This window comes from Aotus nancymaae, unplaced genomic scaffold (genome assembly GCF_030222135.1).
Source record: "Aotus nancymaae isolate 86718 unplaced genomic scaffold, 86718_ANA_hifiasm-v0.15.2.pri h1tg000053l, whole genome shotgun sequence".
Taxonomy (NCBI): domain Eukaryota; kingdom Metazoa; phylum Chordata; class Mammalia; order Primates; family Aotidae; genus Aotus; species Aotus nancymaae.
This window is the reverse complement of record NW_026988467.1, coordinates 12,536,368-12,796,426: the sequence shown is the minus strand read 5'-3', so window position 1 is coordinate 12,796,426 and position 260,059 is coordinate 12,536,368. Positions and strand designations below refer to the sequence as shown.

At 49.1% G+C, this 260,059-nt stretch overlaps 4 protein-coding genes, 1 long non-coding RNA gene and 1 other non-coding gene across 6 annotated transcripts; 1 reads left to right on the top strand and 5 right to left on the bottom strand.

The window, feature by feature from the left end:
• Positions 1-5,352: 5,352 nt before the first annotated feature.
• CTRC (chymotrypsin C) lies at positions 5,353-20,584 on the bottom strand. The gene is made up of 9 exons (XM_064363703.1): positions 20,545-20,584; positions 18,694-18,785; positions 18,495-18,592; positions 16,515-16,640; positions 15,016-15,152; positions 13,838-13,983; positions 12,845-13,001; positions 12,030-12,228; positions 5,353-5,500 (listed from the first exon to the last, which is right to left on the bottom strand). The coding sequence occupies exons 1-9, from the start codon at positions 20,582-20,584 to the stop codon at positions 5,353-5,355; spliced, it is 1,143 nt and encodes a 380-aa protein (XP_064219773.1).
• Positions 20,585-28,996: 8,412 nt separating this feature from the next.
• Positions 28,997-49,764, bottom strand: EFHD2 (EF-hand domain family member D2). Its single transcript, XM_021668322.2, has 4 exons — positions 49,370-49,764; positions 33,746-33,893; positions 32,503-32,637; positions 28,997-30,688 (listed from the first exon to the last, which is right to left on the bottom strand). Exons 1-4 carry the CDS (start codon positions 49,678-49,680, stop codon positions 30,557-30,559), a joined length of 726 nt encoding a protein of 241 aa, XP_021523997.2. The 5' UTR covers positions 49,681-49,764; the 3' UTR covers positions 28,997-30,556.
• Positions 49,765-59,326: 9,562 nt separating this feature from the next.
• FHAD1 (forkhead associated phosphopeptide binding domain 1) lies at positions 59,327-216,865 on the bottom strand. The gene is made up of 31 exons (XM_021668394.2): positions 216,771-216,865; positions 196,972-197,178; positions 180,994-181,261; positions 174,896-175,005; positions 169,975-170,211; positions 164,559-164,682; positions 155,879-156,009; positions 150,763-150,852; positions 149,283-149,387; positions 141,645-141,752; positions 138,050-138,133; positions 136,803-136,955; positions 135,091-135,283; positions 125,117-125,187; positions 122,814-122,963; positions 118,783-118,890; positions 114,561-114,668; positions 111,532-111,639; positions 106,655-106,828; positions 104,401-104,626; positions 102,757-102,841; positions 99,149-99,255; positions 96,581-96,740; positions 94,405-94,537; positions 89,536-89,665; positions 88,708-88,835; positions 84,765-84,860; positions 84,124-84,344; positions 82,796-82,961; positions 62,588-62,697; positions 59,327-59,515 (listed from the first exon to the last, which is right to left on the bottom strand). The coding sequence occupies exons 1-31, from the start codon at positions 216,861-216,863 to the stop codon at positions 59,383-59,385; spliced, it is 4,317 nt and encodes a 1,438-aa protein (XP_021524069.2). The 5' UTR covers positions 216,864-216,865; the 3' UTR covers positions 59,327-59,382.
• On the bottom strand, positions 61,539-61,642 carry LOC135269624 (U6 spliceosomal RNA). Its single transcript, XR_010337873.1, has one exon. It is a non-coding gene; the product is annotated as a U6 spliceosomal RNA (small nuclear RNA).
• A 4,547-nt stretch (positions 216,866-221,412) lies between the features above and the next one.
• On the top strand, positions 221,413-228,251 carry LOC135269512 (uncharacterized). Its single transcript, XR_010337779.1, has 3 exons — positions 221,413-221,524; positions 223,768-223,901; positions 228,203-228,251. It is a non-coding gene; the product is annotated as an uncharacterized LOC135269512 (long non-coding RNA).
• Positions 228,252-249,090: 20,839 nt separating this feature from the next.
• TMEM51 (transmembrane protein 51) lies at positions 249,091-259,750 on the bottom strand. The gene is made up of 3 exons (XM_012440189.3): positions 259,635-259,750; positions 253,975-254,509; positions 249,091-250,186 (listed from the first exon to the last, which is right to left on the bottom strand). The coding sequence occupies exons 2-3, from the start codon at positions 254,313-254,315 to the stop codon at positions 249,772-249,774; spliced, it is 756 nt and encodes a 251-aa protein (XP_012295612.1). The 5' UTR covers positions 254,316-254,509; positions 259,635-259,750; the 3' UTR covers positions 249,091-249,771.
• Between the last annotated feature and the right edge of the window lie 309 nt (positions 259,751-260,059).

The following is a 260,059-nucleotide window of genomic DNA, read 5'->3' as shown; positions in this document are numbered from 1 at the left end:
GTGTGCGCCACCATGCCTGGCTAATTTTTGTATTTTTATTAGAGTCGGGGTTTCATCATGTTGGCCAGGCTGGTATTGAACTCCTGGCCTCAAGTGACCCACCCACCTTGGCCTCCCAAAGGGCTGGGATTACAGGTGTGAGCCGCCACACCTGGCCAGGATTTGTGTTTTGAATGCAAAGATTAAGGTGGCATGCTGAACACACAGCGTTCTAACGCAGTATTTCTCAGTGGGGCTCGTTCAGCCCACCAGGAGACATTTGGCAGCGTCTGGAGACATTTTGGGGTTGATGTATTGTTGGTATCAGGTGAGCAGAGAGCAGAGCTGCTGCTAAACATCCTACAATGCACTGGACAGTAGGACTTGCCCTGTCCCAGACGTCAGTGGTGCTGAGGCTGAGAAAGCCTGTTCTAGGCCATGCCAGGGCTTGCAGTGTGACCTTGCTGAGTCAGGTACGTCTTTAGACCCATCTGTGCAACAGGGAGAGAGACCTGTGCCCAGTGTGTTCCACAGCATTGTGGTAAGGATTTGGATAATGTGGAGAAGGCGCACACATAGCGATGGCCAGGCAGATAGGCACAGTTGGGGTCTGACCACCCTAATGATGGGACAAAGCAGAAAGCCGGCAGAGGAGGACTTCATTGGGTGGATCAAAATGCACTTTATGGCCGGGCGCGGTGGCTCACTCCTGTAATCCCAGAACTTTGGGAGGCCAAGTTGTGTGGATACCCTGAGGACAGGAGTTCAAAACCAGTCTGGCCAACATGGTGAAACCCTGTCTCTACTAAAAATACAAAAAATTAGCTGGGTGTAGTGGCGGGCACTTGTAGTCCCAGCTAATTGAGCGCCTCAGGCAGGAGAATTGCTTGAACCTTGGAGGTAGAGGTTGCAGTGAGTCGAGATCATGCCACTGCACTCTCGTCCGGGAAACAGAGCGAGACTCCATCTCAAAAAAAAAAAACAAAAAACCAGGCTGGACAATTTAGTGAGACCCCCTGTCACTACAATTTTTTTTTTTAAGTTAGCCAGGCGTGGTAGCACACATATGTGGCTCCAGCTACTCCGGAGGCTGAGACAAGAGGGTCACTTGAGACTGGGCAGTCAAGGCTGCAGTGAGCTGTGATTGAGCCACCGCAGCCTGGGTGACAGATGCATCTTACTGTCCTCTTCCAAGAGAATAGTGGTTTGCACTTCTCTAATAATGTCACCTCCCAAATAGCGTGAAGGCAGAAGCTTCTTCAGAAGGGGAACAAACAGAAAAGGCAGGCAGACACTCTCCCAGCATCACATAGATGTCAGATGCACTCACATTCCTTATTTAATCTAAGTCTCAGGAAACCCTGCAGGAGGCTTTCTTATTTCATAGGAGGAAGCTGAGCTTCAGAGAGGTAAAGTGACTTGCCCAAGACCATACAGCTTCTAAGTGGCAGAATGGGGATTCAAACCAGGTTAATCTGATTCCAAAGCCCATGACCTGACACCACAGGAGACAGCATCCTGCCTCACCTCCTAGGATTTCAACGTGTAGTCAGGGAAGTGTGGAGGGGGCAAGGTTTCCTGGTGGACTTTCTTGTTCTTCCCTAGGCCTTCACTCTCTTTGTCTTTTGGGAGAGCACAGTGCCAGGCGGGCCCTGATGCTGATGAGAAAACTGCTCTGTGATCACAAACTCTAGTTTTTGTCCTAGTCAAAAAAGCAGAAGGGACAGTAAAATGCAACTCTTCTTTGTGTGTGTGTGAGATGGAGTCTCTCTCTGTCACCCAGTGGTGTGATCTCTGCTCACTGCAACCTCTGCCTTCTGGGTTGAAGCAATTCTCGTGTGTCAGGCTCCTGAGTAGCAGGGATTACCGGTGCCCACCACCATGTCTGGCTAAATTCTGTATTTTTAGTAGAGATGGGATTTTATCATGTTGGCCAGGCTGGTTTTGAATCCCTGATCTCAGATGATCCGCCTGCCTCAGCCTCCCAAAGTGTTGGGATTACAGGCCTGAGCCATCATGCCTGGCCGGACTTCAACACTTAAGACTTTAGTCCAAGTCTTTGATCCATCAATTTTGAGTGTGGTGGTCTGGACAAGCCACTTATCTTCTGGGCTTTAGTTTCCTAGATAACCATCCAGGCCTGGATTGCAGGATTGTTGTATGGGTAAGAAAATGGGTGGGAAAGAATTCTGTAATCTCTCTCTTGGATCATACAAAGGTGAGAAAGATTGGTCAGGGGGACACAATCCCTTGGACTGGGTGTCAGAAGACGTGGGTTCCAGTCCCAACTCCATCCCATACTCCCTGTAACAGTTTGGACTCATTTATGGTCTCTATCAGTCACTACAGCAACCAACTGTTTCTTAAGCCTCATTTTTTTTTTTTTTTTTTTTTTTTTGAGATGGAGTCTCATTCTGTTGCCCAGGCTGGAGTGCAGTGGTGCAATCTTGGCTCACTGCAACCTCTGCCTCCCGGGCTTAAGTTATCCCCTGCCTCAGACTCCCAAGTAGCTGGGACTACAGCTCGTGCCACTATGCCCTGCTAGTTTATATATATATATTTTTTAGTAGAGACGGGGTTTCACCATATTGGTCAGGCTGGTCTTGAACTCCTGACCTTGTGATCCGCCTGCCTCAGCCTCCCAAAGTGCTAGCATTACAGGCATGAGCCACTGCACCTGGCCACTTAAGCTTCATATTTTATCTTAAAGGTTCATGTGAATTTGGCATTCTGCTCTGTATCTTTGTTTGTTTTAATATAAAACTAGTTTGTCTTGTATGAGGCCACTGAATAAACACCTGCTGTGAATTTGCTGTGTGACCTTGGACCAGTTCCACAGGATTTCCGGCCTGGGGTGCCAATCTACAAACAGAGAGGAAGAGGAACAGATTCTCGGTCTGTTCCACCACGTTGCTATAGGATTTTTTTTTTTTTTTTTTTTTTGAGACAGAGTCTCGCTCTGTCACTGAAGCTGGAATGCAATGGCGTGATCTCAGCTCACTGCAGCCTCCACCTCCTGGGTTGAAGCGATTCTCCTGCCTTAGCCTCCCGAGTAGCTGGGATTACAGGTGCCCACCACCACACCTGGCTAATTTTGTATTTTTAAAGTAGAGATGGGGTTTTACCATGTTGGTCAGGCTGGTGTCTAACTCCTGCCCTCAGGTGATCCACCCGCCTCAGCCTCCCAAAGTGCTGGGATTACAGGTGTGAGCCACTGCCCTCGGCCACTGTCAGGATTGGAAAGTGACACAAAACTTCACTCAGTTATGCTTAAGCCAAAAGGTCATTCATTGGGCCACAGAATGGCAAAGTCCAGGAGCAGAGCTGGATTCAGGGCCCTGGCGATGGTCCTGGACTTGGCTTTTCTTCATCTTTTCCTTCTGCCTTCTGCTTTGAGGTCTCATCTCAGGCTCCGTTAAGTGGCCTGTGGCTGCTCTGGGCTCTCCCTTCCTTGGGGACAAGATCACTGCAGCATCTCTGGTCCAGAGTTCCTCAACTGCAGCAGTGTTGACATTTTGGGCGGGATGATTCTTTGTTATGAGGGCCATGTCTATGCCCTGTGCATTGCAGGAATGTGACAGCATCCCTGGCCCCGGTCTGCTAGATGCCAGTCCCTACCCCTCTCCACAGAGTTGACACAACCAAAAATGTCTCCACACATTGCCAGATGTACCCTGGGGAGCAAAATCGCCCCATCACCGCCTTCCCCTCTCATTTTGCTTTGTAGCCTCACATCCTCACATTCCCACGTTCCCTCATCCCCTGCAGTGAGTGAGTGACAGCCTTCTGGTGGCTCCCTGCAGAGAAGTCCTGCAACCTCTCTGATTGGACCTGCCTCAGGTCACATGCCCATTCCTGAGCCAATTGCTGTGGCGGGGAGGGGATGCAATGCATTGATTGGCCAGGCCTCTCCCCCTTGGTCCTGGGCCAAGAGGTTTCACCCAGAACCTCCGGGATCCGGTGGGGTGGCGCCTGCACAAAAATTCAGGCTTCTGTGCTGGGAGGGGAGGAAAGAGAGGTGGAGGAGGCAGAGTGCGGGAGCTGCTACAGCCCACTTCCTACCCTGGAGCTTAGTTCTCCATTTATATGTTTTGACAATGATGTAATGTGTCAGGTTCTATACTGGGCTGGGTCCTTGGTGTCTCAGTGGGGCAGGGAGATGCAGACGAGTGATTCTTTTCTTTTTCTTTTTTTGAGTCAGAGTCTTGCTATGTCTCCCAGGCTGGAGTGCAATGACATGATCTCGCCTCACTGCAACGTCTGCCCCCCGGGTTCAAGCAATTCTCCTGCCTCAGCCTCCCAAGCAGCTGAGATTACAGGTGCCCCCCACCACCACCCAAAAATTAGCCTGGCTAAATTTTTGTATTTTTAGTAGAGACTGGGTTTCGCCATGTTGGCTAGGCTGGTCTTGAACTCCTGACCTCAGATGATCCACCCATCTTCTCAAAGTGCTGGGATTACAAGTGTGAGCGACACCCAGCCAGATGCGAAATTCTCATGGGGTTTGTGACTCATTCAGAACAACTTCTCTGGGGAGCCACGTGGCTTAGTGACTGGGGGCCTGGGCTTAAGCCCCGGGTGCCTCTGTGTGGTAAGCCTGGGTTTGGATCCTCTCTACGGAGTGTGGCCTGGGCCAGCAGCAGCAGCAGCACAGCTCAGTCTCTGGTTAGAAATGCAGAATGTCCCATCTTCACTGTCTGTGGTTTAATATAATCCCGGATGATTTCCTTCCTCTGCATATTAACATTTGAGAAGCACTGGGCTAGGGCACATTTCACTCTGGTCTTTGGGTTCCTCACCTATCAAAGAGAAACAATAACAACACTATTATGTCTTAGGGTTGTTAGAATCAAACAATAGTTTGATTTGATCACTCAGAATAGTAACTGTGTAATAAAGGTTTATGTTTAATTCCTTAGACCTGCAGGCCTCAGATATTAGAATAGCACAGAATTCTTCAAACCTTTTCATCAAAGAATCCAAGTAGTTTAGCGGTTGGCAAGCTTTCTGTGTAAAGGGCCAGACAGTAAATATTTCAGCAGGCCATATGGTCTCTGTCACAACTAGTCAACTTGGCCGTTGCAGTGCAAAAGCAGCCATATGGGCATAGCCGTGTTCCAATAAAACTTTATTTACAAAACAGATTTGGTTCGCAGGCTCTAATTTGCAGTGAAGTGATGATCTGGGGTCGAGCACATAGCACTCACAATAGCAAAATGTCTTGGAAATCTCATTCTTCATTTGAAAGCTTAATTTGAATTTTGCGACTTCATAATGTAGCTGGGTTTATTTCAATACAAAGTTTTTTCTTCCCTCCTGATTGTCACAGAAAATGGATGCGATGGGAAGATGCTGTCTGTTTATTCTTTGCCGTCATGTGGTCCCGTGGCCCACTGCCACGAGAGCCTTTGTAGACTCAATCTGTGTCTGAACTTGATAGGACTCAGTTTCTGGGACATGGACCCCAAGGATATGCTGGAGGCCTGAGGCCTGAGGCCTGCTAGGAATGAGGCTTCCTCTCCTAAAGAACAGAAAGAGAGAGGGAAGGCTGGGCTCAGTGGCTCATGCCTTTAATCACAGCACTTGGGGAGGCCGAGGCCAGTGGATCACCTGAGGTCAGGAGTTCGAGACTAGGCTGGCCAACATGATGAAACCCCGTCTCTACTAAAAATACAAAAAATTAGCTGGGTGTGGTGGCAGATGCCTGTAATCCCAGCTACTCAGGAGGCTGAGGCAGGAGAATCGCTTGAACCCGGGAGGCGGAGGTTGCTGTGAGCGCACAACTGCACTCCAGCCTGGGCATTAAGAGTGAAACTCTGTCTTTAAAAAAAAAAAAAGACAGAGGGAAGATTTGAGTCCAGGGACTGAGGTCAGTAGTAGTAACGACCCCCCTGCCCCATTCACAAGCCTCTGTTATTTCATCGGCTCCCAATAAGAAGACAGGGCAGTTGTTCATTTCACAGATGGGAAAACTAAGGCCCAAAGAGGTTAAGTGACTCGGCCACTGACTGCCTGTCGGTGAGTTCAGAGCTCCAGCCCAGTGAGTACCCTCCCTCTGCCCTGCCTTAGTTTATGCTTCTTGTTTGAGTCAGAGAGAATGTGGCTGTGGTGGCTGGCCAAGATGGTCCTGATTCCTCACCCTCCCTGCACCCATGCCCTTTGCCATGCAGTGCCCTCCTAGGAGGTGGGTGAGACCAGGCTGTCCAGTCTGACCCACACTGGATCAGCCAACCCTGGCTGATCCCTAAAGCTACAAGTGAGTCCAGCCCCAATCAGCAGGGCTCCCTGGCACCCCCAGTTGGGCCCAGACGTGTCAGCAATAAGTGCTCATCACTGAATGCCGCTGGGAGTTTGGGGTTGGTTGTCAGGCAGCAGTGTCATGCCTCTGGTAGCTGATACAGTGGCTGAAAATCTTTTGTGAGCATCTGGGAGCAATAATTCTCCTCTCAAGCCTCTGTCTCTCTGAGCTTGTTGCCGGTTTCATTGAGACTTCTCGGCACCCCCACAGCCTACCTCTCCCTGGTCACAGGAGGACCTCAGTGTGCGAAGGCATCCTTAGACTTGAGGATTCATGGCAGAACAAGTTGTTAGTTTCACAGGCTCTGGAGTTAGACTACCTGGGTTTAAATCGTGGTGTCCCATTACTAGCTGTGTGATCTGGGCTGAGGTTTGAAATCTCTCTCAGCCTCAGTTTCCTCATCTGTAAAGGGGGATGATAATTAGGGTTGTCATGAGGATGAAATGAGATTGTATATATGAAGTCTTGGGTGGAGCCTAACACAAATTACCAAGTGCTTAATACATGCTAGGCACGCAATGGCTATTAGGCGTGCAGTGGCACACTAGTGGATCAGTGGCTCGTGGGGCTCTCAGCAGCCCCTTCTAGGCCCGCCAGCCCCCAGGCAGAAGGTGGAGGTGGCAGGGTCATGCCTAAGTTTCCAGTTTCCCTCCTTTCCATCCACCAGTTTGTGACCTCTTGGACAAAGTCCACAAATCCCTACTGTCACCCAAGCCAGATCCCAGGGAGTCCTTCCTGACCCCTCCCTCTCCCTCCCCACCACACTCACCACAGTGCACTTTGGATTTTGCCTTCTAACATGGGAGCAAGGATGGTGCATTCGGTTCCTATTGCTGTTGTAACAAATCACAAATATAGTGGCTAAAAACTACACATTTATTATCTTATAGCTCTGGAGGTCGGAAGTCCACAGTTTGTCTCAATGGGCTAAAGTCCAGGTATTGGCAGGACTGTTTCTTTTTAGAGGTCTGGAGAAGAATCCATTTCCTTGCCTCTACCAGCTTCCAGAGGCCGCCTGCATTCCTGGGTTCATGGCCCCGTCCTCTGTCTTCAGAGCCAGCAGTGCAGCACCTTCAAATCTCTCTCTGACCCTGACCCTCTTGTCTCCCTCCTCTAAGGACCATTGTTGATTACACAGAGCCCACCCAGATAATCCAAGATGGTCACTCCACGGCAAGACCCTTAATTTAATCATATCTGAAAAATCCCTTTTGCCAAGTAAGGTAACATGTTCACGGGTTCTGGGAATTAGGATGTAGACATCTTTTGCAGGGAGCATATTCTGTTTACCATACATAGGCATTGATTCTTGGGCACAATAGTGGATCTTGTCCCCAGAGCTGAGAATTTTACCTTTTTTTTGAGATGGAGTTTCACTCTTTCACCCAGGCTGGAGTGAAGTAGTGCGATCTTGGCTCGCTGCAACCTCTGCCCCCTCCCCACCCCCCACCAGGTTCAAGTCATTCTCCTGCCTCAGCCTCCTGAGTAGCTGGGATTGTAGGTGCCTGCCACCATGCCCAGCTAATTTTTTGTATTTTTATTAGAGATGGGGTTTTGACATGTTGGCCAGGCTGGTCTCGATCTCCTGACCTCAGGAGATCCAACCCCCTTGGCCTCCCAAAGTGCTAGGATTACAGACGTGAGCCACATGCCTTGCCAAATTTTACACTCCTGTTGAACAAACCGAACTGTGGCTTGTGTTTCACCGTGTATTAGCTAACAAATAGTAATTTTTGTGGTGGGTGGTGTTTTTTTTTTGAGACAGGGTTTCACTCTGTTGACCAGGCTGGAATGCAGTGGCATGATCACGGCTCACTGCAGCCTTGACCTCCTGGGCTCAAGTGATCCTCCTGTCTCAGCCTCCCAAGTAGCTGCCACCACAGGTACATGCCACTACACCTGGCTAATTTTTGTACTTTTTGTAGAGATGGGGGATCACTATGTTGCCCACACTGGTCTCAAACTCCTGGGCTCAAGCATTCCTTCTGCCTCAGCCTTCCAAGTAGCTGGGACTACAGGTGTATGCTACCATGCCTAGTTCCTGACAAATAGTGGTTTTGATAATTAATCAGATTCCTGGAAGTTTATGTAGCTGTGGGGCTGGGAGCCTGCTGCTCAACACTGCAATTGTGCCTCTTAAATAATTACTGAGGCCGGGTGCGTGGCTCACGCCTGTAACCCCAGCACTTTGGGGGCGGATCATGAGGTCAAGAGATCAAGATCATCCTGGCCAACATGATGAAAACCCATCTCTACTAAAAATACAAAACTTAGCTGGGCATGGTGGCACACACCTGTAATCCCAGCACTTTGGGAGACTGAGGCAGGCGGATCACGAAGTCAAGAGATCTAGACCAGCCTGGCCAACGTGGTGAAACTCTGTCTCTACTAAAAATACAAAACTTAGCTGGGCGTGGTAGTATGTGCCTGTAATCCCAGCTACTCAGGCGGCTGAGGCAGGAGAATCACTTGAACCCGGGAGGTGGAGGTTGCAGTGAGCTGAGATTGCACCACTGCACTCCAGCCTGGCCACAGAGCGAGACCCTGTCTCAAAATAATAATAATAATAATAAATACTGAATACCTCCCTTTCTCCTTTTCATTACCACCTCCATCCAGGCTGCATTGTTTCTGGCCTAGACTGCTGCAGCAGCTCCTCGCTGGCCTCCCTGCCTCCACTCTTGCGTGCTCCAAGCCACCCTCCCCACAGCTGTCAGATGGACACTTTAGTGTATACATCGGACCACAGTGGCCACTTCTCTGTCTAAAAGCCCTCCACAGCTCCCACTGCCCTCAGCATGAAGACCTAGCCACCCCTACCACTGCACAAGGCCCTCTGTGAGGGGCACCTGCTTCCTCTCCAGCCTTGTCACTCGTCCCTCCCTGCCAGGGTGACCAACCATCTTGGTTTGCCTGGGACTGTTCCAGTTTTATCATTGAAACTCCAGTGTCTTGGAAAACTCAGTCCGGGGAAACCAGGACAATTGGTCACTCTGCCCTTGCCCCTGACTTTATGCTCTGGCAACACCGGAGTTCTCTTCCAAGCAGTCGCTCTGCTTTGTTCATGCTGTTCCCTCCACTGGAAAGTGACCCCTTCTATTCCCCAGTGAACTGATTAGCAAGTAACTGAAAACCTACTTCAGTGGCTAAAACAAATGCAGATGTATTTTTTTTTTCACATAGCAAGACATTCGGAGGAAAACGGTGGCTGGCATTGCATCTACAGCTTGATGAGGTCTAAGCTGACATCTCTGTAATTCTCTTGGCCACAAGATGGCTGCCTCAGCTCCAGGCTTTGCGTCCATATTCAAGGAAGGAAGAAGGGGAAGGGGCAGCACCAGCTATGTCAGATCCTTCTTATCAGAAAAGATTTTGTTTTTCCAGAGGATGTTTTACACTGCAGGGCAGCAGAGCATAGTGTACAAGAGCACAGGCCTTGGAGCCAGATTACCAAAGTCTGGATCCCAGCCCACCAACTGCTAGTTAGACACTGGGAAGCACTAACAACCCTCTCTGGCCTCAGTTTTCTCATCTGTAAAATGGGCATGTTGTGAATAGTAACCTACCTCATAGGGTTGTTTTTGGGGATTGAGACAATGTAAAAGCTATAGAACAGTGCTTGGCACATACTAAGTGCCTGATAAATGTTAGATGTTATTTAATTATTACACGTTATAGGCCAGAATGGAGTCCTATAGCTCTGTAACTACAAGGAATCTGAGGACAGCAAGCACTTAGCATTTATAACCCCCAATATAAAGATACACACAAAAGAAGATAGCTGGGAATGAGGCTGGGCGTGGTGGCTCATGCTTGTAGTCCCAGTATTTTGGGAGGCCAAGGTGGGCGGGTCACCTGAGGTCAGGAATTTGAGACCAGCCTGGACAACATGGTGAAATCCCATCTCTACTAAAGAAATACAAAAAAAAAAAAAAAAAAAAAATAGTGGGGTGTGGTGGCATGTGCCTGTAATCCTAGCTAGTGGGGAAGCCAAGGTAGAAGAATCACTTGAACCTGGGAGGCAGAGGTTGTAGTGAGCTGAGATCACACCACTGCACTCTAGCCTGGGCATCAGAGCGAGATTCCATCTCAAAAAGAAAAAAAAAGAAAAGTAAAGAAGTTATCTGGGAATGAAGTTTGGATTAAGCAAACAGAACTACCTTCGGAACTTGGGCACCTCCTAGTCAAATTTTAAGACCAAGCTTGGGCCGGGCGTGGTGGCTCACACCTGTAATCCCAGCACTTTGGGAGGCCGAGGAGGGCGAATCATGAGGTCAGGAGTTCAAGACCAATCTGGCCAACATAGTGAAACCCCTTCCCTACTAAAAATGCCAAAAAGTAGCCAGGTGTGGTGGTGTGCACCTGTAACCCTAGCTACTTGGGAGACTGAGGCAGGAGAATCGTGTGAACCAGGGAGGCAGAGGTTGCAATGAGCTGAGATCATACCATTGCACTCCAGCCCGGGTGACAGTGTGAGGCTCGGTCTCAAAAACAAACAAACAAAAAAACCACCAGTCTTGGGTATCGTTACCTCCGGGAAGCCATCCTGGACTCCTCCCATCAACTGGCACTGGTTTAAGTGTCCCGTTTCTATGCTCCTGGTCTGAATTTCAGTTTTCAAATGTATTCCAGGGAATTTAATGATCTATTTACTGGTCTGTCTCCTGCACAGCTGGGATCACGTTATCCCTGGATTCTGGGTCTGGGGGGTGCTGGGCTCCCTGTAGACCCCATTACTTGTTGAGTAAGTCAAGTCTTTCCTGAGACTTGCTTTGGCATCATGGGGGTGTAGGAGTCATGCCATGGTCCTCACTTCTAGGGGACAAAGTCTGGTGGAGAAAAGGGACAACTCTTGTGCCAGTCTGAGGCAGCTGCAGCCGAGGGCTCTCCTGCAAGGGGTCCAGAGGCTGGGCTGGTGGGACCTCCACAGAACAGGACATCCCCAGGAGCACACTAGCCCAGAGACCCCTATCATCAGGGTCCGTTCCTCCTGGCACGTCCCTGCCTGGACACTGGGTCCCTCTCACCTCTGGCCCCTCTTGCCCTTTTGTCAGCTTCAGGAGAACTCTCTCCTCCTGAGACTCCTGGATCAGGTGTTGCCGGCTGTCCCAACTCTTTCTCTCTGGGCCTCAGTTCCCCGACCTGTCTAATGCAGTGAAAGCATACCCAGCTCTGACCACTGTGATTCTGTGCGGAATCCATTGCCTTCTTCAAATGTACATCTTCTGAGGGTGGGGCTGGGGTCTCCTCCTTCTCCTGTACCCTCACCATGCCCAGCACAGGGCTGGACACAGAGGCTGGCTCACTAAACATTTCTCAAAGCAGAGAGCCCCGGCCAACAGCAGCTGTGGGCTCTGTGCTGTGGGCTAGGGGTGGGGAAGGTCCCTGCCAGGGAGCCCCTTCCCCAGGAGTGGTTGTCCAGGAGCTTTGGCCATCCTCTGTGGCCTGGCCTCTCTGGGCTAGGGGAGGCTGCTTTTGGGGACATTCTGTCTTCCACCTGCAGCTGGGGGGCTGTGAGGACCCGCCAGACCCCTCAGTGGAGGTAGGATCAGAGAAGCGAATGATTTCATCAGGGTCTCACCGGCTCGCAGCTTGTGAGGTGGAGTGGGGAAGGCGTCTGATGTGTCCTTAACTCCCATCCCCTCCGGCTTCACACAAGACTCCCTGGGATCTCCATCCCCGGCCCCTGCCTCCCACGAATGCCCCAGGAGGCTCCTTCCTGGGCCCTCTCCCCGGGCCTCTGTTTCCCCACCTGTCTAATCGGGGTGGGGGGAACTGGCTGGGTAGGTGTCTCTTTGGCTCCACAGTGTGGAAGGGGCAGCACCAGAGAGCCTGGGAAGCAACAGACGCCGTGCAAATCAAGGATCCAGGCGGCTCGAGGGAAAGGAGGTTTATTGCTGTTGTGGGCACTCGCTGCCGCCGTTCGCAGCGACAGATCACAGCTGCATTTTCTGGAGGAGCAGAGAACAGAGTGAGGGACTCAGGGCTGTACCACCTTCAGGGGCAGTACAAGGCTCCGCCCAGAGGGTGGGTCTGTGGGGGAATCCCCGGCCTTAACATGCCAGCCTTGTCCCTGTCCAAGGGGTCTGAGCCCCATTTGGGGCTTGGAACACATGCTCTTCCCAGCGGGGATGCCCCCAGCTAGGGGTGCCCCTCTGTTCCCCCACCCTCAAGGTGATAAGTGGCCATCCACACCATCCCCCTCCTCTGCTGGGTTATACCCTCAGGGGGTCAGTTTTGAGGGGAGACCGGTGTGGGGCCTGGATGAGGACGTGAGTATTTGCTGAAGGCAGTGGATGAATGGATGGAGGAGTTGATGACTGTTTCCTTATTGACATTCAACTCAAGGCCTGCTGCTGTAAGCACTCAATCAATATTTCTTGAAAGAGAGAGTGAATGTTGAATAAGTGTATCAATGAATCACTGAATGAGTGAATAAATGCATGAATGAGTGAATGAGTGAATAAATGCATGAATGAGTGAATAAGGGCATGAATGAGTGAATGAGGGAGTGGGTGAGTGAGGGCGAGGAGCTGACAGGTGCAGAGACAGCTGTGGAGGCAGCACCCACCTCGTTGATCCAGTCGATGTAGGCCGACACCCGGGTGTAGACTACAGGCTTCTTGACGGTGTTGCAGCCCAGCCCAGAGCCAAAGCTGACGATGCCAAACACCTCCCAGGAGCTGTTCTCCAACTGGCAGTTCAGTGGGCCACCCGAGTCCCCCTGCAGCAGAGCAGGAGGGCATCAGTCCTTCACTAGGCCCCCAGGAGGCAGCTTGGGAAGCGGGGCTGGGTGGGGTGGAGGATTGGGTTGACTTTCTCAGCCTCAGTAGACAGTTTTGGACTCAGGCTGCCCAAGGTGAGGGAGGCAGAGGAAATGTGTTTGGGGCTGCCTTGGCCTCATTCTGGGAGGCCCTGGGGTGTCCGACTAGCTCTTGGTTTGCTGTGTGATCTTGGGATGATGTTATTCCTCTCCGTGGCTCAGTTTCCCTAGCTGTTCAGGTCACCTTGTTTAAGACTCTGTGAGCTACCCAGAGCAGTGAGCATGCTGGCATCTGTGCTGGAGGCCTGGGAAGGCGAGGAAGGAGGGCGAGAATGGGGAGGGTCATGTGTTTGAAAACAGGACATTCCCTGATTATCTTAGATGTTTTATGGTTCTGGTCTCCTGGACTGGTGGAGTAAATGGCATGGAGGAACATGTGTAGTGACTTCAGTGACGCCTCTTCTGTGTCCTTTAGACTCATGTAGTCCTAACCCTGTGAAGTAGTTACTAGAATTCCATTTTACAGATGAAAAAACTGAGGTCAGAGGTTCAATGGCCTTCCCATGGTTACACAGCTCATAAACGGTAGGACTGGGGCTTGAACTCAGATACTCAAGCTCAATGCTCATGCTCTCACCACAGTGCTGGGGGGTGATAGGCATCCCCTGAGCCTGCTGGGCCCAGCCAGGGCTTGCTCAGTCTCCTCCTGGGGAAGGGTTTGGCCCATTGCACCCCCCTTTGCCCATGTCCACTTGGCCACTGGGAGTAGGGACAAAGTGCAGAACCTAGCCACTCACATTGCAGGCTGAGATGACGCCATCGCCCCCGGCGCACACCATGGTGTCCTTCACCCTGAAGCCCCACCAGTCACTCCTGGAGCACGTGGCGTGATCCACCACTGGCTGCAGGCCCTGCTGCAGCTCATCAGCAATGGGGCCGTTGGCTGGGGAGAGATTGGGCAGTGAGCAGGGAGGCAGCGGGCAGCCCAGCCCCTCCGCAGGCCTTCGGGGAGCAGAGGCCTGGGACAGGACCCAGGGGAGTGCCGGCCGAGATGCTGCGAGTACCACGCACCTGCCCTTCATCAAGAGGCCAGCCAAGATCCCAGAGGATTGGGAGCAGGCTACTGAGAGCCCTTGGGAGAATAGCCATTGAGTTGAGTTGTCTTTAAATTGGATTCTGGGGGGTTAATTGTCATCATTCCCTGCAGGTCTCTGCCTTTGCTGTCACACATTAAAAACCCTTTCTCATCCCAAAATTTTCTTGTTTTCTTTCCTTCTTTTCTTTTGGATATAAGGTCTGACTCTGTTGCTCAGGCTGGAGTGCAGTGGCGAGATCATAGCTCATGGCAGCCTCAAACCCCTCAAAAGATCCTCTGGCCTCAGCCTCCTGAGTGGTTTGGGACCACAGGCACACACCACCATACACCGCTATTTAAAGAATGTTTTTTGGTAGAGGCAGGGTCTTGCTATGTTGCTCAGGCTGGTCTTGAACTCCTGGCCTCAAGAGATCTTTCTTCCTTGGCTTCCTAAAATGCCGACATTACAGGCGTGAGGCACCACACTTGGCCTCTCCCCCAGGATTTTCTGAATAGTGATCTGCATTTTCTCCTGTCTCCCATAGTTTCATTATTTGCATTTAACTTTTAATTCAGCTGGAATCTGTTTGGGCATATGGTATTCCATAGATGTCATCCCCTCCACAAATGGTTTATTTTAGTTTATTTATGCGACACTACGTGCCAAGTACTGTTCTGAGCACTTGGCAAATTCTAATTCATCTAAGCCTTACCACCTCTCTCAGAGACATTTGTCAGCGTCTGTCACATGGTATGTGCTTAATAAATATTAGCTGTTATTGTTACAGGGTTTACAAAGACGTGAAAATGTGAAGGCAAAAGGGAAAGCGGTGGGCAAATGTGGGTGGCATGCTGCTTCCTTCAGGAAGGCTCTCGGGATTTGCCAGGGACAATACTCACTCCAGAGGCGGCCCCAGCCAGTGACATAGCAGGGGTAGTCCTGGGGGAGCAGGGAGTCCTTCTCTGGCAGGCAGGCCACCTGGATGGTGTCACTCAGCTCCACGTGCTCTGCAAGCTTGATGAGGGCAATGTCGTTGCTGGAATCCAAAGTGGAGAAGGTGAGGGGCAGGCGGGCCCTGGCCCCACAGGCCCAGGCTAGGGAGCTCGGGCTGTGAGTTGGGAGTCAGGTCCTTCACAAACATCCTGACGGCCAGCTTCTTCTTGGCCTTTGGGGATGCCAGGACAAATGATTCACCATCCAACATGATCGCCCGCCCTGTTGACATAGCTTCTTCTCACGTTATCACCTCGGGGAAGGGCTGATGGAGATGGGGGGAAGTGTTCCAAACCATTGCTGGCTGTGCTTTAGTCGGAAAGAGGCTACAGCAAGTTGAGAATTCTAATCCCCAAAGATGGCACTTGCAGATGCCAGTTTTAATATTTTCGTGTTACAGGAGTAAAAGCTGGCTGCCCTAGACAGACCTGGTTTGATTCTTAGTTCTGCCACAAAGTGGGCTGTGTGACCTCCGACACATTTCTTGACCTCTCTGAGCCTTGGTTCTTTGTCCAGGGCTGTTGTGAGGATTACATAACAGATGGCATATCAAGTGTCTATTGCAATGTGGGCATACGGTAGCCCCAGCCTCTGGAGAGACACTGTTGGGGGTCCTTGTGGACCTTCCTGGGAGCCTTTGCCAATGAAGGGGATAAGAGGGGTATTCATCTCCATGAATTAGCATTTGGCCATTTTGTGTAAGAGAGTCATTTGCTGGCTGTCCAGGGTGAGAATGGGTGTCAGGTGTTAGACGTAGTGAACCCCAACTTTCTCTTCAAAGAATCAGTATGTCAGTATGTTCAGCTCTCTCATTCTTTAATTCTCTATTTTAAAGTTTAACTTCCTTATAGTCCAGTAAACAACCTTCTCCTCCGGTTCTAATCAGTAGTTCACATCTGTTTCCCCGGCCCCCAGCTCCGTCCTGACTCATCCCGGTCACCTGCTCCGGTCACCTGCTCTGGTTACTTTCTTTGACCTCGGTCACCCCTGGCTGCCTGATCTGACCCGCCCATAACTGTCCTTCCCACCAAACCACCCACCTTGCTGCTCCAGCTTGGACCCCTGCTTTGTTTAAAATAGCCAATTGGGATTAGTCTAGCTTGTGCGGTCTAACCCCAGCCAATAGGGGAACGACGCAGCAGTAGGGGCATCCTCCGTCAGGCATAAGTGCCCCTTCCCCTCCTTGTCCAGGTGTGCGGCCACCATGGCTCCATCCTTGAGCCGCACCCTTCTATAGACGTAAATCTCCTTGCTGAGATGATTTATCTTCAAGTGCTATTTTTTGTGGCATCGAAATTTTACGTATGACACAGGTACGGGTGGGACAGGCTCTGTGGCTCCGTCTCGGGGACCCCCACTTCTGCACTGCCCCCAGCGGCCGTGGGATGGGCAGTTCGTTACTCACCGCACCAGGAAGGAGTTCCATTTCTCGTGGACGTGGATGGTGTCCACACCCACAAACAGGGATCCTTCCTCATCTTCCACCTCCAGGTTGCTCTTTCCCAGGCCCACACGGTAGGTCAGAGTGTTGCTGGGTGAAGGAAGGGGACAGGTCAGGGTGGCCCCCTGGTCCTGCCAGCCAGTGGGACAGCAAGGAAGCCCTGAGGCTTTCATGGGACTCATTTGGGGGGAAAGGAGTGTCCCCACTGTCCTATACCAGGGTGAGGGGAAAGGGTCCAGGACTTGGGGTCAAGGGACTTGGGTTCATGTTGTGGCCTTTCTGCTCCTGGCTGTGTAGCATTGTGCCTCAGTTCCCTCATCTGTAAGAGGGAGATGATACTGGAACTTACTCCCAGGGCGGCTGTGAGAATAAACTCATCCAAGCTTCCACCGCTCTTGCCTGCACGTTTGTGGCATCCACCTAACTGCCTCTCACTTGTGCTCTGGCCTACTCCTATCTGTTCTGAATTCAGCAGGGTGAGTTACAGAATATCTCAGGCCAGGCGTGGTGGCTCACTCCTGTAATCCCAGCACCGTGGGAAGCCAGGACAGGAGGACTGCTTGAGGCCAGGAGTTTGACAGCAGCCTGGGGCACGTGGCAAAACCCCATCTCTACAAAAAATGGAAAAATTATGGTGAGATTTGGGCTTCTAAGTTTTTTTAAAAAATGAAGAAGAAGAAACATTAGCTGGGAATGTGTAGGGGCCTGTGTTTATAGTCCCAGCTACTCAGGAGGCTGAGGTGGGAGGATCACTTGAGTTCAGGAGATCGAGGCTACAGTGAGCCATGATGGCGCCACTACATTCCAGCCTGGGCTATAGAATGAGACCCTGTCTCTACAAAAAAAAAAAGTATATATGAAATATATTGTAAGTATATATTTTATAAAATATATTAAAAATATTTTTATGGAATATAGAAAAATACGTCAGCCCACAACTCTCCTTTGCTCAGAAACCCTTCCAGCAGCTCCATCTTACTCAGGGTCAGAGCCAAAGTCCTGCCGCTGACCTGCACAATGCGGCCATTTCCTCTCTAGCTCACCTCCTCCCGCTCTCCTCCAGCACACGCTGCCCCTGCCATAGCAGCTTCCTCCTTATTTCTCAACCACACCGACAGGTCTCTTCTCCAAGCCTTTGCATGGCTGTTCCTGCTGCCTGGAACACCCTTCCCCTAGATCCATAATTTCCTCCCTCACTTCCTTCAGGCCTTTGCCCAAATATCCCCCTTTCAGCTCTCTGAAATGTCCCGAATATTTGCCTGAATATCCCCCTTTCAGCTCTTCCCCGGCCAACACATTTAAAATAGAACCCCTCATTCTGTTTGTCCTCTTCTGAACTTATTTTTGTATTTTCTACTTTTTTGAGATGGAGTCTTGCTCTGTTGCCCAGGCTGGAGTGTAATGGCATAATTTTGGCTCACTGCAACCTCCATCTCCTGGGTTCAAGCTATTCTCCTACCTCAGCCTCCCTAGTAGCTGGGATTATAGGAGCCTGCCATCACACCTGGCTAATTTTTGTATTTTTAGTAGAGACAGGGTTTCACTGTGTTGGCCAGGCTGGTCTTGAACTCCTGACCTCAGGTGATCCTCCCGCCTCGGCCTCCCAGAGTGCTAGCATTACTGGCGTGAGCCATCGCACCTGGCCAAGACCTTATTTTTTAATCACCCGAGATGTTATATATTTACTTGTTTAATTGTCTGCTGCTCTGCCTTCAGAAGAATATAAGTTTCCCGAGAGCACAGACTTTGTTTTCACTGCTGTTTCCTGGCACATAGTAGATGCACAATAAATGTTTGACTGAATAAATGCACAACTGAGTTACTGCGTGTGAGTAGCTTATGTAGCCCAGTGCCTGGAGTGTGGAGAAGCTGCTCAGTAAAAGCAGAGTGTCAGGCTCCCACCCCTGGATGACGGCTGGGTCTCAGGGCGGCATCCCTGCACACCTGATGCAGTGGGCGGCCGTGAGGACGAAGTTGCTGGCGATCAAGGTCCCGCCACATGTGTGCCTCCACGTGTCGTCCTTGAGGTACTGGAGGGAGATCTGCAGGAGTGGGGGGAGTGCTGTGTGTCAGCCTGTGGGTCCGCGGGACCCTCACCCCACCACCCTCTCTATCTCTACCTCCCAGCCCCACACAGGCTTACCTGCCAGGGCCAGCTGTGGGGCCGGGCATTTTCTCCTCCCACCACACGGGCGGATAGGTTGGGCAGGAAGCTGGGCACCCCGCAGCTGGAGGCTGAGGAGACAGGAGGCCAGGACAGCCGGTGAGTGGGGCCGGCTGACCATGGGGAAAGGGGTGGGAGGGTGGGCAGATGGAAGGAGCACAGACTTGGGGCAGGGCAGACACGGGGTTCGTGTTTTACTGTGTGACTTGAGGGGAAGCCACTCAGGTCTCTAGGCTTCGTCTTCCCTTTCTGTGAAATGGGAAGAATCACACTAACCTGGTGAGTTTGTCCTGAGAACTGAATTAGACAACACATAGAAAAGAAAGCGTCTGGCCGGGCGCGCCGGCTCACGCCTGTAATCCTATCACTTTGGGAGGCCCAGGTGAGCGGATGACTTGAGATCAGGAGTTTGAAACCAGCCTAACCAACATGGCGAAACCCTGTCTTTACTAAAAATACAAAAATTAGCCAGGCATGATGGTGCACACCTGTAATCCCAGCCATTTGGGAGGCTAAGGCAGGAGAATCGCTTGAGCCTGGGAAGCAGAGGTTGCAGTGAGCTGAGATCGTGCCATTGCACTCTAGCCTGGGTGACAAGAGCAAAACTCCATCTCAAAAAAAAAAAATGTGTGTGGCGTGTGTGTGAGTGCCTGGTACACCTGTGTTCTTCTGTTGCTTTCTAGGCCCCTGCATCATGGTGTGTGTGAGAGAGAGAGCATTAAATCCACTGTGATAGCTGGGAAGCCGTGAGGAGTGGTCAAGAGCATGTGCCGTTCTGCAAGATACATGTGGACTCAAATTCTGCCTCTTCCACTAACCCGCCACGTGATGTCAGGCAAGATAGAGTCGCACTGAACCTCAATGTCCTCATCTGTAAAATGGGGCTATTAATAGACCCTACCTTTTTTTTTTTTGAGATGGAGTTTCACTCTTGTCACCCAGGCTGGAGTTCGATGGCCTGATCTTGGCTTACTGCAACCTCTGCCTCCTGGGTTCAAGCGATTCTCCTGCCTTAGCCCCCTGAATAGCTGCGATTACGGGTGCCCACCACCATGCCTGGCTAATTTTGGTATTTTTAATAGAGATGGGGTTTCACCATGTTGGCCAGGCTGATCTCAAACTCCTGATCTCAAGTCATCCTCCTGCCTTGATCTCCCAAAGTGCTGGGATTACAGGCATGAGCCACCGCTCCCGGCAATACACCCTACCTCTCAAGGTTGTTTTGAGGATGAAATTGGCTCCTACATGGAAGGGGCCTAGCACAGCGCCTGGCACACACTAAACACATGGGAAGCAGGAGCTGCTGTTGTTCTGCTGTTGTTGCTGTTAGCTGGAAAGACTCTTAATTAAGTGCTCTCCTTGGCCAAAAAAGCCAGTGAGATTTAGAGTGGTGACGCAACTTTTCCGGGTCCCGCAGAGAAGAAGTGGCATTTAAGCCAAGTCCCTGGCCTCCTAATCTGGAAAAATGCCACCAAAATGATGGAATGGAGAATCCCCAAGGGGGAGAGAGTGCTGGGAAAGGCAAATCCCAGAGGTCCCCGGGGTGACCCCAGGATGGGCATCTCATGTCCCCACCCCTTGCGTGGTGTTTCCACACCTCATTTCTAACTAGGGACAGGCTGGATCACCTTCCCTGTCTTGCAGATGTGGAAACAGTTACCAGGCAGGCTGCAGCTCGTCTGGCACACAGCTGATTGGTAGCATCTGAACCCACAGGGGACCCTAAGGCGCCTTTCCTGGGGAGCAGAGGCCCCCCTCCCATCCTATCCTCGCCCTGGAGGCCAGCCCCGGCTCACAGCCTGCCGGCGGCAGCCCCACCCCACCACTTACCGCAGGCCAAGAATGCGGCGAGGACGGTGACGCCCAGCATGGTGTGGGTGCTCAGGACTGACTGACTGTCGGGGTGGGCTGGGAGCACACTTATAGGCAGGAGCGGGGTGAGTCCACCTGGTCAAGGCCGAACCGCCCCTTGGAGAGAGAAACCTGCGCTGATAAGGCCCTTTCCCTGACCTCGGTGGTTACTGTTTAATTTGGGCAGGAGACGGGGCTTTCTTGGAAGTATGGATTTTCCAAATGTCCTGAGACAGAGAAAATTCTGAGGTGCAGTGCTTTTTGGCACTCCCCACCCCACTCTGCTTGAGGTGTGTGTTCATTCTCTCTCCCTACCTTATACTTTACTTATGTATTTATTGGAGATGGAGTCTTGCTCTGTAACCCACGCTAAAGTGCAGTGGCGCGGTCTCAGCAATCTGCAACCTCCACCTCCCAGGCTCAAGTGGTTTTTGTGCCTTAACCTCCCGTGTAGCTGGGATGACAGGTGCCTGCCCCCATGCCAGGCTAATGTATTTTGTTTGTTTTGTTTTTTTGACACGGAGTCTCGCTCTGTCGCCCAGGCTGTAGTGCAGTGGCGTGATCTCAGCTTACTGCAACCTCTGCCTCCTGGGTTCAAGCGATTCTCCTACCTCAGCCTCCTGAGTAGCTGGGACTACAGGCATATGCTACCACGCTTGGCTGATTTCTTGCATTTTTAGGAGAGACAGGATTTCACCATGTTAGCCAGGATGGTCTCGATCTCCTGACCTTGTGATCTGCCTGCCTAGGCCTCCCAAGGTGCTAGGATTACAGGCATGAGCCACTGCACACAGCCACGCCAGACTAATATTTTAAATTTTATTTATTTATTTTTTGAGACGGAGTCCTGCTCTGTCACCTAGGCTGGAGTCTTGGCTCACTATAACCTCTACCTCCTAAGTTCAAGCGATTCTCCTGTCTCAGCCTCCCAAGTAGCTGGGACTGCAGATATATGCCACCAATTTTTTTGTATTTTAGTAGAGACACGGTTTCACCATGTTGTCCAGGATGGTCTCAAACTCCTGAGCTCAGGCAGTCTGCCTGCCTCAGCCTCCCAAAGTGCTAGGATTACAGGTGTGAGCCACTGCATCTGGCCCCTACCTTATTCTTTTTAGTTATTTATTGGGCACCTACTATGTGTCAGGCATTGCGCTCAGGTCTTCTTGTATTATCTCACTTAATTCTTCCAACAACATGAAATAGACACTATTATCTGCTCTGAGATGAGATGAGAAAGGACCAGGCACAGCGACGCATGCCTGTAGTCCCAGCTACTCCTGAGGCCAAGGCAGGAGGATCGCTTGAGCCCAGGAGTTCGAGGCTGCAGTGAGCCGTGATCGTGCCACACTACATTCCAGCGCGGGTGACAGAACAAGACTTTGTCTCTACAAAAACAAAATAAAAGTGAGGAAGCTGAGACTCAGCGGGTAAGTGACCGTCTAGGGTCACACGGCTGAGCAGCAGCAGAGCCAGATTTTGAAGTCGGAGCTTCTAACAGCAGCCTGGGGCTTCAAGCTGTGGAGACACATGGCTCCTTCTCTGTCTTTCTAGTGCTATTAGATCGCTTCCTGACTCTTTCTGTCTTATCCATCTAATTGCCAGGCTTGGTGCACTCCTGCCCTACCCCCAGGGCTGTGGTTGGAGGTGGAGGCTCAGGAGACCCTGGAAGGTGCTTAGTTGGCCAGATTCCTTCCTGGAGTCAGCTTTGTTGTAGGTCCTCAGTTTCCTCATCTCTAAAATGGGCTGATAGGACCAGATGGACTCTCAGGCTCCTTACAGTCCTGTGATTCCGTGACTTGATTGTCAAGGTCAGTGGCAGGTCTGAGGGCCCAAAGCACTGAGTGACAGAAGTTCTATGAGAGTCTCTGACATTTGGGGCATCTCTTGGAACGTTTGGGTTGATCCATTCACCTCGAGGTCTAGCTTCAGCCTGGCTGTTTAGATTCTGTCTTCCTTTTCCCCTCTACTCATACCGAGCTCCCCTTGAAGGTTGTTTTCTGAGCTGGGCCCACTGGCCACCTTAGAAATTATTTCCTGAGGCCGGTGCAATGGCTCACGATGTAATCCCAGCATTTTGGGATGCCAAGGTAGGTGGATCACAAGGTCAGGAGTTCAAGACCAGCCTGACCAAACCCCGTCTCTACTAAAAATGCAAAAATTAGCCAGGTGTGGTGGCACGCGCCTGTAATCCCAGCTACTTGGGAGGCTGAGGCAGGAGAATCGCTTGAGCCTGGGAGGCAGAGATTGCAGTGAGCAGAGATTGAGCACTGAACTCCAGCTTGGGTGATAGAGTGAGACTCCGTCGCAAAAAAATTTTTTTTCCTGATAGAAGAGTTCAGAACACTACACACCCTGCCATTCATGGTGGTTATCTGGGGGTGAAGGAGGATTCTAATCTACTTTTTTTTTTTTTTGAGACGGAGTTTTGCTTTTTAGCCCAAGCTGGAGTGAAGTGGCATGATCTCAGCTCACTGCAACCTCCACCCCTGGGCTGGGTTCAAGCAATTCCCTTTCCTCAGCCTCCTGAGTAGCTGGGATTATAGGCACCCACCATCATGCCCAGCTAATTTTTTTTTTTTGAGACAGAGTTTTGCTCTGATGCCCAGGCTAGAGTGCAGTGGCGCAACCTCTACCTCTTGAGTTCAGGCAATTCTCCTGCCTCAGCCTCCCAAGTAGCTGGAATTACAGGTGCTTGCCACCATGCCTGGTAATTTTTGTAATTTTTTAGTAGAGATGGGGTTTCACCATGTTGGCCAGGCTGGTTTTGAACTCCTGACCTTGTAATCTGTCTGCCTCGGCCTCCCAAAGTGCTGGGATTACAGGTATGAGTCACTGTGGCTGGCCTCTAACTTAAACACATTTTTATGCAGCTTAAATTCTTTTTAAAAACAAGCCTATGTTACTTTGGCAATATAAAAATCAATAAATTGGATTTTTAAAGAAAGATAGACAAGGAATGTGAACATGCTCCGTTTGGCTCCATTCGGCTGTGGTGACTTCAAGGCCTCAGTCCTGGGACATCTGGGGACTTCAGGCTGTGGGAATTTTCTGTTTCATTTTGGAGGCTGGTCGTGTGGGCTGCAGGGGTATCCGTGGCTACTGCCCAGTCTGCTTCAGACCCAGGGCTGTTGGTTGCCAAGCCTTGGAAAGGGTCACTCTAGCCTGGAGACAGAGAACATAAGCAGAGATATGGCTTGAGCTAGGTGGCAGGTCTTGGAAATTAGCAGGGTCTGAAGGCAGGAGGCAAGACACCTGGCTTCCATCTCAGTCAGTGACGGAATGGGTGACCCCAGATGCCGAGCAACCTCTCTGGGCCTCAGTTTCTCTCATGTCCTTTGATCAAGCTGGGAAAATGAATTAACTGGGCTTCTCCATGTAGGAGCTCATCAGTTTATACTCGGAGATACAGCAACTTCTTAGCACGCATCTCAGGTGCGTATACATGCTCATGGATGCACAGGTATACCCAGACAGGTGACACACACACGCATGCACACAGACACATGCACACACACACATGCACACACATGCCTCTCCATGTCCACAGATATGCACACGCTGATGACATACATATAAAGCATTTAGTTATGTGTAGAGCCAAGCAGAGCCATGGACCACACATTCAAACGAGTACACAAACATAGAAATAGCCACAAATGGATTGATAATGAGGTGCCAGGTGGAGAGTGGTATTGTTAGCTATTCGAAGGTTCACAGAGAAACTGACTTTTTTGGAGGGAGGTTGCTGGCTGCTCAGCTATAGGGAAATTTGCTTGTTTTGAGACATCTACAGGAAGGACCCCTTATGTAAGGCAGCACCAAGCAATTGTCCCGGGAGAAAACTGAGGTCACCCTTAATCTGTTTCAGATGCTGAAGATGGGTGTTGAGTGCTTTGCTTAGGGTTGGACTATATCCATCAAGGAGGGAAAATCCAGCACTATTGCATCCTAGCTGTGTGACCTTGCAGTTATGACTCAACCTCTCTGTGCTTCCTTGTTTCTAAAGTGAGAGTGAGAATGGTACCTCCGGGCTGGGTGCAGTGGCTCATGCCTTTAATACCAGCACTTTGGGAGGCCCAGTTGGGCGGACCACCTGAGGTTGGTAGTTCAAGACTGGCCTGGCCAACATAATGAAATCTCGTCTCTACTAAAAATACAAAAATTAGCCAAGTGTGATGGTGGGTGCTGTAATCCCAGCTACTTGGGAGGCTGAGGTGGGAAAGTTGCTTGAACTTGGGAGGTGGAGATTTCAGTGAACTGAGATCATGACATCGCACTCCAGCCTCAGTGACTGAGAGAGACTCTGTCTCAAAAAAAAAAAAAAAGAAAAAGGTACCTCCCTCCTAGGGCTGTTGGAAGAAGAGTCTGGCATATGGTGAGGACTGTCTAAATGTTTGCTGTTACTATTATTATTAATTGTCATCTGGATCTTTTGAGAAGGCTTGAGACTAGACTTAGTCACTGAGTACTTTCACCTTCACTGGCCTCTTTCTCCACTAAAAAAATATTAAAAACTGGCTGGGCGTGGTGTCTCTTGCCTGTAATCCCAGCCACTCAGGAGGCTGAGGTGAGAGAATCCCTTGAGGCCAAGAGTTCGAGACCAGCCTGGGCAACATGGCAAGCCCCCTCTCTCTAAAAGAATTTTTAAAATTAGCTGGGTGTGGTGGCACATGCCTGTAGTCCCAGTTACTCTAGAGGCTGAGGCAGGAGGACTGCTTGAGGCCAGGAATTTGAGGCTGCAGTAAGCTATGATCATGCTACTGCATTCTAGCCTGGGTAACAGAGAGAGACCCCCATCTACAAAAAAAAAAAACCATAAAAAAATGAAAATTATGTTTCCTTCAGAAAATAATACAAATTATGTTTTGTTGTATGATCATAACAATGAATGGAATCCAGTTTGGATCCTTTCATTTTTTTTCCTATGGATTTTAAAGAAATCAAAACATTTTTGTGGGCCCCTAATGGTATCATGGGCTCCAGGCTCTGTGGCTCCTCTTTCTGTGAGGTTCTAGAAGACCCAAGGGCTGAGAGAGAGAGTGACAGAAAGAGATTGGGGAATGGTCTGTAGATCCCCCGAGCACCTTCTCTGGGCCCTGGGCGTGCCTTTAGCTGTGTTCCGGGGCAGCCAGGAGAAACTTGTTCTTGCTGGAAAAGGCGGACAGGCGTAGGAGCTGCCTCCGGGCACGTGCGTGGTTGGTGCCAGCCCCTCCTGACCCCAGCCCTGGTGCGGGGAGCAGCCGGTCAGGGGACACCATGAGCCCAGTGGCCGGTGACGCTGGGTTGGCTGACCTGTGGGCGTCTACGGAGGGAAGCCCTGGGAGGGGGCGTTTCCTGTGATGGGAGGGGTCAGGGCTTGATGTTGGATTAACTTGTGTATTTATTTATGTACTGAGGCAGAGTCTTGCTCTGTCACCCAGGCTGGAGTGCAATGGCACAATCTTGTCTCACAGCAACCTCTGCTTCCTGAGTTCAAGCGATTCTTGTGCCTCAGCTTCATGAGTAGCTGGGATTACAGGCGTGAGCCACCATGTCCAGCTAAGTTTTGTATTAGAGCCAGGTTTCACCATGTTGGCCAGGCTAGTCTCGAACTCCTAATCTCGAGTGATCCATCTGCTTCGGCTTCCCAAACTGCTGGGATTACAGGCGTGAGCCACCATGCCCAGCCTAACTTGCCTATTTTTTAAATGACTGTTTTGTTTGCCCATATTGTGAGGCACTGACATACCGTATACACAGAAAACATTCATTCGCTCACTCATTCATTCCTCCCACATTCACTGAGCAACTACTGTGTGGAGGCGCCATGATAGGATTGGGTACATAGAGCTAAGATCCTTGGGGGGGTCTTAACCAGCCTTGGGGAGCTCACTGCTGGATAGGGCGAGTGTTCCTTGGAGATAATCTCCCTTGGATAGATGGGCCAAGGCGTGCAGTTCTGCGTGAGAAGAGACTCGTTCTGGGTGGGATGCTGATGGGGGTTAGGCGGGGAAAGGATTCCTTCTGTACAGAGTCTATGTCCAAAATGAATCTGAAGCCTTGAGGGTGGGAGAATGTCAGGATTCACGCCCCTGCCCCACTGCTGAAACCCAGGATTTTCAGGGCCTGAAGTGGGTTCTCCCAGGACCTGGGACCTCAAAGTCCTTGAGCCACTTGGGGCCAGACTGTGCTGGAAAAATAACCACGGGCGACTTGGTAGAGGCAGGCGGGAAGGGGTGGGGGATGTGGTCAGGTGGTGCCCTGGGGCCTCACGAGGAGCGATGCCAAGGCAGGGGTGGGGTGGGGTAAGAGCCTGAGAAAAGAGGCAGGTGTCACTGACAGGACTGGGATTTTCTGGCCGCTGAGACAGGACTCTCGGGTGGCAGCTGTTATGTCTGGGGTGAGGCCCACTAGGGGCCAGCTGAGGGTCTGGCTGGGCTTCTCCTCCAAACCAGATGGAAGCACTGGGGGTTAGTGAGGGCTGTGGGGCTCAGTGAGGAGCTGGCGTTCAGCGAGGGGTTCACGGTTCTGAGAGGGGCTGGGGGTTCCATGGGGATTTGGAGCTGGGACGCAGTGCAGGGAGGCTTCATGAGAGGAAGGCACCTGGGAGTTTTTGTTTTTTTTTTTTAAGCGACAGAGTCTTGCTCTGTTGCCCAGGCTGGAGTGCAGCGGCGTGATCATAGCTTACTGCATCCTTCAACTTCTGGGCTTACGTGATCCTCCTACTCAGCCTCCTGAGTTAGCTGCCCAGCTAGTTGTTTTAAAATTGTTTTTTCTAGAGATGAGGTCTGGCTATGTTGCCCAGGCTAGTCTTGAACTACTGGGCTGAAGTGATCCTCCTGCCTTGTCCTCCCAGAGTGCTGGGATTACAGGCATGAAACACTGTGCCCAGCCCTGGGAGGGTTTTCAGGAGTCCTCTCTCTCAATCCCAGGATCACTCCAGGTCTCTTCTCTCCTCAACCTGCTTCCTGCCAGGGCTGAGGGTGGGGGTCTTGTGCAGGCCAAGGCTAGGGAACCCTGATGGGCTGAGACCCTTGGTGGAGGGCCCTGGGATGGGACAGCTGGCCTTGGCCTCTCACGGTCCAAGGACTCAAGGCCCTCGGCCTTCACCGTCAGGAGCTTCCTTTTCAGTATGATTTGTTATATTTTATAGAGATTGGGTTTCACTATGTTGCCCAGACTGGTCTTGAATTCCTGGCTTCAGGTGATCCTTCCACCTTGGACTCCCAAAGTGCTGGGATTACAGGTGTGAGCCACTGTGCACCCTTTCCTTGTCCCTGTCCCTTGTTCTTGAAGCCCTTTCCAGCAGGAAGTCAGTGATGCGGATGTTCCTCCCTTGGGGAAGGGGTTTTGAAAGGCAGAGCGGAACTGAAAGTCCCCAGTTGGTGGTGGCGCACAGCAGTGTCTCAGGCCCTGGGGTAGCACGTGGGAACGCTGCCTTCACCAGGCATCCTGGCTGCTGTAGTACCACCCCTGGCCACCCGGGGGCAGCGATGCCCAGCGTAATCCAAACTCCAGCTCCCACACCCTGCCGGGGAAGACCCCAGACCCTTGCCCACCGTCACATGGAATAGATGGAGAGACTGAAACCCAGTGGGGCCCTGATCTGTCCAAAGACACACACACACAGCTGCTGGTGTCCGCCCCACCACCCCTGGGGTTTCCCAGCCTGTGCAAGACTTTGGGTGTCTCCATAGCAGGGGGTGCTTGGGGGTCACTGGGGTGCGCAAGCCAGAATTCCCAGTGCCTTCATGCTGCTGCCAGCTACCATGTGGCAGCCCCTCCTCTCTGCTCTCCTGGCAGGTTTGCGAGCCATGACCTCAACAGTCTGGGCCCTGCCTCCTGCCGACCCACTTGCCTTTGTATCTCTGGGAGACTTTCCAGGCCTCCCTGTTAGTTAGTTTGTTTGTTTTGAGACAGAGTCTCTCTTTGTCACCCAGGCTGGAGTGCAACGGCACGATCTCGGCTCACTGTAACCTTTGCCTCCCAGGTTCAAGCAATTCTCCTGCCTCAGCCTTCTGAGTAGCTGGGATTACAGGCATGTGCTACCACACCAAGCTAATTTTTGTATTTTTGGGAGAAATGGGGTTCCACCATGTTGGTCAGGCTGGTCTCGAACTCCTGATCTCAGGTGATCCACCTGCCTCGGCCTCCCAAAGTGTTGGGATTACAGGCGTGAGCCACTGCACCCAGCCGCCTCCCTGTTCTTATCTGCAAAAGACGAATAAAAAGATCACCCCTGGCATGGGCTGGTTGCAAGGATTTAAATGAGTTAATAGACACAAAGCGCCTAGAATCACACCTGGTGACAGCGTCTGGGCATCAAACACCAACCTCCCCCACTGAGGAGGGTCCCCTCTCCTCCCAGGCTCTGACACCACTGTCCCCACATCCAGTGACCTTGTCATTTCCCTCCCCACTCACCATCAAGAACCACACACACATAGGAATATAGAATTTTATCTTCTTTTAGTTAAAAAAAATAATCGTACCACAGAATGAAGAAGTTGCTTTTTTTTGAGGGGGAAGGGAGGGTGAGAAGGGAGGAAAAAAAAGCAGAAAGCCCAAAGAAAAGAACCTTTTATATTCATCTGTATAAACATATCAGCTAAGGCAAACGCAATCCGGGGCCGAGGCTGCTGCGCGGGGCTCGGTGCCTCCTAATCTCTGCAGATTCTAAGGCCAAAAAATAAAACCTCTGCAAGTCCGCGTAGCTTCGAGGACTCCTGGGGCATTTTACTAAAATAAAGAGTTATCGAGTTTAAAAAGCAGTGACGCCATTATGACACACACTGAAAGTTGCATAACTGTGGCCTCGAGGGCCACTCACTTGTTTGGACTGAGTGATGGTCACAGTTTCACGACACAGCAACAGACACCACACACGGGGACACGTGGGAAGCTGTGGCCGAACAGGGCCGATGGCGTGGGCCTGCCCACGACCTGTCTGGTGCCAGGCACCAGGGGGCTGGGGTCCCCATGCTTCTTTGAGGGGGTGGGCATGACAGGCAGGTCGCTGGTGATGAGGCGGTGGACATCACTTGGGGAGGGATGGCGGGAGAGGGCTGGACAGGCCCTCGCTGCCCACTGCCCGGCGCATGCAAACACACTAAAAGCACTTCTTGGACGCTTCTCGGAGAATCAAGATGAAACGCTGGTTTCCTTCCCTAGGAAGGCGCCAATTCCTCCTCCCACCCCTTTCTCCAGAGCCCCCTGGGACCCTCGGGTGTTCTAGTGGGGTGCTGAGGAGCAGTGTCTCTGACCCCCAGAACATTCCCTGCCCTTGATCCCACGGCATACTTGGCAGGGGGTGGGCCCGTGAGGTAGATTGGCACAGCTGCCCCCACACCCTGCCTGACTGGGCCCCAGAGATCTGGGGGTCTCCAAGTCAGCATGGGGGGTCTGGGTCCCTTCACCAGAACAGAAGCTCCCCACCCCCTGCCCCATTTCAGCAGATAGAAGAGGCAGAGGTGGAGGAAAAGGCCCTGGGGAGGGTCCCCTGGTGCCTCCAACAAGCCCCTTGCGTCCCACTTTGGGGGGACAGCCCTGATTCTATCTTTTCTGCTGTCTCCCAGTCTGGGAAGGGGCTTGCAGGGGGCCCCAGGCGCGCTGCGGCCTGCTGGAGGAGGGCAGGAGTCCCTGGGTGGGTGGGAGGGGAAAGCATGGAGGGCAGGCACACGGGCCGGGAAGGACCTAGGGCCAGGAGCTGGGCCCAGGGCAGCGCTGGAGCAGGCAGCGGGGCAGCCAGGGGTGCAAGATCGCCCAGGGATTGCCAGGGAGGGCCGGGCCAGGCACGGAGCCAGTGCCTGCATCATGGCCTCGAGAAGAGCGGAAGGGAGCGGGGAGGGCAGGGCCACCTCCGTCAGACCCCTGAACTTGCTCCGATCGCAGACATTTTTAAGTTTTTAGTATGGTCCCGTCAGACAGAGGCAAGGATTCAGGCTCAGCCTCCCATGCGCCACCCTCGCCCACCGCACTGGGGCAGGGACAGGGTGGTCAGCTGCAGCCCCCGCTACTTAAAGGTGGACTGCAGCTCCTTGAAGGCCGCTTTCCGCTGCTTCATCTCCTCTGCCTGCTTCTTCCTTTCCTCCTGCTCTGCCTTGATCTCCTCCTCGAAGCGGCTGGACACGTTGATGGCCTGGACCTGCGGGGGTGTGGGGGTGAGGGGGTCAGAGCTGGATGGTGTGTGTTGGGGGTGCTCTGTGCTATGGCTGCTTTTTCTTTTTTTTTTTTTTTGAGATGGAGTCTTGCTCTGTCTCCCAGGCTAGAGTGCAGTGGTGCAATCTTGGCTCACTGCAACCTCCACCTCCCGAGTTGAAATGATTCTCCTGCCTTAGCCTCCCAAGTAGCTGGGATTACAGGTGCCTGCCACTGCACCCAGCTAATTTTTGTTTTTTTTTTTAAGTAGAGACAGGTTTTCACCATGTTGGCCAGGGTAGTCTCGAACTCCTGACCTCAGGTGATCCACTCTCCTTGGCCTTCCAAAGTACTGGGATTACAGGCGTGAGGCACCAGGCCTGGACTTTTTTTTTTTTTTTTTTTTGAGATGGAGTCTCGCTCTATTGCCTGGGCTGGAGTGTGATGGCATAATCTCAGCTCACTGCAACCTCTGCCTCAGCCTCCTGAGTAGCCGGGACTAGAGGCACGTGCCACCATACCCGGCTAAATTTTTTTTTTTTGAGACGGAGTCTCACTTTGTTGCCCAGGCTGGAGTACCATGGCACAATCTCAGCTCACTGCAACCTCCGCCTCCTGGGCTCAAGTGACTCTCCAACCTCAGCCTCCCAAGTAGCTGGGACTACGGGCACCTGCCACCATGCCTGGCTAATATTTTGCATTTTTAGTAGAGATGAGGTTTCACCATGTTGGCCAGGCTGGTCTCGAACTCCTGACCTCAGGTGATCCACCCACCTCGGCCTCCCGAAGTGCTGGGATTACTGGGCCAGGTATACAGAAATCACTCAATATATGCTCCCTATGTGAAGGAAGGGATGTCTTCCCTGAAGAGCCACCGAGCCCGGCTATGGCTGCTTTTTCTGGGGTCTCTTCTGGCTCAGGCTTCTGCTGAGTCCTACCCAGCAACACAAACAGCCTGACCTCACCAGCTCCGACCCTGGGTCAGGCACTTCATTCACCTCCCTGAGTCTCCGTTTTCCTACTGAGAATCCGGCACCCAACAACTCCGGTTTTGTGGAGTTGCTGAAAGGATTCAAAGAGAGAACGTATGTCCTGCGGCTGATGCAGAGCAAGGGCGCTCGGAGGGAGTCACACATGCTGCTGCCATCCTGATCCTCCGCTTCCTGTCCGGGGAGCCCAGCGGCACACCCAGTTCCACTGATGAACCCTGAAAAGTTCCACCACTGCTCAGAAGCCCCGAGGGCGGTGGGAGGCAGTCCCTGGAAGGAATCTCCTTAGCTTAGCAAAAAACCAGAAACAAGGCGGGAGCACTGGGACTCTAGGTGGGCAGGACCCAGGAGCCACTGGACCACACATGTCCCCTCCATCTGAGAACCTGCTGGAAGGGGAGGGTACGGTGCATACAGGTGCCCTCTGGGCCCCCAGGCTTCCTCCCAGGCTGGGGCTGGTGTCTCCCGGGAACCCTGGAGAGCCAGTGCTGTTTCTGGGCACGCCCTGCGGTCTCCTGGGCCCTTCCCTCCTAAGGCCCAGTCCTCTGGGGTAGCAGCTCAGTGTGCCAGGGCTGGGGCAGCTCAAGGTAGTCCCTGTCCCCTTTTCAAGAGTACACCCCCTCATCCACCCCCTGGCGGCTGCGAAGTCTCTCAGCCAGGAGTGGGAGGGGACAGAAGACAGAGCGCGTGGGCCTGGCCCAGTCTGGCAGGGTGTCAGCTTCATCTCTGTCTGCAGCCTCGGCAGGAACGGGAAGGGGACGTATTAACTTCGCGCCGACCCAGGGTCCCTGTGTCCTGGAGCGTGGGTCAGGGCACCCCTCGGGCTCCTCACCTTGGCCTCAAAGAAGCTCTTGGCCCCCTTGACGCCCTCACTGGAGACGTCGATCTCAGAGAGGCGGGCCAGCACGCACAGCCCGCTGTCCTCCTGAAGCTCCCCGGCCGCCGCCTTTCGGAATATCAGGAGGAACTGCAGTGGGGAGAGAGGTACGCGGTGTCAGGGAGGGAGGGGGCGGAGCACGCGGTGTCAGGGAGGGAGGGGGCGGAGCACGCGGTGTCAGGGAGGGAGGAGGTGGAGCCGGAGACCCTGGCCACACCCAGGCCCCAGTCTCAGGCCTCCCCTGGAGAGAAGGACTGGGGGCCAGTGAGCTGGGTCTCCCCTCAGTGCTCCTGTGGCCCCCACTGTCCCGGGCTTCTGCACATTTGTACGACGGGAGGTGATGTGACTCATCTGCACCCCAGGATGCCAGGCTACTACAGCCCTGCCCTGTCCACGCCAGCTCCCGACCACATGGCCTCGGCCAACCTCTTACCTTTGCCTCCCACTGTTCCCCAATGAACCTACTCTGCGTTCCATTTATTGAGTCCTAAAGGTATCATGACAGAATGAGGGAGCCTCTGAGACAGTAAAAGACGTGCCCCAAGTCTCGGTGCCTAAAAGTGTCAAAGGGATTCGAACCCGCGTCCTCTAAGCTGTTGCCCCGCACTGCCCACACCTCCCTCCCAGCCACTCGCATGCCTCCGCCTGCCCCGCTACCTCTCTCCCTCCCCTCATCCTTCATGCTTCCTGCCAGGCCTCCTGGGCCCCACTTGGGCCTCGAGTCCCCCACCTAACCCTGTGCTGCCTGGGGTCCAGTATCGCTGCTGTCTGGCCTGGGGCCTCCATTTCCTTCCCTGCAACACAGGCTTGCCCCTGGCTCTCGTCTCAGAGTGAGAGCCCGGGCGTGAAGTCACCCGGTGCCATGCCCTCTTCCTCTGCATCACAGCACTGATTTCCCTCTGTGGCGTCTCCCCCTCTACGCGTCCAGGAACCTTCCGGCACAGGGCCTTTCTCTACGCCAGAGCCTGCTCAGGGTATATATGCTCCCTATGTGAAGGATGGGATGTCCCTCCTTCCTCTTCCTCCCTGAAAGCATCTCAGAACCCTCCCTGGTGCCTGCTCCAACAGGCCCTCTGAAGCCTCACTCAGCCAAGTAGCAGCTGCTCACAGCTGCTGTTCGATGGCATGGTCTCTTCCGGGCCACCAGATCTTCAGGTGAAGTCCCCACTGGGGGAGTGACCCTGGGGACGGGGCTTACCTCCCGGAAGCTCAGCTTGCTGTCAAAGTCCTCATCCACCTCCTTGATCATGTTTTTCAGGCCCAGGTGGGTCTGGGGGGCCCCAAGTTTCTCCATCATGAGCTTTAGCTCCATCAGGTCGATGAAGCCGTCCCGCCCGGCATCATACCTGCAGGTGCAAAGAGAGAGGACACCTTGGCACTGGCTCAGTGAGTGAGGCTGCAGGCTTGAGTGCAACGAGACTAGGGGCTCAGAGGACATCTCCCACCAACCGTATCATCCCGTCACCGCCAGAAGGGAACTCAGCCCAGGCAGAGGACCCATATGTGGCTTAGCTCCTGCTTGGTTACCTCTGATGACAGGGAACTCACCACAGGGCCTGGCAGCCTCCTGCATGCAGAACAGCGCTAACTTAGGGACAAGCCTGAGGGACAAGGAAGCTGAAATGACCGCCTCCCTGTGCGGAATGTGATGGCACAGACAGTGAGAAGGAATTCTCTGTTTTTCTTTTTTTTTTTTGAGATGGAGTCTAGCTCTGTCACCCAGGCTGGAGTGCAGTGGCTCAATCTCGGCTCACTGCAGTCTCCGCCTCCCGGGTTCAAGCGATTCTCCTGCCTCAGCCTCCCAAGTAGCTGACACTACAGGTGCACATCACCACACCCAGCTAATTTTTTTATGTTTAGTAGAGACAGTGTTTCACCATGTTGGCCCAGCTGGTCTTGAACTTCTGACCTCAAGTGATCCACCCCACCTCAGCCTCCCAAAGTGCTGGGATGACAGGTGGGAGCATGGCCGAGAAGGAATTCTCAATACCATGGCGGGGTGGATCAGGCTGTGAGCTGAGCACTCGCTGACCACCTCCGTGACCAGCTGGCTTACTGGCATCTCCATGGGCACTTGGGGACATCTCAGCCCCACCCTAGGTGGCAGAACCTTGCATGGTTTCTCAACCTCAGACCTTAAACAGTCTGGACAGAATAAATCCTTGCCGAAGGGGCTGTCCCTGTGCATTGCGGGATGTTTATGGTAGCATCTTTCCTGAGTTGTGACAGCTAAAAATGTCTCCCAGACATTGTCAAATGTCCCTAGGGGGGTAAAAGCACTCCCCGTTGAGAAGCACTGGAATAGGGGATGTGACATGGGTGTGGAAGGCGGCTTCCTTCCATGTGATAAATGACTGTTCTTACTCAGCACCCTGTGTACCGGGGGGGGAGGGGTTCTATTTCATGCCCCCAGCTTGCCCTACATACTGGGAAGGAGGGTAAAAAGCACACAGTAGGTGCTCAAAAATGTGGAATGGAGAGATAAGACGTGAATGAATGAAGGGGTATCTAAGGCAGGGTCTCTGCCTTTGTCAAGGGTACAGAGCAGGAGGGAGGCGGGAGGCAGGGTGAGGTCGCAGGAGGCGGCCTGGTGTGTCCTGGGTGGTACAGTGCCTGCAGGGAGCGGTGGAGACTGGCAGGGCGGTGGAGAAGCCAGAAACAGGCATCAGGTGATACAGATGCCTCCCCTCCGCCCTGCACACTCAGGTTCTCTTTTTTCTACCACTAACAACCTGGCAGAGACACGGATGGGGTCGGGGGCAGAGTCTAAGTGTTCCTCGACTGGCCTCTTTGCAGTAAGAGTCTAGGTGGCCTCTCTGCCTGTTCCCTGGCTGGGAAGGTGTCAGCAGTTCCTGGAGCACATAGCCTGGTGCAAGAGGGTGAGGCGCTGTTTGTCCAGCTGGCCTCTCTTATCAACCAAACACCTGCCCCACCGGTATCTGGGAACAGTGTGGGAGAAAGACAAGATTGGGGCTGGGGAAAGTGATCCTGGAGTTGGTAAAATGGGCTTTTCTTTTTTTTTGAGACGGGGTGTCGCTCAGTTGCCCAGGCACGATCACAGCTTACCGCAGCCTCTACCTCCCAGGCTCAAGCCATCTTCCCACCTCAGTCTCCCAGAGTGCTGGGATTGCAGGCATGCGCCACCCTGCCCTGCCAAAATGGGTTTATCTGCACCTAAAGAAGACTTGTGCGGTCCCCAAGGCTGGGTGACAGTGCTGGCGACAGCAGCACAACACAGGGGGCTGTTCCAGAACCCTACGTCCTGGGCGCTGGAGATCCTGCATGAATGTCTCATTTCTGCACCTTCTTCTGGGCTCCCCGGCTCCCGTCGCCTTCTCTAGTTAGGTGTTCTTAACCTAACAGCAACCGCGTGCTGAAATCTGTCTTTGTGCTGGGAACTGCTTACTTTACTTGATCCTCCTAATAACCTTATTTTACAACCAAGGCTCAGAGAGGTTAAGTGACCCACCCACAGTCACACAGCAGTAAGGAGAGAGCTGAACTTCTACCCTAGGTCTGCTGGGCTCATAAACTTGCACATTTGCTCTGTACCCAGCCCCTCCCCCACGTGTCCTGAGGCTGTTGCCGAACACAGACGGCTGGAGCTCAAGAGGAGCATTTGTGCGAGGAGTATAAATAGTTCACGAGCCAGTGAGTCAGTGGTTGGAAGTGACACAGCACAGAAAAGATGGGTCTTGGGAGCCCTGGAGGGAACACAGGGTCCTGAGGCCTTCTGCCCCACTGATGGGTGATGGCTGGGGTGGAGGCAGATGGGCCAGCAGCCCCTGTGGGCAGTGCCCACCTCTGTGGCAGGAGAAGGTGTGGGACTCAGAGGGTCAGGCAGGCCGAAGCTGTCACAGTCCAGCCTCTACCTGGAGCTGGAGGGCTCTGTGGGGCACAGCGGAGGTCCCTCCTGCCATCTCTGGACCCTGTTTGCTGGCTGGTGGAGGGCTGGGCGGGTTCCACATGACTGCAGTGCTGTGCGGGGGCACCTGCTGAGGGACCCAGTCTTTCCCGAGCCAAGTCACAAGGACTCCCCTCCTCAGTGCCCCCCAAGGAAAGCAAAGCCCTGCCGCTTTCTGACCCTGGGCTCCAGTGAAGGTCAGCGATGACACATCGGGCTCTGGAGCCAAAGTGCTGCGCTATTCAGCCACAAAATGCAGCAGCTCTTAAGCCGGGGTGCTCGTGCCCCCAGGGGACGTTTCTGGTTGTCATACCTGGGGAGAGGGTGTCAGTGGCATCTGGTGGGTGGAGGCCAGAGAAGCTCCTATAGGGCACAGGGTGGCCCCACCACAATGACCTGGCCCCGGCCACACACGGTGGCTCACGCCTGCAATCCCAGCACTTTAGGAGGCCGACGTGGGTGGATCACAAAGTGAGGAGTTCAAGACCATCTTGGCCAACATGGTGAAATCCCATCTCTATTAAAAATACAAAAATTAGCCACACGTGGTGGCACATGCCTGTAATCCCAGCTACCAGCTAGTCAGGAGGCTGAGGCAGGAGAATCACTTGAACTCGGGTGGTGGAGATTGCAGTGAGCTGAGATTGTGCCACTGTACTCCAGCCTGATCAACAGAGAGAGACTCCATCTCCAAAAAAAAAAAAAAAAGACCTGGCCCAAATGCCAGTGGTGCTAAGGCTGAGAACCCTCCTGCAGTGGGGCCTCTCTCATGGGCCAGTGTGAGGAAGGACTGAGCCCATCCCTGTCAAGCACTCAGCTAGCTCCCAGCATACAGAGCTAGCTGCATAAACGGCAGTCACAGGCACTAAAACAAGATTGAATCACCTTCACTAAACTCCCGACGGGCCAGCACTTTCTCTTTACAACCCCTGCGCTCAGCAACCCTCCAGGTCCGGATTAGGGAAGCAGGGTTCTTATAGGTGAGGCCGCCGGCCCCATAACCAGCAGGTCAGGGGTTCAGGCCCCAGCCCTTGGGTCCCACATGCCTTTCCCTGAGCCCCAGCTTTATTTATTGCTCAAGTGCATGGGTTTCTTCTGAAGTCAGGGGCAGCTCAGTTTCAGAGGAAGTGCAGATAAAGTGTCCAGACTTGGATGGAAATGTGGGCTGTGGATCCCTCTGTCTTTGGCAGCTCCCAGCCCTGGCTGGGCCGCAGCTCAAACCATGATTTGAACCGCTGCCTCTATCAATCAAGGGCCAATCAATTACTGAGCTGGGCTCCATCCAGGGCAGGCTCTGGCCCCAAGGGGCTGGCTGAGGTGCCAAAGAGTTCTCACCAAGAGGAGGTGACGAGGGCTGCAAGAGGCCAGGTGCTGGGGTGGGAGGTAAAGCCCCCAGAGGCAACCGTGGAGGGGGCCGTTTCCAAGAGACTCCTGGGGAGTGGACATCTGCCCTGTGCCCTGGGCTCTGACGTGCTCTGGGGCAGGGGATCAGCCAGGTTTGGGGATCAATCTGATTGAAGATGGCCTTGAGGGTTTGTGCTTACATCAACTCTGCTGAGACTGACCTAGATCCAAACCCCAGCTCTGCCACCTGCTGGCAGAGTAACCCTGGTCAAGCTGTCAACCCCACAGACCTCAATTTCCTCTTCTACATCATAGAGGTCAAAGGACTCATATCAGGATGGAGGCAAGGATTAAAAGAGATGATACAAGCAGACCCTCAGCACAGAGCCTGGTCCACAGGAAGCACTTCATACACACCTACTATGCTAAGAACCAGTTAGTATTATTGCTAACATCTACCTTTAAGATTATTAAAGAGTAAATGAGACTGGATGCAGCAGGTCAACACCTGTAATGCCAGCCTTTTGGGAGGCTGAGGTGGGAGGCTCACTTAAGCCCAGGAGTTTGAGACCAGCTTGGGCCACACAGCGAGACCACATCTCTTTAAAAAAATAAAAATAAAATTAGCTGGGTATGGTGGTGTATGCCTCTGGTCCCAGCTACTTGGGAGGCTGTAGTGGGAGGATCATGTTAGCCAAGGAGGTTGAGGCCGCAGTGAGCCCTGAATGAGCCACTGCACTCCAGCCTGGGCAACAGAGTGAGACCTTGTCTTAAAAAACATGGCCGGGCGCGGTGGCTCAAGCCTGTAATCCCAGCACTTTGGGAGGCCGAGGCGGGTGGATCACGAGGTCAAGAGATCGAGACCATCCTGGTCAACATGGTGAAACCCCGTCTCTACTAATACAAAAAATTAGCTGGGCACGGTGGCGCGTGCCTGTAATCCCAGCTACTCAGGAGGCTGAGGCAGGAGAATTGCCTGAACCCAGGAGGCGGAGGTTGCGGTGAGCCGAGATCGCGCCATTGCACTCCAGCCTGGGTATCAAGAGCGAAACTCCGTCTCAAAAAAAAAAAAAAAAAACAAACTGGCCAAGCGCAGTAGCTCACACCTGTAATCCCAGCACTTTGGGAGGCCGAGGTGGGTGGATCACCTAAGGTCAGGAATTCAAGACCAGCCTGGCCAAGATGGTAAAACCCTGTCTCCACTAAAAATACAAAAATTAGCCAGGCTTGGTGGCGGGCTCCTGTAATCCCAGCTACTAGGGAGGCTGAGGCAGGGAACTGCTTGAACCCGGGAGGCGGAGGTTTCAGTGAGCTGAGATCACTCCACTGCACTCTAGCCTGGGTTACAAAGCAAGACTCTATCTCAAAACCCAAAAACCAAAACCAAAACCAAAAAACAAAAATGAAAACGAGATTCCAGATATAAAATGCCCGGCACATAGTGGGTCCTTAAAACCTGTTAATTTTATCATCATCATAATAGCAGTTGTTATATCAAGAAGTTTTTGTGTGTCACATATACACGTCATATACTTCACATATACAATATAAAAAGGGTGATGATGTTAGAATCATGATAAAAAACACGCTGGCTTCTCCCACAGGCTCCAGTCCTGATTGCTGGTATAGGGCTGGGAGGCAGGGCTTGTGGTGGCTTGGCCTGGAGGTGGGGGTGGACTCGATGACCCAGGGGTCCTCTCCATCACAGCCCCTCCTCTGATGCCCACTTCTCCCCTACTAGGCCTGACCCAAAGCCCCAGCATCTCTGGGAGGTGGGAAGACAGACGGCCGCCGGACAAAGCCCCTGAACAGGGAGAGAGGAGCCTCAGGGAGCGAGGAACCTTCCCTCGGGGTTGGAGGGACGTGATAAAGGTGTTGGGTGGGGGTGTGAGGGGCATGGGTGAGTTAGAGGGGAGGGGGACAACTGCCAGTACCAGAGAGAACAAGGTTCCACAATGCCTGGGAACAGGCATCTCCCTGGCTAGGGGGCCTCTCACCCACCAGCCCTTCTCCCTGAGCTGAAACCGAGGTTGCAGGTGGCTTAGAGGATCCAGAAAAAGTGAGGTCGGCCCGCAAGATCCACCCAGGCAGCCTGCTCTACCCGTTTTACATCATGTAGGGAAACTGGGCCCAAGTGGGCCGCGACCGGCCTAAGGTCACACAGCCGGCAGATTGCAGGATTCCAACGGCTGGAAGTTTTTCTCCTCCCTGCCCCCCTTCTCTTTTTCGTGGTCCCATGGAGGGTCTGAGTGCCTAGCGTGGTGCCTGTTTGGGAAGGCCAATGCCATTCGGCAGGACTGGCAGAAAGCGCCCGGCCTGGGAGCTCAGCTCTTCTCTCCAGCACTGGAGGGAGGCTGCGGGCCTGGCACCGTGCCCACATTCCTATCTGCCTCCCCCTGAATAGTTCCCGCCAGGGAGGGCTGAGCAGCTGCACCCTGGGCTGGGGACTGAATCCCCACCCATCCCCCTCTTGAAAGCGGAGCAGCCGGCTACCCTCAGGACAACTCTTCCCTTTGGGGTGAGCGTGGTCCCCAGCTGGTTGCTTCCCTGCCCCTGCCCCCTCCCCCGTTCTGATAACTAGGGAGTCACAGGGGTAGGCAGTAGCGGCGTCAACCATGCGTAGTGCGGACGCCCCAGCCTTACACCCAGGCCAGCCCCACGTCATAACCTATCATCATTCCTGGCTACTGAGTCTGCTGAGCACTTGCTGTGTGCCAGGCACAATGCCAAATGTTTGCATCAGATCCTCACAAGAAGTCCATGAAGCAGGCATGAACATCCCTATTTAACAGACAAGGAGAGTGAGGCTCAGAGGGGAAGTGACTTGGCCTAGGTTGTAGGTGACAAGAGTGTCTCTGGGCTCTGAACCAGGCCTGATCAAACACATGCACTCTTACTATGCTATGCCCTGAGGCCTATCGGGACACAGCAGAGAACTCCAGGGTTGGAAGGGATATTGGAGGCCATCCCACTCAGCCCTTCCTGAAAATCAGATTCCGAATGCAGTTCTCTGTTTAATGCCTTGAATACCTCTGAGGACAGGAAGCTCATTGCGTACCCAAGAGGGCCCAACTTGGCTTCGGAACTATCAGAATGTTGCTCCTTGGCTGGGGGCAGTGGCTCACGCCTGTAATCTCAGCACTTTGGGAGGCCGAGGCAGGCAGATCACTTGAGGCCAGCGTTCGAGACCAGCCTGGCCAACATGGTGAAACGCTGTCTCTACTAAGAATATAAAAATTAGCTGGGTGTGGTGGTGCATGCCTGTAATCTCAGCTACTCGGGAGGCTGAGGCAGGAGAATCGCTTGAACTCGGGAGACAGAGGCTGCAGTGAGCCAAGACTGTGCCACTGCACTCCAGCCTGGGCGACAGAGCAAGACTCTGTCTCAAAAAAAAAAAAGTAAGTTAATCCTCATGCAGGCCCCCTGCAGCTGCGCTGCACAGTCTGATGGCAGAAGGAAGCAGAGTCATCACAGCCACTGCACATCGGAAGGTGGGAGCACAGGGGACCCCAATTCTGTCTCTCCTGACTCCTGTCCCAGGCTTTGCTGATGGCCCCTCTGGGTGTGTGGGTCCCAGGAGGACAGATAACTGGACAGGGTGGGTGTTGTGTATGGGCTCAGGAGCCCTCAGGCCCCCCTGACTTTGGGCTCAGCTGTCCCAGTTCCTGCATGTCCCCACCCCAAGACCGTCTGACTCATGGGGAAGCCCAGTGCTCACCACTTCCTCTAGTCCTATCTGGGACTCTCACACTTGACCTGTTGCCCTGGGTCAGCCAAGTAGGGTATGGAGGTGGGGAGGAGAAAGAGAGAGAGGAGAGAGAGAGAGAGAGAGACATAGAGAGACAGACGGAGAGCATACAAGTGTGGTGCTCAGCGCTCCCCCATGGAGGGTAAGGTGGGAGCCCCCAAGCAATTTGCTGGGGGGCTGTCAGGGCTCAAAGGCATCCCAATCTGGGGTTCAACAACCTCACGCTGCACCTGCAGCCCTTCCTGCCGGCTGCCCTCTTCACTTCTTGCTCTTCATAATCATTTTTGTTATGATAGTGATTATAAAGAATATTTGTTGAATGCCTAATATCAATAGAACCCAGTGCTTACAATGTAACTTATTTACTCCATTCATCTTATCCTCTTACAGCTCAGACAGTCACCTGCCTAAGGATAACCTTAGGTCAACCTCAGGCAAGCGGTGGGGAGATGGCCGTGCGGGGGCCTCAGTCGCGGTTTAGCGCTTCTTAACCATCAATGTGTACAGCCGGTGAAGCTGGTTACAGGGCAGATTATGGGCCAGGCTCGGTGGCTCATGCCTGTAATCCCTGCACTTTGGGAGAATGGCTTGAGGCCAGGAGTTTGAGACCAGCCTGAGCAACATAACAGGACCCCATCTCTACAAAAATAAAAAAAATTAGCTGGATGTGGTGGCATGTACCTATAGTCCCGGCTACTCAGGAGGCTGAGGTGGGAAGATCACTGAAGCCCAGGAAGTTGAGGCTGCAGTGAGCTATGATCGTACCACTGCATTCCGTCTAGGTGACAGAGCAAGACCCTGCCTCTTGAAAAAATGCAGTCTGGTAACTCTGGGGTGGAGCCTGAGCCTCTGCATTCCTTTTTTTTTTTGTTTTTGTTTTTGAGACAGAGTCTCGCTCTGTTGCCCAGGCTGGAGTGCAGTGGCGCGATCAGCAACCCCTGCCTCCTGGGTTCAAGCAATTCTCCTGCCTCAGCCTCCTGAGTAGCTGAGATTACAGGTGTATGCCACCATGCCCAGCTAATTTTTGTATTTTTAGTAGAGACAGGTTTCACCATGTTGGCCAGGATGGTCTCGAACTCCTGACCTTGTGATCCTCCCACCTCGGCCTCCCAAAGTGCTGGGATTACAGGTGTGAGCCACCACGCTTGGCCGAGCCTCTGCATTTCTAACACACTCCAGGGCGGTATCATTGCTGGTGTTTGGGCCACTGTAAGGGTTCAGAGGACTTGGAGCCAGGGAGGCCCGGGTTCAAACCCTGCTTCTGCCCCTTACCAGCTGTGTGACTTTGGACAGGTCACGTAACCTTTCTGAAAGCCCAGCTTCCTCATCTGTGAAATGGGTGAGGATAGCGTTGCAGGATAAGAAAGGACTGAATGGGAGGCAAAGCGCCTGGATGGAAGCGCCTGACGGCTCAGGACTCCCTGGGTGGCCTGGCTCCGACCTGGCCACACCTTTCTGGCAGTGACCCCTGCTTCTCTGCTGTCCTTGAAAAGCGGAAGTCAGCCAAGGAGAAGTCCACCTGGCAGTCAGGGGAACTCAGCTGCTCCAGGGTGGGGACCTTCCCTGCTGAGGCTGCAAAGTGACTCCGCCTCTGCCCGTGGGGCTGGCCTTGCAGAAAGGACCTCTGACCTCCCCTGAGGCAGGGCCTGCAGTCCTGGAGCCTAGACTCTCACAGCAGAAACTACGCCCAGGCCTTGGACCTAGGTGGCATGGAGGAGAGAGAGGAGGCGAAGAGAGGGCAGGAAGTGTGGACCAAAGAGGAACCAAAAGTCCTGGGTTGGGGATGTGGGGGGAGGAGAGGTGACTCAGACACTGAAGCAAGGGGAAGTGGGAGGAGCAGAGTAAGGACTAAGGCTGGGAAATCCTCCCTCCCCAGGGGTGTGGGGCATTCTTGCCACCCCCTGACCCTAAGCTGCAGGTGAAGTACTCCACTTCTCTCAGGCTCTGGGAAGCTCCCCCAAGCCCCAACCACAAACTCGGCTTCACTTGGCCCCCAGGGGCTCCTTGCAGGAGGATCTGGTTCTAATCCTGTCACTGCCGCTTAATATAATCTTAGACAAGTGACAATCGCTTTGAGCCTCAGACTCCTCATCTGTCAAATAGGGATAAAAATGATAGTATCAGGCTGGGCGCGGTGGCTCATGTCTGTAATCCCAGCACTTTGGGAGGCTGAGGCAGGCAGATCACTTGAAGTCAGAAGTTCAAGACCAGCCTGGCCAAAATGGTGAAACCCCATGTCTACTCAAAAAAGAACAAAAAATTAGATGGGTGTGGTGGTGTGTCCTGTAGTCCCAGCTACTTGGGAGGCTGAGGCAGGAGAATCACTTGAACCCAGGAGGCGGAGGCTACAGTGAGCCAAGATCACGCCACTGCACTTCAGCCTTGGCAGCAGAGCGAGACTCCATCTCAAAAAAAAAAAGGAAAAAAAGTATTAATCTCATTGTGCTGGTGTGAGAATTCAATTCAGTTCTCCAAATAATATACATAGGCTGCTCCAGGAATGGCTGGAACTAGTGGCTCTGTTTAACAAGGAGGGGCACAGAGGGGGGGGCTGGCTGCAAAGAGAACATCAGTACAGTGTTGTTCATGAGAGCTTTTGGTCCTCATGGCAGAAGGAAAGAAACCTTCCATTGCTAGCCCTGCAGGTACATCCTCTCTACTCACAAACCTCTATACATGTTTGTTCTATATAAGACTGTAAGCCTGTTGAGGGCAGGAACTTGATTCATTTAACTCTCTAGATCTTGTAGTACAAAAACTTAATAAAATACCTGTTGGAAGAATGATCACATGTGTGGACTTTGTATTTTTCTTTTTTTTTTTTTTTGAGACAGTCTCGCTCTGTTGCCAGGCTGGAGTGCAGTGGAGCAATCTCAGCTCACTGCAACCTCTGCCTCCCGCGTTCAAGCAATTCTCCCACCTCAGCCTCCCGAGTAGCTGGGACTACAGGCATGTGCCACCATGCCCAGCTAATTTTTGTATTTTTTTAGTAGAGATGTGGTTTCACCATGTTGGCCAGGATGGTCTTGATCTCTTGACCTCGTGATCCGCCCGCCTCAGCCTCCCAAAGTGCTGGGATTACAGGCGAGAGACACCAAGCCCGGCCGAACTTAGTATTTTTCAAAAACGTCATCTATCATGCAAACAGCCCAGACGTCATGATGGGTTCTTTACAAAGACTCAGCTTTTTTATATCTAATCCTCAGAACTTTCCCAGGTAGGTTCTGGAGCCCCAGGGGAAACTGAGGCTCAGAGAAGCTGAGTACCCTGCCCGGAGCAACCCAGCTGGGTGGCCGCAGACGGGGAGAGCCCCCCAGAGCTGCTGTTTGCTTTCCCCTTTTTTGTGCCACCTGCCTTCCCCGTAACTAGGTGATAATGAATGCATTTCTCCCTTTTTGTTATTTATCAAAGCCATATGCAGCTGTCAATCAGAGTGGCTTTCAGCAGGAGAGAAGGAGGGCTCTAACCCTGGGTCCTGTCACTAGGGCCCAAAGCAAAGGGCTGTCGCCAACTGGCAGGCCCAGAAGCTCCGCTGGCGGTAAGTGGTGGCAGCCAGCGGGTGTTGTGGAGCTGCCTCTGAGCCAGCCGCCATGACCACTTCCAGGACCCCATGAGGGGCCCAGGAGTGGGTGTATGCTCAGCTGGGGATGGCAGTGACAGTATTTTAGTAACGACTTGCTCTGTGCCAAGCACTGGGCTAAGCGCCGTACAACAACCCTGTGAGGTGGGTCCCCTGTCATCCCTGTTCCAGGGTGAGGAACAGAAGCTCCGAAGGGCTCCAGGGTCCACAGCTGGATTCAAACCCAGGGCTGCAGACTCCAGACCCTGCTGACTGCATCCAGGAAGGGCTCCTGCGAGAGGAGTGTCCCCCAGAGGTGGAGGGGTAGAGAGGAGGGGAGAGGAGGACGGGAGGCCTTCAGAGCCCGTGCAGGGAAGAGCTGGCCAGAAGGAAAGGGAAGCCTGCCTCTCTGATGCAAGGTGTCCTGAGATGAAGTGGCTGGGGACAAGGGTGGGGACGGGGCCTGTGAGTCTGGGCTAGAAGGCAGACAAGGATCTAGGGCATCGTCCTCAGATTCCACCGAAGCTTCAGAATTACATTTCCGGCAGGTCTCGGCTTACAAAACCCTCCAGAGACCCATCTAGGCTGTTGTCAGCCCAGGGGTGGGCACCCCCGGGACTCTCCAGGGCCATCCCATTCGCCTCCCTGACAGGAGGGTTCAGAGCCAGCCCTGGAGGGGCAGAGAGAGGGAAGGAGCAGCTGGGTGATCAGAGGTGCTGGGTGTAGCCTGGGGCTGCCCGGGGAGGAGGGGAGAGTCCTGGCTCCCAGGGGCAGGGAGACAGACGCTAAGGGTGTCATGTCCTCTGAGCCCGACCCTAAGACACCAGGGCCACTCTTCCCACTGTACAAGGTTTCGGCCTCACTGAAAACCTTTCTGTAACCCCGAGCAAGTCACCGCCTCACCTTTCTGGATCTTGGTTCCCTCTTCTGTAAAACGGGGAGAAGGGCTGGAGTCAACCCTCTAGGTCTCTCCCAGGAGGACCCTGAATGACTCTAGCTGTAAGACCAGTGATGGCTGAGAGTGTATCTTCCCCTGTTCCCTCTCTTCCCCCTCCATCTCCAGCCTCAGGAAGTATCTGCTGAATCAACACGGGATAGGTGGACCAGAAGGCCCTGGAAGGCAGTTCCAGCATCCAGAAGGGCCCAGGACCCCTCAGACATATGCAGGTCAGGGCTGAAGGACCTTTGGGGGTCATCAGGGATAGGATGCCCCTTTTACACGTGGGTAGACTGAGGCCCAGGGAGGACAAGTTGACTAGAGTGGAAGCCCAGCTACCTAACTCCTGGCCTCCAAGGAAAGGCCGGCTCCCATTCTCCTGCTGGCCTCGTGGTCTCCTGCCCTCTGCTCTGGTGTCTGGCTTCCTAGGAGGGTAGGCTCCCCTCCTCCCTGCCCTCTGCTCTCCCCAGAGCCCTGGCTCTGATGTCCTGGCTATGATCCTGGGCCCTGCTTAGACCCAGGAGGCTGCAGCCCCACTCGGACAGCAGAAGCAGAACGGGGGTTTTGTCTTCCACGAGAGCCCGTCTGTTGGCGGCGGGGGTGGGCTCCATTGGCACAGTGAAGCCTTGTTTCCTTGAATACACAATCTGCAGCTTTCCACCCTCACTCGGGCCCCGGCGGGCGGCACTTCCTTCCTAGAGGTCCAGCTTCCTGGCCCCTACCTGCCCCATCAGCCCTCCCCAAACGCTGGCAAGCAGTGCTGGTGCCAAGAGGTGGCTTGGAGGGGTCCAGCTCCCCTCAGTCTCCGTCACAGTACCTCTCATCAAACTAGCACCAGAAACAGCCCGTGTAAGAAAAAGTGAGTTTGCTGCGCAAAGAAGCTTCCAGAGTGTGCCCTCAGCCGCATGCCACTTCCAAACTGCAGCCTCCCAAGTCCCACTCATTTGCAGTGTCTGGGTTCTCCCAGAACGGCTCCATCTTTGTTTGGGTGGCCAGTGGGCAGCGAGGCTGTGGAAGCCCAGGAGGAGGCAGGCTCAGGGGGAAGGAGAGACCGGGGCTGGGGGTCTAGGGGTGGGGACATGAGCGGAAAATCTGCCACACACATGGAAGCAGGTGTTGCTGAAGGTTTTCCTACGTAAAAACAGATGTCTGTGATAGGAAACCCAGGAGAGGAAGAACCTGGGTTTTGGAATCACAGACCTGGGTTTGAATCCTGGCTCTAACGTCTTCTAGCTGGGTGGTCCTGGCAAGTTATTTAAGAGTCCTTGTCTGCACAAAGGTGAGGAAGAGCTCTGAGTCCCGGGGCTGTTTGAAGGACCTGGTGAGCGCCTCAGCATTATCAACACGGGGATCTCTGTGGGATCTGAATCAGCTCTGCACTGCCTCCCGGGGCAGTGACAGACAGTGACCCATACTCACCCCTGTGTCCACCCACCCACCCGGAGAGCACTCAAGTTATTCTTCCAGGAATCCTGGAAATCCTGCTCTCCCAATCTTGCCAGTCTTTGGCTGGGAAGAAACTTTAGAAGAACTCCAACCAAACTCCCTGGAGTCAAGGAGGTAGGCGCCCTGGGACTTTCTCAAAGAGGTTCAGAGGGGCCGGGGGTCAAGGACTTGATTTTCCCTCAGATGGACCTTGGGAAACTATGGGACTCCTTAGCCACCCCCAGCTGGGAATCAGAAATCTTTCCCCCTGCCTTGAGGCCAAATGTAGAAGCTGCCGCAAGCTGTGGTGAACAGGGGGAGAGCCTTTCTCAAACTGTGGGGTTGCAAAACGCCCCTTCCTGGGCTTCCGGCTTGATGTCTGGGCACGGACAGCTGCATGTGGCTGAGATGCACACCCCTGGTCTGCCCCCACCTCCCGCCCAGCCAAGGGGGAGCTGGCCTTGCGGCACCCTTCCCTCGGCATTGGGCTGCAGGTGCCAGGTGGGTTAGACCTCCTGGCTCACCCCCAGGACTCAGCCTCAGGCCAAAGCTATCTCCTAGAACCACTTCGGACCAGCACCCAGACCATGGAACAGAGGCTGTTCCCTCTCCAGGAGCCAGGGGCAGGGGCACAGGGAACAGGAGGTGGGGAAATGTACCAAAGGGAGGGGCCCTGGCACCTTCCCCATCCCCTGGGTACACACATGGCTGGGAGAGGGTGGCTGTGTATCTTAGACGCAACAGATTGGGACCCAGGGATGGGCCGGGGGGGAGCTGGGCCTTCTCTCTGTAGCCCCTCTACAGAGACATTAAGATTGTTTTGTGGGGGGACAAGCGGATGAGCCCACAGGCCTGGGGGTGCCCATCTACCCTGGTGAGGGCACAGCATGTAGAATCTGATAGAAAAAGGGTAAGGGTAGGGGTAACAGGGCAAGTCACACAGGAAGGGGCTATATGGAGTGGGGAGGAGAGACAGGGGGCCTTGTGACAGAAGCAGGTGAGTGGTGACTGCAGGCTGCTGGGTGCAGGGGGGTGGAGCTGGCAGGGGGAGGAGGGAGGGCTTCCAAGCACGAGGGGACTCAGCCCCCAGGGATGACTGGGGTGAGGTTTACAGGCCTGTGGAGGGGGAACAGGGCCAGGGGTCCCTTCCTAGGGAGCCCACTGTGCATGAAGGACTTGGGTCCTGGCTAATGAGTGGGTGGGGGCTGGGGGTGGAAGGGGCAAGTCTTTGCCTCCAGTTTGCTGGTAGATGCCGAATGACTGGAGAGGAAGTTGGGGGTGGTCCCTGCCCAGAACCCACCTTGAGGGACACCTGAGATAAGCAGAGGAAATGAAAAGACCCTAAGGAAAGGAATGTGGTTGGCATGCGGTGTTGCGAGGGGCGCTGGGGTGGGTGTCTACGGCCAGTGAGTGTTGGGGTCGGGGTGGGGGTGGGGAATGCGAGAAGCTGGGATGGGGGAAGGAAGGCCACCGAGTCTTCAGCCTCGGTGTGTGCGGTGTGGGGTAGGGGAGAAACGCCACTAACAGGGCGGAGGGCCTGGGACCCACACGTGTGGTGGTGGTGGCGGGGGTGGGATCGCAGGGTCTGCCGATTATCTGGAAGGAGGCTCGGGGTTCCCCACTCTGCGGGCGCGGCATGGTGTACCGAGGGCAGCACAAATACGAGGAGTCGCTGCGTGCCAGGGGCCGGGGGTCCCCCAGACCAACATGCGTGGTGGGATGCCCGGTCTCGATCTGGAAGGGGCCGCGGGGTCCCCACCCCCGGGGCGTCCGGGTTCGGGAGAGCTTGGCTAGCGGCAGGGGTCCCGGGGCGGCGCGGGATCCGGGGATCAGGGGGTTCGGGGGGTTCGGGGCCCGAGCCCGAGTCGCGGGGCGGGCGGGGGGCCGGGTCGCGCGGGCACTCACTGCTTGAACATCTTCTCCATGTCCTTGATCTGCTTCCTGGAGAACTCCTTGAACTCAGTGTAGGGGTTGAAGACGCGGCGGCTGGGCGACTGGGGCTCGCCGATGCCCTGGTTGAGGTCGGCGCGCCGCAGCAGCTTGGCGCTCAGCTCGCAGTCCGCGCTGCCCAGCGCCTCGGCCGCCTCGTCCGGCGCCCCCGCCGCCCCCGCCGCCGCCGCCCCGTTCAGCCCGGGCTGCTCCGCGGCCTCGCCGCCGCCCTCGCCCTCCATCTGCAGCCGCCGGCTCAGCTTGGTGGCCAGCTCGTCCGTGGCCATGGTGGCCCGTGCGGCGCTCGCCTCGGCCGGGCCCCTGCTCGCCGCGCAGCGCCGCCGGCCGCGCTCTTCCTCTTCCTGACACTCCCCGGGCCAGGCACCGCCCCCGAAGGTGGGACTTGGGCCCCGGCGGGGACCGCGCGCCCCGCCCCCATGCCCGGGCCCGCGCGGCGTGCGCGTGATCGCTCCTTGCCGCCGGGGGTCGAGTGTTCCCTGCGCTCCCCGCCCGCTGCCGTGTGCCCCCCGCGAGGCCGGGGAGCGCGGCGGAAAGCCATAGCCCCTCCTGGTGCCCTCTGTGGCAGCTGAGCGGGAGAGGTCCCGCTGGGGGTCCAGGCGGGAAGGAAGAGGGCTCCTCCCCCGCGGCTTGGGTGGGGAGCGGGGCTCGGGGGGCGCCGCCCCACCCCCTTCTCTGGAATCCCCACGCCATGAAGTCATAATCCTGTGTCTGTGACACCCTGTCGGTTGCCATGGAGACCACTCGCTGTTAAACACTGGCGTTCCCGATGAGGGCTGCAGGGGTTCCGAGGTGGACCTGGGCAGCAGAAACCCCTGTTTAGGGTGAACCGTGGCGGGCGCCGCTGGCCTCTTGGAAGAGGACAGACTAGCAGCTGTGAGGGAAATGGGACTGGGCTGCACCCCTGCAAGGGCCCCCGGAGACAGAGGGTGAGGGACGGGGAAGGGGCTGGTGGTCCTCTCTCCTGAGGCCCCGCACCGTCACATGGATGACTTGGCAGAATAGCTACTGGGCCAGTGTTGTCGCCTGTGGCTCTACTTTAGGGAAACTGACTAGGAAATCATGATGTCGCCATTTTGATGGGGTCCCCAGAAGAGAGATGTCCTCCCCAAAAGCTCCTGGACAGAGCTGGGGAAAGAGTTCAGATAATCAGTATCTTTGTGTACAACTGCACAACTCTGGACCTCCAGCATCAGAACCACTGGGGCCTACGTTAGTAATACAGATTCCCAGGTTCCAATTTGGACAGACGAAACTGATCTCTAGGGTGGGATCCAGGAATCTGCATGTAACAAGCACCCAGGGGAGTTTTCACTAAAATTTGAGAGTCACTTATTTAGAAGGAGGACTATGCTGTGTGCATGTTCTCTGAAATGTTAGGTCAATCACGACCGCTCTACTGAAACTGCTCCAACCAGCCAAGGTGCAGAGAAAAGATGCGTCCAGGGCCCCAAAGCCAGTGTGCTCTGGAGGCAGGGAGACCGCGGGAATGTAAAGCCAGCAAGCTGTTACCGAGTGATTTGCACAGAACAGACACTCAGTTGATATTTGTCAATTTGCTGTGTTTAAGAACATTGCTGAATTAGTTTTTTTAATTATATTTTGCTGCTGAACTAATTTAAAAGGTATTTTTAAAAGAACGAAATTGAGGAAAAAACCTTCAAGGTTCAGAAAATGGAAAGTTCTCATTTACTTGTTTATGAAATTGTTTTTGAGTCCAATAAAGATGCTCAGCTTAAATGACTTTTTTTAAAGCTCAGAATTAAGTTTCTCTTAGTTTGGGGCAGTTTGGTCCAGCTACTTGCAAAAGACAGGCTTCCATATCTCCCGTATGCAGCCTTGAAGGTCCCAACAGAAGTAAAATAGTTATTTAAGGAATGTGAAGTACTAGGGACAGGATGTAAATTAAAATGTTTAAAATGATGTCTGCAGATGCTTAAGTTTGTTGAACTCTTAGTCGTCCTCACAAAGCAGCTGATTACTTTCAAGACTCTGGCAAGACTCATTTTACTCCAGCTTATGATTTCCAATGGTTCTGCCTGAAGCTGGGCTGCCGTTTTATGAAACGGTTTGCATCTGCCTGACGTGGAGCAAACTTCACAGTGAGGCGATAATGTGAGGGTTTTGCCTTCTTGCAAAACAACTTATATATATGTCAAAAACCTGGGGTTTGGGTTCGAATTATGTGGACTGCGTGTGTGTAGTAAGCTCTCTGGTCAGTTACCCATTTGGCTTGTGTGGACATAGCCCTTGGGAGGGAGGGAAGGTGGGCTCCATGACACACAGGTTGGGGAATTCCTGTTTATTGCCTATAGCGTCTTGCAGAAGGGCTGCTGAACGCTGGAGGCTTGCAACTGTGAAACTCGGAGCTCAGAAAATGCTGCCTGGATGGGTGAGTCCTTTTAACACCTCTTGGGTTGATTTTTCTCACAGGTTTTCGGGATTTGCAAAGCTCTGAGACTGTGACCTCAAGCTGCCTAGTACTTTGGCCCCATTTCAGAGGCCTTGGGCCTGGGCCAGAAATGGACGCTGCAGGGGCTGTGTTTTATTCAGTTTTTTTCTTCATTGGTCATTTCATTGGTCATTGGGCTTCAAGAAAAGCACTTCTTCAGGATCAAAGAAGCAGTGATGGAAGGAAAAGCAGAGAAACCCAATGAGCCCTTATTGGTGGTGAACTTCCAGGAAATATCACTTGCCTCTTGATTAGGGGAAATCACTTTTAAAGGACCCTGAGTTCTGTGCCCCAAGCATAGATTCTGGCAGAAGGAAACGAGCTGGACTGATGACACACTACAGCATCTGGTCATGTGGAAAGAATGATCTTCAGGAAAAATCACACCCTTGGCAAAGGCTTTTTACAGAGGCAAGGGCGAGCCGGCCAATTCTGACAATGTTCCAGTGTGGCAAGGGAGCCAGGAGGACTTAGTCATCATTACTTATGTTTCTTCTCTTCCTCCCACATCTCCTTGTATAACTGTCTTTTGGGGAGGGGTGAAGTGATATTAAGAAAAACAACAGCGCTTTGAAAAAGGGGCAGGGGGAAAAACAAGAAGGGAGAAAGAGTTGGGAAGAGCTCTTGGGTGATGAGGAGATGGCGTGGGGATATTCTGGAGCCTGACGGAACTGTGTGGTCCCACCAGCCCGAGATGCTGGGAAAACAGGAAGGGATTCGGGAGGTGGCAGAGATGAAGTTGGCTCACAAAATGCAGGGCTCCCTGAGCACTTTACAAATACCAGCTTGCAAATTAATCACGACAAACACTCCCCGGTCATCAGGAAACCCTTGATGGATGGAGGACAATGCACAGAGACCAAAGTTCAGGGGCAGCACCAATATTCATTTGGGGCAATTGGAGTGAGAGCAGCACGGGGTCACAGCCTGGTTGGCCTCAGAGGCTTTCTCATCTTTTGCAAGGTCTGGAAACCATGCAAAGGGTGTAATGGGGAGAGGCGCTGACATCAGGCATTATGCGACCGCTGAATGGGGGCAGAGAGGCAGGAGGAAAAGTGAGTGACGACGGGGCAACAGCTGCAGGTAGACCCATTTGCAGGTTATCGGAAACTAACCTAACTATTCAGATCTCTTTTCATGGTTACCTTGAACGCTATCAATCTACTTGAAAACCAGGATGATCCTTCAAGTGAGCTGCAGATGTCCAACTGGGCGTGTTTTCTGCTTCTAAGTCACAGGTAATTCGGTGTACAAGTTTAACACCCTGATAGGCCCTAGCCTTAGCTCTGTTTTAAATTCCCAGAGTGTTTTCGTGTTTGTGTGCATGTGGGGGGAATACCTTAAAATCTAGCAATGCTGCTCCCACAGTGCTCTCCTGGGCCCCTTCCAAAGATGGTAATATTATGGGCAGATGGTTTCGATTTTTATATTTGCAACAGCTACTTGGAGAATTGCCAGCAACAGGCAGGCAATCAGGACATATTTATTAAGTGTACTGGGCACTGGACACTGGTCCTGGAATTCTCCTGGTTGTAAGCAAGTTGGGGGGACAGGGAGGTGAGAGCTAGAATAGCCATTTTGAAGTGTGAGATTTATTGAACCCCATACTGGGCGACTGATGGAGAGAGGCTACCAGTCTTCCAGCTAAACTCCCCTCTGGTCAAGACCCAGCAATTGTTTTCCATAGCAAAGCGTTAATAAAATATCTGTTACTCCCAACACAACCTCCTGGGGGAAGGGACCTGTCTGTCTGCTTCAACTTTGGATCCTCAGCGCCCACATCAGGGTACCTGGCCTGAGGTGAGTGCTGTAGAAATAGTTGTTGAACGAATGCATGAGGACCTGCTCTGCCTGAGGGTTGGGGACAGATCGGGAGTCTTCTGTGTCCCCTCCAGAGCATCTGGTGGCCCATTTTTAGGTCTCAAGGTCACTGCCAAGAAAGAGAAGCTGCTAAAGTGACACCTCTGTGCACCCACATGACTTAACACAAAAGTTAACATGAGCTCTTCAAAAACAAGCCTCTCAAGTGTCTGTCTCCTGCCTTCCCTGAGGACAGCATCGGTGGCATCAGATAGGGGTTGGGGCTGGGTGACCTGCTGGTCCTTGGCCATCACTGTGGCCCAGAGGTCATTTAAGTAGCTCTCTGCTCAGCAGACAGGCAGAGGGAATAGATAGCAGGTCCAGGTAAACGCTGCCTGTGGCCACGGTGAAGGCACCCAGAGCCTGGGAAACTGAAAGGGACATCATAAAACCAACACGTAATGGACCATTGCAGAGACAGGCAAAACCAGTCAGAAGAAATAGCATGGTGCCCAGGCCAGGGACACCTGACCTAACGTATTTTGTTTTTTTGAGACAGGGGTCTCTCTCTCTGTCACTCAGGCTGGAGTGCAATGGTGTGATCACGGCTCACTGCAGTCTCAACCTCCCAGGCTCAAGCGATCCTCCCACCTCAGCCTCCTTAGTAGTAGCTGGGACTACAGGTGTGCACCACCACCCCTGGTTAGTTTTTGTATTTTTTTATAGAGATGGGGTTTCGCCGTGTTGCCCAGGCTGGTATTGAACTCCTGGACTCAAGAGATCTATCCGCCTTGGCCTCCCAAATTGTTGGGATTTAGGCATGAGCCACCACACCTGGATGACCTAAGGTATTGACTAAAGAAAGCAGGTGATTCTCAGGGGGGCTGTGAAGCCAGCATGCCTAGAGGAAGGGAATGCACCATGAAGGCGTTGTCTCCTGAGGCTTGGTCCAGGAGAGGCAGGTCTCTTAGACCCACACAGTGCTCCTAGTGTGCAGATGCACCTCTCTGATGACAAAAGGCAGTGTGGTTGTGATATTTTACATACATAGTTTTTGTTATTGTTGTTGTTTTTGGGACAGGGTCTCACTCTGTCACCCAGGCTGGAATGCAGTGGTAAGAACATGGCTCACTGCAGCCTCAAACTCCCAGTTTCAAGCCATACTTCCACTTCAGCTTCCTGAGTAGCTGTAACTACAGGCATGCACCACCTGGCTAATTTTTCAAAGTTTTTGTAGAGACCGAGTCTCGCTATGTTGCCCAGGCTGGTCTCAAACTCCTGGGTGTAGGCAATCCTCCTGCCTCGGCCTCCCTCAGTGCTGGGGTTACAGGCGTGAGCCACTGCACCAAGCCTATATTTGTTTTTTTGTCCACAGTTCCTGGCCTGTAACTCCCATGGCCCTTGTTATAGTGAACACGATCTCCCTCTCTGACGTTCTTCTACCCTCCTTCACCTGCTTACAGCAGGACTCTGATCTGATTCTGGGTCTAATCTCATTCCAGAGAGGGGTCCGGTGAATACCCTAGAGGAAGGAATGCTGCACAGAGAGGCTGAGAAGAATTCGGACAGACAGGCCTTGGTGGGTTTAGATCTCTTTCTGTCCAATCCCATTTTGACACAGTTGTCCATGCTTCACTCATGCTTATCCAATGAAGTTTCCATAACAGGCCTGAGAGGACAGGGTTCAGGAGCTTCCAGAGAGCTGAGCAGGTGGAGGTTCCTCGGGGGTGGTGTTTCAGGGAGGGTGTGGAAACTCTGCCCCTTCCCCCATATCTTGCCCTGTGCATTTTCTTCATCTGTATCCTTTATTTTTCTGAGACAGAGTCTTGCTCTTGTCACCCAGGCTGGAGTGCAATGGCGCGATCTTGACCCACTGCAACCTCCACCTCCCGGGTTCAAGCGATTCTCCTGCTTCAGCCTCCCAAGTAGCTGGGATCACAGGCACCCGCCACCACACCCGGCTAATTTTTGTATTTTTAGTAGAGACGAGGTTTCACCATGTTGGCCAAAGTAGTCTCAAACTCCTGACCTCAGGTGATCCGCCCACCTCAGCCTCCCAAAGTGCTGGGATTACAGGCATGAGCCACCATGCCCGACCTATATCCTTTATATCTTTTATAAACAATCAGTAAATGTGTTTCTCTGACTTCTGTGAGATGCTCTAGCAAATTAATCAGATCCACAGAGGGGTCATGGTAACCCCAACCAGAAGCCTGTGGGTCAGAAGTTCTGGAGTCCTGGACTTGTGACTGGTGTCTGAAGTGGGCAAGTCTTGGGGACTGAGCCCTCAACCTGTGGGATCTGATGCTGTCTCCAGGTAGAGAGCAATGGTGGACACCCGGCTGGTGTCCGCTGCGGAGCTGATTGCTTGCTTGGCGGTGGAGAGAAATCTCCCTCCACATGTGGTCACAGCATCTTCTGTCTGTGTTGATTGCTTTTGGTGTTGATTGAGAGAACAGGAAAAAGCACATTGAATGGTGTTCTTTCTTCCCCATATGCAAAGTGGTGTAATGGTTAGGAGGTGGGTTTGGAAATCCCAGTGGGGTGACCTTGGCCACATTACCTTTCTGGTCTCAGTTGCATTGTCTATAAAATGGGATCCTCTCAAGCACGCCTATCTCCTCCTGGAGTGCTTGAGAGGATTAAATGAGAAAATTTTTGGAAAGTGTTTACAGCAGTGCATGGCACATAGTAAAAGCTCAAAATGGTCTCAATGATGAAGATGACAATAATCTGGCTTCTTGGTAGCCATGTGGCAGGCAACAGCTATGCAGATCCTCATAATCTACTCTGGGTGACAGTTTAACACAGGGTTTGGCAATTCTAGCCCACTTCCTATTTTTATAAATAAAGCTTTACTGAAACACGGCCATGCTCATTCATTTATGGGTCACGCTGCAATGGTAGAGTTGAGTGGTGGTGATAGAGACCTATGGTCAATAGAATGTAACGGCCTTTTACAGAAGAAAGGATATACTATTTGGCCCTTTACAGAAAAAGTTTGTCATCCTGTCCTCATTCATTAGTAGACAACCAGCTGGTTCCTGGACTTCACCGAGGAAAGTGCTATATTAAGCAGTTGTGAGTATAAAGTCTGGGCTCCAACATTTGCTCTGTGACCTTGGGCAAGTTACTTACCTACTCTGGGCTCATCATTTTCACAGGGGAAACAGGAGTGATGACAGTGGGGATGAAGTGGGATACTGTCTGGACCATGCTTTGCATAGTGTCTGCTGGCTAGGAAGGACTCTATATGAAGTAGTTACTATGATTAGCTATTATATTTCAACTGATGAAAGGTACAAAGAAACTCCCAGGAAGAGGGTCATAGCTGCATGCTGCTCTCTTTAAAGAACGCCCAGCGGTAATCCCATACAGAGCCAACAAGATATGTGGACATCAAAAGGGAGTGCTCCTATGCAACATACCCAGTAAATTAATGATTCCACTTCCTTTTCAGTTAAAGCAGTGGATCAGAATTTGAAAAGGAGTAAAGGTCAAGGCCATGAGGTCTAACTAACATGATAGCATCAGTGCCTGGCCCATAGTAGGCCCCCAGTATCTACTGGCTGAATGGATGGAGCTGGTTGTTTAACCGTAAAACTATACTCTCTGATGATAAGACCACAGTTACCCAGAAGATAAAGTTTCCGCCTCCAATATTTTTGGGTCTTAGAAAGGAAAACAGTGTGCTAAAGATGACAGGAAACTCAAAACAAGGACCTGCTAATGCTTCTCCCAACTGGACGGAGGCACCGTGATGGATTCCTGGGCAACAACAGATGGGCAAAGAAAAATGTTTAAAAACAAAAGCTGGCACATAAGGTCATGAATTGGCCCAAAATAACCTGTGACACTGAGCAGACGGATGCAAGCAGTGCACCTGATGGAAATGAGGCCAAGCTGATGAGCTGAAATAGCCTACCCTCACTGGTGCGCTCCGTCCTGCTTCAGGACGCCTCAGCATGGGAGAGAGGCAGGCACGTATTAGCATTTTCCGGTTTACGTTTTCTCACATCCTTAGTGGATTGCTTTCATTCCTAAGTCCCTAAAAAATTGGAAACCACTCCACTTACCAGGAGCACACTTGGGAATGCAGATCTGGAAGCTATTTTTTCCCTCCAGACATTTCATGACTCTGGTTTCTACAACAGCAGGCGATGGTGACGCTGCCAAGTTTCAAGAGAAGGGCACCTTATCTGCAAAGTCACGAATCCAAGGATCCAAATGGGCTCCCATTGGCAAGGGCGGAAGGAAGTCGTTTGTCTTAGCTTCTTGAAAGATCAGAAGAAGATTGGGAGGTTTGGGGTATACAGGTACCTCGCTGTACCGTGGTGTACCCCCCAGGGGAAAGACTGCCGGTCGCTTCTCAAAATCTGTAGTGGGTGGGGCTGTGTAGCTGAGTGTCTTAGTAAATGCCCATTTGATTGCGAATGAACAGCAACTCAAACCAGCTGAAGCAAGCAGGGGGCCTCTACGGGGAAGAAAAGCCAGTTCCTGACATCCAAGCCTGACTCTCAGCTTTGCTTAGCTATGGTTTTCTAATCTTCCTCATTTCCTTCCAGTAAACTCTCTATTTAAGTTAACCACAGAAAGTATCTGTTGTTTACAACCAAGGGATCTTGAGTGATACAAAGGGTCCTAGTGGAACCCAAGAGCAGGCATCGGAACTGGCCTTCACAAGGAAGGAAACTGGGAATCAGAAAGTCATTGGGAATCAAGGTAACTTTCTCCCAGGTCAGCTGAGAATGTATTTAGCTTCAAATGGCAGAAAACCCCATGTGAGTAGACTGTAAAAATTTGGAGCCCCTCCCATACTTACTCTGGCTTTATCTGATGGGATATTAACAAACACAAGGCAAGCAGAGACTTGAAAAGTGCTTGTACACTGGGGCCCGTTCTCACCTGCTGCTCTTGGGAACCGTGGCCACCACATGTGAACGGGCCTAGTCCAGTTGGCTGAAGGATGAGTGGGTGTGCTGAGCAGAGACAAAGGGTTGCAGTGGAAGGCCTCTCTAGACCGGGCTTCTCAACCTCAGTGCTATTGACATTTTAGATCAAATAATTCTTTGTTGTGGGGAGTTCTTCTGTCTATTGTAGATCATGTTTAGCAGCACCTTTGGGCTCTACCTAGTAGATGGGCACCTGCCCTTCCCTCATTGTGACAACCAAAATTATGTCCAGACATGGCCAAAGTTCTCTTGGGGGACAAAGTTGCTCCTTGTTGAGAACTACTGCCCTAACCCAACTCGCTTGCCGAGGCCAAGTGCATGGAAGAGGCCATTCTAAACCACCCGGCCCCAGCCAAGACAGTCCTGACGGGAAGTGTGTAGCTTGACACATGGAATCAAAAGAAATAATAAATATTTGTCTTTTTTTTGAGACGGAGTTTCGCTCTTATCGCCCAGACTGGAGTGCAGTGGTGCGATCTCGGCTCACTGCAACCTCCGCCTCCCAGGTTCAAGTGATTCTTCTGCCTCAGCCTCCCGAGTAGCTGAGACTACAGGTGTGCACCACCACACCCAGCTAATTTTTGTATTTTTAGTAGAGACGGGGTTTCACTGTGTTGGCCAGGATGGTCTTGATCTCTTGACCTTGTGATCTGCCCACCTTGGCCTCCCAAAGTGCTGGGATTACAAATATATACACCTGACTACAGTGGCTTAAATACATAGGGATTTATTTGTCTTATACAGCAGGAAGTACAGAGGTAGGCAGCTCATTCATGATTCAGAGCTCGGCGATGCCACGGGGTGCCCACCCGGCCTTCTTGTCCCTCCATTCCACTATTCTTTGGCCTGCTGCTGGTGTCTGCTGATCCCCAAGGCGGCTGCTCCAGCTTCCAGTCAGAGCTCCAGGGGTGAGAAAGGGGACAAGACAAAGGGACCAAGGGTGAATGATTTCTCCTAGAGAAGCTGGAAGGGAAGCCCTCCACAGGGGCTTTTCCTTATATGCCATTAGCCAGATTGGTACAATATGGCCTGCCCCAGCTGCAAGGGAGGCAAAGTGATGGCTGAGCAATGACTAAGCAGATTTAGTATCTGCTGAGGAGCTGTGGGATCTGCTGCGCTGTCTCTCTGGAGTTCTGTGGGTTTTTGTGTCTCCTTGTTGCATATGTACTCCAGCCTCCTTTTTTTTTCCTGAAGACTGGCTTTGTTTTAATGAACACGAGGGGGAAAACGGCAGCTGTAGCCCTGGAACTGCATGAAGACTCTCAGCTCTATATTTGGGGATATGGTACAGTCTAATACTTTCATGTATTAGGTTCTTGAACATTTCTGAGATTTTCTAGAGTATTTGTAAAGTCAAGTTATGCTCCCCTTTCTTACTGACTTTATTTATTTATTTTTCAGACAAGGTCTTGCTCTGTTGCCCAGGCTGGAATGCAGTGGCAGAATCATAGTTCACTGTAGCCTCAACCTCCTGGGCTCAAGTGATCCTCCCAGCACAGCCTCCCAAATAGCTGTGACTACTGGCACATGCCACCGCATCAGCTAATTTTTAAGTTTCTTGTAGAGATAGGTTCTCACTATGTTGCTCAGGCTGAAATGGAACTCCTAGGCTCAAGCAGTCCTCCTGCCTCAGCCTTTCAAAGTGTTGGGATTACAGGTGTGGACCACCATGCCTGGCCTCTCACTGGCTTTAGACCCTAACCACATGTAAGATGTGCTTCCTATGCAATATCACACCAAGAATTTGCCCTATTTCCCCCGGGTTTAACCTGTTTAAAAAATACACTTTAAAAAAAAATTATTGTGGCTTTTTAAAAATAAAAACAGTAGGCCGGGTGTGGGAGCTCATGCCTGTAATCCCATCACTTTGGGAGGCCGAGGCAAGCAGATCACCTCAGATCAAGAGTTTGAGACCAGTCTGGCCAACATAGTGACACCCTGTTTATACTAAAAATACAAAAAATTAGCCAGGCATGGTGGCGGGTGCCTATAATCCTAGCTACTTGGGAGGCCGAGGCTGGAGAATTGCTTGAACCTGGGAGGAGGTGGAGGTTGCAGTGAGTAGAGACGGTGCCATTGCACTCCAGCCTGGGTGACAAGAGTGAAACTCCGTCTCAAAAAAAAAAAAGGATTAATGACTTCCGGCTCTTCCAATTTTTTTTTGTGGCTGCCTGGCCACACAAGAATGGCAGTGAGGGGACAGATGGATGGAGAGAAGGCAGAGCTTGGAAGCAGCAAACAGTACAGCAAAGGAGAATGGGGGTCTCTCCAGGCACTGTGGAAAGGGAGCTTGTGACCTGGGCAGCGTGTGCTCTTTGGTGACTGGGGACTTGGTCTGTCCTTGTGGCCTGGGATGGTAACAACTAGGCCATGTGGTGTATCAGAATGGACAGTGTAAGATGGAATTAGAAACCTGGGTTCAAGACCCAACTCTTGAGTTTACTGGCTGTGTGATTTTAGGCAGGCCATGTGAGTTCTGAGGGCCTCAGCTTCCTCATCTGTCAAATGGGGAACATAATACTATTCACCTCCCAGAGCTGGGGGAGGATTAAATGAGATGTGTTTTCAAAATTGTAGAGTGCTATATAGATGTTGGTCATTATTACAGAAGCAATAAAACGGATTGGTGTTCTAAATTTATTATAATAAACAGATTTTTTTTTTTTTTTTTTTGAGATTGAATCTTGCTCTGTCACTCAGGCTAAAGTGCAGTTGTGTGATCTCGACTCACTGCAACCACCACCTCCTGGGTTGAAGTGATTCTCCTGCCTCAGCCTCCCGAGTAGCTGGGATTACAGGTCGGGCTAATTTTTGTATTTTTTTAAATATATATCTATATATATTTTATTGCATTTTAGGTTCTGGTGTACACATAAAGAACATGCAGGATTGTTGCATAGGTACATATATGGCAATCTGGTTTGCAAAAATGGAACGCTCCACGAATTTGCATGTCATCCTTGCACAGGGGCCATGCTAATCTCTGTATCGTTCCAATTTTAGTATATGTGCTGCCGAAGCAAGCACAGTTTTTGTATTTTTAGTAGAGACAGGGTTTCACCATGCTGGCCAGGCTGGTCTCGAACTCCTGACCTCAAGTGATCCACTCACCTCGGCCTCAAGTTTCACTGGTCTCAAACTCCTGACCTCGTGATCCACTCACCTTGGCCTCCCAAATTACTGGGATTATAGACGTGAGCCATCGTGCCAGGCCATAACTGAGATTTAAACTCACTATCAAGGCCTTGATAGCTCCAAAGTTATAATTCTGCCTGCGGCTCCAGTGTAAGTTTCATGTTTTCTCAAGTGTGAGTCTGTTGGAACTCTTAGGAGGTTTGATATTTGGGTACATCATGACCCATGTGGAACCACATGATTATATCTACGAGGCCTGGACATCTGGGCTACAAACTTCTATTCTTCATATACCTGAGTCTGTGTACATTCACAGGTGTTTTTTTTTGTTTTTTTCTTTTGAGACAGAGCCTTGCTCTGTCACCAGGCACCAGGTTGGAGAGCAGTGGTGCGATCTCGGCTCACTGTAACCTCTGCCTCCCAGGTTCAAACAATTCTCCTGCCTCTGCCTCCCGAGTAACTGGGACTACAGGCACAGGACACCATGTCCAGCTAATTTTTGTGTTTTTTAGTAGAGACGGGGTTTCACCATGTTGGCCAGGAGGGTTTCGATCTCTTGACCTCATGATCCGCCCACCTCGGCCTCCCAAAGTGCTGGGATTACAGGCGTGAGCCACCGCGCCCGGCCCATAGGTGTTTTTTAAAAAGAACCCTTCTCCCGACACACTCCAAAGTATAATATTGTTCAAAATACCGGTCTAGAAAGCGAAATACCAGGGTAACAATCTTTAAAGTCCTACAAAAGCAACTCAGTATTTTGACACAGTTGACACGGAAGAGTCACATGAACTCACAGAAGACCACACGAGGCCTGATGGGATGAGGTTTCTCTAGTACCTTCCACCAGGCTTCGAATGCAAAAGGCTCTGGCTGGACTTGCTGGAGGTCTCTTTTCTCAGCATCTCTCTTTCTTGGTGCATCTTTAGGGTGGCTTTTCTGGTTCCAACCTTTGACAAGCAAGAGAAAAAACACACAAACACCACTGCAGTGAGACTCCAATTGTTCCACTCAAGTGGTTTTGTTATTTTTTATTTTATCTATTTATTTTTACCATGAGGAGGACTAAACACTTCCCATGTATTTTATTGTATTTATTTATTTACTTTTTTAAAAAATTGAGATGGAATCTTGTTCTGTTGCCAGGCTGGAGTGCAGTGGTGTGATCTCAGTTGACTGCAACCTCTGCCTCACGGTTCCAGTGATTCTCCTGTCTCAGCCTCTCAAGTAGCTGGGACTACAGGAACGTGCCACCATGCCCAACTAATTTTTGTATTTTTAGTAGAGATGGGGGTTTCACCACGTTGGCCAGGCTGGTTTCAAACTCTTGACCTCAAGTGATCTTCTCACCTTGGCCTCCCAGAGTGCTGGATTTACACTTAAGGGATTATAGGCGTGAGCCACCGCATCCGGCCGGTTTTATTATTTTTTTAAGAGATAAAATGATTCATCATTATCATATTACTCAAAGATGAGCCTTAGTAAGGTTTTGGGGTGGCCGCTCCAGATACACAGATATTGCTTTCTCTTTCTCTATTCTCTTTTTCTTTTCTTTTTTTCTTTTCTTGATGCGGGGTCTCACTCCACTGCCCAGGCTGGAGTGCAGGGGAGCGATCCCGGCTCACTGCAGCCTTGACCTCCTCAGGCTCAGGTGATCCTCCAACCTCAGCCTCCCAAGTAAGCTGGGACTACAGGTACGCGCCACTATGCCCAGTTAATTATTTTATTTTATTTTTTGTAGAGACAAGGTTTTGCCATGTTGCCCAGGCTGGTCTCGAATTCCTGGGCTCAAGTGATCTGCCCTCCTTGGCCTCCCAAAGTGCTGGGATTACAGGCGTGAGCCACCAAGCCAGGTCCATTTACATATTTTTTAGTTTGAAACCTAAAAAATATGGCGGGGGGTTGTTATGGTAAGCACATTCGTTGTGATGGTGTTCCTCCTAAAAAGCTGTTACAGAACTGAATGTGTCTAATGTCTCCGATGGCTTAGAACTGGGTGTCCAATCTTTTGGCTTCCCTGGGCTACATTGGAAGAACAGTTTCTTGGGCCACACAGAAAATACATGAACACTAACAGTAGCTGATAAGCTAAAAAAAAAAAATTCCTATAATGTTTGAAGAAAGTTTACAAATTTGTGTTGGGCTGTATTCAAAGCTGTCCTGGGCCTCCGGTTGGACAAGCTTGGCTTAGAAGGAGAAAGTGAAGTATATTTAAGGGAGGGTCTGTTTAACCCTTTGAGCACCTCCCAGCTCGCAGGAGGGGGCATTCTGGCAGCCGGGTGTATGACCCCCTCCCAGGTCGTAGTTGATTGGACACTTGGCACAGCTGGGCTTTTCTGATGCCCACTCCCAAGAGTTGGGGTAATGGGTTGTGAGACGCCACTTGCTCCCTGGGCTGGCCCTTTTCGATGGGGACCTGGGAGGTTGTCCCTTCCTGTCACACAACTGGAGAGAGAAGAAATGAGCAGAGGGCCAGTATAGAGAGGGGCAGAGAAATGACATGGATACACGTGTGTGCCCGAGTGCGTGCATGCACGAGAGACGATGGCTGGGATATCTTCCTAGTCTCTCCTGGAGGTTTTATAAGGCATTTATTTCTGTATTGTTGTAAAAAGCCCCTGCTGTGCCCCCTTTCTGAGTAGGTTTTTGTTAACTGCAACCCAAGGTCTGTCTCTCACACAATTCTGGAGACACTGGGGACACTACTGTGGCTTGCAGGTTTCTTTCCAACAGGATTCACCTTGCCAACCCCGTCTCCTGCAAAGCCATGTCACCAGCCTTCAGGCTGCACATGTACCTGGGGCAAGAGGGCTGGGTGGCCAGTCGCGTTTCAGCTCTGGCACTCACTACGTGACCCTCAGTTTCCTCATCTGTCAAACAGGGATGAATATGGATCCTGCCTTCCTCAGAGGGCAGAGAGGAGATTCTGGGAGGATTTCCATGGAAGGGTCTGTTAGGACCATCTCTTAAGCTCTTTGCACCTTAAGATGGATTTTAAAATCACCTCCTGAGGCCCGTGACAGTGGCTGACAGGCGCCTCGAACGCATTTTGAGACTGTATTCAAGATCGTTTCAGGGCAAGAAAGGGTAAGTCAGTCTCATACCAGCCCACATATTGGTCCGAATGCCCAGGGAAAAAGAAAACAGCAAACTCAAAAGCCTTCTCCCTAAACAACCCTTATTTTTATTCCTTTTCATTTGATTTTCAATAAAATTGCTGACTGGGTGGTTTCCAAATGCTAGTGCCCTGACCCTGCGTGGAGTTGGCTGTCAGAGTTGCAGCCAGGGAGTTTGTGAGAGTCCCGGGTCCCCAGGCCCCCAGCCCCAGGGCTGCCAGGAGCACGGGATGGGAAGCACCATGGAAGGGGCTTTGGTTCTCTTTTTGAAGTGACAAGGGACCGGGCAGCAGAATGCAGCCTAGACCGCTGACCTGGGAATGGGGAATGTGAAATGCACAGATTCCACTTGACATATTTGGAACCAGGTGCCTCACCCTTAGAATGAGAAGGCATGGATAGAGGCCAGCCATTTAAATAGCGACACCCAGGTGTGAATGAACTCAGGCCATCCTGGGGTGGCTGCTTCAGGAAACTGCATGCCTCGGAAGCCCCCTGCCCACTCCCACACCGCCTCGGGTCTGGGTTTAAACATCCCGTCCTCAGGGAGGACTCTCCTGGAGCTTGAACTGGGGGTGAAGGGGTCCCTGTGACATATGCTCAGCTCAGTCCAGGGGCCTTTGTCCTCCAAACACTGGGCACAAAGTTATTATTTAATCATTATGTGTATTTACTTTAAAAAAAAAAAAAAGAGGCCAGGGGTGGTGGCTCATGCCTGAAATCCCAGCACTCTGGGAGGCTGGGGTGGGAGATCACTAGAGCCCTGGGGGTTGCAGTGAACTGATACTGCGCCACTGCACTACAGCCTGGACCACAGAGCAAGACCCGGTCTCCAAAAAACAAAAGCAAACAAAAAGCCCAGGACTGTAAGCCAGGCAGGCAGGGATCTTTATGTCTTCATTGAGCTGACTCTGTGTTTCTCAACCTTTCTTTAATTATCAACCTCACCCCCTGAGAATTCTTAGAGGTTTTTTTCTAACCCCTTCACCCTTTTACAGATAGCCGTGTGTGTGTGTGTATCCACGTTTATGAAGATACGTCTATTGCTTTAAACATAAAAGAATGAATTTTTGGCTAGGTGTGGGTGCTCCCTTCACTTTGGGAGGGCAGATCACCTGAGGTCAGGAGTTCCAGACTAGCCTGGCCAATATAGTAAAACCCTGTCTATATTAAGAATACAAAAATTAGCCAGGTGTGGTAGTGCATGCCTGTAGTCCCAGCTTTTCAGGAGGCTGAGGCAGGAGGATTGCTTGAACCTGGGAGGTGGAGGTTGCAGTGAGCTGAGATTGCGCTACTGCACTCCAGCCTGGCCTGGGTGATACAGTGAGACTCTGTCTCAAAAAAAAAAAAAAATGAATTTTTGCCCCCTCGGGGGTGATGCTGTCCCCATTGAGGATGTGTCATTGAATCTTAACACCTGGACAGCCCCTGCCACGCTGCCACGTTGCTGACTCTTAATATCTGTTGTGTGAGTGAGTGCCAGGACAGTCTCTGTGTTCGCCTTTCTCTCCCTGGTGCTTAGCATGGTAGGCGGCCTAGCCTAGGTACTCAGTAAGTACTTGTTAACTGGAAGATTTTCCTTTTTAGCATATAGCCCACAAACAAAAGACTGTTGGTCAAAATGAAAAAAAAACATCAATGAATGGTATTTTGGAAGTTAGAAAAAAACCCATAGGTCCTTGAAAAGAAAGGCACAAATCCAGTTCGGAAGCTTACCAGCAATGGACACTTTTTTATGAGCATACAAGTCTGAAAGGCTGGATTGTCCACGTCCCATCTTCCTCGGGGTGGTCATGATGACTCACTCCATCACCTTAAGGACTCAAAGGACAGAGACCCCAAGCTACGTGTTGCAAGGAACCTGGAGGAAACCTTTTTGCACCAAGGAGGTCCAAGACATCAAACTCCTTTGCCTTTTGCATCAAAGAAAAATGGACTTTTTTCTCAAGCCATGCCTAGGGGGCTGGATAAATGGGAAGATCACTCTGTTCTCAGGCAAAGCACCATCTGCCCCCATTCTGTTAAGCCTAAAATTGCAGCGGGCTTCACATCTAAGAGGACCACAATATCCCTACATCCAGGGCACATCCCAATGTCAACCCTGTCATTTACATCCCCATGTCATTCTCAGCCACACCTGGCGGCGGGCGGGGTCTGCCTGCTCCAGTCAAGTGTGTGGATGATTAAGTAACAGGCCTCCCCTTCATTCCCACTGTGCAGGTGGCAAAGGTCTCAGGTCCAGGGAGACCCTGGGGACACTCTCTACCCTCCTAACATCCAGAGCAGCAGCCACCTTCTAGTAGTCTTCGGACAATGGTGTCAGTTAAGAAGAGGCTTCTATTTTCCAAGAATGTCCCCTGCATAGAGTATCTTCAGTTCTTCCAATGATAATTTTATCTCAGAATAACTGGTCTTTTAACAAATTTGTTCAATAAGTCTCTCTTATTCAACCAAAATGTGTTTTGCTTTCAAGCTTCCTGAGAGCTTGTCTCTACTTTCTGCAAAGCAAGAGTGGATTGGATCAATTCCAGTTCCAGGGCTGATGTGTGAATGGCAATGAGTCAACGTGTTTAAGATTTCATAGACTTGATTCTCAACTTTTAAAAAAGAGTATTCATCAGGGAACGGTGGCTCACTCCTATAATCCCAGCACCTTGCGGGGGAGGGCTGAGGCTGGAGGATGGCTTGGGTCCAGGGGTTGGAGAAGAACTTGGGCAACACAGCGAGACCCTGTCTCTTAAAAAACAAAAAAAGAGCTGGATGCGGTGGCTCACGCCTGTAATCCCAGCACTTTGGGAGGCCGAGGTGGGCAGATCACCCGAGGTAAGGAGTTCAAGACCAGCCTGACCAACATGAAGAAACCCCATCTCTACAAAAATACAAAATTCACCAGGCTTGGTGGCGCATGCCTGTAATCCCAGCTACTCAGGAGGCTGAGGCAGGAGAATCACTTGAACCTGGGAGGTAGAGGTTGTGGTGAGCCAAGACTGCACCACTGCACTCCAGCCTGGGCGACAAGAGTAAAACTCCATCTTAAAAAAAAAAAAAAAAAAAAGAATTCTAGAGGATGCGTCCTTGAAATTCAACAGAAATGCCACCCAAACTATATCAGGTTTATTACCTGAAGGAGAGCAAGAAGCACTCGCCTGGTGTTGAATCTGCATTGAGTTCCACTGAGTTCTCATACTTAGTTTTGTGGCTCTGGACAAATTAAAGTCTGTGAGCCTCAGACACCTCCTCTGTAAACTGACTCACCCACGGGGTGCTGTGAAGATTGAAGGAGGGAATGCATGCGGAGCGTCTGGCCCTGTGCCTGGCACATACTAAGTGCTCCACGCAACAGGTGTGGCATTGATGGCAACCGGGGTTCCTGCTGACGTCCTACTACTTTCTCTCTGCTCTTTCTGCTCACCTGGGAATTCGAGCTCTGCATCCTGTTCTTCACCATCTCTACAAATACTCGTCTCTTTAATATAGAAAGAATAGGAGCAAAATTTAGCTTAGATTCCTCTTTGCCTTTTGCATTAAAGAAAAATGGATTTTCCTCAACTTTCAGACGCTACCCATTTGGAATGCTGGGGCTTCCCAGGGAAAGCATTTTAAATGGATAGCGTCTGAAATTTGAGGAAAATCCATTTTCTCAACAAGAAGGGGGCGTGGCTTTTGGGAGACCTGGAGCCCCATCTTGCTGAGTCTCTTGGGGGTCTCTGCTCCAGATTCCAGCAGAGGTGGAGGCTGCTCAACCCAGGGCCTGTGAGGAACACTGCTCTTCTCGGAGGCCACGCATCCCAGAGCAAGTGAAAGGGGCTGCAGACGCCCGGTGGTTCACACCTCTGCATCCCAGTGGCTCAGGCATGGTGGAGCCCATGATGGTTGAACCCACCTCAGGGGGCCTGTTTGAATGCTATTGTCACCCAGAATCTGAAGCCTGCTATTTCCCTGGGTTTGATTTACAATTGCTGACCCTGGGGTCCTCAAGATGTGGCACCTGAGGGACACTTCTCCTTAAAGAAAGAGCAGCCCCAGATACTGGGGACACCTCAGATAGGGAGGGAGCTGGGCCCCCCTCTCAGAGATCCCCAGCCTTCCTCAGGGGTCACCAACCTCATGCCTACAGGGGCCAGGAAGTCAAAGAAGGGGGTGAGATGGAGATGACAGCAAACCTGGGGTCCAGGTCCTTTCCAAAGGGGCTGGAAGCTGGTGGCATGTGGGACTGTGGACCTAGTGTCCCCAGAGTACCCAAATTTCCCAAAGAAGCCAGAAATCTGGAGTATTCTGGTAAAGTGACTTTTTTTTTTTTTTGACGGAGTCTTGCTCTGTTGCCCAGGCTGGACTGCAGTGGTGCGATCTCAGCTCACTGCAACCTCCGCCTCCCTGGTTCAAGTGATTCTCCTGCCTCAGCCTCCCCAGTAGCTAGGACTACAGGCACCCGCCACCACACCCGACTAAGTTGTATTTTTAGAAGAAACGAGGTTTCACTGTGTTAGCCAGGATGGTCTCGATCTCCTGACCTTGTGATCCGCCCGCCTCAGCCTCCCAAAGTGCTGGGATTACAGGCCAAACTTTACTGGACTCAGTAGGCTGTGATGACATCGATCTGTCTCAAGAGCTGTTCTCAGCCACGGCTTAGCCCACGTCACGTGGCTTCTGCATGAAGCCTGTTCTTAAAGATGCTGCTCTCTATGTCACACAATGTCCCCTCAAGGGGGAGAGTCCAGCAAGGTCTTTGTTCTAAGAACACTTGCAAGTATCCATCCATTGAATCTTACGGACACTGTCAACTGCCACCAAGTTGTTTTCCCTTTTCTGGTTGGCTGCCAGGAAGGTGGAGTCAAGCAGGGCTCCCCTCGGCGGGGGTGGAAGTGCCGATGCAAGGCACTTTCATCCTCCTTAGTTCCCGGCTCCATTTTGTAACCACTCCCACCTTCTTTCACCCTCCTCATTTCATTCTTAGGACAGGGATTCCTGGGGCTCCTCGCTCCTCCCTTCTTCTATTACGGCCTTGTCTCCAAGTCGCCAAGTCACTTAGTGGCCTAGGATGGCTGCTCCATGAGCTAAAGCTGTGCTGGAATTTCCCTTCTGCCTTCTCTCACCTCAATGGACTGGGCTGGACACTGGCTTGTCTCTTAGGTCCTGCATTCAAAAACTGCAGGCAGGCGGGGCAGCGGCTGGGGAGGGAGGGGAGGGAGGGAAGGGAGGGAGGTGTGAGGTGCACCTGGGGCAGCTCGTGCTGGTGTTTGCACACCAGGAGCATTTACCCCCTGTTGAGATTGCCTCTACTCTGTGTCAACAACATCAGAACACCTCCCCTACCTGCCTCTCTTTCTCTTTGAAGGCACAGTTGCAAGGTGTTGATTCTTTTGTGTTTCTCGGTTTATGCTCCTCTACACGCTCCTGAGTGAAAGTATCATTAGCAAGAGAGTGCTTAGTGTGTCCTTACCTGTTCCAATCTGGGACATGCCTCTGAGGTTTCTAGGAGACGCTAGGACTCGCTGAATAGGTGGGCAGAAGATAGGGGATCACTGTGGGGGAGACTTTTTCTTTTTCTTTTTTAGTTGAGGCAGGGTCTCACTCTGTCACACAGGCTGGAGTGCAGTGGCACGACCACGGCTCACTGTAGCCACGACCTCCCAGGCTCAAGCAATCCTCCCACCTTAGCCTACCGAGTACCTGTGACTACCGGCGTGTGCCATCATACCCAGCTAATTTTTTAAAATTTTTAGTAGAGACGGGGTTTTGCCATATTGCCCAGGCTGGTCACCAACTTCTGGGCTGGCTCCCCCTGAAATGTTTCTACTGAAAATTCCAGCCATCCTCCTACATCAGCCTCCCAAAGTACTGGGATTACAGGTGTGAATCACCATGCCCAGCTAATTTTTTATTTTTTTGTAGAGATGGGATCGTGCTATGTTGCCCAGGCTGGTCTCAAACTCCTGGCCTCAGGTCATCCTTCTGCCTCAGCCTCTCAGAGTGTTAGGATTACAGGTGTGAGCCACCGCACCCGGCCTGGTGCCTGTTTCTTGAGCCATCTTCTATCCACACACTGAGGCAGTCTAGTCAGATCTTCTCCATCCTTGTGAGGGCCTGAGATCACACCCCCAACCCCCTATCCCATTCTCATCCTGCACATCTACCAATTGCTCCTTTTTGGTCAAAAACACATAGTGGCGCCGAGGAAACCAGGATCTTGAAAATACCTGGGCCCAAGAAAATCTTGGGAAATAGTGAGTTCAATGAAACAGGACTGATACGAGGATGTATAAAACAGTACTGATATGCTGGCCAGGTGCGGTGGCTCACACCTATAATCCCAGCACTTTGGGAGGCCAAGGTGGGCAGATCACTTGAGCCAGACCAGCCTAGTCAACATGGCAAAACCCCCGTCTCTACTAAAAAAACACAAACATTAGCCAGGCGTGGTGGTGGACACCTGTAATCCCAGCTACTTGGGAGGCTGAAGTGGGAGGATCATTTGAGCCTGGGAGGCGGAGGTTGCAGTGAGCCAAGACTGTGCCACTGCACTCCAGGTTGGGTGACAGAGCGACACTGGGTTTCAAACAACCAAATCACACACACACACACACACACACAAAAAAAAAAAAAAAAAAAAGAAAGAAAGAAAGAAAAGAAAAAGAAAAAATATGGCCGGGCGCAGTGGTTCATGTCTGTAATCCCAGCACTTTGGGAGGCCGAGGCGGACGGATCACGAGGTCAAGAGACTGAGACCATCCTGGCCAACATGGTGAAACCCCGTCTCTACTAAAAATACAAAAATTAGCTGGGTGTGCACCTGTAGTCCCAGTTACTCGGGAGGCTGAGGCAGGAGTATTGCTTGAACCTGGGAGGCGGAGGTTGCAGTGAGCCGAGATCACGCCACTGCACTCCAGCCTGGCGACGGAGAGAGACTCTGTCTCAAAAAAAAAAAAAAAAAAAGAAAGAAAAAGAAAAAGGAAAAACAGCACGATTGAGAGGTTCTGTTTGCTTAGGGTGTTATACGCCTGCCTTCAAGGGACCGACCCCTGTGAGTTAGGCACATTTTTATTTTTGGCTCAAAGATGAGGGACTTGAGCTCACAATGCAGAGGGAAGGTCTCAGCCCAGCTGAGACCACTTGGCAAAGCTGTGGCCAAGCCTCTTGGGCAGGATTTGATTGGCTGGAGCCCGGAAGGGGAGCCAGAAGCAGCTAGGGCATTTCAGCGGTTCTCACACTCCAGTCCTAATGAAGGCCAAGAAAGGGCTTGCATCCTTCTCCAAGGGCAACTTCTGTGCATTTGAAATGTTTCTATTGAAAATTCAGTCTTAACCCATTCATGAAAAGTACTGGCTCTTTCTTGGCTGTGGCCCTAGTTGTATTCACCAAATAGAAAAGGCAGCTTTACAAAGGCGCTGCCGGCTCTAGGAGGACCCGGGAAAAAGTCTCAGGGTCTGCGGGATGCGCCAGCGGGCAGGAAGCTCATTGAAAGCGATTCGGGCACTGCCCTCCACCCCCGAGTAGCCTTTTCTCTTCCCCACAGTAACCGAGTAACCGAGCTTGCTCTGTGTCAGGCGTTGCCTGCGTCACACCATTTAACTGCCCCACGAAGCAGGTCCTGTCATGACCGTCACTTCACTGTTGCTGTTTTTGAGAAACCTGAGACGGAGGCAAAGTCACCTACTGAGGCTCAGGGGCAGAGGTGGGCTTGAACCCTAAGCCCTGCCTGTTTCACTCCAAAGTCTGCCTCTTATCTCTGAGAGACTCTCCCACCTTATTTAGCGATGTAGGAAGTGGACTAGATTGGGCACAGCCTGGGCCATCATCATTGTCACACAGTCACCGCAGGAAGCTGTGGACCTGGGGCATCTCAGAGTCAGGAGGCTGATGACCACGAGGTTCTCTGAGAATGACCAGTGCTGAGGCTTTTCCCCGCATTTTGTCAGGTCTGATTTGCACAACCAGAGGTATTCGTATAGAACCATGCCTTTTTTCTGTTTTAAAAGAGACAAGGGCTTGGTCTGTCACCCACGCTGGAGGGCAGTGGCGTGATCAAAGTGTACTGCAGCCCTAAACTACTAGGCTCAAGTGATCCTCCCATCTTAGCCTCCCAAGTAGCTGGGACTACAGGTGTGCGGTGCCACACCTGGCTAATTTTTTTAATTTTTATTTTTAGAGATGGTGTCTTGCTATGTTGCCCAGGCCATTTTCAAGGGATCCTCCTGCCTCAGCCTTCCAAAGTTCTCGTGTTACAGATGTGACCTACCCTGCCCAGCTGGAAGTATGACTTTTGATTCTGGAAAGTTCTGCTCAATGAAGAGATGTTCAAATGTTAAAACTACAGTGGTGGTCTGTGTGTCGGGGGCGGGCAGTTCTGAAACTCAAGGTGAGGAATTTCATTTCCCAGCGCCTCAACTGTGCCAGCTTTATGAAGGGGTGCTGAGATTTCATACAGGAGACTTGGAAAAATATCGACTCCTTGTGAAACTATCAAGTGTGAAACTTAAAAAGAAGGAATTCTACTTTCCTTTAATTGCCATTTAATGAAAATATACTGCTAGGAACAGCTGCTGCCCAAACAGATGTATACAGGTTCCCTTTGGAATCTTGCAACACTGGGAAAAAAACCCGTTTTTTTTCTGATGTTGTCAAACTCTCAAACAGCAAGAAATAAAAAAAGAGTTTTTTTCCCCTTGACAAACAAGAATTTCTGATAACATGTTAGTGTAAGGCCGGTGGCCTCGCTGGGAGCTCGGACACAGCCCCTCCCTTGCTGGGCACTCGGACACACCCCCTTCCCTCGCCGGGCGCTCGGACACACTCCTTCCCTCGCCGGGCGCTCGGACACACCCCCTTCCCTCAGCTCGGACACCCCTTCTCCCCCGCCCCTGCACTGGGAGCCCGGAAAAGAAGCCTCGCCAGGACCTACCCGATAGCATTTTGTCCCATCCAGGCCCCACTCCCTGCCTACCATTTTGTCTCATCCGGGCCCCACTCCCCGCCTAGCATTTTGTCCCGTCCGGGCCCCACTCCCCGCCTAGCATTTTGTCCCATCCAGGCTCTACTCCTCGCCTAGCATTTTGTCCGATCCGGGCCCCACTCGCTGCCTAGCATTTTGTCCCATCCGGGCTCTACTCCCCGCCTAGCATTTTGTCCCATCCGGGCCCCACTCCCCGCCTAGCATTTTGTCCCGTCCGGGCTCCATTCCCTGCCTAGCATTTTGTCCCATCCAGGCCCCACTCCCCTTGGGCTCAACCAATCAAACGCCTCCACTCCCTATAAAACCCCCCATCTGAGAGGAGCCCGTGCGACTCCTCCAGCCCCTCCTGTCAGAGCGCAAACTAACCCTGGGAGCTGAATAAATTCGCCTTGGAGCTTCTTGTGCTGGCCTCAGTTCTTTCATTTTAAACTCGGCAAGAACCTAAGAACCCTTACAAGTGGTGTGGAAACCTGAGAGGAGTTGTAAGACCCCTCCTGGGGGAAACTGACTCCTCCACTCAAAGCCGGACAGGGAGCCGCTGTTCCACCATAAGGTAAGACTTCTGTTGCCCACTACCCCATGCCTCGTAGAGTCCCTGTTCGAAACCGCTGCAGCATCAGGGATTCTCGCTGCGGGTCCGGCACTCTGGCCCCGTCTCGAGGACCTGAGTGTAGAGGAGACATCCCTACACCCTTGTCTTCTCCCTGTGAGGGGTTTCTCAGGGTCAGGATTTTGAGGGACACGTCCCCACTTTCCTGAACCCTCTCGTATTCTCTGGTGTTCGGTAGCATGGCCTGGGACGCTGAGCTGCTCTTCCGACCCCCTCCGCACCAGCGACTGAGGTATGGGTACTCAGGAGCCCGTTAAACCCAAGCCCTGCCTCATGGCAGAACAAACCTCCTGGCTTATGCCACCAAAACCTTTATTTCGAACCAGCCAATTGGCATAAAAGCTCCCGTTAATTAAGTAACTGTATAACTGTATTTTCAGTTTCTCTCTTAACTCTCTCTCTTAAGATGGCCACCGTTTCTCTCAAGATGGCGGCCATTCCCCGCTCCTAAGATGGCGGCCGCTTCCTGCTTTTAACTCTCTCTCTCTCTCTCTAGATAACGGCTGTTTCCTGCTTTATGGAGTAGCTGTACCATCAGTTTCTCTTCCTGACCCTGATGTGAGTGAGTGAGTGAGTTTTATGTGTAGTCCCACGGCCTAACAGCTACGGGGCTTGTGTGGGCCTCAACCTGCAGTTCCACGGGGACGTCCTCAGGCATAATGGTGATTCACCTCTCGACCAAAAGTTCTGTGGTCACCAGGCCCGGGGGTTATACGGGTACACCTTAACCAAGACACCCGTGAAATATCCCTTCGGGGATGTGGCCGGGAAGGCATCAGACTGGTCTCCCATCTAGGGGGCACCCACCCTTTGTCCATCACTCTTATATGTGGTACTGTCTTTATTGTAACCTCTAATTTTCCCATGTGGCAGACAGCCCTAGCCCTGTCTCTTTTTATTTTCTTCCTTATTATCATCATTGCAGCCTGTAAGTTCTCTCAGCCACCTCCTCCAGGAAAGGAACACTTCTGTCCGTGTTGGGTGTAATAACCTGTTCCTATCCCTTCCTCACCTTCGACTGCTCCACAAAAGCCAACTATGGGTAATCAGGAGTCCCGCTTGGACCCCAAGTCGCCATTAGGATGCCTAGTCCAAAATCTACCCAAACTAGGGCTTTCCATAAAAAAGAAAAAGCTGCTTTTCCTTTCCACCGTAGCCTGGCCACAGTATCCTCTAGACAACCAGTCTAAGTGGCCTCCAGAGGGCACATTCGACATTAATGCCCTGACAGACTTAGATAACTTTTGCAAAAAAGAGCAGTAAATGGTCAGAAATCCCCTACATGCAGGCTTTCTGGTATCTTCATTCCCGCCCCACCCTCTGCTCCTCTTGTACCACCGCCCAGGTACTCCTAGCCAAAGAAACCCCCTCTTCACCCTTAGCTCCTCCACCCTCCTCTTCTTCCTTTTCCAACCCCGATGTGCCCGAGGAACTCTCCTTTCCACTGGCCCAACCCAATAATCCTCTGCCTTATGACAGACCTCAACCCTCCTCAGCTCCTCCACCTCCTAATCCCAACCTGGCTTCTCCTGTTAGTGGTCACACCTGCTCGTGCTGTGCTCCCAATGATGAAGCCTCCCTCCTTTGCCCCCTCTGTGAGGTGGCCGGAGCAGAGGGCATTGTCCGAGTGCACGTTCCTGTCTTCCTCTCTGATCTATCAGCCATTGAAAAACGCCTAGGGTCTTTCTCCACCAATCCTACTGCTTACACCAAAGAATTCCGCTATCTTACCCAGGCATATGACCTAACCTGGCATGACACGTATGTAATCCTATCCTCCACCCTCACCCCAGATGAGCGTGACCAGATCTTTACAGCAGCCCGAGCACATGCTGATCAGGTACACCTAACAACCAGATACCAGTAGGCGCGGCAGCGGTCCCCGAGGCCGACCCTAATTGGGACTATCAGGCCAGTCGAGATGGCCGCCACTGCTGAGACCAAATGCTACAGTGCCTCCTAGCGGGCATGCAAAGCGCAGCCCAGAAGGTAGTTAATTACGACAAGTTGAGGGAAATAACTCAGGGACCTGATGAAAACCCAGCTGCCTTCCTTGACCGATTGACTAATGCTGTGATCCTCCGTACCCAGCTGGATCCAGCCTCCTTAGCGGGGGCTACAGTCCTAGCCACCCACTTCATTTCCCAGTCGGCAGCTGATATAAGGAGGAAACTTAAAAAAGCTGAGGAGGGCCCCCAAACTCCCATACTGGACCTGGTAAACATGGCATTTAAAGTTTTTAATGGCCGAGAAGACAAGGCTGAGGCCACCCGACAGGCCCACCTACAACAGAAGGTAGACCTCCAAACCCGAGCTCTTGTAGCAGCCCTGAGGCTGGCAGCCCATGGAACATCCGGTGGAGGAGGTCCATCGAAACCCTTCCAAAATGCTTCAAGGGCCCTGCCTGGACCCTGTTTCAGATGTGGTCAAGAGGGACATTGGGCCCAGCAGTGCCCCTGTCCTCGTCCACCTCCTGGACCCTGCCCAAACTGCAAACAGGCTGGACACTGGAAGGTTGATTGCCCATCCCGGACTACAGGCCCACTCCCTGCACCTCTATGTGAGGGGCAGGCCGGCCCGCAGGAAGCAATCCCTTTGCCTAAACTGCTCGGACTTCTGGATGACTGACGCAGCCCGGACTCGAGGACCCCCATCACCCTTGCCAAGCCCAGGGTAATGCTGCAGGTAGTGGGTAAGTCCATTTCCTTCTTAGTGGACACAGGGGCTACCTATTCTATATTGCTAGGCCCTCCTACTCAGGCCTAGCATACCTTCCCAGGTCTCAGTCATGGGAATTGATGGAAGACCCTCCTGTCATAATCAAACCCATCCTTTAGCCTGTGTCCTCAAGGGACACCCCTTTTCTCACTCTTTTCTAATCATACCCCATGCCCAGTTCCCCTGTTAGGATGAGATATTCTCCAGACTGTGGGGGCCACTCTCCAACTCGCTAGCCCCCCATACTCAAACCCATCACCCACTCACCTCCTACTGCCCCTCCTAACCGACCCTACTCCCTGTCTCATATACTGTTTATTGAAAATCCTTCAGTCAGCCTTCATCCCACTTCTCCACTCAACCTGGCTACTTTGTTTCCTCTTCCATCCCATTCCCCCTCCCCAGCCCATTCCTGTCCTAAACTAATAGATACATTTGTTACACCTCGGGAGAGCCTGTCTAACCTTTCTCTCTCTAGCCAAGACCTTACCTTTTATGCAAATGGGAGTTCAATAGTGACAGCCGAGGGGCGACAAAAAGTGGCCTATGCAGTAGTCACAGATTCAGCCACCCTCGAGGCACGTCGCCTCCCCGATGGACCTACAGAATGAGGCCACCTTAACTAACCAACTCAGGCCCTCGAGATGAAGGTGACTGTTGATGATGGTGGTGGTAATGAAGGTAATTAAGATGCTGCTGCTGATGGTAATGATGATGAAGGTATAATGAAGGTAATGATGAAGGTATAATGAAGGCGATGATGAAGGTATAAGGAAGGTAATGATGAAGGTATAATGAAGGTGATGATGAAGGTGAAGGTGATAATGAAGGTAGTGATAAAGGTGATGATGGAGGTGATGGTGATGGTGAAAGTGGTGATCATAATGAAGGTTATGGTAATGGTGATGATGGTAAAGGTGGTGATGATAAAGGTTGTAGTAACGACAGTGGTAATAATAAGGGTAATAATGAAGGTGCAACAACCCCCAACCTTTCTCTTGGGTAACGCTAGTTAATTCACTAATTACATTAGTGAAGCTATAAACTTCACTAATTGCTTTTATGTGCCTCCCTTAACAAACCCCCCTTAGCCACAGTTCCCCTCCAGACTGGGTTCAACCTGTCACGATCATCTACGGGACCTGACATCACCCTAACGGGTATCCCGCTGTTCAAGATGCACTCCCAAGATTCTTTCTCTGCTATGGAACAACCAACAGCTCCAGCTGCAACACAACTGCAAAAGTAAGATCCACCTATTATGTGCCTCCAAGAGAATACTTTTGGTGTAATGGGACCCTAACCAAAGTTATAAACACCTCCCTCCCCTCCCGCTGTGTGCCTGTTACCCTAGTCCCACAGTTGAAGGTATACAGGCAAGCCAAGCTCCTATCCCTCCTTACACCTCCTCCTGTTCACTGAAACAAATGAGCAGTCTTCCTCCCAATAGTCGTTGGTCTCTCTCTAGCATCCTCTCTAGCAGCAGCCGGACTCGGGAGCGGTGCCCTAGGGTACAGTGTCACTTGAGCCGCTCAACTGGAAAACAAGCTCTGTGTGGCCATTGAAGCGTCAGCCACCTCCCTGGCCTCCCTCCAGTGACAAATCACGTCACTGGCCCAGGTAACTCTCCAAAACAGAGGGGCCCTTGACCTACTAATGGCGGAAAAAGGGGGTACCTGTCTGTTTCTCCAGGAACAGTGCTGCTGTTACATCAATGAATCAGGCCTAGTAGAGGAGAAAGTCAACACTATCCACCGCCTCCAGGAAGACTTCCGTAAAAAGCGAAATACAGCAGTCTCGCCTTTAAGCTGGGGGCATTCTCCCATGCTTACCTGGCTAACCCCTATCATCATTCCTATCACTGTAATCTGTTTACTATTATTAATGGCCCCTTTCCTTCTCAGGTTCCTACAAGCTCGTATGCGAGAAATTGGACGAGTGGCTGTTAACTAAATACTGCTTTATCCGTAAGTCCGATTCTCAGTCGAGGCACCAGCCAACTGACCTGTCCTCCTCACTCTGTCCATATTCAGCAGGAAGTAGCCAGAAAAAGCGGCGTCCTATATCATCCAAAGGTTGGAATGTAAGGCTGGTCGCCTTGCCAGGTGCTCGAACACACCCACCTCCCTGCTGGGAGCCCGGACCGCCCCCCCCCCGCCAGGAGCCCGGAAAAGAAGCCCCGCCAGGACCTACCCAAAAGCATTTTGTCCCATCCGGGCCCCACTCCCTTTGGGCTCAACCAATCAAACGCCTCCACTCCCTATAAAACCCCCTGTCTGAGAGGAGTCCGTGTGACTTCTCCGGCCCCTCCTGTCGGACCACAGAACCTCGCCCAGGAGCTGAATAAATTCGCATTGGATCTTCTTGTGCTGGCCTCAGTTTCTTCCTTTTAAACTCGGCAAGAACCTAAGAACCCTTACAGTTAGTCACAAACCTTAAATTCAAACTGAGCCCAGGGATGAACCCCGAGAGAGTAGGCAGAGTGCACCCTGGAAATGGGGTAGATGAGTGGACGGGCTGGGAGGGCTGGGGTCGGAGGTCGCTGAGGTCCCGTTTCCGTGGCCGAGTAGCGGGTGGCACCACCCTCTGCCTTCCTCAGTTTCCCCTCTCAGTGGGCAATTGCCTGGCAGCCCTCCTTGCAGGCTGGCATGAGGTGAGGGTGGGCCCTGCCCTGGGGGGTGTGCCTGCCAGCAAGCACTCCGTAAATCACACCATCGGCCTTGCTGTGACGGTGGCTCTACTGCCTATCAAATCTTTCCTACGTTGTGAATTCCATGAATTTGAAAGTTCCCAGCTCCAGCTAGGGACCCTGATGCAGGTTTGGCTTGGCCACCTCGGACCTTCCTCCTCCCGCTCCGTGGCAGGCTGGCTGGCCTGCATTGTGTGTGTGTCTGTAAGGCAGCCATGAATAATGCATGTGGACTGATTATGTAAATCTGCAGGTTTTCTTTCATTTTCAGCCAGTGCATGACAATGGGCTTTTTGGGGCCCTCTGCTGTCCCATTCTGTGGTTTGGTGTCTGTGCTGTGGGCCTGGCCTGCCAAGCCCTGGGGGACGCTGCCTCACTACCTCGGGAAGGAGCAAGCTTTCCAGCGGGCACATCAAAGGACAGCTCAGGCCTCTGTTGCTGCCAGATCTCCCAGGCATGGCACTGGGTGAGAGGAAACCGTCCCCTGCCTGAGGCAGCCCCACGACATGTGCAGACGAGCGGGGGGGGGTGGGCTGTGATGTTTAATTCAGAGTGGTGAGTGCTAGAAAGGCCGTGTCCAGAGCAGGACGCCGCCTTCATTTTTGGGGCTGCAAGCCAGGGAGCCCGTGGTCTGCAAGGTTTGTGGGATGAAGGCCAGGCCTCTGCAAGTAGCTCATCTGGCCGGCACAGGGGGCACCCTTCCCCGGGGGCTTGCCCACTCTGAGCTCAGGCAAGCAACACACACACACACACACACACACACACACAGCACCTCACACAGGAAACCCTTATGCACACAGCACACATGTACACACACAGGAGCATGCACACGCACACAAAAGCTAACAGTTACAAGGCGGGGGGACTCAGGGCCAACCCTGCAGAGAACTGGATCAGAGGGATCTGGAGTCAGGTCCCAGCCCTCCGTACCAGCCACTGTGTACAGTTGGGCGCCGCTTAACTCTCTGAGGTGCGGTTTCCTCATCTGTAACATAGGTATCATCATACCAGGCAGGGCTATTAGAGGCACTAAGAAGCCCGATCATGGCTGCAAAGCTCAGAGGAGCCCAGTGCCTGGGCTGGAGATGGTCACGAGGTGGCGGCGGCTGTGGCTCTTTCCCTGGCTTGCCTGACCCCAACCTTGGGATCTGCTCTACCTTAGGTGAGAGGGAAGGAAAGGGAGAGTCTGGCTCTATGTAGAAGTCACTGTTCCAGTGCCCTGTGGGCTGCAGGGGTGGATGGATGAATATGGAAACTGAAAAGTAGGCAGGAAAGCCCCTCTGCCTGGAGCTTCGGAAGCTCCCTGGGTGCTGTCATGCGTGCCTTGCTGTGGGGAAACTTTCCAGTATGTAGACCCAACACAGTATGTGTTTGTGTGTGTTGCCTGTCTGAGGCAGGACTCACCCAGGAGAGTGATCATAGGCAGCACGGGTCACGGCGGCGTGGGGAAGGCAGCGTTCACCAGCTGGTACCAGGCCCTGGGCAGGTGCTTCAGAGACGGGACAAGCCCCCTCACCATCTGAAACCACTTGGCTCCCAAGTTTCAACGACAGCAAGAGTGGACAGCAGACATCGAGGGATGCCGGCATTCTTTTTTTTTTTTTTTTTTTGAGATGCAGTATTGCTCTGTCACCAGACTGGAGTGCAGTGGCACGACGTGCCTGTGACCTTCCAGGACATCCATCTTCCCTATCCTCCTCAGTCCCTCTAGACTGCAACTCTGCCTCCTGTCTGCAAGACAGGTCTTGCAGAGTTATTAGAACAAGGGTCCAAATGATTCCCTTGCCTCAGCCTCCTGAGTAGCTGAGACTACAGGTGCGTGCCACCATACCCAGCTAATTTTTTGTTATTTTAGTAGAGACAGGGTTTCACCAGCTTGGCCAGGATGGTCTCAATCTCCTGACCTCATGATCTGCCTGCCTCAGCCAACCAAACTGCTGGGATTATAGGTGTGAGCCACTGCCATGGGCCGATGTCCGCATTCTTTCATCCTCACCACCGGCCTGTGAGGCGGGGGCTGGAAGCTTCCATTTACTAATGAGGAAAGCAAGGCTCAGAGAGGCGAAGACACCTGCACAAGATTGCACAGTTAATAAGTGCAGGGATTTGAACTGAGGACTGGCTGACTCCTGTGCCATGTTACAAATGAGATACTAGGGTGTGTGTGTGCATGTGCATGTGCGTCTGTGTTGGGAGGGAGACCCATTTTCGCTGGGTCACCAGCCCGAGATTGGAATCTTGGTTTCTCAAGCCAGCGCTATTTCCAACTCTGTGCCAGGGAGCAAGTCTCATCCTCAAGGCTTTCCCCTGCGGCTCCTTCAGCCAGGAATGTCCACCCTCTCATCCTTTTGGTGGCGAAGCTCCAGCCTCCTTCGTGGTCACTGGCAGCATCCCAGCTTTGGCAGGCCCTCCCTGCATGCCCTAGGCAGGCTGAGTTCCCTCCCTGGATGGCACAGCCCTGGAACCCTTCAGCTATGAAATCCACCCGAAGTCAGCTCTCTGTCTGTTCCACACTAAGGGATATGTTCTTCCAGGACGTCCATCTGCCCATCCTCCTGTAAACTCCTCAGCCATTTATTCATCCATCTGTCCATCGATCAACCTGTCTGTCCTTCCACCCATCCATTCACCAAATATTTATTGGTATCTACTGCATTCCAGGCACTCAGAATAGTGAACACAAATCTCCACCCTCTAAGAGTATCCCCAATGCCTGGCAGAATGATATAAATAAACAACAGCCACCATTAAAAGAAATACAGATGAGCACCATGAGTCTCAGAGAGGTTAAGAAACCTATCTAAGGTCACACAGTAAGTGGTAGAGCTTTGTCTGATGCAAAAGCTACCCAGTCGCCTCCCATGCGTTCTGCGCCACCTGAAGCCTCCAGGGACCTCCCCTGGCCATTTCTAACGGGAGCTGCGGGGCAGCCTGGGAGGTTCTGCCCTGGGCAGCAGCGCCTTACCTTCTGCTGCCGGATGGCCCTGTTGGTCCTCTTCTCCTGGCACAGCTGGTGCTCCATGCGTTCCAGGGCCTCCTTCAGCAAGGCCTTTTCTTCCGCCTCTTTGTAGATATCATCCTCCAGCTTTGCCACCTGCGACTGGTACATCTCAATGGACACTTTGCTCCGCCTGGGTGCACAGGAGAAAGAAATCGTGTCTCTTTTTCCCTTATCTTTCCCATTCATCATCAGTGTGCCAGACCTGGAAGTCTCTCAAAATACATCCACAGCGGGGGCTCGCTCATGAGTGTCATCACAAGCAGGAGAGAATGATGAAGATTTGGGGCGCAGAGAGCAGAACAAGCCGCTCATCAGTTGAACGTGTGCAGCGGGAGGGGATAAAGGATGTGCTACCAGCCCCTCCTGGTGTTCCAGGGAGGGGGAACTGTGACTGAAAATATGATGGAGCTGTCAAAGCTACACACGTGGGAAACCATAAGTCAAGGGTCACAAGAGGTTCAGCCTGCACAGAAAACAGTGCACAGAATGGGGAAACTGGGGCTTCTGCAGCCGCGATCTCAGAGACAGAATTCCCTCTGCCAGGCCTAGTCGGTGGCCTCCCTGTTCCCCCCTGACATGTGAGGTATTCCACACTCGGGTCTCTGTCCAGGCCTACATGTCTGCTGCTAGCCCTAGTTTAGCCAGGATAAGGAAGGCCTGGGCCTTTCTGAGGAGACATGGGGGTGCCGAGGTGCCTGAGCTGGGGACGTGGGGGTGCCGAGGTGCCTGAGCTGGGGACGTGGGGTGCTGAGGTGCTGGGGACGTGGGGGTGCCGAGGTGCCTGAGCTGGGGACGTGGGGGTGCCGAGGTGCCTGAGCTGGGGACCTGGGGTGCTGAGGTGCTGGGGACGTGGGGGTGCCGAGGTGCCTGAGCTGGGGACATGGGGGTGCCGAGGTGCCTGAGCTGGGGACCTGGGGGTGCCAAGGTACCTGAGCTGGGGACCTGGGGTGCTGAGGTGCTGGGGACGTGGGGGTGCTGAGGTGCCTGAGCTGGGGACGTGCGGGTGCCTAGGTGACTGAGCTGGGCACGTGGGGGTGCCGAGGTGCCTGAGCTGGGGACGTGGGGGTGCCGAGGTGCCTGAGCTGGGACGTGGGGATGCCGAGGTGCCTGAGCTGGGGACGTGGGGGTGCCGAGGTGCCTGAGCTGGGACGTGGGGATGCCGAGGTGCCTGAGCTGGGGACGTGGGGGTGCCGAGGTGCCTGAGCTGGGGACGTGGGGGTGCCGAGGTGCCTGAGCTGGGGACGTGGGGGTGCCGAGGTGCCTGAGCTGGGGACGTGGGGGTGCCGAGGTACCTGAGCTGTTCGATGTCCTTTTCGTATCCTCTCAACAGCTCCTCTTTCCTCTCCAGCCGGTTCTTGAGTTGGGTGATCTTTTCAAACACCAGGTCGAGGTCCCTCTGTCGAAGCTGGTTGACCCTCTCCCTCTCCTCGGGGGAGAGGTATTTCATGGACACGTGGCCAGACATGTCCTTGATGTTCATCAGACTTCCGAGGGTTTTGCTCATCTCTAGGTACTACAAGGAAAGCGTTTACGGATAAGCGGCATTCCCCGGGGCCGCTGGTGGCCGCTTTAAGGAGGCCAGCGTCTAAGTCTGTTTTGTTCACTTTCTGCAATTGCAGAGAACAAACAAATGCTTTGAAAGGAGTGCCACTGGGGCTTTCATTTTCCCCACGTCCATTACGCTATGGCTTTTTTGAGAACCGGGGGTGAAAAACGACAACAGGTATAAACACTTCATTCTAACTACCCGTGTTTTCAAGGAAGGTGGCTATGTGATTCCTGACCCATGCTGGGATAGTAGACAGGTCTTGCAGAGTTATTAGAACAACTAAATAGGCATGTGAGGTTTCTATTTAAACTATCCCGTGGTTACCACTGACTGCAGGGGACCCAGGCTTCGGACAGCAGTGGGTTGGATGCTGGATGTACGTACCAGCTTTTCACTGAGCTCTAAAGCCTCAGCCATGTCCATCTTCCCTGACTTCTCCATGGCTGAGCTGAACCTTGCGTTGCAAAGGCCATTCTGAGGCTGAAATCAGAAAGAAATAAAAGCCCTCTCTTGCCATTCCATTACGACTTTCTATGACCGGAAGCTAAAGCACTGTCTGATTATCAAAGATTAACTCAAGAGAGTGGATTTTCAGTCCGGGTCCTGATCATTCAGTCTGATTCCTTTGTCAGCTGCTTTCTTATAACTGTATTCCTGCCCTTCAGAGAATGACTGTCTTTGAAGTCTTCATAATTGTACATCACTTGTCTTGTTCTTTGATCACTGCCTGTCTTCCCTCTAGAACAGTGGTTCTCAATTGGGGTGGCTTTGTCCCCTCCCCTGGGCCATTTGGCAGTGTCTGGACACATTTTTCGTTGTCACAACTGCAGGCAGGGAGTGCTACCAGCATCTAGGGGGCTAGAGAGCAAAGGCGCTATGAGACATCCACACATCCCTCCACAAAGTGTGCCAGAATTATGGGGTCCTAAAACATCAACAGTGCTAAGGCCTGGAAACCCTGGTTCAGACGAGAGTGCCATTGAAGCAGGGACTGTGTTGCTGTTTGCTCATTCTCCCCCTCCTTGTGCCCAGCATTGTACCTGGCACAGAATGGCACAGAGTGGGCATGTTTGTCGAATGAAGGAATGCAGGTTAAATAAAAAATATCCCCCTTCCTTTTATTAAAGGAACTTCATGTTCATGCAGCGGAAACTGGACCCTCACTTCAGACCCTTTCCAGAGATGATCCAGCTGTGTACTTGCTGAGACTCTGCTCAGCTGGCTGCTTGCTAAAGACCCCAGCCACTAGGCCAAGAAGGGAGTCTGGAGGTCACAGACAACCCCCATACATCCCCCACAACTAAACTGGGTTTTAAGTGCTCGCCATGGACACCAAGAGCATGTCAGTTCACAGCACGTACCAGCTCTACACTATAAACTTGGGAGATTTAAAAAAACCCACCCAATCCCAAAAACATAACAGCCTAAAGGTGACTGTGATAGGTTAAGTGTGACTTTTTTTTTTTTTTGAGATGGAGTTTTGCTCTTGTCGCCCAGGCTAGAGTGCAATGACGTGATCTCAGCTCACTGCAACCTCCGCCTCCCAGGTTCAAGTGATTCTTCTGCCTCAGCCTCCCAAGTAGTTGGAATTATAGGCACCCACCACCACGCCCGGCTAATTTTGTATTTTTTAGTAGAGATGGGGTTTCTCCATGTTGGTCAGGCTGGTCTCAAACTCCTGACCTGATAATCCGCCTGCCTCGGCCTCCCAAAATGCTAGGATTATAGGTGTGAGCCGCCACACCTGGCCATATTTGTCTATATTAAGAGTAGACACATTTATCTATCTAGAGATGAGAATAAAGTAGATATTTAAAGACCACAATAAATTGGGCAGATTTCTTACAAAAAGAACCTAAAACGCAGCTTGGTGTCTCCAGCTCCCCGAGCTGTGTCCTCTGCACTACCCTTCAGAACCTCCTCTCTTTCCCTGCAGGTGACTGGAGTTCTAAGCGAGGGTGACCTAAGGAAGAGTCTGGGTTGTAGGTTCGATCACACCATCAGACCAGCAGAGTGCAAGAGGCAGGCCTCCAGGGACACAGTCCTGGCTCTGTCATTCATTATCTCTGTGACCTTGGGTGAGGTGCTTGACCTTCTGAAACCTTATGAACCTTAATTTTTCCTTCTTTTTTTTGAGATGGAGTTTCACGTTGTTGCCCAGGCTGGAGTGCAGTGGTGCATTCTCATTCACTGCAACCTCCACCTCCTGGGTTCAAGTGATTCTTGTGCCTCAGCATAGATGTGCACCACCATGCCTGGCTAATTTTTGTGTTTTTAGTAGAGATGGGGTTTCGCCATATTTTTGTATTTTTAGTAGAGACGAGGTTTTGCCATGTTGGCCAGGCTAGTCTCTAACTTCTGGCCTCAAGCGGTCTGCCTCCCAAAGAGTTGGGATTACAGGCATGAGCCACCATGTCTGGCCTGAAGTCTTAATTTTTCTTATCTGTAAAATGGGGATAACAATGGTAACTGACCCAGGCTGCTATGTGGACTAAATGAGATAACGCATGTGAAGGGCTTTGCTCAATGCCTGGTGAACAGAAAGCACTCAGTAAATGCCAGCTGTTCTTCCTCCTGTCCCTTCTCTTCTTTCTTTTTCTGAGACAGGGTCTCTGTCGCCCAGGCCAGAGTGCAGTGGTACAATCTCGGCTCACTGCAGCCTCCACTTCCTGGGCTCAAGTGATTTTCTAGCCTCAGCCTCCCGAGTAGCTGGGAATACAGGTGTGGGAACCAATGCCTGGCTTATTTTTTTTTAATTTTTTATTTTGTAGAGACGGGGCCTCGCCATGTTTCCCAGGCTGGTCTCGAACCCCTGAGCTCAAAGTGATCCACCTGCCTTGGCCTCCCAAAGTGCTGGGATTATAGGCATGAGCCACTACGCTTGGTTCCTTTCATTCTTTTAATTTGAATTGCTGCCAGCGTTGGAAGATTGAGGTCTTTCGAGAGAGTGGAGAGGTTTCCTGCTGTGTGGTGTCCATGGTAGGACTGGGGCCCTGCCGAGGAGAAGGCCTGTCTTGGGAGCAGGTCAGTCTGTGGTGGGACTGGGGCCCTGCCAAGGGGAAGGCCTGTTTTCAGAGTGGGTCAGGCTGGGAATGGGCCCAACCTGCAGGCTGCCCCTCCACTCCCACCCTCGGTGAAGGAGGGTTTGATTTTCTCAAGAAAACCAGCTCATTTCCAAGGACCCTCTTCCTGAACTCTCACAAATGTCCAGAAAAACCTGCCAAGAGAATGTAGGACGGCCTCATTATTTCTTCTAGAAGCCTGGCTGGTGTGGATCCAGCTGCAGCAGCAAACATGCCCTTGGCGGGTCCTGTGACAGATGCTGACCCGTCATGTGTCCATCAAATGCCCAAACACCCATTTAGGGTAAAAAGGCACCTTCAACTGTACAATGAGATCACTTCTGGAAATCCTATTGTCCCGGCTGGAGAGCAGTGGGATGATCAGAGCTCACTGTAGCCTTGAACTCCTGGGCTCAAGTGATGTTCCCATCTCAGCCTCCTGAGTAGCCAGGACTGCAGGCACCTGGCACCATGCCTGACTAATGTATCTTTAATTTTTTTTTGTAGAGCTGGGGTCTCACTATGCTTCCCAGGCTGGTCTCAAACTCCTGACCTCAAGAGATCCTCTTCTCTTGGCTTTGCAAAGTGGTGGGATTACAAGTGTGAGCCACCACACCTGGCCTATTTAAACAGTATTTAATAATAATAACATATCATCTATCAAGTTTTTCCTCTGAGCCAGGCACGGGGTTAAGCACTTTGGAGAATTATCACCTTCAGTATTTTCATCATCATTTTACAGCTGGGAAATGGAGTCCCAGAAAGGTTAAGAGCCTTGCCCAAGGTCACACAGCTTGCAGAGCTTGGATCTGGACATGAGTCCCTCTGACTCTAGAGCTGTGTGCTCTGAATCACAGCCCCCTTCTCCTGCCTTTTATGTGTCTGTGTTTTTCAGGTGACAGTGAAAAGCAAACCTCAGACAAACTCATGGTGGAACGTGATAAATTAGCCTGCTGAACACGTTCTGCAGAATATAACACATGATGTGAAAAGGGGCCTGTCATGCTTTGGCAATTAATCTGGCCCAACATCACTGCCACACTAAACCATGCTGTGCAGAAACGGAAGGCCACCTTTCTGTGCAAACACTGGACAACTGGTAGGGTGAGGGCACCAACCAGTGAGTATAGACAACAGCCCATCAGGGAGGACCTGGCCCCAAACCACTGGCATGTATGGCTGTGCCAGGGAACCCAGCTCATGTCTACCCACAGGCCCCTCCTCTCCACATGCCAGTCACAGTAGAGAGAATTTTCTTTGGTTACCGCTAGGATCTCTATTCTTGAGAGAGTTGGCAAATCTGGTTTTGCATCCAACAGTATTTTCTGGACATTGTTTTCCATCCTGAGGTTCTTTAAATCTAGAACTGATTCATTCAGGTGGTGATTATGATCTATAAAAAGAATAAAGCAGACTCAAAAGAAAGGCTCAGGAAGAAGTGATTTCATGTAATGACCATAGCTAATATTTATGGGACACTTACCACAGGCCTGTTTTCATCCTCATGACCACCTCCCTTGGAGATGAGACACAGGCCTAGAGGGATTAACTGACTTGGCCAAGGTCACCGGCTCATATGACAGTGCAGCCACACAGGCGTCAGTGCCAAGGCATTGAGGGAGGACTTTGCTAAGGTCCTCCAGCCACAGAACCAGGATGGAACTCTAACCCGGGCTTCCGGGTCCTAGACAGTGCCCAACCCTGCAGTAGACCCCTAGTCTTAGGAGAGCTCAATCCCCTCTAAACAGGTACTCTAAGTGGTTCCCCAATATCGATCCTTAGACAGTGTTCAGCCGTGACAAAGTTTTCACCCAGCCACCGTGAAGTAAGAAAAAGTACAATAGTGAGTTGTGCATCAAATCCTATTTATTTAATAGGATAAAATCTTCAGTATTTTCTGGGTTCTTTTGGAGCGTCTGGAACAAGGCCTGCACTTGACTCTGAGATCACTGTCTGCCCATTGTTTTGTGTATTACAATGTCCTTTGAGTTCTGAGATGATGCGGATAAAATATGGTACTCCTGGCAAACTGGTCAGTCCCAAATGTGAGCCCGAGTCTGGGGTCCACCGCGCTGACTCGGAAGGAGACTTACCTGGCGAGCGGGCCTTCTCGAGTTCTTTAATTCGTGCTCGAAGCTCAGATAAGGCCTTTTTCTGACGCTGGATGACCTCCTCATGCCGGGACCCTTTGCACTTGACCCCCAGGTCACTGAAGGATTGCTCCTGTGGGCAGAATGGGGCGGGGAGCAGTTGATCAGCGATTAGAAGATTTCCCTTATATTCACAGGAACGTGAATGACTGATGGAGAGTGGAACGCTGTCACTTAGCACCTTTGGGAAAACATCATTAGGGCTTCAGCAGAGACAGAATTTACATTTTTCATCTCAAATATCAGGTCACATGTAGGAAGATTTCCAGCTTTCCTATTTAGCATTAGTGTAAATAAAAGGGCCCCTCCAGGTTGCCTCTCCATGTTTTATTTTTCTCCTAATACTATTTGATGCTTGGGTTTCCATTTGCTGCCATTCTGGTCTTGTTTCTGAACAATCACAGCAAATTCTACTCCTGGAAGGTCATTTTCAGATGAGAATGCATGATGCTTTCTTTTAACTGGTGATCAGGATGGTTGTTTAATATTTGCTAGGGGGATTTGATAGATTGGCTCTTAGTTGGGCTGGAGAAAGGAAAACCTTCCTCTGAGACTTCGGAGCCTCTGGAACGGCACTGTCCCACAGAACTTCCTGTGGTGAAAGGAATGTTTTAAACCTGCACCGTCCCATATGGTAGCCACTAGACCCAGATGGACCATCCTAAACAGCTCAGACTAGAGGTGTGTGTGTATGTGTATGTGTGTGTCTGTGTATGTGTGCGTGCATGTTGTTTATTTTGGTTTGTGGAGATAGGATCTTGCTCTGTTGCCCAGCCTGGAATACAATGGCATGATCACAGCTCACTGTAGCCTCTACCTCTGTGCTCAATCACCCTTCCAGCTCTGTAGCTGGGACTACAGGTGTGTGCCACCACACCTGGCTCATTTTTTCTACTTTTTTGTAGAGACAGGTGTCACTTTGTTGCCCGCACTGCTCTCAAACTCCTGAGCTCAAGCAATCCTCCTGCTTCAACCTTCCAAGGTGCTGGGATTACTGGCGTGAGCCACTGTGCCCAGCCCAGAGTTGGGTTTACTAAGAGCACAGACAAGGAAAGGTCTTCTTCATCTTTTAACGGTCATGCACCCTTTTAGGATTTGGAAGCATGAAAGGCTTTTTTTTTTTTTTCCTCCAGAAAAATTCACATTGACACAAATATTAGCATACAACTTCCAGAGGGTCAAAACCTCCTGAAGTCCATTCATAAACTCTGAGTTAAACAGCGCTTCTCTCAGGTAAGCAATTCATTCATTCTTTCATCACACATCGATTTATCGAGCACTTCTGTGTGCCAAGCCTGGTTCTGGGCTCTGGGGATTCGGCAGTGGCTAAACCCGCAGCGGCCCTGTTGTCATAGACTTACATCCTCATGTGGGCAGACAGACAACAAGGTGAAAATACCTGGTAGAAGTGGTAAGCAGTAAAGAGAAAATTAAGTGGGGAGGTGGGGTGGGATGTTGGGAACAGTTTTCAGTTGTAGATGGAGCTGCCAGGGAAGATTTCAGTCAAACTGGCAAGAAAGAGAAGAAATTGACAATCTGGCTCTTTTATAATAATTTTTTAAATAACAGTTTTGGTTCACATCATGCATATACATATATAGCTGGATATAGGCACAGAAGATAATATCTATGTAGTATGAAGTGAACCAACATTATTAAAAAGCTGCCTATCCATCTATCTACTGGCCGATAGCAGTGACTGCATGCCAGACGCTGCTCTAGGCAGGGGGCGAGATCAGGGAGTGAGCAGACGAGCCCTTGCTGCTGTGGGTGAATTTCTATGGGGCGGACAGATAACAGACAGACAGGCGCACAGATACTCTAATTCCAGAGAGTGATAAGTGCTTTCAGGAAAAGAAAGCAGAGAAGTGCAAAGGAGATATCTGTTTGTTCTTCTTCCTTTGATGGTTCAAGTGCTTATCAAAGGCCTGTATGACACATCCCTGGCCCTGTGCTAGCCACACTGCCACCGGGGAACAGGGCCTGTGGCCTCCTTCAAGGGGCTCCACAGTGCTGTCCGAGGTCCCCCTGGGACGGTCTCTACTCCCACCCCCATGTCCCCACCACTTGTTCCCTCCCTTCCTTCCGGATCTGCTCCACGTCTCCTCCAGCACAGGCCTCCCTCGCCACCCGACCCCAAAGAGCCCTCCTGCCCCCAGGTCACTCTGTGTTGAATCCTGCTGTGCCGTTCCTCAGAGCACTTATTCCCACTGGACATTTCGCCTGATCTTGGCTTGTTTATTTCCATGTCTCCCCTCCCAGATGATGGGCTCCGTGAGAGCAGTCTTTATCTCCTCTGAGGACTGTGCTACTCCCAGGGCCCAGCGCTGTATCTGAGCATAGTAGGTACTCAATAAATATGGAGCCTGCATGAACGGAGGTCAGAAACAGGAGCTGTCAAGAGCTTGCCCCGGCTTTCCGCCTGGGAGCAGGGCTCCGCAGCTTCGAGGGAGAGGCACCCCACCCTGGCTGCGCTTAGTAGGGCCTCGCTTGTCCTCGGACCCTGGCTCCAGCCTGCTCACAGCTGCAAGGCTGCTTCCCTTCCGGGGTTGGCTCTACACTGGCCTTGGTCACCTCTTGAGGATGCGTGTTTGCCCTGGGAGTAAACAACCTGGAATGTTCTCCCTCCCTCTCTCTCTTTCTCTGTGTATAGCAGGGCGCAGGGGATACTGAGTTTTGGGGGCATAGGGGTAGCCACGGCATTGAGGCTGCATCACAGCCTGTGCTTGGTCTGAGGGGTACCGGGAGCACCACGTGACTCCTCCTCACGGCTCTTCTGGGACTTGGTTTATTTGGAGAGGATGGACATTCTTTCTCATACAACTCTTAAGCCCTCTGACCCACTCTGGCTTAGAAAGCAGAAAGGAGCCCGAGGGAGGAAAACCATTCCAGGAAGGAACAAATACATTTTCCCTTGTATCTTGCAGTCTCGCTCCCCAGTCCTCCTCCACTAATTCCGCCACATAATATAAACTAAAAATCAAGGGCATCCCAGTTCAACAATCTAGTCCAACAGATGTGCACAGAGTCCAGGGGCGTTTGGTGTGGGTGGTCCCTGTGTCTTCTCCTATCCCTGGCATAGGACCTGGCACACAGCAGATGCTCAATAGTCGCTGAATGAGTGAATGAATATGGGTCAGGTTCTGCTCTGAAAGCCTGGGATTCCAACAGGAGTGCCACACACTCCCTGCCCCATGGAGCTTACGGCCACGTGGACCTGCTGTAGCCACCCCCCTTCCTGGTCGCCCTGAGCAACCAGGAGACACTTGTGTGAAAGGGCTCTGGACGGTGATCGCTGCCAAGGACAGCTGGCTGGACCTTGAGTCCTTTCATTCAAGCTGTTTGCGGCCCTGGCTCAAGGCTGTCTGGCAGGGGAAGGGCATCTTTGAGCGAGCCGGAAAGCAAGCTGACACATTTGGCCTGGCTTCCCAGCAAAAATCCAATGCCCATTACTGGAACGCCATGCTCTCTAGGCTCAAAAAGCCTCAGGGAAAGAATAGCCTCAGGCTCCAGGAAACCCAGGGCCTTGAGGAACCACTGCATCTCACAATTGCCTGCTATGGATCACGAGGAGTAGCACAGCCCCAGCCTAGGGACAGAGTGTGAGCACCAGCTTCTAGGATGGCCCAGTAAAGGCTGTTTTCACTCAAAGACACGCTCCCATCCGATGCTTCTGGACAGGTGCACAGAACAGCTACCAAGACACAGCCACGGAGCGCTCACTGCATGGCTCTTTGGGAAGGCAGTTTGGCCCCATCAAGCACAATTCAGGAAGAACAAGTACATTAAATACAGCGTTGCACAAGAGGACAAACAACCTAGGTGTCCCTCCAGAGGGGACTGGTTGGAAAAAAGAAGCACAGTGGAATTCCACACAGCCACATAAAAGGGTGAGGCAGATCTTCATATTCTTGCAGAGATGCCCATTAAATAGTGTCTGTAAAAATAAACCCATGTTGCAGAATGTACATGGTTTGATACCATTAGCAAAAAAATTATGTACTAAACAAATATCTATATGAGTCAGGCGTGGTGGCTCACACCTGTAATCCCAGCACTTTGAGAGGCTGAGGCAGGTGGATCTCTTGAGTCCAGGAGTTCAAGACCAGCTTGGATAACATGGCGAAACCTCATCTCTACTGAAAATACAAAAATTAGCCAGGTGTGGTGGCATGCACCTATAGTCCCAGCTACTAGGGAGGCTGAGGCAAGAGGATCATTTGAAACTTGGGAAGTTGAGGCTGCAGTGAAGTTATGATTGTATCACTGCACTCCAGCCTGGGTGACAGAGTGGGACCTTGCCTTGAAATAAATATAAATGAATGAATAAGTAAATATCTACATGTATGGGTTTGTGTGTGTTTGTGTGTGTGTATTCAGGTGTGTATATACATAAAATCTATTTCTCAACCAACCCATAAGGTGGGGGTGGTCATTACTCTCAGAAAAGGGAACTGGGGCACAGCGACCTCCCCAAGTTCACAGAGTTTCTAAGTGGAGTAGTTGGGATTCGAACGCAGGTGGAGTGAATCCACGCCTGATCTTTGGCCACTGCACTTTCTTGACCGTGTGAGAACGTGGCGGCCTCAGCGAGGGAAAGATCTCATGGCACACACATCACACTGTGGACAGCTGTGACCTCTGGTGACTGCAACTGAACAGGCAGGAATCTGCGATTTACTTTATACATTTCACACGGGCAAGTCATACTTTTGGAACTTAGGATGAAAATGTCTTCAAAAGGAAAGAAAGCCACCACTGGGCCCTGTATTAACACGTCCTTCCAGGTGCTCAGGGGTGGGTGGCACTCACCTCTTGGCTGCTGGAGAAGGCCTCGGTGTGGACTGGCTCTATCTGCACAGAGGTGTCACACATCTGGGTCTTCTTCCTGGGCTTCTGTTCCTTCTCTGTGTTCAGCTGGAGTCTGTGTTTCTCTTGGGAAGCCCTAGGGCAGAGAAGAGGAGGATGGCACAAGGTTCTGGGAACCACAAATTACTTTTGCACTCATTGGAAGGCCAGGAAATGAAGCTCTATTTTTTTTTTGTAATGGAGTCTCACTCTGTTGCCAGGCTGGAAGAGTGGTGCAATCTCAGCTCACTGCAATCTCTGCCTCCTGGGTACAAGCATGTCTCCTGCCTCACCCTCCTGAGTAGCTGGGATTACAGGTGTGCGCCACCACACCTAGCTAATTTTTGTGTTTTTACTAGAAATGGGGTGTCACCATGTTGGCCAGGATGGTCTTGATCTTCTGACCTCGTGATCTACCTGCCTCGGTCTCCCAAAGTGTTGGGATTACAGGTGTGAACTAGGGGGTCCAGCCATGGCGCTCTATTTTTATAGGAAAGAGGATTCTTTTGAGACTTCAGTTTCCTGCTCCCAGATTTCTAGAGAATTCGGTTTCAGGGGACTCATGGGAGAGTGGCCAGGACAGGGAGCACCTGCCCTTGGTTCCTACACTGGGGCTGTGGACACCTGCTGTGGCTTTACAGGGACATTCACTGCATGTCCGCCATTTCTATCACTTTATGTGTAGCTAGCCCTTCTATTTCTCAGAGCAATCCCACAAGTTAGGTACTCTGCTTGTCCCATTTTATAGACAAGTAGAGAGACACACAGCAATCTGCCTGCAGTCACCTTGCTTGTGAAGGGTCTGGCCTCTGTTTTTTTTAGACGAAGTTTTGTTCTTGTTGCCCAGGCTGGAGTGCAATGGTGTGATCTCAGCTCACTGCAACCTCCGCCTCCTAGGTTCAAGCGATTCTCCTGCCTCAGCCTCCCGAGTAGCTGGGACAGGCATGCGCAACCATGCCTGGCTAATTTTGTATTTTTAGTAGAGACAGGGTTTCACTATATGTTGGCCAGGCTCGTGTCAAACTCCTGACCTTGGGTGATCAGCCCACCTCAGTCTCCCGAAGTGCTGGGATTACAGGCGTGAGCCACCACACTTGGCCTAGGGTCTGGCTTTGAAACCAGGCAGCTGGGTCTAGAGTCTGCTCCTTTAGCAACTTTGAGAATCTGCTTTGGCCACGAGGCACAGGAAGCTACCAGATATCCACAAAACATCAATTTCACTCAAGCTTTTTTGTGAAAACATGACTCATTTTAAAACATGGATAAGATTACAGGTAAAAATGCAAACTCACGGGTATTTTTAAAGATAAACCCATGGGACAATGACACTATTACATATTTTAAGCTGACACCTCCAGTTTATTCATTTGTTAAATAAATATTAATTTCCCTTATGTACTGGGAATCAACAGTGGGCAAGGTCTACAAAGACCCTGTCCTTGTGGGGAGGGCAGGCGATAATCAGGCAATGGGCCGGGTGTGGTGGCTCACACCTGTAATCCCAGCACTTTGGCAGGCTGAGGTGGTTGATTACTTGAGGTGAGGAGTTCGAGACCAGCCTGGCCAACATGGTGAAACCCTGTCTCTACTAAAAACACAAAAAAATTAGCCAGGCGTGATGGCTCATGCCTGTAGCCCCAACTATTCCAGAGGCTGAGGCACGAGAATGGCTTGAACGCGGGTGGCAGAGGTTGCAGTGAGTCGAGGCTGCTCCAAAGCACTCCAGCTTGGGTGACAGAGCGAGTGAGACTCCACCTCAAAAACACAAACAACAACAACAACAACAAACAAACAAACAAACAAAAAAAAACAGGCAAAGGTAGCTTTGCTGTGTGCTAAGTGGTAGGTTAGACAGAGTACAGGGGCCAAGGGAGCCCAAGCATGGCAGGATCCCTTGGCTATGTTTGGTGAGGGTGAGTGAGGGAGGGCTTCCTGGAGGAAGTGGCTTTTAAGCAGAGACCTGCTTAAAATCTGGAAGATTGGACAAGGAAGTTTGAGAAGCACAGAACTAAGCAAAGTCATGAAACATATATCATTCATTCATTAATTCAGCTCCTCAAGCAGCATGTACCGAGCCCTCTATCTGTGCAAGGCTCAGTGGCTCCCCACACCAGGAGACCGCCCACAACCACCACCCAACCTGAGTGCCTCCTTGACGGCCTCCAGCTCCCAGTCTTTCTTTTCCACCAGGCTGCTCATCTGAACCATCTTCTCCCTGAGCACACTCAGCTCCTTGCTCTGCTGCTGGACCAGTGCCACGTTCTGCTCCAGTTCCATCTTCTGCTTCTCATTCAGCTCCCCTGGGAGTGACAGGAGGGCCGGTGAGGGGGGCTCCGCTAAGGGCCACGGCAGATCTGCCAGGCCTACAAGAACCACAAGGCAGGTCCGCCCCCCGGGAATCCTCAGGGGCTTTAGGAACAGCCAGGAGTTCTGCTTGCACCTCAGCAAATAACAGCAAGATCACGCAACTGTCACCTGCTGGTGGTGGCGCCTCCATGAGGTGCGTGGGCTCCTGCCCTACCCTCGCCCTGCACCAGTGGATGCTGGCAGGGCTGCACCGGCGTCCCTTTGGCATTTCAGGACACTCCCGCTGGCATTCAGCTGCCTGTTTCTGCATCTCTGCGTAAGGCCTCTGAAGCCTCCTCTGCTATTCGACCACCATACAGGGAGCAAATACCACTGAAGGGCTTGGGACGGGGGCAAGATAAGAGCAGAGGTGTGGCGACCTCCTGCCAGTGGCTGGTGCGGGCTGGAGTCTGCACCCCTTAGGTGGGGCAGCCCGGGCGCATGTGTTCTCCCTCACGCCCCAGCATTCCCAGCCAAATTAAGCTCCAGTGGCCCCTGTGCCCACGTGACTGACCGTGCACTTGCTTTCTCTTCCTTCCAGTCTCCACCCTTCCCCCTCTGCTGGGATTGTTGTTTCTGGCTGGGATTACCTCGCAGATAAACTGCCTGCAGTGGAATTCTGCTCTCTGCGTTCGCTCTGGGGAAGCTCAAACTCAGTTGTCTCTACTGAACATGACCTCAAGTCTGTGTAGCAACCTTACAAGGTAGACACGTTTTTTTTTTTTGAGACAGAGTCTTGCTCTGTCACCCAAGCTGTGATCTTGGCTCACGGTAACCTCTGCCTCACGGGTTCAAGTGATTCTTCTCCCTCAGCCTCCTGAGTGGTTGGGATTACAGGCATGCACTACCACGCCTGACTAATTTTTGTATTTTCAGTAGAGAAAGGGTTTCACTATGCTGGCCAGGCTGGTCTTGAACTCTTTACACCTGTAGTCCCAGCACCTTGGGAGACCGAGGCGGGTGGATCACTCAGGTGACCACTCAGGTGACCTGCCCTCCTTGGTCTCCCAAGGTGCTGGGACTATAGGTGTAAGATAGCTACTATGAACATCCCCACTTCACAGATGCAGAAACTGAGCCTCAAAGAGGTAAGAGATTTGCCTGAGGTCATGCAACTAAGAGTGAGCAGATACAGAATCGGGCTCAGCATCTCCCGCCTCAAGAATCGGACACTGTAGCCTCTACCCCACACTTTCTCATACCCTATTATGGAAAAATTCAGCCATAAATGCAACAGCAACAGCTACAGCTACAGGGAGCAAATACCACTGAAGGGCTTGGGACGGATGCAAGATAAGAGCATTCCTTTCCCTTCCTCCACTTCCCCAGGCTTAGCTCTATCTTCCAGCTCCTGCCTGTCTATCTGCGTCCTTCGGCTTGAGGGAGAGTAGGAATGGGAAAGAGAGGCTGCTATCAGATGCAGGGAAGAGGGAGGCAGAAGTGAAAGGACGGAGATAAGGAGGAAGAGTGGGAGAATGAAGGCAGCATTGTTTGGGTCTGTCCAAACAGCACAGAACTCAGTTGTTTTGCCCCGACTCTAGGTAGCCACTGACGTCCACGTCAATCCGAGGAAGAAGTCACATTGTCTCTACTTGGCATCTGAGGAAGAGGAGGCCTGGAGAGACCCCCTTGTCCTCAGTCCCAAAGCTAGTGAGCACTGGGGCTTGTGCAAAATGGCCTGCCGCAGGGAGAGCCCAGGATTGCCCTCCAAGCCTCTGCTTCCAGAAGCAAATCTGTGCTAAAGGAAACTTCTCCCTGAAGAAGAAAGTTGCATTTCAGTGCAGAGGTCCAAAGTCCTCTGGAGAATGTGCCCTGTGCCTTTTGGCATTGAGTCAGGGACTCAGTGGAGGATGGGAATCAGGGATATGTCCAGGATACAGCTTTTGCTGACCCTGAGTTATAAACAAACAAACAATGACAACAACAACAACAACAAAAAAAAAACAGTCAAAGGTAGCTTTGCTGTGTGCTAAGTGGTAGGTTAGACAGAGTACGGGGCGAAGGGAGCCCAAGCATAGCAGGATCTCTTGGCTATGTTTGGTGAAGTTGAGTGAGGGAGGGCTTCCTGGAGGAAGTGGCTTTTGAGCAGAGACCTGTCATCTGGAAGATTGGACAAAGAAGTTTGAGAAGCACAGAACTAAGCAAAGCCATGAAACACATATCATTCATTCATTCATTCACTCAACTCCTCAAGCAGCATGTACTGAGTCCTCTCTCTGTGCAACGCTCAAGCCTTGCCTGGGGTGCTGGGACAGCACAGGGAAGCAGGATTTCTTATGCCAAAGATTTCAACTCTTAAGCCTCATCTCTTTCCTTTCTCTAGTGGGTCAGGATGTCAAGAAACACAGGAAATTGTTCAAACCTGTCAAATCTGACATTCTGCTGTGGGCTTCGGTGAGGCCTTTCCTTAACTTCATGATGACCTCCTGCTGAGACAGGATTTCCTTCTGAGCAGCCAGTAAGTCATCTCTGAAATTCACAAACAGGTGAAGTCAGTTCCACTCAAACGCCATGTTATTTCCCAAGTGTCAGGAAGGGACCAAGTACAAATGCAAAGAGATTCTCAATGGTCCATGAGATGCCAGTCCCAGCAAGGGATGAGGACAGTCTTCAAAAACTCTAAAACAAAATTTTTTTGTTGCACTTTCATTTAACAAAATACATTGAGGCTGGGCACTGGGCACGTGCCTGTAATCCCAGCACTCTGGGAGGCCATGACTGGAGGATCACTTGAGCCCAGGAGTTTGAGACCAGCGTGGGCAACATAAATCAGAACCCCGTCTCTACAAAAAAAAAGGCCAGGCACGGTGGCTCGCGCCTGTAATCCCAGCACCTGGGGAGGCCGTGATGGTGGATCATGAGGTCATGAGTTTGAGATCAGCCTGACCAACATGGTGAAACCCCGTTTCTACTAAAAGTACAAAAATTAGCTGGGCGTGGTGACTTGCACCTGTAGTCCCAGCTACTCGGGAGGCTGAGGCAGAATTGCTTGAACCTAGGAGGCGGAGGTTGCAGTGAGCCAAGATTGTGCCACTGCACACCAGCCTGGCGACGGAACGAGATTCCATCTTAAAAAACAAAAAAATTAGCCAGGCATAGTGATGTATGGCTGTTGTCCCAGCTACTTGGGAGGCTAAGGTGGGAAGACTGCTTGAGCATGGGAGCTGAAGACTGCACTCCAGCCTGGGTGACAGAGCAAGACCCTGTCTCTAAGAAAAAAGAAAATCCATTGAGATAGAACAACGGATCTGGCTGAGTTGAGTCTGAGGCTCAAATGCGCCTTGTGTGAGAGTGACACTCACCGCCCACCATCATGAGTTGATGTGCCTGTGGGCTTCTGACGGTGGAGGGAGAGGGGAAGGCGATTTTGAGGAGGTTCAGGGATTCTTCGGGGACAGGGAAGAAGAAGGAGAGGAAGACAGTGTGGCTTTCTTTTCTCACCAGCCTCTTTGACTTCCTGGTGGAGAGAGGCGGGGCCGGATGTGAATGAATGGTGTCCTTGGGGGAGCCCGCAGAAGAGTGGCCTAGGGAACCAGGCAAGCAGCGGGGACAACTCCCCACCACCCGCCGAGGGCAGCACACCTTTGGCACCCTGAGACTCAGAATGGTTGATGGGAGGGGGGCTGTGCCCCATGGAAGGGTGAAGGGTGCCCAGTAGGAACAGCAGGGGAGGTGCCCTGCTGGGGGATTTGATCAGAAGAACACAGGGTGCGCATCTCAGCAAGTTGGGAAACTGCAGCCTTCGGGAGACAGGTCATGTGTGTGCTGCAGGGAGGAGGTCCTGCCCTTCTGGAACGGGCTTAGGAGCCTTAGTCTTGGGGCAGGTATTAATGCCACTTCATTTGAGTTCACAGGCTTTTGAAATCCAGGCTTTTCTTATATAGACTTCATTTTTAAATATATATTTATTTTTTTGAGATGGAGTCTTGCTCTGTTGCCCAGGCTGGAGTTCAGTGGTGCAATCTCAGCTCACTGCAACCTCCACCTCCTGGGTTCAAGTGATTCTCCAGCCTCAGCCTCCAAGTAGCTAGGACTACTTGTATTTTTAGTAGAGATAGGCTTTCACCATGTTGGCTAGGCTGGTCTCAAACTCCTGACCTCAGGTGATCCACCCACCTCGGCCTCCCAAAGTACTGGGATTACAGGTGTGAGCCACCATGCCCGGCCTTATACAGACTTTAGAAGGTACTGTGTTTATTATGAATTAAAATAAAACACTGGCAGGTTGCATGTCACACAACAAAAAAAGACTGGCGATCATCAGAATGAAAATAACTACATATATATAGTATATTCTCTGTGTGCGTGCATGCGTGTGTGCGCACGAGTGCGTCCTTGGCTGCAACCACAAATCTTCCAGCTTGAGGACAGAACCTTAGAACTCAAGCCTGCTCACATGCTAAGGAAGTGGACCACAGCAGAGCCAGGTGGCGCTGACGCTTCTCCAAGTCATGGGACCACTGTTTGTAGAGTTTAAACAGGAGGAGGAGTTGGGGGCTTTTCACAATGGGGAGGCTGTGTATCTCTGTCTTTTTGTAAAAACCCTGTGACATCAGACTTTGGTCACTAGAATTTGGTGCAAGGGTGAGGCAGGTGGTTCTCCCATTGGCGGACTTCTGAATCCCTCCTCTGCATCCCGTTGGCGCCTCCTTCTTTACGTGCTGCTTTCTGGATCTTTCCCATTCACACATTTGTTTCTCTGAAAACTGTCAGTTCTTTGAGGATAGACTTCTTTATTACACTGGCTCTCAGGGTCAGGAGCGTTGAGGTCATTTATTTAAGGTCATTTAGCCAATTCCTCAACTTCTCACCCTACAGGACCCCGCCCCACCAAGTGGTCTCCTGTTTGAAATCTCTGTCTGCTTATAACACCTACTGGGAAAAATAGCTAATAACGTTATTAGCAAGCTTTCTCAAGCGCTAGGCGTGTACAGCCTTACTTCACAAACATGGACGCTAAGGGTCAGTGACGCGGTGTGACTTGCCCGGGGTCACATGGCTAGAAAGTGTCCGGTTGGAATCTGCTATGTTCTGAATGTCTGTCCCCTCCAAATCTCAAGTTGAAACTTACCCCACAATGTGGCAGTATTGAGAGGCGGGGCCTTTATAAAGCAATTGGGTCATGAAGGCACAATTATGGATTAATGGATTTGTGGACTACTGGGTCAGTGGATTAATGGGTTATCGTGGCAGTGGGACTGTGGATTTATAAAAACAGGAGGGGAGACCTGAGCTAGCACACTCAGCCGCTGGCCATGTGATGCCCTGCACCACTCCCAGACTCTGCAGAGAGTCCCCAACAGCAAGAAGGCCCTCACCAGATGCAGCCCCTCAACCTGGGACTTCTCAGTCTCCGTAACTGTAAGAAATGAGCTCCTTTTTTTTTTTTTTTTTTTTTTTTTTTGAGATGGAGTCTCACTCTGTCACCCAGGCTGGAGTGCAGTGGTGTCATCTCAGCTCACTGCAACCTCTGCCTCCTGGGTTTAAGTGATTCTCCTGCCTCAGCCTCCTGAGTAGCTGCGATTACAGGTGCCTGCCACTACACCCGGCTAAGTTTTTTATTTTTAGTAGAGACAGGGTTTTACCATGTTGGTCAGCTGATCTCAAACTCCTGACCTTGTGATCTGCCCACTTCAGTCTCCCAAAGTGCTGGGATTACAGGCATGAGCCACCGTGCCTGGCCAGAAATGAACTCATTTTCATTACAAATTACTCAGTTTTGGGTATTCTGTTATAAACAGCAGAAAACAGGCTGAGGGTCTGAATGTAGCTCCACCTAAATCTTTCCACGACACCACCTGCCTTGCTGAAGGAATGGGGAAATGTAAGCAGCACTGGGAAGGCAGCAGGCTGGGCTCCTTGTTTGGCTTCTGACAATATGGCCCAGGTAGGGGCTGGTTTCCTGTTTGCCCCCCTACCCAGGTGGCACCCGTGAGAATGCCTGGCGCTCACACACCCACAGGTACTCACATCAGGTGTTCGCACGCCATGTCTTTGGCACTGCTGTCCGTCGTGGGAGCCACCGGAGGGTCCTGTGGCCTTTCTTCCTTGTGGGCTGTATCAGAGGGACACGTGAACGTTGTGAGAGGAGGCCGTTCTTCCCCTTTGCTTACAAGCGCACCTGTGTCTTTCACAATTTGCAAACCCTGCCTCCACCTGCAGCCCTCTCCGCCTTGTGAGACCCGCACGTGTTCTGTGTCACGGGCTGAGGGCTCTCCCCAAGCGTGTGGCTATGTGATCTTTCCAGCTACTGTAGAAGGCAGGGACCATCAAGTCCACTCACAGATGATGAAAGGGGCACCAGAGTGATGGAAGCAGCTGGCGATCACTCGGCTAAGCTGGTGAGCAGTGCGGCCTCAGCCCCTGGTCCCACCGCCTGCCAACCTCTCTCGAAAGAAGAATCTGTGTTTAGCGCCTTCCTCTCCTTGCCTCCCACTTACACCTCAGTGCGCCGCCTCTGGTGTCCTGGCTCACTGCTCGTCACGTGTTCACTCATGTGTTTACTCCTTCAACAAACATTTGTGGAGTGCACATTGGCCTAAGTGTAGGGGTGACAAAGATGCAGTCACCCTTCAGGTCCCAGCTCAATCTCAAACACTCTCCCTCCGACCTGGACTCTGGGTTGGGAACTGAACCCCGCTTTTCGTCCTCATCACGGTGCCCTATTCATCCGGGATCACCTGTCAGGGCAATAATTTTGTTATGACAGGGACAAAAACTGGCTTGTCCATCACTGGATCCTGAGTGCCTACATGAGACTGGAACATCACAGAAGCTTCACCGAGAGAGATGAATGAATGAACGAATCAATGAATGTAGTAAGTCCTGATGGCCTGCCAACTTGCTGGGGACTAGAGCCGTGTTTCTTAACCAGGAGTGAGTTTGCCTCTAGGGGACATTGGACAATGTCTGGAGACATTTTTGGTTGTCACAACTGGGGTAGGGGTGCCGCTGGCATCTGGTGGGTGGAGGCCAGGGAGTCTGCTAACACCTGACAGTGCCCAGGATAGTCCCATCCATGAAAAAATGATCCTGCCCCAAATATCAACAGGGCTGAGGCTGGGATACCCTGGCCCCAGTGCTCTACTTCCAGAACTTTCTCCCAGAGCTTTAATATCTTTACAATAATACAACTTACCTTGGCCATTTGGGGCCAATAAGTGCTCACAAGTCTGAGTTCTTTTTTCAGCCTCTTTTGGGCTTATTTTTTAAGGGACAAATCCTGGCTGGTAATTAAAGTGCATTGGTCAAGATGCAAAAGGTCGATGGCAGAGAGAAGCCTTTGAAAGGCCCCTGCACGAGCTGTTTCCATGTGGAAACGATGATTCCACTTTGCGCTGCTCTCGATGGCCCTGACAGCCCTGGTAGCCCGCGTGTCTCGCCGGCTCACTGGGTCGGCACAAAGGATGTCCCAACTCATTGCCATGACTTCTGCTGAACCTGGGCCTCGGAGGGCTTCTGACATCGTTGTTTGACAAGAACAAAAGGGGGCCTCAGAGAATGAATAGGCTTTCAAATGAGGCACTTTTCTTAACCATCAGCCCGTTGGAACCCATGGGACAATCAGAACCTACCCCTAACGCTAAGATTCCCTTGGCCTCCCTTTGGACTTACCTGGATTGTTGTCCTTCAGCGTTGCAATCTCACCTTCTATTTTTTTATGGTGCTGAGTGACTTTCTGGAGTCTCTCCTCGAGACTCACAATTGTCTGGGAGTGCTGTTTGATTTGCTCCTTATATTCCAGGATCTCTTCTTCAAACCCGCGTCTCTGCGATTCCTGCTCATCCTGGAGCACCTTTACCCTCTGCTGCTGCAGGATTAGCTGGTTTTCCATCATGATCTGGGAAACAGTATCACTCAGTGTGATCTTGGGAGCTGGATATGATGACAAGAATATGCCCCCTCTGCACACACACAGGTGCTGACCTGGGCCCCACCCCAGGGCCTTAGCACGTGCTGTTCCCTTTGCCTTGTAAACTTCTTCCCCAGCTCCTTGCATGGTCGATGCCTTCTTGACTTTCAGGGCTCAGCTCCAGCGTCACCTCCTCTGAGAGGCCCTCCCTGACCACCTATTGGGAGCAGCCCCAGACACTTTCTGTTCCAGTGTCTGTTTCATTGTCCCTGAAGCCTTTAATCTTGTTTGTTTCTCATGCCCACTAGAATGTAAACTTCGGAACAGCAGAAATGTGTCTTTTTCTACTTACTGCCAAGACCACAGCATTTGATGTTTGACAAATATTTGTGGAATTAATGAGTGAACAATTTCATAAGAAAAAGTGAATGAATTTGCATTTCTTTCTTTCTTTTTTCTTTTTTTTTGGAGACAGAGTCCTGTTCTGTCACCCAGGTTAGAGTGCAGAGCATGATCTTGGCTCACTGCAACCTCCACCTCCTGGTTCAAGTGATACTCCTGCCTCAGCCTCCTGAGTACGCGTGACTACAGGCATTCATCGCAACATTCAGCTAAATTTTGTATTTTTTTTTTAGTGGAGATGGAGTTTTGTCATTTGACCAGGCTGGTCTCGAACTCCTGACCTCAGATGATGCACCCACCTTGGCCCCCCAAAGTGCTGGGATTACAGGTGTGAGCCACTGTGCCTGGCCAGAACTTGCATTTCTTAAAAACAAAAACAACTTGCATTTCTTAAAAACAAAAATTTACTGATGATCCCCGAATGGCAAATCAGCTGCTTTCCCACGCCCACTCCCTCCTGAGGCTCCCCTTGGCGTTTCCAAGTCAGTGTCTCCTCCTCGCTGCCCGCCTGCTCCTCCAACCTCACCCTGTCCTGCTCCCTATTCCCGGGTGACATGCTGGGCCGTGGCCTCTGATCTCCCCATGACAGGTACATTCTTTGCCCGAGACACACACGCTCGCTCTTCCAAGGACCCTGCCCAGGAGGCTGCCTTCCAGATTAGGCTCTCGTCTTGCTTTCTTTCCCACAACTACTGTGTACCCAAAGCTGGGGGGCTTTCGAACTTTGATGCCCTATCCTTGCCTTCCTCCTCGTCTCCTCTGTTCCAAAAAAGGATTGCTCCAAGAAAACCCCCCGACAATGATCCCAGACCTCCAGACTCCCATTCCTATGCTGTCCCTATGCCATCATGCCCCAGGCACCCTGGCCTGAAGCGTGCAGTCTCCTCTGGCACTGACCTCTCCTTGGCGCTCACGTCCCGCCAGCCGTTATCAAGTCCTGCCATTGTAACTCTCTCCAGCGACTCCCTCCCTCCCATGCCTCCCCCCGCCCCTGCCAAGGTCAGGTCCTTATGATTCTGGTCTATACCACATGCCACACCCAGAGCTGTCTTCTCTAACGCCACACCCTCGTGAAATTTACTTTGTGCTCTTCTGACAGATTAACCTGCATTACTTCCTTGCCCAGAAACCTGTCAGTTGAACGTATGGATGACAGAATGAATGCAACATCCAGCCCCGGTTGTGGAGGGCCTCGAATGCTGAGTCTACACTTTAACACACTGTCTTAAAGCCGGCGGAACAGTCACTGATCACTAAATCCTGAGTGTTCTCCCTGATCCTGTGAGGACCCTGAAATACGTCTCAGAACACCCTGCAGAGAGGGCATCCTAGTTCTGTGTACCTTTCACTCTAAACCAATACTCTCTTTAGGAGGTGATTAAGGAACACTTGGCACTGTCTGCATTTTTGGTGACCATGACTGTGGGGAGAGGGCTCCTGGCATCCGGTGGGTAGGGGACAGGGATGGTGCTAAATGACCTAAGATGCTCAGGACAGCCCAGAGCATCCGCAGTGCTGAGGCTGAGAAGCCCCCGCCCAAACCACACATTCTCACAGCACTGTAATCTTCCATGGAGAGAAAAAGTCTCCTGTTCCCGGAAGGCAGCGACCTACCATTTTTGTCTTGGCAGTTTCCAGTTCAGCTAATGTTTCATTTAATTGCAAGGCGAGGCTCTCTGTTTTTAGACTTTCAGTTGTCTTTGTTTTCTGAGTCTCTTCAACCATGGCCAGTGCGTCACTTAATTTATTATTTAAAATGTCCTGTTTTTGCTCTTTTAATTCCATTTCCTACACAAAAAACAAGTAGCAAAATAACAGAGATTCAGGAATACATACTTACCCAGCCCCCTTCTCCCCCACCTTCAGTGACGGGGCAAAGTCTACCATCTAATTATTCCGTCGATCCTTTGAAAGTACAAAGTCCATGCCTTCTCTGGAAGGTTCCAATTATTAGAGAACTTGTCTTTATATTCAGCGGAGATCTGTCTCCTTGTGATTTCTGGTCTCTGAGCTCAGTTCTGTCACCTGGAGCTCGTTGAGTACGTATTATTTCTCTTTTACGAGACAGCCCTTTAAATATTTGAAGAGGGCTGTCATGTCTGTCTCTAAATCTGTTCTCCAGGATGAATGTGCTGAGTGCCTTCTCTCCTTCACTGCACACCTGCCTCCAGGATACCCCGTTTCCTCCAGGGCTCCAGGTGCCCCCTGTCCTGGGCACCTCTTGTCCCTCCTCCTGGAACCCATTCTTTTGCTCTTTCACAGTCAACATTCTATTCTTCTGAGACACTCTATGCAAAATTCAATCATTCAAATTTTTTTTTTTTTTACATGGTATCTCACTCTGTCGCCCAGGCTGGAGTGCACTGGCACGATCTCGGCTCACTGCAAACTCCATCTCCCGGGTTCAAGCGATTCTTCTGCTGAGTAGCTGGGATTATAGGCACCCACCACCATGCCCGGCTAATTTTTGTATTTTTAGTAGAGACAGGGCTTTGCCATGTTGACCAGGCTGGTCTTGAACTCCTGACCTCAGGTGATCCTCCCACCTTGACCTCCCAAAAGTGCTGGGATTATAGGTGTGAGCCACTGCACCTGGCCAAAATCATTTAAACTTAAAGCAGTTGAAACCTTAAATTATTTTGAGACTCGAGAGGAATGCGGTTGTGTGGCCTGGGTCACGTAGCACTCATCTACAACTTCTGTTCCTTTCTGTAAATGAGTGGGAAAGCCCTGGCAGCACCAGAGATAAGACTCCTTCAGATGACCACCCCTTATCCTGGAATATTAAAGCAATTTTTCCCAGGAATGTAGCAAGCTGTAACCAACCAAAGGGCCATAACTGCATGTGCTGACCTTGTGTGGAAGACATTACGATCCTGTTCACTGCCTATCAAAGTGAAACTTTCACCTCCCTGCTTCGAAACGCTGACCCATTCTTTCGGAGTCTGTTTTCTGGGTTGCTGTCCTCAAGCTCTGAGCCCGAATAAACTCTATACTTAGAGAATCTCACGATTTAAGGTTGACACGTCACATGTTAAATATCAAAAAGAGCATCCATAGCAGTGTGCACGGTGTCACCGTAAATCACTAGCTTCGTAATAAATGGGTATTTATCGATGTCGATGCTGGGGCTCAACACAGAGGCGGTCTGGAAGGAATCACATCAAAATGCTGATAGCGGCAACTGTGCTCAGTGCACTCTGTTAGTTATTATTTTCTTCGGAGTGATTTTCTGGTTTATTTTTTTTCAAGTTTTCTAGAATGACAAGTGTGTTTTTTTTTTGTAATCAGGAAAGAAAACATTTTTTTTCAAAAAATAAAATACCTATGCCGTTTTATCGTGTTATTCCCGCGAGCCTCGCTTGGGAGTTGCTGCACCCTCCGTGTACCTCCGCTTAACTCTGTCTGATTCTTGTTCAGGGTCTTAGCCTCACTGTTACTTTTGGGAAATCCCACAGCAGAGCAGACCTGGCCGAGGAGGTGCTCACTGGGGACACAGGCAGGCATCCCACAGAAGAGCTTGTCACACACAGCTCAGTGACGCGCCCCAGGTGTCCCAGAGAATCCACAACAAACTGCACTTGTTTCTTTGAAGAGCTGTGAAGCGGCCCTGCTATGGGCAGTCACACAGCCTGGCATCTTTGCTCCCTGCCGGCTACTCAGCAGCTTGTCCAACGACGGGAGAACAAAGTTCACCGGCCCCAATGCGCTTGAAATCACTTTGTTCTCTCCTCTCTCCCTTTTCCATGTTGCCTATATAGATGGAACCAATCTTTGATTGCTCTTCTGTGTGTACAAATAATGTGCAAACAAACAACTCTCTGACTGTACTTGTACTTCCTTGGATTTTCCTGGTAAATGGGGAGTCCCCGGACCGGGTCCTGTTCCTGCTCGTGTAGGGTGATGCCACCTGTCTACTTTGAGGGCTGCCATAAGAACCCACCTTCTCTTTATTTATTTTTTTTTTTGAGAAGGCGTCTCACTCTATTGCCCAGGGTGGAGTGCAATGGCACGATCTTGGCTCACTGCAACCTTTGCCTCCTTGGTTCAAGCGATTCTCCTGCCTCAGCCTCCCAAGTATCTAGGATTATAGGCATGCGCCACCACAACTGGCTAATTTTTGTATTTTCAGTAGAGACGAGGTTTCGCCATGTGGGTCAGGCCGGGCTTGAACTCCTGACCTCAGGTGATCCACCGGCCTCGGCCTCCCAAAATGCAGGGATTATAGGCATGAGCCACTGCACCCAGCCGAGACCCTACCTTCTGATGTCACTGTTCTAAGGATATTGCTGAGAAGGTTGCTTGTTGCAGAATCCTCTACATAATGACCCTTAGGAGAGATTCTCGCTGGTCTAGTTCCAAGAATGGTCGTATTTCCATGAGTGGTTGGTCCATTTTTGGTAAACTGTAACTTGCACTGTAAACTCTTCCCTTGCACTGTAACTGCTAGAGTAAAAATTGTGACTCATTCATTGATTTCATGATATGCTTTTTTTTTTTTTTGTATTAGTCTAATTCCCGATCCATTTTATGTCCCAACTTACCTACTTTTAATGCTTTAACCTCTCCTTTTCGCCTACCCGTAGTGCGTTTCATGGGCGATCCATGGTACATCATTTGGAGGACATGGCTGCTTGGGAAGAGACTGCCTCTCTCAGGCTCTCCCACAGCCTGCAGCACGTGCCTCCCCGTAGGAGTCCTCTGTGACCGTGATGGCCCTGGGCTGAGAAGTCCCGCATCACTTCACCCAACTCTCATCTGGCTTCTCTGGACACGTGGGCAGTTACTCAAGGGCCCTCTTAAAGAGCAGCGTCCAGGGCTGACGGGCCCTCCTGACTATCCTCCCTAGAGCAGCGTTGTTTAAAGTGCATCAGCACCATGGGCTGCTTATGAAACATGCAGATTCCTGAGTCTGTCCTCCACAGGGGATCAGAATTTCTTGGGGTGGGGTCCAGGAAACAGGCATTATTTAAAATAAATTCCCCCAAGATTCGAATGCATGCTGATGTTTGCAAACCTTTCTTTGAAGAAAATAATCCCAGTTTGATGTGAATAGAGACCTTTTTAGTCCTAGCTGGTCCCGAAAATCCTTTGAAGTCATAGTCACCTATATTTAAATTTAACCCATTATTGCCAGGATGCATGTTTGTCACCTGCTTTGGCTTTGACATATTGATCACTGTGTGTGTGCAAGTGTGTGTGTGTGTGTGTGTGTGTGTGTGTGTGTGCCTTGTACTGTTGGGACCCAGCAGAAGCCAATTATGCCCTATTGTTTATGAGGTACCTGCAGGGTAAGACAGGGTCACGTGCAAAATCCACTTCTATTCCTACTGCATTTACAATTCTTAGTGATAACAGTAAAGGTGGCCAGGCATGGTGGCTCATGCCTGTAATCCCAGCACTTTGAGAGGCTGAGGCGGGTGAATCACTAGGTCAGAAGTTTGAGACCAGCCTGGCCAATATGGTGAAACCTCATCTCTACTAAAAATACACACACACAAAAAAATTAGCTGGGCGTAGTGGTGGGCACTTGTAATCCCAGCTACTAGGGAGGCTGAGGCAGGAGAATTGCTTGAACCTGGGAAGTGGAGGTAGTGAGCCGAGATCACGCCACTGCAATCCAGGACTGGCGACAGGGTGAAATTCCGTCTCCAAACAAAAACAAAAACAGTAAATGCATTTTGATTATGAAAGTGATGATAATTATGATGACAAGTTCTACTGGGAAAACTGATATCAAAGTGATCAGAAACCCAGGTGTCTGTACCCTAGCATTTCCTCTCTCTTTCTTTTTTTTGAGATGGAGTCTTGCTCTGTTGTCCAGGCTGGAGTGTAATGGTACAATTTTGGCTCACTGCAACCTCCACCTCCCAGGTTCAAGCGATTCTCCTGCCTCAGCCTCCCAAGTAGCTGAGATTATAGGCACCCGCCACCACGCCCAGCTAATTTTTGTAATTTTAGTAGAGACGGGGTTTCACCATGTTGGCCAGGCTGGTTTCGAACTCTTGACCTCAGGTGATCCACATGCCTCGGCCTCCCAAAGTGCTGGGCGCCCGGCCAACATCTCCCCTCTTATGCCAGGCGGCTGAGCCCACACAAAGCTGAAGTGCAGTAGAGAGGGAGAGGTGATGATTTAGGGTTAGGGAGTAAGACAGTCCTGGCTTCAGATCCTGCCCCTCCACAGCCATGAGCTCGTCATGCTAACATGGGCAGCTGACACGTCCCTGTGGAGCGCTGGGTACTGGGTGCCTCTCCATGTGTTCTGCGTGTATAACCGCAGTCATGTCTCACAACAACTCAGGGAGATTGATCTGTGGGTATCATCTGCATTTCATAAGTGGGGAAACTAAGGCAGAGAGATGGTAGAGTACTTGCCTAAAGTCCCACAGCCAGGGATGGGGAGAGGTAGGATTTGAACCCAGAGCCTGGCTCCAGAGCATCGCCTTGCACCGTGCTGGGCCCTCTCATCTCTCCCTCCCTGCCACTCATACCTTTTTCTGCTCCATTAAGCAATTCTCCAGGTCTTGCACCTTTTTCTTTTCCTTCTCTATGGCCTCCTTTGCTTTGCGTTGCTCGTAGGCAAGGCTGCTCTCTGAGATCTGGAAGTCAATGGAAGTCGTTTGAGGGCCTGTGCCCTCAAAGGGAGATGACACCGCAAAGGGAAACCAGGTTGAGTCACCATTGAAGCCACCAAGTCAGGGTTTGGGAGAAAGATCTCAAAGAACAAAGCGCCCACTGGGGACAGAGGTGAAAACCGTGGCACGCCCGCCGTGGTGAGAACCTGGGAGCCATGTCTTAGTCATGTGCATAAAGGAGTGAGTCATCATTCAAGATCTCAGGGCTGGTGTTCAGGAAGTGACATGCTGGTGAGTGGTTGGGTCCTGCTGTTTGGCGTTGAGTCACTGAATAAACCGGGATGTGTTGGCACCAATGCTGGCCTTTGTTGGAAGTACCTGGCTCTTTGGGAGGTGGGGCAGGAGAGAGAATGCTGGGACGTGCCTTCTGTCCCTGCAGACCCATGCCAAAGGAGGACCCAGGCAGCCACTTCCAGTCTACAAAGTCATGGGTTTCCGAAATTCCTGTCTAGGTCAGCTTAGAGCTGAGAACACAAACCCCACAGACTTGGTGATGGGGAGGGAGTTGGAGGCCAGACTCTCCCGTACAAGCCCTGGGAGGTAAATAGTTAGGGTGGGCTTGAAAAACTCTCTCTGCAGCTAGCTGCTGTTGAAACTCTTGCAATTATACTCCCTCCCTAACAACATAAAGTTCACAAGAAAAGCATTTTAAATATATGTGTATATGTACAACAGAAGACCAGAGGGGTATGCACTGAAACGTAAATGATGTTTATTTGGGGGGAAATGGGATTATGGCAACCTTTTTTTTTTTTTTTTGAGATGGGATCTCGCTCTGTTGCCCAGGCTGGAGTGCAGTGGCGAGATCTTGGCTCACTGCAGCCTCTGCCTCCCAGGTTCAAGCAATTCTCCCACCTCAGCCTCCCAAGTAGCTGGGATTACAGTTGCACCACCACATCTGGCTAATTTTTGTATTTTTAGTGGAGACAGGGTTTCATCATGTTGGCCAGGCTGGTCTTGAACTGCTGACTTCAGGTAATCCACCTGCCTCCACCTCCCAAAGTGCTGGGATTTCAGGTGTGAGCCACTGCCTGGCTGTAGCCTGAGCTTCAGGACCCCATCCCTGGCCCGTATGTATAAGGGAGGCTCTGGGGGCAGCAGTGACCACAGTTTGGGTCTCACCGCTTAATGAGGCTGTTCCCGTGTCTGTGCTCCCTCTGCCTACCTGGACTCTGACCTCACTTCCTTCATAGGCTTGGCATCGTCCCACTGCCAAGGGCTTTGCTTAAGGCTGCGCAGCCCCCACCCTGCTGTACCCACTCAACTGCCCATCCCACCTGGACTCTGACCTCACCAGCAAGGATGCATCCCAAGCCACAGATGTACTGACTCCTCATATTACACCTTCAGGGCGGTTCTGCCACCAGACAGTTGAGGTCACAGAGAGGGCAAGGGGCTTGCCCAGGGTCACACAGTCTGTTAGGGCAGAGCTGAGAATTGAGTCCAGAATGGGCCCTTTAGCGCCCCACAGACTGCGGCTCCTTCCCTGCCTCTCCCACCTGTTTCCCTCCCCTGTGCCCTGGTGCCTCCCATCTTGGGCCAGCTTTGGTTTCATTCCTCACCCAGTCTCCCCTGTCTACCTCCTGGCAAGCTCGGTCCTGACCTTCACACCTGTGTCACTTTATCCAGTGGTCCTCTCTGCCCCCAGGCTCCTTTTCCTTTCCAGTTCTCACTGGAATGTCACTTCCTGAGTGGTCCTGCCCTGGGGCACTCTCCAGCCCGCTCCTCAGCTTTGGTTTTGTGGCCCTGGTGGATGTCTGTCTCCCCAGTGCTAGGATGGAAGGTCTGGGCAGCCTGGCCCTGGTCTGTCTTGCTCACTATGGTGTCCACGGCACCCAGAACCGGGCCTGGCACATGGTGGATGAATGAAACTGAAATTGGTGGGTGGATAAATGAATATTTATGGGCAGATGAATGAAGCCGAAATGAACCATCAGAGCCATCAGTTCTGTTTCTAGAAGTTCTGTGGGGGCCGGCATGTGTGTGTCTGTGCCACCTCTGTCCCCGAAGCCCAGCTCATGGAGATGCCATTGTGGGTCCCTGAGTGACCTCCTCCTGACCACCCCTCCCACCCCTGGCTCTTACTTCCGGACTGTGACCCAGGCACCCGGGCTGACCTGAGGGCCTGCTTTTCATGCTGCTCTGGGCAGGTGTGTCTGGGTAGGCCAGGTCCCTAGGCTGGTGGCGTTGGGTTGGGTGGATGTGGATGTCTCCAGCTCTGACCCCTCCTGGCCTCCCCAGAGTCTTTCTATCCTGGGGTGCCCATCTTCTTGCCCATTCCAGAAGGCACTGATCCCTGGGGCTTATTTGATGTGACAACCATGTGCACTTACTATACACCTGCCTGCGCCATCTCTCTTTGTGTTCTTTGTGTGTTTTACTCCTCAGCCAGTCCTGGGAGGGCCTGCCTCAGGGTCCAGGTCACCAGGAGGCCGGGCCAGGAGCAGTGCTTTCTCCCGTGGCCATGCCGGGTGTGGCACACATGCCGCTCTACTGTGAGGACGACGCTGGCTAAGTCACTGACCCCTGCTGAAACCCAGGGTTCTCTCCTGGGGAGGATCCCTCTTTCCTAGGTAGCTGAGCCAAAGAGCAGAAAAAGCTTCCCGAGGGCCCTCTAAGCTGCAGGGTGTGGTCCTCTGTACTTTATACCTGATAGCATTTAACCCAGTGAGCCAGGGACTGTTAGCATTCCCATTTTACAGATGAGGAAAACAGGGATGGGAATATGGTGATCTGCCAGAGGCCACACGGCCAGTCAGTGGCAGATCTTGGCCACTTCAAAGGGACGTGTGGCTCTGGCGTCTGCCCCATTTCCCACCGTACTCTCCCAGGGCATCTGGCTTTGCTGCTCCTTCCAGAGGGTTCTTTCCTGCTGCTGCTCATACCTCCTTCTGTTGGGTTAAGTGGTTCTCCAGATCCTGAACTTTTCTCTTTTCCGACTCCAAGGCTTCCTTTGCTCTCCTTTTATCATGGGCTATGCTGCTCTCCAAAACCTGGAAGTCAAGGACAAGTCCTCTTGGTGGCCTGCACATTTCGGGGGGGAAATTGCTACTAATAAGATAATAATAGTAACAATAACAGCCAGAGTGTCGGGGCGGCTATCAGATACGCCCAAGCCCCTGGCCAGCCCTTCGGTGTCACAGCAGCTCTGTCGGAGAAGTGCTGAGAGTGGCCCATTTTCCACATGAGGAAACTGAGGAACAGGAAGGCAGAGAGGGCTCAAAGCCACACCCTTTGTCAGCAGTGAGACCAGGATCTGAAGCCTGCATAGAGGAAAGCACAGAGTCGGAATATGGAGCTCTCAGGGAACGAGGGAGCAGTGAGGCGGCTTCCTATCACAGGCCAAACAGCCTTTCTGATCAAAAGAAGAGTCTCGGTAATAATGGAATTTTTGAGCCGGGCGCAGTGGCTCATGCCTGTAATCCTAGCACTTTGGGAGGCCGAGGTGGGTGGATCATCTGAGGTCAGGAGTTCAAGACCAGCCTGGCCATGATGGTGAAACCCCATCTTTTTTTTTAAAAAAATGGAATTTTTGGCTATGCGCGGTGGCTCATGCCTGTAATCCCAGCACTTTCGGAGGCTGAGGTGGGTAGATCATGAGGTCAAGAGATTGAGACCAGCCTGCCAACATGGTGAAAACCCGTCTCTACTAAAAATACAAAAATTAGCTGGGCGTGGTGGTGTGCACCTGGAGTCTCAGCTACTCGGGAGGCTGAGGCAGGAGAATCGCTTGAACCAGAAATGAATCTCTTCAACAGAATTCAGTTTCAAGAGAAGGGCAGTATGCCCAATTAATGAGCCACAATGTGCCAGTTTCTAGAAGGGATAAGAGATGTTCTGGTAGGGTGCAGGGAAGAAGGTGTGGCCCGTATTTGGTGGTCCTAATCAAGAAGTTTGTCTAGGAAGTTACTTGCTGCTAAGCTATTCAACTAAACAGCTTAATGCGAATCACCAAAGGAAATACATTGCCAGCCTGCTTCCAGTCACCACAAGAAAGGCTGCCTCGATTTTCCAATGGCTTGTCTTTCAAACACCAGGCTGACTGTCAGGCGTTTAGAACTCGGAACGTGATTTCCATGATAAGCGGGGGTTAGGGCCCCAGAAGAGCCTGAGAGCAGTGTTTAATCCAGAGTACGGCTGAGATATTACACACTTGGCAGTGAAAAATAGTCGAGAAAACTCCCACACTCTGCTGTCCCAACACTAGCCTTAAACAAAGCAGAAGAAAAGTGGCATCCGAAGAATTTCACGTTTATTTGGATCCTTTAAAGTGGGTTTCAGGGTAGGACATTTTCCTGTGAATGGTGAAAGAGACTTTGAGGCACTTCCTAGGGAATTAGAGTTGGCTCTGCTGTGTCTGACTCTGCGTCTATACTCGCCAGTCCTTCCTCTGCAGCCGGGACAGGTGCTACCTGGCAGAGAGGCCTTGCCTGGCTCACCCAGGCTCTACCTGCTCAGTTGCTGTGCTCCCAAGTTCACAACAGGTAATGGGAATTAACTTTGAACATGACCTCAAGACCCAGATTATGACCTAGTGATTCTGTCGTCCTTAAAAACCCTGATAAATGTGGCGGAAGATGCAATGAAAACAGAATCAGGCCGGGTGCAGTGGCTCACGCCTGTAATCCCAGCACTTTGGGAGGCCAAGACAGGCAGATCACTTGAGGTCAGGAGTTCAAGACCAGCCTATCCAACATGGTGAAACCCTGTCTCTACTAGAAATACAAAAAATTAGCCAGGCACGGTGATGTGCACCTGTAGTCCCAGCTACTCAGGAGGCTGAGACACGAGAATCACTTGAACCCAGGAGGCAGAGGTTACAGTGAGCTGAGATCATGCCACTGTACTCCAGCCCGCGTGACAGAAAAAAAGAAAATCAAATAGCCAATGGCAGTTGAATGGAGCCTGTGGCTGGGGCTGCTCTCTCAAGTTCCCCCAATAGGAAGCCACAGAGAGGTTCTGTCAGAAGTAGGCTGACATTTTAACAGACCAGGGGTGACCCAACCACAGATCCCCTCTGCAATGAAGCTTACATTTTTCTCCTGAGCCCCACGACCTCAAAGTCTCTAAATCCAAGGATCTTCCCCGGGCCTTTGCTGTTAGCCCCTTGAGGCATTTGACTCAAGTGACTCCTTGGAGACCCTCCTCCTCATCCGCATCCCTGGAGAAATAACTTGGGAGCAAACGTCAGTGACGCTCTGCAAGAGGGCTGCAGGGCACAGCTGTGTCAGACTCCAAGGGAGAACCTTTCCCTGTCGTGGGTCGGGTCAAATGGCACAGGCTTTGCCCAGAGGTCTTTTTGTTTCTCCTGCAGTGGTGGGTGGGCAAGGATTATACTTGAGGAGTGAGGGTTGCTGGAAAACAAACGCTCAAACAGAATAAGGGGCACAGGTGGCAGGAGAGACAGTAGTAACAGCTGCCATTTACTCAGCAATAATTCTGGAGACCAAATCTGAGGCCACAGCCACCCCTTCGAGAAGGGAGGTAGCAGCAGATCTGCCGCAATCAGGAAGTTTAGACCAGCTCGGATTCGAACTCGCGTTTCATCTGGCTGCAAAGCCCGCATTCCTCTGTGCTGTGTCAGGATTGAGGAATTCATGAAAGCACACGTGAAAAAGGATCAGGGATCTGAGGGTGACCACAAGCTAAACATGAATCTACAAATGTATCAGAGCTTTCCCAAAAGCTAGTTTAGATGTATTAACAGAAGTAGAACATCTTCAATGAGGGAGGGGAAGAGTTCTACCCTGGGCTACCATGGCTGGAGAATGGTGGTTCTGGCCACCTCCCTTTAGGAAGAAAGTGGGTGATGGGTGGCAAACTCAAATGCCTATGAAGCCCATACAGATAGCAAAAGTGACGTGGGCTGTGTTTAATGCAATAGGGAGTGGTGAGGACTGTGGCAAACTGCTGCTACCTGGTAAGGCTTCTTGTCCATTTTTGCTAGGTAGAAAAAAGGGCTAGATTTTCTGACTTTTCAGAAGAGGATGACAATCTGAACTTTTTTTTTTTGAGTTGGGGTCTCACTCTGTCTCCTAGGCTGGAGTGCAGTGGTGTGATCTCGGCTCACTGAAACCTCCACCTCCTGAGTTCAAGCGATTCTCCTGCCTCAGCCTCCCGAGTAGCTGGGATTACAGGTATAGACTACCACGCCTGTCTAATCTTTGTATTTTTAGAGGCAGGGTTTCACCATGTTGGCCAGGCTGGTCTCGAACTCCCGACCTCAGGTGATCCGCCCGCCTTGGCCTCCCAAAGTGCTGGGATTACAGAGTGTGAGCCACTGCGCCCGGATGAAATCTGAACTTTTAAATAGATTTTATGAGTTCAAAATAAAACATTCCAGGGCCAAACATACCACCCACAGGCCCTTTTTAATCACAAGCTACCAGTCTGTGACTTCTGGAGAGCAGCACAGGCCATAGCAGGGGGCCAGCGCCAGGCTGCAGTCCTGTGAAGGGCCTGAGGGACCAGGGGGCTTAGGCCTGGGGAGCAGCAGACGCAGGGTCCCAGGGTGCCAGCGCCTCTGTTTTCACACATCTGAGTCATCGTGTGGAAGAGGAAGTGGACGTGTCTTGTGGGAGCACAGGGGAGGGTGGAGGACTGATACTCTTCTAGGGCATAAGTTTGACACAACTCAACCTAAAGGGAAAACTTTCTGCCAGCCTGAGGCATCCATGCTGGGACGGACTGCCCTGGGCTGGAGAACATTCCTCAGGGGTGGTGCTGAAGGCCGGAGGCTTTTAGGATGCTGGTGGAGGGTCCGTGCAGCCCTGAGGTCCCATGACTCTGTCATTCTCCCGATTCTGTGCTTTGGAACACAGAAGATGCCCATGTCACCATTCCCAACTCGTCTCCCAAGCTCTCTCTCTCCCTGACGGTGTTTCACACTGTTTACAACTTTTTCCCAATTGGTTGTCAAGGCTACAACTCCAGGGTTCTCTGCTTGAGTCTCCCACGCTTCCCAAAGTAGCTGAGCCCACCCAAACGCAAATTACAGAAGGAAGCCTCCACCATGCTCTCACCCCCATCGTCGGCGGCTCTCAACTTACTTCCATATGGCTCTCGAGCCAACTGGGGCTCGAGTCGACTCTAACTCCCCGAGCGTACCTCCTTCTGGCGGGCCAAGCAGTTCTCCAGCTCTTGGACTCTTGTCTGTTCTTCCTCTAATGCTTCCTTCACTCTGTTCTTCTCCTGGGTCATGCTTTCCACCAAAGCCTGATCATTGTTTAACAGACATGGTTACCATGGCAGGAATCTGGGCTCTGCCAGGCACCACATAGGTAACCTCTTCCCTTCTGACTGCACTTCCCTGGGAGGACTGTGGGCTGCGCCACCCGGGAGCTCAGAGCACGGGCCGGTGGGCCCAGACCAGAGCCCCAGATCCACCCTTCCTAGCTGCAGAGCCTTGATTCGGGCTGGAGCTGACTCTGTCTCCCTGAGACGTGTACCTTCCTCTGCTGGGCCAGGAGATCCCCCTGCTCTTGCCTTCTCTTCCGTTCTTTCTCTAAAGTCTTTTTTGCTCTGTTTCTCTCTTGAGTAATGCCTTCCTCCAAAGCCTGGAAACCAATGACCATTGTTGAATAGACAAGGTTACCATGGCAGGAATCTGGACACTGCCAGGCACGGCATGGGCGACCTCTCCACTCCTCACCGCACTCCCCTGGGGAGGCTGTGGGCAGCCTAGGAGCTCAGAGCATGTGCTCTGGAGTTGGGAGACCCAGGGCAGGGCCCCAGGTTGACCCTTTCTAGCTGTAAGGCACTGGGTAAGTGAAGCTATCAGAGCCTCAGTTTCTCTGCTTGTACAATGGAGACAGTAATCATTTTCCTGTGCTGGGTTGATGTGGGGGGTGGATGGTTTGATGAACACGAAATGCTTGGTGCAGTGACAGCCGTGGTTTCCACCCTGCAGAGGAGGAAACAGGCTTAAATTAAGGAATCCACCCAGTTTACTAGTAAATCACATGAGCAAGGGATTCTCACTCTGACCCATTTGATTCTGAAGCCTGGGTTCTAAACCAGAGGTTAGCAAACTATGGCTTACAGACCAAATCTGGTCTGCTTTTGCAAACAAAGTTTTATTGGAACACTGTGCTGGCTGTGTATTGTCTATGGCTGCTTTCGTAGAAGAGCAGCGAGCACCTGACCTGCAAAACTGAAAATATTTACTATCGGGCTCTTTATGGGCCCATTTTGCCAATCCCTGATCTAAAGCATTGGTGTGTGCACAAATCAAGTGGCTGCTGTCAACAATTGGTAATAAGAATGCTAGATTGATAAAGGAACCTACAATTTTTTGTTTTGTTTTGTTTTTTCCATTGAAACAAAGTCCTCAGCCAAGTCAAGATTCATGAGAGGGAGCCTGCTTAACGAGTCTGGACACATGTATTTTCAGAAAGGGCGGGTGATGGGAGTCAGAAGGTCTCAGGAAGGTTCAATCAAAGTCAGGACACTTGGCACTGAAGTCTAAGAGGTAACTTTCCTAGTAGTCCCCAGGGTCAAGTCCATCAATCTGAGTGCTGGAGGAAGGGTGACCTTCGAGTGTCACAGTCTGTCTGGCAGGTACCTGATGTCGCTTCCTCCCTCTGCAAGGAGGGTGGGGTGCACTGAGGTTTGCAGGTTTGAAAGAGGGGCTGACGCTAGCTCTTGAAACACTGCCAGGGCTGTGTCGCCGCGGGTGTCTAGGAAGCCCAAGCAGGCATCCAACGCAGTGTTTAACATGGGGGTGCTGAAAAACCAGACCCTGACAATGGGAAAAGTCAATCCAAAATTAAAAAGAGAAATAAGAAATAAGGCCTTTGGAATGCCGATGTTGAAAGGAGAAGGTAATCAGAGAGGAGGGAGGAAGTCGGTGGAGAGTTTTGTGAAGATTTTGAAGATTTCTAGGTACTTTCTGGTTTTATTTTCTTCTCTACGGAATGAATGGTGCTGGCTTTTTCCATGTCTAAATGCTCTGCAAAATGTGCCCGCCTTGATTTATAGCTATCATTAATATTACCTTTATGCGGAGTGTACATGATTTGGTCGGATGGCTCTTCCTTTCTAATCTCTTATTTCACGAATGCAGAAAAGCAGAGTAAGAGGCGAAGAGAAGAGGGAGGAGGAGACTGATGTCTTGGGGTAACTGGACACACATGAGAGGATGGAGGTGAAAGCCGCAGAGGTCTGGAGGGCAGGTGTGTGTGACAGAGAAGGAGCTGGGGAAAGATGGGGAAGGTGGCAGGTCCAGTCCTTCTCTGGGGAAGGAAGGAGATGTCTTGGAAGAGTCGGGGTCCGGTGGATTTGGGGCCGCTGTCTTGAGGGAGCTGTGGGTGGGGGGGGGGGCACCACGCACACGCTGCTTCACACCCACCCACAACAGTGGCTCGCAACCGTGGCTGCACTTTGAGATCACCCAGGAGTGCTTACAAATTCCAGAGCAGGGACCACACCCCCACCCCACTTAGATCAGAACCTGGAGAGTGAGGGGAGAAGTGTAAAGCATTAGTATTTTTTTAATTAGTATTTTTTAATCTCCTAAATGACAAAAGTCATACAGACAGTAAAATTCATGGGAGGGGTCCCTGAATGTCAAAAAGGGCCAACCCGGCTGGGCACGGTGTCTCACGCCTGTAATCCCAGCATTTGGGAGGCTGAGGCAGGCGGATCACAAGGTCAAGAGATAGAGACTATTCTGGCCAACATGGTGAAACCCTGTCTCTACTAAAAAATACAAAAATTAGCTGGGCGTGGTGGCGCACCCCTGTAGTCCCAGCTACTTGGGAGGCTGAGGCAGGAGAATCACTTGAACCCAGGAGGTGGAGGTTGCAGTGAGCTGAGATCACGCCACTGCACTCCAGTCTGGGTGACAGGGTGAGAGTCTGTCTCAAAAAACAAGCAAGCAAGCAAACAAACAAACAAAAAGGGCTGGCCCTCGGGTATGGTGGCTCATGCCTGTAATCCTGGAACTTTTGGAGGCTGAGGTGGGAGGATCACTTGATGCCAGGAGTTTGAGACCAGCCTGGGCAACAGAGAGAGAGAGACAGAGACCCCATTTCTACAAAAAATGAAAATATTAGCTGGGCATGGTGGTTGGTATGTGTCTATGGTTTCAGCTACTTGAGAGGCTGAAGTGGGAGGATCACTTGAGCCCAGGAGTTCAAGACCAGCCTGGGCAATGTAGCAAGATCCCACCTCTACCAAAAAAAAAAATAATAATTAGTTGGATGTAGTGCCATATGCCTGTGGTCCCAGCTACTTGGGAGGCTGAGGTGGGAGGACCACTGCAGCCTGGGAGTTTGAGGTTGCAGTGAGCTGTGATCACACCAGTGTACTCCAGCCTGGGCAACAGAGCAAGACCCCAGCTTAAGAAAAAAAAGGAGGTAACTCTAGGACAGTGACGAGAATCAGCTCATTAGATGCAGCTCCTGGCCCTCTCCAGATGTTCTGATTTAATGGGTCTGGGGGTGGGGAACAAGATTTGTATTTTTAGCAAAGCATCCGGGTGGTTCTTATCAGGAAACTTTAAGAAAACCTTCCTCTAAGACTTCGCCCTATGAAAATGTAGATCTGCAGACTGGCAGCATCAGCACCATCTGGGAGCTTATTGGAAATGTGGTGTCTCCGGCTGTGACCCAGGCCTGCTGAGACCCAATCTGCACCTTAACCAGATCCCCAGACAATTCCTGGGCACCTCGGGTTTAAGAGTCGCTGCTGTCTTCAAACTGACCTGGTTTCTAGAAAAGTCAGTAGCAATTCTGGCTATTTGTTTCCCCTGATGTGCATAAAGAGAAAGCAAAAGACTGAAATTTGTCATCTGAAGTTGATCCTGTGCACATTTAGAAACAGTCTGTCAGCTACAAACCAGGACCCGCAGCGATGACTCAGTTTTATAAAGCCAGCTGCAATGCATATACAAACAAGGCAACGTTTCCTGAAATTTCAATCATGCTGCCTTTTCAAGTTGATTTTGCTGTGCGTTTTAGAATTCAAACTTCAGGTTAAATCCTCCCCAATTATTCACTCTGTTTAATTAATTTAGTTCCACAGCACCAAACCGAATAGCCGAGATTTCTCTGTCTAAGCACACACCCTCAACTTCCCATAGAAAAGACCATTTTATCAGTTTCCAGTAGTGAAGCAAATGGCAGGGACCGCCTTACCGCCTTCTCTTCCATCAGTTGCCTGATTCTGGCATTCAGCTTCTCCTCTTGCTCTAGCATCTCCTTGTTCAGCTTCTCCTTCTCTGCCAGATGCTCCCGCAGCTTTTCTTGCAGTAAAGACTGCTGAGTTTCCTGAGAACTGAACTTGCTCTAAAATGAGAGAAAAGCAAACAGATGCTGATGGGGGACAGGCCTAACTAAAGAATCTTTCCACATCTGTTTACCAATTGTTTACCTTTTGGGGGACAATGGGTTCCCGAAAAGTTTCTTAAAATCACAGAACAATGCAGCATGCAGTGGTTAAGAATTTAGACTCTGGATCTAGAAAGAATCCAGCTCTAGTTGTTTCTAGACGCTTCCTTATTTAGACAATGAAGTTAATAACAGTATCGACCTTTTAGAGTTGTGAGGATTAAGTGAGATAATGATGGAAAGCTTTTGGCACAGTGCTGAGCACATAGTAGGTGTTCAGTAAGTGGTGGGTGGGTATGAGAAAAAAAGCAGTCATGCAGGAGCCGGGAGGCCTGAACATTTGTCTTGATTCTTCACCTATTAGCTGTGTGACACTGAAATTGTCCTTATCTGAGAAATGAGGAGAAGGGATTAGGCCAGGGGTTGACCAACTGTAGCCCACAGGTCAAATTGGGCCCACTGCCTACTTTTGTAAATAAGGTTTTTTTGTTTTGTTCTGTTTTTTTTGCTCTGTCGCCCAGGCTGGAGTGCAGGGGTGCGATCTCAGCTCCCTGAAACCTCCGCTTCACGGATTCAAGCGATTCTCTTGGCTCAGCCTCCTGAGTAGCTGGGATTACAGGTGCCCACTACCATGCCCAGTTAATTTTGTATTTTTATGTTTTGTATTTTTTGTAGAGACCATGTTAGCTAGGCTGGTCTCAAACTCCTGACCTCAGGTGATCCACCCGCCTTGGCCTCCCAAAGTGCTGGGATTACAGGCGTGAGCCACCACACCCAGCCGTAAATAAAGTTTTATTGGAACAGTGCCATGCTTATCGTGCCCAGCACTTACATATTGTCTATGGCTGGTTTCATTTTACCATAGCAGAATGGAAGAGGGGTGAATATGGTCTGCAAAGTCTCAACTATTTACTATCTGGCCCTTTATAGAAAAAATTGCCAATCCCTGGACTCAAGCCTCTGTGGCTGACTGGCATGGTGGTCCCTTCTTCACCCCACTCTATCCATGTCTATGGCTATGTAACTTGCAGTGCCTGCCCATATTTTGCCTCCAGACACTGAACTCAGCCATGTGACTTGCTCTGGCCAATGGGATGTTAGCAGACATAACACAACCAGAAGATTGAAAAACACTATGTGATTGGGCCGCTTTCTCTTATAGCCCTGCAGTTTCCTGAGAACAGCCCAGGCCTGCCTGCTGGGACATGAGAGATGCATGGAGCTGAGTCACTCCAGCTGAGGCCAGCCTAGATCAACCAAAGGTCAGCCAACACCCAGACAAGGTCAGCAGAGCCACCTTGCTGCTGACCCCAGACACATGAGCAGTAAATAGCAATTGCTGAATGCCAATGAAGTTTTGAGGGTGTTGATTATATAACACTGTTACGGCAATAGCTATCGGAATGATATAACCCCTAAAGCTCATTTGCCTCTAGAATATTTCTTTTCTTTTGGTAATTCTGCTGCTTGTACTATAGATAGCTATACTTTGTCCACTGCATTTAACAAACACAGTTTTCAAAATCTGATAGCATTAAGGCCGGGTGCAGTGGCTCATGCCTGTAATCCCAGCACTTTGGGAGGCCGAGGTGGGTGGATCACTTGAGGTCAGGAGTTTGAGACCAGCCTGGTCACCATAGTGAAACCCTGTCTCTACTAAAAATGCAAAAATTAGCCAGGTGTGGTGGCAGGTGCCTGTAATCTCAGCTACTTGGGAGGCCGAGGCAGGAGAATCACGTGAACCTGGGAGGCAGAGGTTGCAGTGAGCCGAGATCGTGCCACTGCACTCCAGCCTGGGCGACAGAATGAGACTCAGAAAAAAAGATCTGATGGCAATAAGTCGTCTAAGCCTTTGACAGAGGAAAACACAGTGTGGTTAGCTCAGGAGGCCAGACAGAGGGCAGACCCTGCCATCGTCCTTACCCTCCTGGGAGATCTTAGCCAACCTTTTTTGTGCCTCTTTGTGTGCAAATGGAGAAATCATTTTACCTACTGGAGGGTGTGGAGTGACTAGCTGATAAAGAAAAAACAGGTTTCAAATGCACAGTGCTATATAAATGCCAAGCAGGGGCCGAAATAAACTTTGGAAAAAAATAAATTAAAAGAATTACCTGAAGTTCCTGGGTCTGGCTTGTAAGTTTTTTATAATGTTCCAGAAGATATATCAGATACAAAGAGAACCCTTAAAAAAAGAGAAGCAGGAAGAATGTAAGTATCAATTCAATTCAACTCCAAAGCTTGCAGACAGGTGGATGAAGGCAACATTGCCATCCCATCAAAGCAACATGAACTGTCATCCAACCTGTGATTTTAAGATAGTGGATAAGCAGCCGGGCATGGTGACTTAGGCAGGGCATGGTGGCTCACGCCTGTAACCCTGGAACTTTGGGAGGCTGAGATGGGCAGATCACCTGAAGTTAGGAGCTCAAGACCAGACTGGCCAACATGATAAAACCCCGTCTCCACTAAAAATAGAAAAATTAGCCGGGTGTGGTGGTGCATGCTTGTAATCCAAGCTACTTGGGAGGCTGACACATGAGAATTGCTTGCACCCGGGAGGCAGAGGTTGCAGTGAGCTCAGATTATGCCACTGTACTGCAGTGTGGGCGACAGAGCGAGACTCAGTCTTGAAAAAAATAAAAATAAAAATAAAAAAGTAGCTGATAAGCCTTGCTTGAGCTCACATCCAACTTTCTTTTTGGAGGTGGAAAATAAAAACCCATCAACAGGACACCTATTTACTGTCTCCTGTGTGCGAAGCGTGGTGCTGAGTGAAGGGAATGGTCTAAAGCCAAGACCTCCAGGGGCTGCCAGTTTAGTCAGACAGACAGAAGTAAATGCTTGCTGGAAGCATGCGGTGACCCCAGGCGCCATGTGAGTGACTGCTGAAGGAGAGGGGAGGGTGAGGGTCTCAGAGGAGGGAGAGATCATTCAACTGGAGCAAGCAAGTAAGGCCACTTGGTTGAAGAACCAGTGGGTGTGGGTGTTGAGGGGTGGGCAGAATTCAGTGAGCCAGAGGAGGGTGCTTCAGAATAGGGGTGCATGGGGCTGAATGATGACCCCCTACAATTCCAGGTCTGAATCCCTGGAACCTGTGGGTGTGACCGTACAGAGCAAAAGAACTTGGCAAATACGATAAAGTTCAGGATTTTGAGATGGGTGTTATCCTGGATGATCTGGGTGGTCCAATGTAATCACATGGCTTCTTAGAAGGAGACAGAAGGAGGCTTGACCACAGCCAGAGGGGAAGGTGACGTGATGGAAGCAGAGAGAGACTGGAAGATGCCACATCACTGGCTTTGAAGATGGAGGAAGGGGCCACGAGCCAAGGAATGCAAGGAATGAAGCTTTAGAGGCTGAGGAAGGTCAGGAAATGCATGCCGTCCTGGAGCCTCAGGAAGAAACCAGCCCTGCTGACTCAGTGAAGCCAAATTAATCCTGAAGCCACTCTCTTGTGGTCATTTGTTACAACAGTCACAGGAAGCCACAGCGTCATGCGGGGATGTGGGGTGGATGGGGCGGGACTAGGAAAAGGCAGTGCTCTTCCGGGTAAGTGCTGAGCTCACTTGGGCTGGAGGAGATTATGGGAGAGGGAGGAGCAGATGGTAGAGGAGGCGTGGAAGGGCGAGGTCAAGCTGTGACAGGCCTGAAACCATCGCCTTGAGGGTGGAAACTTGATTTAACATGATTGAAATGTGCCCAGTGGGTTACCATTTTATAGATGAGGCAGTGGCGTTCTGAGACTCAATGCCACACAGCAGGCCAGTGGCTGAGCCAGGACTTGGCTCTAATCCGTGTGACTCAGGGTCTGAGTCACTCCTATTCCAGCAGCTGACAGAACAGTGAAGTGGCCTGATGAAGAGCTTTTTTCCAGAAAAATAACTGGGCTGCATTGGAGAGGCTGGAGCTGGCAGGGTTTGTTTGCTGCAGCACTGCTGCTACGGCGGGCCATATTGCTGTATTGCGCTGCTGATACTGTCGAGTCTTTGCTGTGGGGCTGTCTTAAGCATTGGGGGATGGTTAGTAGTATCCCTGGTCTCTACCTGCTGGATGCCAGGGGTACCCCCCATCACCCCACCCTGGTTGTGACAACCAAAAATGTCACCAGACAATCCTGGATGTTCCTTGTGACAAGCTCCCCTCCTCCGAGTGAGAGGCAGGGAGCTCTGCTAAGAGCCTGGGGGACGTCGGGGTATTCAGTGCTAATCCCCTAACTGAGGGTGGGAGAAGCAGGAATGAGAGGGAAGAAAGGGAAAGAAAGCCTTTTTAAGGGGTAGAATGGTGGCCTCGCCATCAGACCAGAGACAGACAGGTTGGGGTGGGGGTGGGGTGTGGCAGGGAGAGAGAAGGAGCCCCCCTGGCTGTTTCAGACATGGTGAATTGGAGGCACTGGCAGGACTCCAGGGAGAGATGGTCAGCAGAGAGATGGACATGCTGATTGGCAAGGCTGGCCCGGCCCAGCCCAGCCCATCCCGGGTCCTTGTGTGAACTGAGAAAGAGCCCCCTTTCCTCCTGTGGCCATAGCTTCTGGCCAGGGACCCCCCCCTGCTGCCTTGGCTGGGCCCCCTGCACCACATTCCTGGCAGCCCCGCCTACAGAGGCGTCCGTGTGGATAACACACACAGGAGTGGCTGGGGAGGCATGGGAATGGAGAGTTTCTTCGTGAGAAAGGAGATGGGGTGGACCAAGGGCTGACTGCAGAGAAGAAAACACCCTCGTTAGGGACAGGAGTTGGTGAAGGGGGCTGCTGAGAATGAATGGGAAAGATCAGGAGAGAAGCAGGGTGCCCAGGGCCTGGAGAGCTGAGGGGCAGAGGGTTTCAAAAAAGAGAATGAAGTGTTGGGCGGCTCAGAGACACAAAAGTTATATATGTTGGTTACAAAAACCCAAATGTTACAAAACTTCCCAATGTGGGAAGTGTTTGCTGCTGTGTCTTCGTGTTCTGCACAGTGGCTGGCACACAGTAGCCCTCAGTGAGCGAACACCTGTTGAACAACTGAATGAAAATCAAGGTCCAGTGCAATCCCACCCCGCTGGGATAATACTCTTTTTTTTTTTTTTTTCTGAGGCGGAATCTCGCTCTGTCACCAGGCTGGAGTGCAGTGGCATGATCTCAGCTCACTGTAGCCTCACCTCCTGGGTTCAAGTGACTCTCCTGCCTCAGCTTCCTGAGTAGTTGGGACTACGGGCATCTGCCACCACTCCCAGCTAATTTTGTATTTTCAGTAGAGACAGGGTTTCACCATGTTGGACAGGATGGTCTCAATCTCTTGACTTCGTAATCCACCTGCCTCGGCCTCCCAAAGTGCTGGGATTACAGGCATGAGCCACTGTACCCGGCCTGGGATAATACTCTTAACAGTTTGAAATCTTTTTCTCCAGGTTGTTCTTTCGGTCAGATGTGACATTTTTGAAAAATAAAAGCACATGGAGCAAATTGCATTGCAACTTGCTTTCTTTTCACTGAAAGGCACAGCGGATCTTGGATATTTGAGGGACTTGTCAGGCATGCAGGAAAAGTCTCTTATTTGTAACAAAGTCTTGCAGAAATAGACACAAACAACTGAGCTTGCAGAGAAGAATGTAAAAAGTCCTTTCTTTCCATGATCGAAGGAACCCTGAGAAACCAGGCAGGAGGAGTATTCAGCTGACTTTCAAGGTGCCGCTTAAATATTTTCATACCCCCAGCTGAACCCCACAGCCAATCCTCCACCCATCCCACACACTGGACCCTACAAGGCTCAGCTTCTGGGCTGCACGTGACATCACCAAACAACACCGCTGGTCATTTCCCTGATGCTTACCCCACCTGGATTCCCCCGGGAGATTCGTTTCAGGACTTACTTCCTAGCTTGTTATGTGTGTTTTTTTTTTTTGGTGGGGGTGGGGTGGGGGCACAGAGTTTTACTCTTGCTGCCCAGGCTGGAGTGCAATGGCACAATCTTGGCTCACTGAAATCTCTCCCTCCCAGGTTCAAGCGATTCTCCTGCCTCATCCTCCCAAGTAGATGGGATTACAGGCGCGTGCCACCACACCTAGCTAATTTTGTATTTTTGGTAGAGACGGGGTTTCCCCATGTTGGTCAGGCTGGTCTCGAACTCCCTACCTCAGGTGATCTGCCTGCCTTGGCCTCCCAAAGTGCTGGGATTACAGGCGCAAGCCACCACACCTGGCATGTTACACATGTTTTATCTCTTAGGAGGATGTTCTAAGGGGCAGGTAGCCTGGTTGTCAAGAACAGGGGGTTTGAGGTTGGAGGGACGTGGACTGAGTTGCCACTTGGGCACTTGGAAGTCGGGACGCGAGGCTCACTGTGGACGACTCTAAGGAGGAGGCCTCTAGAAACGGCTCTTGGCTTCAACCCAGTGGAGGGCTTGGGGCTAAGGAAACCCCATTTGCTGCTAAATAGAGACAGAGGAGGGGCTCCAGAGGATGTCACCTGGATGCAAATAAACCAGGCGGTGCTGCCCACGAGCTACCTGGCTGGTGGCTACCCATGTTTAGGTCAGATTAAGTCAACAAGTATTTGAGGCTGACAATGACAGGAGCCACCAGCAATTACGAGCTGCGTGTGACCAGCACTGCCATGCGTGTATCCCGTTACTCAGTCCTCACATGACCCTAGGAGACTGGATGGCCATTTCATGAGCAAGTAAATGGAGACACAGCCACGTCACGTAACTGCCCACACAGCTAGTAGGTGCACAGCTGAAATTCAAGCCTTGGCAGTGGGTCCCCAGAGTCTCACCTTGGGACCAACATTACTGTGACACAGATGGGCCTTTCCGTGGTTATGGCTCAGGGCAGGAATCAGATGCAGTTTACCTTAGGGAAAGAGAACTCTCAGCTCTGTCTCTGCCCGAGGCGGTGACAGCACCCATTCTCTAGGGACTGGGCATGTGCCTGGTACCTTGCTGCATCTTTGAAGGAAGTGTGTGTGGGGGGCGGTGTGGGGGATGGTGGTGAAAGATCAGGGTCATGGGGAAAACACAGGTGTTAGGATCACAAATACCTCAGTTTGAGTCCTAGCCCTAATGCACCAGCTGTGTGACCCTGGACAGCTTTTTAACGTTACTGTGTCTCCGTTTCTTTACTTCTAAAATGAAGGCTGGGCGCAGTGGCTCACACCTGTAATCCCAGCACTTTGGGAGTTGAGTGGGTTGCTTGAGCCCAGGAATTTGAGCCTGGGCAACATGGCGAAACCCCATCTCTACAGAAAATACAAAAGTTAGGTGATGTGGTGGCACATGCCTGTTAGTCCCAGCTACTTGGGAGGCTGAGGTGGGAGGATCACTTGAGCCTGGAAGGTGGAAGTGTCAATGAGCTGAAATCACACCACTGCACTCCAGCCTGGACAACAGAGCAAGACTTTTACTCAAAAAGAAAGATCAGGTCTGGTGCAGTGGCTCATGCCTGTAATCCTAGCACTTTGGGAGGCCAAGGCAGGTGGATCACAAGGTTAAGAGTTCGAGACCAGCCTGGCCAATATGGCAAAACCCTGTCTCTACTAAAAAAAAAAAAAAAAAAAAAAAAAATAGCCAGGCGTGGTGGTGTATGCCTGTAATCTCAGCTACTTGGGAGGCTGAGGCAGGAGAAGTGCTTGAACCCGGGAGGTGGAGGTTGCAGTGAGCCGAGATTGTGCCACTGCACTCCAGCCTGGGTGACAGAGCGAGACTCTGTCTTAAAAAAAAAAAGATAAATAAAATAAAGACAGTAATCTTACCTGCCTCATTGGGTTAGTGGGAGGATAAAGGCCCACAGTGCACGTGAAACACCTAACTCAGTGCTAAGTCCCCAGGAGGAGCTAGACAACCCATGCTTTCTACCCTTCTCTTAGGAGCTACGAATGCAGGCGGCTCCTGGGAGTGTGTGGGATGGCGGTGAATAGACTGGGGACTCCCTGTCAGCCTCTGTAATGTGAAGTGTCTCGCTGGAATCACCTTATCCTAGTGGAGCAATCATAAAACCAGCTTTAAGCCAGTTTCCTCATTTCTAAAATGAGGATAATGGGCAAATTATTAACTCACAGAGTTGTTGTGAGGATGAAATGAGATCATGTATATAATGTGCTGAGAACAGTCTCTAGAATGTAAGTGCTCACTAGTGAATGACTATCATCGCCCCCATCATCACCATCATCACCGTCATCATCGCCCTCCTTCCTCCTCCTCTTCCCTCCTCCTCCCCATCCTTCCTCCTCCTCTTCCTCTTCCCCTCCTCCTCCTGGACTAGCTCTGGGTTAGAAATTAGGTACAAGAGTAGAGAATATAGGGCATACTCTGGCTCACCCTTTTTTTCCCCCAGTCCTTTGGGCACTTGCTTTATATTGGAAGAGAAAATGTCTTTTCCCATCAGTTTCCTCTTCTCCTGAGTGGACGAAAGATGGGTCCTACTTACTAACCTTTCTGTAATTCTCCATTCTTTTTTTCTTGACTCCTCAGAACCAGCTAGTTGTAATCACAGAATATGTAGTCAGCAGACCACCATTTCCCCGGTGAGGGCTCCAGAACATTATTCCAAGAGGTTAGTTGGTGGTAAGGGCATCAAGAAGGAGTCCAGTAGTTTGGAAATCCTGCTTTCTTCACCCCCTCTTGTAGACCCAGCGTGCGTGTTAACAAGGGAGGGATTCTGCAGAGACCTGCTTAATGTTGCTCAAATCTTACGACTCCATGAAGTCAGGAGGAGAAAATGGTGGTCTGAGGAATGCTGCCTAAAATTAGTCTTTCTTAGCCTTTCCGGAATTACTGGGCCTGAAAGCTTAACTTTACAATCCCCATTTACTTACTTATTTTTAGACATGGTCTCACTGTCACACAGGCTGCAGTGCAGTGGCACAATCACAACTCACTGCAGCCTCGAAATCCTAGCCTCAAGGAATCCTCCCAGCTCAGTCTCATGAGTAGCTGGGACTACAGGCCTGTGCCACCATGCCTGGCTAATTTATTATTATTTTTTATTTTTTGGAGATGAGGGGTTTCTTTCACTTCGTTGCCCAGGTTGGTCTTGAACTTCTAGCCTTAAACGATCCTCCTGCCTCAGCCTCCCAAGTTGCTGGGATCACAGGCATGAGCCCCTACACCTGGCAACAACCCACATTTCTTAACAGTAATATATGGTTAGCTTTATAGACTTAGTCTAGATGACCAAAATGGCCTTGGGAATGGGACGGGGACAGCACACACGTAGCTTGGCTCTGTTATTACCAGGATGGAGATGGGGGTCTTTGTTTTAGTTCCAGTCTTGAAGAACAACCAGAGCTCTGCTCCACGTTTTACCTCATTTCAAGTAAGCTCACGACTCTGCCATGATTACAAGAACAGTAACGCCCTCTGCTATATGATGAGGGGAAGGCTTCTGCATAAAAATTAATGTTGGCTTTGCCTCTGCTTTTTAAGAATGTTACCCCATCTTCTGGATATTTTGGAAGCATCCTGCTGGGGATGTTGAAGCACCAGAGTTGAAAATCACTCTATTCTTATCCATTGCTGCAAGGATATAAAATTGATGCAGGCTCTCTGGAGGGTGATTTGGCAAGGAGTAGCAACAAGCTTCCTAATGCTGGAGTTCTTTAAGGTGCGGCCCTGTGCTCTTTCCCTTCTCCCTCGTTAATTTCATGTAGGTCATGAGCTTACATGAAATCAGGCAAAACGTGGAGCAGAGTTCTAGTTATTCTTCAAGACTGAAGAACAAATAATCTTCCTAAGTGATACCTTACAGGTGTATGGCTTTATATTTCTTCCTATCTTCCCTCCTTCCTTCCTTCCTGCCTTCCTGCATTCTATCCATCCATTCATCCACCCACCGACCCAACCACCTTTCTATCCATTCCCACCCTTCCTCCCATCCATCTATCCATCCTCCCACCCACCCACCCACCCTAACCCTTCCATCCATCCGTCTGTCCGTCTGTCCATCCATCTATACTTCCTTCCATCCATTCCTCCATCCCTCCATCCTACAGATACTTATTAGGCCCCTGCTGTGTGGCACATGCTCTCCGGGTGTTGGGGATACATCATTATGATCTATCCCCAAACAAGACATCTGGGGAAACAGCAGTCTCTTGGGCATCTCAACTCAGATGTCTCACAGGTACTTCATACTCGTCTTCCCCCTCAAACCTGGGCCTCATCCTGCATTCCTTGCTCTGAATTTTAGTGAAGAAATCACATCCATCTTTTACACACACCGAAAACCTAGAGGTCCTGTTGACTCTTCTCTGTCTTTGCTTCCAACTATCTCCAGTCCTACCACTGAGGCCTGATGATTTACCTCTTACCCACCCCTGAATCTTTGCTCTTTCCCCATCCCCACCCTGCCCTAGGGTGGCCTTGTCATCTCTTACAGCAGCCTCCCAAGTGGCTCCTGGGGCACCACGCTGACTACCCTCCAGGACGTTGTCCACGTGCCACCAAGGTGATTGTCTCAGAATGCAAGCTTGTCTAGCTCCTCACTTAAGGCTTTCATGGGCTTCTCTCTGCCCTTAGAATAAAAACCTTCTTACTAGCCCTGGAAGATCCCCCATGAGGGCCCTGGGAAGCCCCCTCGCCAGTCTGCCCCACCCTGCCCCATTTCTGTTGGCCCCGTGTGCTCTCCATGCACCCCCTGCCACCACGCTGCTCCTACTGCTCAGAATTCTCTCTCTCCCTTCTTTGGCAAACAACTCCTATGCATCCTGCAGCTGCCCTGCCCTCCCTGACCAAATTGAACCCTGCACTTGACAGCAATCGTCACCACTGAGCTTTCACGTTTGAGTGATTTTCCATTAATGCCCACTGCATCCCTCCCCCTGAGACCACAAGCTCTTTGAGGGCAGGGACAGTGCCTGTTCCCCCCGACCCCAGTATTTTATTATAGAAAATTTCAAATGTAGGATCACAGTGGAAGAATTTTGCAGTGAACCACCCACACACATGACCTGATTCTACCTGTTTTTGACCCTATTACGTCTCTGCCCTGCATAGCACCGGGTGTCTTGTAAGCAAGCATGCAGTAAACCTTTGTTGAAAGAAAGTGGTTCATGCCCTCCACCTCTAGGAAAATAAAGATAAGATGAGCAGGTATATGTGCAACAATGTTCATCTCAGCATGATTTATGAGTGTGAAAGACCGGAAATCACCTAAGTGCCCATGATAGGGGATTGTCTAAATAAATAATGGCGCATCCCACACAATGGAATCAGCAGCCGCGATGACGTAGGTCTGTGTGTGCTGACGTGGAGGGGCTTCCTGATGATGTACCATTCGAAACAGACCAAACAAAACTGGGGGTAACGTGACACTATTTTTTGTAAAATTGAAAGTCAACAAACATTTAGTGATGCCTGTTGTGTGCCAGGTACTATTCCAAGTACTTTCCATACATCATGCATTTTAATAATCACAACAGCCGAGGCCAGAGTGGTGGCTCACGCCTGTAATCCCAGCACTTTGGGAGGCTGAGGTGGGTGGATCACTTGAGGTCAGGAGTTTGAGACCAGCCTGACCAACATGGTGAAACCCTGTCTCTACTAAAAATACAAAAATTCGCCAGGTGTGGTGGTGCATGCCTGTAATCCCAGCTACTCAGGAGGCTGTGGCAGGAGAATCACTTGAATCCGGGAGGCGGAGGTTGCAGTGAGCCAAGATCATGCTACTGTACTACAGCCTGGGCGACGGAGTGACTCCATCTCAAAAAAAAAAAAAAAAATCTCAACAGCCCTAAAGGTGGGTACTCCCTATTAGACCCATTTTACAGATTCAGAAACTGAGGCATAGACAGGGTAAGTGACTTGCCTAGAATCACGTGGCTATTTCCACGGGAAAATGCCTTGAAAGTTAAACAGCATAATTAGACTTTGCATAATTTTGCTTTCATTTTCCCTTTGCCTCTGTTCTGTTTCATTTTCCTTCAGTTATCGTGTCTCACTTGTGTATTTTTTTTAATGGATAACTACGTCTCAAGCAGAGAAGCAGGGGAGTCTGGAGAAGGAAACAGACTTGGCCAGACACCCATGAAGACTTCCTCAACAGATGTCCTGTCATGCTGAGCTTCAATGCGACATTTTAGAGTCATGCAACTATGTGAGAAAAAAGTCCCAGTAACCTTTGTCAGTGCTGGAGGGCGAGATCCCCAGGTCCCAGAGGAGCTGCTCCGTCTCCTCCAGCCAGGACAGCGCGTGCCTCAGGATGTCCAGAACCGCCTTCTGGAGCCCCGAGACAGGTGGGCTCACCTGGAGGTGCTGAAGAAGGTCGACCTCCTTCTTCAGGTCACTGCCACAGCAGGATGTCATGCAAGCCTGCAGAGAGATGAGATCATGAGGAGCCCAGGCCCCGTGGCCAGAAATAGCCCCTGACGCCACCTTTGAGGAGCAGCGTTCTCGACTCGAAGCAGGCAGCGCCACATGCTGGCCACCCTGGGAGGGCTCAGTTTTTTCTTTTTAAAAATTTTTGGCCAGGCTCGGTGGCTCTGGTCTGTAATCCCAGCACTTTGGGAGGCTGAGGCGGGTGGATCAAGAGGTCAGGAGTTTGAGACTAGCCTGGCCAAGATGGCGAAACCCCGTCTGTACTAAAAATACAAAACTTAGCCAGACCTGGTGGCAGGTGCCCAGTAATCCCAGCTACTCGGGAGGCTGAGGCAGAGAATTGTTTAAACTTGGAGGCCAAGGTTGCAGTGAGCTGAGATCGCGCCACTGCACTCTAGCCTGGGAGACAGAGCAAGACTCCCTTTCAAAAAAAAAATTATGTTTTGACAGCTTTTTTTTTTTTTTTTTGGCACTCTAATTTAGACTTTCGATGGTCAAAGTGAGCCCCCTTTTAGGTATATGAAACCCCAAAGCCGAAGTGCCATCGACAGTTTGGCTGCAATGAGAGGCAAATGTGGCTACTTCTTTTTTCCATTCATCAGAATTCCTGCCAAGATCAACAGGCAAGCTGGTCGGAAAGCGTGGTTTCCTGATTTGAAAGAGTGCTGACAAGCCAGCATTTGCACAAACTCCCTAGACAGGAGCTGCTGATTTCTAGAGAGAGCAGAAGCCACCGCCTGCATGGATAAGCCATGTCCCAGCGTGGGGGCCGTGGGGCTGTGGCCAGGTCCTCCGACCCCTGCTCCTCCAGAGTCAAAGGCAAGGGTGTGGAAAATGCCTTTTGTGGCTGGGCCAAAGAAGAAAATGCAAATAAAAAGCAGGAATGGGCCAGGTGTGGTGGCTCATGCCTGTAATCCCAGCACTTTGGGAGGCCGAGGCGGGCAGATCACCTGAGGTCAGGAGTTCAAGACCAGTCTGACCAAAATGGAGAAACCCTGTCTCTACTATACATACAAAATTAGCCGGGCATGGTGGTGCATGCCTGCAATCCCAGCTACTCAGGAGGCTGAGGCAGGAGAATGGCTTGAACCCGGGAGGCGGAGGTTGCAGTGAGCTGAGATCACGCCATTGCACTCCAGCCTGGGCAACAAGAGCAAAACTCCATCTTCCAAAAAAAAAAAAAAAAAAACCGGAATGTTTCTTTGGTTTCTCTGGAAATAACATGAGGGCTATGAAAAAATGTCTTTTTTTGTGAGGGATGTACACCGCTCAAAGTCAGGACTTGAAGATGCTCAGGCATCTCTTTTTGGACACACCAAGTTCGCATGGGAGGCATTTTTTGAGGCCCTTTGTTTTTTCTTCTCCAACAAGTTTCACCAACAAGAGGAAAAAGTGGATAGAAAAGCCAAGCATTTCTGCCCAACTTGCTCCAAAAAAGCTGGGCAATTTCCCAAATAAGCAGCACAAAAATTAGACAAAGGGACCATGTGTGGGAAGCGCGAGGAGGGGCCACCTGGCAGCTGTCCAGCGACGTCCTCAACTTCTCCACGTTCCCAGCGGTCACCTCCTGCCTGGAGTTGCTGAGCTGGGTCTCCTTCTGCACGGTCCACTTTTTCTGCTGAAAATTGATGTTGTCCTCAGTGACCTGGGTGATTTTCTCTATTAACTGGTGAGAAAAAGAAAAAAAAAAAGATGTAAAATGCAGGGGTGGGGGGCCCTGGGGCAAAGGGAATGGGAGAGATTCAAAGTCCCGGTCTCAGTAGGGGAGGATGGAGGTCCTGATACGTTTCAGTGATGGCTCTGGCTCTGAAGGGGGACGCTGGTCCTGTCACCAGGGCATGAGTCCCAGGATCAGAGATTTCTTTTTGTTTTTTGAGATGGAGTCTCGCTCTGTCGTCCAGGCTGGAATGCAGTGGCACATTCTCAGCTCACTGCAACCTCCGACTCCCTGGTTCAAGTGATCCTCCTGTCTCAGCCTCCCTAGTAGCTGGGATTACAGGCACACACCACCACACCCAACTAAGTTTTGTATTTTTAGTAGAGACGGGGTTTCACCATGTTGGCCAGGATGGTCTCGATCTCCTGACCTTGTGATCCGGCTGCCTCGGATTCCCAAAGTGTTGTTGGGATTACAGGCATGAGCCACTGTGCTAGGCCCAGAGATTCTTTTTAAGATCCAAAGGCCTGTACTGTGGCCCTGAGTTTGTTCCAGAGTCTTCTGTATTGCATAGGGATTCAGAACACTGAGCCTGATATTCTGAGCTCATAGCAGAAGGTCAGGTTCTCCCACACCCGTTGGAAGCAGCCCACGGCACACTTTCCCACCTGTGCTGTGACACAGGGGGCTAGAAAGAGTGACGGAAGAACAGCAAGGCAATCATTACAGCCAGACGTCCACCCTCACTGCCACTGTCAACCTTTCTCCTCTGAAGGAATGCGCCAGAACGCACTGGCTGCGGGGAGGCGGCTCCCTTTCTCCCAGTGCTAATGAAGTCTGAACATGTGTGTCTGGAGACCAGAAGTAAGCCCGAATGGTTTAATTTGATTTTCACAGACACATTTCAAGGGAGTTTTAACTGGCTTTTATTTTAAAAGCCAGGAAATCCCATAAAATCAAAACAAATCTTTATGGTGTAGCAACAGTGTGAAAAATATGCCACCAACAAAAAACAGAAACATATGCTCCCAGGGTCTGGAATCCAGATCCCCGAAGAAGAAGACGAAAGTGAAGGCGCCACGCGGCAAGGACGGCGGACTAACCTGTTGGTCGGTGACAGGCTTGTCTGGGAATGGCTTTGCCCGTCCGTAGGTGGCCTTGATGACTTGACTTCTGAAGTGCTCCAGCTGCAGCAGAAAGTGGGGCATAGTGTCAGGGGGCCGGCGGGGGCTGGCCAGTGGGGGCAGCGTTTCCACGGCAGCGTGCGGAAACACCGCTTAGAAGGGTTTGCACGCCTGAATAATCGTTCTGCGTCATCAGAATCTTCGCTGCTCCCCGGGAGTCGTGGTACCCGCAGAAGAAAAGAGAACAGCAGGCTTTAATTAGTCTTCAGGCACGCCTGCCTAACCTGACCGATGCCTGTGGTCAGTGCGCACACATGTCTCAAACCTTCAGAAGAGCCTCTTGCTGCCAATTATCCAATGGGAAGTCTGGGGCCGGGAGCACTCTTTGGTAATTGCTCAGTTGGCACCAGACTGTGAAATAAATATGGAGGCTGTCAGCCCAAGTAAATTGTGTAGTCAGCAAGGAAGCCCAGGGAGGGGAGAAAGTGCTGTCTTTCTCCATTTCACACCTGAGTCCATATTGTCCCGAAGACTATGCCCACCACGTTCACCTTGGTCTCCCCAGAGCCCACGACAGTGCCTGCTGTAGAGGAGACACTCAAACACCCAACAAGCCTTCGTTAAATGCCTGGACACTGAAACATCGGCTAAAGCCAAGGGCCTCGACTTCAGGGGGCTTTCACCGGCCCCTCCTGGGTGCTAGTGTTTTTGGGTTAAGGCTGATGAAATAGAAGTGACATTAAGTCCGGGCTTACAGAATCCCAAGTCCAGGGTGTCCTGATTCCATCAGAAGTTAAAGGTAAAAAGGAGCCCGACTTTCTCCGGGAATTTATCAACACGGCAGCCCCTGGCGTGAGTCTCCGGTTCACTGGCAAAATGTGGTTATCAAAGGCTCCAAAGCGGAGCCTTGAAGGGACCAAAAGGCTACTGCGTCAACCTAAAAGTCAACGGGGCCCAAGACACAGGTATTTACTGCACAGGGGGAGTCCTAATGGCGAATGTCTCAGGGACATCTCTGCAGTGACCCTGCCAGGAGAAGACCAGGTGACATGAGGTTCTCAAAGCCATCTTCTGGCTTCATGGCCAAGGGGAGGGTCCCAGCTCACCCAAAGACCTGGTTGTGTAGGGGAGGCCCTGTGAATGCTGGTTCCCCATTGCCACCAGGGGCTCCCCATAGGAATGGCTGCCCAGGGCCATTAGGAGGGAGAGGTCATCTTAGACGTGGCCTTGGGCCATGTCACTTGCCTGGGGAAGGGCAGACTGTTAGACAGGGAGCAGGGCCTTGGAGATGCAAGAGTGGAAGGCCCTGGGAGGCAGAGATGGGGCTGGTCCTTTCTCTCTTGGGTGTAGACCTGGAGCAGTCTCAGTACCTCCAAGGCTCCTCCCAGATGACCTTTGCCCAGAGCTGGAACAAGAACCTTGGCCCTTGGGCAAGGAGCACAGGTCAGGCCCTGAAATCAGGTGTGTGTTGGGGGGAGGGTGGGAGTAGCCAAGGTGCACAGGGAGAGGCCCAGACGGGCAGGCTCTCCGCCCTTGATAAGAGGCTGGCAACCCGCAGGAGAAATGGTGCTGGGGGTGACAGTGGTGAATATCTGAATTTTAGTGTGCAGGGATAAAGGCCTGGTCACACCACCTGGTAAAGCTTGGATGGTAGAAAATGGAACAGCTTTGGGAGCTGAGCTGGGTGCTGTGGAGGGATGCTGGCTTTTAACCTTTTTTGGTAGTTCACAGACCTGCCTGAGAATCCAGTGGGAGGCCCTCCCTCCCAGTGATAAAAAAGCACACACGCGTGCATGCACACACACACACACACGGCCCTCTCTCTCAATAAAAAAAGCACACACACACACAGTCCTCCCTCCCAGTAATAAAAAGGTGCACACACGTGCACACACACAAACACACGGCCCTCCCTCCCAGTGATAAAAAAGCACACACATGCGCACACACACACACAGCCCTCCCTCCCAGTGTTAAGCACACACATGCTCATGCACATACACACACAGCCCTCCCTCCCAGTAATAAAAAGGTGCACACACGCACACATACACACACACATAGCCCTCCTTCCCAGTAATAAAAAGGTGCACACACGCGCACATACACACACACACGGCCCTCCCTCCCAGTAATAAAAAAGCACATGCACACACACACAGCCCTCCCTCCCAGTAATAAAAAGGTGCACACATGCGCACACACACACAAACACACGGCCCTCCCTCCCAGTGATAAAAAAGCACACACACGCGCACACACACACACAGCGGCCCTCCCTCCCAGTGTTAAGCACACACGCGCTCGTGCACATACACACACACAGCCCTCCCTCCCAGTAATAAAAAGGTGCACACATGCACACATACACACACACACAGCCCTCCCTCCCAGTGTTAAGCACACACGCGCTCGTGCACATACACACACACAGCCCTCCCTCCCAGTAATAAAAAGGTGCACACACGCACACATGCACACACACGGCCCTCCCTCCCAATGATAAAAAGGTGCACACACGTGCACATACACACACACATGGCCCTCCCTCCCAGTATTAAGCACACACGCGCTCGTGCACACACACACACAGCCCTCCCTCCCAGTAATAAAAAGGTGCACACACGCACACATGCACACACACGGCCCTCCCTCCCAATGATAAAAAGGTGCACACACGTGCACATACACGCACACATGGCCCTCCCTCCCAGTATTAAGCACACACGCGCTCGTGCACACACACCACAGCCCTCCCTCCCAGTAATAAGTGCACACATGCACGCGCGTGCACACACACACACACACACACGCACGCACTTGCCCAAACCATTCTGTGGATCCCCCAGAACCGTGGTTTCCAGGAGAGGGACCCTCGTGGAGGACTCTAGGGTGGCTGCCCCTGGGGGGCCACATTCCCCAAGGTCTTGCCCTCCCATCTTGGTTCCCTGTTTGCTCTCCCTTGGCCTTTGGTAAAGTCCTGCCTGCACATTCTGGCCCTCACGACTGTGCCACATGTGCCAGGAAGGGCCACCAGCGACCTCAGGCCACAGCATCAGAGAAACGGCACCTAAAGACCCGGTCATAGCGGCTCGCGCGCAGCCGGGACCTTCTCCATCCACTACCCACTGTGGACACTCTGGGGTTTTAGTTTATTAAGAAAAGTGGCATTTCCTTATAGACACTGAGTGCAATGTCTGCTGGGGCCCGAGGGGAAGGAAATCTGTGGTAAACATCAGGACTAAGATCGTTAGGGAGAACATGCTAGAAACACCACTGAGGGTAAGGGGCTCGGTTAACTGGGGGCAGGCAGGGAGCCGGGGTGGGCTACCTGGTCTGGGGCTCAGGTCATCGCAAACTATTTGAGTGGGAGGTCTCCCGGCAGCGGAAGCCTCTTTAGCGATGTCCATGGGGATGGGGAGCTGCAGACAGCCTCTGCCCGTGAGAAAGACGGGAGAAGGAACGCACATCTGTCTTCCTACTTTGGGCATCCTCCTCTCTCATCCCTGCCGGCTGCTTGGGTGCAATCACTGGGGAGCGTGGGCCAATGAAGAGGGCCCTGGACCATGCCTACCTGACCTACTGCCCTCTCCAAATTGATTTTAATGAGGCTCTCTCTGTTCCCCATTTCTTGCAGCTGAAGCAGTTTCCTTCTGGAATCCTCCTGAAGCTTCTCTTCAACCTGAAATGATGATGAAAGCGTGTGCTTGCTGCTACTGTGGTCACAATGCACTCTGGGGAAATTCCTCTAGGACGTCTAATGGCCATGGGGGGTCCCAGAGGGGTAGGCACAGCTGCAGCCCATGTGGCAGGGGTCATAGGCGTGCACGGGGTGGAGGTAGGCTCAGGGGGTACTGCTCGCTGGGGGAAAGGGCCAAGCCCTGCATCTTGGGCTCTAATCCCAGCTCTGTCCCTAACAAGCTGTATGACCTCAGCGAAGTCATTCACTGCTCCATGACTCAGTGTCCTTGTCTGTCAGATGGGGGGATGATACTAGTTCCCTCTTCCCAGAGTTATTATGGGGATTTAAAAAAGCTTGGAACAGTGACAGCACTGCATAAGGGCTCTCTATAAGTGTGTTAGGTGTTGTGACCTAGGACAGGTGGATAGGAGTAGCCACCATGCAGTGTCATCCTGACACCGTAAGGAACCATCGCCCATCCTGGGCACTCAGTAAATGTTACTGCTGGGTTTATTATCATACCTGCTTGTTGTTACCACTTCCAGCACACTTACCAAGGGAAACAGCTCTGGGAGACTCGCTAAGCAATGGCCAGTAAAGAATTGCAGCCTGCAAAAGGCAGCATTTAAAGCAGGGAAACTTGCCTATGTATCCTACTTGCTTGGATAATGGGCAACTCTAGGCGAGCTTGGGCATGGTTGGTGCTGCCCTCTGCTGGCCGTGACAGGATCCTGCAGCTGCTCCGTTCACGTCTGAACCATGAAGGTTATTTTGGGCGTCTGTGGAGCCAGGGCTCAGGCACTCCCAGGAAATGAGACAAACTCTCCCAGGTGAGAAGATTTTGTTCTGAAACAATCTCACAAGGTTTATTAGGGGGCTAGAGAGGGGTCACACAGATTTCATGTAACACATCCAGAGTAACCTGCAGAGCATTCTTCTGAGTGGCAGGGTGCAGCCAGTCTCCAGCGAACTGTGTTTCTGGGAAGGCCAGCTAAGCTTGGTGGGCCTCAGTTTCCCCACTTGCATCCTCTCAGGTGTAAAAATGCCCCAGCTTCTGTTTTTGTGGACGTTTTTCTTTTTCTTTTGTCCCGAGATGGAGTCTAGCTCTGTTGCCCAGGCTGGAGTGCAGTGGCACGATCTCGGATTACTGCAACCTCTGCCTCCCAGGTTCAAGCGATTCTCCTGCCTCAGCCTCCCAAGTAGCTGGGATTACAGGTGCCCACCACCACATCCAGCTAATTTTTGTGTTTTTAGTAGATGGGGTTTCATTATGTTGGCCAGGCTGGTCTCGAACTCCTGACCTTGTGATCTGCCCACCTTGGCCTCCCAAAGTGCTGGGATTACAAACATGAGCCACTGTGCCCAGCCAAGGTGGACGTTTTTCAAATGCTGCAGAAGCAAAGGCTGTCCTGGGCTCTGCTCTGGGCTCCTCCTCTCAGTAAATGCCCTCCCTGCCCCCAGCCCCAGCTCTGGCAGCCCTGTTCCTCATATCCCTGCCACACAGCAGACCCTTGGCACCAACTCTCAGAGATTTATTGAGCTCCTCCCCTGTGCATGGTGAGATGGTTTGGCTGTGTCCCCACCCAAATCTAGACTTCAATTGTATTTCCCAGAATTCCCACGTGTTGTGGGAGGGACCCAGAGGGAGGTAATTAAATCATGGGGGCCAGTCTTTTCCATGCTATTCTTGTGACAGTAAGTCTTATGAGATTGATGAGTTTATCAAGGGTTTCTGCTTTTGTTTCTTCTTCATTTTTCTCTTGCTGCCGCCATGTAAGAAGTGCCTTTTGCCTCCTGCCATGAGTCTGAGGCCTCCCCAGCCATGTGGAACTGCGAGTCCAATTAAACCTCTTTTTCTTCCCAGTTTCGGGTGTGCCTTGATCAGCAGCGTAAAAACAGACCAATATGCATGGTTTCAGGCTAGGCCCTGAGCACCTTTGGCCGTGATACCTGGCCTCCTTGCCTCTAATTTATTTCCTTTCGGAACATCCTTCCTGGTCCTGTGAGCGGGTTGCCAAGTGGTGGGGCAGCACTGTCTGGTAGAACTCTCTGCAATGATGAAATGCCCTAACGCTGTGCTATTCAATACGGTGGCCACTGGCCACATCTGGCTGTTGAGCACTTGAAGTGTGGCTCGTGTGACTGAGGAACTGAATTTTACATTATATTTAATTTCACCTAAATATCCACAGGTGGCTAATGGCTGTGCCACAGTAACGAGTCAGACAGGCCTGGCTTCCCCTGATCTTGGCTTTGCCACTTACTTACTGTGTGCCTTTGGGCAGAGACTTGACTCTGAGCCTTGACTCCCACATCTGTGAAAGAGGCATCTTGAAAAGCTCCAATATATTAAAAAAATTAAATGGGCATAATAATTTCTAGGTCAGAGGTGTTGTGAGGATGAAAAGAGATGAAATGTTTGGCATAAAGCTGAGTCCATGAAAAACTGTGGCAATCATTTTCACCATTACCATTAATCCCAAATTTAATCATGTTAGTTCCCTGTTCAAGGCCTCAGTAGCTCCCCACGGCCCAGGGAGCTTGTGGCCCAAGCTCCAAAACTAATGGAAAACACCAAGCCCAAGATTCAAGAGGCCCGTACGAACCCCAACAAGATAAATAAAAACAAATTTATACCCAGATACATCCCAATAAAACTGCTGTAAATTAAAGGAAAAGAAACATTTAAAAAACTAGAATATTAAAAGACGACACAATGGTACAATAGTTAGGTTATAGCTTACTTCTAAATATAAATGATTGGAGCCAAAAGACAGTAGAATGATAGACTTCACATCTGTCATGTGCTGAAAGAAAACAACTGGCAGTGCAGAATTCAATACCCAGTCAAAAGATGTTTCATGAATGAAGGATAAACATAAATGCTTTCAGACACACGCACACACACACGCACACACGCATGCACATGCACACACATATACACACACACATGCAAGTACACGCACACACATACACACATGCACATGCACACACACGCACACATGCAATCACATGCACACACATACGCACAGGCACACACATGCATGCACTCACACACATGCACACGCACATACATGCAAGCACATGCACACACATACACACATGCACATGCACACACATGCACACACACGCACACGCACACACACATGCAAGCACATGCACACACACGCACACACATGCAATCACATGGACACACATACACACATGCACATGCACACACATGCACGCACTCACACACGCACACGCACATACATGCAAGCACATGCATACACATACACATGCACACACATGCACACACATGCATGCACTCACACACACGCACACACACACATGCAAGTACAGGCACACACATACACATGCACACACACATGCAAGCACACGCACGCACATACACATACACACACTCACACACATGCACACACACATGCAAGCACATGCACACACATACATGCACATGCACACACGCACACGCACACACATGCAAGCACACGCACACACATACACATGCACACACGCACACACATGCATGCAAACATGCACACACATACACACATGCACACACACACATGCACATACACACTCCTGAGAGAATATGACACCAGCAGAGCCATGCTGAAGGAAAATACTAACGGATGTTCTTCAGGCTGAAGAAAAATCTAGATGGATGATCAAATATGTGGAGAAGATAGAATAGTCATATATAGATATGGATATTGACTTTAGGAAAATCCTAATAATGTCTTAGAGTTTCAAATATAGAGAGAAGTTTAGAAAATGACAACAGTGGCATATGAGTCTGGATGGGGAAAGTGAAGTTAAAGTGTCAATGTCTAAGTCATTGTGTTAACAAGAAGAAGGACATATTATTAATGAATATTGAATTTTGGTGAGTTGAAAATGCATATTGTAAAATTTAGAATAATCACTAAAATAGTAAAAGTTAAAAACTCACTAAATATTAGATCTTGGTAAGTCATGAATGCATGCTATCATCTTATGATTACTAAATGAAGAGTAAAAGAGAGAAAGTTTCCAGGCTAATACAGGGAAAAAGGGAATGATAAAAAACTATCAGCTCAAAAGAAGCCAAGAATGGAGAGAAAAAGGAACATAACAGGAAGAATTGGCCCTGAGCAAGAAGATAAATTTAAATCCCAGTATACCAGCAATTATGTTAAATATACTTGGACTAAAAGACAAAGATGGTCAAACTGTATAAAACCTACGTGCTGTTCATAAGATACACATTTTAAAATAAAGATTGACATAAAAAGTATGAAAAAGATAGTCTATGAAAACTCAAATGAAAAGAAAGCTAGTGTAGCCGATGGAGCTACCTTAATGACAAAGCCTCTAAGGGAAAAACATCCCTAGCAATAAAGAGGAGCATCTAGTAATGGTCAAAGATTTGATTCGATAGGAAGCAATGAAATGGTAAATTTATATGCATCTACTAACACGGGCTCAAAATATATAAAGCAAAGATTGACAATATTAGAAAAAGAAACAGACAAATCCACGATCATGATAGGATCTTTAAACAACATGCCTCTCAGTGGCTGACAAAACACACAGACAAAAAAATCAGTAAGAGCGTTTAAGTTTTGAGCATTACTGGCAAGCTTCGTTTAATGAATGTCTATAGAATACTATACCCAATGATGGCAGAATGCATACATATTCTTTTCAAGTGTACGTGTGGAACTGCGGTCGACCACATGCAGGTAATAAAGCAAGTCTCGATTAATATCAAAAGATTGAAGTTACCCAGAAGATGTTCTCTGACCACAGTGTAATTAAGCTAAAAAATCAGTAACAAAAAAGGTAAACAGTGTAATCCCAGCACTTTGGGAGGCCGAGGCGGGTGGATCACGAGGTCAAGAGATCGAGACCATCCTGGTCAACATTGTGAAACCCCGTCTCTACTAATACAAAAAAATTAGCTGGGCATGGTGGCGCGTGCCTGTAATCCCAGCTACTCAGGAAGCTGAGGCAGGAGAATTGCCTGAACCCAGGAGGCGGAGGTTGCGGTGAGCCGAGATCGCGCCATTGCACTCCAGCCTGGGTAACAAGAGCGAAACTCCGTCTCAAAAAAAAAAAAAAAAAAAAAAAAAAAAAAAAAAAGGTAAACAGAAAACCCTCATATATTTAGAAATTAGGAAATAAACTTCAGAGTAACCCATGGGTGAAAGAAGAAATAACACAATGGGATTTGGAAAATATTTTGAACTGCGTAATAATGAAAATACTACGTACTAAGACTTGTGGAATGCAGCCAAAGCCTTGCTTAGAGAAAATCTGATAGCCCAGAGAGCATTTTGACTCCATGTCCATTACTACAACTATTTAAAAGAAAACTATACCATAGTCAATTCATTTTCATTGGGAGGGCATTTTCCAGAGCCAAGTTCATTAAGCCAGTTGTTTAACAGCTTTCCAAATGTTTTCATTTTCACGTTAGTCTCCTGAAAGTATTTTTACCTGGATTAGTTCTTTTGTAGTTTTGATTCATCTGTAAGTTTTTCTGGATCCTATCAAATATTTACCAATCACAGGTCTGTCACTGTGTGTTTTATTTTGTAGTTATCATTTCTACCATGTCCATTTTCTCCAGACTATATTTTACAAATCTAAACTTTTCCAAGAATATTTGATTTTTTAAAGAGATTATTTTAATTTTTTTGTATTTTTTAATACTTTTAATATTTTAAATATCAAAATATTTAGTATTTAATATTTAAAATATTAATATTTAATATTTAATTTAATTTTTAAAATATTAATAATTGAAATATTAAAATATTTAGTATTTAATAATACTAAATATTTTAAATATTTTTTGTATAATTTTTTGTATTTTAATTTTTAACTTTCAATTTTAATTTTTTGGCTCACTATGTTGGCCAGGCTGGTCTTGAACTCCTGGCCTGAAGCAATCCTCCTGCCTCGGCCTCCGAAGTGCTGGGTTTACAGGTGTGAGTTACCACACCTGGACAAGAATATTTGATTTTTCTCTTAAGTTTTAATCGATAATAAATTTTACACTGTGTAGTTTTAATTGTTGATTTGAATTTTTTGTTATTTCTGCCAAGTCTACTTATGTCTGGCCAACTTCTGCAGGCTTCAATACTATCCATATGATGTGATCCTGGCGTAGTATACATTTCAGCTTGTGAGGTTTTAATGATTTGATCTCCGGTGACTATACTTACATTCATATTAAATAAAATTGGAGAAAAAACTAGATTTGCTTTTATTTCTCAGATCATTCCTGAGAAATTCCCTTCACATAGAATTCCTCGGCCTTTTAGATTTGTTCTTAAAATATTCTCAGTTGTGGTTGGGTGTGGTGTCTCACACCTGTAATCCCAGCACTTTGGGAGGCTGAGTCAGGAGGATTACTTGAGGCCGGGAGTTCAAGACCAGCCTGAGCAACATAGTGAATCTCTATCTTTACTTATTTAAAAAAATTATTAGTTTTCTCAATGACAACCATCTTCTAATCAAATAAAGTAAACGATTCAAATGGAAAGAAATAGACTCTGTCCTTACTGCTCAGGACTCTTAAAAGAAATTTTCAGTTAAAAAAATATTAAAATATGTGTGATCCATAAGCATCTTTTATACAACTCTTCAATTGGTCATTGTTGCTTAAAGAGGTCACCATTAGTTTAAAACAATAGGATTTGCTGCGATGATGAAAATTTCCACATCTGCGTGGTCCAGTGCTGCAGCCGTCAGCCACACGTGGCTACTGTGCACTTGGAATGTGGCTCGTGCAACTGAGGAGCGGCATTTTGTTTTATTTATTTTAAATTGATTTTTTTTTTTTTTCAGATGTAGTCTTGCTCTGTCGCCCAGGCTGGAGTGCAGTCACCTTGGCTTGCTGCAACCTCTGCCTCCTGGGTTCAAGTGATTCTCCTGCCTCAGTTTCCTTAGTAGTTGGAATTACAGGCCTGCGCCACCACACCTGGCTAATTTTTGTATTTTTAGTAGAGACGGTGTTTCGCCATGCTGGCCAGGCTGGTCTCGAACTCCTGACCTCAGGTGATAGATCCATTGGCCTCCACTTCCCAAAGTGCTGGGATTACAGGAGTGAGCTACCATGCCTTAATTTAAATTTAAATAGGCATGGTTAATGGCTACTGTAATGGATAGCACAGGTCTGGAGTATGCAATTTTTTTTCCAACGATGGGAAGGAACATTAAAATAATTAAGCAACACTAAACTCACTGGAACTGGCAGGTAGGAGGGTCTCATTTACCAAAAAAATCAAGAAACAGTTTTAGAAGGTAGTATGGCGTAGTGGGGTTACTCACGGGGCTCTGGAGTCAGACAAACCTGGGTTCAAATCCTGCCACAATTACTTTATCTATGGAGTGAACCTGGTCTCTTTCCCTGTGTGAGCCTCAGTTTTCTCAGCTGTAAGAAGGGTTAATAGCAGCATAGGCCACTTGGAAGACTAACAGGGGTGGTGAGTGGGGAACTCCTGGCCACAGCACTCTCTGGGCCCGGCGTCCGCTACGTACCTTGTTCTTTTCTCTCAGGGTCCTAGAGATCACGCTCTGTTCAGTACAGCTCTTCCTCAGCTCCACCCTAAGCTTCTTCATTTCTTTCTCCATGTCTTGCATTTGCTGAGAAAGATTCAACAATAGAGTGAACCTCCCTGCTGGGCTGCAGGAGCTGCCTTCCTGGCCGGCTGCGAGGTCTGAGCCCTCGAAACCCCTTGCATCCCATTCATTAAGGTGGGACCTTGTGTGGTATCAGCTTGTTTAATTCTTTCTCCCGGGGGAAGGTTTTACAATAGCAGTCAAAATAGACTGTTTTTCAACTGGTATATTAAAAGTTCTGGATAAAGGAAATTAGTTTCTTTTGGAAGTCAGTACAGTCCTGGATTAAGCGCTACAGGATGTCCATCAGTTCATTAGAAACACCCTGCTCTTGGGGTGTATTTTTAAGATGAATCTAAAGGGGCAACTGTTTGGAAGACACAACAGGCAAGGTCTGGAAGAACAGAACAACGAAATGTTTCTCTTTTTTTGTTTGAGGCAGGGAGTAAAATGCTCCTGGCCTGGAGGAACAGTGCTAGCACGGGGAAGAGCACGCCGGAGAAGCTGAGCTTCCCAATGAATGGAAAATGCACACCTGCTGAGGTGCGCGGTGGATTCGGAGGGCGTGGGGAATACACCTCCTTTTACTCTAATGGTCCTGTTATCATTGTATTTATTTTTATGGTTACCTTCTATACAAAGCAAATAACTTTTTATTTTGTTTTTACAAGTGGATACTAAATGGTTGTGTTTAGGCTGGGTGCAGTGGTTCACGCCTGTAATCCCAGCACTTTGGGAGGCTGAGGCAGGCGGATCATGAGGTCAAGAGATTGAGACCATCCTGGCCAACATGTTGAAACCTTGTCTCTACTAAAAATTCAAAAATTAGCTGGGCGTAGTGGCGGGCGCCTGTAGTCCCAGCTACTTGGGAGGCTGAGGCAGGAGAATCCCTTGAACACGGGAGACCGGGGTTGCAGTGAGCCGAGATCACGCCAATGCACTCCAGCCTGGGTGACAGAGCAAGACTCCATCTCAAACATAAATAAATAAGTAAGTAAATAAATAAATGGTTGTGTTTAAATAAAAATACTTCAGGAAGTGTTAACAACAGTGCCTGTGTTTAGGATTAAACTTGGGACAGTGGGACATATGTTTGAGAGTCACAGGTCGGGGGTAGGGCAGAGGACCAGGTGGTGGTCAGCTGGCCAGCCTCCTGTCCCTGTCCCCAGTCTCAACCCCAGCCTGGCTCCTTGAGGGAACCAGAGCCAACTGCCCAGGGAATCCTGGGGTCCCTTCACCTGTACAGAAGCAGCAGATCAAAGAGTGATGAGACCACGTTAACAAACAAGCAAGCAAGCATGGAGCTCCAGGGCTCGGTGCTGAGTGATGCCCAGGATCCCACCAAGAACCCGAAGGTCAAACTCTGGTTTTTCTGGTGGAAGGAGGAAGCTCAACTCACGGTTCTGCAGAGTTTTAACTCTTTCTCCTGGGCTTCCCTGAGCTCCCTGTGAGCACCTTCCTGCTTTAACTCTTCCTTTAGCACCGAGCACTGTGGAGAACAGGGCGACAGAGAAAGAGGCTGATGTTGGCCAAGTAGGGCTGCTGGGGGAAGGAGGGGCTCCGAGGCCGCATGTGAGCCCCTGAGAGGGTTTCTGGCTGTTTCCATCCAGTCACCCACAGAGATCCCTAAAGGCATCCCCTTGTGTCTGACGGGCACACAGGATCCTGCAGCCATTCCTGGTTCTCCACTCATGAAATCAGAAGTATACAGCAAATGCTCTCATCTTCAAAAGCCAGCAATGTAAACCACAAGGAAACCCAGCTTCGGAGAGTCTGTGTTGAGGAATATGCGCTGATGGCCTTGGAGGGTCCCGAGTGCACCTGGACGGCCCTTAGCGCTTTATGCAATTTACTCCCCTGAGACGTCACTGGCCTGGGAGTGGCGGTGGAAACGGAACAGCCACTCCGGGGGGCAATCTGGCAAGGGGCATTAAGAACATAAATAATGTGCCTCCTTTTTGACCCAGAAATTCTGCTTGAGGAATGTATAGGGACAATGGCCGGACCGATCAGCAAGTCTGTGAGTGTAGGGATGTTTTTGAGAGTACTGTTAGCTGTAGTGAGCACAAAGGAAACACCCGTGTTCAGTAACCTGGGGCTGTTTGATTCCATTGTGCACAGACACGAGAGTATAAGGGAGCTTGAAAGACCCATGAGAAAAGCTCTTGTCCATGTGGGAACACAGTGATTGTTTAAAGTTTAAAAAATGGGTATAGTGTAAGTTTGTTGTTATGTATCTATTACATATATTTTTTTCTAGGTAGTTATAGAAGCAAAACAGAAGGCATATGCGCTCAAGTGCTGTCCTAGATTTCCTGGGGTAGCATTGCTCTTCTCTCTTTAATTTTGCTTTCCAGTTTTCTCTATTTTTTATTCTAAAATTAACACAGCATATGTAATTTGAAAAATAAAGACAGTCATTTCGGATGTTCACATGAGCAATGTCCTTGCTCACGAGGAGCCCATGTGCTGCTGAACACCAGGTGCGGCCTGGAAAAGATGGCAGCCCCGTCCCAAGGTCAACGGGGAAGGGGACATGAGACAAAAGTAACCCAAATGCATTTGCTGGGTAGAAGAGCCAGAGGTACTGTTTCTCCAGATTTCCCCACCTGATGTCAGCTCTACGGCCCTGACACACCCCCGCACACCCCACACACTCCACACACATGCCTACACACAGCTGCACACCCCACACACACCTACACACACCCGCACACCCCACACACTCCACACACATACCTACACACAACTGCACACCCCACACACTCCACACACATACCTACACACAGATGCACACCCCCCACACACCTACACACATACCTACACACAGATGCACACCCCACACACTCCACACACATGCCTACACACACCTGCACACCCCACACACACCTACACACATACCTACACACAGATGCACACCCCACACACTCCACACACCTACACACAGCTGCACACCCCACACACACCTACACACACCCACACACCCCACACACTCCACACACATACCTACACACAGATGCACACCCCCCACACACCTACACACATACCTACACACAGATGCACACCCCCACACACCTACACACATACCTACACACAGATGCACACCCCACACACTCCACACACATGCCTACACACACCTGCACACCCCCCACACACCTACACACATACCTACACACAGATGCACACCCCACACACTCCACACACACCTACACACAGCTGCACACCCCACACACCCGCACACCCCACACACACCTACACACACCCGCACACCCCACACACTCCACACACACCTACACACAGCTGCACACCCCACACACACCCGCACACCCCACACACTCCACACACATACCTACACACAGATGCACACCCCACACACATGCCTACACACACCTGCACACCCCACACACACCTACACACATACCTACACACAGATGCACACCCCCACACTCCACACACACCTACACACAGCTGCACACCCCACACACACCTACACACACCCGCACACCCCACACACTCCACACACATGCCTACACACAACTGCACACCCCACACACTCCACAAACATACCTACACACAGATGCACACCCCCCACACACCTACACACATACCTACACACAGATGCACACCCCCACACACCTACACACATACCTACACACAGATGCACACCCCACACACTCCACACACATGCCTACACACACCTGCACACCCCCCACACACCTACACACATACCTACACACAGATACACACCTACACACAGCTGCACACCCCACACACACCCGCACACCCCACACTCCACACACACCTACACACACCCGCACACCCCACACACTCCACACACACCTACACACAGCTGCACACCCCACACACACCCGCACACCCCACACACTCCACACACATACCTACACACAGATGCACACCCCACACACTCCACACACATACCTACACACACCTGCACACCCCACACACTCCACACACATACTTACACACAGATGCACACCCCACACACATACCTACACACACCCGCACACCCCACACACACCTACCCACACCCGCACACCCCATACTCCACACACGTACCTACACACACCCACACACCCCACACTCCACACACGTACCTACACACACTCGCACACCCCACACACTCCACACACACCTACACACCCCACACACATACCTACACACATCTGCACACCCCACACATACCTACACACATCTGCACACCCCACACACACCTACACACACCCGCACGCCCCACATGCACCTACACACCCCACACACTCCACACACACCCACACACCCCACATGCACCTACACACACCCACACCCCACATACTCCACACACGTACCTACACACACTCGCACATCCCACACACTCCACACACACCTACACACCCCACACACTCCACACACATACCTACACACATCTGCACACCCCACACACACCTACACACACCCAGACACCCCACATGCACCTACACACCCCACACTCCACACACACCCACACCCCACATGCACCTACACACACCCACACCCCACACACTCCACACACGTACCTACACACACTCGCACACCCCACACACTCCACACACACCTACACACCCCACACACTCCACACACACCTACACACCCCACACACTCCACACACATACCTACACACATCTGCACACCCCACACACACCTACACCCGCACACCCCACATGCACCTACATACCCCACACACTCCACACACACCTGCACACCCCACACACCCCACATGCACCTACACACACCCACACCCCACACACACCCGCACACCCCACACACCACACGTGCCCTCACCCACACACTCACATTCATACACACACCCATACTCATCCACACCACACACATCTACACCCCTCACAACACCCACACACCTACACACATTTATACCCCTCACACATCCACATACACACACACCCCCATATACCTACACACACTTAACACCACTCACACACTCACACACTGACACCCACACTCACCCATCCACACCTACAACACATTTACACCCCTCACACACAGCCACACACATCCACACCCCCCACATACCCTCACTCACATGTCCACATACCCCACACACCCACACTCCCCCATGCTCACACACCCATACATCCTCCTACTCACACCTATACACTCCACACACCCAGCCACACACACCACACATCTACACACTCATCACACACACATACACCCCACACACCCTCTCACACACTCACACTCTTATACATCTCCACACCCCCACACCCCCCACATACCCACACCCACCCACACTCCCTTACACCCCTCACCCACCCACCTACACACACTTCCACGCACCCTCCCACACACAAACATACATCCTCACACCCACATCCACAAACCTACACACCCCACACCTGAAAGAGCGACAACACGTTTAATCCAGGCAGTGACCCTGCTCAGGAGATGGATGCAGAGCGCTTGGCGAGGCGGGCTGACCACACGCCCGTTAAAAATGAATTGGTTAATTCAAATTCATATGAACATCTGAAATGCCTCTCTTTATTTTTCAAATAAATAAACCTCACAAATACTGATAATCCTATAGATTCAGGATTCTAAAGTCAGAGCATTGAGGTACACTTTGCAAATAGTCCAAATTATTATTTTTATTATTATTATCATCATTATTTTGAGACAGAGTTTCACTCTTGTTGTCCAGGCTGGAGTGCAGTGGCATGATCTTGGCTCACTGCAACCTCTGCCTCCCGGGATTAAGCGATTCTCTTGCCTCAGCCTCCTGAGCAGCTGGGATTATAGGCACCCCGCTAATTTTTGTTATTTTTAGTAGAGGCGGGGTTTCACCATGTTGGCCAGGCTGGTCTCAAACTCCTGACCTCATGTGATCCACCCGCCTCAGCCTCCCAAAGTGCTGGTATTACAGGCATGAGCCACCGTGCCTGGCCTCAAAATTACTTTTAAACAGTCCTTGACTTGCCTAGCAGGTTCACGCCACATAGAATATTCTCAGGCACTCTGAAGTCTAAGGGAAGAAGTGAAAGCCTGTCTAATTGCACTTGGACCTGCAAACATCCTGCTTCAAAGGTGACTGTGCATATCAGTGGTGACTGGATGAGGTGAAGCCCACCGTGTCCTCTTTTGCATGCAGTGATTCTATTCTGCTTTGATATGAAGCCTTGCCAGGGAAGTATTCATGCTGAGAGCGCATTTGCTGCTGGAATTAACCAAACTCATTTAAAACGGGCATTAGAAAACATTTGCTGGAGTTGAGGCTACATCTTGCTTATTCTGGGCCGTTCTTTGAAAAGCTGCAAAGAACTTGGCCAGCTGTTTTAGTCTTTCTAGGTGAGCTTCTCATGTTTGCCCCCCATCCCCCTTCCCCTAGCACCACGGTGCGAGAGGTAAGAATACATTTAAAATAAGGACCCAGGGTGAATGAAACAAGACATCGTGTGACTTCACTTTGGTTACTTTTCACCTGACAGCTACAAGAAGGTGACACAGCCATCCTTACTCACTCTAGAGCCAAGGGCTTCCAGCTGGTGATCCTTTTCCTTGTTCTGACTTTTTAGTTGACTGACCTCTTCCTTTAGTTGTTGAACTTGCTCATCCTTTGCTAACATGTCTTTTTGCAAAGATGACACCATCCCTGTAAAAAAGAAGATTCATAGAAGTCAAAGAGGCAGTGAGAATTACTGTTATCACCGCCACCATCAGCCAATTTGTGATGAGCCTGGCAGCGAGAAGGGAGGTGTCTCCAAGGATCCCAGGAGCTTGAATGGGGTTGAGACAATACCCGCTGCACATCACTTGTTCAAGGTCTCAGTGAGGAGAGGTCAGGGCATGTTGCTGGAGACATGAGACATCTGTTGTGGTACCTGTGGGCCTCGGCCCTCCCTGGGAACAAAGGCTCAGCAGAGAGAGGAACTAGGAGGGGCCACGAGATGGGCTTGTGGCAGGAGGGGATGTGCTGAGTCACATTCATCCAAGTTTGGAAACCGTCTCTACCACTTACTAGCTCAGTCGTCTTTTTTCTTGAGATAGGGTCTCACTCTGTCACCCAGGCTGGAGTGCAATGGCACAATCATGGTTCACTGTAGCCTTGACCTCCTGGACTCAGGTGATCCTCCTGCCTCCGCCTCCCGAGTAGCTGGGACTACAGGTATGTGCCACCATGCCTGGCTAATTTTTGTATTTCTTGTAGACACGGAGTTTCGCCCATGTTGCCCAAGCTGATCTCAAACTCCTGGGCTCAAGCAATCCGCCAGCCTCAGCCTCTCAAAGGAGTGCTGGGATCACAGACATGAGCCACGATGCTCAGCCTAGCTTAGTGCCCTATTTAACCTCTCGTTGTATCTGCAAAGTTGTTGTAAGGCTTAAAAAAGATGATATATATGTAAGGCCGGTTGCCTCACTGGGAGCTCGGATGCACATCCCCCGCCCCTTTTTTCCGAAAGCTCGGACATGCTCAGACATGTTCCCTTTTCCCCTTCTTGCACAGCCTGGCTTTCCCTTAAAGAACCCCATATGCAAGCGGGGTCTTGTGATTCTAGCCAATAGTAGCCAAGTCTTTCTAGCCAATAGCAGCCGAGTCTTTCTAGCCAATAGCAGCCGAGTAATTCTAACCAATAGCAGCCAAGTCCTGTATGCAAACAAAGGCTTGTAACCTTACCCAATAGTAGTCCTGCTCTCCCACAACCAATCGAGCTCCTCCACTCCCTATAAAACCCCACATCTGAGAGGAGTCCGTGCAGCTTCTCTGGCCCCTCCTGTTGGACCGCAGAACCTCGCCCGGGAGCCTGAATAAATTCCTTTCACATTGGATCTTCTTGTGTTGGCCCCAGTTTCTTCCTTTTTAAACTCGGCAAGAACCCAAGAACAAATCTCACAAATGGTGCCGGAAACCCGGAAGGAGTTGTAAGAGCCCTCCTGGGGGAAACTGACTCCTCCACACAAAGCCGGACTGGGGAGCCGCCGTTCCACCACAAGGTAAGACTTCTGTTGCCCACTACCCCACTCGTTGTCTGCCTCGTAAGGTCCCTGCTCGAAACCGCTGAAGCGTCAGGGATTCTCGCCGTGGGTCCAGGACCCCAGCCTTGTCTCGAGGACCTGAGCGTAGAGGAGACGTCCCTACACTCTTGTCTTCTCCCCGTGAGGGGTTTCTCAGGGTCAGGATTTTGAGAGAGACGTCCCCACATTCCTGAACCCTCTCGTCTCCGGTGCTCGGTAGCGCGGCTTGGGACGCTGAGCTGTTCTTCCAACCGTCTCCGCAGCAGTGACTGAGGTGTGGGTACTCAGAAGCCCCGTTCATAGCAGCCCTGCCTTACGGCAGAGCCAAACCCCCCAGCTTATACCAAAATCTTTATTTTGAACTAGCCCGCTGGCATAAAAGGCTCCCGTTAAGTAAGAAACTGTATTTTTGGTTTCTTTCTTTTTCTGTTTCTCTCTTTTTTCTCTTTTCTTCTCTTTCTCCCTCTCTTATATGTGGTACTGTCTTTATTGTAGCCTCTAATTTTGCCATGTGGCAGATAGCCCTAGCCCTGTCTTTTTTCGTTTTCTTCCTGATTATAATCATTGTAAACCTGCAGGCTTTCTGGTATCTTCGTTCCCGCCCCACCCTCTGTTCCTCTTGCACAACTGCCCAGGTGCTCCTTGTCTGAGGAACTCTCCTTTCCACTGGCCCGACCCAATAATCCTCCGCCCTATGACAGACCTCAACCCCTCTCAGCTCCTCCACCTCCTAATCCCAACCTGGCCTCTCCTGTTAGTGCTCACAGCTGCTCGTGTTGTGCTCCTAACGATGAAGCCTCCCTCCTTTGCCCCCTCCGCGAGGTGGCCGGTGCAGAGGGCATTGTCCAAGTGCACGTTCCCTTCTCCCTCTCCGATCTATCAGCTATTGAAAAACGCCTAGGGTCTTTCTCTACCAATCCTACTGCTTACACCAAAGAGTTCCACTATGTTATCCAGGCCTATAACTTAACCTGGCATGATATTTATGTAATTCTGACTTCTACCCTTACTCCTGATGAGCATGATCGCATCCGTGTAGCAGCTCGGGTGCATGCTGATCAGGTACACCTCACTGATCCCCAAATGCCCGTAGGCGCAGCAGCGGTCCCTGACACCAACCCTAATTGGGATTATCAAACTGGCCAAAATGACCGCCGCCGCCAAAACCAAATGCTGCAGTGCCTCCTAGTGGGCATGCAAGGCACAGCTCAAAAGGTAGTTAATTAAGATAAGCTGCGTGAAATAACTCAGGGTTCTACTGAAAACCCAGCTGCCTTCCTTGACCGGTTAACTAACGCTATGGTCCTTCACACTCAAGTAGACCCAAATTCCCCAGCTGGGACCACCCTCCTAGCAGCCCATTTTATCTCCCAGTCAGCACCAGACATTAGAAAGAAACTAAAAAAAGCTGAGGAGGGCCCCCAAACTCCCATACGGGACCTGGTAAACATAGCATTTAAAGTTTTTAACAGCCGAGAGGATAAGGCTGAGGCCACCCGACAGGCCTACTTACGGCAGAAGGTAGATCTCCAAATCCAAGCTATTGTAGCAGGCCTGAGGCTGGCAGCACGCCCAGCATCTGGTGGGAGAAACTCCTCAAAGTTCCTCCAAAAAGGTCCCCTAGGACCTGCCCAGACTGCTTCAAAAGTCCTGCCCGGGCCCTGCTTCAAGTGTGGCCAAGAGGGACACTGGGCACGGCAGTGCCCCTGTCCTCGTCCACCTCCCGGTCCCTGCCCAAACTGCAAACAGACTGGACACTGGAAGGTTGATTGCCTGTCCCGGACCACAGGCCCACTCCCCGCACCTCTGTGTGAAGAGCAGGCGGGTCCACAGGAAGCAATCCCTTTGCCTGAATTTCCCGGCCTTCTGGACGACTGACGCAGCCTAGACTTGAGGACCCCCATCACCCTTGCTGAGCCCAGGGTAAAGCTGCAGGTAGCGGGTAGGTCCCTTTCCTTCTTAGTGGATATGGGAGCTAAATATTCTTTCCTTCTCAGGGCCTAGCATACCTTCCCAGGTCTCAGTCCTTCTTTACTATTCCTCTACACTCTGAGTCTTACTTTCTCTTTGAAAATCCTTTAGTCGGCCTTCATCCCACTTCTCTACTCGGCTCGACTACTTTGTTTCCTCTTCCATCCCATTCCCCTTCCCCAGCCCATTCCTGTCCTAAACTAATGGATACATTTGTTACACCTCGGGAGGGCCTGTCTAACCTTCTTCTCTCTAGCCCAGACCTTACCTTTTCACCTCCGGGAGGATACTTTTGGTGTAATGGGACCCTAACCAAGGTTATAAGTGCCACTCTCACCCCCACTGTGTGCCCGTTACTCTAGTCTCACAGTTGGAAGTATACGGGCAAGCTGAGCTCCTATCTCTCCTTACGCTTCCCTCTGCTCCCCGAAACAAACGAGCAGTCTGTCTTCCTCCCAATAGTTGTTGGTCTCTATCTCTAGCATCCTCTCTAGCAGCAGCTGGACTCGGGAGTGGTGCCCTAGGGTACAGTGTCACTTCAGCTGCCCAACTGGAAGATAAGCTCCGTGTGGCCATTGAAGCATCAGCCGCCTCTCTGGCCTCCCTCCAGCGACAAATCACGTTACTAGCCCAAGTAATTCTCTAAAACCAATGGGCCCTTGACCTATTAACGGTGGAAAAAGGTTCCTACAAGCTTGTGTGCGAGAAATTGGACAAGTGGCTGTCAATCAAATGCTGCTTCATCCCTTCATCTCATTCACAGTCGAGGCACCAGCCGACCGACCTGTCCCCCTAACTTTGCCCCTATTCAGCGGGAAGTAGTCAGAAAGAGCAGCGCCCTCTATCAATCATCAAAAGGTTGGAATGTAAGGCCGGTTGCCTCGCCGGGAGCTCGGATGCACACCACCCCCCCTTTTCTCCGAAAGCTCGGACATGCTCGGACATGTTCCCTTTTCCCCTTCTCCCCTTCTCGCACAGCCTGGCTTTCCCTTAAAGAACCCAGTATGCAAGCGGGGTCTTGTGATTCTAGCCAATAGCAGCCGAGTCTTTCTAGCCAATAGCAGCCGGGTCTTTCTAGCCAATAGCAGCCGGGTCTTTCTAGCCAATAGCAGCCGGGTCTTTCTAGCCAATAGCAGCCGGGTCTTTCTAGCCAACAGCAGCCGAGTAATTCTAACCAATAGCAGCCAAGTCCTGTATGCAAACAAAGGCTTGTAACGTTACCCAATTGTAGTCCTGCTCTCCCACAACCAACCGAGCTCCTTCACTCCCTATAAAACCCCACGTCTGAGAGGAGTCCACGCGACTTCTCTGGCCCCTCCTGTTGGACCGCAGAACCTCGCCCGGGAACCTGAATAAATTCCTTTCACATTGGATCTTCTTGTGTTGGCCTCAGTTTCTTCCTTTTTAAACTTGGCAAGAACCCAAGAACAAAACCTTGCAATATATAAAGAACATAGTAGAGTGGCTAACAGAGTGTTTATTCCCTGCCACCCATGACTATATGTGGTAGCCAGCTTGCAAAATGGCCCCCGTGATCACCGCCTGTTAGTATTCCTGGCCTTGTGTAGCCCCCTCCCACCTGAATAGGGCTGACGTGTGTAACTCACATGGCACTGTGGAAGTGGTGAATGTGACTTCCCAGGCTGAGTCATCACAGATGTTGTGGTTTCTTCTTTGCTCGCTCTTGGATCACTCAGTCTGGGAAGGTCAACCCCCATGTTGTGAGGACACTCAAGCGGCCCTAGGGAAGGGCACACATGGTGAGGGACTGAGGCCTCCAGCCAATAGCCATGGGAGCCAGTCATTCCAGAAGGGGATCCCCCAGCCCTAGTCAGACTTTAGAGGACATGACAGCAATAGCTCCTGCAATCTCGTGAGACCCTGAGCCAGACTAAGTCACTCCCAAGTTCCTGAACCACAGAAACTGGGTGAGATAAACATATTTTTGATTTTTGGGATAACTTGTTATGTAACAGCAGATAGCCAATACAGTATTGTGTTATCACATCGAGATAAAGTGAGAAGGGTGCATAAATGCAGTGGTTTTGGATTATAGGTCCTTTTCTTAGAAAAACATTCATCCTAGTTTTATTGGTGGGTATCAATCAAGAATCAATCTTTACTGTACAATCAAGAATGTGTAACAAGGAACAACATGATTCAGAATTTTATGTAAAAATGAGTTTTGTCCCAGGATATAGCTAAGTTCCTTGGAGACAGACTGCCGTCTCTGGGGCTTGGCTGCATGCTTTGCTGGGTGGGACCAGCGTGGCCTTTTCTCTAGAATGAATTTGGCTCAAGTCTCTCCCAGACACCCTGTGTCGTGCAAGCTTTCCCCATTCTGGACGGTGGGAGAGTGAGCTACTCTCAGGCCCACGTGGGCTTCGAGTTGGTTCCCTCTGCTCCTCCAGGGTGGTTCCTTCCCTGCCCACATGCACGTGCTGATCACGCCTGACTCTGCTGAAAAATTGAGGGGGACTATCTGAGATCTCTGGGGTGCTCTCCGTGCAGCCCCTTCCTGCCTGGCACTGCCACCCCCACCAGCAAACTCAAGCTGTGCTGGCTTCTCCACCCCCAGCTCCTCAAGTCCAGCCGACCCCTGGGCTCCATCTGGCTTCCCCTCCCTGCTGTAGTCTGGAAACTCTCTCCAGCGCAAGCCGGAGGCAATCACTGGTTTCCTCTTGTCTGTTTCCACTCCCTCCCAGATCACTGTCACATGCTTCTTGGGGCCAATATACGGAAACCATTATTTCAGACGTCTTTTCTGTTTTCTTTGTTTGTTTCAGGCAGGTGAGGAAATCCAGTCCCTGTTCCTCCATCTGCCTCTCTTGCCATGGAAGATGGGATGTGTGATGTGTTGTGTTGCCGTCTGTAGGCCTGGGTCACTGAGTGGCTACAGTGACCAAAGCCCCCACTGATCCACAATGGGCCCGAGGTGGAAGCAGGAAATGAACCTGTCTACTGTGAGCTACTGAGACTTGGGGGACTGTTTGTCACTGCAGCATAACCTGGCCTAGTGCTTCTTAAGCTGGAGTGTGCACATGCAGCAGCCGGGGGCTTGCTAAATGAAGATTCTGATCGGAAGGTCAGGAGCGGGGCCTGAAATTCCGAGTTTCCCACAAGGGTCCAGGTGATGCTGATGCTGCTGGTCTGGGGACCACACCTGGAGTCGTGAGTGTAGTGCATCCCAGGCCCTGCCCAAGCCCAGGTCTGTCCGCCTCCCTTATTAGAGAAGCGGTGTCTGAGACAGGCTTGCAGGATGGATGGGGTGTGATGGGCAGATGCCGGGGAGGAAGGCAGGGCCCAGTGAGATGCCCCTTATATGCCCGGTACCCAGAGCAGCCCTGCCCATAGGAGGCGCTCACAAGTATCCAAGAACATTGAAGGTTAGGGAAGAGCAGAAGTAGAAGCCTGGAGTGGGGAGGAGACTGCAGACTGAGGCAGAGGGAAAGCCAGGATCAGGGGGCCCGGGTCCTGCAGAGACAGCAATTGTGCTTGGCTCACTGCTAGGCTCAGCCTTCATAGCTGCCGGCATGTTTCCTGTTGTGCAGGGACTTTAGGAGCAATACGCCCAACCCAGATTCATTCCCTGCCCACCCACCTGCTTTCCTCTCTTCCCCCTTTCTCTGTCAATGGCATCATCATCTGTAGGTCTTTAGACATGTCATTTTCTGCCTTAAAAACCAAACGCATCCCATCACACTTAGAAGAAAACCTGAACCCCTCCCCTGCGATGTGGCCCTGGCTCTGCCCTGACCCCACTGGGCCCCACAGCCCTGGTTCCCTGACCCAGCCATACTTGCCCACACTTGCCAGCAGCTGCTCCGACACTGCAGCTCGGTCCGGCCTCAGGGCCTTTGCACTGTGCTCTGTGCCTGGCACACCGTTCCCAGGGGCCTCCTGACAGCCCCTCCCACCTCCTCAGAGATATCCCTACCCTGACACTGAACTGGGGCGGGGGGGGATCCAATCTTTTGGCTTCCCTGAGCCACGCTGGAAGAATGGTCTTGGGTCACGCATAAAATACACACACTCTAACAATAGCTGATGAGCTAAAAAAAAAAAAATCACACACCCAAAAATCTCATGATGTTTTAGGAAAGTTTATGAACTTGTGTCAGGCCCCATTCAAAGCTGTCCTGGGCCGTATGTGGCCCACAGGTCGTGGGCTGGACAAGCTTGCACTGGTATGGGCTTGTTCATTTATCTGTTTACTTCTTATTATCTGTCACCTTCTCCCAAGTGTGAGCCCCATGAGCAGAGGGATCTTGACTGTTTGCTCCAGGCTCTCTCCCCCCAGTGCCTAGAACAGTGCCTGGGGTCTAGGAGGTGCTCCACAAATGTGTTGAATGATAGCCAGGCACGGTGGCTCACACTTGTAATCCCAGCACTTTGGGAGGCTGAGGTGTGCAGATCACAAGGTCAAGAGATCAAGACCATTCTGGCCAACATGGTGAAACCCCACCTCTACTAAAAATACAAAAATTAGCTAGGCATGGTGGCAGGCGCCTGTAATCTCAGCTACTTGGGAGGCTGAGGCAGGAGACTTGCTTGAACCCAGGAGGCAGAGATTGCAGTGAGCCGAGATCGTGCCACTACATTCCAGCCTGGCAACAGAGCGAGATACCGTCTCAAAAAAAAAAAAAAAAAGTGTTATGAATGAATGAATGAATGAATGAATCCAGGCTAAGAAATAGCTATGCCTGGCAAGGGTGGGCCACGAGTTGGCTGCCCCAGTCCTTGAATATCCAGCTACCTCTCAGCAAAATGCTTTGGCTCCGGCCCCAGTCCACCAGTGTGAAATGGATAAAATGCTGGGTGCCTTAAATGGGCAGCCCCATTTTAGCCACATTCTAGTTTGCATTCACAGCAAACTGGCTCATGGGACTGCCTGAGTCACAGACTGTCCTGTGTGTTCCCTGGTGAGGTCCATGCTCAGCAGGCCTTTTAGCTAAGAGATAACATTTGCTCAAATATTTATCAAGGGCTGACTCCAAACCACGCCACAGGCTAGGAACTGGATGGCACATAAACCTTTCCTGAGGACGAACTCAAATTCATGGACAACAGCTGCCTAAAGGGCTGCTGAGAATAACTCTGAGGCTGCAGGCAAGTTCAGTAACAAGAAGTATGTGGTTGATTGGTGATGTCTGGTGTGGTCAAGAACATGGGGGGTGGGAGTGGCAGCTCCCAGGCCCAACTACAGCAAGGGCTCACCTGATGCGATAGCGTTGTCCCTCTTTAAATTTTCGCCCTCATTCTTCAGGGATGTGATTTCTGAGTTCCGCCCGGACAGGGTCTGGCACAGCACCTGGCTGTAGCCCTTCTGTAGGGCAGTGATCTGTGGGAGGAGGTGGCACAGTCAGAGGCGGGCTGGCCCACGTCTGGGAGACACACAGGTACTTCTCACAAGCTGGACGGAAAGATTCAGATTGATTTTTGGCTGGGGTGTTGGGGAAACCAAGGTTTTTAGTTTTAACTAGTGGAAGGGGACAGGGGAGGGCCTGTTCCTTCAAGGACCACCACTTCCTATGTCATCAAAACATGAACCTTATCTCGTGTCACTGGGATACCTGGTTCCTTACTGTGCCTTCCAATGACCTTTGGACTCTCAGCCATAAACAGACCACCTGTTGGTTCCAGGTCGCCCAGTACTGACTGAATATGGAGCAAAGTTCAAGAGAGGGAAGCAGGTTATAAAATTAATTCCCTCAAATGACAGCAATAGTTTATATCTCATAGAACACTCTAGAGCTTACAAAGCCCACTCACAGACACTACTTCAACAGAGCCTCACGGCCTCCTCACAGGAGGCTCCTGGGAATGCTCCTGTATGAGTCTGTTTTCATGCTGCTGATAAAGACATACCTGAGACTGGGAAGAAAAAGAGGTTTAATTGGACTTACAGTTCCACATGGCTGGGGAGGCCTCAGAATCATGGCGGGAGGTGAAAGGCACTTCTTACATGGCGGTGGTAAGAGAAAATGAGGAAGAAGCAAAAGCGGAAACCTCCGATAAACCCATCAGATCTTGTGAGACTTATTCACTATCACGAGAACAGCACGGGAAAGACCGGCCCCCACGATTCAATTACTTCCCCTGGGTCTCTCCCACAACGAGTGAGATTTCTGGGAGATACACCTCAAGTTGAGATTTGGTGGGGACACAGCCAAACCATATCAGCTCCCATTTTGCAAGTGAGGAAATCAAGACTCAGAGGGGTGAGCTCGCTTGCTTGGGATTGCATGGATCAGTTGGTGGTAGAGTCACCATCCAAATCCAGGCTTTGGTTGCCTGCTTCCAGTTCTTTCCATCTTATCACGTGGCTCTAGGAACCAGCATTAAGAACCGGAGGCCATGAAGCTTGTAGGGACTCAAGAACCAGACTGCCATCTGCAAAATCTGTCTCTGCGTGAAAATAGGGAGGACACCAATTCTGCCCATTTTTAAAATTCTGTAAGTGGGTGCGGTGATGGTCATAATTTCAGGGTTGTTGAAAGTATTTAGTAAGTGAGTACATGGAAGAGTACTCGGACCATGTCTGGCTCACCACATAGATACTAGATGTGATTATTCCATGGTGGGTCTTAGCGTCTGCTTTTCTTGCCTGTCTCCAGGAAGGCAGATTGATAATATTTTTGTGTGCGTTTGTAAGCCTTGCCTAGGCTCACTTAAAACGCTAGTGCGACTGTCATTAAGAGGAGATGCAAGAATCCCTGCTAATACTCACATCATGTTGCAGGCATATCATAAGATATGACAGGGTGGGAGTGGGGGGACCGCAACAATGCAGATACGGTGCGCCGTGCACCGCGCACCTGGCCACCAGGCGGCGCTCACAGTTTGTGTTTAGTGTCTGTCTCCGAAAACCTTGTGGCTATGACTCCATGGTAGAATCAACAGAAGGATTAAGGTTTCACAATTTATACAGCCCATTTCGTGCACGACTCACATTTTCCCTGGGGCATCTAATATTGGAGAAGGGGTGCTCACTAGAAGACGGAGGGACACGGGCTGTGCGATGTCCCCACCCTCTCCAAGGCTATACTTTTGCAGGTCTGACTTTGGAAATTTGGAGTAAAAAAAATTATTTCACCTCTTCTGTTCTCTGTGGGGACATGCAACTCCCCACAAAAAAGGTACTTGGAACTTAAAAAAAATATTACAGCTCTTCTCAGCTTAATGCTTTTGTTTGTATACCTGAGGCACAACACATAGAGAAACTTCCAGAAGGGATGAGAAAACCCATCCCCCAAAGACTCCAGTGCTGTCTGACAGATAGGAAATGTTTCAATCTAAGTATCAGAGCTGTAGGATTTCAGACTGTGGGAAAACTCCACGTAGTCTTCAAACATCTTCATCAATTTCATGACCAAAATAAATATCCCTATTGTCTATAATTGGCATAAATCCCCGGGTATTTAGTGCCTGTTATACTGTGTAATAAAATGGGCACTGGGTCATAAGAAAGTTAATAGTGCTAGGAAGACTGATTGCTTCAAGATACGAATTCAGCTGCTAATTAGCACAGGCAGCACAGACCACATGGCTCATTGTCTTGGGGTATTGTATTGGATCGAAGGGCTCTCTGAGAGCAGTAAATTGATAGGCACGCACTTTCAGGAGACCTGGGAGAACAAGTAATCAGAACAATAAATCAACCTGCCATGTGGCTTATACGTCTGCTTGAATGTTCTGTTGGCAATAGAATATTTAAGAGACTAAAATGTGAGCAGATGAAACTTGATTTGGATTCAAACCAAATGCATCCTTTACATCAGAGATGCTTTGTTATAAAATGTCATCTTTCAATTATGAGCCAAGATCAAGGTGGAGGAAAGAATATTAATAAGTCAGAGTAATTCTTTCTTTCTCTCTCTCTCTTTTTTTTTTTTTTGAGACAGACTCTCACTCTGTTGCCCAGGCTGGAGTACAGTGGCACGATCTTGGCTCACTACAACCTCTACCTTCCAGGTTCAAGCGATTCTCCTGCCTCAGTCTCCCAAGTAGCTGGGATTACAGACACACACCATCACGCCTGGCTAATTTTTGTATTTTTTAGTAGAGATGGGGTTTCACCATGTTGGCCAGGCTGGTCTTGAACTCCTGACCTCAGGTGATCCGCCTGCCTCAGCCTCCCAAAGTGAGCCACCGTGCCCAGCCACAGAGTAATTATTTCTAGATAATTTCTTGGTGAAAAGACAAGTTTCCAGATAATGTGGGCACTTTAAACAATGCCCAATATGTGACTTGTGAACACAGACTCAAAGATATGTGACAATTACTCATCCTTAACCTTGTACTTGGACAAGACACTTCACTTAGTGCAGGAAAGTTCTGAAATGGGAGAATTACTGAAAAACATGGAGATCTGGTTCCAAAACTGGGTTCAGATCAAGAGAAAGAGGCTCCTCAATGAGTTAGAGACATGTCCAGGCAGCTGTCTGCAGCAGTCATTCCTATAGACCAGCTCCCCAGCTACGTTCTTTTTTTTTTTTTTTTTCTTGAGATGGAGTCTCCCTCTGTTGCCCAGGCTAGTATGCAGTGGCGCGATCTCGGTTCACTGCAACCTCCACCGTCCAGGTTCAAGCGATTCTCCTGCCTCAGCCTCCTGAGTAGCTAGGTACAGGCATCTGCCACCACGCCCGGCTAATTTTTTGTATTTTTTTAAGTAGAGATGGGGTTTAACTGTGTTAACCAGGATGGTCTCAATCTCCTGACCTCGTGATCTACCTGCCTCGGCCTCCCAAAGTGCTGGGATTACAGGCATGAGCCACCTCGCCTGGCCAGGACCAGCTACTTTCATTGTTCTTTCAAAAACAGGTCTGAAGGAGGGTCACTGCTTCAATATTAGGGCATATGTTTGTCTCTCTTCTTGTCTACTCTGTCTCCCTCATTGGAACACAATTATAGGAAGACAAGGATCAGGTCAGCCTTGTTCTCTGCCGAATTCCCAGAGCCCAGAAGAGGGCCTGGCACTGGGTAGTCACGCAACAACTATTTGAATGAACGAATGAGTGGATGGATGAATGAATGAACAAATGAACAGATACTGTCCTATTCTGGAAGGTAACTACGCCTAGCCCTTGCCCTTGTGGAGCTTATAGTCCCTGAGAGACTCTCCTAGGTTCACCATGTCTACCCTAGGGCTTTTTCCAGGGATTAAACTATGCACCCTGAATTGCGTACAGAAGGGAGAGGCCAAAAGCAGTGAATCAGCGAACAGAGGCCCAGGGCACAACCACAGTTTAAGCAGCATGATGCACTGAGGGCAAAATTATGGCCCGTTTCTCTTTTAACAACTTAACTGTTGAGATATAATTGATATACAATATCACTGGTCAATTTTAAAGTTAAAAAAAAAAGGAATATGAATCAAGTTTCAAGAGAAAGGAACGTGACTGGTAAATTCAGAAGTTCCAGGTGAAGAATTTTTGTTTGATGCAATTCCCTGTAAGTGAACCAGTAACTAACTGCCTTCGGGGTTTGGTAAAGGCCTCTGCGTTTGGAACACTGCGGGGTTCCTTCTCCCCACTTAGCTAACTGCCCATAGCTCTCCCTGGCCGGGGCTGGATTGAAGTGACAGCATTGTGGGGGAACAGGAAATTGGGTGAGAACACGGGGTCTGTAAGAAAGCAGACCTGAGTTCAAATTGTACCGCCACCTCTCACATGCTGTGCAAGCTGTAAGCAGTTCCTGGGTGTCTCTGGGCCTGACTTGAGACTTTTTTTTTTTCTTTTGAGACAGGGTCTCACTCTGTCACCCAGGCTGGAGTGCAGTGGCATGATCTCGGCTCACTGCAACCTCCGCCTCCCGGGTTCAGCCTCAGCTTCTGAAGTAGTTGGGATAATTATAGGTGTGCGCCACCACGCCTGGCAAATTTTTGTATTTTTAATAGAGACGGGGTTTCACCATATTGGCCAGGCTGGTCTTGAACTCCTGACCTCAAGGGATCTACCAGCCTCAGTCTCCCAAAGTGCTGGATTACAGGCATGAGCCACCACGCCTGGCCTGGGCCTGCCTTGGATTTTTCATCTGTAGAATGGATGTGTCAGAGGATTGTGAGGTTTAAATAAGTTAAAGGGCTGGGCACGGCGGCTCATGCCTGTAATTCCAACACTTTGGGAGGCCGAGGTAGGCGGATCACCTGAGATTGGGAGTTCAAGACCACCCTGCCCAACATGGAGAAACCCTGTCTCTACTAAAAATACAAAATTAGCTAGGCATGGGGGCACATGTCTGTAATCCCAGCTACTTGGGAGGCTGAGGCAGGAGAATCGCTTGAATCTGGTAGGCGGAAGTTGCAGTGAGCCAAGATCGCGCCATTGTACTCCAGCCTGGGAAACGAGCGAAACTCCATCTCAAAACAATAATAATAATAATAATAGTAAATAAATAAAGTGCTTTGCACTAGTTCGTGCACGTGGCCGGTGCTGAACAAATGCTGATCTTGTTCTTACCATGCTAGGAAACTGCCAAGTCTCTCAGCCTTGTGGATTTGTGTTCTTAACCACCATGCTCCACTGACTGACTGCCCGTTCCCTAATTCTGGGTGGGTCACCTTGGTTGGTGCTCCTGGGGCCTCCCGGGCCTTGGCCTGAGAGCCGTGCTGTACCTCTCGGGCTCCACCCACCTGGTTTTTCAAGCTCTGGATCTCTTTCTGTTTGGCGTCGACGTCTTCATCCAGAACCTGACGCTTCTGTGCGACCTCTCTCTCAGTCTGCCTGGAGGTGGAGGCCTCCGACAGCTTCTGACTCAGTTCAGCCACTTCGTTCTGCAGGTCTGCTATTATGACATCTTTGTATTTGGATTCAATTTCATAATCTGAGAGACGGCTGATCTCTTTTCCCAGCAGCAGAATTATTTCATCCTGGGTGGAGATCAGATGGGAAGCATACTAGGTGTGGGACCGGTGTAAGGCTGAGCCCATTAAAAAAAAGGTAGTGGATGGGCGTAGTGGCTGATGCCTGTAATCCCAGCACTTTAGGAGGCTGAGGCGGGTGGATCCCCTGAGGTCAGGAGTTTGAGACCAGCATGGCCAACATGGTGAAACCCTGTCTCTACTAAAAATAATTAGCTGGGCATGGTGGTGGGCACCTGTAATCCCAGCTAATTGGGAGACTGAGACAGGAGAATCGCTTGAACCTGGGAGGCAGAGGTTGCAGTGAGCCAAGACCATGCCATTGCACTCCAGCCTGGGTGACAAGAGTGCAACTCTGTCTCAAAAAAATAAAAAAAGGTAGGAAAATTATAGTGTAATTCTTTTGGGAAAGCGAGAGCAGGCAGGCAGGGAAAAGGCAGACTTTGGGGCTCTCTTTGTCACTTGGAAACTCATAGAGACCAGAGTTTGGTTAAAATGCCTACTTGCATATAGACTCCTATAATGCATGCGCATACCTTAGAGGGACAGAAACTTTCCTTTCCCCTAAAATTACACTTTCACATTAAGAACCATCAACCCACTTGGGAATTTTTGTTGCCAGAAAGTTTATTTGTAATATTTTTAGGAATTAACTTACCAGGCCTTAGTCCAGCATCTAGGGACGAAGGAAAGGTAATTAAGGAAATGACTCTATTCAGCCACGTTTTGACTATAACGGGGCTATTTAACTTTACACATTTAATACATTCTGAAATAGCTTTTCCTCTTTCCCCTCTTCTGTAATTCCCTGCCTCTTTTGGTTATTCACATAAAAATTTATTCCAGGTAACCGAGTCGTGAAAAATAAATGAGAGGGGAATGGTGATTTATGTGTGTAGGCTCTTGTAAACTTCAGGCTGGAAAAAACTCTGAGCTTGGCAGGCTATACTCACAGGTGTCATTAACCCAGTCCTCCATCTCTCCAAAAGAAAAAGCATTGTAGCCAAAGAATTTCTTAGGTTTCCCAAAAAAGGGGGAAAAAATTCCTCAAACTTCTCCCAGAACTCATCAATAAAATATCGGGAGGACTGAAAACCAAAATTCCCTGATGTGTTCCATAGGCAGCTAGTTCCTGATCAGTTACTTTGAGAGAAAACCCTGCTCTCCATGCAATTTTCTGCTGGTTGGAAGGAGGCGGGTGGGCAGTTTCTAGACCTACCCTGGGGAGCTTGACCTTCTAGGTTTTGGTCATGATGGAGCCCACTGCTGCCCGGGGTCTGTTTCTGGGTCCCTGTGCGTACTTGTGGAAATATTTCGAAGGTCAGCCTCAAACAGATTCCATGCTCTGGGCAGCCCCTTGCTTCATCCAATGAGTTACCCAACGGCTCCATTTCCAGCCAGGTGCTTGTTCAGCATCCACACAACAAACGTGTATTGAGCATCTATTGTGTGCCACGCTCACGCTGGGTGCTGAAGTATAGAGAAGGCTCCAGCTCACGGTGCACAGCTATGGTTCCTGCCTTTCTGGTGAGGACCCTGTGACTTCCTTGAGGGAGCACCCCCCACATGGTCTTGGTAGAAGGGTCAGTGATGTGCAATAATCCTTCCTGTCCCACCTGCCATGTGCACGTGACCCAGGCTGGTCAACTGGCATTTTCTCAGAGATTTCATGTATTACTTACAAGAGGAAGAAGCTCTTGCTGCCTTTTGGATCATAAACTTTAAACATGAACTTCAGTTTGTCTACAGTCATGTTTTCCAACATAGGAAGCCAGCCTGCTGCAGAGAGCAAAACTATTAGGGAAACAGTAGAGAAAATGACAGCAAGGAGCTGTCTGATCATTTAAGCTCCCGGATCCAGTCATGCCTGAAGCTGGCTGGCCTTTACATTTTCCAGTAAGATAAGCCAGTAAATGCTTTTATTTATTTATTTATTTATTTTTTGAGACAGGGTCTTACTCTGTTACCCAGACTGGAGCATAGTTGTGCAATTACATCTCATTGCAGCCTTGATCTCCTGGGCTCAAGTGATTCTCCCACCTCAGCCTCCCTAGTAGTTGGGACTATAGGCAAGGTTCACTATGCATGGCTAAGTTTTCGGTTTTTGTTTTTTCTTCGTTTGTTTGTTTTTTTGCAGAGATAGAGTCTTGCTATATTGCCCAGGCTGGTCTTGAAATCCTGGGCTCAAGTGATCCTCCTGCTTGGCCTCCCAAAGTGCTGGGATTACAGGCGTGAGCCACTGCCCAGCCTATTTTTTCTTAAACCAATTTATTATCACTTGCACTTGAAGGAGTCCTGGTAAGGCCAGGCATAAGTAGTTCATAAATAGTAAAAATCTAGATAAGTGGCTGCATCTTAGTTCCAGCTTAACAACCGTGGTGGATTAAAAATGGCTACAAATACTCTGCAGCTTCTGCCATCAAGCAGGGGAGTCTATTTTCCCAGCCCCTAAATCTAGGCTGGCCCCGTGATCTGATTTGACCAACAGAAAGTGACAGATGTGATGCTGAGTGGTCTCCAAGCAAGTTCTTAAGAGGCTGTACAGCTTCTGTCCTGGCCCTCTGGAAACCCAGAGACCACTATACTGTGAGGAAGCCGGGATGAAGAACCATGAGCAGAGAGGGCTCACAATTCCAGGTGTCCTTTAGCGGTGATTCTTAGTGGTGAGATTTTGGTGCACCATCACCCAAGCACTATACACTGCACCATATTTGTAGTCTTTTATCCCTCGTCCCCTTCCCACTCTTCCCTGCAACTCCCCAAAGTCCACTATCATTCTTATGCCTTTGTGATCTTATAGCTTAGCTCCCCCATATCAGTGAGAACATATGACACTTCGTTTTCCATTCCTGAGTTAATTCACTTAGAATAATAGTCTCCAATCTCATCCAGGTCACTGCAAATGCTGTTAATTCATTCCTTTTTATGGCTGTGTGCTATTCCATTGAATATATATACCACAGTTTCTTTATCCACTCAGATTGATGGGCATTTGGGTTAGTTCTGTGATTTTGCAATTGTGAACTGTGCCGCTATAAACATTTGTGTGCAAGTATCTTTTTCGAATAATGACTTCTTTTCCTCTGGGCAGATACCCAGTAGTGGGATTGCCGGATCCCATGGTAGTTCTACTTTTAGTTCTTTAAGGAAGCTCCATGCTGTTTTCCATAGTGGCCGTCCTAGTTTACCCATGTAACCAAATACAACCTGTCCCCCAATAACTTATGAAAAATTTTAAAAAAGAAAACTAATAAAAACTCTATAAAAGCTTCAAAAAAATAAGATAAATAAATCTGTCTATGGGAATAAATTAAAAAAACAAAAAAAAAACCAATTCCAGGTGTCCCAATCGAGGTCCCCGACATGGGAATGAGGCCTTCTGAGACCATCCGCACCTGCCACGCCACCGGCTGACTGCAGTTGCCTGAGTGAGGCCAGAAGACACTAGCAGGAGAATCTTCCAAGGCAACCCATAGAATTGTGGGAAATAAATTGCTGGGTTTTTTTTTTTTTAGATGGAGTCTTGCTTTGTCACCCAGGTTGGAGTGCAGTGGCATGATCTCGGCTCACTGCAACCTCTGCCTCCTGGGTTCAAGCAATTCTCCTGCCTCAGCCTCCCAAGTAGCTGGGATTACAGGCATGTGCCACCAAACCCAGCTAATTTTTTTGTATTTTTTTAGTAGAGATGGGGTTTCACCTTATTGGCCAGGCCGGTCTCGAACTCCTGACCTTGTGATCCACCAGCTTCAGCCACCCAAAGTGCTGGGATTACAGGCATGAGCCACCACGTCCGGACTAAACTGCTGTTTTAAGCCACTAAATTTCGCGCCAGCTGGTTAACTGACAGAGCATCCAAACCTGGCTTCTCACCTTACTCAACATTGCTGCAGATTCCTGGACATGTCACTTCCACGTGTCAGGAGCTCCAGGTGGTTCTGCTCCTTACAAACTCTGAGAATTGCTGCAGGCTCAGGCCCTGATCTTTAGGGGAAGCAAGGCATGGTTGGACTATTGCTTTTAGTATTAGGTTGGTGCAAAAGTAGTCAATTATAATACAATTTTCAGGTTGTGGCTAACGGAGGTGAAATCAACCTGGATCCATCCTCCCCAGGTTTGCTGACATTCATCTGTTCTGACCGCTCTCTCTTCCTGTCTACACCTCTCTGGTTCTTTAACAAGTCTTTCTCATTTGCTCAGCCATCTCTGACCTCGGCTCTCACCTCCTCCCGCTAGGGAGATTAACTCAGGTCTGTTTAACTTCGAAGCTGGTGATGGAAGAGTGGTGGATTCCATCACCAGTTTAGAAGTTAACCAGACCTGGGTTGGAATCCCAGTTCTACCCCTTGTACTATGCAACCTTCGGCAAATTACTTAACCTCTCTGAGCTCCGGTTTCCTCATTGTTAAGTGAGGGTGATAAAAAAATCTATTTTGAAGACAGCAAAGATTAAATGAATGAATGAATGTCAAGTGCACAGGACACAGTCTAGCTCACAGTAGGTGCTTAATAAACAGTGGTTGCGGAGGTTGTAATTTAGAAGAAAACATTTGGTTGAATGTCTTGGGAATAAGAGGTGGTTTCCTAGAAGCGGGATGAGGGCACTTCTGGGCCACAGAAGGGAACAGGCATCGGAGAGTCCCTCTGCAGTGCGCCTGCTGCTGCAGCTCCGCCCCTCCCCAGGCCCCTCCCTCACCTTGTCCTGCTGGGCCAGGTCCTGCTCCATATAAATCTCCGCGCTGGGAGCTGCCCCAGGAATCCCCTCGGCCACTGACTGTTCCGACAGTTTCCTGGTATTGGTCCACACTAAGGCATGAGATCAGCAGAGAGCACAAAAGACACCATGAGTTTCACTGAGGCCTGAAGATATGTTCACATTAGCCTTCCTGTTTGTTTCTCCCCAGAGACTGACATTTTATGTAATTTAAAAATGACAAACTGCTGTGTGTGTGCTCACTGAAAAGCAGTGAAAGCATCACAGGACTAGAAAGAGAAAGGGCCACCTCATTCCCTCCTCCTGCACTAACTGTGCTGTCACCCACCGTGATGTGTCTCTTTCCAAACCTTTTTCCTATGCCACAGAAGAGCTGGTGACTTCGGGCAGGTCATTTAATCTCTTTTAGCCTGAGTTTCCACACATACCATTTAGGGGCATGAAGAGTCTCTATCATAAAGGGCTACTATGAGGAGTGAATGAAACGTGAAGTCGAGCAGGGATCGGCAAACTACAGCTCTTGCTGGGGCTGAATCCAGCCCAGCGCCTGTGACGGAAGGGACAGTTTTCCTGGAATGCAGCCACAGTTACTCATGTATGTATCATCTACGGCTGCTTTTGTGCCACAAACACAGAGCTGAGTAGCTGCAACACAGACTGTATGGCCCGCAAAGCCTTATTTATATCTGGTTCTGTGATACTGGGATTTATAACAAGAAATAGATACAGCTGGGCCTCCGTATGTGTGGGCTCCACATTTGCGGAGTCAACCAACTGTGGATTAGAAAAATATATATATTTATATATATATATATTCTAAATATATATATGTATTTTCTACATATATATATATTTACCATACACACACACACACACATATATATATTTAGAGAAAGAGAGACAGACAGACACAGAGGGTCTTGCTCTGTCACCCAGGCTAGAGTGTAGTAGCATGATCATGGGTCACTGCAGCCTCGACCTTCTGGGCTCAACTGATCTCCCACCTCAGGCTCCCAAGTAGCTGGGACTACAGGCGCATGCTACCATGTTTGGCTAATTTAATTTTTTGTAGAGATGGGATTTTGCTATGTTATCCAGGCTGGTCTCAAACCTCTAAGCTTAAGTGATCCTCCTGTCTCAGGCTCCCAAAGTGCTGCGATTACAGGTGGGAGCCACCATGCCTGGCCAAAAATATATTTTTTAAACTCAATAAAAAATAATAATACAACGATAAAAATTCAGCATAACAACTAGAGACATGGCATTCATATCGTATTTTCTAAGTGAGGGATCTGAGGCACAGGGATGCCAAGAACTTGGCCAAGGTCCCGCAGCTGGTAAGTGTGGAGTTGAGATCTGAACCCAGGTTTGTCTGATTCAGAGCCTGTACTCTCAACCATTATGCAGTAAATGTATTGACCTTCATGATATAGTGTTAAATTTTAAAAAGGAGGATACCAGTGTTAGCGTCAAACAATTCCATTATTATTCCATTATTGACAGTATATATAAATCAGGATGAGATCTTTAAAAATCACCTCATGCGTTTCTGCTCTCCATTCTAATTCTTTCTCCCTCACCTGTATGAGCTTTGCCATTAAGATTTGGCCTTGGAGCTGTGGCCTCACTGCCTGCTGGAGAAGGGCGAGCACCACCAAGACAGGGGGCCTTGACCAGGGCGATTCTGTCCCCTCCGGGGACATCTGGTATGTCTGGGGACAATTTCGAGTATCACAGCTTGAGTGGGGGGAGAACTGCTACAAGCATCTAGCGGGTAGAAGCCAAGAATGTTGCTAAACACTCAACAATGCACAGGCTGGGCCAGACCTGGTGGCTCACACCTGTAATCCCAGCACTTTGGGAGGCTGAGGAGGGTTGGTCACTTGAGGACAGGAGTTCAAGACCGGCCTGGACAACATGGCAAAAATCCATCTCTACTAAAAATATAAAAATTAGCCAGGCCTGAATTCCAGCTACTTGGAAGGCTGAGGCAGAAGAATTGCTTGAACCTGGGAGGTGGAGGTTGCAGTGAACCGAGAGTGTGCCACTGCCCTCCAGCCTGGGCGACAGAGCAAGACTGTCTCAAAAACAATGCTCCGGACAGCCCCACGACAAACGATTATCTGGCCCCACATGTCAGCAGTGCCAAGACTGAGAAACCCTGACCCAGAACAATTAAGTTCTTGGCTTTGCATTTCCAAGTAGAATTTTTCAAATCTAAAGCAAGGCAATAGTCTAAAAGCAAAACAATTTTGTTTGAAGAGTCCAGCTCTGTTAAGAGAGGAAAGGGTTTCCCTAGATTCCTCAAAAATGGGTGCTTTCAATGAAGAGCCAACCTGGAGGACTGGAGCTGGGAGTTTTCTCCTAAGCCTGGAGCAGAGAGGCCCGGGTCTCACACAAGGGAACTCCTCACTATAGGAAGGTGAAAGCCCCTCTCCAAATCAGGGGAATGCGGTGGAAATTTGGGAGTAGACATCACGGTGCCTTCCCAACCCAGGCGGTACCCTGGCGGGAGGCTGTAGTGGTGGAGCCCAGGAAGATCTGAGGGCCTCAAAGTCATAGACAGAATAGTTCGTGGCTTATTCACTTCCCAAGTTCAACATGGTCCTGGAGAAACAGGGGGAGACATCCACTCATCAATGACCGAGTGAAAAAAGAAACAGCATCCATGTCTACCAGTGGAAGAATGGATAAAGAGAATCTGTGATATGGGTTCATGGAATGTGACTCAACAGTAACAAGGAGCAACATGTAACACATACAGCCAAATGGATGAATCTCAGAAATATGCTGAGTGAAAAAAGCCTCACATGAAAAACACACACCACATGATTCCACTTGTTTGAGAATCTAGAACAGGAATCTGTAATCCATGGTGGAAAAAGAATTCGGAAGAGTGGTTACCTCTGGGGTTAGGGGTTGGGAAGTGACTTGGAAGCAACCTGAGGGAGCTTCCTGGGGTGATGGTGATGTTCTTGACAGGGGTTTGGGTTACATAGGTGTATACCATTGTCAAAACGCAGTGAGTGTTCACTCAAGATCTGTGCGTTTCATTGAGTGGCAGCCAGTCTCCAAGATGGCCCTGGCGATTCTGGTCCCTGTATTCATGGCCCTATATAGTCATCTCCAATGCTGGATGAAGCGTGCGTTAATATGCTCAAGTGGCTATAACAAAATACCACAGACTGGGGGGCTTAATAACAGAAATTACTTTTCCTTTATTAAATTTTTAATTCTTTCTTTTTAAAATAGAGATGGGGTCTTGCTATGTTTCCCCAGCTGGTCTTGAACTCCTGGCCTCAAGGAATATTCCTGCCTCAGCCTCTCAAACTGCTGGGATTACAGGGGTTAGCCACTGCACCTGGCTGAAATTGTTTTTTTCAAGTTTTAGAGGTTGCAAGATCAAGGTGTTGGCCAGGTGGTTTCTCCTGAGGCCTCTCTCCTTGGCCTGCAGATGGCTGCTTTCTCACTATGTCCTCACATGGCGTTTCCTCTGGTGTTGCTTGTATCCTAATCGCCTCCTCTCACAAGGACAACAGATTGGATTAGGCCCCACCTAATGACCTCATTTTAACTTAGTTACCTCTTTAAAGGCATTCTCAGTGGGGCACATTGGCTCACGCCTGCAATCCCATCACTTTGGGAGGCTGAGGCAGGTAGGTCACCTGATGTCAGGAGTTCGAGACCAGCCTGCCTAACATGGAGAAACCCTATCTGTACTAAAAATACAAAAATTAGCCAGGCGTGATGGTGGGTGCCTGTAATCCCAGCTACTTGGGAGGCTGAGGCAGGAGAATCACTTGAACCTGGGAGGCATAGGTTGCAGTGAGCCAGGATTGCGCCACTGCACTCCAGCCTGGGTGACAGAGTGAGACTCGGTTTCAAAATGAAAGAAAGAAAGAGAGACAGAAAGAGAGATGGGAAGGGAAGGGAGGGGAGGGGAGGGGAGGGAAGAAGAAAGGCAGGCATTCTCTAAATACAGTTAGGTTCTGTGGTACTGGGGATTAAGGCTTCAACATAGACATTTGGAGAGGACACAATTCAGCCATAACAGAGCTTCTACATAACCAAGGCTACTGCAGAAATGATGGGAGTTTGATTCCTCAGGCTGGATCTTAAAAGACATTGTGGCTGCTGCTTTTCTCTCTAGGACCACTCTTTTGGAGGAAGCTGGTGGCCATTTTATGAGGAGACTCAAGCAGCCTAGGAGAGGTGGCAGTGGTGAAGAACTGAGGCTTCCTGCTCTCAGCTAGTTAGGAACTGAGGCCTCCTCCCACACGCATGTGCATCAACTCCCCAGGAGATGTGTCCCCAGCCCCAGGTAGGCCTTCAGAGGACTGCAGCTATGGTCGAAAGCTTAATGCAAACCTCCTGAGAGTCCCTGAGCCACAGCCATCCTGCCAAGCTACTCCCAAATGCCTGACCCACAGAAATGGTGTAAGATAATGCACAGGGTTTCTGTCTGTTTAGGCTGCTACATTTTAGGGTAATTGGTTATAAATTGGTAACTAATATATACTGTATGTTAATTTTACACAAAAAGACAAAAACTGTTGAACGCTAGTTGATGGTATACCTGCTAAATGTTTAGGTGGAAGTCTACAGCTGTAGGTAACTTATTTTAAAATGTATCCAAAATTAAGGTGGATTAATGAATTAACAGAATGTTTGGTAGACAGATAGATATATATAATAAGAGTATAGCAAAATGGGTCAGGTGCGGTTGGCTGATGCCTGTAATCCTAGCACTTTGGGAGATCCAGGTGGGTGGGTCACTTGAGGTCAGGAGTTTGAGACCAACCTGGCCAACATGACAAAACCTCATCTCTACTAAAAATACAAAAATTAGCCAGGCATGGTGGTACGTGCCTGTAATCCCAGCTATTTGAGAGGTTGAGGCAAGAGAATCGCTTGAACCCAGGAGGTGGACATGGCGCCACTGCACTCCAGCCTGGGCAACACAGCAAGACTCTGTCTCAGAAAAGAAAGAAGAGTATAGTAGGGTAGATTTAGGTGGGGTGGGGGGTCACTGGGACATTCTTTTTACTTTGCTGTATGTTTAAAAACTGTTCCTATTAAAATGTGGGTGGGAAATGGCTGAGGCCATTTTCATTGCAGGTGGTAGGTGTGTGGCGGTGCATCTGATGATGATGATGACGTGAACTGTGGAGACAGTGCATTCGCTCTCAGTTTGCATATGTCACAATAATAACTATCATTTTAGTGACTGAGGAAGCTGACTAGGTGAATGGTCTTGAGCAAGACCGGGGGAAGATGTGGAAGCTGCTGAGAGATACTTGGGGACTCAGAGGGGTCTGGAGCTGGGACAAAGAGGACAGAGAATGGACCTTGGTGTCAGAGGCCATGGGGGAGCTCTGGGAACCATGCCTGGAACTAAACTGACCAGCTCTTCTGCTGGTGAGGCTGCTGAGGCCAAGAGGACAGCGACAGATGAGAAGTTTCCTTCCCAAGTACCATGAGGCTTTCAAGGGGGTCAGTGGGGAAGGAAGGAAACCCTGAAGGCTGTGTGTGTCCCAAAGTGACCAGGCTGTGACCGGGCCGTCACCGAGCTCGCCAGCCTTAAACGGGACTGAAAAATACGAGATTAGCTGGGACTGAATATATCTCCTCTGGCGAAGTCTTTTCCTTGATAGGCTTCAGTCTCCTCTCATCTGTAAAATGGTGGTAAAATATTTTAAAACCTCCTAGGGCTGTTGAGGGCAAAGGGGATTACAATTACTAATATACTTGCACATCTGAGTCAAAGTGTGACACAGATCCCAGGACACACTCACATGTACACACACACAGAGGTGTACACCCCCTGCGGGCATACTGGTGTGTGTGTATTGACACAGCACGGAGGCTGGAGGGACCAGAGAGTCAACAGGGAGACCCTGGGGATAAGGATTATGGCTGATTTTTAACTGTTTCTTACTTTCTGCTTCTCCTGAATTTATTGTTATTTTTTACAATTGAACATGTTCTACTTTTAGAATCAAAAAGTAAGGCAAAACCAAGACCCATCCATATGGCTGTGAATCCACCCCTAAGCCACCGATGGCAGCCCTGACACTTACCTTGCTTGATGATGGGGGGCTTGCAGGCACCATCCACCATGAATGAGAACATCTCCTCCCTGGCACTCACAGGCCGCCAGTGGGAGGCCGGAGGGACCATGGTGGGTCTGGGGAAGCCCTGGGACCAGCTCCTTTGCACTGGTGCTGGCTGGATGCCCTGGTGGAAGGGGATGTGTGGCGGCGAGGGGCCCTGATTCCGTTGCTGTGTGGCACGAGGTGGGTGTGGCCCTGGCCATGGTGCTGGGCCCTTCATCCATGGGTAGGCGACCTGCAGGGCCAGACAAGGGTCAGGGGAGGTTATGACCACCTGGCAGGGTCTCCATTCCTTTGTCCCAGCCACAGAATTGCTGCCTGAGGTCTTGGTTTATGAGTCACTTCCGGTCAGGCATGGTGGTGCATACCTGTAATCCCAACACTTTGGGAGGCCAAAGTGGGAGGTTAGCTAGTTTAAGCTCAGGAGTTCGAGACCAGCCTGGGCAACATGGCAAAACCCTGCCTCAACAAAAAATACAAAAATTAGCTGGGTCTTGTGGCCTGCACCTGTAGTCCCAGCTACTCGAGAGGCTGAGGTGGGAGGATCACCTGAGCCCAGGAAGTTGAGGCTGCAGTGACCAGTAATAGCACCACTGCACTCCATCCTGGGCGACAGAATGAGACCCTGTCTCAACACCAAACAAACAAAAACACAGTGAGTCACTTCCTCCAGGAAGCCTTCCTGGACTCTCCTCAAGTTTGGGATGGGGGTCCTTGCCTGGGCCACACGGCGCACATCAACACCACCATTCAGTGAGTGCTTCCTTTACCCAGGCACCCTGCTGAAAGAGTCACCTGCGTTAACTCCTTTAATACACTCAACACTCCGTGATGTCAACACTCAGAGGACACAGGCTGGGCAAGGCCAAGTGACCCCCAACACCACAGATGTGGTATTGAGCCTCTGAGCCAGGAGAATGCCCCCTCTAAGGGATTAGGGACTTTGCATCTATCTTTCTTACCACTGTATCCACAGCCCCTAGAATAAACGCTTGGCTCATACCTAGTAGGTCCTCAAATGTTGGTCAAAATAACAGAACAAGCCAGTCACTGAGATTCCAGCCCAGCTCCATGGGACTCCACAGCCTTTTCTCTTTCTGTCCACACTGTGGGTCTGTCTATCCCTCAGAGTTCAGAGCTCTGGGGTTGCAGGGACGCTGATTGTCTAATTTCGCCTTTGCTTCCACACCGGTACACCTGATTCTGGCAGAGGCCCTGGGGAAGATGTTGCAACTACTTTCAGTGGAGAGCATGTCAAAATCCACCTAACCGTGGGCGAGCAAACCTGGAGTGGTGCTGACGCCTGGCTTTTGCCGCAGATTAAAGCTTTGGTGGTGGTTTCTCCACGGTGCCTAGTGGTTGACTGATGCCATTGATGCGCACTATCACTTACTGCACCAAGCTACTGATTCCTCACCATGACCCTTTGTGTGAGGGCTCTCCTTATTCCTGTGTTAGAAGTGAGGCTTGGAGAGGTTAAGGAATTTACCCAGCGCAGGAAGTGGTGGACAGAGAACTAGGATCAAGATCTGACGGCCTCTTCCTCCTCTCTCTCTTTCTCTCTCCCCACTCCTCTGTCTCCCAATTCTCTCAGCAGAAATAACACTTTCCAGATAAGAGCTAAATTCAAAGAGTTTACTTCCTAGGCAGGGTCTCATCCCTATTTTCCCAGGGCTCAGGTTCTCCTTCTGTAGCCCAGAGAGAATATGAGCTCAGACACACACAACGAGGAACAGGACAGAATGCTTCCAAAATCAGAGCTCCAGCAGACAGCACTTCCTAGAACTTCAGCTGGGTTTTATTCAAGAGGAGGCCCCTCCACTCACTTGGGATTCTAATCTCTAAGCTGCAGTCTGTCTACAGCTGCTCAGGGATCCCATGCATTTCCCCACAAGGCTCTTTCTTGGAGTCAGTGAGGAGTGTTCTGGGAAATAATGGCACCAAACTCCGATCAGCTGGTGATACATGCTTTGGCTGTGTTCTTGCCCAAATCTCATCTTGAACTGTAGTTCCCACAATCCCCTTAGGAGGGCCTGGGAGGGACCTGGTGGGAGGTAACTGAATCATGGGTGTAGTTACCTCCATTCTGTTCTTGTGATAGTGAGTGACTTCTCATGAGATCTGATGGTTTTATAAGAGCCCTTCCCCATCCCCTCACTCTGCGCTTCTCCTTGCTGCTGGCATGTCAGGAAGCACATGTTTGCTTCCCTTCTGCCATCATTGTAAGTTTCCTGAGGCCTCCCCAGCCCTGGGGAACTGTGAGCCAATTAAACCGCTGTCCTTTATAAATTACAGAGTTCCCGGTATGTCCTTATAGCAGTGTGAGAACGGACTAATACATCTGGAGATACCCGGCCAGGCATTCATAATGACACTGGTCCACCTGAAATCTGTATTCAGGAGTGGGTCTGGGGAGAGTTCTAGAACTCTGTTATCTTACGTATAGTTTTCCATTTCTCTCCATTGTCAACATCTCAGCCTCTCCACCTACCCTCTCTTCCATTATTTGGTTTCAGAAGCTGAGGCACTGTGCTTCTGCCCAGGGCTGACTTCGCCATCCATCCTGTTCCTCCCCATCCTCAGGGCTGTCTTGCCTCACTCATTCCCGTTACCTTTTCCTAAGGGTTTAGTAAGTATTCACTGAGTGACTGGGCTGAAGGTGAGAGCAGGTAAACTCCAATGCAATTTACCCCAGCCTTCTAGAACACAAATGTCGAGATTATTGGCTGTGGTGGAGGAATACACTTTCATGCTGGGACATTTGGTGGGAGGGGCTCTAAGGTAAGGGTGCCTCGTGCCAACTAACTGCACAGGTGCTAAGGGGAGTGGCTGTGTCTCATGCCTCAAGGGCAACAGTTCTGCAGTGGCCAGGCCAGAACCCCTCAGCATCTTTTGGAGACTGTGGGTAATCTCCCTCCCTCTCTCAGCTCGTTGTGGGTGTGGCTAAGCAACAAACCACATTCACTGGCCATAGTGATTGGCCAGGGGTGGGGTATGTGATCCAATCAGAGCCAAGGAGACTAGGCTGGACACCAGCATCTCTAGCCACAGAGACCTGGGGACTTGAGAATGTAGCCAGCACCAAGGAGTGCAGCCCAGACGTTGAGAGAGGGAAGCTGAGTTTCTTTTCTCCTTTTTTTTTGAAATAAGGTCTCACTCTGTCATCCAGGCTGGAGTGCAGTGGCATGATCACAGCTCACTGCAGCCTAACCTTCAGGGCTCAGGTGATCCTCCCGCCTCAGCCTTCCAAGTAGCTTGGACTACAGGTGCAGGCCACAAGGCCCAGCTAATTTTTGTATTTTTTGTAGAAATGGGATTTCACCATGTTGCACAGACTGGTCACAAACTCCTGGGCTGAAGTGATCCTCCTGCCTTAACCTCCCAAAGTGCTAGGATTATACACGTAAGCCCTGACACACAGCCTGTTTTTGTTTTTTAATTGTAAAAAAACACATAACAAAATTCTCCACCTTAACCATTTTAGGCGTACAGTTCAGTATTTTTAAGTATATTGTAACTGCTGGGAAACAGATCTCCAGAACTTTTTCATCTTACAAAAGTGAAAATTTATTCTCATGAAACAACTCTCCTTTCCCCTCTCCTCAGAGCCCCTGGTAACCACCATTCCCTTTCTATTTCTATGAATTTAGGTACTCTTTGCCCCTCATATAGCTGGATTCATACAACATTTGTTCTTTTGTGACTCATTTATTTCACGTAGCAAATTGTCCTTAGGATTCATGTAGCATGTGTCAGAATGTCCTTCCTTTTCATGGCTGAATAATATTCCATTGTATGGACAGACCATATTTTGTATCCATTCATCTGTCCACGGACACTTGGGCTGCGTCCACCTCCTGAATACTGTGCATAATGAACAAATAGAGAAGCTGGTTTTGAGCCCTGGCTCGCGTTGCACGCTGCACTAACTGCTCAGTACCGCAAGGATGGTTAGAGCTGGTTTTGGCATTTGCAGCCCCCACAGTGCTAATGAGAGGGTCTCTTGGCGCACGATGTGTAAATGCAGCGAAGACTGCAGTCAGCTCTTTCGGTTAAAAAAAAAAAGAAGTTTTACTATGTTTGTTTTTAAATATTTATTTATTCGTTTGTTTGTTTGTTTAGTTGACACAGAGTTTCTCTCTCGTTGCCCAGGCTGCAGTGCAATGGCGTGATCTTGGCTCACTGTAACCTCTCCCTCCCGGGTTCAAGCGATTCTCCTGCCTTAGCCTCCCAAGTAGCTCGTATTACAGGCATGCGCCACCACAGCCGGCTAATTTTTTGTTTTTTTTTTTTTTAGTAGAGATGGGATTTCACCATGTTGGCCAGGCTGGTCTTCAACTCCTAACTTCAGGTGATCTGCCTGCCTCAGCCTCCCAAAGTGCTGGGATTACAGGCCTGAGCCACCGCGCCCAGCCTTGTTCATTTGTTTTTTAAAAGTGTGTTGATTTAAGGTGGCTTTAGTTGGAAGGTCAACATCGGTCTTCTCTAGTTAACAGGCCTACTCTATCATAAGCAAGGTCAAGGTTTTCTCAGAAAATGCTGCTGGTAACTACAAGGAAACAGTGAGGGGGAAAAGCACACGTAAGAAAAAGACTCCTGAAGAACTGGCTCCCGGCTGAGCTCACGTTAGAATGTACGCGGAGCTTGGGGTTAAGGTGTTATCAACAAGTCTGGTTTAGAAACATTAGTTTAAAAACACTTGCCAGTACCTTCTTTCTTTCATTCTCTTTCTTTCTTCCTTTCTTTCTTTTCTCCCCTTTTCTTTTCTTTCCTTCCTTCCTTCCTGTTTCCATATGGTATGTGGCGTGGTGGTCTTTTCTTTGTTTATTTTTGAGGCAGCATGTGCTATTCCTGATTTCTTCCACACTGTATCTAAAATAGCAGCTTGCCAACCACCTGGACCACACCCATAGCTGAATTTCTATCAGCTTGAACAAACACCCAACCAATAATGTTCCCAAGAACTCCAAATCCATTGTTTCTAGATGATCTCCTTGTTTCCTGTGTCATCACACTGACATCTGCTTCTGACACTGTCAAGGCTTCAGGGTGAGGACACCCTAAAACACCAAGGGAGTTTGCACAGAGTCCCACGGGACCCATACATTCTTCCAGGAAGCCCTGGAGGCTGTGGACAAGGTGGGGATGTGGACCTTGCCCTTGAAGAGTCTGTCATGTTCTCCGCTGTCTGCAATTGTTATCACTTGGCTTTGAACCACCAAGGAGAGAAGGCCCTGGGTGCTAGGCTGTGCTGTGCCCTTTGTATATGTGGCCTCATCTAATTATGAGAATAACTCTGGAGTAGGGGAGGCATTTTTACTCCTATTTTGTGGATTAAGGAGCAGCAGTTCAGTGAGGTGCAGTGACTTGCCCAAGGTCCTGAAGCCTGGAAGTGGTGATGCTGTTTGACTCCAAAATCTGTGCTCTTAGAGCTTCTGGGTCACCTGAAGTCATGATTTACACTTGCTTTCCTTCCTTGCAAAAAGGATTTTAGATGATTGGTTCATGAAGAATAGATTTTCTGAGTTAAAAAATGTAAATAAGAAATAGATGGTGTGAAAAACCCCAAGATGGTGCATGGGCTGTGTGTGAACAGGATTTTCTAGGAATGTTGGCAGCTCCCTCATGCAAATTTGATTCACAGGGTACGTGCAACACCCTGGATGCCACTCAGAGAACCGCAGCCTCCACCCAGGCAGGGCTGTGGCTGGCTCACTGCTGTGCCAGAGGAGAGGTGGGGCCTGTTGGCGCTGGCCCCTGAGAGCCGATGAGTAAGTGTTCAGAATTCTATGAGCTGGCTGATAAACACAGCCATTAAAAAATAAATTATATACACTTACAATTAAATTATATCAGAAACAGCAGTAATAAATACTTAGAATTTAGCCTCCCAATTATTTTACTATATTTTACGATAATCTATGCTCTTAAGGTTATTTTTCCCACTGTGTCTGTTGGCAGTGCTGCAGAGTGATGTGCTGCTACACAGCTCTCTGTGGCTCTGTGTTAGTGAAGCTTGAAACCGGCCATGATGGTGAGGTAGGGGGTGGGATTCAACTCTGGAGGTTTGGCTCAGACACCGGACCAAATTGAGGACCAGCTAAAAACAGGGTGGCAGAGACATGCCCACCAGTGTGCCATGTCAGTTTAGCATTGCCATGGCAACACCCAAAAGGTACCACCCCTTTCCATGGCAATGACCCAACTACCCAGAAGGTAATACCCTTTTCCTGGAAATTTCTGCATAAACTACCCCTTCATTTCTGTGTAATTAAATGTGGATATGAATATGACTGCAGAATTGTCTTTGAGCTGCCACTCTGGGCACATTGCCCATGGGGCAGACCTACTGTGCCAGGAGCAGGCCCCCTACTGCTGTACTGCTGCTTCAATAGAAGGTGCTGTCTAACACCGCTGGTTTGCCCTTGAATTCCTTCCTGGGTGAAGCCAAGAACCCTCTCTGGCTAAGCCCCAATTTTGGGGCTTGCCTATTTTACACTAATGGTTGTATTTACACCACAGAAATCAGGAAATGCTATAAATCAGGGATCGATTTTTTTTGTTTTGTTGCTTGTCTATTTTTAAGAAGGTGCTGGATAAAATATTAATAATACAGATGAAATTTAAAAATGTTTTGTGTTGGTAGCCATCACATTATGAATAGCACAAAAGACATGGAAGAAATTTTCTTCTCATATTAAAAAGCTATTATCCAATACTTTCTCCTGGTATTCAGAAACTATTATCTGACAGCAAAGAAGTTGCTCATGTCACTGATGAACATGTGAATTTCCAACACAAATCTTTCTCATTTCACTTTCATCTTACCCATAAAGGTAAACAAATATATCCCTTAATATTCAGGTTGGAAACTTCCTCATTCATCAATTGCTACCAAAAGTTGACCAGGGATACAAGAGTTTGGCAAAAATCAATAAAAACCCTCTGTGAGAATCTATGGCTTTATGGAATTTACGATGAATTTGCAATAAAGAGTCTTGTATATTTTGTTACTATTTGTAAAGAATGTGCTACACTTTCCTTGTGTCAGTAAGCTTTATACTATACCTGCATACTTGACTTTTTCAGACACTCACCAGCATAGCACTGGTGGTGCTCAGTGCCCAGTGAAGGGCCTGGCACACACTCTAGGTGCCCGCTTACCAAACTGAACAATTGGCAAACAGAGCCAAAGTCCAAAAGTCTTTGGCTGATTCTGGGGCTGGGGCAGGGAAAATACATGATGAGCCCACGGCATCTGGTAACAGCAGAAAGTGAGTAAGTGCTCAGAAACAGAAGGTGGGGGCCTGTTAGAGGGATGAACAGCCAATCCGAAAGAGCTCCCAGTGGCCAAGGCTCTAGCTTAATGTGAACCGCAAAATAAATGACATCATGGTGGATTATAGCCTAGAGAATCAAATAAATATCCAGGAGTCCATACTGATAGAAATACATGAATGAGTAAATAATTCAATGGGGGAGAAGAGGCACTTCCTTACAGAAGAATATAACACACGTAGGTAATCCCCATCCAGGAAGTGGAGCTGAATCTTAATCACTGCCCCTTCCTCCCCTCTCCTTTGAGGGTGGGCTAAGTTTAGTGACTTGTTTCCAAAGAATAGATTTATGGACAAGGAAGCAGTCACTGTACTGTGGAGAAACCTGGCCGACATCCCCTCAACCACTGATGCAGGTGGCTATCAGTGCCCCTGAAATGATGAGACGACAGGGACACTCTACCTTCATGGCAAGCTTCCCGAAAGCTGTGACCCACTCTAACCAAAGGAAAACGTCAGATGAATCCAGACTGGGGATCGTTTTCTGGGATACCTGGCCAGTATTCTCAGGACTGCCAAAGCCATGGAAATCAAGGAAAGACAGAAATTGTCACAGACCAGGAGATATGATAATCAAATGAATGTCATGTCCTGGAATGCATCATGGGTCCTGAAGTTTGGCTGATATTAATAATAATGTACTGATGTTGATTTTTGTTTGTTCGTTTTGAAAACTGTACTATGGTCATGTCAGATGTTAACCATGAGGAAACTGGGAGGGGTAGACCAGCACTCTCTGTACAATCATCACAGCTTTTCTGTGAATCTAACATTATTCCAAAATAAAAAGGTGATTTAATTTTTTTTTTTTTTTGAGACAGTGTCTTGCTCTGTCACCCAGGCTGGAGTACAGTGGTGTGATTTCAGCTCACTGCGACCTCCGTCTCCCAGACTCAAGCAATTCTTATGACTCTGCCTCCTGAGTAGCTAGGATTACAGGCAGGCGCCACCATGCCTGGCTAATTTTTTGTATTTTTAGTAGCGATGGGGTTTCACTATGTTGGTCAGGCTGGTGTCGAACTCCTGGCCTCAAGTGATCCACCCACCTTGGCCTCGCAAAGTGCTGGAATTACAGGTGTGAGCCACCATACCCGGCCAGGTTATTTAATTCAAACAAACAAACAAAAAACTTTTTTTTTAAAAGAAACTTTTGAGTTACCAGAAAAAAAGTGCAAAATCCACATGGAACTACTAGTATAGCTCATTTATACAAGTGGCCTCTGGGTCTACTTTCAGCCTCTACTTCCTCTGATCTTACTCAATTTCACACTAACAATTACACAATTATAAAGACAGGAAGGGGTAAGAAGGAAGCAGGAAAGAGGCACACGGATCCCAGCAGAGAGCAGCAACTGACTTCCAAACCCTAAAACGCAGACATAGGAGCCCCGAGGCCGCAGAGTGTGCCATGTGGGGCCTGGGCAGACAGGCTTCTCCATCTCAACAGCTCCTGGGGAGTTGCCAGGATTCAAAATGGGGCAATAATTCTAAATGCCCAAGAAACGGATTATTTATGTCTGGGATTTTCCATTCCAGAAATCAGGATTATATATTTTAGAACACAGAACAGCCAAGTTATATACTACTTACATGTTTTAGAGCTGAAAGAAATGGGTCCCTTTGAGGTATTCAAAAAGGCCATTCATCTGCATTTTGGCCAGGTGGGTGAAGGGACACCCACGTGCATTCTGGCCCATCTTACTTTCTATCTGTGAAAACCTTCTAGCTTAAAGTTTTCCTTTTCCTTTAAGTTCTGGTTCATTTCCTGGTCAGTCCATGAAATGGGAAAGAGAATCGAAAGAGAAAACAGTCAGATTTTTGCCAACGGCCTTTTCTACCCCAAGACTCAGCCCGCTTGAGCTCAGTCTTGCCAGGCTGAGTGACCGAATGAACGAATGCACAATCAACTAACTTAGGAAAAGTGGCGACGTGGCTGCGGTTTGGGAAGAGTGTGACCTGCAGGAGGCAGCCATGTTTGGTCCCCGGGCTTTGGGCCGGGTCCGTGTTCTGTTTCACCAGGATGCTAAGGCTTCCGCCTGCACTCCTCCCTGCAGTCCCCTATGCTGTCTGCACACTCTAGACATCTGAGGACAAAGCAAGTGTCGGGAGTCCGTCCGTGTTTTTGCCGAGGACATTGTGCCTGAGGCTGTCTGCTGCCCCTGCCCTCCATTTCACGGGCTTTGGAAAATTTCCTTTGATATAAAAAACCTGGTCTTAGGATTTTTCATCACATCAGCAACCCCCACTCCAGGAGTTGTAAAAGCACAGTGTAGAGGAAAATACTACACGATTAGGCTGCGAGATGACAAAGCTTGGCTACTGAGACATTGCTTCTGAAGTGTGCCGTGCTCTCTGGTTTTTTACTCAATCCCCAGTTATGAGGCCTGGTTACAGGCAAAGCCACATCCTTCTCAAGAACGTGGAGTACTTAGGCCGGGTGCGGTGGCTCACGCCTGTAATCTCAGCACTTTGGGAGGACAAGGCAGGCAGACCACAAGGTTAGGAGATCGAGACCATCCTGGCCAATATGGTGAAACCCCATCTCTACTAAAAATACAAAAATTAGCTAGGTATGGTGGTGCATGCCTGTAATTCCAGCTACTTGGGAGGCTGAGGCAGGAGAATTGCTTGAACCCAGGAGGCACAGGTTGCTGCGAGACGAGATTGTGCCACTGCACTCCAGCCTGGGCAACAGAGTGAGACTCCATCTCAAAAAAAAAAAAAAAGGTAATGAAGACTGTTCAAGCCTATTTTTCCTTTTTCGTATTCCTCAGTTAACTAAGTAAGCTACTGAGCAGCACAGTTACTAGCAGACAGTAGGGGCATTCGTTCTTTCTCCTATCCCCGTAATTTCCCATCCTCCTTTTCAGTCCTTTCAGAAACAGAGTAAATGAAAGAGGCACTATAGCATAGTGTTGTGAGCGGAGGTTAGTAAGCTTTTGCTTAGAGAGCCAGACAGTAAGTATGTTTGGCTTTGTGTGTCATATGATCTCTGTCTACTCAGCTCTGCCATTGGACCAGGAAAGCAAACACTGGCAACACCAAAATGAATGGGCATGGAGGTGTTACAATAAAACTTTATTCATAAAACATGAGATGGTCTCTATTTGGCCCATGGGATGTGGTCTGCTGACCTCTGCTTAAGATCATGGGATTCAGAATTAAACAGAATTGGTTCAGCTACCTCCTCTGCTTCCTACCATCTGTAACCCTGAAAAGTGTGTTACTTTTTGTGCCTCACCTGTAAAATGGAGATGACAACAGATACTTCTTTGTGAGAACTGAATGAGATCATATATGTTAAGTACTTAGGACACTTCCTGGTACGTATAATAAACGCTCATTAAACATTAGCCACCAGACATTATCATCTGCATCAAAAAAGAAACTGAAAGGGGGTAACCGAGTTTGTCCAGGAACTTCAGCAACATCCCTGGTGAAAAGTTAGTGGAGGCAAATGAGGAAGCCCATGACTGAAACTACATTTTCTTCTATCATCGGTGGCTTTCATTTTCATCCACATGATGTATCATCCCCCAGGAGCATGTGAAGTGGCGGGCTGGCAGGACTGCAGTGAGGAACTTGGGCCCTGAGCTCTCTGGTTACCGAGGTGCTCTGGGCTGCTGGGAAAGACTCCCGGACTGGGACTCAGGAGACTCAATCCTGGTTCTGGCCGTAACTGATATGCAATCTTGGGAAAGTTGTAGAACCTCTCTGGGCATCAGTTTATACAATGATGGGATGGTCCCAAAGGCCTGTATACAAATTCTGAATGGGGAAAGGGAACCTGTGATTAAAGTGTTCCTGCCCAGCCAAAGTTGGAAACTGAGGCTCAGAAAGGCTACGTTGCAGCTGGAGTTTGAACTTGAGTCTATCATGCTCCAGAGCCTTTGTGTCCTTCACTGCACCCCCGAAGAGCAGCCCCATGAGAGCAGCGAGTAGCCAGGCATGTGAACGCTCTTTAGGTTGGGCAGGATGTCATGAGGTTGCAACAGGGGCAAAGGACTGCATCCAGAAGTCACGTGGGAAGCTCTGCCTGGAATGGGAGCAGGGCAGAACAGGCCGACGTAAGTTTCCTTACCTAGCTGCTTTATAAGAACAACCCTCACTCACAGCGCCTTTCCTGGAAATCATAAAGCACTAAAGACACCAACATGCCAACAGCATAATGGCAGGTACAGCACGGCAAGCACACCTGCCTTTGTGACTTGGGTTTCCCATGCCTCACACTGAGGCAGAGACTCCATGTTACTGCTCAACAGTGGCTCTGGGACACTGCAAGTGGCCCTGAAGGTTATGCCTCGCACAACTCCAGGGGCTGCCATCTTTGTGGACTCTGCCGTGAATGGTGACTCGAGTTGTGCAATGTAGTGGCCCTAGACCACTTTTTCTTTTGGAGACAGTCTCACTCTGTTGCCTAGGCTGGAGTGTGGGGTGCGATCTCGGCTCATTGCAACCTCTGCCTCCCGGGTTCAAGCAATTCTCCTGCCTCAGCCTCCTGGATAGCTGGGACTATAGATATGTGCCACCATGCCTGGCTAAATTTTTATATTTTTGGTAGAGATGGGGTTTTACCATGTCGGCCAGGCTGGTCTTGAACTCCTGGCCTCAAGTAATCCTCACGTCCCGGACTCCCAAAGTGCTAGGATTACAGGCGTGAGCCACTGCGCCAAGCCCCTAGGTTATACTTTGGTGAAAAAGCTATGATATAGAACATGTAGTCTCGAGCATAGCACGCATGTCAATGTACTCTGTCAACCAAGTGTTTCTTTCTGTTTTTCTATCTTGTATGTCATTCCATGGGTAAGTTATTCGCAAAGGCATCCACTTGGTAGCTGGGAGGTGTTGGGAGGTTTCCTGTCCATGGGAAGGCTCACAGGGGAGGCAGGTGGCTGCCAGCACGCTCTGCCGCTTGGTTCTAAAGCTGAGTTGTCTTGCTGCTATCACAGGCGCCAGATGCTGGGCTAAGCAACTTACAAACAATGATCCATTTAATACTACAGTAACCCCACATGGGAGGAACTGTTAGGATTCCTATTTTACAGAAACGGGAACTGAGGCTCTGAGAGGTGAAGCAACTTGTGCATGATCCCACAGCTGGTCAAGAGCAGGGCCGGGACTGGGCGGGGCAGGCTCACTTGAACTTCAGGACACCCACGCTAGCCACTGCAATGTCTACAAACACGTCTGGGTCTCTAACTTCTGCCTCCACCCCCTGTTCCCTCTTGAAATGGCTGTCACATCCCTCTCTATTGGTTACGGCCGCCATAAAGCCTGAAATACATTTTTCCATTTGGGAACTCTTTCTTGGGAAAAGAACAGCTAAGCCTTGCGATATTAGGACGATCCTTCTCCAAAGCGAAACATTCCTTGAAAACTCTGCCGTGGGGGAGATACAGTACCCTCTCCAGGGACTCAAAGAATCAGTCAGAGACAGGAGCATACAGGAATCAAGACAGCTACACATTTCTAAGAAAAACTGGACCCCAAAATGAGATGAGATTTGATGAGAGACGTTCTTCACTACCTCCATTTTTCTTTTTTATACCCCAGAGGTCAAGGTCATCAGGCACATGGAAAGGGAAGCCATAGGAAGGAGTAACTCAGTCCATGTGGCTGCCCTCACTCAGGCCGGCAAAGGATCCTTCGTCAATAAGAGCTCAAAGGAAACCTGCACGAACATCTCTTGATCTAACAACGCTCCGAGAGGGAGCCAAGAGCCGTTTTGTGAGGCCAGCGGTGGAGGCGGGGAGCTCTCATGAGGAAAACCCGGGAGGGACAGCAGCTCAGCTTGCTCCCCCAGGCTACTGTGGGGTGTCCTGGGCACGGGTGTCCTGGACATGGGCCAGGGGGCATCTGTCTCACAGCCACAGTCCCTTTGCCAATAAAGCAGGAGGCAACTGCATGTAGAAATAAGAATTTCAAAAATTCATGTACAGCCAAGTGACTGTAAGAGTGTGCTCTGTTGTCTTGGAAAACCAGTTGATGATACTGCCGGAGCCAGCAGCAGACTCACTGGTTTTCTCCCGGTTGTTACCTGCAAGTGGAGACAGAGTTTAATTCACAGCGACTAGCTGTGTGATCCTGGGCAAATTACTTAACTTCCCTGAGTTTCAGTTTCCTTGTCTGTAAAATGGGGTTCCTGAGAGAGCCCATGCCACAGGCTGTTGGATTAAATAAGTAAAAGCCAGTCAATCCCTTAGCAAAGTGTCCCTCCTGCTCCTCATCATAATTCCATTCTAGTAACGCTACTGATCTCATTCATCGACAAAATATAAACTTACACAAAACAGAATTGTTTATAATACATTCTCTTACTCCTTCAGTAGTCAAGGTTGGACGTCTCTACCACTGACTGACACACTTACGTGATTAAAACAAAACACCCCTCCCCACATTTGTGCCCTTAGGTTCACAGCTGCATCATTTGCAATAGCCAAAAGGTGGAAGCAGCCCACGTGACGGTGGAAGAATGGGTAAGCAAAATGTGGTCTATCATACAAGGGAGTATTCTTCAGCTTTCAGAGGAAGGACAGTCTGATGTGCGCTACACACGGATGAACCTTGACGACGAGGTGCTCGGTGAAATCAGCCAGACACACAAGGACGGATGTTGTATGATTTCACTGATACAAGGTACCCAGAGTAGTCAGATTCACAGACACAGAAAGTGGAATGGTGGTCGCTACAGGCTGGGGTGAGGGGGCAACAGGGAGACAGTGCATTCATGTTTAATAGGGACAGAGTTTCAATTTTGCAAAATGAGAAGAGTTCTGTGGATCGATGTGAATGCACTCAGCACCAAACTGTACCTTAGAGACGGTGAATACGGTCAATTTCATGTTATGTGTATTTTACCACAATTCAAAACACAAAAAAATTACACTAACCAGCCAGGCACGGTGGTTCGTGCCTGTAATCCCTGCACTCTGGGAGGCTGAGATGGGCAGATCACTTGAGGTCAGGAGTTCGAGACCAGCCTGGCCAACATGGTGAAATCCTGTCTCTACTAAAAATACGACGACGACAACAACAACAACAACAGATGTGATGGCAGGCACCTGTAGTCCCAGCTACTCGGGAGGCTGAGGCAGGAGAATCACTTGAACCAGCTACTTGGGAGGCGGAGGTTGCAGTGAGCTGAGATTGCAACATTGCACTCCGGCCAGGGCGACAGTGCAAGACTCTGTCTCAAAAAAGCAAAAAAAAAAAAAATTGCAAAAACCAACTCAAAAAGTCAAGTATCTCAGAGGTTTCTTTCTAGGATGTGGTGATGCAAACGTCCTGAAAGTCGATTGTGTTGATGGCTGCACCCCCTGTGTTGAACTGTGCGCTTAAAATGGGCAGGGTTTGTGTTGTATAAATTGTACTTCTGTAAAGCTGTTCAAAGCAAGGAAGCAAATGCTGGGTTCCTGAGGAACCCCGTAGTGTGATGGGTGCACTCACTGCCTCGGTTGTGGCCATAGTTTCACGGCTACATCCACGTGCCCAAACCTAGCAGATGAGGTGCTTTAGGCACGTGCAGTTTTACTGTATGTCAGCCACACCTTGATAAAGCTGCATTTAACAAAGCAGCAGAGTTATCCAAATAAGAATGAACCCCTAATACTTTATTAAGCAATGCCCCTTTTGATGGGCATTTAGGTTTCAAATGTTATGCCACTCCAAATAATACTTCAATAAATATCTTTGCATAAAAAAGAGAAATAGAGGTATCGTGCGTTCCCCTCCTCCCCGACTGGCAAGTCACAAAATTAGAATTACCCATGGAGGGGCCCCGGGAAGTTGTCATTTTACTGAACGGTCCCCCTCAAATTCTTATAATCAGACATGTTTAGGGGAAACACTGGCTCGGACTTCACAGACTTGGCTTTTCAGGCGCTTATGTGTTGAGCGTCTACTTGGACACCGAGTTTCAGGCTCTACAGACATTCCCTCCAAGCCATGTGCTGTCGAGAAGGCAGAGACCTGGGCATATGAAGAACCCTGGTCGAGGTCACAGAATTAGGAAGGAGCAGAGGGCTGATCTGCCTAAAAACGAACATCCATCTCTGCATTTTCTTTCCTTTATTTTTTTTTTTTGAGAGGGAGTTTGGCTCAGTGCAACCTCCACCATCAAGCGATTCTCCTACCTCAGCCTCCCGAGTAGCTGGGATTACAGGCATGCGCTATTGCATCCAGCTAATTTTGTATTTTTAGTAGAGCTCGGGTTTCTCCATGTTGGTCAGGCTGGTCTCAAACTCCCGACCTCCGGTGATCCCCCCGCCTCGGGCTCCCAAAGTGCAGGGAGAGCCACCGCGCCTGGCCAATCTCTGCATTTTCAAAAGCACACTTGTTTTCCACCTCCTCTCTGGAAGTCGCACATTTTTGGAAAACTCTGGTTCTATGTGAGCCAAGATGCAACTCCAAGAAACGGCCAGAAGAGGGTGCTAAGATTCTCTCCTCCCCGGGACCCGCCGGAATGACTCAGAGCTCCACAGGGTGACTCTGTAGCTGCCACCTGTGTGCGGTGTGCGATCACGGTGGCACTGCTGTGGATAAGCGCCACCTTGCGGCTGGCTGCACGACGGCGACACGGCCCCTCCGTCCCCCAGTGGCCCGGACTCACCAGGGGTGGGTTTTCGATGACCAGTTCATAGGTCAGCCCCGCAGACCCAAATCTCAGGATGTCCCCAGGGATGAGCTTCACAGCCACGTTCTGAATGTGGCACTCGTTGACAAACGTGCCGCTGCGGGAATTGAAGTCCTGGAGAACAAAGCTGCCCTCCGCCTCGTTATATTCGATGAGCGCATGGTGGTTGTCGATGTCAGGAGACTGCAAGGGAGAAGGAGGACAGTCGCAGCTGTGACAGCAAAAATGACACGGGCCCTAATGTTTCCAGCTGAGTGCTTTACCTGTGTTGCCGCGCGGGACCATCATGACAATCCTCATTTTAAAAGGTGAACGCTGATGATCAAGGAGGTTAAATGACTTGCCCAAGGCCACACAGCCAGTGAGTGAAGGAGCTGGGATATGTGCTCTGTGTGACACCAGACCTGGGGACAGGTACCCAAATTGTTGGGTGGGGAAATCAGGCTACACAAAGGCAAAGGGATCTTGGGAGAGAGTCTTATTGGGCAAATGTGGGGCCAGGGAATTGGCCATTTCTTTTCTTTTCTTTTTATTTTACAAAAACCAAAATGGTCAAGGAATTGGCCATTTTCTATTTCCCTGACTCCGTATGGGTACCTACGGTGGCACTCAGTCCGAGGACAGGGGGCAGAAATGGCCCAATCAAGAAATAGAGAAAACCACTAAAGAAGACGCTACCATTGCTTATAATCCCACAATCTCACCCCCACCAACAGCAGTCATGGTTAACATTGAGGTTCACATCCTTCCACGTTTTGTTTTTGTTTTTTTTTTTTGAGATGGAGTCTTGCTCTGTCTCCCGGGATGGAGTGCAGCGGCGTGATCTTGGCTCACTGCAACCTCTGCCTCCAGGGTTCAAGCGATTCTCCTGCCTCAGCCTCCCGAGCAGCTGAGAATACAGGTGTGAGCCACCACACCCAGCTAATTTTTATATTTTTAGTAGAGACGGGATTTCACCATGTTGGCCAGGCCAGTCTCGAACTCCTGACCTTGCGATCTGCCCACCTCAGCCTCCCAAAGTGCTGGGATTACAGGCGTAAGCCACCATGCCCGGCCCTTTCTATGTTTTTTTTTTTTTCCCTATGTTTACATTCTTTAAAACTTTTTTCAACAAAATTCATCACACTCTACATATATAGCTTTATAATCACACTCGACATATATACCTTTTAAATACCCTGATGTACAATGAACATTTCCCATGCGATTAGTTATTTCCATTGCTTCTTAAAAGCTACTCAGGATTTGCCTAACCACAGATGACCTACTTTTCAAAAGGGGGCTTGATGTGACGTTTCCCCAAAGGAAAGGGGCCCCAGTCAGTGTGTCTGTGAACTGATGGCAGGGGACAGAAGCTCCTCTGTAATTTCACTTTAATAAGAGGACTGAGTGAAGCTCAGCACAAAGGAGGTGACTGCGCATTTCCCTGGCCGCAGGGCCCTGGAGGGACGAAGGGAAATGTTCTGACTGTGAGTGGCAGGGCACACTGGTCTTCGTGACACTGTCAACCACACATCCACGGCAGCTCGAGACTTGGCAATTTTTTTCCAAGTTTATCTTCTCAGAGTGCCCTGTCCAGCTTTCATATAAAAGTACTTGCACTTAGACATCTAAAGTTCCATAATATAATAACAACCAAGAGCTTGTATTAATAATACATTACTAAGTATACTAGGGTAACGATAAAACATATTACTTACACATTACATGCCAGGAAATTGCTAAGTGCTTCCTTGCATTGTCCTATTTCATCTTCACAACAATCAAGAGATAATTTCCCATTTGGTAGATAAGGAAACTGAGGCACAGAATGAATTTGCCCAAAGTCACCCAGCTTGACAAGTCACCTGGCTTGTACTCAGGTTTGCCTGATTCAAATATCTGTGCTGTTACCCACTTTCCAAGTTTCCACCAAACACTTTGCCACCCAAACTATGGAAACACAGAAGAAAGCTGGAGTAGCCATACTAACTGTGGCCAAGGCAGATTTCAGAACAACAACAACAACAAAAACCGGGATAAAGAGAAGCGTTAGGCTGGCTGTGGTGGCTCATGCCTGCAATCCCAGCACTTCGGGAGGCAGAGGTGGATGGATTGCCTGAGGTCAGGAGTTCGAGACTAGCCAGGCCAATACAGTGAAACCCTGTCTCTACTAAAAATACAAAAATTAGCTGGATGTGGTGGTGCACACTTGTAATCCCAGCTACTTGGGAGGCTGAGGAAGGAGAATTACTTGAACCCAGGAGGTGGAGGTTGCAGTGAGCCAAGATCGCACCACTGCACTCCAGCCTGGGTGACAAGAGCAAAAAAAACAAAAAAAGAGAGAGCGAGAGAGCGAGAGCCATTACGTAATGGTAAAGGGGCAATTCTCCAAGAAGACATAACAATTCTTAATATATATGCACCTAACAACAGAGTGCCAAAATATGCAAGGCAAAAATTGATACAACTGCAAAGAAAAATTGATAAGCCCAATATGACAGCTGAAACGTCTACAACCCTGTCAGTAATTAGCAGAGCCAGAAGGCAGAAAATTAGTAAAGACATAGTTAAACCGAACAACACCATCAACCAAAAAGACTAATTGATGTTTATAGAACAGTCAGCACAACAACAAGAAGATGCATGTTCTTCTCGGGCTGACAGGGAACACTCACTAAGTTGTACCATGTGCTGAGCCATAAAACACACCTCAGTGAATTTAAAAGAATAGAAATCATGTAGAGTATGCTCTCAGACCACAGTGGAAGTAAGCTTGAAATCAGTAAGAGAAAGATAGGTGGAAAATCCCAAAACACTTGGAGATTAAACAACACACTTCTAAATAACAAAAGGTGAAGGAAGAACTCTCGGGATAAATTAAAAATTATCTTAACTAAATGAAAATGAAAATACAACTTCAAATTTGTGGGAAGCAGTGAAAGTGGTGCTTACAAGGAAATTTGTAGCCTTGAATGCATACATAAGAAAAGAAGAAAGATCTGAAATCAATACTCAAAGCTTCTACCTTAGGAGACTAGAGGAAAAAGAGCAATATAAGCCTAACACAGACTCAAGCACTGAGATAAAAACTAGATCAGAAATGAATGAAATTGAAAACAATAGAGAGAATCAAAGAAAACAAAAGTTGGTTCTTTGGAAAGATCAATAGAACTGACAAAGCTCTAGCACATAACCAAGAAAAAAAGAGAGAAGACACAAATTATTGATATCAGACATGAAAGAGAGGCCATCACAGCTGTTCCCATATATATTATATAAAATATATTGTATATAAATATTTATATCTATAATTTATATTATTTTATATATTATTTTTAATGTTACATAAAGGAATATTATAAAAAGCTCTCTGTCTACCAATTTGATAACTTAGATAAAATGGACCAATTTCTTGAAAGATACAATCTACCCAAACTCATACAAGGAAGATGATCTGGGCCCTGATCTATTAAAGAATTTGAATTGATAGTTAATAACCTTCTAAAACAGAAAGCACCAGGCCCAGATGGGTTTATGGGTGAATTCTAGCAAACATTTAAGGAAGAAATGATACCAGCTCCCTACAATCTCTTCCAGAAAATAGAACCAGGGGGAATACCTCCTAACTCATTCTATGAGGCCAACATCACTTGAAGACCCAATCAAGATAAAGACATTACTAGAAAGGAAAACTACAAGTCAATATCTCTCATAAACACAAATGTAAAGTCTTTAACAAATTATTAGCAAATAGAATCCAACAATGCGTAAAAATAATTATACACTACAACCAAGTGGGATTTATTCCAGGCATTCAAGAACTGATTTGGTGTTTGAAAATCAATTTATGTAATCTATTGCATCAAGAAGCTAAAGAAGAAAAATAAATGAGGAGATATATTCTATCTTTTATTTGTAATTGCCAAGTGAAATATGATGTTTAAAATCTTTTCATATGCTTATCTGCCATCTGTATATCTTCTTTGGCAAAGTATCTGTTCAGATCTTTTATCCACCTTTAATTTGGGTTGTTTGTTTTCTTATTGTTGGGTTTTAAGATTCATTTATTTGGATACATGTTTATAGCATCTTTATTCATAATTGCCAAAAACTAGAAGCAACCAAAATGCTCTTCAGAAGGTAAAGGGATAAACAAACTGGTACATCCATACAATAAAACATTAGTCAATGATAAGAAGAAATGAGCTATCAAGCCACAAAAAGATAGAGGAACTTTAAATGCATATTGTTTAGTGAAAAAAGCTAATCAAAAAGAGCTACATATTGTATGATTCCAACTATATGAAAGTTTTAACAAGATAAAACTATAGAAAGATTTGTTGTTGCCAGGTGTCAGGGGAAGGTTGGGGGGGCGGTGTTGAACAGGTGGAGCACAGGGGATATTGAGGCCAGTGAAACTATTCGGTATGATTCTGTAATGGTGAATAGCTGACATTATTCCTATGTCAAAACAGAACTTTATAATGCAAAGAATGAATCCTAATGTAAACTCCTGGCCTGAGTTAATGATAACATATGAATATTGATTGATCAATTGCAACACATGTATGATAGTAATGAAGATATTAATAAAAGGGGAAATTGTGTGTATGAGTGAGTGTGGTGGGGGAGGGGTTGTTACATATGGGAACTCTCTGTACTATCTGCTCAATTTTCTGTGAACCTAAAACTGCTCAAAAAAAAAAAAAAGTCTAGTCATGCCTGAAATCCCAGCACTTTGAGGGGCTGAGAAAGGTGAATCGCTTGACCCCAGGAGTTAAAGACCAGCCTGGGCAACATAGGGAGACCCTGTCTCTACAAAAATAAAATAATTAGCCCAGTGTGGTGGTACACACCTGTGGTCTTAACTACTTGGGAGGTTGAGGTGGGAGGACTGCTTTGGCCCAGGAGGTTGAGCCTGCAGTGAGCCATGATGGCACCACCACACTCCAGCCTGGGCAACAGAGTAAGACCCTGTCTCAAAAAATAAGTTTTTTAAATAAACATTAAAACAGATTAGCTCTTTGAGAAATGCTACCCACATCATCTTCATCTCCGTTCCTACTGACTACATTTCGTTGTGCTCTATGATCCCTCTCTCCTTCCTTTTTTTTTTTGTTTGAGATGGAGTGTCACTCTGTGGCCCAGGCTGGAGTGCAGTAGTGCGATCCTAGCTCACTGCAACCTTCGCATCCTGAGTTCAAACGATTCTCCTCTCTCAGCCTTCCAAGTAGCTGGGATTACAAGCATCCACCATCACACTCACCTAATTTTGTATTTTTAGTAGAGACAGGGTTTCACTATGTTAGCTAGGCTGGTCTCAAACTCTGGACCTCAGATGATCCACCTGCCTCGGCCTCCCAAAGTGCTGGGATTATAGGCGTGAGCCATTGCACCCGGCCTATGAATGCTTAATAACTTATCAAAGAGATAATTTCTATGTGTTACATTTTGTTTTTCTCTTCCCAAATCCCATTACTTTCAGCTCCTCAAAAGCTGTCAAGCTGCGATTAGAAATCAAAGCCAACAGGAAGTTTTAGATGATACCACAAAATGGGACAAGCCTCTGCCTCGTGTCAGGCCAAGGGAGAGCTTTTGAGGACTGCCCGATAATACTGCTCCCTCCTGTATTTAAATAACTGCATAAAACTGATGTTGGTTGAAAGCTCTGCTGCTAATACAGGCTGAATGTACAATTCCACTCTGCTGAGCTGTCTAATTATGAGATTAACTGCTGTTTTGTTTTTATTATTATTAGCAGCTAATGTATTTTGAGAACTTCCTGTGAACTAAGCCTTACCAAAGCACTTGTGTTCATTCCCTCATTTAATCTGCAAAACAGCCCTTTCCAGGGAGTTCTACTAACATCTCCATATTACAGATGGAGAAGCTGAGACTCAAAAGGTGAAGTGAGAGACCAGCATTACTGTCACTAAAACCAGATGAAGACATTGTAAGAAAACTACAGACCAATATCCCTAATGAATATTGATGCAAAAATCTTCAACAAAATATTAGCAAACAGAATTCAACAGATTATTGAAAGATTATACACCATGGCCAAGTGGGATTTATTCCTGGAATGCAGGGATGGTTCAACATGAAAATCAGTCTGTGTAATATAACACATTAACAGAATGAAGAGGAAAAACCAGATGACTATTTCGACTGATGGAGAAAAAGCATTTGGCAAAATTCAACCCTCTTTCCATGATAAAAACACTAAAAAAAAAACTAACAATAGAAGAAAACTGCATCAATGTAATAAAGGCCATATATGAAAAGCCCATAGCTAACATAATTCTCAGTGATGAAAGACTAAAACTTTTCCTCTAAAACCAGGAATGAGGTAAGGATGCCCACTCTCACCATTTCTATTTGAAATAGTACTGGAAGTCCTAGCTAGAGCAGTTAGACAAGAAAAAGAAGTGAAAGAAATTCAATATATCCCAGAAGCAAAATTATCTTTATTGTTAGACAACATGATTTTTACATGTAGAAAGCCCTAAAGATTACACACACACAAACACACACACATATACACACAACTCTGTTAGAACCAATAAAAGAATTTAGTGAAGTTGCAGGATACAGAATGAGCACACAAAAATCAGTTGTATTTCTATACACTAACAATGGACAAGCCAAAAAGTAAAATAAGAAAACGATTCCAGGCCGGGCGCGGTGGCTCATGCCTGTAATCCCAGCACTTTGGGAGGCCCGGGCGGACGGATCATGAGGTCAAGAGATCGAGACCATCCTGGCCGACATGGTGAAACCCCGTCTTTATTAAAAGTACAAAAATTAGCCAGGCGTTTGGCACACGCCTGTAGTCCCAGCTACTCGGACGCTGAGGTGGAAGAATCACTTGAACCCGGGAGGCGGAGGTTGCAGTAAGTCGAGACTGCACCACTGTGCTCCAGCAACAGAGCAAGACTCCATCTCAAAAAAAAAAAAAAAAAAAGATTTCATTTACAATAGCATCAAAAAGAAGAAAATATTAGAAATAAGCTTAACCAAGGAGGCAAAAGACTTGTACATTGAAAACTATACAATGTTGCTGAAAGAAATTAAAGAAGACACAAATAAATGGAAAGACAACCCATGTTCATGAATTGGAAGACCTAGTATTATTTAGAACATCAATACTACCCAAGCAACCTACATATTTAATGCAATCTTTATCAAAATCTCAATGGTGTTCTTTTTCCCAGAAATATAAAATTTTATTTTAAAATGTACATGGATTCTCAAAGGAACCCTGAGTAGCCAAAGCAATCTTAAAAAAGAAGAACAAAGCTGGAAGTGTATACTTCCTGGTTTCAAACGTTATTAAAAAGATAGAGCAATCAAAACAGTGTGGGCCTGGTATTTATGCCAGACATAGAACAGTGAAACAGATTAGAAAGCCCCAAAATAAACCTTTGTGTATATGGTCAAATGATTTTCGACAAGGGTGTCAATACCATTCGATGGTGGAAAGGACAGTCTTTTGAACAAATGATGCTGGGAAAACGGGATATCTACACGTATCAATAAAAGAATGAAACTGGACCCTTAACTTACACCATAAACAAAAATTAGTTCAAAATGGATCAAAGACCTAAACATGAGAGCTAAGACTATAAAACCTTTAAAAGAAAACATAGAAGAAAAGCTTCAGGACAATAGATGTGACAAGTATCTCTTGGCAATGACGCCAAGAGCACAGGCAACAAAAGCAAAAATAGATAAAGTGGATCACATTAACATTAAAACTTCTGTGTATCAAAGGATACACTCAACACAGTGAAAGGGCAACCTATGGAATGGAAGAAAATATTTGCAAATCACATATCTGAAAAGGGGCTAATATCCACGATATATGAAGAACCCCACAACTCGACAGTAACAAAACCAAAATAACCCTATTAAAAAATGTGCAAAGGACTTGAATGGACTTTCTCCAAAGAAGATATGCAAATGGTCAACAAGCATATTAAAAGAATGCTCAACATCGCAAATCATTAAGAAATGCAAATCAAGGCTGGGCATGGTGGGTGGCTCATGCCTGTAATCTCAGCACTTTGGGAGGCCAAGGTGGGTGGATCATGAGGTCAGGAGTTTGAGACCAGCCTGGCCAAGATGGTGAAACCTCATCTCTACTAAAAATACAAAAATTAGCTGGGCACAGTGGCGGACATCTGTAATCCCAGCAACTTGGGAGGCTGAGGCAGGAGAATCGTTTGAACCTGGGAAGCAGATGTTGCAGTAAGCCAAGATCTTGTCACTGCACTCTAGCCTGGGCAACAGAGCAAGACTCCATCTCAAAAAAAAAAAAAAAAAAAGAAAGAACAAAAAGAAAGAAATGCAAATCAAAACCACAAGGTGATACCACTTTGCACCCATTAGGATGGCTACTATAAAAACACAGAAAATAAGTGTTGGAGAGGACGTGGAGATATGAAACCGCTGTGCGCTGTGGCCGGGAATGTAAAACAGTGCAGCCGCTGTGGAAACAAGATTGTGCTTCCTCAAAATTTTAATAATAGAATTACCATATGATCTGGCAATGCCACTTCCGGGTATATATTCAAAAGAATTCAAAGCAGGGTCTCAAAGAGACTTTTGTACAGTCACGTTCCTAGCAGCGTTATTCACAGTGGCCAAAGGGTGAAAGCAACCCAGGTGTTCCTTGACAGATAAACGGATAAACAAAATGTGGTCCATCCAAACGATGGATGCTATTTAGCTTTTAAAAGAAAGGAAATTCTGACACATGCCACAACGTGAATGAATCTTGAGACCATATGCTAGTGAAATAAAGCAGTCACAAAATACACATTGTGGCCGGGCAGTGTGGCTCACACCTATAATACCAGCACTTTGTGAGGCTGAGGTGGGAGGATTACTTGAGCCCAGGTGTTAGAGGCCAGTCTGGTGACATAGTGAGACCTCCTTTCCAGCTCTCCTACTTCCTAGTGGGGTGATCTTGGGCAAGTGATCTATTCCCTTGGGACCTCAGTTTCCTCATCTGTAAACACGGATAATATCAGAATAGCCCTTATGGTTTTGTGGTGAAGACTAAATGAAACAGTATATATAAAAAGCACTTAAAAGAGTATTTTAGCCCATATAGCAGGTGTTAAAACGCTCGCTATTAGGCGCAGAAGGATGGGCTCTGCACTTAGCCCTGAGTTCAAGTCCCACCTCTGCTGTGTTCCTGCTGTGCAGCCTGTGACAAGTTTCTTTGCCTCTCTGAGGCTGCTTCCTATGCTGCAAAAATGAGTGTGATAAGCTGTACCTCAAAGGACTGACAAAAGATACTATTTGGCAAAATTTTCTGTGTGGTAGGATAACATTTTTTGAAATTGGTGTGTGTGTGCGTGCGTGTGTGTGCACATGTGTACTTTTTTGCAAAGACACGGGGACTTGCTATGTTCCCCAGGCTGGAGTGCAGTAGCTATTTCCAGGTGCCATTAAAGCATCATAGCACCTTGAACCCCTGGGCTCTAGTGATCTTCCTGCTTCAGCCACCCGCGTGGCTGGACTACAGGCACGTGTGTGTGTTGAATCACATTGCTTTTTACCTTTTGTTCCTTGGCCATCCCACACCCCCATTCTGACCCCTGCCACTGCCTCAGGAAAGGGATGTAATGGAGAAACAGAAAAAGCTGGGGGTTTCAAAGGAATAGGATGTGAGGAAATGGCCAGGGCTCTGGTGAGACTGTGAGTCTGGAGAGGAGGGAAAGAGGAAGTTTGTCTGCTTCCCTACTGTCAATCAGAGCCTTGCCCAGCTCCTCTGGGGGAGTCCTGAGGAGCGGGCAAGTCCCTGAGAAGATAGTGGTTCGGGGGTGTCGCTGAGAGCTCCCCAGAATCAGTGCAGCCCTGAGAGAGGGAGGGAGAGTTCCGAGAGTCCTAAGAGATGGAGTCTGTGACATTTTCCCCTGGTGCACTGAGGGCTCAAAAGAAACTTGAGCTGAGACAGCAACGCGTGCCCACTTGCTAGGCACTCAAGACAGAGCAGCGATTACTCATCCTCGGGCCCACACCCCCATGCCAGAAGTCCTCTTTTCCTGAAGCTCTTTGTCTCTGCATGGTCCCAGACGGCCTGACCATGAATCCCAGCCCTCTGTGCCCTTCCTACATGACCCTGGGCAGGTTCCTTAGTCTGTGCCACAACTTCCTCATCTGTAAAACGAGGAAAAGGATGTCCCTACCTTGTACAGTTGTTGAAAGAATGAAATGAGTTATACACACAAAAAGGCAAAGAACAACGCTTGGCAAAAAATAAGCCCACAATAACTCGAATGATAAAATCATCCTCTTAGCTCATCCACCATCCTTCTCTACTGTCCCTGGCAGTGACTCTACTGATTCTTCTGAGAAGCTCTCAACATCCCATAACATCGCTTCCCTCTCCATGGCAAGAGTCCAGGCAAGAGACGGTAATAACTGTGGTTGGCAGAATGGGCCCTCAAAGGTGTTCAGTTCCTAATCCCTGGAGCCTGTGAACGTGTTGCTACCTACATGGCAAAGGGATGGTGCAGATATGATAACGATGACTAATCAGTGATCTTGAATCAGGTTAACCTGGATTATCCAGAGGGGGCTAATCCAACCACGTGAGCCCTTAAAAACAAAGAACTAGGCCGGGTGCAGTGGCTCACACCTGTAATCCCAGCACTTTCGGAGGCCAAGGAGGGTGGATCACCTGAGGTCAGGAGTTCAAGAATAAATAGCCTGGCCAACATGGTGAAACCCTGTCTCTACTAAAAATATGAAAAAATTAGCCAGACATGGTGGTGCGTGCCTGCAATCCCAGCTACTCGGGAGGCTGAGGCAGGAGAATCGCTTGAACCCAGGCAGCAGAGGTTGGCAGTGAGCTGAGATCATGCCACTGCTCTCCAGCCTGGACAACAGAGTGAGACTGACTCAAATTAAAAAAAAAAAAAAGATATCTGTACATTCATGCTCACAGCAGCGTTATTCACAGTAGCCAAAAGCCGGAGGCAACCCAGGTGTCCATTGACAGATGACTGGATCAACAGAATATAATTCAGACATGCAGCAGCACACTATTCAGCCTTAAAAAGAAAGGGAAAAAAGGAAGGAAACTCTGACACATGCTGCGAACCTTGAGAACGTTATGCTAAGTGAAATAAGCCAGCCGCAAAAGACACTTGCTATACGATTTAACGTCCATGAGGAACCTGTAATAAGCACGTTCAGAGACAGAAAGCACTTTCTGTCAGAAAGATGGCAGTTGCCAGGGACTGGGGGGCTGAGGGGCTGGGAGAGGAAGGGGAGCTCTTCTTTAGTAGATGTAGAGTTTCAGTTTTGCAAGACGAAGAGTGTTCTTGTGGATGGATGGACGGTGGTGGTAGAACATCGTGAGGCCGGGCGCGGTGGCTTGCACCTGTAATCCCAGCACTTTGGGAGCCCAAGGCGGGTGGATCACCTGAGGTTGGGAGTTCGAGACCAGCCTGACCAACATAGCGAAACCCAATCTGTGCTAAAAATATAAAAATTAGCCAGGCATGGTGGCACATGCCCATAATCCCAGCTACTCAGGAGGCTGCGGCAAGAGAATTGCTTAAACTTGGGAGGCAGAGGCCACGGCAAGCTAAGATTGTGCCACAACACTCCAGCCTGGGTGAGAGAGTGAGCGAGACTCTGTCTCCCCACCCCCACAGAAGAAGAACAGCAACGTGAATGCAATTAATGCCACTGAACTGTACACTTAAAATGGCGAAGATGGTAAATCTTCTGTTACTTGTGTTGAATAAAAAGAGACGACGATCTAGTACTTTTCTTGGAACTTCTTGCTCTTGCAGGCCCTGCACATGCTGGAGGGAAAGTAGGTCCATCCATTGCTGTGACATTAGTGGAGAAAAAAGTTCCCTGAGGACTGATGAGATCAGAGGAGGCACATCGCAGAGCACAGGACGCCCGGTGGGGAGCCAGGGCTGTGTCCGAGGCGGGAAGGTGAACAGCCTGTCCTGATGGGACAGCGGGCAGCTGCACTTCCCCCAGGCCTGCTGCCTCGGTGGATTTCACTGCAGCACAGGGGAGGGGTGAGCATCTTTATCCAGGCCCAAGCCACCTGTCACCTTCTCTCTCAAAACTTGAAGGGTTCACTCACAGTATGGGAAATGTGAATCAAAATGCCATGGATGCCATGTTTTGCCTCTCAGATGAGCAGAGATTTGTCAGGTAGGTCACACACTTCACTGGGGAGGGGAGGGGTACCCCCACTCCTGGTGGGGACCTGACCCTGTAAGCTTTCACTGGAGGGCAGTGTGGCAATGCCATCAGTGCTGCAGCCATACAAGCCCTTTGACATGGCACATGGACTCACACATCCCTGAAATGATGGGTAAAAGCTATTCAGTGCACCATTGTTTAATAATCATAAAAAAGACTTTGATGCAGGCTCTGATAGTTCTTATAGGCAGCCCAGAAATGGCAGGTACCGGGCAAAGGGATACGGCTCACTGGGTTGGATGGTTCTCTTTTGTTTGTGAGACCACTCCTGTGCGCCGACCTCTGATCCCATATGAGAAGGGGTTGACCTGCTATAGAGAACATTCCCCGCAAAGAGAAAAAAGTCAACTAGCAGGATGCTGTCCACAAAGGGCGGAAGGGCAGGCATGAGCGTTTCACCCGCATCCCCTGTGGTTTCTGTCCTTTGCTTTTCTCCATGATCTTTACCGTCCTAGCCACGGCACTGCATTCGCTTGGGCTGTCCTACAAGTTAATTGTAAAGGGAATCCTGAAATCTCCCCAGTGAAGGGCAGGGTAAGGTCCTAGGGAGAAGGTCAATTCTCCACTCTTTTTTTTTTTTTTTTGAAACGGAGTCTCCCTCTGTTGCCCAGGATGGAGAACAGTGGCATGATCTCAGCTCACTGCAACCTCCCAGGTTCAAGCAATTCTCCTGCCTCAGCCTCCCAAGTAGCTGGGATTGCAGGCATGTATCACCACACCTGGCTAATTTTTGTATTTTTAGTAGAGATGGGGTTTCACCATGATGGCCAGGCTAGCCTCAAGTGATCCTCCCACCTTGGCCTCCCAAAGTGCTGGGATTACAGGTGCGAGCCACCGTGCCCGGCCAGCTTTCCACTCTTTGACTTTTGTTCCTCTTTTCCTGAAAACAAAGTATATTGAAATCGTACACAAAAATAAAAACAAAAAAGAGCAAACAGGAGCTCCCCTGGTATCAGAATGGAAGAAGCCACTGTCCCTGGAGATGGCACGGCAAGAGGGAGGGGAGCATTAAGGCTGGGCTCTCAAGGTGCGGTCCTGGAAGCATCTCCGTGGGGACCCCCACCTGAGCAGAGCAGAGAAATGGGCGGATTCCTGACTTCACTTAATCCCACTGTGTCAGGAGCCTGGGGATTCATGTTTAAAAATCACACTCTTATGCACGCGAAAAGCCCAACAACCATTGGCTTGTGACATTGCTGCATTCTGGAAGAATTAAGTCCCTTTCTTATCGGTGTTTAAGTAACAGCCACATCCAACTATAAACATTACAGTTCAAAAACCGCACCATATCATACGGATTATAATCAGAAGGTTCGGCTCTGAAATGAGCGAGGCTGGTGGCCGAGGTTTTCCAGCCCTGTGCAATGCGGGAGGGGAGATTCTGAAAGGAGCTTCCGATTTCTGCACCAGGGAGCCCATTTCAACAGGCAGGACTCCCACTTGATGAAAATCTTTCAGTGGCATCTTCCCATCATTTTTCAGATAAAGACCAAAATCCTTACGGTGGCATGAAGGAGTCCTGCCTGCCTCTTAGCTCTCCCGCTTCCCTCTCTGACCTCTACACACGGGTTTTCTTTCAGTCCAACAGGCTCGTCATATGCTCTTCCACCCCAGGATCTTTGCACATGCTGCTCCTTCTCTCTTTGCCTAGTTAAGTCTTCCTCATCCCCTACATTCCTTTCCTTTAGAGCCCTGACATAGGCTTGAAACCATCTGCGGAGCAGATCCTTTGACCTATGCCTCTCTCCTAGCAGCTTCCTGATTGCAAAGACCATGTGTGAGTATCCCCAGGCTTACCTCTGTGCTGGGGCTCCAGGCAAATGTCTGTGGAATGAATGAGTGATAATAACAGCAAAAACCAGGCTGGCTAAAACAGGCTTCCTGTTGCCATTAGGAAACCAAACTCCTTTCACGATACAGGAAAAAAAAAAAAAAGTCTGGAGAGCAAAACCCTACAAACATCAATACGGATTGTCCCTGAGTCATATGATTACAAATGACTTTTATTTTCCTCTTTACAGTTTGCTTTCTCCCAATGTTTTAAAAACCAAAAGGTACATAATTACCTTCCATTATCAGAATATGTGAATGATGTTAGAATATTATTATATCAATAAGCAAAAAAAAAGTCGGCTTTGCAAATGAATATATTAATAAATCTTTAGAAGCGTGGCTCCTATTCTTTAGGATTTATCCAAGTAAATAAAACAATCTTTTTTCTTTGCTAGGTGTAACTGCTGAGTAATTTCAACGCTGATTTTTTTCTAGATTCCTGCACCTTATTTAATGGAATGACTTCTAGTGGCACAAATAAGACAAACAATAAATTGACTGTTGAATTATTACTCAGGGTGGCTTATAGCTGATCACGCATGATTCTCAAGTTAATCAGAAAGGCACAGTGAAGCCAGAAGCAGGGCAATTTTCACCTTATCTTGTCTTATATTTTCTGAAAAATATGGATACCCTGTAGGTTTCAGTTCTTCAAAACGAACCTGTGTCCCCCACATCCCTTCTTAAAGCAAATCTCCTCTCCCAAATCAATTTAAGCTTTGGGAAGAGAATTTGTCTAAGAGAAGATATAAAAGCCCATTAAAAGTCTATTCACAAAGCATCTGGCAATTCATGTATCATCTGTTCTCTTGGGAGCCAATGTAAGCACATGCTTCTGGAAATGCAGCTGATTCCTTCATAAATCAATGGAACTGTTGCTGACAGTGGTGACTTACTTTTAAAACCAAGGCCAAGGAGCAGTAAGCAGGCTATTACTTTCATACAGTCAATGCTGCTCAATTTCTGTCTCTCTCTCTCTCTCTCTGTACACACACACACACACACACACACACACACACACACACATATAAATATATAAAATAATTGTCCTCATTAGTTCCCTTTCCAAATAGCTTGTTAATAATATCAGCAGATACCCATCTTAAACCTGTGAACAAGAATTCTCAGTCTCCATGTTACGTGACCATAATAATGATTATGATGTCATTTATTTAGTACCATGTGCTAGGTACTTTATATGCATTTTCTCATTTAATCCCTGCAACCCTGTGAGATAAGTGGTTTATAGATGGAGAAAATGAGCTCAGCATGATTAAGTAATTTGCTCGAAGTCACACAGACAGAAATGGTCTAAGAGATTCAAATCCAGGTCTATCTCCAAAGCCTGTGTTTTTAAAAATTACTACAGTTTTCTAATATCATAGTCCAGTTCAAAACAGGGATCACTGTCTCTACTTTGGCCACTCAGAAAGTAAAACTACCTTAAATCTATCCCTTGTTATGATACAGAAGAAACTATGATTCTTTTTATTTGATTCTTCCTCTTTGTACATGAACAGTTTTTTTTTGTGTTTTTGTAGGGAGACCATGTAATGGATGAGAATCTCAAGGGAAGGTATGTTGGATTATTTTAAAATCTATTGCATTTACAACACTCTTAGAAAACTAGAAATACAGAGGGATTGTTCTCCATTTGATGAAGAACATCAACAAAAAACCCTACAGTTAATATCATATTTAATGATGAAAGACTGAATGCTTTTCCCCTAAAATCAGGAACAAGGCAAATATAAAGATTTATACTGCTCTTACGCAACAGAGTGCTAGAAGTCCCAGCCAATGCAATATCTCAAGAAAAGAAAATTAACAGTGTACAGATCAAAAAGATAAAAATAAAACTGTTTTAATTTGTAGATAACATGGTAACATCCTAAGAAAGTGACAAAAAAACTTCTAGAAAGTTCAGTTAAGGTTGCAAGATACCACATAAGCATACAAAAATCAATTATGTTTCTATATACTGGCAATGAACGATGGCCACTGAAATTTAAAGTGTAATACTATTTACCATCACAAACAAAAAAGGAGAAATTAAGTACCTAAGTATAAATCCAGCAAAACATGTACAAGATTTGTATGTTGAAAGCTACAAAGTATTCATGAAAGAAATCAAAGAAAACCTAAATCAACACAGAAACATACCATGTTCATAGATTGAAAAACAACATAGTAAATACATAAATTCTTTCCACATTGATATATAGGTTTAAACACAATTTCTATCAAAAGCTCCACAAGACAGTTCATAGATACAGACAGATTTATTCTAAAATTTATATGGAAAGGGAAAGGAAGCAGAAGAGGTAAAACAATTTTGAAAACAAACAAGAAAATGGGAGGAATTACTCTATCTGACTTAAGACATACATAGCTGCAGTAGTCAAGACTGTGTCATTTGGTAAAAGGGTAGACACATAGATCAATGGAACACAATAGAGAACTCAGAAATAGGCCCCTCACAAGTATGGCCAAATGATTTTTTACAAAAAGGCAAACACAATTCAATGGAGAAAGAATGTCTTTTCAAGAAATGGTGCTGGAGCAACTGGCTATCTATAGCAGGGGGCAAGGGGAAGAACCTTGACCTAAGCCTCACATTGTATACAAAAATGAACTCAAAATGGTTCATGGACTCAAACATAAAACTCTAAAACTTTTAGAAAAAAAAAACAGAGAAAAAAACTTTAGGATCAAGGATTTAGTAAAGTGTTCATAGACATGACACCAAACACATGATACACTGGACTTCATCAAAATTCAAACCTTTGCTCTGTGGGAAGCAAAAGTTTCTCCTCTGTTAGAAGGATGAAAAGACAAGCTACATAGACTGGGAGAAAATATTTGCAAACCATGTACCTGACAAAGCACTCATATCTGGAATACATACAGAACTTTCAAAACTCAACAGTAAAAAACCCAAACAGTCTAAGCAGAAAATGGGCCTAAGACCTGAAAAGGCATCTATCAAAGAGGATATGCAAAAGCCAATTAAGGACATGAAAAGATGTCATGCGTCACTAGCCATTATGGAAATGCAAATTAAGAGCATGATGAGATATCACTGTATTCTTACAGAACAGCTAAAATAAAAATTAAAAAATGACAACACCAATTGCTAGTGAGGATGCGGAGAAACTATCTCACAGGCTATAAGTGGGAATGTAAAATAGTACAGTCACTCTAGATAAGTTTCACAGTTTTTTTAGACACCAAACATATACTGACCAGAAGATCTAGCAATCACACTCCTAAGTATTTATCCCAGAGAAAGAAAAATGTATGTTTACCCAAAAATTTGTACACAGATATTTATAGCAGACTTATTTGTAATAGCCCCAAATTGGAAATAATAAAAATGTCCTTCAGTATGTAAATGGCTAAACAGTGGTACATCCATACAATGGAATCCCACTTAGCAATAAAAAGGAACAAGCCGACAACCTAAATGGATCTCAAGGCATTATGCTGACCCAAAGCAAAGCAAAGCAAACAAAAGCTCCAGTCTCAAAAGGCCACACACTGTATAATTTCATTTCTCTTTTTTTTTTTTTTTCTGAGACAGAGTCTCGCTCTGTCGCCCAGGCTGGAGTGAAAGGGCACAATCTTGGCTCACTGTAACCTCCGCCTCCCAGTTCAAGTGATTCTCCTGCCTCAGCCTCCCAAGTAGCTGTGATTACAGGTGCCCGTCATCATGCCCAGCTAATTTTTGCATCTTTAGTAGAGACAGGGTTTCACCATGTTGGCCAGGCTGGTCTCGAACTCCTGGCCTCAAGTGATCCACCAGCCTCAGCTTCCCAAAGTGCTGGGATTACAGCCATGAGTCACCACGCCCGGTCGTATAATTTCATTTCTATAACATTCTCAGAATGACACAATTCTAGAGATGGAGCACAGATGAGTGATTGCCAGGGGTAGAGGTGGTGCAGAGAGAAGGTATTGCAGTTATAAAGACTACCAAAAGGAAGACCTTTGATGAGGGAATAGTTTTATATTTTGATTGCAACACACAAATCTATTAATATACATGTGATCTATAAAATGATACAGAACTACTGTCTCTCTCTCTCATTCTCACACACACACACACACACACACACACACACACACAGACTCTATGCCAATTTCCTAGATTTGATATTGTTATAGTCACACATTGTTTGTAACCATTAGAGGAAACTGGGTGAAAAGTAGGTGTGATCTCTATGGAACTTCCTGTGAATCTCTAATTTCAAAATAAAGAGTTAAAAAAGTCTCTTGAGTGAGGTCTGAAAGAGATCTGCTTTTCACAGTTATGAAGAGATTTCACAGCATTTCTCTTTCCACTTCAATATTTTAACCCCCTTCCATATTTCGAAAGGCTCAAAGCCACTGTTTTTATTATTATTCTCCTTCCTTCAATTTCCTTGGCTGTCAATGAGCTGAGGCTTTGGACTAAACCACAGCTAACTCAGGGAATGAAATGAAAGAATGCCCAGACTAAGTCCAGGACTTGGAGGTCCAAGGCCTCCTTGGCCTTTGAGGGGCCCACAGCAGTCTCTTGGGGTTTTGAAAGGGAGTGAGTACTAGCCCAGAGCAGGCAAAGGCCAAAGCACCAGGTCAATGCCCACTTTCTGAACCACACATCAGGCTGCCGGAGAGATGACCACAGGTGTTAGGTAGGAGGTGGTACTCCACTCCAGAGGTGGGGCTCAGACACCAGACTAGACTGAGGACTAGCTAAAACAGGGCCAAGGTGAAAGCAGTTTTCAATCAGACCTGCCCACCAGTGTGCCATGTCAATTTACTGTTGCCATGGCAATACCCGGGAGTTGTCACCCCTTTCCATGGCACCCAATGATCCAAAAGTTATTATCCCTTCCCTGCATAAACCACTCGTTAATCTGCATGCCATTAAAAGTAAGTATAAGGCCAGGCGCGGTGGCTCACACCTGTAATCCCAGCACTTTGGGAGACTGAGGCGGGCAGATCACAAGGTTCAAGACCAGCCTGGCCAACATGGTGAAATCTCATCTCTACTAAAGATACAAAAAATTAGCTGGGCATGGTGGCAAGCACCTGTAATCCCAGCTACTCGGGAGGCTGAGGCAGGAGAACCACTTGAACCTGGGAGGTGGAGGTTGTAGTGAGCTGAGATCACGCCACTGCACTTCAGCCTGGCCGACAGGGCAAGACTCCACCTCGGAAAAAATAAATAAATAAAAATAAAAAATAAAATAAAAGTGAGTATAAACATGACTGCAAAACTGCCCTGAGCTGCTACTCTCTACCTATGGGGTAGCCCGGCTCTGCAGGAGCAGTCACACAGCTGTCACACTGCTGCTTCAGTGAGGCTGTTTGCTTCTACTCCTGGCTTGCCTTTGACTTCTTTCCCAGGCAAAGCAAAGAACCCCCTCGGGATAAGCCCTACTCTGGAGCTCATCTGCTCTGCATCGGGTGGGACATCGACAGATGTGTTCAGGAAAGGACAGGGCATGCCTCACGCTCTGCACAGCACTCAGCTTCACTCCTTACATATCCCAGGGAAATGGGGTACCCTTGGCAACTGGCTGTTGGTAGCACACCAAGGAAAGGCATGGCTGTTCGCCCAAGGCCATGCCGTACAAGAGATTGGAGTCCACATAATGCTAAGTTCTGTTGGAGAGGGGAAGGAAGGGGCCAGGGAGGGGAAGGGAACAGGTGAGAAGACTTCTTACCTGTAAAACAAGGTCTGAATCTTCATGCCTTCCAATGGTGGTACTTTTATTTAGGACAAAAAAGCCTTCTGCGCTCTTCAGATAGGCTTTCATCCTCTCTGTTTTTCCTACATAAGGTTTTCAGAAAGAATTTTGTTAGAAAAATTCAGTCCTACAATTATTCAGCAACGTTGCACTTACAATGAATGAAATAACCATAGAGTGATGTCCAAAGTGAGAAATCCAAAGAGCGGGGAGTAGATGGATGAGTCAACAATGATGACAAGGACAATTCTGCAGGCTTTTAAGATGATGTCTTCTAACCATGATATCTGGCACAGAAAAGCCTGGTTCTAATAATCAAAAAGACGGCATTTCTTAAGTAACTCAGGACACAAACAAAAGCTAAAACAACCTGACAGCAAATCTGAGTTCCACTGATAATTGCTCTCCACCTCCCATCAAGCTTAGAATGAGTTTAGTGATCTGACATACCAGAAATTCAAGTTCAGTGTTCTTAACCCATCCCTTACTAGCTCTGTGACCTTGGAGTTACTTATTCACTCTCGGTGACTCAGTTTCCTCATCTATAAAATGGGTTTTGTTTTTGAGACAGGGTATCAATTTGTCTCAATCAGGGTCTCAATCTTGGCTCACTGAAGCCTCAATCTCCTGGGCTTAAGCAATCCTCCTGCCTCAGCCTCCCGAGTAGCTGAGACTACAGGTGCGTGCCACCACACCTGGCTAGTTTTTTGTAGAGATGGAGTCTTGCTATGTTTCCCAGGCTAGTCTGAAACTCTTGAGCTCAAGCAATCCTCCCACCTTGACCTCCCAAAGTGCTGAGATTACAGATGTGAGCTGCCACACCCGCCTAAAATGGGTTTTGTGAGGACTAAATACGATAATACATGTGAGGTATCTAGAATGGTGCCTGGCACACACTGAACACTCATTTGTACTACTCATATTTGTGTTGTTAACCTGGGCTTCTCAAACTCTGATCCAAGGAAGCCTAAACTTCTATAGGGCTTATTTTATTTGTTCATTCATATTTAGAGATGAGGTCTTGCTCTTTGCCCAGGCTGAGTGCAGTGGCACAATCATAGCTCACTGCAGCCTCGAACTCCTGGGCTCAAGTGATCTTCCTGCCTCAGCCTCCAGAATAGCTAGGAATACATGCATGCCACCATGCCTGCTTTTAGAGTTCCTTGAAGCATTATCATTGGAGAGGCAGGCATTCGATGATGTTTTTCTTTTGAAATCACTGCATTTCTTCATTTATTTAGTTAGGGGAAAAAAGATTATTTCTAAAGGCAAAACATCAAGATTATAGCTCAGCCACGTGGTCAGGACCCTGGACAGGATTTCCCCCAACATTTTACTATAAAAATGTCAAACATACCGAGAGGCTGAAAGAAGCAGATAGCGAGCTCCTATGTAGTCACCACCGAGATTCTACAATCGGCACTTTGCCATATTTGCTTTATCACACATCTTTCCATCTAACCGTGTGTCCATCTTATATTGTGGTGTATTTCGAAATAAGTTCTATTCACATTCTTTTAAGACAGACACCAGTGACTTCAGAAAGTTCTAAAATGTCAACAGTAATTCATTTCGATGCTTGAATCTGATTTGAGAGTAGGTCTAAAGATGCAGGGTGATATCCTCCACCTCAATGCCTTGTCGAAGAACAACAATCTCTCTCTTTCCTATCAAGTGAAAAGTCACTGAAATGCCAAATTATTGGACTATGGATAAAAACAAAGATCAACTAGTTGTGATGGCACAGAATCTCAGGGCTGGGTCTGCCTGTCACCATCATCTCTGTCATCATTCATGGAGTCCCTAATAAGTGCCAGACACTCTTCCTTGAATATACTCTTTTCATCCTCAGAGAAACCCTGCAAGGTAAGTGTGATTATTGTCCTACTTTACAGACAAGGAGAGACTGAGCTGCAGAGAGGTTAAGGTCACCTAGCATTAGGGAGAGAACGCTGAGCTGTTGCATGTCACCACCATATAATCCTCAGGCAGCTCACGTTTTCACACCTCCATTGTTGCTGGGTGGGGAGGGGATGGGTTGGAGGAGCAGAGAGAGTGATTGGGAAGGGAGAGGTTGTCCTGTTTTGTTGACACTTGGGACATGAAATAACAGATAGCCCTTAACACCAGAATTCTATCCTCTGAAAAAGAGAAAAGACCCTACCTGGGAGTAAGAAAAATAAAAATAAGCCAGATAGTTTATGTTTGTAAATTCCAAAGTCTATGAGAAACTCTCAGAAATATTAATACTTTCATATCAAGAGAAATAATATTTTTAAGTCTGCTGTCTTTAATAGAGATAAAAAGACATTTCTTTTTCCAAAAGAACCATGCCCTATTGCCCTCAAATTGCCTGAGTTAATAATCTTTAGTTGCGGAGGACTACATTATCAAGCACCACATTCAAGACTAAAGTAAAACTAATCTAAAGTCAACTTTCGAGAAATGTCCCTTGCGGGAAAGCCACAGGAATTGCCACCAGAGTAAAACCCCAAACCTGGATGATTGGCTTTTTTTGTTTTTCAGCACTTCCCCCAGATGTTCCCACAGCTGGTGCCTTGTGGTAGCTATCTAGTCACCCCGGCTAAAGGCGACTTCAGTCACTTCGTTGTCTAGCTAGCATGTGTCGCTGCTGTGGTTCCTTCCTTAAGCTTATCATTCTCTGTCATTTTCTTGTTCTTTACTTAGCTACGTGTTTACTGTTTCCCTTTCACTAAGACATACGTTCCAAGAGAGCCAGAACGGTGTAGTTTTTGTTAAAGAGTCAACTCTCCATGGGTTTCTTGTGTTTGTACCCATCTTCAGAGCAAAGACACTGACAGATTTTGTTCCAGACAATCTTTCCAAGGATATCTGTAGGGCAAACTTCCCGGGAGGACAGGGATAGTGTCCCTGTCCAGGGCAGAGTACAGATTTGTTTATGATAAAGATGTCATCTCTGGCTGAACATGGTGGCTCACACCTGTAATCCCAGCACCTTGGGAGGCAAAGGTGGGCGGATCACCTGAGGACTCAGGAATTCGAGACCAGCCTGGCCAACATGGCAAAAGCCCATCTCTACTGAAAATCCAAAAAATTAGCCGGGCATAATGGCATACACCTGTAGTCCCAGCTACTCTGAAGGCCGAGACAGGAGAATGGCTTGAACCCGGGCGGCAGAGGTTGCAGTGAGCCAAGATTGTTCCACTGCACTTCAGCCTGGGCAAGAGAGCAAGACTCGGTCTCAATTTAAAAAAAAAAGAGAGAGAGAGAGAGAGATATCATTTCTTTCCAGGGCAAAGGTTGGACACTGGCTAGCAGCTCCTTTTAAAAGACTGGAGTTTCCTAAGCTTGGGGTTCCTTACTGGGAATCGGACTTGCAGTGTGCACAGCATCTGCCTGGGCTGCCCTGATCACCCCAGGCGGCTTGCAGGGCAAGCTGAACCAATGCAAACATGAAGCTCACAGTGCCTGCTGTGCTGAGTAATAACATCCTTTGTCCCTGGTCCTGGTGTCTCTGGTCTTCTGCTAGCATCATTAAGCAGTGGCAGACTCACTTAGCTTGCAAGTAGTGTAAAATCTCAGACCCTTTGCAGTTCCTCACAGTTCTGTTCATTACTCCAACTTCATTTTCCCTTTCAGTATTAATCCTAGATGACATTTTGAAAAAATTGTCTATTTCTTTAGCTGAATGGGTTGGGCAATATTTCCCCACTTTAATCTTGCCCTGTGAAGTCACTTCCCTACCTGAAAACACTGTAGAAAGTGATCAGATGTGTTAAACTCTGTAAATTAGTTCTATGACATGGGGCACCGACCATGGAAAAGAGCAAAAGAGCTTCAATCATCTGCACTCCCTGCTCCCGGGTCATCACTGAGAGAGAGAAGCAACATGTCTATTGAGGGGGTTACCAGATCTTAAGTGGCCTGTGAGCCCTAGAAATACTTCAATATTTGGGAAGGGAGAGGTTCGGCAAGGGGGTTCTCTCTGACTGCTGGGTGGGTGTGGTCCGTAAATCAGGGGCAGCAGGGGTGCCCCTCCTAATCCCAGCTGTACACCCCAGGACTTCCCGGAGTGGCATGACTGGTGCCAAGGAGGGGCCTCAGGCTCCCGCGGTCTTCCTCCGCGGGCGGGGTGGGGGCTGCACCTGGAAAGGAGGGGTTGGTGTTGGGGCAGCTGCTGCGGTGCTCATGGGGACCGGAGCCTGGATCCCGGAGGATGGAGCCAGGGAGTCACCCTTTCTCCTTCTGCCAGCTCTAGTCTTCGTGGGGCCGCCCCTTCCGGTCCCCGGTCTCTGCCCGCCGCCCCTTCCCGCGCGCCGCACTCACCTGGTCGGAGGAGGAAGCCGACGCTACGACGTCCGCCGAGGGCCCTGCCAGCTCGGGAGGCGCCGGGCCAGCTCCGGGGCGAGGCCTCCCGGCCGCGCTCCCGCGGAGTCTCCAGCCGACACCCGGCACCCCGCGCGCCCGTCCGGCCTGTGTACGCGCGTCGCCATGGCAACGCCGCCGCGCGCCTTGGGGACCGGCCCAACAGGTGGGGGCGTGGCCTGCGCGGCAGAGGGGGCGTGGGGCCGCGCCGAGAGCGCCCATCCGGGTTACCGCCTGCCGCGCGCTCCAGACCTCACGAGACTGCCCCGTTTCACAGATGGAGAAGCGGAGTCTCAGAGGTCACGCAAGTGGCCCAAGGCTTTCCAGCGAGGAAAGAGCAGGGAGGAGATTTGATTCAAGAATCCTTTTCGTTACCCCTCACTGTAAGCTGGATGCGTTGAGGGAGGGTGGGGGGCGATAGGGAGAGGTAGGAAATTGATGGAGACCCTTGGAGGTTAGCATACTCCCTGCCCTACCCAAATCTCCAGTCCTCTCCGTTACAGACCAGAAAATAGAAAGAGTAAGCCAGAGGGGACCTCTGGGAGTGGGGTGGGGATTGGGAAAGGGATGGGGCGGAGTGAGCAATTTTGAAAGAATGAGGATTTCTTCCATGTGCTGGGGAAGAAATATTTCCAAACTCACAATGCTGCTGCCCCTGCTCCTCCCTGTTAAGAGTGACATTTATTCATTCTTTTGCTCTTTCTCTATCTCTGCAAACATCTTCTGAGTCCTATGAATGTCACACGCTGGTCCCAGGATACACCTGGGACAGTTACTGTCCTTGAGAAGCCACTTGTCAGTCGGCACAGGACTCAGGGGATGGAGTGAGTGGATATGTGCAAATCCTGTCTCCCACCACCGCCCACCTCTGCTTCGGGGCAGAGCAGCGTTGCTGACTCTACCTAGAGGTGATTCCTTTCATTGGCAGGAAATGGCTGACCAGGTACCTCAAAAAAAACTCTTAAGCGTTTTTGTAAGAGAGATGAACAATGGCACACTCTGCCCTCCTGATACGGTTTGGCTGTGTGTCCCCACCCAAATCTCATCTCGAATTGCAATCCCCGTATGTTGGAGGAGGGGCCTGGTGGGAGGTGATTGAATCCTGGGGACAGACTTCCCCCTTGCTTTTCTCTTGATAGTGAGTTCTCAAGGGATCTGATGATTTAAAAGTGTGGCAGTTTCCGCTTTGCTCCCTCTTTCTCTCTCCTGCTACACCATGTTACAACATGCTAGCTTCCTTGCTTCCCCTTGGCCTTCCGCCATGACTGTAAGTTTCCTGAGGCCTCCCTAGCAGTGCAGAACTGTTAGTCAGTTAAACGTCTTTTCTTTATAAATTACTCAGTCCGAGGTAGTTGCTTTATAGCAGTGTGAGAACAGACTAATACACCTAGTCAGTAGGAAGAGGATCTGAGAGAGAGAAATCGTAGACACTGATTTGGGGTGGAATATATGGTGAAGATGCTCAAACATGCCTGGAAGCTTTTAGAAATGCGGATTTCTGGGCACAGACCCCAGAGATCCTGATTTAGCATGCCTGGGGCATAATCCAGGAATGTGCATTTGCAACAAGCTTGACAAAACCCTGATTTATACAGTTGAACTGCAGAGACCTCTCCTGGAGCCTGTCCCTAGAGATCTTTTCCAGGCCCTCAGTCTGGAAGGTTCTGCCTAGATCTGTTTCCTACAAGCAGAAAGAGTCTAGGCATAAAGTGCTAGGAGTGACGACAAGGGCTGGGACCCATGTGATGGCTTCACAGGAACTGAGAGGGTCAGGCCCCACTCCCCACACATTTCTGCCTCAGAGCCTCTGTTCTTGCTGGTTCCTCTGCCCGGAATGCACTTCCTCCCAGGAGTCTTCTTTGCCTTCATTACTTTAGCTTTTTACTCACATGTCATCTTTTCTAAAATTGTTTTTTTGAAAAAATAAAACAACCGCCACCAAATAAACAACAAAAAGAACAAACAAGAACAACAAAAGCAAATAAAAACAAGAACGGCCGGGTGTGGAGGCTCACACCTGTAATCCCAGCACTTTAGGAGGCCAAGGCAGGTGGATCACTAGGTGAGATCGAGACCCTCCTGGCCAACATGGTGAAACCCCGTCTCTACTAAAAATACAAAAATTAGCTGGGTGTGGTGCTACATGCCTATAATCCCAGCCACTCGGGAGGCTGATGCGTGAGAATTGCTTCAACCCAGGAGGTGGAGGTTGCAGTGTGCTGAGATCGAGATCGCACCACTGCACTCCAGCCGGGGCGACAGAGCAAGACTGTCTCAAACAAAGAAACAAACAAACAAACAAAAAGAACAAGAGCACATCCAGACAAAATAAAAACCCCAACAGTCTATCCCTCTTCCTTTCTTTTTTGCCACCTGCTATAGTTGGGATATTTGACCCCCTCCAAATCTCATAATGAAATGTGATCCTCAGTGTTGGAGGTGGGGCCTGGTGGGAGGTGCTTGGGTCATGGGGGCGAATCCCTCATGGATGGCTTGGTGGCTTTCTTGTAGGGTGCATGAATGCTCACTCTCAGTTTCCACAAGAGCTGATTGTTAGAAAGAGCCTGGCACCTCCCCATCGCTTGCTCTCACTTCCTCTCTCATCATGTGATCTCTGCACTTGCAGGCTCTACTTTCTGCCAGGAGTGGAAGCAGCCTGAGACCCTCACCAGAAGCGGATGCTGGTGCCATGCTTCTTGTACAACCTGCAGAACCGTGAGCCAAATAAACCTCTTTTCTGGATAAATTACCCAGCCTCAGGTATTACTTCATAGCAACACAAATGGACTAAGATGCCGCTTATCAGCAACTCACATACTATTTCTTTTCTTTATTTATGTTATTTATTGTGTCTCCCTCCCTGATCCCTGGTAGACTAAACTCCATGAAGGCAGGGATTTTTTTTTTCCTGTTTTGTTGGCTGCTATGCTACCAGTCCCTAGAACAATGTCTGAATGAATAAATATGCAGGGGGAAGGCCCTGCCACCCTTCTGAATCCTGTCCTCCTGTCCTCTGAGGACTGCAGGGCTGACCTGTCCTCGCCCCAGGATGCCAGTTTCTCTAGTCCCCTGCCCAGGCCTGAACACCACCTCCACCTCTACTCCTATCCCTCCATGCTTGTCTTTAGTCAAACTCTTGTCATTAACATGAACCCAATGTTGGGAACCAGCCCAACCCTGTACGTGGGTGCCCGGAGTCCTAGCGGTGAAGAGGGAGTGAGAAAAGAAAGAAGATAAGAGTAGAAGTTCACAGTATGGGTCCAGGGGTCCAGTGGTGACCCCTGTTGGTGCTGCGCTCTGGGCTGAGGGGGTGGGGGTAGAGGGGGGAGAGCGTGTGTCTTGCAGCATTCAACAGCAAATGTGATTCTTCTAAGAAATTCTAACTAAGGACACTGAGTTTTACCACCCATTGTCTATTCTGTCCAGGTGCCTCTGCAAAAGAGGCACAGTGGATAATGCGTCACAAGGCCTGAGCACACACAATGCATCAAGGGGCTTTTAACTCCTGAGCACTGCGGACACAGAGCAATCAGAATGACTCCATATTCTGAGAACATAGGCAGAGCCTGTGGCGTTTGGTTATCACTGCCCTGCAGGGCTTTCCCATCCTGCAAGCTCCCATCTGCAAAGACCCTCTTGAGTCTTGTGAGCTCCCTCCCGGAGTTCCTGTACAAGCCCTCTTTACGAGACCCTCATGCAGACCCTATGTTGGGAAGAGATCGTGGGACCAAAGCCGTCTTTGCTGCCTCCCAACCCCACCACAGTGTTCCGCGGTTGGTCTTCACTAGAGGCCTCCGGTTACCACTTGATCTCTGCTTTTATTTTACTGCACCATAGTCTGGAGTTTTCTTAATTCAATATTTGATCCGCGGCACAAATCTCAGTGTATAAAAAGGGAAGCAAGCTTGTAATCATTTAACTATGAGTAACACAGATCTGCCCCTGGCCATCTTTTCCTACAACCCCGGACACAAACTTGCTCACTATTCAACAGACCCCAATGAAACCCAGGCCGGCCATGAGCTGAAACAGCCCGTGACCCTCGCCAGGCTTTGAGAGATCATCTTGCTGTTAGTTGATATCTCAATGAAAAAAATAAAGCAACAAAAACCTAGACTGAGAGCAAAGCTGGCACTCAGAATCAGTGAAGCCAAAGTTGCCAAATCTTAATTAAGGATCCTCTGTCCCTCAGGATGCCACCATTATCTCAAGGGGTGCAAAATTCTTGAAACCCAATTTCGTATCATCCATTTTCATTTTGTAAACAGAAAATCAAATACCCAATAACTTAGGGCTTTATGATATAATTTCCTGGGCTGTGTGGGAGAGTTTTACCTTGCAATTAAACAGTGATGGGACAGACATTAAAAATACTGTCCCTGAAAAAAAATAGGTGTTTCTAGATTATTTGTGCTTCTTGGTAGCGCCTACAGTTAATCTTTTATTGAACTCTCGGTGACTAGCAAGCCCATATTGTAGGAAATAACGCTCAGAGACAGGGAGAAATGTGCCCAAGGTTCACAGAGCTAGAAAATGTGGCAGGATTGAATCTAGATGAATGTGACAAGGAAGGTATTTCCCATGGGGACCTACAGGTGACAGCCGTCACAATCACAAGATGCCGCTCACTCACCACCTGCTTTTTTTCACTTCTGAGCAGCCTGCGCTCTTGTCTGTCCACAGGCTTAGGCAGTGCCCAGGCAGGGAGGGAAGGGGACATACGCCAAGAGGAGGCAGCTCAGGCCTGCCACCCACATTCTTGCTGACGTTGGGCACCGGGCTTCCTCCCTGCAGAACTTCTGCCCCCATAAAATCTCCTTCCTTTCCAGCCACCTTCCCTGGGCTGTTCCCGACTGGGGAGAGCCCACTCATGTGCTCCATCCTCGGAGACCTGCCTGATGTTTCTCCTGCTGCTCTCTGCTCCTTGATGTTGCATTCCAACATGAAATGAGTGCTGGCTTCAGGCCCCAGCCCCGGCCAGGAGAGGTGTGGATGCTTCCCCAGCCTTTATGGCATGAAAGCCAGAGAAAGAGCAAGAGTCAGAGAGTACACAAGTGCAGGAAATAGCCAAGCTGTTGTGCCGGGTGATGGATGACAGAGAGCAGAGGGCCCACTAGAGACTCCACGGCCTGTTAGTAACCTGACCATATAAGCTCAGGAAGTACGGATTTTTATATACAGACACACACACACAGACTCATAAAAATCATTTCAAACCATGGAGAGAATCACTAGTAACTGAGGCCTTCTGTAGCCGTCCTTGCCTTTTCCCCTGGCAGAAAATGAGAAAACATGCCGCTTCTTTTCAGGTGGGCTCTTGAATGCTGGCTTGGACCATTCATTTATCTTGCAAATCGGTCTTCAAAGTCAGTTCCCCTTGTTTCCTTGTGCTTTGCTCTGGGGGTCTGTCTGTACCATCCATTCAACAACTGCAAAGTGTGCTGACCCCCATCGTCCTGGGCCTGCTTTTTGTTGCGTTTTGTTTGTGCCTCACTTCCCTCGCCTGTAAAATGGGTATAACAACAGCATCGACTGAGAGGATTAAATGGGTTAATATGTACGAAAGAGTGGATCAGTGGCTGGTACAACTGAATGGGTCTGTGAGTGTCTGCAATGATTACCTATTTTCTTTTCCTCTGATGCTGTGGGAAGAGAGCCCCAATATCAACCCAGGTCACACACCCTCTGGAGAAACTTTGATTTGCATCAAGACTCAGTCCCACTCCAGAATAAACTTGATCTCTGGATGACTAGTCTTGTATCATCTGGCTGACTGCTCTGAGACCTTTCTAGATGTGGATGTGGATATAAGAGATAGGGTGTGCTCCTTCCTCTAGTCACAACTTGAGGTGATTCCTGGGAACCCAGCAGTCTCTATGCGGTGGCACCTGCTGGACAACTCCGTAAATTCTGCTTCCAGGCATGTGGGCAAACCTCTACTGTGTTTTTCTGAGTGACAATGAACCTTTATGAATGTGGTTAACAAAATCAGCTCATATTGCAGCAGGAGCGGCCATGGGAAATGGATTTCCCTAACACCGAATACAGGAGGAAAGAGTTTATTCAACCGGGAGCCTGGGCATAATTTGTCCAAAGCTCAGCTCCTCTAACAAAGGAAGGTTCTGCCTTATATAGGCTTATACTTTAGATATTACACGTGGAAGAATCTTAGGTTTATAGCTTTAGAAATCACATATGAAAAGGTTTCATCATAGTTTTAGGACTCACATGTGAAAAGGTTTTGGTTTACAGCTTCAGGAATCACATATGAAAAGGTTCCAGTTTACAGTTTTAGGACTCACATATGAAAAGGTTTTGGTTTATAGTTTCAGGAATCACATATGAAAGGGTTCCGGTTTATAGTTTTAGGACTCACACGTGAAAAGGTTTCTGGTTTGATCTTGTTTTAAGTAAAAATAGTGCCTTCCGGAGAGTTTCCCCAAGACCCAGCCTGCCACCTACAGGAAGGCGAAACAGGAGGCGCCAGTCGGTCAGCCTTTTCTTCTATTGAAATGCAGTGTGATAGTCAAAGGGGAAGTTATCTGAGATGTCTGGGTCTCCCTCTTCAATATTTATTAAGGCTAACAAGGTACCCACCGCTGTGTCATGCACAGTTTTAATTCTTAGCCCAACTCATACAGAAGGAGAAGCTGAGGCACAGAAAAGTCAAGTAACTTACCCAGTTACAAGTCTTACAAATGGTAGTTCTGGAATTCAAACTCTGGCTGCTAGACTACAAAATGCTATACTTTTTGTAAACTTTTTATCGAAGATAATATACATATTGAAAATACGCATTTGTCTCAGTTCATAATTGCACTTTATAGCATTACAAATGGGCTGAGACACCATTTGAATTTTTACTAAGTGTACTTACTCAGCTAACCAGAATCCAGATCAAGAAGCAAAACATCACCAGCACCCCTAGAAGTCTCCCTGTGACCCCTTTCAGTCATTACCCACCCCCAGGGGTAGCCTCTATCCTGACTTCCAATGTCATGGATTAGTTCTGTTTTGTTTGTTTGTTTGTTTTGAGACAGCGTTTCACTCTTGTTGCCCAGGGTGAAGTGCAATGGCGTAATCTCAGCTCACTACAACACCTGCCTCCCGGATTCAAGAGATTCTCCTGCCTCAGCCTCCCAAGTAGCTGGGATTACAGACATCTGCTACCATGGCCAGCTAATGTTTGTATTGTTAGTAAAGATGAGGTTTCACCGTGTTGGTCAGGAGGTTGAACTCCTGACCTCAGGTGATCCACCTGCCTCACCTTCCACAGTGCTGGGATTACAGATGTGAGCCATCATGCTCAGCCAGTTCTGTTTGTTTTTGAACTTTATGTAAATGGAATCCTACAAATTCCATCTTCTGTCTAGTTTCTTTTGCTCAACATTATGTTTGGGAGACTCAGGCATGTCTTTTCAAGTAGCTGTGGTTCATTCATTTTCATTGCTCTGTTGCATTCCATTCTATTGGTTATCTATTGCTGTTTAACAAACTACAACCCACTTTTATCATCTCACTGTTTCTGGGGATCAGGAATTGAGCAGGGCTCAGCAGGGTCCTCTGCTTCAGGGTCTCACAGGCTGCAGTCAAGGAGCTGGCCAGAACTGGGGTCTCATCTGAGGCTCAACCAGGGATAGATCTGCTTTCTTTTTTTTTTTTTTTTTTTTGAGACAGGGTCTCTCCTGTTGTCCAGGCTGGAGTGCAGTGGTGTGATCAGAACTCACTGCAGCCTTGATCTCCCAGCCTCAAGCGATCCTCCCACCTCAGCCTCCTGAGTAGCTGGGACCACAGCCATGCACCACTAAGACCAGTTATTTTTTTACTTATATTTTTAGTAGAGACGAGATCTCACTATGTTGCCCAGGCTGGTCTTGAACTCCTAGGCTCAAGTGATCCTCCCACCTTGGCCTCCCAAAGTGCTGAGATTACAGGCATGAGCCACTGCACCTGGCTGGATCCATTTTCAAGCCCACATTCTTATTGGTAACATTCAGTTCCTTGAGGGTTGTCAGAAGGAGAGCCTCAGCTCCTTCCTGGGTATCAGCTCAGCTTACCCTTGGTTTCTTGCCACGTGGGCCCCTCTGGAAGGTGGCTTCTTCATCAATGCCAATAAGAGTCAATAGACAGAGTCTGTGACTCTGGACCCTCAATAGACTCTCAATAGAGAGATGGAAGTTATGATCTTATATAACATAATCACAGAAATTACATCCCATCACCTATGCTGTTTTTTACACCTTAAAATAAGTTACAGGTCCTGCCTTGACTCAAGGGGAGAGGATTCCACAGAGGTGTGAACACAAGGGCTAATTGGACACCACTGTATATGTCCTTTGGTACGCATGCGCGCGTGTATCTATTAGATATAGACCTTGGAATAGAGTTGCTGAGTTGCAGATTCAGCAGAGGTTCAGCTTTAAAAGATTCTGCCAAACATTTTTGCAAAGTGCTGGTACCAATCTAGACCCCCCAGCAGTGCATGAATACTTGAGTCAGAGCACATGCCTTCAAATATTATTCTCCCCTCTCTTCTTACAGAAGGAGTTTGACCAGGAGTTTCTTGGAACAGGAGGTCCTAAACCTGACCCCATGTCAGTATCACTAAGTTCCTGGGCTGCACCTCCAGACTTTCTGATTGTTGGATGGCTGGGATATAACCTGGAAGCTACGCTCCACGTGCTGAAGGTTCTTTGTTTTTGTTTTTGTTTTCAGACAGAGTCTTGCTCTGTCACCCAGGCTGAAGTGCACTGGCATAATCTCGGGTCACTGCGACCTCCGCCTCCCAGGTTCAAGAGATTCTCCTGCCTCAGCCTCCCAAGTAGCTGGCACTACAGGCACCCACCACCACACCCAGCTATTTTTTTGTATTTTTAGTAGAGATGGGGTTTCACCATGTTTGAGACCAGCCTGGCCAACATGGTGAAACCCCATCTCTACTAAAAATACAAAAAAGTAGCTGGGTATGGTGATGAGATCCTGACCTCAAGTGATCTGCCAGCCTTGGCCTCCCAAAGTGTTGGGATTACAGGCGTGAGCCACCGCGCCTGGCCATTCTTTTCTTGTTCACCCAAGCATCCCTGGTGCTCAGAGCAGTACCTGACATGCAGCCGACATTCAATAAGGATTTTTAAAAAATAAATGAATGAGTTTAGGGGCTGAGCATGGTGGCTCACACCTGTAATCCCAGCACTTTGGGAAGCTGAGGAGAGAGGATCATGTCAGCCCAGGAGTTTGAAACCAGCATAGGCAACATAGAGAGACCTTGTTTTTACAAAAATAAAAAAGTTAGCTGGATGTGGTGGCCTGCACTTATAGTGGTCTCAGCTACTCTGGAGGCTGGGGCAGGAGAATTGTGTCAGCCCAGGAGTTCAAGGCTGCAGTGAACTATGATCATGCCACTGCACCCCTGCCTGGGTGACTTAGTGAGACCCCATCTCTTAAGATAAAATAAATGAATGAGTGAGTTTAGGACTGTTGTCCAAGGAGACCTAAAGATGGCATCAGGGAAGGTGCGAACCACTGAAATCGGGAGGAAGCTTTAATGTGTTAGCCCATGTGTATTTTTCTGGAAAGAGAGCCCAGAGCCTTAACCAGACTTCTCCCCAGCAAAGGTTAAGAGCCTCTGTGATTGGAGGTGGTCTGGGGCGGTTGTTTTATCCTATAAAGAAACAGTTGGACCTGGGGAAGGAGGCATAGGGGCTGTGTACAAGGCTCCGTGGTCCTTGGCAGGGTTTAGGCAGCGAGATGAGCGACAGTGTCTGCCTGGGGTGGCTTATAAGCTGACACCCCTGCTTACTTTGTCCTTTGACTTATGGTGGCTCTTTGGGCACATCTAGCCACTGCCTGGCCTCCTGTGCCCCTCCCCTATGTCTGTTTATTGAGTAGTAAATTCCAGAAGGCCTTGGTGGCCCCGAGTTTCCATCAACAGCAAACCGACATGATCCCTACGTTTTCAGAGAGCTGCTTCCAGTCAACAGCAGGCCTCCCTGTTGGTCTAGTTTGAGATGACCTCAGCCTTTGTCACCTCTCTGGGTTTCTGGAGGTTTTGCAGTATCTCACTGCCATCTGCATTCTCCTCTCGTTTCAACAGCGCTACTATTTTAGGCATTTTGCTGTTTCAGGTCATCCCCGTCACACGCTGCTGATCTTCCTTTCTGAGCCACTCAATCTCCTGACTCTGGACATTGCTTCTCAGGTTTCCTCTGAATCATTTCATTTCATTTAAATATGGCCAGTTTTTCCACCTTCCTTACTGCACTCAACATAGACACTCTCTTGGTCCAGAACAACTGTTCTTTTCTCTCCGATACCTCACCCAAATCCTCGCCTTTCACTATGTTTTCTGACCTCTCCTAAGAACTGTTTTGAAACTTAAGTCTCAGAGGTTGTCCCTTCTAATCCAGCTCTGAATTTGAATCATTGTCAAGTAACAAGGGGTCAGTAATGTTCCTGGGTCATTAGGACTCTCGGTAGAAGGGCCGAGTGCTCACCAGGGGACTCCCTGTTGGTCTAGCTTGAGATGACCTCAGCGTTTGTCACATGCCCATCCCTGCAGCCAGAGATGGAGTCAGCTCTACCATGAAGAGACTGAAACTGGTAGAGCTGACTGGCAGAGGAGCTGGAGTTGGAGAGGGAGGGACGTGCTTCCACATGGGTCGGAGCTTGTGGGCTCAGAAAGGCTCTAAGAAAAAGGAATCATTTGACCTGAGTCTTGAAGGATGGGTAGGATTTCAGGAGGGAGAGAAGGAAGAGAAAGGCATTGCAGGAGGAAGGAGCAGTGGGAACAAGAGCTGGAAGATGGGGCGTGAAGGAGGCTACGCAACAGTGGGACAGAGGGAGGTCGGACCAGGTGCTGAAACTGCAAATGGAAGGCCACAGTCAGCCTTCATCTTTCTTTGGCTTTCACAGTGTGTTAAACTACTTTTAACTAGTTGATGGAGGATAGAGCCTCTTTCTGTGGAGTGACAAAGAGCCTGTGTTAGTCCATCCTCACGGAGCTATAAAGAACTGCCTGAGAACTGGGTTTTTGTGAAGGAAAGAGGTTTAATTGACTCACAGTTCTGCAGGGCACGGGAGGCCTCAGGAAATTTACGATCATGGTGGAAGGGGAAGCAAATGCGTCCTTCTTCATGTGGCAGCAGCAAGGAGGAGTGCCAAGCAAAAGAGGAAAGCCCTTGTAAAACCATCAGATCGCTGAGAACTCACTCACTACCGAGAGTACAGAGTGAAGGTAACTGCTCGTGATTCAATCACCTCCCACTGCGTCCCTCCCACGACATGTGGGGATTATGGGAACTACAATCGATATGAGATTTGGGTGGGGTCGCAGCCAAACCATATCAGAGCCCAGTTCTGTTGCGGGGGAACCCCGCAAGAGCCGAGGCAAGGGTCTGAAGCCTCAGCATGTTCTCATATAACAGAATTAGAAATGAATTAGAGATATAGTTATATAGTTATTCCTATATATATATAATCATAAATATCACATAGCTATTCATATATAATCACAAATATATACATACATATATAATCATATAATGTTTAATCTTACTAATAAGTCTCAGGTCAAGAAGTATGGGACTGAAGTGGCATTGGAAAGGAGATGACCTTAAGGCAAGATGCTCTGAGTCCTCTGTCACACCCGCTAAGGGCTGCTGGAGGACGCCTTGGCTGTGCAACAGTGTCAGCGCTGTGAAAGCGCCTGTTGTTTAGCCAGCTAGGGAAGGAGACATCCAAGATGGCCAAGATGTCTCCTTCCTCAGGGGAGTGAGGAGAAAACTCCGCTCTTCCAGGCCCTTGTGGTGGGCCTGACAACTGTCAGGGAGGCCCACAGACATCCGGGGACTTAACTGTCTCTATGCGGTGCTGTGCTTCAGCGGTCACGTTCCATGTCTACTTTCAAGTTCTGCTTCTGCACCTGGTTCCTCTTTTTCTTAGAAGATAAGAATTAGTAACAGTAGCATAAATATTAGCGACCTTGTTACTTCTTGACAAGTATGAAAAAGGTGCTGATGCCTTAGGTTTTCTCCTCGCCTCGGCTTCTTCAAAGTCTTGGGCCCCTGTCTCCAAGACATGTGATGTACCTGACCCTATCACTGACCACCATTACCTCATCCTACCTGCCCTGCCTCCTGCTGGGCACTTAATAAAAGTCAGAGGGTGCAGGCACTCGGGGCCACTGCCGGACTCTGCGCTTTGGTTGGTAGCGGACCCCTGGGCCCAAACTCTCTTTTCTCTGTCTCTGTATCTTGTGTCTTTTATTTCTACAGTTTCTCATCTCCACACCTGTAGAGAGGGACTCACAGGACTCTGTAGGGCTGGACCCTACCCAGTTCAATCTAGCTTCAGCATGAAAGCAAATTAACCTATTACTATAAATGAAAAGTCTGCAGGGCCCAAGTGATGTCATCAGGCCTCAATCTCTCTCTAGCTCCTCAGCAATGTTTTTGACCATGTGGATCCAGCCACAGACAGAATCTCTGTATAATGGTCACAAAAAGGCTGCTGCGGCTTTAGCCCTTACATCTTCTCAGCTTTGGATCCCAAGGGAATAAGAGAGAATTTTTCCCTAAGATACTCCCACAGGCCTCATGGCTTCTCATTTTCTCTGATTGAATCACCTACCCACTTCTAAGCCAATTAGTATGGTCCAGGGGACTGCTCTGCTCCAATTGGCCAAGGTTAGTCACATGCCCATCCCTGCAGCCTGAGATGGAGTCACCTCTACCAGGAAGAGACTGAGACTGGGCTGAGAATAGGAAAGAGGGTGGTCTCCAAAGGGGAATCATATGTAACACCATAATATTTTAGAAGAAAGGTGAATCAGTATTGGGTGGCAGAAGCTTCAGATGTCTCCTGCAGTGGCTAACATGTACAAACCATGTTGACTTACTTTACAATTCGGATTTATGTCTTTTCTGGGGAAACTGGAACATCTGGCAATACTTGGGCTCTGTTCTTGCACACAGAGCAATAATCTGTGAGGCATGTGGAGAGGCTGCCACCTCTAGGTACAGCCTGGGTCCTCCTTGCCCAACCCACTTATTGTTACTCCTTCTCATGTTCTATAACTGCTTGAGTTTTTACCCCTGATGTATTTTGATTATGTGGATCTGTTTATCCTACCATAATGGAAGTGCCAAAAGTACAGGGGTCAAATAGTTCTCCCTGTGTTCCCACAAAGTTCTGAGGTCAAATGCCTGGCCATTAAAAAAATTCAGCTTTTAGCCAGGCGTGGTAGCTCATGCCTGCAATCCCAGCACTTTGGGAAGGAAGATCACTTGAGGTCAGGAGTCTGAAACCAGCCTGGCCAACATGGTGAAACCCCGTCTCTCCTAAAAATACAATACTTAGTCAGGTGTGGGGGCAGGTGCTTGTAATCCCAGCTACTCGGGAGGCTGAGGCACAAGAATCGCTTGAACCCGGGAGGCGGAGTTTGTAGTGAGCTGAGATCACGCCACTGCACTCTAGCCTGGGCAACAGAGTGGAACTCTGTTTCAAAAAAAAAAAAAAAATTCAACTTTTATTTTAGATATAGAGGGCAGATGTACAGGTTTGTTACATGGGCACATTGTGTCCAGGTAGTGAGCATAGTATCAAATCGATAGTTTTTCAACCCATCCCTCCATTTCCCTCCCCACTCAAGTAGTCTGTAGTGTTTACTGTTCCCATGTTTATGTTCATGTGGCTCAGTGTTTAGTTTCCACTTCTAAGTGAGAACATGCAGTATTTGGGTTCCTGTTCCTATGTTAATTTTCTTAGGATAATGGCCTCCCGCTGCAACCATGTTGCTGCAAAGGACATGATCTCATTCTTTTTTATGGCTATGTAGTATTCCGTAGTGTATATGTACCACATTTTCTTTATCCAATCCACCATTGATGGGCACCTAAGTTGATTCCGTGTCTTTGCTATTGTGAATAGTGCTGTGATGAACATTGGATCATATGTATCTTTTTGGTAAAATGATCTTTTTCTTTTTGGGTATGTACCTGGCAATGGGATTGCTGGGTCAAATGGTAGCTCTGTTTTTAAGTTCTTTGAGAAATCTCCAAATTGCTTTCCACAGTGATGGAACTAATTTACATTCCAGGCAACTGTGTATAAGCATTTCCTTTTCTCAACAGCCTTGCTGGCTTCTGGGTTTTTTCCTTTTTTTTTTTTTTTTTTTTTTTTTTTTTTTTGACTTTTCACTGTAGTGAGATGGTATCTCATTGTGGTTTTGATTTGCATTTCTCTGATGATTACAGATGATGAGCGTGGCCATTTTGATCATCTCTTTCCTTGTTCATTTTTAAATCCTTCTTTGAAAAAGGATTTAATACAAAGTAGAATCAGTATCTGGGAATTCCAACACCTGATGCCTTGGGGTGCGAGGAAGTGTCTCAATCTACTGTTTGTCCTTTCTGCTCACTTTTGCTCATACTGACTTGTTTCTCAGATGGCTAATAATTTGAATGTAATCTCGGTTTTGATTGAAATTTATCTATGGGAGTCCTGAGGGGTTGGATTCCTGGCTGCGTTCCTCTAGAGTTTTTTTGTTTGTTTGTTTCATTTGGATGCCAGGGCTGCTACCAACCTGCGACCCCTTACACTTACTTCCTCAGCTTGGAGTTTACCCCTTGAATGCACAGAGTGTTAAACGAATTCCTAGTCCCATGTGGTTACAAATCCTCAGGGTTGATAATCATTGTTATTATTGTGGCCGTTGTTAATTTTCCCCTCCAGACCCCCTGAAGAGCCCATGGGCTCCCTTTTCTGGCAGTCCAGAAAAATAGACTTAAAGCCCTCCCTTTCTCAGGATGTAGGCCACCTTTCAAGGTTCTGGCTTAATATGGGCATTGTAGATTTTGCTAGCTCAGTTTTCAAAGGCCTGAGGACTGACTTCTCATTTCCTGCACCTGTTAACTCTCCACATTGATGGAGGTATTTATCCTCAGGAATCTCTGGCTTCCACATTTTCTTATACTTTGGTTATAGCTAGCTCTGCCTATGTTCTGCGTGTGTATGTTTCTTTGGGGCTACTTACTTAAAAAAATTGGGCATCTTCCAGAAATCTAATTACCGGATATATACTCAAAAGAAAATAAATCATCCTACCAAAAAGACACATGCATTTGTCAGTTCATTACTGTGCTATTCACTATGGCAAAGACATGGAATCAATACAGGTGCCCATCAGTGGTAGATTGGAAAGGAAAATGTGGTACATATACAATTATGGAATACTATGCAGCCATAAAAAAGAATGAGATCGTGGCTGGACATGGTGGCTCATGCTTGTAATCCCAGCACTTTGAGAGGCCGAGGCAGGTGGATCACGAGGTCAGGAGTTCAAGACCAGCCTGACCAACACGGTGAAACCCTGTCTCTACTAAAAATACAAAAAGAAGCTGGATATAGCGGCATGTGCCTGTGATCCCAGCTACTCAGGAGGCTTAGGCAAGAGAATCACTTGAACCTGGGAGGCAGAGGTTGCAGTGAGCTGAGATCACACCACTGCACTCCTGCCTGGGTGACAGAGCAAGACTCTGTCTCAAAAAAAAATAAAAAAATAATGAGATCGTGTCCTTGGCAGCAACATGGATGGAGCTGGAGGCCATAATCCTAAGCAAATTAACTCAGGGATAGAAAACTAAATACTGCATGCTCTCACTTAGAAGTGGAAGCTAAGCGTTGAGCACACATAGACATAGATACATAGAGAACATGGACTCTGTGGACTCCTAGAGGGTGTGGGGGCAGGTGGGTTAAAAACTACCCATCAGGCACTATGCTCACTACCAGCATGGCAGGATCCATACTCCAAACCTCAGCATCGGTCAATATTCCCATGTGCAAATCTGCACATGTACCCACTGTGTCTAAAATAAAAGTTGAAATTTTAAAAAATGCTAGTAGGTTGGGGGCTAGAAGTAGCTAGAAATCAAATTAATCTTCCCATCTGCATTAGAAATGCATTATAGAAGAGAGTTATAGTTTTTAATATAAACTTGTTGCTTTTCTGTGGAAAAAAATTGGGGTTTTTAATGGAGTTTTTTGAAACATAAAACATAGAAGTAGGGAAAAGAGTATCATTAATCCCATGTACCCATAATCTAGCTTCAATATTTTTCCAATCTTGTTTTATCGCTTTTTTCTTCCTTTTTGATTAACTTCCGTTTGGATTAACTTAAAGCACATTGTGTCATTTCACACATAAATACTTCCTAACTAAAAGGAGCTTTCCCCCCTTTATGTTACCCCCTATGATATTGTCTCACTAACAATACTAGTAACAGTTTCTGAATATCATCTGACACCCACCCATGCTCACATTTTCTTGATCTCTCAGAGTTGCCCTTGTGTTGACGATTTGTTGACATTGGGATCTAGAGGCCATCCACACATTGTGTTTGGTTGTTATATCTTTGAAATATTTTTTATTCCATAATAGCATCCCCTGCATTTTTCATATGACTGATCTGTTGGAGAAACTGGGTGTTTTGTCCTATAGAATATTTGCACCCTAGATTTGACTGGTTTCTTCTTCATAGTTTCAATTAACTTGTTCTTCTCTTCCCCATGTTTCCTGCAAACTAAGAGTTAACTCTTGAGGCCTGATGAGATTCGGTCTTCTTGTTGTCAAGAATATTTCCTAGGCAGGCTGTGTGGTTCCTCCTGTATCACATCGTGAACATGTAACATCTTGGTTGGCCCATTTTTAATGGTGCCAAGATGGGCTCAGTAGGATTAGTGCTAACAGACTGATCTGTCCATCATAAAGTTCCCATCAGATTTTTTTCTCCAGGGATCTTTAATTTTTAATTTTATTTTTTTGAGACGGAGTTTTGCTCTGATGTCCAGGCTAGAGTGCAGTGGTGAGATCTCGCCTCACTGTAACCTCCTCCTCCTGGGTTCAAGCGATCCTCCCACCTTAGCCTCCCAAGTAGCTGGGACTACAGGTGCACACCACCATGCCTGGCTAATTTTTATATTTTTAGTAGAGATGGGGTTTCACTGCATTGGCCAAGCTGGTCTCAAACCTCCTGACCTCAATTGATCCTCCTGCCTTGGCCTCTGAAATTGCTGGGATTACAGGCGTGAGCCAGCAGGCCTGGCCAATTTTTATTTTTCATTGTGGTAAAATACACATAACATGAAATTTACCATGTTAACCATTTTTAGCGTACAGTTCTGTAGCGTTAAGTACATTGGCATCATTGTGCCACCAATCTCTAGAACTTTTTCATCTTGCAAAACTGAAACTCTTTACCCACTCAGCACTAACTCTGTAATTCCCTTTCCTCCCAGGCCCTGAGAAATATCATTCTACTTTCTGTTTCTATGAGTTTGGCTATTCTAGATACCTCCTATAAGTGGCATCACACAGTATGTGTGTTTGTGACTAGCTTATTTCACTCTGCATGAGGCCTTCAGGGTTCCTCATGTTGTAGCATGTGTCAGAATTTCCACCTGTTTTAAGGCTGAATAATATTTCATTATGTGCATAGACCACATTTGTTTGTCCATTCGTTCATCAATGGACACTTGGGTTTATCAACCTTTTTAATTTTTTCTAGATGGAGTCTCTCTCTGTCGCCCAGGCTGGAGTGCAGTAGCAAGATCTTGGCTCACTGCAACTTCCACCTCCTGGGTTCAGGCGATTCTCTTGCCTCAGTCTCCTGAGTAGCTGGGACTACAGCAAGTGCCACTATGCCCAGCTAATTTTTGTATTTTTAGTAGAGACAGGGTTTCACCATGTTGGTAAGGCTGGTCTCGAACCCCTGACCTCATGTGATCCTCCTGCCTCAGCCTCCCAAAGCTTTGGGATTGCCAGTGTGAGCCACTGCGCCTGGACTCATCAACTTTTTACCTAATAGTTTTAGCATTCTTTGAAAATCATTTCCTAGATCCATTCTTTCCTTTGGGGTTACAGAATAGTGATCTTTCTGATATTCCTTTGGTAATTATTGCTAGAATTTTTCTTCATCAACTATTAGTGAATTTTCTTCAACTATTATTATTATTTTTGAGACTGGATCTCACTGTGTTGCCCAGGCTGGAGTGCGATGGTACAGTCGTGGCTCACTGCAGTCTCAACCTCCTGAGCTCAAGTGATCCTCCCATCCTAGCCTCCCAAGTAGCTGGAACCACAGGCACACACCACCACGCTCAGCTAATTTTTAAACTTTTTGTAGAGATGGGGTTTCTCCATGTTACCCAGACTGGTGTCAAACTCCTGAGCTCAAGCATCCTTCAGCCTTGGCCTCTCAAAGTGTTGGGATTACAGGCGTGAGCCACTGTGCCAGGCCAGCTACATGTTTACCATAAAATACACTTTGTTCAGGAAAGGCAGAAAAATGATGGATTCTTTATGTATCAATATTCAGAGTAATAAGCAACTTCCCAAAGTGACCGATGAGTTTTTAAAAGTACCATTAGGAATGTTTGATTTGGAAATATGTAGGCGTGTTTCAGTCCATGGAAGTCACCATTTGGTTTGATGCTCACGTGGTGCCACCTCAGGGGGTCCGTTTGGTTTGGCTCCTGTTTGTTCTTCTGGGTGGAAACAACTCAACGTTTCATTATAATCATCTGTGTTTGTGAAGCATTAGTGTGGTCTTTAGGCAAATATCTTTTTACTCCGTTTTCCTTTCCTGTACAAGAAAGCTGAGCAAGATGAACTCTAGAACCATTTCTCCTTAAAATTCTACTTTTTCTAGCATTTTGTAGCATATAATTTAACTCATTTGATTCTCCCAGACTTGTGGCCCAACGCAATAATCAATATTTCATTTTTCAAACATGGAAATTGCCACTCAGATGACAATCTTTTTTCTCCTCCATACTATATCCCACCTCCCACCCCAGTAGACCTAAAGCTACAGTTTGTGCAGTTTTTAATTTTGGGCATTTTACCCCCCGTCCCAGAGCCCCAGAAGACTTTTGACAATGCTTCGGGACATTTTTGATTGCCACACCTGGGCAGTGTTTCTGGCATCTAGGGATGCTGTAAACTTCCTATAAAGAACAGAACAGCCTTCTACCTCCCCATGCCTTGCCAGTGTCAGTGTTACCCAGCCCAAAATGTCAATAGTGCTAAGGTTCAGAAACCTAGACTTGGATCAATTCACAGAGATAAAATCACATTCCACCTAATTCAGTGTTTGTTCAATGGAGGGGTGTATGATAATGTACACATCTATGAAACTGACTATATAGGAAGTAGAAGCATGGGATAGTCTGCTTTCAACATACACATAGGACTTAGTGGTGTTCTTCTCCTCCCCCTCTGGTCTTATTCCTGGTTCCTATTTTGCCCAGTGAGACCTTTCTATTATTGGCCTAAAGGAAGATTAGTGGACAATTTTTACTACTTTCAGCCACTGGAAAAATTTTAGGCATTTAAACTTTTTTAACTGGAAAAATAAACATCAAAATCAAGGTTTGTCCCAAATAGCAGCTAGAATTTTTGTCCTGATTTCTTGCATTTTTTTTTTTTTGAGACAGGGTCTCGCTCTGCCACCCAGGCTGGATGCAGTGGCACAATCTCAGCTAACTGCAACCTCCACCTCCCGGGTTCAAGCAATTCTCCTGCCTCAGCCTCCGGAGTAGCTGAGATTACAGGTGTGCGCCACCACGCCCAGCTACTGTTTTGTATTTTTAGTAGAAACAGGGTTTCACCATGTTGGCCAGGCTGGTCTTGAACTCCTGACCTCAGATGATCTGCCTGCCTTGACCGCCCAAAGTGCTGAGATTACAGGCATGAACCACTGTGCCCAACCCCTCCTTGCCATTTTCATTGATTCAATGGATGTTTTAAATAAATTTAGGATTACCTTTTAAAGTTAATAAAATTATTGCCATCATCTGCCCCAACTTCTTCTATAAAATGTGTATTCCTATTTTCTTTTCTCTACTGCATTTGTGCTGATTAAAAAAACACACACAAAAAAACAGCCAGGCATGGTGGCTCATGCCTTTAATCTCAACACGTTGGGAGGCTGAGGTGGGTGGATCACCTGAGGTCAGGAGTTCTAGACCAGCCTGGCCAACATGGTGAAACTCCATTGCTACTAAAAATACAAAAATTAGCCGGGCTTGGTGGTGGGTTCCTGTAATCCCAGCTACTCAGGAGGCTGAGGCAGGAGAATTGCTTGAACCTGGGAGGCGGATGTTGCAGTGAGCCAAGATCGTGCCACCGCACTCTAGCCTGGGTGACAGAGTGAGACTCCTTGTCTAAAAAAAAAAAAGAAAAAGAGGCTATAATCCCAACATTTTTGGAGGCTGAGGCGGGCAGATCACCTGAGGTTGGGAGTTTGAGACCAGCCTGACCAACATGGAGGAAACCCTGTCTTTACTAAAAATACAAAAAAAAATTAGCCAGGCATGGTGGCACATGCCTGCAATCCCAGCTACTTGGGAGGCTGAGGCAGGAGAATAGCTTGAACCTGGGAGGCGGAGGTTGTGGTGAGTCAAGATTGCGCCATTGCACTCAGCCCGGACAACAAGAGTGAAACTCCATCTCAAAAAGAAAACAAACAAACAAAAAAACCAAAAAAAAAAAAAAAAAAAAAAAAAAAGAGAAAAAACTCCACAAAACAAAGTCCTAAGCCTAGCTTATCTCTCAGAAACATGCTGTATTATCCGATACTGTTCTTCTAAGATTTATAACCCAGAAAAAGCCACGCTATAATTTTTGCTTCCGAAATTGTATTCCATTTGTTTTATTTTGTTACATACCTTTCATTGGTTTTAAGGATGGTTTTCAATAGTCTATATTATAGTTAATACACATCAGGTTTTTAATGAACAGATGTTGGGCTGAGAATGGATGGAGAAAAGGAGAAAGGAAGAGAAATCTGTATACCATGGCACGGAGAATTCGATGGACAGTTCTGGGATCGGAGAAGGATAGAAAAACAGTTTTGACAGGTTTTATAAGAAAAATGATAAGTAATGCAAGGATGACTGTTTCTTGCTTTTTTTCGACGGGGTCCACACTGAGTGACCAGGCTGTATGACCTCAGTCCCCCCTGCCCAAGAGCATGTAGGGCAGGGGTTCTCAACCTCCGCACTAATGACATTTGGGGCAGGATCATTCTTTGCTGTGGGGACCGTCCTGGGCATTGCAGGAGGGTTAGCCGCATCCCTGGCCTACTGGATGCCCGTAGCCTCCCCCCACCACTGTAACATTGCCAAGTGCTGCCCGGGCGCAAAATCAGCCCTGGTGGAGAGTCACTGACCTAAGGTGAAACGGAGAGTTCTAGTGTTGGTGCAACCATTTAACAGCCTTACTGGGTGCGAAGCATGTTTCATCGTATACGCTGTATCTGGGGGTTGGTTGGTTTGTATGGACGTGTGTTCCATCTGACTGCCTTCCTGGAATGTGCAGAATTCCAAGGACTGCTTGTCCCCTGGGGCATTGGTATGGAGGAAATGCACGTGGCAGGTGGCCTGGTAGGCCCTGAGGAAACCTCTGTTGCAAGGGCCATGTTTCAAGGCCTGTGGTGTGTGGGGGTGTGTGTTCTCTCCAGTGGCTTTTCTGGACAGTGGCATCCACATGTTGTTTTTCCCTCTGTCTCTTGGGGTCTTTTCCTCCTTCTCCTGGCCAGCTTGCTCTGTGGGATCTGAGGACAGCTGGTATCTGACTTCTCCATCCATGATTGGAGAATCTGAGATGCGTGTGTTGGAGCTCACTGTCACAGCTCAGCTTCAGGCATTCTCAGACATCATTTCCTAGATGCTTTGCGACGAAGAGACAGGGACAGCTTTCTCCTGGTAGCCTGATGTGAAGGAATGAGCTGGAAGTGATTTGAAAACCATCCCAGAGGGCAAACTGTCACCCACACCGATGGCAAAACTCGGGGAAGTATCCACGCCTCTTCATGGTGGAGGGCTGTCATGAGGGGGCAAGCTTCCCTTCAGAGGCACTTCGAGATCAGGGGTGGACACAGGCAGGGCTGCAGTGGGTCTGAGAGCCGGGAGGCCCCAGGCACCTGTGTCTGGCTTGTCCTGGATCCATGGTCTTAACCACCTTCCGCGGATTGTCAGGTGCTGGGGCGATCTTGGTGGCTTGCCTTAGCTGGTGATCTGTGATCTGAATGCCACCCAGTGAGGAGGTGAATGGATATCTTTGTCCACAAGCTGTGGGACTTTGGACAAGTGTCTGGTCCTCTCTAGGCCCATTTCTGCCTGCTGTAGGATTGGCTTTGGCTCCATCATCATTCCCTGTTGTGTGTTCTGTGAATGCTGGCCGTGGAAAAGGCTTTGTGGGGAAAGGGGGCCTGTGTTAAATTGGTTTGGCAAATGTTATGTCCTGCAGTACCTCCTTTGAGATTTATAATGCACATGAGCATATGAGAGGCTTTCTGGAATTCTCTGCGCCCAGATGTCCACGGGGCTTACTTCCTGCTTTTCTTCAGTGTTACCCCCCAGAGGCTCTTCCTGATCACCATGAAAGTGAGCCCGTCACCTCCTGTTCTTCATCCTGCTTTTTCTTATTTTCTGACATTATACCATATATGTATTTTTCAGCATCTCTTCTGGCTCCACCCAGAATATCACCTCTGTGTCAGCAAGGACTTGTTCCATTTTTTTGCAGCTTTATCCAGAGCACCTGGCACATGGTGCTGTCATTTTCCATCTCAGCTTCAGGCGTTCTCGGACATCATTTCCGAGGTCAGCTGCATCGCTGCAAAGAGACAAGCACACAGCTCTGCTGGCTCGTAGGTGCACAATAAAGTGTTGAATGCACAGACTTTGTTTAGCTCGGGGATTTCCAAATGGATCTAATTAGGAACCTTTCCCACACCCACCCATTACCACCCAGCAGAACCCACTTGAGGAATAGCCAGGGAATGGAAAGTCCTGACAGCTGTGGCCTCCTAAAGAGTCATGGTCTTAAGACAAGCTGCTCCCTTCTGAGTGTGCTGACAACATGGCATTAGACTGAAAACCAAACCAAATGGACTGACATGTCCACTCTCCATGACGGAGAAACCACGCCCTGGGCCAGGCTGACCCGGGGGCTGCCTCAGTTGGCTCTAGTTGCGCAGCCCCACTGCTGTTTCCCTGAAGCTGGCTGTGAAGATGCTTCACAGACTTGTGGCATCTGGTGAATTTTCTCAGAACACACTTGTGGAAATGAGTGTGAGGCTCATAGTAGGACAGGTGCTTCGATTTCAGGTCAATTTTCCGTCCGATTGTGACTTCATCACAGCTCCTCCCTCCCTCCCTTCCTTCCTTCCTTCCAACAGTTTCACTCTGCCACCCAGACTGGAGCGCAATGGTGCGATATCAGCTCACTGCAACCTCCGCCTCCCGGATTCAAGTGATTCTCATGCCTCAGTCTCCCAATTAGCGGGGAACAGGCATGTGTCACCATGTCTGACTAAATTTTGCATTTTTAGTAGAGAAGGGGTCTTACCGTCTTGGTCAGGCTGGTCCTCAGCTCCTGACCTCAAGTGATCCATCTTGACCTCCTAAAGTGCTGGGATTACAGGCGTGAGCCACCGCGCCCGGCCTCCTTGCTTTCTCTGTGCCAGGTGCAGCTTGGACACTTTACCTGTGTTGGTTTCAGGTACTCCTCACAAAATGAGGAAGCTCCATTTTGCTGGTGAAGAGATTGAGGCTCAGATGGGAAACCTTTCTCCCACCCTCCGTGCTTGCACACATAACAGGGGCTGTCCTTCCGTAACTCCACACCGGAATATGCAGCACGGTTTGTCCTAGGAGCTAGATGGTGCTTGTCAGGGCCTTTAGAACAAGAAATATGTCCACTAATCCTCAGAAGGGCTTCTCGTGGACTGCCTTTTAGAGCCTGTGGTTCAGTTGATTCGCGCATTTCCTGCGATGCAGCTGTGTCCCATTTTCAGTATCTCAGGACACTTATGGATTGATTTCAGCTTTGCCATCTCACGCTTGTCCATACAGAACTGAGTCATTTCAGGACATGTGGCTTCAAATGACAGAAGCCCATCCAACTTGCTTAAGCAAAGATAGGCATGATTGAGAGCAGACTGGGGCGTTGTGTATACCCAAAGGCCATGGTGTGGCCAGGCTCCCCAACCAGGAACCGCAAAGCAGCAAATCTGTCTCTTCCTGTGAAGGGCTGTTTCCTCCATGCCCTTCTGCTTCCTTCATCTCTTCCTGCAGGACTGGCTTACTCTGTGCACGTGGTTACCCTGCAGCTTTCAAATGTATTGCACCCAGTTCTACTAGTCAGTTCAGAATGATCACCCAAAGGTGGTTGTCACCCAAGGCCACAGGACCTGATTTGGGAATCAGTGCCCAGGCATGAACCTTTCCCATGAAGAGCGGGCTTTAGCTTCACTGCCATATCCTGGAGCCTAGAGCCGTGCCTGACATCTAACAGGTGCTGAGTAAGCATTTGTGGAAATGGATGGGTCCAGGTGGTTCCGCTGCACTCCCCAGGCAGTGGTCTATGCTGCAATCACAGTCACGCTGCAGTCTTGTGCCTTAATCACCTGCTCCTGGCGCCCCTTCACCAGAACTGCAACCAGCCAGAGGAAAGGGAAAATCAATATCGAGGTTAGGTGGAGTACCAACTATGGGCCCAGCACTGTGGACAATGGAAAGGCAGCTCTGTCCTCAAGGATTTCAGTTAAACTCAAGATCAAAGCTGGCCAGGTGCGGTGGCTCATGCCTGTAATCCCAGCACTTTGGAAGGCCAAGTCAGGTGGATGACTTGACGTCAGGAGTTCAAGACCAGCTTGACCAACATGGTGAAACCCCGTCTCTACTAAAAATACAAAATTAGCCAGGTGTGGTAGCACACGCCTGTAATCCCAGCTACTTGGGAGGGTGAGGCAGGAGAATCACTTGAACCCAGGAGGTGGAGGTTGCGGTGAGCCAAGATCATGCCACTGCACTCCAGCCTGGGCAACAAGAGGAAAACTCCATCTCAAGAAAAAACAAAAAAGAAAGATTAACACTAAAGAATGAAATTGACTGGGGGACAGCATCTCTCAGTATAGTTGGGTTTCCCAAGGACCAAGGACCAGAAAGTCACCAGGAGGCAGCAGTCTCTGAGGCTTTTTCATGGCTGCATCTTTGAGCAGTTAGCTCCTTTCTCTCTCTGCAGAGTGGCTTCTTCGGCTTCACTGGTCTGTGGCCCATCCTGATGGCCCCCAAACAGTCACCTAACCCCTGAGACCACATCAGTCAGCTGAACTCTCTATCCCAGGCCTGTCTCCTGGGAGAGACTTGCCTAGCCAAACTCAGCTTCTGATTGATTCTCCCTGGGTATCCTGGATACATACCTCAGATCCAATCAGCTGCAACCTGAGAGCATGGAGGTCACATGATCCCAACAGGGTGCTGAGATCTGTTTGAGTAGGGTGGGAATGCTGAATCGGGCTTAAAAAAACCAGAATTCATTCATATTTCTTCTTGCTGCTCGCAGATAGCCCTGGGGCCATGTGGGTTGCTACTTCCATTTCCCCCATGTTTGTGCTTTTATATTTACTTTAGGAACAAAAATATGGTTGAGAGGAAAGAAAAGAACTAGAATCTTCTGGTTCTTGCCTTCTTAGCTTCTCCCTTTTTTCTTCTCCCTCCCTCCCTCTCTTCCTTCCTTCCTTCCTCCTTCCCTCCCTTTCTTCCTCCCTCCCTTTCCCTCCCTGCCCCTTCCCTTCCCTCCTCTTTCTTCCCCTCCCCTCCTCATCCCTTCCTTCCCCTTCCCTCTCTTCCCTTCCCCTCACTTCCCTTCCCTTCCTTCCTTTCCCTTCCCTTCCCTCCATCGTTTTCTCCCTCCGTTCCTTCCCCTTCTATGCATCTTCCTTCCTCTTTTCTCTCCTTCCTTTTTCTTCCTATCTTCTTTTCTAGTCCAAAGAGAGAGAGAGAGTCCTGAGGATGATAATACTAGCTCTGAACCAACAAGCAAACAGGACAAATGTGCTTTGGGGAATTTTGAGTGAAGGTGGCCTCCTGCTTTGACAGGTGGTTTTAACTCAATACTGCAGAGAAGTTCCTTGCCTTGAGGCACTATTTAGGACTTCAAACCTGGGGTTAAAGTTTCCAGCTAACATTCTCTCTGCCTTCATTTTAGAAAGAGGTGAGCCTATGCTCTATATTGTGTATCACTACATATCCATTATAATCTGAATAATTTTCTACTTGATCATTTCCAGGCATACAAGCAGGGTTCCTACATGCTATTTCCATTGCACTCCCATCTGTGGGAAGAGTCATGAACTGTTGAGGCCAAAGCAGGGCCTCTAGTGAGTTGAAGATTGAGCCCTTTACTGGTTTCCTATGAACTCTCTAACAAATTGTTACAAACTTGGTGACCAATAACAACAGAGACTTGTTCTCTCACAGTTCTGGAGGCCAGAAGCCCAAAATCATATTAACTGGTCTGAAATCAAGGTGTCAGCAGGGGGCTGCATCCTTCAGGGGCCCTAGGGGAGAATCTGTTCCTTGCTTCTTCCTGATTCCAGTGTCTGCCAGCATTCTTGGACTTGTAGATTCATCACTCTCATCTCTGCCTCTGGGATCACATTGCTTCCTTCTCTTCTGTGGATATACTTTCCCCCTTTCACTTGTGAGGACATTTGTGGTTGGCATTAAGAGCCCACCTGGCAAATCCAGGACAATCCCATCATCTCCAATCCTTAATTTAATCACAGCTGCAAAAACTTTACAAGATAATATTCACTGGTTCCAGGGATTAGGGTATGATACCTTTGGGGACCACCCATTAGCCCACCCAAGCCCCACAACTCCTTCTCCCCCATGGAGGGTCTAGACTAGGGAGACATCCCAAAAGGTGTCTACCAGAAGTCAGATTGAGAGCTCTTCCACAAAGTCATGTCTCAACTCATCTGAGTCTTTGCTCTTCTCTTTTGTTTTCCTCCCATTTATCCTCTGGTTGGGAAGAAGCACAGAGAGTAACAGGAAAGCAAGCCCAGCCCAGGGACATGAGACACAAAGAGCCATGAGTCAGCTCAGGAGTGGGCTGGGGAACGGACCAGGCCTCTGGGTGTCCCATGCTACAAAGCCAATCCCAACATCTCCCCTTTTAATAATGCATTGCATAAGGAAAGTGAAAGCTTGGAACTTTAGTTGCTGTTGCCAATCTTGAGATAAGAAGGTGATCACTGCCTAACTGTCATCCCTTCCCTCTCCACTGGAGCTTGTTAGGAAACATCTGGGCCTGGGAATTTTCTTCCCACCAGGTTTGACACCCAGCAGGCTGGCTCCATGCCCACCAATAGCAGGAAGGCTTCCTTTCGACTTGTTTTCCCAGACTCTCACTTTATGGTCAAGACCCTGACCCCATAGGTCTCCATTCCCCTCCTGTGTCCCATCTTCAATCGTGTGTGATCCCCTGGGCGTTTCTTATTCATTGCACTGCTTTTCTGGGCTGCACAGTCACTTTTCCCCTCCAGGGGGACATGCTCACCCACCTCCTACACTTACACAGCTTGTTAGTTCTGGGGGCAGAGGACAAGCTGCACCAAGCTCCCTCCTGGGCTAGTTCTCAGGAGAGGGAGATAAGAAGGATGCCTAGACAGGTAGAAAGCTACTGTTTAAACAACCAGAACTTTCTTTTGGGCACATGGGTCAACAGGGACAACCTCTGAACGTGAGAAGTACAAGTCCTCATTCAGAGTCTGGAAAAGCTCTTCATACTGAGCTGTTTGTTTGGTGGGGTGTGTAGGAACCTAGGTCTTGGAGCCAGGAAACCTGGGCTCAAACCCCAGCTCTGCCGCTTACTGGCAGTGTGACACAGGGCACTTACATTAACCTAAATCCTCTGTGAGCCAACCAAAAATGGCATTATTACCAGACTTGGGTCTGGATGAAATGGGATGATATGTGAAATGCTTAGCACAACACCTGGCATAAGTGTTCAGTACACATTAGCTATTATTATTGCTGTTTTTCCCTAAGAAAGTCAGTACTGGAAGAGCTGCTAAAGTAACTCAACACCCAAATGTACTACATATAAAATATTTTATTATAAAAAGCTCCATTGTGTGGCATTTCAAAAAGAACAGAACATTTCCTACAGTTTTCCTTTTTTCGCTATTACACAGAAGAGACTAGTTAAGTGTACCAATTAAGACTATCAACGTATCACGTGCCTAAGTTCATCAGGCCTTAAGTCCTCAACTAAAGACAGCACCAGGGGCTCTGCGAGGGCCGCCACCTGAGCCTCACCACTTAATTCATAAAACAGCCTGTGTCCTTCCTACAAAGCCAGGTCGTATTTCCTACCCACAGTTCAGGACTCCAGCGAAGACAGCAAACACAAAACTTGTTTTTTTTTTTGAAACAAAACAACCACAGTCTAAACCAGCCGCTAGGAACCCTTTCCTAGCTGGAAAGGAGAATGTGACCTGCGATTCAGAGTTAAGAGGATTAGGAGATGCCTGTGGTGAGTGTGGTCCACAGATTCACCAGCTCCAAGGCAGCATCTCTTTCCAAGGCACCTGCAGCAGGAGGCAGTGTGGGACAACAAAGTTACTCCTGATACAGAGAATCCCCTCCCCCCATCCAAATGGCTCTGTGCACAGCTGGCCTCTCCATTTCTCAACCGTGGCTCACGTGGCTTTGTTAGAGTCTTAGGGGCAAAAGGTGTGAGAGACAGGAGGGAGTGTGGCTCAAGTGGGGTCATTCAGTCGGGTGGCCGGGTGTCAGGGGCCTTCTCCTGGACTTCATCATACTGCGGTGGAGGAGTCAAAGGCTCTATCGAGGGAGGAGGGACGTTTTTGTCTGGGAGGTTGATCCTAAAGTCTTTAAGGTGAAGCTTTTCGGATTTAATCCTACGAACTTTGAGTGGTTTCAGTCGTTTGGCTAACTTAGAGTTCTGCCTGTCAGGGGTGTTCCCGTGGCTGGCCTCCACGTCAGCCCTGGTGGTTGTGGGGGTGTTCTCATCGAGCCCCGTCAATGACTCATAGGATGGGAGAGAGATGCTCAGCCTCGGGTTCTGCTCCACTCCCCTTGCTTCTGAGTAGTTTGTATTCATCACTTCCTCGTAGCTGGGGACATAGTACCTTGAGGCAGCCTCCTCCTCCTCTTCTTCCTCCTGACTGCAAGAAGACACACAGACAGGGAGGGTGTTAGCATGCACTCAAGTCATCCAAAATCCCAAAGAGATGGGCTCCAAAGAGTCGACACACAGCAGCCTTGTAAATAACAAATGGGTCTTAGAGGCAATAAAAGCGAACATTCCAAGTGTTTACTATGAGCTGGGCTCTCTTCTAAGTACTTTAACACATAGGAACCAATTTCAGATTCCTAACACTATAAGTATTATTCATGCAGGACAGGTGAGTCCCCAAACCAGGGCTTAGCCTGGGAGGGTTCTTGGCTTCACCCAGGAAGGAATTCAAGGGTGAGCCAGTGACGTTAGACAATCATTCTTTACTGAAGGGCGGGCACTGCTCCTTGTGGATGAGGGCTAACTCATAGGCAGTACACCCAGAGTCGGCAACAAAGGGGCTCTTGGAAATTGCGTTTATATCCACTTATACCCACTTTCAGTTATGTGCAAATTAAGGGGTGGGTTAATGCAAATTGAGGAGCAAGCTATTTAGAACTTTCTAGGAAAGGGGTGGAAGGGATGGTAACTGCCAGGTTGTTGCCATGGCAATTGTAAACTGTTTTAGCACTGGTGAGAGTGTCCCATGCTGATGAACAATGAGGGCAGCCAAGTTATCACCCTCATCGCCATTTGCTGGTTTTGGCTGGTTTGTTCTAACCTTATCACATCTGGACCACATCCTGTTTTGGTCAGCAGGGTTATGACCAGAAAACAAGTCCTGCCAGTTTCTATCTCACTATTATTATCTCCAATTTATAGATGGACTGGGATACATCAAGATTAAGTGACTTGGTCAGACCTTCAGGAAATGGGAGGCCAGAAGTGAACACTATACTCTCAACTACTGCACCATGTTATCTGGCTGTTAAACTTCCTTTACGTTGAGTCTATCCCACTTAGCAACATGCCGGGTGAGCTATTCCATGCTCAGCTGGGTCCTTTGGCCAAAGCCAACACAAAAATATACGAAGTAGCTACCAACTTTCAGTAAAATGGTTGCCTCCAGGTAGAGGAAGAATATCTGAAATGTAACATTTATGTGTGTCTCAAATGATTCTGTAATTTTATCTTCCAAGTTTACCCCAAGACTCAAAAAGATCAGATCCTCTCAGCCTTATTCTCATTTGACCATTGAAAGAGAAAACCAAAAAGTCAGGATGTTTTCTCCACATTTATGGGAATTAACGCCAATAGGCACTTTCCAGGACCCTACACTTGAACCTGTGGGGTGATCATGGCCAACATCGGAAACCTCAATGTCTGCCTTGGTTCTCTTCCCACATTCCTTTAGGAATGAGCTCAATGTGCTCACAGCTAGGGTAGGGGATGATGAGTGATTGATATTCCTTCTTTGTTCTTTCTATATTTCTCAAGTTTTCTAGAATAAGCATGTGTAATGTTAATTTTGGGTGTCAACCTGACTGGCCACGGTTGCCCAGATTAAACGTAGTGAGGATGTTTCTGGAAGATATTAGCATTCAACTTGGTGGGCTTGGTAAGGCAGAGTCCCCTCCTCACCATCCAACTCATGGAGGCCCTAGATAGACTGAAAGTCGGAGCAAGCAGAAATTTGACTCTTTTCTCCCCGCCTCACTGCTTGAGCTGGGCCATCCCATTTCATCCTCTCCTGCTCTCAGACTAGGATTTATACCCTCACCTTCCTTGGTTCTCAGTCAGGCCTTCGAACTCAGAATGAATTATACCCCTTGCTTTCCTGGGTCTGCAGCTTACAGATGGCAGATTGTGGGACTTTTTAGCTTCCATAATTTCAGGAACCAATTCCTCATAATAAATCTCCATTTAAAAAAATATATATCCCACTGGTTCTGTTTCTCTGGAGAACCCTGAGCAATATGGAAATTGTATATACCAATGGAAATTGTATATACCCACTTACACCCACTTTCAATTACGTGCAAATTAAGGGGTGGGTTAATGCAAATTGAGGGGCAGGCTATTTAGAACTTTCTAGGAAAGGGACAGTAACTTCGGGGTCATTACCATGGAAAGGGGTGGTAACTGGTAACATTGGAGGGCAGAAATCACTTCAATATAATGAGATTTTTTTTCTTCTGGTGTATACCCACAAGCAGTATTGCTGGATCATTTGGTAGCTCTATTTCGAGTTTTCTGAAGAACCTCTAAACTCCATAGTGGTTGCACTAATTTACATTCCCACCATTAGTGTATAGGGTTTCCTTTAATCCATATTAAATTAAGAACAATTCCCCTCCCGCTATAAAGATAAGAAATGCTTGTAGAAAATTCAAACAACACAGAAACATCTAATGAAGAAAAGAAAAACATCCCGAATCCTTCTACCTGGAGACTGACCACTGTAACATTCTGGTGTACACCTTTTCTACCCCTCTCCAATCCCACAGCCACAACATTTGATGGGACCAGAACCTGACCAAAGATGCCGTATTATATCCTCCCTTCCTCAGTGTTGTGGATATGGTCCCACATTAACAAATACAGCTCAACAGCGGCTGCAGAGAACTCCATTGAGTAGGTACATCATCATTTAACTTCGTAGATGGGTTTTTAGGCTGTTTCTAAGTTTTTGTTATCCTAAACAACGATCTGATAAATATACTGGTACAAACTCCTTTGCATCTGTGGGACTGACTCCCAGGGATCAACTTTCATAAGTAGAATCAATACACACATCTTCAGTATTGCCCCTTATGGTGAAACTCTTCAGAAAGTTTATAGCAGTCAACATTCCATCAGCCATCCATCTTCCCTACAACTCTCCAACAGTAGGGGCTGTCTATCTTGACCAATATGATGGGCAAAAAAAAAGAAAAAAAAAAGACATCTTTTGGCTTGCATTTCATGATTAATGAAGTTGAACATCTATTGGTTGAACATCCAGGGAACATTTATAACCTTTGTCTATTTCCTATTGGCGTATTCATCTTACATATTCATTTGTAAGAGCTCTTTTTATAATAGGGGTATCAACTGCTATCATATGTTCCCCCATGTATCACTTATCTTTTAAATTTGTTGGTGGCATTTTTGCACAAATGAAAAATTGCTTTCCAGCCATTTCAAATCAAAGCATATACACAGCATGCTGGGGTGAAGGGACAGGCACCAAGTATGAAGGTGCTGGCCACCCCAGGCCCTGCTCAGTGGCCCTGGGCAGGTCAAAATGTTGGTTCACTTAAGAGTAATGGACTCCAGCTCCACCCAAGTTGCTGCAAAAGACAGGTTTTTTTTTTTTTTTTTTTTTTTTTTTGAGACAGAGTCTTGCTCTGGTGCCCAGGCTGGAGTGCAGTGGTGCTATCTCAGCTCAGTGCAACCTCTATGCCTGGCTACTTTTTGTATTTTTAGTACAGATAGGGTTTCGTCATGTTGGCCAGGCTGGTCTGAACTCCTGACCTCAAGTGATCCAGCTGCCTTGGCCTCCCAAAGTTCTGGGATTACAGGCATGAGCCACTGCACCTGGCCCAAAAGACAGTATTTTGTTCCTTTTTATGGCTGAATAGTATTCCATGGTGTAAAAATCTATTGTAATAAAATTAAAAAAATATCTTGGTTCACCTGTAATCCATTGTACCACCCTATTTGGGAAGCTCTGGTAGAAAAGTCTAAAGTTATCTGTAAAATGATAAACTCTTTTTACAGAGCCTTCATGGGCAAACATGAAGCAGTAAAGCCTTGTAGATGACAGCCTTTTCCCACGGAAAGGTGTGCACATGTGTGTGCGTGCATGCGTGCCCACCCCCAATCGGGGGAGGAAAAGGGACAGTCAGGCCTCACCTGTCTTCCTCCTGGGCATGATGCCCGGCGCCTGTCGGGTGCTGGACGTGGGCCAGGTCCTCGCCCTGCCGCTGCTTCCTCTTGTCCCTGATACTCAGGCAGATGGAAAGGAGCAGCAGCATCACCCCTGCCCCGACCAGCACGTAGGCCACGGAGAAGGTCTTGCTCTTGAGGATGCTACCACCCACCTCAGTCTTGTTGCTGCCATGAGCTGTTGGCTTCTCAGCCGCACTGAAACCAGGTACCAGGTTCCACATGGCCATGATCACCCCAAGGACCAGCATCCCCAGGCCGATGGCTGTCAGCGCATAGTGCGAGCCGTTGGCCTTGGACTGGGCCATCGTGTCAGTGGGAGGAGGGCGAGGCCCGGTTCCAAGAAAGAAAATAAATATACAAAAAGGAGCAATCGCAACAAAGCCCCCTTATATGCACCCTACAAAATTGCTCGCCCCACGCTAGAAAAATAGCCAAATTCTGGAGAGATGGTTCCGAGCAATCATGAGGCCTCCTGTGTAGATGACTGCGACGGAAGGGCCTGCAAGGAAAGCAGAAAGAGCAGAGAGAACGATCAGTTCCGATTCCAGACGCTTTGTGAACGGGGCGGCTCTGCTCTTGAAGGAGTTAAGCCGCAGCACCGAGCCCGCTGGCTCTGGCTGGGCCTCGCCTTTGATGCATTCCAGATGTCTTACGTGTGAGGCTGCAAGAAGGGAGGCTGGTCTGCCCACCCCCTACTCCCTGAAAAGGAAAAGCCAGACCTTGCCCTGCAGGAGGCCAGAAAGGTCAGAGCTCAGGTCATTAAAACATTGTGTGGAATTTAATGAAATGCAGTAAAATCTCAGCGCTGGGTGGAGGCTGCTCTCAGAGAGTGAGGGATGGGATGAATGGGCCACGATTGAGAGTTTTAACAGACTCGCCTGGGGAACAGGGCCTCAGCCAATGGTATGTCCAGGCCAAACAGCCTACGGCCCTCCGTCTACCACTCTCAAGGGCTCCCTATTTCCTGCAGGAGAAAATACAGCTTCTTAGAACGTTGCTGCTCATGGTGGCCTTAACCTGGGTCCTGCCTCTCCTATTGCATCTCCCAGCCTGCCTTTCCTTGCACATGCTCCCCACCACCCTCCAGAACTCCTCAGTTCTCTGGTCACCCCAGCTCAGGTGCCTCTTTCATGTGCTCCCCAAAGCCCCCAGCAACAACTGTAGCGAGTCTCTCTCTTCCCATAACCACAGCATCCATCATCATCTCTAAGCCTGGCACACAGCAGAGACTCAAAAAATGTTTGCAGAGTCAATGCTGGATAAAATGAATAGAGGCCACGAGAAGCCACCCAGCAAGACAAGCTTCTCTGAAGCCACGCCGAGTTCTCCCTTTGTTAAAGGGGGCAGAGGTCTGCACATTCTTCCTTTTCGCTCCTGTGCCCAGCTGGACAAAATAAACCTTCTTTCCACGAAGCAGCTCAGAGACCCTGCACTAAAGGGAACAGCCCGCAGTCCTGGGATTCCACAGCATTTGTCGGTTGTGAGTGAGCCAGAGAAGCAGTCACTTAAGACTTTAGGTTAGAACATTTTCAAGGACCCAGAAGGAGAAGCTAGCAATGCCCCTGGCTAAACCGCACCCCCCCCACCCCCCACCCCATAAGTTATTCCTGTGACAGGCACTTTTGTAAAACAGTAAAATTTACAAGATGTTTAGCTGGGCAAGGTCCTGTTTACAATTCTGCGTTCTTTCCAATCTCTCCAAAAGGATGACTGACCAGGCTGCTTGAAATCTGATGCTGCGAAGATATTTTCTTATGAAACTGTGAGCTTATCTGAAATTGACCACTTTGTTAAAAGATACTCTAAAAATATTTGGAATAACATCCTTTATCAGCTTGAAGTCTGTTCCTTCTTTTTTTTTGCTCAATAAATATTTCTTCTGCATCTAACTACCTGCTAAGCAGCACGTTAGGCACTGGAGAAACAGCAGCGAGCAAGTTAAGGATCAGCAGAGCTCACGCCTGTAATCTTAGCACCTTGGGAGGCTGAGGCAGGAGGATCACTTGAGGTCGGGAGTTTGAGACCAGCCCGACTAACATGGAGAAACCCTGTCTCTACTGAAAATACAAAATTAGCCAGGCGTGGTGGCACGGGAGAATCGCTTGAACTTGGGGAAGTATAGGAACTGTGGGATTAGACAGCAGGGTGTCCTAGCTCAGGGCTGTGGGACACACAGGAAGACTATGTGGGAGAGAAACCCCACTGGCGTCATTGGGCCTGCACCCTGAATGCACAGCACTGTGTGTGTGCACGTGTGGGAACGCACCGGCCCTGCTCTTGAAGGAGTTAGGAAGAAGCACCAAGGTATACTGGTGCATGAACACATGAGTTGGTGCATGTTTATGCACACATGAGCACGTGTGCATACCTGTGAGCACCTGTGTCCATATGCATGCATATGGATGGAATATGAACAGGTAGGTGTGGGCATGCGTGTGGTGTGCAGGGCATTGAATAGGGATCCCGCTGCAGACCGCTGTGGTAGGACCAGTTGGGAAGGGCACCATACACAAGGATACTTGTTTCTTTTTTTTTTTTTTTTGAGACGGAGTCTCGCTCTTGTTACCCAGGCTGGAGTGCAATGGCGCGATCTCGGCTCACCGCAACCTCCGCCTCCTGGGTTCAGGCAATTCTCCTGCCTCAGCCTCCTGAGTAGCTGGGATTACAGGCACGCGCCACCGTGCCCAGCTAATTTTTTTGTATTAATAGAGACGGGGTTTCACAATGTTGACCAGGATGGTCTCGATCTCTCGACCTCGTGATCCACCCGCCTCGGCCTCCCAAAGTGCTGGGATTACAGGCTTGAGCCACCGCGCCCGGCCAAGGATACTTGTTTCTTACAGTATCACTCATGGCTGGCAAAAGGAAGGATGGGGGCTCTGGCAGCCTTAGGAATGCACTGGTTCTGCCAAATAGATCTGAGACAAGGTCAGATTCGGAGGATGGAGAAGTGCATGCCGGGGGCTGGTGCTGGAAGCAGGAGTGATGCAACTACCACATTCTGAGCACCTGCTAAGTGCCCAACAGGGAGGCCCTGTACCTGGGATGCTGAGAGTGTGTCTAGCAGACTAGTGATTTGAGCCGCTTTAACCCCCTCCCTGCCTGCTCTCATTCATTCTCCATTCCAGCTTTAGCCTTATGCTGCATGAGAAAGACAGGCTCCAGATGCGAGTCATGGGCGGAGATGAAAATGTCAGGATTGGCCGGGGACAGTGGCTTATGCCTGTTATCCCAGCATTTCGGGAGGCTGAGACGGGCGGATCACAAGGTCAGGAGATCGAGACCAGCCTGGCTAACACGGTAAAACCCCATCTCTACTAAAAAATATATATACATGAAAAATTAGCCAGGCATGGTGGCACGTGCGTGTAATCCCATCTACTCAGGAGGCAGAGGCAGGAGAATCGGTTGAACCCGGGAGGCAGAGGTTGCAATGAGCTGAGATGGAACTATTCCCTCCAGCCTGGGCTACAGAGTAAGACTCCATCTCAAAAAAGCAAAAAAAAAAAAAAAAAAAAAAAAATCAGGATTAATACATTTTTTTGATCTGATAAACTGTCAGTGATTAAAAACATGATAATACTCGGTATGGCAAAAGGTGTTGGGATGGCAATTTCATGGCATTTGTTTAGATGGCAAGTTTTGGCATTTGTAGAACAAAAGCTTCAAAAATGTTTATACCCTTTGGCTCTGTAATTCCAACGTCTAAGAATTATGTACAGAGACAGTCATCACAGCTTTACAGTGGTGAGAAGCCAGAAACTACTTCAATAGCCAATAATCCAGATCAGGGTAATAAATTATGGTTCAGGCACTTATGAAATTATGGTCTCAAAGCAGCTAATATATTTTTAAATCAAACAACAGGGTTAAAAGAACAGTATGTTCAGCGTGATTCTAATTTTATAAAAATTCTCTATACACAGATGAATATATGGGAAAAAGAAGCCTGGATGATTGTACTTACATTAAAGTAAAAGAGACAATGTATTTTTATATATATATATACACACATGTATGTAAAAATCCCAGGGGTGTCACCTTCCAGCCTTGTACCAATGACTGCTTCTGGGAATGAAGGAAACTTGGAAAGTGTACCCTTCACTCTCTATTTCTCTCTTTTGAATTTTTACAATCTGACTGTATTGCTGCATGGTAGCATTGCTGAGTGGTTAAGAGTGAGCTTGGGACCCAGGCTACCCAGGCTCAGATCCTCACTCTATTCCTTCCCAGCTGTGTGACCCCTGGCAAGTTACTTAACCTCTCTGTGTCTCAGTTTCCACAACTGTAAAATGGAGATAAAAACTCTTGGCTGGGTGTGGTGGCTCACGCCTCTAATGCCAGCACTTTGGGAGGTTGAGGCGGGTGGATCATGAGGTCAGGAGATCGAGACCATCCTGGACAACATGGTGAAACCTCGTCTCTACTAAAATACAAAAAATTAGCCGGCGTGGTTGTGCACATCTGTGGTCCCAGCTACTCGGGAGGCTGAGGCAGGGGGATCACTTGAACCTTGGAGGCGGAAGTTGCAGTGAGCTGAGATCTCGCTACAGCACTCCAGCCTGGTGACAGAACAAGACTCCATCTAAAAAAAAAAACCCAAAAAACAAAACAAAACAAACAAACAAAAACACACACACAACTCTCTAGTACCTACCTCATAGGGGAGTTATGATAAATCAACAATATACGTAAAGCACCGAGAACAGTATGTGAGCAGCACAACCGGAAGTTCTTAGACAGAAAATTGTGATTTAATATTAAAGCTTGTATTCTCAGTGGGTAAAATCACCCACAAGGGGTAACAATTGTTTCCTGGGGATGGGGTGAGAAAGATCTTGGCTATTACAGTGGTTTATGGCCCTCCACAGGGCCGCAGAACGTAACTAGATACACAGTGCATCCTTGGCGTTACATTTTCAAGTTCTCCAAAAAGAACGTCTAAAAAGGCTTCTCAGGGAGGTCAAGGTGGGGGAAAAGGTTGAGAAACACTATTTAACGTATCGTACTAAGTTTCACAACAGTTGGATTATATATTAGGATGTTTATAGTTATTTTCCCTGTGTGATGGAATTAACGATGATTTTCATTTTCTTTTTCTTCCTAGGAGAATAAGAATTAGGTAACAGGAGTGTCTATGTGTTGCTTTCATAAACTAGTTTTGGTTTTCTGGGTTCGTGGCAGGGTCACGTGTGCGACAGTCACATACATTTGTTCTTCAAGTTCAGCCCTCTCTTTGGGGACCGTGATCTTGATGGGTCCATGGGGAGTGTAGAAACCCGGCTCCCAGCGGGTTAGCTGCTCAGCTGTTTGTCCTGTTTCTGGCTTGTTGACCCTGGACAGCACCCCAGTTATATTTAGCATGATGTTCTTTCCCTTTCAAAAATAAGGAAAGAAGCTAATTTTATGCTTAGAGAATTTGGACCACACAGCTTTCGTTATGTCCCTAAAACAGAGTAGGCTTGGTGGGCAGTCTGGGGGCCTGGCTTGGCCAAACTCAACGTCTAGACCCTGGGGTTGGCCCCATCACTGCTCATGTCTGAGGAGGCCCTAAGGGAGACATGAATGATTCTATATCTGAGTTTTTTTTAAAAAAATTATTAACCAGTTAGAAAGGTTCCTACCTGTTGTTACTTGAGGAGACTCAGGGCAGGCCTGAAGGCAACTCTTCATGCTAGAGTCTTGAGTTAAAGATCCACCTATAAAAAACCACAGAGATGCAGCCTTCTAAGTAAGCTGTGAGCATTGCAACTGGAGTTACCTGTCGGGGAGGCACATGTTTGCTTTGTTTTTAGAGGGAAAGGGCAGGAGTTGGGGTAGGTGTCTGTGTAAGACAAGTGGTACCAAAAGAAGCCAGAATTCTGTACCAAGAATATGAGTTGCAGAAGGATAACATGGTAGCTAACATTTATCAAGCCCTCTCATGGTTTTATCCACCTTAGACACGTGCTCCAGAGAATATCAGAGGAAACACTCTCAGGTCAGCTTATAAGGAATGTATAGACCTTGACACCAAAACTAGAAAAGGACAAGGCAGGAGAGGAAAATG

What these genes read in the sequence shown, in the direction of transcription:
- CTRC (XM_064363703.1), bottom strand. Translation starts at nt 20,584, where the DNA reads ATGCTGGGCGTCACCGTCCTCGCCGCATTCTTGGCCTGCG. An exon ending in CCCACAGCTGGCCCTGGCAG is followed by an intron (nt 18,593 to 18,693) that starts GTAAGCCTGTGT and finishes CCACTCCTGCAG; the next exon opens with ATCTCCCTCCAGTACCTCAA. An exon ending in GCGTCATCTCAGCCTGCAAT is followed by an intron (nt 13,002 to 13,837) that starts GTGAGTGGCTAG and finishes GCTCTGCTGCAG; the next exon opens with GGGGACTCGGGTGGCCCACT.
- EFHD2 (XM_021668322.2), bottom strand. Translation starts at nt 49,680, where the DNA reads ATGGCCACGGACGAGCTGGCCACCAAGCTGAGCCGGCGGCTGCAGATG. An exon ending in GCAAGCTGAGCTTCCGGGAG is followed by an intron (nt 32,638 to 33,745) that starts GTAAGCCCCGTC and finishes TCCCCACTGCAG; the next exon opens with TTCCTCCTGATATTCCGAAA. An exon ending in AGAGCTTCTTTGAGGCCAAG is followed by an intron (nt 30,689 to 32,502) that starts GTGAGGAGCCCG and finishes ACACCCCCGCAG; the next exon opens with GTCCAGGCCATCAACGTGTC.
- FHAD1 (XM_021668394.2), bottom strand. Translation starts at nt 216,863, where the DNA reads ATGAAAGCCTATCTGAAGAGCGCAGAAGGCTTTTTTGTCCTAAATAAA. An exon ending in AGTTAAAACTCTGCAGAACC is followed by an intron (nt 149,388 to 150,762) that starts GTGAGTTGAGCT and finishes AATCTTTCTCAG; the next exon opens with CAAATGCAAGACATGGAGAA. An exon ending in CCCTGAGAGAAAAGAACAAG is followed by an intron (nt 141,753 to 149,282) that starts GTACGTAGCGGA and finishes TCATCATTTCAG; the next exon opens with GTTGAAGAGAAGCTTCAGGA.
- TMEM51 (XM_012440189.3), bottom strand. Translation starts at nt 254,315, where the DNA reads ATGGCCCAGTCCAAGGCCAACGGCTCGCACTATGCGCTGACAGCCATC. An exon ending in CATGCCCAGGAGGAAGACAG is followed by an intron (nt 250,187 to 253,974) that starts GTGAGGCCTGAC and finishes GTCTTCTTGCAG; the next exon opens with TCAGGAGGAAGAAGAGGAGG.